The 288,358-nt window shown below is 44.2% G+C and overlaps 1 protein-coding gene across 4 annotated transcripts; it reads right to left on the reverse strand.

The window, feature by feature from the left end:
• Positions 1-2,919: 2,919 nt before the first annotated feature.
• ankhb (ANKH inorganic pyrophosphate transport regulator b) lies at positions 2,920-199,228 on the reverse strand. Of its 4 annotated transcripts, XM_041184497.1 has the most exons (13): positions 198,712-199,225; positions 136,101-136,317; positions 130,256-130,374; positions 120,546-120,629; positions 94,876-95,046; positions 90,317-90,451; positions 88,644-88,736; positions 83,321-83,407; positions 39,810-39,939; positions 25,182-25,305; positions 8,346-8,445; positions 5,280-5,424; positions 2,920-5,154 (listed from the first exon to the last, which is right to left on the reverse strand). In XM_041184497.1, exons 1-12 carry the CDS (start codon positions 198,808-198,810, stop codon positions 5,311-5,313), a joined length of 1,473 nt encoding a protein of 490 aa, XP_041040431.1. In that variant the 5' UTR covers positions 198,811-199,225; the 3' UTR covers positions 2,920-5,154; positions 5,280-5,310. The 4 variants fall into 4 exon arrangements, with proteins under 4 accessions (XP_041040431.1, XP_041040433.1, XP_041040430.1 ...); XM_041184499.1 differs by having other exon boundaries at positions 2,920-5,424; positions 198,891-199,228; XM_041184496.1 differs by having other exon boundaries at positions 2,920-5,424.
• Between the last annotated feature and the right edge of the window lie 89,130 nt (positions 199,229-288,358).

A 288,358-nucleotide genomic window follows, 5' to 3' on the forward strand; every position in this document is an offset into this window, starting at 1 on the left:
CAGAACGTAGTTGAGACCAAAACATTGTATACTTTCAAGAAGTAGTTAGATATAGCTCTTGGGGAGAAAGTGGGAGCAGGCTATTGAGTTGGATGTTCAGCCATGATTATAATGAACGGTGGAGCAGGCTCGAAGGGCCGAATGGCCTACTCCTACTCCTGCTCCTAGTTTCTATGACTCATAATTTTCTTAACATTATTGCGGGTTATTGTAAAGTAGGTTCATAAGGGTGAGTATGGATGATTCTGTCTTTAATTGAATTGGAATCAGCTGGACTGCAAGCTTGAAGTTATCAAAAGAAGTTAGGGATAAAAAGCATTTGAAATGCTAATGAGTAAACATGGATGAGGTTTTAACATATAAGGTGTGAAGGAAATTTGCATTTTTGTATAAGTGAAGGAGTTGTTTGGATTTCAAAGGGATGGTAGGATGTTTACAACTGGTAAAATAAGCAAGGCCAAGCAGTGTATTTATTTTTCCCAAAAGGGGAGAGGTCATATTGGTAACACGAAAGATTTTTATATTGTGGAAAAAGTAAATTTACAAAGACTCTTGGAACAATGAAATTTACAGATTAAAAAGAGAGGAACATATATAAAGAGGAATGAAAGGCTATATTGGGGGGGCCATATAAGATCTAAAAGGAGTTGTAAACCAGCCTTGAAGAAGCCTCCAGCCATTTTTGCAAAAGTCTGCTGTATCCAGTAACTAAAATTGGAGAAAAACCTTTGGAATTCCACTGTTGACTGGGTCCTGTGGTAACTTGCTCGCTTCTTTGTTAAATTTAAAATCTATTTTGGGCTGTTGTCTTAAAGGGCGTGTGTATTTATATGGCTAGCGCAGTTCAGTTTCTGTTCAATGGTAATCCCCGGGATGTTGATAGTGGGGGATTCAGCAATGGTAATGCCATTGAATGTCAAGGGGGGATGGTTAGATTCTCTCTGTTTGGAGATGGTCATTGCCTGGCACTTGTGTGGTGTGAATGTTACTTGCCACTTGTCAGCCCAATCCTGGATATTGTCCAGGTCTTGCTGCATTTGGATATGGACTTCTTCAGTATCTGAGGAGTCACAAATGGCGAATATCGTGCAATAATCAGTGAACATTCTCACTTCTGACATTATGATGGAGTAAGGTCATTGATGAAGCAGCTGAAGATAGTTGGGATAAGGCCATAACCCTGTGGAACTTCTGCAGTAATGTCCTGGAACTGAGATGATTGACCTCCAACAAACACAGCCATCTTCCTTTGTGCTAGGTATGACTCCAATCAGTGGAGAAGTTTCCCCTGATTCCCATTGACTCCAATTTTGCTAGGAATCCTTGCTGCCACACTAGTGAAATGCGGCCTTGATGTTAAGGGTAGTCACTCTCACCTCAGGAGTTCAGCTCTTTTGTCCATGTTTGAACCAGTTGACTGCATGTAATTGGGTAAAGTGTATGCAGGATGCTTGACCAATACTGCTGCTTATCAGTGAACTGACCATTCAGATGCTCATGACCATGTTTGGTGGTTAAGTACTATATGAAAGGCAGAATCAAATTTATGTTTGCTATAAATCAAAAATGTACAATGTTCGGTTAGCAATTCTTTTTAAGTCATGTTATTCTACTTGAACTAAACTTTTATCCTATTTTATTTCATAAACCTTTCAGAAGAGCACTAATGAACTTGCAGATACACACACAATTAGGATGTTTATTTAGCCTCAATGGCCTATAAGTTCCTTTGGAGTAGTGAAAGGAGAGAGAAGGTGGCTCACCTCCACCTTCAAGGGCAATTAAGGATAGGCAATAAATGCTGGTCTTGTCAACAACATTCACATTCCACAAATGAATTAAGAAAAACAGCACTGTCCTAACTACAGCCTGGAACTCACCATTGGCAATATTAGTGGCTTATGTATTTGGAATATTTTTGATGACTGTAATTGATATTTGTATAATAGGTGGTAACAGTAGGCCAATATCTTCATTAAAATAATGGACAAAAATATTATTCAATAAGTGGAGCACTCAACTATTAATGAATAATTTCTAGATTCATGCTTTTGTGCAACTAGTGGACATTGCTGCTCAAATTATGTGGAAGGCTTTATCGCCTTTACTAAAAATATTTCAGAACTTATTTTTAAATATGATCATGATTTCAATAGAAAACTGTGCTTGTCTCAATTTAAATGACAAATACAACAATTCCCCAAATGTGTTGTACCTCCCGAACTTAAAATATATTGAAGCCACATTTCTTGCTAAAATCCTCTTGCTGTAAACTGTCTTGCTGCAGTTTATTTTAATTTGTATTTGCTGTAAAACTGCTGAAGACAGTCAGAAAAAGAGGAACAAATTCGAGGCATGTTCATACATGGGTCAAATGGGCTACTGTGTCATTGATTGGCTATCATGGTCATATATCATGGAGCTCGGGTCATAAAGAAGCTGCCTTAAGGGGGAAGGGTAGAACAGGAGAAATAACAAATGAATAGCCAATTTCAATACATCATTTTTTCTCCAAAAGATTAGGTAATACCTATCTTGTGCGTACTGCCTTGTTACTAATACGTAACTAATTGTACTTAATCATTAAAAATACTGATGCCATCGTAGTGGTGGTTGTCTTGCTAAACTGACCCATCCACATATGATGAGTTTCCTTATTTTGATTGAATGGTCAATGTTGTTATTATAAAGCATGTTTGGTGCTTTGTACCAATCATTTCCCACTTAATAATACTGTGGGTTGTCAGGGAAATGGTCCAGACAGCTCCAGCAATGCATGCTTAGTTTATTTTTTGCAGAAGTGCCAGTTGGTATATTTTTTCCCCACTACATATTCCCTGGTGGGGTTGACTGAAATTTGGATCTTGAGTGCTAGTTTATATATGCAAAAATTTTATATACAACACTATGAAAACATAATCAAGGTGAGGAAAAAATCATTTTAATTGAGTAGCCAACTGAAAAAAATGGCACAAGCTCAAAGATCCAAAATAATAGATTCAAATCTATCAATACCATGAAAAAATATACATACATTATATTTAGAAAGAACATTCTATATTTGGTATTTTAAAATTATGCTTGCATATTAAGCATAGTTGACTGCTTTAAATATAATTGATGGAAACATACTTTTTTTAAAAAACAATTCACTGCTTGGTGAAATTTGAATTAAAGCATGTTGCAAAACCAGTTTAGTTATAATAGAGGATAGTTTCCACCGACTACACACAACACTCATAACTTCATTACATGAAATATCTAACAACTTAGCAACAATAATGTCAAGAGTCATGTTAAAAGAATTTGTGATTAAATGCAGAGAAACTGGCAAGGGGCTTCCTTTGTTTCTAAAAATTATGCAGGAGAATAGCAGACATTGTGAACTCGAGTATTTGGAATTCATAATAAAGCTTGGCCGCTTGTTAGAAAACATTTTCACTCACAAAACACCTTTGCAGTCATGCCCTTTTATACCCCTGCGGCATGGACAAATTGCTTTGAGTAAGGATATATGTCAATATTGCAGTGCCTCCATTCAAATTACATCAACTTCCCACCTGCTACAAAATGTTTATTACAGGCAGTATTACATTCATTTACAAAATGGGTGATTGTGCAATTTAAAAAAAAAATTGTTTTAACCTTTTTCCATAATTTTTTCAAGGAGTCGGTGCTGAAATTCGGAATACTTTCAATTTTGTGCACCAAATGGTAGAATCATGCATTTCCTGACCTAGCGAGATACAGTTAGCTAGAGAGTGAACTTCCTTTCCTCTACCCAAACAGTACCCTTCTGTCCCAAATTGCATCAGAGCAATACATTCCCAATTTCAACAGCCATTCGTGCAGCCTCTCAATATGATTGGCATTTTAGTGACAAATTAAAGACGATTCTTTGATGTGGTTCCACACTCACCGGGAACTGGAGTGAGACTGTCCAATAAGAAAGGGTTTTCTTCTATATAGCACTTTCAATATATTTGTTGATTAGCGATGCAAATTAAGTTAAGGAAAGATTGGATTAAAATAATGGTCTGTAAAATGAATGCCAATCAGACTGGGATGGGAAGGAGGAAAACAAGATGGAGGTTATCTGTAGCAGATTAGGAGCTTCTCAAATGGGTTCTCAAATATCCTCGGCCTCATGTCCCAGTAAACACTGACTGAAAGTTAGGCTGCTTTGAGTCCTTGATGTAATGTGCAGAGAAAAAAATGTTGCTTCATACAATAAAGGGGTATTGGTAAAATTGGGCTATGCCTGTGCTGGTGTCACTCTTCCACAGAAACCAACCAACCAACCACTGAGCTACAACATTCATAAACTGGAAGAAACAGCCATTCCTCAGCATGTAAACACTCGCTCTAACAAGCTGCAATGAAAAAAAAATGGAATTCATTTGAATTACATGGTACCCATTGCTTTACAATATACAATGCTCTGATGTATCACACATGTATCAAAACGGTGTAACACGTTTGTTTATAGGTGGCTAATAAACTATTTTGAACACATTACTTAAGATGTCAAATTTCATGTCATCTTGAAATCTCATTCCTTTCAAGTAATGTTCTCTCCTGCCATTTAATATTAAGAGTTTATGAAATTCAAGTCATGTCTGTTTTTCAGTATTAATTTCCCTGTTTACTGCTTTACTTACAAGTCACCGCCACATGCGTAACGTTCTCCTCAATATACTGATATCAAACTCTTCTGGTATGTAAAAAAATATTTTGATATGTTCAACCTTTTTATTTTTTTACAAAATTGTGTCCTTTATGGTTATGGTGTCTTCAGAACTCCACCTCTTGAGCAGCAACATTATGGCAATAAATCACACAGGTCACTGGAAACCTAGCTGCAATGTACATTAAAAAACCCACAACATAATACTATTCAAGCAGTTAAATAAAGTATAAATCCCAAGTATACACCCTTAGTCTATCAAAAGATATTGATGGAGAACAGGGCAGCAGTATAGTCAACAAAAGAAAGGTGAATGTGCTTTGGTTTTAGATGTGCTGCTAATGCCATGGAAAGAAGGATGTCAGCCAACTTAACTGTGGAAGACTTTCTGGATGTTTCTTTTGAAGTTGCTTTCATCCACGTATTAGCCGAAATGGAACTGCATGCAAGAAGCCTGACGCCTGAGCCTGTCCAATGATACAAGCAATTCAGCAACAGAATCAGAAGTTGTCTTTGGTGTCGGTAGACACTTTCCGGAAAAATAAAGGATGGAAGCAGAAGTGAAGGGTGGTTTAACATTATTATATTGTACCATAGTGATCCCTGCGGTGTGTAAATGCTGCTCACTCATCTTCATCCAACTCCACTACCTCAGACATTTCCTCAGGGATAACGGCAGAATTCATTGCCGAGTCCTCTCCCTCAGCTGCTGCTTCATCCAGAGATCTTTTCTTTTTCTGTATAAAAACAAATTTAGCAGCACAGATTACATTTCAACAATTTGATACCAATCGCTAGATTCCACTTGTACTTGTTTATCTTCTGCATGTTGCAAAATATGGTGCACTGCCTAAGATTGCATTGTACTTCATTCTCCTTACTTCTATTTCATCATTTTATTTTTGATGCCTCTGCCTAACCCCATGCTATTCTATGAGCACGCTGGAGGCTGGCAATCTGCTGCACTACAATATTGAAAAGCAGAAAATCACCGTGAGAAGAATTGAGGTACATGAGCTACATTCTACACCTCTTTTGCCACAGGAGGCTGCAATTCCAATGACCTGTGCCTCTCTTTACTGGACATTGTACAGCTTTCTTGAGAGCAAAATCATTCATTTTTATGATCGAACTTCCCAATTAACTAAAAGAGAGGTATTTATTAGATTCTATTTGAAGACCATTATTCCAAGCGTTAACTTAATTTACTGTCACTATTATACATGTACCATATAGCAACTGTGTCCATTTGTTTATGTATGTCGGACCACTTTTCTGAACTACATTGTGAATATAGTGAAAACTAGTTGCCTACGATTTGGTTGTAGAATTGATATTATGAGTCGAATCTTCCTGTATAATGGACCTCCTCCATCATAGTTTCAACAGAAGAGACCTAGTTTGCACAGGTGGCCATAACTTTTCATTTCCTTGGCAAGGTCTTTAGATCCTCAGATTCAATCAGGAACGGGAACAACAGTTGCGCACTGTATTTTTCCAGTCTCAGGTATCCCCTGATTAGGATTAAAGCCTGGTCTTTTGCTACTAGAACCCTGCCATTGAGAAAAGAAAAAGTCTGCAGCCTGTTTCCATGGGCCAAGGGGTTATGTAGTACAGATTACAAGTGATAATATAGTGCACAGAAAATACATAATGTTCTCACACAAAAAAAAAATCCAATGCAAAATGATATTCAACTCAGGCTAGATTATTTTTCTTTAGACATCCTTTGTGTAGATTTTCCTATTCGATCAGGCAATAGCCCATGGGCAGAATTTTGCCCTTGGCGGGGGTGCTTGGCATGGGGGGACGGGATTGGCACGGGACCACAATTTCATGCTGGCAGTGACAGTAAATTAGGCTTGCCCAGTGTGAAATGCAAGCGGCAGCATTAAGCACTGTCTATGCGTTGGGGGGTGGGGGTGTTGGGGTGGGGGTGTTGGGGTGGGGGTGTTGGGGTGGGGGTTGGGGGGGGGGGGGGGGTGAGCGGGCCGAGCGTGAACTTGTGTGCGAGTGAGCACTTCATAACCTCCCGGAGGCATGGAGCTACCTCAAGGAGATGAAGAGATATGGAAAAAAAAATGAAAATAACAAAATGCAGTGAAACATATCCCCTCATGCGACTCTGTCACATGAGCAGGGCCATATTAATGAAAAATTAAAGTTTTTATTTTTATTTGCTTTTGAAAACCTCGTCCCGCCTGTAGATGAGGTTTCCAAAAAAATGTAAATGCCACTTGGCCCTTTTGCCTGCGCACCAACTGTTAGTTTGGACGGGCAGCGAAAATTTAATTTAATTGATTACTTAATGACCTCAACAGACCTTTTAATTGTCGGCTGGCAGGATGCTGGATCCAGCATGTGCCTGCCGACCGAACTATCGCGTGACTGCGTTGATGTCGACAAGCGCAGCTGATGTCAACGCATGTCATTTCACGCTCGAGTGGGTTGGGCGCATGTCCGCCTACCGAGTGAACATTTCTGCCCCATGTGTGAGACGTGGATAATGCACTCAGCTTTTTTCAGCTCTATGAGCTGTTCTTTGTAAGTACTTCATGGGAAGAATTTTCTGCCTGCTGGGCGGGCTGGTCGGGGGCGAGCACGGAGCTGGTAGCACTTTACCTGTGAGGGCGGGTGGGGGGGGGAAGAGTGTCGGGGCCTGTGCTCTTTTGCGCATGCGCATGAAAGAGAACAGAAATCTTCCTGAGGCACGGAGCTGCCTCGGGGAGATTAAGTTTAAATTGAAAGTTTTAAATAAAGATTAAAATTACTTAGACATGTCCCTTCATGTGACAATGTCACATGTGCTGGGACATGTTTATGAATTGTGTTAAAATTATTTATTTATTTAATAAAACCTTCAGGAAACCTCATCCCGCCCATAGATGAGGTTTCCTGAAAAATGCAAAGGCCGCTTGGGCTTTTCGCCTGCCTGCCAACCTTAAGGTTGATCGGGCAGCCCTGTCAATTATCTGAATTAGTTTCCTAATGACCATAACAGGCCTTTGACAGTTTGGCAGGTGCACAGCTGCCTCCGACGCGCGCCCACCAAATTAAAGATCGGAATGACGCAAGTTGACGTAGGGATGCATGGCTGACATCACCGCACATCAGTTTATGCGTCAGCGTGCCGGATGTGATAATTCTGGCCCATGTGTAAATCAGCTTGTGATGAAATGATTGGCTGATTAAACGTGCTCCATCATCCTGTGTCTTAGAGGTAGATTTATTTAGTTGGTAGATTTATGGATATGAAGAGAATTAAGGGAAATAGGGGATAGTGTGGAAAGGTGTAGCGGAAGTGGAAAATCAGCTGCAATCTTATTGAATGACGGAGCAGGTTTGAAGGGCCATATGGTGTACTCCTGCTCTTCTTTCTTATGCTTTCTTTTATTCTTTCTCTTTGGGGTTGTTTTGACTTTTATTTTTGGACTGAAGGCAAATGATAACAAATCATGAGCTTGTATGCACCTCTCCCAATTCTTTTTTCCATTGAAGTCCTTTGCTATCACTTATTTTTCTCAAAGAATTAAAATGACCTCTATAACTCCCTTTCAAAAGCTGTACTGGCACTGCACCTTAAGGGCACGACAATGCAGGTAACTTTCTGTTACACACATAAGCATAGTAACAAAAAAGCTGTGGGAAAAATACTTGCCTCTTTACGATAAACATAACAAGATGCTATTGCTACCATGGCCGACTCTCCCAGAAAACCAGCAAGAAGTGAACCAACTCCTAAAGAAGCTCCATGGATCCTGGGAAATACAGAAACACTTTTATAAGCAGATATAACAGCATCATAGCAAAAGCAAAGGCAATGGTTCATAAGTTTTATTGCCAGCTACAAGGTGCAAAATTGTCTAAAACATTGCAAAATCCAAATATTATTCAGTTTATTAACTTGACGATCAGTGATTATTATCAATGATCTTTTGATCTTCTATGTTATTTTCTGCTGAATGTTTCAAAGAAATTTCAGAGGACATTTCACAGCAAAGCAGACCTGGTATAATTTTTTTGGCTAGTGATCAATACACTGTGAATAGGGTTCATTTTATGGAATTAAAATGACTAGAAATTACTGGTGGCCACCATTATCATGTGAGTGATTAAACTTTCTCTGCTGTAATCTTTTCATTTTAAATGGATTTTAGAGGAGTAAGTTGAAGCAGGAAAAAGGGGCAGATGGCAGATATCAAATTGATAGTAAAAGGGAGCATCAGGGTAAATATAAAAGGGTACAGAGCAGATGCAAGAAAGGAAATCCAAAAGTCTTCTTTAGACATATTAATAGTAAAATGGTTGTCAGAGGAGCAGTGAGGCTGATTAGGGATGAAAATGGATTTCTATTGGCAAGACTGAGGTATTAAACGAGTACTTTGCATCAGCATTTATTAAGGATGAGGACTTTGCTAAAGCTATGGCAAATAGATGAAATTAAAATAGTTAAAGAGAAGATATTAGTATGGATGACACTAATTAAAGTGGGTAAGTTGGGTGTTCTGGATGGGATGCAGCCTACGTTGCTGATGGAAGAAAGACTAGAAATTGAGGAGGTGCTGGCCATGATCTTGCTATTCTCCTTAGGCACAGGGGCAGTGCTGCAGGATAGGGTGATTACACATGTTAATCCCCTTGTTCAAAAAAAGGTGAGAAGTATAATCCTGGTGATTAGAGGCAGTCAGTTGAATGTTGGGGTGGAAAAGCTTTAAGAAACAACAATTAGGGAGAAAATTGACATCTACAGTAAGTATGACTAATAAAGGAGAGACAGCAGAAATTTGTTTGACTAACTCAATTGAGCAATAGAGGGTGGGTGATGGCAGTGCAGTTGATATTGTGCATATAGGGTTGGATTTCCATCCACCGATGGAGGCAGGAATGGGGTTGGGAGGTGAAAAAATTTAGGAGCTTTGACTGCAAATTCCAATTTGCAGTGCCTTCCTGATTTTGTGGGGTTTTTTATGGGTCAATAAGACCTTATGTGTGAGACCTGCACATACCTTGTCTGTTGTCAGGGCCCCTATTGTGAGGACCATAGGAAATTTAAATGTCCTTCCTCATGTGCTGGTAAGGGTTTTGGAAACCCTAAAAAACCCCACCAGGTTTGAGCGTTCATGGCCACTGGTAGAAGCCTGCTGAGGAGTCTGGAACATTTTGACAGGTAAGTATTAAATGTTTTGACACCTTCAAATGTCACTATTAGATGCTGTACTGTAAATTAGATGTGTTTTTAATGCAATGATTTGATCACAGGATTCTGCCCTGCAAAGGTTGGTTACCATTACATTAACCCCCACTGCGTAAGTGATGACATGCACTACAGTACTTTTCTAAATGTGCTGGAAAGCTTCCTGTCATGTTTTGGACTGAGATTTAAATGTCCAGTGCTCTTTAGCTTGGAAAAAAATGGTCCTGCTATTGAACAGCTAAAAAAATTAAGCACCTGCCACATATCATTGATTGACAGGCAATCTGTTTTGAAATGGAAATGAACACCATTTGCAACTTTAAAAAAGCCATCTGGTGTTTCAGCTTTAATGGGCTACACCGTTGACAGTTTCCAGAGCTGGTTTGGATAGCTGGGGCTACAATGAATGCTTGGCTCAGTTTCAAAAGGTCCAGAACCACTTATTTCAGCAGTGGGCTGTTTAACATTTTGATTGACAGTTTTAAGAGGTTATTTAAAACAGGTTACCTGTTTTTGATGTTGTAAGTGGATAAGTATTTGTTTTTAAAACTATTGAAGACTTGAGGGGATTTACATTTTTTGAATGGGATTTATGGAGGAGAGTTTTTTAGTATGAAAGGTCTTTTGAATATTTCATCTCTAATAGATTGTTAGAAGTTTATTATTTTTTAATGTCCATTTCAATGACATCCTCAGGTCTGCTCAGTGGATACTTGGTAAACAGCCATGGTGGATACAGTGGGAAGGCATGGTGTGGATATGATGGAGCATAAAGTGGCATGGGGATATGAGGGGGCATGGAGGAGGTATGGGAGTATGAGTGGTCTTGGAAGGGGTATGGAGTGGCCTGGTAATATGAGGGAGTGTGTTGGGGGCATGGGGAGATGAAGGAGTGAGGATTAGGGGACTTAAGAACTATGTTGAAGAACTGAGCCAATTTCCCAGTGAACTGCTAGCCAGCCCAAACGCTCCTGTGTTACTGCCTGAGGACTCGGAGAACCCAAATCCACGTTTCCAGGAGAAAATATGGCAAGTATGGGCAGATGGGCTCGGGTTTCCAAACTCGGGAAATGGCCTGAGTCGCATTTTCCAAATCTAACACAGAAATCCAGCCCACAGACTTTCAAAAGATGTTGATAGGTATCATATGTTTGGCTTGTTAGCAAGATTGCAGACCATGGAATAAAAAGGGCAGTATGGAATTGGCTAAGAGATAGAAAAACTTTCGTGGTGAAAGGCGGTATTGAGGGGAGTTCCACATGGTGCAGCACTGTATCATAGCTGTTTTTAATATACATTCATCATAAACTCATACAATCATACAACGGTTACAGCATAGAAAGAGGCCATTCTGCTCATCAAGTCTGTGTTGGCTCTTTGCAAGAATAACTGACCTAATCCCACTCCCCAGCTTATTCCCTGTAACTCTGCAATTTTTTTTCTCTTCAGATAATTAGCTAATTCTCTTTTGAATACCTCTGTTGAAACTGCCACCACCACATTCTGAGGCAGTGCATTCCATTTGCTAACTACTCAGTATGTAAGAAAGATTTTCCTCATGTTACCATTACTTCTTTTGCCAATCTCTGTAACTAAGTGTCCCCGGTTCTTAACTTCGAACATATGGATTAGGTGCAGGAGTAGGCCACTCAGCCCCTCAAACCTGCTCCGCCATTTAATAAGATCATGGCTGATCTCATTGTAACCTCAACTCCACATTCCCGCCTACTCCAATAACCATTTATTCTGTTATCAAGAATCTATCATCTCTGCCTTAAGGAAGAGTTCCAAAGACACATGACCCCCCCCGAGAGAAAAAATTCTCCTCATATCTGTCTTAAAAGGGAGACCCTTGATTTTTAAACAGGGACCCCTAGTTCTAGATTCTCCCACAAGAGGAAATATCCTCTTCACATCCATCTTGTCAAGAGCCCTCAGAATCTTACATGTTTCAATCAAGTCGCCTCCTACTCTTCTAAACTCCAGTGGATACAAGCCTAGCCTGTGTAACTTTTCCTCAGACAACCTGTCCATTCCAGGTAGTCCAGTAAACCAATCTAATGGAACCTTTTCCAATCAAATGGAGCCTTCTCCGAATCTAAGGAATTTTAGAAAATTAAAATCAACGCATCAACTATCCCCCTAGTGACTTCTTTTAAGACCTTAGGGTAAAGTCCATCAGGACCCAGGGACTTGTCAGACAGTAGCTCCAAAGCTCCAACAATTTGGTCAGTACCACTTCTGTTGTGATTGTAATTTTCTTGGACTCCCCCTCTCTTCCATTTCCTGATTTACAGCTATTTCTGGGATATTACTTGTATCCACTATAGTAAAGACCAATGCAAAATAACTATTCAATTCATCTGCCATCTCCTTATTTTCTATTATTAGTTCCCAGACTCACTTTCTATAGGACCAACACTCAATTTGTTAACTCTCTTCTTTTTAAAATATCAATAGAAACTCTTACCATCTGTCATTATAGTTCTAGCTAGCTTTATCTCGTACTCCAATTTTCCCTTCATTATCAATCTTTTAATCATTCTTTTCTGATTTTTATTTTCTATCCAATCTTCTGACCTGGCACCCATCTTTGTACAATTATATATGCTTTTTCTTTAAGTTTGGTATAATGTTTATTTTTTTTCAGTTAACCATGGATGGTGGGTCCTCCCCTTGGAATTTTTCGCTCATTGGAATGTATATATTCTGTGTATTCTGAAATATCCCCTTAAATGATCACCACTGCATCTCTATGGACCTATCACATAACCCAATTTGCCAGTTCACTTTAACTAGTTCTGCTTTCATGCCCTCATTTAAGTTTAAAATACTAGTCTTAGTCCCACTCTTCTCTCCCTCAAACTGAATGTAAAACTCAATCATATTATGATCGCTGCTACCTAGGGGTGTATTTACTATACGGTCATTAATTAATCCTATCTTGTTGCACAATACCAGGTCTAGTAAAGCTTGCTCTCTGGTTGGCTCCAGAATATGCTATTCTAAGAAATTACCCTGAAAACATTCTATGAATTCCTCAACTAGGGTACCTTTGTCCATCTGATTTTTCCAGTCTATATGTAGATTAAAATCCCCCATGATTATCACAGTACCTTTTTGACAAGCTCTCATTAATTCTACCTTCTTACCCTGTACTACTGTTTGGTTACTGTCAGGGGTTTGTACACCACTCCCACAAATGACTTCTTGCCTTTATCATTTTTCATCACTACGTTGGGGGAGGCGATGGCATAGTGGTGTTAATAGAGTGTTGTCGCTGGACTCATGATCCAGAGACCCAGGGTAATGCCCTGGTGACCCAGGTTCAAATCCTGCCACAACTGACCGAGCTGGCTGAGTCCTAAAGGACATAGCTGCTAGACTGGGCCTGTGGCAGGTGGTGAGGGAACCAACAAGAGGTAAAAACATACTTGACCTCATCCTCACCAACCTGCCTGCCACAGATATATCTGTCCATGGCAGTGTTGGCAGGAGTGACCACCGCACAGTCATTGTGGAGACGAAGTCCTGCCTTCACACTGAGGATACCCTCCATCCTATTGTGTGGCACTTCCACTGTGCTAAATGGGATAGATTTTGAACAGATTTAGCAACTCAAGACTGGGCATCCATAAGCTGTTGTGGGCCATCAGCAGCAGAAGAACTGTACTTGAACATAATCTGTAACCTTATGGCCCGGCATATCCCCCACCCTACCATTACCATCAAGCCAGGGGATCAACCCTGGTTCAATGAAGAGTGCAGCAGGGCATGCCAGGAGCAGCACCAGGCATACCTAAAAATGAGTTATCAACTTGGTGAAGTTATAAAACTGGACTAGGTGCATGCCAAACAGCATAAGCAGCAAGTGATAGAGCTAAGCGATCCCACAACCAATGGATCAGGTCTAAGCTCTGCAGTCTTGCCTCATCCAGTCATGAATGGTGGTGGACAATTAAACAACTCACTGGATGAGGAGGCACCACAATATCCCCATCCTCAATGATGGAGGAGCCAGCACAGAGTGCAAAAGATAAGGCTGAAGCATTCACAATGATCTTTAGCCAGAAGTGCTGAGCAGACAATCCATCTTGGCCTCCTACTGAGGTCCCCAGCATCTCAGATGTCAGTCTTCAGCCAATTCGATTCACTCCCCATGATATCAAGAAACGGCTGAAGGCACTGAATACTGCAAAGGTTGTGGGCCCTGACAATATTCCGGCAATAGTACTGAAGATTTGTGCTCCTGAACTTACCACACCCCTAACCGAGCTGTTCCAGTACAGCTACAACACTGGCATCTACCTGGCTATGTGGAAAATTGCCCAGGTATGTCCTGTACACAAAAAGCAGGACAAATCCAACCCAGCCAATTACCACCCCATCAGTCTACTCTCGATCATTAGTAAAGTAATGGAAGGGGTTATCAAGTGGCACTTGCTTAGCAATAACCTGCTCACTGATGCCCAGTTTGGGTTCCGCCAGGGCCACTCAGCTCCTGGCCTCATTACAGCCTTAGTTCAAACATGGACAAAAGAGCTGAACTCCCGAGGTAAGGTGAGGGTGACTGCCCTTGACATCAAGGTAGCATTTGACCGAGTGTGGCATCAAGGAGCACTAGCAAAACTGGAGTCAATGGGAATCAGGGGGAAACTGTCCACTGGTTGGGGTCATACCTAGCACAAAGGAAGGTGGTTGTGGTTGTTGGAGGTCAGTCATCTCAGCTCCAGGACATCACTGCAGGAGTTCCTCAGGGTAGTGTCCTAGGTCCAACCATCTTCAGCTGCTTCATCAATGACTTTCCTTCTATCATAAGGTCAGAAGTGAGGATGTTCGCTGATGATTGCACAATGTTCAGCACCATTCGCGACTCCTCAGATACTGGAGCAGTCCATGTCCAAATGCAGCAAGACCTGGACAATATCCAGGCTTGGGCTGACAAGTGGCAAGTAACATTTGTGTCACACAAGTGACAGGCAATGAATATCTCCAACAAGAGAGAATCCAACCATCGCCCCTCGATGTTCAATGGCATTACCATCACTGAATCTCCCACTATCAACATCCTGGGAGTTACCAATGACCTGGGCTAGTCATATAAATACTGCGGCTCCAAGAGCAGGTCAGAGGCTAGGAATTGTGCAACGAGTAACTCACCTCCCGACTCCCCAAAGTTTGTCCATCTACAAGGCACAAGTCAGAAATGTGATGGAATATTCCCCAGTTGCCTGGATGAGTGCAGCTCCTACAACTCTGAAGAAGCTGGACACCATCCAGGACAAAGCATTCTGCTTGATTGGCACCACATCCCCAAGCATCCAATCCCTCTACCACTGACGCACAGTAGCAGCAGTGTGTACCATCTACAGGATGCACTGCAGGAATTCACCAAGGCTCCTTAGACAGCACCTTCCAAACCCACGGCCACTACCACCTAGAAGAGCAATGGCAGCAGATAGATGGGAAAATCACCACCTGGAAGTTCCCCTCCAAGTCACTCACCATTCCAACTTGGAAATATATCGCTGTTCCTTCACTGTCGCTGGGTCAAAATCCTGGAGCTCCCTTCCTAACAGCACTGTTGGTGTACCTACAACGGTTCAAGATGGCAAGCTCACCACCACCTTCTCAAAGGCAACTAGGGATGGGCAATAAATGCTGGCCCAGCCAGCATAGCCCACATCCCGTGAATGAATAAAAAAAATACCCAAACTGCTTCTATATCCTGGTTTGCTTAACCTTGGTCATCCCTCCCTGTTATGCTAATACCACCCTTAATTAACAGAGCCATTGTTCCACCTTTTCTTGGCTTCCTGTCCTTCCTCAATGTCATGTACCCTTCAATTTTCAGGTTTCAATCTGTCACCCTGTAGCCATGTCTCTGTAATGTCTATCAGATTGAGCTTTTTTAAATTTCTATTAGTGCTATCATTTCATCAGTTTTCTTTCAAATGCTATGAGCATTCACATACAGCGATTTTATTTTTGTCCTTTTATTATTTTTGTAACCTCTAGCCTTAACTGCTGATTTACTCTTAGATTTGCATTCTGTATCCCCCCATATCCTGGTTTATTTATCATTTCTCACATTAATACCTTTCTCTCTTGGCTTGTCTCAACCCTTTGATTTAACACATCTTCCCAAATCTGACCCCTTGCCCCGACTATTTAGTTTAAAGTCCTCTCTACTTCCCTAGTTAAGCAGCTCACTAGATCACCAGTCCGAGTTCAGGTGTACCATGGTACAGCCCCTACTTTCCCCAGTACTGATGCCAATGGCCCACAAACCAGAACCAACTTCTCCCATACCAGTCTTTGAGCCATGTATTCATCTCTAATTTTATGTACCCTATGTCAATTGCACGTGGGTCAGGTAATAATCCAGAGATTATTACCTTTGAGGCTCTGCTTTTTAATTTAGTGCCTAGCTCCTCATACTAGCTATGCAGAACCTCTTCCTAGTTTTGCCTATGTTGTTGGTACCTACATGGACCACAACAACTGGACCCTCCCCCTCCCATTGCAAGTTCCTCTCCAGCCCTGAGCAAATGTCCTGAAAACTGGCACCGGGCAGGCAACACAGCTGTCTGGACTCTTGCTCTTTGCTGCAGAGAACAGTGTTAATTTCCCTCACTACACTGCCCCCTACTACCATTACATTGCTTTTTTGCTCCCCCCACTTGAATGGCTTCCTGTACCACGGTGCCATGGTAAGTCAGCTAATCCACCATATAGCCCCCAATCTTATCCAAACAACATGAGAACACCACAAACCTATTGGACAATTGCAAAGGCTGAGGCTCCTGCTCTCTGGTTCCCCATACCTGCCTCACTTGCAGTCACATCCTCCTGTCCCTGTGCCTCGTGGTACAAAGCATCCAGGTAAATTTCCCTCTCCATGATGCATCGCGGTGTCTGCAGCACAGCCTCCAGCTTAATGATTCTGTAGCGAAGCTCCTCGAGCCACAAACACTTACTGCAGTCTTGTTTGTCCTGGATCACATTGGCATCCAGAAGCTCCCACAATCTGCAGCTGTGACACATCACATGTCTTGCCACCCTTCATGTGTTTTAATGAACTGCTTATTTATATTATTCAGTGATTTATTTTCCTTTTTTATATATATATTTTTATTAAACTTACTGCTAGTTCCTGTATAATTTTAAACTTTAGGAATGGAATAGACCTTAACCATTTACCAGATACTCAACAAACAGCTTCTTCCCCTGTAGTAGAGTGAGAACTAATTCCTACATGCTTAAAAAGTTAGAAAAGGCAAAAGCAAAGGAGCACCTCCTTCTCCTCACCCAACTCCCCCACTCAGCAAACTCCTGGGTATCCATTCAGTAACAAGCTGCACTCATTTGCAAGTTGTACCAAAGACTCCTGTATTTATATTAACTGAACTGCAGTTACAGGAACTAGATTAAAATAGCTAATTAGCTGCTCTCAGTAAAGAGTGTTTACCCTGCCCAAGGCTGGAAGAAACTTACTTACATAGTACTTTCCAGTTACTGCTAATTACAAACAAGACTAGATTTTTCAAGAACAAGATTAACACTTTAAACCCCCCCACTTACCAAGCTCCCAGCTATACACTCAGTTCAAAACTGCACTAATTTTCTTGATCCTTCCATCAATGGGAACAGTTTATCCATACCTAATCTGTCCAGACCCCTCATGATCTTGAATACCTCTTTTAAATCACCTCTCAACCTTCTGTTCTCCAAGGAAAACAGCCACAGCTTTTCCAATTTTTCTACATAACTGAAGTCCCCCGTCCCCAGAGTCATTCTTAAGTCTTTTCTGCACTTTCTCTAATGCCTTCACAATTTATCTAAAGTGTGGTGCCCAGAACTGGACACAATACTCCAGCTGAGGCCGAACCAGTATTTTATGCAGGTTTTTCAGGACTTTCTTGCTTTTATACTCTACGCCTCTATTTATAAAACCTAGGATCTTGTATGCTTTATTAACTGCCTTCTTAACCTGCCCTGCCACCTTCAATGATTTGCGCACATATACTCCTGGTACTACTTCTCCTGCATCCCCTATTGAATTGTACCCTTTAAACTATGCCACTTATCCTTGTTCTTCTTACCAAATGAATCACATCACACTTCTCTGCATTAAATTTAATCTGCCATTTGTCCACCCATTCCCTCAGCTGCTCAATATCCTCTTGATGACTTGGAATTGGGGGTATAGTTTAAAACAGAGATGACAAAAATACTTGAGCTGTAGTAAACAGCATAACAACTGACTTCAAGAGGATGTAGACATGCTAGTGGAATGGGTAGGCATATGGCAAATGAAATAAATGCAGAAAAGTGTGAGGGCTATACATTTTGGTAGGACTAATGAGGAGAGACAATACAAGAAGAGTGGTACAATTTTAAAAAGGATCAAGAACAAAGACAGTTGGGATGTTTGTGCACAAACCGTTGAAGTTAACAAAGTAATTAATAAAGCATATGAGATCCTTATCTTCATAAGTAGAGCCATAGAGTAGAAAAGCCAGGAGATTTCCTTCTAGCCCAGCTGGAATATTGTGTTCAATTCTGGGCACAACACCTTTGGAAGGATGTGAAGGCTTCAGAGAGGATACATACATATGAATATACAAACATACAAATTAGGAGCAGGAGAAAGCTATTCGGCCCCTTGAGCCTGCTCTACCATTTGATAAGATCATGGCTGATCTGATTGTGGCCTCAACTCTACTTCCTTGTCTATCCCTTATAACCTTTGACTCGCTTATTAATCAGGAATCTAACTCAGCCTTAAAAATATGCAACGAGAATTCCACAGACTCATGACCCCCTCAGAGAGAAAAAAAAATCTGCTCATCTCCATCTTAAATGGGCGATGCTTTATTTTTAAACTGTGTCCCCTAGTTCTAGTCTCTCCCTTAAGGGAAAACATCTGCTCAGCATCCACCTTGTCATGTCTCTTCAGGGTCTTACATATTTCAATAAGATCACCTCTCATTCTTCTAAACTCCAACCTTTCTTGTTAGCTAACCAATCCTCTATCCATGCTAATAGTGTAGGAGATAATCTTAGAACTCTTATTTTGTGTAGTAACCTTTGTTGTGGCATCTTAACAAATGTCTTTTATCCACATTGCTTGTTACTCCCTCAAAGAACTTGAATAAATTAGTCAAATATGATTTGCGTACATACTAACAGGTGAGATTGGCTATTTGGCCCCTCGTGCCTGTCCCTCCATTCAATAAGGTCATGGCTGATCTGATTGTGGCCTCAATGCCACATTCCTGCCTACCCCCTGTGCCTTTTGACTCCTTTACTACTCAAGAATCTATCTGCCTCTGTCTTAAAAATATTCAAAGGCTCAGCCTCTGCTGCTCCCTGGGGAAGAGAGTTCAATAGAGTCATGACACTCAGAGAAAAAAATTCTCATCTGTGTCTTAAAATGAGACTCCTTCTGTGTCCCCTAGTTCTGGTCTCTCCCACAAGGGAAAACATATGTTTCAATAACATCACCTCTCATTATTCTAAATACTTTCATAAAACCATGTTGACTATGCCTGATTGCATTAAGATTTTGGAAGTAAAAAAATAAAAGCAAAATACTGCGGATACTGGAAATCTGAAACAAAAACAAAAATAGCTGGAAAAACTCAGCATCTGCGGAGAGGAACACAGTTAACGTTTCGAGTCCATATGACTCTTCATCAGAACTGAGGAAAAATAGAAATGAGGTGAAATATAAGCTGGCTGAGCGGGGTGGGACAGGTGGAGCTGGATAGAGGGCCAGTGATGGGTGGAGGCAAAGAAGAGATTGCCAAAGATGTCATAGACAAAAGGACAAAGGGGTGTTGACGGTGGTGATAAAAAGATTTTTGAAGTCCACCTCCTTAATAATAAATTCTAGCATTTTCCCCATGATAGATGTTAGGTTCCACCCTCCCTTTCACCTCTTGACTTACAAGCATTTCTGGGATTTTATTTGTGTCTTCTACCGTGAAGACAGTTACAAAATATCTGTTCAACAGTTCTGCCGTTAATTCTCAATTAGATTGGCCGACAGCTCTCTAAGGTGGGATTCCTCCCGGGCGAAGGACAGATGTCCTGCCTACAGCCACTTAATGCTCATTCGAGCGTGAACATGGCTGTGGAGCAGGCAATGCGGTGATAATTTATTCACCGCCGACTCTTCAGGTGATGGGAAGGGAGACCCTGCCATCTGAAAAGTTCAGGCCCTGGACATTATAAAGAGGCATGAGGGTCCAAAAGCAAGGAAGTAATGGTAAAACCTTTATAGAACACTTGGCTGGATTTTACCAGTCCTCTGGGGACAGGTTGGGAAGACAGGAGGGGGGTTTGGGGGTTGGGGTGGGGCAATGGGCTCTAAATGGCTTAAGAAGTTGGGGTGTGGTCTAGTGCCTGTCTTCTTCCTGCCACCATGCCACCTTGACAGGGGCATAGGTGGTGGGTGACCTTCCTGCCCAGAGCCCAATTGAGCCACTTAAGTGACCACTTTTTAAGGACATCTTCACATTGCCACTTATCAGGATTTCCATCACATGGGGAAACCATCCAGTAAATCCTGGCAGGCCCTCAGTGGGCTTGGGTAGGGATTGGGCCTTCCTATTTGGCAGTCTTTGGCCCACCGAGGGGCTCCCTGGTGGCGATGTTGGGCCCATGTCAACAGCATTCCCTGTCCTTGCCAAACCTAACTACCCTTCCTGGGGAGCACCTGACAGGCCCCAGAAACCCTAGGCCCCACATCTGATTGGGTGGGGGAAGTCCATCCATGGCCTGTTCTTTCAGTTGCAACCCCAGCAGTGGCCACCATTCCCAGTGGCATGTTGAGGCTGTTGAGCTCCCAGCCCTCCAATTGCCTGACAGCTCTTGGAGGCAGGTGCCTGTGCTTAATAGGGATTAATTAGCAATTAACTAGCTGCCACCGACAATATGTAGTCCTGGGATTTAATGATCTTTGAAGTGGAGTTGCACTCCCCTCTTTATGATTTGGGCTCATCAGCGTGATCCCAGCCACAATGACTACATTCAGCCCACTGTTTCGACCTCAACTGGAATATTTTGTCCAATTCTGGGCACCACACTTTAGGAATGGTATGAAGGCTTTTGAGAGGGTGCAGAAAAGATTTACACTATATTACGCAGGTATGAGGGCCTTCAGTTATATGGATTAATTGGAGCTCTGAGCTGGTTCTTCTTACAGAAGGTTGAGGGAGATTTAATAGAGGTGCACATAATCATTAAGGGTCTGGATAAAGTAGGTGGAGAAACTATTTCCATTGGCAGAAGGTTGAGAACCAGAGGATACAGGTTTAAGGTGATTGGCAAAAGAACTAAGAAGTATTTAAATGAGCACTTGAAACGTCATAGCACACAGGGCTACGGTCCAAATCCTGGAAAATGGGATTAGAATAGATAGGTGCTTGATGGCCAACACGGACATGATGGGCTGAAAGGCCTGTTTCTGTGCTGTATAAGTCTATGATTCTAAACAAAACCAACATTGGGAACAACTTTTTTATGCAGTAAGCAGTTAGGACCTGGAATACAATGTCTGAGAGCGTGGTGCAGGTAGATTCAATTATGGCTTTAAAAAGGGTAATGGATAATTATCCGTAGAGAAGAAAATTGCAGGGCCATGGGGAAGAGGCAGAGGTGTGGGATTAGCTGAGTTGCTCTTGCAGAGAACCAGCACAGGCACAACAAGCTGAATGGCCTCTGTCTATAATGTACCCATTCTATGATTTTATGAAGTCTTGGTTTTTCAGAGAGATTTTTCTGGTTATTTGATTAAGTGCAGTGAGTAGAGAGAACAGAGTCAATCAGGCTGATTGGAACACACACATCCAGCTACCCAGAGCTTTTATCCAATAATTTAACTGAATAGAAATCTGGACATACTCTTTTCTGACAGAAGATTCCATCCCACTTGATTTTCTTGTAGTTGCTGCACACACAGCCAAGAAAATCTCCTCTTTACAGTTTGTTAGAGAATTGGGCTTTGACGGCTTGTTGACTTCCTCCCATCTCTACTACACAGGGAGTGCATTTGCCATTCAAAGAATTAATCTCCTAGGATGCCCACAACACAAGCCATTCACACAGCTCACTCACTACCATAATGTCCCAAGCACTATGACAGCTTTCATTTCTATAGGACTCCTTATACACAGATAAAGCACTTCATGGTGCAAATGAATAATCAGCTGTCAAGGAGAAAGGAAGGAAAACAGAAATTTAAAGGACTGAAAATCTGGCCCAAGAAAATGGTCCAGAACTTCCGATCTCTGGATGGTCGTACCCCACAAGATGCACTGTAGGAGCCCTCGGATGTCTCGATATGCCGACTACACGGGGATTGCCTGGGAAGTTTGAATTTCCAATAGGCAATTCCCCTGCCTCAAGAGCCCTCCAAAAAAGCCTCCAAATCTGAGTTAGGGTTGGAGCTTCACACAGCTCCAACTCACTTACCTGGAAAGTTACCCAGGAAATGTTAGACAGATAAAAACCAGTTCTAACACCTGGGTAGTTATACATAGTCACTCACGCTAAACCTTCTAACTCCCATCTGATCCTCCAATCCCGTGACCCTCCCCTGAACTGCATGACGACCCCCTGACTACACCCTGACACCCCCCCACCCAACTTCCCCTGATTCCCCCCTCGATCTGACTACCCCCTTGACAACACCTGCTGACCCCCTGACTCCCCACCTGACCATCCGACTCTCACCCCCAACCCGACTTGACTACCCCCATGAGTCCCCAACACTTTCCAACCTTCCGACTCCCACCCCAACCTGACTTGACTAACCCATCCCCTGACCCTCCAATTTGCCTCTGACCTTCCAACACCCACCCAGCTCGACCTCACTACCATATCACCCTGTGCACCCTGCCATCTGGCGCCTTACCCACTCGCCACCCTACCACACTACCCACTTATCTCACACATTCATTCACTAACACAGTGAAAAGCTACTTAAATGTCCCAAAGTTTTTCACTGTGTTCGTGAATGAAGACTTACCACAATACAGCAGCTAGTGCTGTATAAAGGGGCCATGGGTTGACTTCTCCCGATGATCCTGCCCTACACAGGACTCCCAGGACAGGTATGCTCCACATCTCTGAGGAGGCCCGGTTTGGACATCTGGATGAGAAATATGCAGCACTGGTGCAAATTAAAAAAATAGGAGTGGAGCGGCAATCTAATAGTGATTGCCACCCCTCAGAAGTTCCTGTCCAATGTATTTTTCTAAAGGGGCCTTTAAAAGCAGAGAGATAGGTGGAGGGATTTAGAGAGAGAGTTGCAGAGGGTAGGAATCTAACAACTGAATGGGTAGAAGGTTCGGGAGAAACAGCATACGTATGGCAGCGATGTCCGATTGAAGGAAGGGGTTGATGGCTTTGAAACTAAGAGCAACAAGAATAAGATCAATTCAAAAAGGCAGAGGGAGTCAGCGGGTGATGACAATATGGCTACAGCATTCTGAAAGAATTGGTAATTTGGGGAGGTGGACAACCTGGCAAGGAGAGCAAAACATATGCCAAAATGTAAAGACCAACTCCGACACCAAAACAATTTGCAGAGACTGCTAGGTAATTTATCATTAAATTGTTCCAGGGTGTACTTTACCCCATTAAAATTGGTGATCAGGAAATTGTATTGGTGCACACGAGCTTTCCACAAAATATAATATAACCATAAATACCTTTATAAGTCTTAAAAAAACTGCATTTAAAAGCATTTTGGCCAGCTGCCACCTGTTTGTAACACATTATATTGTTTAGAGACTCCAGAGGTAACTGGTTAAAGATTTTCCCAAGTCCCTATTAGTGACCAGGCACCTTTGTTGCTGTGAGCAAAGATCTTAACATTACAAGCAGTGTATCTGGGATTTCCCGGATCTGCACCTGTGTTGAGTCAGCAATTGGACAATCTGATCTCGATAGGTCTTTTCCTTTGCTACTACAGCAAAGCAACTAATTAAATGTTATATAATTTTACACAAAGTAGTATCAAATTTAGGCTAGGCCTTGGAAACATTCCACAATTCTGTTTGACCACTGGCAATGCTTGTAGCGAGAAAAGTTGATTTAAAATGCAGATTTTGATCTTCTGCCTACTGACTTTATTTCATTCCAATAACTAGCGTAATAGTGAATGTATCTCCCGTCACCCAATTGATAGTTTTGTCATAGTGAATGTATGAGTTACATTCATACAGATGTCTGCTGATTAATATAAAATAATGTTCACACTGACTAGATGGTTTGCTGCTCTTACTTTGGTCAGCAGCTCTGGCCTGATGAGAAAGACTCAGACAGTTCAACTGGAAGACATTTACCAAGACAGTTTCACGGCTCAGTTGTGGGCTTGAATTCAACCAAAAAGCTAAGGTTTACCATTATAATGTGGTGCCTCATAATTGAACTGTTGATTTGATGAATTGCGTCAAAGAAAACCTTTCAACTAAGGAGGGCTATTGACTAGGGAAGGGTATTAACATTAGTTTCGGTAGAAGGGAAGTTTACAACCTGCTGCAAAGAAGTTAACTTGTGAGAAGCAATCTGTAAGAGGGAAAATTACAAATTTGAAAGTAAATTTGGACAGATTTAAATGGAAAGTACTTGAAATTCTCATTTAGTGATTCAGTGCATGAATCTCTCTGAATATACAGTAAACTCAGCTCTGTCAGGCACAATGAGCAGGAGAGATGGTGTTAAATGTGGCCTTCATTAAAAGAAAAGTTTGCATCTATGTAGTGCTTTTTGACAACCTCAGGACATCCAATGAAGTACTTTTGGAAATCGCTGTTATATGTAGGAAATGTGGCAGCCAATTTGTGCACAGCTAGGTCTCACACACAAGGTCCTACAAACAGCAACGTGATAATATCAGACCTGTTTTAGTGATATTGGTTGAGGGATAAGTTTTGACCAGGGCACCAGAGACATCTCCACTGCCCTTCTTTGAAATAGTGCCACAGGATCTTTTATGTCCCCAAGGGGCCAGATTGCTCAGTTTAACCTTTCATCTAGTGCCACTTCTGAAAATGCAGCACTCCTTTGGTACTGCACTTGTGGGCTGGGGAAGTTCTGGAGTGGGCCTTGAAGACACAACCTGCTGATTTAGTGGCAAGAGTGCTAACAACTGAGCAATGGCTGACAACTAGGGATTAAACTAATACACCAGGCACTTGATGCAAAGCAGAAAATATCCCATTCTGCACAAAGTCAACGCCACCCAAGAATTACATTCTAAACACAGTCATGACTGATACTAACCCCATATAAGGGAGAACAATCAGACTTGTAATGAGAAGCACTATCCTCAGCACGGAACTGGGTGCCAGAACAAAAGTCTTCTTCAAAGTCATCAACCAGCCCGTCAGATGTGCTCGAATTGTAACTGTAAAAAAGAGTAAGTGATTAATGACAAATACCGGTACTCCTCATTTTTAAAAAAGTTGTGTACAGATCTTGTCCAGCCAAAAATGATCTATTTCTACATCATCATTAGAGATTTGGACCATGCAGGCAGTTGTATTCAAAATAGACATTTTTTCTTTTGAGTATGTGCCAAAATCCAAACATAGTGATCTTCATTGTCTTTTTCAAATATGTTGCACAGAATTTAATGCCCTCCTGGGTGGCAGGTTTGGTGGTGAGAGGGTGGCAGATGGAGACCCTGCCGCCTTCTCGCCTACATCCTGATTAAGTCCATGGTGGGAAGGCCGATGGACAGCCTTCCTGCCCTGCTGCCAATTGAGACCCTTAAATGGGCAATTAATGCCCACTTAAGGGTCTCTTCTCACAGCTGCTGGTACTAACCCAGGGGTTTCCCATGCATGGAGCATGATAAACAAACCTATGTGGCGTTGCTTGCAGGTTCCCAAAGGGTGGGGTCCCTCGCTTAAAGGCACTTACTGCCTGATCGAGGGAGCCAGTATTGGATATGGGGGGGTGCTTTCTGAGAGCCCCTGCCCTTGCTGCCCACCCCCATCCACAAACCTCTGTCATACCAGCAATAGCCACCACTTCCCCAGTGGTGCTGCCATTCAATAGGGTTACCAGCCTCTGATTGGCCAGCAGCTCTAAGCAGGCGGGACGTCCACTCCTGGGGTCCTTGATCCTAGGGAAGGCCTGAAGCTGGCCTGTCAAGTACCAGGGTGGCACTTAATTCGGTGGGGTTTCTCTAAACGAGGTAAAGCAGAGCCTGTGTCACCTCCACTAAATCCAACTGTGTGTGAATTATAATATTAAAGATCTGAAAATTCCCAGGCCTGATGCCTTACATTGGGTGGACAGAAATCTTGCTGAGCTCTGCTCATGATCCTACTGGAATATCCGAGGTCAAGGGAGGTCAATGAACCAGAGTAATGTCAGTCAGGTAACGAAGCCTTCACACAGTTTTGGTTCTGAATGGAAGTGGCGGGAGTAAGAAGGAAAGAAAGGAGAAAAAGGAGTGCAGACGGGTGATGCTCTGTACTAGGAATATAAATCCATAAAATTGCTCAAGAGTGTGATCATTAAGTGGCAATTTATTGAGGTTAATGCCTGATTTTCCACTAACAGCGATCCTCCTTAATAAGTTAAATTTGTAAGCTAGGTACTATTGCTGATTTTGTATACTATACTACAGTACTCAGAGCATGTAACAGGCAAACCTTAGAAAATCCACAGAGGCTACCTACTGTATCATGACAAAGTTAAATGGATAGAAAATGATGTGTCCCCCATTCCACATGTGTCATCCACCCCATCCATTTTATCTTGACGTGCTGTGCCCAGGCAATCCTTTACACCCAAAGAAGATTAAAATATGCCTCGTTATGTTTACAATATAGATATCTTTGCTACAAAATATGTAAAACTTTTACTATCTAGTAAATACATCACCCCACCCAGGGTAGCACTGAATTATACAAAGCAGAATTTGATTGTAAGTTTGTACTAAGTTAGTTGAAGTACATGTTATCAAACAACCCTTGGGAAAGGAGCAAAATAACACCTACACATGGAAGTCAAGCAAGGCCAAGACTGAGCCCAGTTTTAATGCCTTCTATAATTAAATAGCTGTCAGGTTTCTTTCTAATCTAAAAAAAACAGCCATCCGCATGAGGTAACAGAGCGTGGCATCCATGGCACACAAACTTTTTCTGGAGAGGAGAAATGAACAGAATGCAGGCTCTTTAAAATCTCTTTCCAATCATATTTTATAATGAAAAAAACAATGCTGCCAGCTTTTGACAAACTTTCATCTTATTTATTTGTTTTTTGTTTGAGTTTTGAAATGTAACCAGTCACATCTGGCTTTTTTGTAGTCATGTGACTATGCTATGAGGCTGCCTCTGGAGGCAGGCATCTCGGACCAGTTCAATAAAGCCTTTGACAGAGACAGACACTGATGAAGACTGCTGTCCTTATACATGAAACATGGTGTCAGGAAGTGAAGAACAAATAAAGTTTTCAACCCTGGAAATTATGCAGAGAAGACAATGAGAACCCAGGAACATAGAAAAGTTCAAATCTGCAAAAAACAGTTGCTGAAAAAAAGGACAAAGAATAAAGCTGTAAACTAGTTCAAAACTCGTTACAGAGAAGACACAGATAAGAAAGGCATACGGAAAAGTTCAAAGCTGCAGACAGCTGCTGCAAAAGGACAATAGAAAAGCAGACACAAAAAAAGGCTGCAATTAAATTAGAGTGAGTAAAAATGGCTGTGATAAATTTTCCATTTCCATCTCCAGTCGAAATGAATAGTGATGCGGGGAAAAACTGGTAGCTTTTCCACTACAATGGCAAAACTATGAGACTTCAACAGACTTAATTAACAAGCCTGAAACGATAAGAGTAGCCACACTTTTGACACTGCTGGGGAAGGACCATTACAAAGTGTATATGACTCTAAATCTAACGGATGAATAAAGAAAACATGGTAGAGATCTTGAATGCCTTGAATACACATTTTGAACCCCGAATGAATGTTACATATGGACAATATGTATTCAATTCTAGAATTCAGGGTGAAAATGAGACCATTGAACAGTACATGACTGCAATAATGGAACTGGTAGGATTGTGTGAATTCAGACAGCTGAAAGATGAATTGATTAAAGACATATTAGTCTTAGGCGTGAGAGACCTTCAGTAAGAGCAAGTCTACTGATACTTGAGAAACAGACACTAAAGAAAACAATAGACATATGTCAAAATGCAGAAGTTAGCTAGATCATACGTATGGCAGAGCAGACCAGGAGATACATTATGCTGGGAGACAGTCCAAGCCAAAAGAGTGGAACAATCGCAGACACAGGGCAAGATGCAAATACTGCAGAGACCAGCATGCGCAGGGAAAGAAGGATTGTCCAGCATGAGGAAAGAGGTGCTTTAACTGCAAGAAGCAGAATCATTTCACACACAAGTGTTTGGCTATAAAGAAGCAAAACAAGCCTATATAGATGGCCACAAGAGAGAGATCAGCAGACAAGTCTGATGAAGAACTATACGTGTTACAATGGGTTGTTTCAGCCAAGATGATAGGAGACAAATGGTTTGTGTTTGTTACCATGATGACCGCAGAGGGAGAATATCAAGCGAACAAGAAATGCTAAATGGATACTGATGCGTCATGCAACATAATGACCTTCACAGATCTGTATGTAGTGGCTCAACATGGTGATCTGAAAATGAAGCCCTTGAAAAGTAAGGTTGAGGCTATATGATGACACGGTACTCATACCAAGAGGACAAATCATTCTGACAACCCAATGCAATGGCAAGAAGGAAGACCTGGAGTTCCAGATCATAGGTGGGATGAAACAGCCACTCATCTCAGCTGAAGCAAGTCTAATATGACTAAACCCAGAGTACTGTGCACACTCTTGGTCTCCTTATTTAAGGAGGGATATACTTGCATTGGAGGCAGTTCAGAGAAGTTTCACTTGGTTGATTCATGGGATGAAGGGGTTTGTTTTATGAAGGAAGTTTGAACAAGTTGGGCCTGTACTCATTGGAGTTTAGAAGAACGAGAGGTGATCTTATTGAAGCATATAAGATTCTGTGGGGGCTTGACAGGGTAAATGCTGAGAGGGTGTTTCCCCTCATGAGGAGATTTGGAACCACGAATTTCAAAATAAGGGATTTCCCATTTAAGCTAGATGAGGAGGAATTTCTTCGCAGAGGGTTAGAATTTTGGAGTTCTATACCCCAGAGAGCAGTGGAGGCTGGGTTATTGAATATATTTAAGGTTGATTTAGACATTTAGATTTTTGATCCATAAGTGAGTCAAGGGTTATGGTGGCCAGGCAAGAAAGTGAAGTTAAGGCCACAATAAGATCAGCTATGGTCTTATTGAATGGCGCAGCAGGCTTGAGGGGCCAAATGGCCTTCTCCTACTTCCATTTCTTATGTTATATTCTTACTTAAATGAGTTGATCAGAAAGCCACTGACGTGGAGCCTACCCACTGAAGGGGAGGAACGGCCTAGCTGCTGCAGGACTTGAAGATTTCAAGGGGAAGACATAAGGAAAAACACGTTTGCAGCACAGCCCTAAGCTTTGTTGAATAATTGCATCACTTTTAAACGTACCCTCCACCACCAACCACCACTGCTCCCCATCCCCACAAAGCTGTGACTGGCAGAGAGTGGACACATCAGATGTCAAAATCCTGAAATTCAAAGTTCAACAGCAATAGTTTGCATTAAAAAAAACAGCTTTAATATAGAAAATCTTCCCAATGTGCTTCACAGGAGCGTTTTCAAATTAAATGATCAAATATAACAAGACCAAGTCACCAATGGAGATATTGAAGCAGGTTACCAAATGTTTAGTGAAAGGGACAAGTTTTAAGAAAGGTCACAAAGGAGGCAAGGCAGAGAGAGGTGGAGAGTGCCAGAGAGAGGCGGAGAGCGCCAGTGAGAGAGGCAGAGTGCACCAGAGAGAGGTGGAGAGAGAGTCAGAGAGAGGCGGAGAGAGAGCGCCAGAGAGAGACCGAGAGAAAGTGCCAGAGAGAGGCAGAAAGAAGCGGAGAGAGCCAGAGAGAGAGAGAGAGGGTCAGAGAGGTTTCAGGAGGAAATTCCAGAGCTTAGATCTTAGGCAGTGGAAAGCATGACACCAAAGGTGGAGTGGAGATGTGGAAGAGACCAGAATTGGAGGAGCACAGAGATTTCAGAGGATTGTAGGCTGAAAGGAATTTGAGAGATATTTTATTAGAAGGAAAGGCAAAGCCATGGAGGGATTTAAAAACAAAGATGAGAATTTTTAAGTTGAGGCATTGCCAGACCTGGAGCATTGTAGGTCAGTGAGCACTGGTGTGATTGGTGAACAGGACTTGGTGCACATTAGGATACCAGCAACAGAGTTTTGGGTGAGGTCCAGCTAGTGGACTGTACAAGATAGGAGGCCAGCCAGGGGGGCATTTAATAGTCAAGTTTCATGGCGAAAAGGGCATGGATCAGGGTTTCAACATTTGCAATTATCTTCAGCCAAAAATGTCAGGTCATGATTCATCTCCTGAGGACCCCTGCATCACAGATGCCAGTCTTCAGCCAATTTAATTCACTCCATGTGACATCAAGAAATGGCTGAAGGTGCTGGATATTGAAAAGTCTATGAGCTCTGACAACATTCAGGCAGTAGTACTGAAGACTTAAGCTCCAGAACTAGCTGTGTCACAAGCCAAGCTTTTCCAGTACAGCTACAACACTGCCATCTACCAGACATTGTGGAAAATTACCCAGGTATGACCTATCACAAAAAACAGGACCAATCAAATCCAGCCGATTACCACCCCATCAGTTTACACTTGATCATCTGCCCGTCACTCACACAGCAGTAACCTGCTTAGTGAATCTAACCATCGCCCTTTGACATTCAATGGCATTACCATTACTGAATCCCCCACCATCAACATCCTGGGGGCTACCATTGACCAAAAGCTGAACTGGACTAGCCATATAAATACTGTGCCTATAAAAGCACGTCTGAGGCTAGGAATCCTGTGGTGAGTAACTCACCTCCTGACTCCCTAAAGCCTGTCTACCATCTACAAGTCACGAGTCAGGAGTTTGATGGAATACTCTGCACTTGCCTGAATGAGTGTGGCTCCAACAACACTCAAGAAGCTTGACACCATCCAGGACAAAGCAGCCGGCTTGACTGGCATCCCTTCCACAAACATTCGCACTCTCCACTACTGACGAACAGCAGCAGCAGTGTATACCATCTACAAGATGCATTGCAGAATTTGGCCAAGGCTCCTTAGGCAGCACCTTCCAAACCCATGACCATTACCAGGACAAATGCAGCAGATACATGGGAACAACACTATCTGGAAATTGCCTCCCCAAGCCATTCACCATCCTGACTTGGAAACATATCACCATTCGTTCACTATCGCTGGGTCAAAATCCTGTAACTCCCTCCCTACATCACATGGACTGCAACAGTTCCAGAAGGCAACTCATCACCTTCTTGAGGGCAAATAGGGATGGGCAAATAAATGGCCTAGCCAGTAATGCCCATGTCCTGTAAATGAATTTTAAAAAGTATCATTCGCATCACAATTGCCAGACAATGGCCATCTCCAACAAGAGCAAATCTAACCATCTCCCTCGACATTCAATGGCATTACCATCAATGAATCCCCCATTATCAACATTCTTGGGGTTACCATTGACTAGAAACTGAACTAGACTAGCCATATAAATACTGTGGCTACAGGTGGTGGTCAGGGGCTGGGAATTCTGAGGCAAATAACTCACCTCCTGTCTCCCCAAAGCTTATCCATCATCTGCAAGGCACAAGTCGGGAAATTGGAATATTCTCCACCTGTCTAGATAAGTAGAGCTCCAACAACACTCAAGAGGCTTGACATCATCCATGACCAAGTAGCCCGCTTGATTGGCATCCATCTATCAACTTAAACATTCACTCCCTCCACCACTGACGCACAGTGGCAGTAGTGTGTACCATATACAGCTTGCACTGCAGAAACTCACCAAGGCTCTGTCGACAGAACCTTCCAAACCCATGACCTCTATTGTCTAAAAGGACAAGGGCAGCAGATGCATGGGAACACCAGCACCTGGAAATTCCCCTCCAAGTCACTCACCATCCTGATTTGGAAATATATTGTGTTTGTTCACTGTTGTTAGGTCAAAATTCTGGAATCCCCTTCCTAACAACACTGTGGGTTCACCTACATCACATGAACTTCAATGGTTCAAGAAGATGGCTTACCACCAACTTCTCAAGGGCAATGAGGGATGGGCAACAAATGCTGGCCTAGCCAGTGACAACCACATCCCATGAAAGAATAAAGAAAAACAGCAAATAAGCTGATGCAGGGTTGCGGTGAGGTCATGTTACAAATATGGTCTGGATGATGGAAAGGATATGGATTGGAGGCTCAATTCAAGATCAAATAGGATACCAAGGTTATGAATCACCTGTTTCAGCTTCAGACAGTGGCTAGGGGGTAGAGTCAGTGGCTAGCGAATGGAATTTTGGACAAGGACTAAAGACAACGGCTTTAGCTTTCCAAATATTTTATAGGAGAACATTTCTGCTCATCCAATGCAAACAGCATGACAGATCAGATGCACTGGAGGGGTTGTGAGAGATGCTGGTGAGGTAGAACTGGGTGTCACTAGCATACATGTAGAACCTGATACTGTACTTTCAGATGATGTTACCGAGAGGCAGTATGTAGATGAGAAATAGGTGGGGCCAAGGATAGATCCTTGTGGGACTCCATAGGTAATGGTGCAAGAGAGAGAAGAGAAGCTATTTCAGGCTATTCTTTGACTACAGCTAGATAGACAAAAATGGAACCAGGGGAGGGTATTCCCATCCGGCCGGACAATGGAGGAGGTCAATAGCGTTAAATGCTGCAGACAAGTCAAGAAGGATCAGGAGGGATACTTTACCACTGTCACAGCCATGTAGAATGCTAATTGTAACTTTGATGCAGGCCACTTCATTGCTGTGAAGGAGCAGAAACTGTGGTGGGTCAGAAGCTGGTTAGAGAGGTTCAAAAATGAAGGTCCAGGAAAGATGAGCACAGATTTGCGATGCAACGTGTTCAAGGATTTTGGAGAAGAAAAGGAGTTGAAATGGAGATAATTGCTTGCAAAACTGGAGAGGTCAAACGCGGATCTGAAGAGAAAGGAGATAGGATTTGAGGAGAGGGAACCACTAACAATATCAGCCAACGTAAGGGCCAGAAAGAGAAGTTAGAAGGTCAGTAGTTTGGTAGCAAAAGGAATGCTAGAGCAGGAAGTGGCTCTTATGGACAGTTGAGTTTGGACAGAGCATAAGGAGAGACAAGAGGGAAACTAGAGAAAGATGCAAGTTCAGTGCTGGAATAGGGATGTTTGGCTTGGTGGGCTAGGGTAAAGGAAGAAAACAGCAGAGGTCACTCAGTGGATGGTCTCAATCTTTATCATAAAGATGTCTATGAGTTCCTTGTACTTGTTACTGGAGGTAAGGATGGAGGAGGCAACAGAAAGGGGTTTAAGATGGTTTGTGGTAGAGCAGAGAAGCTAGCTTTCCATTCCACGATGATCTGGGCTTGGTGCTTTATGTAGTCCCACCAGATCTGGCAGTGAAAAGATAAACCAGTTGTCTGCCATAAACGTTCAAGTCTGTATCTCTCAGGCTCAAGGGAGTGGAAATGGGGGCTGTAACAGGGCAGATGGTTCAGGAGGGGCCTAACAATAAGAGCTTACATTTATATAGCACCTTTAATGTAGTAATAATGTCCCAAGGTGCTTCACAGGAATGTTATCAGACAAAACTTGAGTTTTAACATTATATTATGTTTCAACCAGCACAATCAGAAACTCTTTGCCTATATCTGTATTGTACAGAAGCAGTTCAAACATAAGTTGTTTTGTTCATCTTGGCTGCTGATACTCCAGAATTAGTTGCAGATGGATGCTTGGCAGCTGGTACTTTGGAATTATCTTACAAGCTGATTCCAGTATACAGATGGCAACCGAAAATAACAGTGCACCTACAATTTGTTTTACAGTGAAGGCATAATCATGGCTTTTGTTTTCTAGAAACAGACCTTCAGTGGCCAGGGAAAATCTGCCCAAGCCAACAGTGCCAAAAATGCTTTCCTATATAGTTGAGCTCAGCTTGCTATTATCAGGAAAGAAATAGTAGCTGTTTGATTACTAATGGGAGAAAAGATAAAACCTCGAGCTAATAATCCATATCTCTAGAGGTACTGGACGGCTTCATTTTCATTGCCGCACAGATTCCAAAGTTGGGGCTACAGCAAATTGCATCCTAAATTATAAAGGCAGCCATCAGGAAGGGGGATTGTTACCTGGGCTCTTTGAACCAGAAGGTGGTCACAAACCTTAGAATAGAGTCTTCTGATTTGGAAGGTGGCCAGGGACAGGAGGCTGTGACTGCGAGTGAGGCAGGTAAGGGGACCCAGAGGGCAGGGGTGCAGGAGTGTCAGCCTCTGCAATTGTCCAACAGGTTTGCGGTTCACTCGGCTTGTTTGGATGGGAGTGGGGACTGCAGGGTGGATGAGCCGATTGACTATGGCACTGTGGTACAGGAAGCCACTGTAATGTGGGGGAGCAAAGAGGAATGTAGGGGTAGTAGGGGACAGTATAGTGAGGGGGATTGACACTGTTCTCTGTAGCAAGGAGTGTGAGAGTCCAGAAGGCTGTGTTGCCTGCCCAGTGCGAGGGTTTAGGACATTTGCTCAGAGCTAGAGAGGAACTTGCAGTGGGAAGGGAAGGATCCAGTGATTGTGGTCCATGTTAAGTACCAACGGCTATTGGCAGGATGAGGAAGGAGGTTCTGCATAGGCAGTATGAGGAGCTTGGCACCAAATTAAGAAGCAGCATGTCAAAGGTAATAATCTCTGGATTATTACCTGAGCCACGTGCAAATTGGCATAGGGCAAAAAACACTCGAGAAATGAATGCGTAGCTCAAAGCCTGGTGTGGGAGAAGTGGCTTCCGGTTCATGAGGCACTGGCATCAGTACTGGGGAAAGTGGGGGCTGTACCGTTGGGATGATCTATACCTGAAACTTGCTGGGACTGGTGTTCTAGTGAGCTGCACAACTAGGCAAGTAGAGAGAACTTTAAACTAAATAGTGGGGGCAATTTTGGGAAGGTGTGGTAAACCAAAGAGTAGACACAATGCAAGATAGAAAGGTACTAATGTGGGAAATGATAAACAGAATGTGACAGGAAGGGACAGAGAATAAATCAGAGAGTAAATCAGCAGATAAGGCCAAACATCACAAAAATAACAGAAGGACAAAATTAAAGGCACTGTATCTAATTGCACGTAACAGCTAAAACAAAACAGATGAACTGATAGTGCAAATAAAAATAAAAGATGATCTGATAGCCATTACAGAGACATGGCTGCAGAATGACATAGATTGGAATCTGAAAGTTGAAGGGTATGTGAGATTTAGGAAGGACAGGAAGCTAGGAAAAGATGGAGGAGTGGTTCTGTTAATTAATGACGGTATTAGCGCATTAGAAAGGGATGACCTAAGTTTAGGAAACCAGGATTTGGAGCAGTTTGGGTTGAGATGAGAAATGATAAAGGCGATAAGTCACTTATGGGGGTGCTGTACAGGCTCCCCAATTGTAACTACACAATAGAACAGAGTATAAAAGAAGAGATAATGGGAGCTTGTCAGAAAGGTACTGTGATAAATATGGGGGATTTTAATCTACAGTTAGACTGGAAAAATCAGATGGGCAAAGATAACCTCTGTGAGGAGTTCATTGAATGTTTTCAGGATAGTTTCTTGGAATAGCATGTTCTGAAGCCAACCTGAGAGCAGGCTATACTAGGTCTGGTACTGTGTAATGAGATGGGATTAACTAATAACCTCAGAGTGAAGGCACCCCTACGTAGCAGTGATCATAATATGCTTGAATTTTACATTCAGTTTAAGGAAGAGAAGAATGGGTCCAAGACTAGTATTTTAAACTTAAATAAGGGCAATTGTGAGGGCATGAAAGCAGAGCTAGCTAAAGTGAACTGGCAAATGAGGTTAAGGGATAGATCCACAAAGATGCAATGGCAGACTTTAAAAGGGATATTTCAGAATACAAAATAGATACTTTGCAATGAGAAAGAAAACTTCCAAAGGACCCAAAATCCATGGTTAACTAAAGATGTTAATGACAGTATCAAACTTAAAGAATATAATTGTGCAAAGATGGGTGGCAGATCAGAAGATTGAACAGTAAATATTAGTAAAGAATGACAAAATGATTAATAAGCAGGGAAAAATTAGAGTATGAGAGAAAGCTGCCGGATATATAAAGATAGTACGAATTTCTATAGATGTTTAAATAAGAAAAGAGTTAACAAAATGAGCATTGGTTCAACAGAAAGTGAGTCTGGGGAATTAATAATGGAAAGTAAGGAGATGGCAGATAAATTGAACAGGTTTCTTGCATCAGTCTTCACTATGGGGGATACAAGTAACATCTCAGAAATAGCTGTAAATCAGGAACTGGGAGGAAGGGAGGAACTTAGGAAAATTACAATCAGCAGAAAAGTGGTATTGAGCGAACTGTTGGGGCTGCAGGCTGACAAATCACCGGTCCGGATAGACTTCATCCTAGGGTCATAAAGAAGTGGCTAGTGAACTAATTGGTGCATTGGTTTTAATTTTCCAAAGTTCCCTCAATTTGGGGAAAATTCCATTAGATTGGAAAATAGCAAGTGTAACTCCTTTATTCAAAAAGAGAGGGAGATGGAAAGCAGGAAACTACAGGCCAGTTAGAGTAACATCTGTCATAGGGAAAATGTTAGAAGCTATTATTAAAGATGTTATGGCAGGGCACTTAGAAAAGTTTAAGGCAATCAGACAGAGTCAACATGGTTTTGTGAAAGGGAAATCATGTTTAACCAATTTATTACAGCTCTTTGAAGGATAAAAGGGAACCAATGGATGTACTGTACTTTGGTTTCCAGAAGGCATTAAGGTGCCACATTAAAGGTTATTGCGGAAAATAAAGCTTTTGGTGTAGGGGGTAACATATTGGCATGGAGAGAAGTTTGTCTAGCTAACAGGAAACAGGGGGTATCCATAAATGGGTCTTTTTCTTGTTGGAGGGAGTGGTGTACCACAGAGATCAGTGGTGGGCCTCAACTTTTTACGATTTATATAAATGACTTGGATGAAGGGACAGGTGGTATGGTTGCTAAATTTGCTGATAACACAAAGGTAGGTGTGAAGTAGGCTGTGAAGAGGACATAAGGAGGCTACGAAGTGACATAGAAAGGTTAAGTGAATGGGCAAAGATCTGGCAAATGTGGGTAAATGTGAAATTGTCCATGTTGGCAGGAAGAATAAAAAGGAAATGTATTATCCAAATGGTGAGAGAATGCAAACTTCTGAGATTTAGAGGGATCTGGGTGTCCTGGTGCGGGAATCACAAAACCTAGGGCAGAAATTTTACCTCGATGGCCGGGCGTGCATGTGCGTCGGACCCGCTCGAGCGTAAAATGATGACACGCACTGACGTCAGGCGCTCGCAGTCAGTCAGTGGGCGGCGCCAGAGTCAGCAGCACACCCACCGACAATTAAAAGGCCTATTAAGGCCATTAACAAGATCATTTGGATTTGGCCTTTGCATTTTTTTGGAAAGCTCATCCACGGGATGAGGTTTCCAACAGCAATTAAAAATAAAATAAAATTTAAAAAATTTCATTTACAACATGTCCCTACTCATGTAACAGAGTCATATAAGGGGACATTTTTGTAACATTTTTAAAATCTTTATTTCTACTTTTAAAAACTGTTCATTTCCCTGAGGCATCTCCCTGAGCACCCAAGCGAAGTTCGCGCTCGCCCTCCTCCCCCACCCGCACAGGCAGCGCTGAGCACTGCCGCTTGCATTTCATGCTGGGCGGGCCAAAATTGGCCCATCCAGTGTGAAATTGCAGGCCGGCCCTGATCACGGGCAGTGGTTGGCTTCCCAACTGCCCCCATTGAGCCCCCCAAAAGGGCAAAATTCTGCCCCTAGTTTGCAGGTACAGCAAGTAATTAGGATAGCTGATAGAATGTTATTGTTTACTGAGGGGAATTGAATATAAATGTGGAGAGGTTATGCTTTAGTTATACAGGGCACTGGTGAGACCACATCTGGAGTATGTGTACAGTATTGGTCTCCTTATTTAAGGAAAGATGTAAATGCATTAAAAGTTATTTAGAGAAGGTTTACTAGACAATACCAGGAACGGGCAGATTGTTTTATGAGGAAAGGTTGACTGATTAGGCTTGTATTCACTGGAATTTAGAAGAGTAAGTGGTGACTTGACTGAAACCTTTAAGATCCTGAGGGGTCTTGACAGGGTGGATGTGGAGAGGATGTTTCCTCTTGTGGGAGAATCTAGAACTAGGGGTCACAACTTAAAAGTAAGGGGTCGCTCATTTAATGCAGAGATGAGAATTGTTTTCTCCCGGCAGGTCATGAGTGTTTGGAACTCTCTTCCTCAAAAGGCAGTATTATTTTTAAGGCAGAGCTAGATAGATTCTTGATAAACAAGGGGGTGAAAAGTTATCGGGGTAGGTGGGAAGTTACAGTCAGGTCAGCTACGATCTTATTGAATGACAGAGCAGGCTCGCAGGGCCGAGTGGCCTCCGCCTGCTTCTATTTCGCATGCTCATAATTTAATGCTGTAAAGTAACCCAGTCAGTAAAATTTACCAATATTGTCAATTCTAGTCACTGTGGAAGGGAGTAAATATCCTGCTGAAAAAATGGTTTAAATTTTTTTTGAAATGGTCCAAAAGGTTTTACTATTTATCTTGGTTAACAGAATATGCTTAAGTGAGTCACTGAATGTTCCTACAGCTTAAAACCCAACTTACAACTAACTATCTTTAGAAGAAACTTTCACTGGGAAATAATTATACTAAAAATAGTAACATCTTTTTCAGTAAATTCAATGAGAGAAATTTCACCTCTTGTTTTTTTGGGAGAGATCATGGGACATGGGTCATTTTGTGGGGCTTTTTTGATAATCCACGATCATCTTGACTCAATATACTTCTTTATAAGAAGAATTGTGAATGGTCTTTCAAAAGCCAAGGTAAAGGACTATTAGGATTTCCATGAATAGAATTAGGCCTTTAAGATCAACATCAAAGTTGCCAAGAAGCTGCGACTTTACATGTCCATAGTGGTAATGTAAGTCGGACATCTTTCACCAGCGCTGCCCACGTAAGATCCTGGCCATTACATTGAGAGAAAGCATCACCAAAGTAGTGTTACAGAGGATTGGTCAGAGGCACCTGCGGGATATTGTGACCGAGAGGCAACTAAGGCTGGCAGGACATTGACTTCCCCTCCCGGAAGTACGCCCCACCAGAGTGGCAGTCGAATGGACACCACCAGAAGACAACAACGGGGCTGACCAAAGAAAACCTGGCGAAGTACAATTGAAGAGGACCTCCTGGGATACCACCTGGACAGAAGCGAAAGAGACTGCAATGGACCAGGGCTGGTGGTTGATTATTGTTGCCCACTGTCCCACATGGGACAAAAGAACGTAGGATCATAGGACTTAGGTTCAGTTCCTCCAGTCTTGCTCCTAAGTCTAAGTAAGTCTTAAGATTCCCTTCACTTTTGTTTTCTTTCTAAATTCCCCTGGCAACATCCTGAAGAAGCTGTACATTCATGAAGAAGCAGGCTTACGTGATTGTTAAATATTAAATAAGAATAGGGAAGCTGAGTAACTGCATCAAATCCTATATTTTCCCATTGTAGCTACAGCAAGACACTGATTAAACCAACAAATGTTTTGCAGCTGTTTCTAGAAAATACAGTGCCATTCGGTAGTCAACCAATACCATCATCTCTGGAATGTTGAGGCATTATTTTCAATAAAGATTCATACCTGGGAAAGGGAAGAAGGAGAAGATCCGTAGCGGAATCACACACAGCTCAGCAAAAGCTAAATTCACACCTATCAGGTTAACCAGGATTTTCTCTGATAGATGTGGAGTCCAGAACACAACAAAGCATAACTGGGGAAATAGAAGAAATTAAAGTTAGAAAACATCGCAGTGCAGTTTAACAGTTATCTGAACACCATTGTCTGACCAAAAATCACCTCCAGATTCAGAACATCAGTTCATCGTATCAGGTTTAGTTCTCCAAGGGTTCCACACCATTGGTGAGATATCACATGCAGCAGAAAACTTCTCAGAAAATGGCTGCTGTTCTGATAAGTTGACTGCTGCATAAGCCCTGCCAGTGGTGCAGTCTCTTGGGAAATCTCTGAGAACATACATATATTTAAACATCATTTGCAGAAATGCAAGTTCATGTTAGTGTTTTTAGCTTTTCATAGCTCAAATGGGACTCTCATTTTTTCTGGATAGCCATCAAATGTCCAGGCACAAGAAATCCTAAGAATTTGCTTACCCATGGGAAAAAGGACCACCCCGTTTTGCTTGCCTTATTAGATTAGATTGTTCTGTCTGTTTCTGGGATCACTGAGGTATTTGTTTTACCAAATAAGAAATTGGCTGTCTTGTCTAGTTTTATGCATCTTTCTTGCAGTTCACCCTACTACTGAGACCAAATATACAGTCTTGCCAATGTACCCTATGCCAGGCCTATCAACTGAGGAATGGCCCCGGTACACAAAACAGGTAGTTACATTGGCTTTGAAAATTAAGTGGCAGGTATATACAACAAGGGAGGTTCTTATGGTTAACACCCCTGTCTCGCAGCCAGAAGCTGTGGGGTCAAGTCCCATCCCATGACTTGATGACCCAAGAAAGGTGTGTTCATAACATGGCCAAACAGGATGATTATCAACTTGCAAATCCTTCTAACACGCCAATGCAAGAGAGGGAGATATTCCTGATCAGCCATATGATGGAAATAAAGTTGGAGCCTCTACCATCACTATCCATAGCTCCAGACAACAACACACATGTAAAATTACATGTCGCCACAGCAACCTGGACCCAGAGTGATTTGTAACACGCCACCATACACAACAGGTGAAACTTCAGCTGCTGCATAAAATGGGAGAAATCAAGGATTGACCAATCTTTACACAGAAAGGAATATTCAATGAGGTGTGTAATGGGTTATATGCTATCAAGTGCTTTGCACCCCAAAATTAAAAGCTTTAGTTCACATCCAATGATCCTGGAGGGAAAAATCATAATTAGATGAGAGCACAAAGGGGCAAACTCCATTAATGAAGACACAAAAACAGTTACTTTAGCAATCATTCTCCTACCACCCTAGTTTATAGGGACACTTTTAGACCTTTGGTAGTATAGAACTTGAGTATTGCTGAAAAAAAGGGACATATTGTTTAAGCTTTTCATCTTGCATTCATCAGGACAGGTTACCAACTGTAAAGGGAACAACCATTCCCTGGTTCATTCCCCATGACTGATTGGCCTGCCTGGTTTGAATTTAAGCAAAAGATTGGCAGTTACTGTTCACTGGTGCATTCCCCATGGCGAAGCCTCTACCAATTAGAGTCCACTTGCCAAACAATTAGTACTGTATTCTCATTAATCTGCATCTCTGCCATGACATCGCAACTTAATTCAAACCTAGGCTCAGAGATTAATGGGCCATGTACTTATCCAATTTACAATCCACTCCATCTAATTATGTAACAGAAATAGAAATGAGCAGGAAAACCTGTTAGAAAGTTGTACACTTAGTAGGTAACAGTTGAGTCAAGTGCTGATTTTTGCAGCTACAAGTGACCATGCCAATAAAAAAGGTACAATTTTTTGGTGGGTGTGTGGCTTGTAAGAAACCTTAATGAAGAGCCTTTAATAATACATAAGGGATGAGCTGTGTATAAACCATCTACAGCAACAGTTCTTAACGTGCAGTGTAGGTCAAATCTGGTTAGTGATTGAATTTAAAAATGAATGAAATCATCCCTGTATTCAAGACAGACTAAAAGCTGAAGGATATTGTCAGATAGATTTCAAGTTACAATCAAATTATATTTTATTAATGGGCTGACATTATGGTACTATGCATTTCAGTACTTCTGTGCAGCACAGCTGAATAGGAGGCTGACCACCCACTTTACTTCCCAAATCTGAACTGTGTTGAGGAAGGAGGTGCCAGTTACAAGATAAATCTCCTATTTTGGAGGTTGAGTTGATTGTGGAAATATCAGACAGTAACGTTTCAGATAGCCTGCAAAAGGAGATACTAGCAGAAGTGTGGCAGCAGGCAATAGATGAGAGCCCAGGAAATTCTAAGATATTGGATAAATTAAGTAAAAATAAAATTTAGGAATAAAAACAAAAATTAGCTAGGTTTGTATCCACTGGAGTTTAGAAGAGTAAGAAGTGATTTGATTGAAACGTTTAAGATCCTGAGGGGTCTTGACAGGGTAGGTGTGGAGAGGATGTTTCCTCTTTTGGGAGAATCTAGAACTAGGAGTCACTGTTTACAAATAAGGGGTTGCTCATTTAAGACAGAGATGAGGGGAATATTTTCTCTCAGAGGGTTGTGAGTCTTTGGAACTCTTCCTCAAAAGGCAGAGGAAACAGGGTCTTTGAATATTTTTAAGGCAGAGGTAGATAGATTCTTGATAAGCAATGGGGTAAAAGGTTATCTGGGGTAGGCGGGAGTTTACAATCAGATCAGTCAGGATCTTATTGAATGGTGGAGCAGGCTCGAGTGGCCAAGTGGCCCCTCCTGTTCCTAATTTGTATGTTCGTACAAAAAGTGCTGGCAATAAAAGCAGTATTTTGTTTTCAACAAAAATTAGTAAGTACATCTCATTCAATGTAAGAAAATAAGAATATACTGGATATTAAACAATCATTAAGGGACAGGACTAATGTTGAACAATGTTTCTTCATGACTTCCTTCCGCTTAGCTTCCTTTTAAATTTACCAACATTTTCTATCTCCAATGCCTTCCTGAGCAGTCCATTCCAAATTATGAATGAAAAGTAATTAAAGTATTTGCCTTTTCCCTTCTCAGTATGACTTAGTGCCCTTGGTTGCTATTTATCAAATGTATAAGTGATTATAATCAAATATGGGAGGCTGGTTGGCTCAGTTGGCTAGATATCTAGCGTGTGGATCAGGCTGATGCCAACAGCATGGGGTTCGATTCATGTTCTGGCTGAGGTATGCTCAGGGTCTGCCTCGTAATCCTACCATTAGTAAAAAATCACGGCACTTAGCCATGTTTCGCTGAATAATTGCTAAGGACTTGCCTGCCAGCAGAGAACTCAAGAAGAATCATACATATATTGTATTTAATTTTGAATATGCTACTCAGAATCCTGAATACATCAATAACAGCAGATTTTCTATTTTCAAGTATAAACATTCTCAATTTCTGTAGCCCTTCTCAAAGCTCACATGCCTTGTCTCAGCTGTTAATTTTGTTGTCCTTTGCCATATACCCTCCTAAACCAAAATGTTCCCACTATAGTGTTGTGACCAGTATTGTATGCATTACTCCAGATAAGGACAGAACAAATATTCTGCATAACCTCAGTACCTTCTTGTTCCATTATCATGCCAATTATACACCTCTTTTTTTACTCTCATTGCTGGTGTTGCTACACCCTGATGCTGATGGTTTCAGCAAGCTATCCACAAATATTCCCAGATTTCTATCCTGTGTTGTGTCCTGTGACATAACATTTACCTTGTAGTCCCACACAGACACCCCTTCTATAATCTTGTCAATCAGCATTTATTCACAGGAAATGAGAACCCGAATCTTCCGAGCTGCGGTAATGATGGTTGGATTGATGCTGCTGGAAGATTCTCCTAACTTGATGCTGCAGTGCATTTCTTCCTGGATCTTCCAATCCTGGCCATCACAGAGTCCCTCAGGGAACTCCGTCAGAGCAGAACAGAGTTGGGGAAAGACAGGACATGCCCCCTTTTAAGATCTAGTCTGAATGATAGTGAATGGATGGATGAATGGTGAATAGTAGGTGGGTGAGTGGGTAGGTGGGTGAGTAGATAGATGGTCATGGGATTAGTAGGGTGGTCGGAGGGTGGTGACTTGGGATGGCGGGGGGAGCGGGGGTGGGGGGGTGGGGTGGAACCAACTGTGTAGTGGTGTTAAACTAGGTTTTAATCTGTCTAACATTTCCTGGTTAATTACCGCGGAACTGGTAGGTCCCACGGAACTGTCTGAAGTCTCCAACTCTATCTGAGAATCAGAAAAATTTGACGAGTGTCCCAGGAGCATCTTCCCAGGCAATTGCCACATAGGTCTACACGTCACAATTTCTGGAGGGCCCTGACACGCACCTTCCATTGTTCTATCTCCAACAATCTGGAGATCGGAAGGTTTTGCCTGACATGTAATTTACAAGGCTAACTTCCCAATCTATTAAAACTTCTCTCATCTGCAGTCTACATTTTTTCTCTTATTTGCATCCTACCATCTTTAATTTTAGTATCAGTGGTGAACCTAGCTTTGTTTCATTACTCCATTTCCAGTTAATTACGTACATTGCATGCAATCATGGGCTGAACACTGATCCAGCAAGCATAATACTTATCTCCTTCCACAGGACAGCCTCCTGAACTGCCCTTCGTTTCCCATATTCAGTTCATTTCTATGCAACTCCCCTCCCCCATTATTTTACCAAATTTGTTGCACAATCTCCTGTGACAAAAGCTTCACTGAAATCTAAGTATATAAGGAGTAATTTTATGAATTTGAATGTATGACATGGAGATTCACCAATGTCACATCAGGAATTTGGGCTTGTGCGTCTCAAAATTTTCCATTCACTAATTTGAATGCACAGAGTAATGGAGTGAAATTGATAGGTAGAACTCCTATCAGTTGTTATGAGGATATTCCAGATGCCTTTCTGTGTAGGGACATTATAAGTAGATATCTGTTTTCATCCAACTGATCTTATCAGTTTAAAAAAGAAATATTAATTTCTATTGACTTCAATTGAAGTACATAAGTGAGGTGTAATGACCTGCTAGTTCAAAACAACCAGCTTTCTACTCTATGGGGAAGGCTAAAATCTACCCACTTCAGTTTAAAAATCATCCATTAATCAGAACTCTGTCTTTCAGCCAAATATGGCTCACAATCACTTTAATAACCTCCACCATCACTTCATATTTGGATATTGGTTATTTAAAAAAATCCAAATGGAAATAACTACATTCAAGCAGGTGATGTCCATGTGTATATTCCTGTTTTGCTATAGAACTGTACAATGCCAAGCTCTTGAAAGGATAATAGCCTGTGGTGATTTTCTTCATTAGATGAGAGTGTTCATTTATAGGAGGTGATTAACTATTGTTCAATAATGCCATTATTACAATCATTTCTCATAAGAGCCATTGTTATGGTTACACTAGAACTACACAAAGCTGATCATCAGCCCTGTGGGCCTAAGGAGCCTAGGAAGTGACCCCTAAGGAAATAATTCCATTCATTTAGTTAGGACAGTTTTGAATGCATGTCCAGAGATGTCTGCTAATCCATTCTGTTGCATTTGTCTTTAAGCTTTAAGGCAATGGTTTTCAGTTACTTGTGTGTCTTATTTCCAAATAAATCATCAGTCATCAAAACAAAAACAGAACTAACACTGTGCAAATCATGATTTTGATTATAGATATAGTCAAAAGTAATATACCTATTTTCACTGGGCCAAGATCCTGGAATTCCCTGCCTAACAAGATTGTGGAAGCACCAACAGCCCCAGGCTGCAGTGGTTCAAGCAAGTGGCCCAGAAACATCTTCTCAAGTGCAACCAGAGATGGACAATAAATGCTGATCTCAACTGCAATCCCTACATTTCACGGAAGGATAGGGGAAGATTATGATGAGGAGTGGAAGAAGAGGAGCTTGGTGAAGAAGGAAGGAGGAGGAAGGGAGGTGGATGAGGAAGCAAACAAAGAGGAGGAAGATGGATACATAGAAAAAGGACAGTGGGCAAGGAGGGGAGTCTTTGAATATTTTTAAGGCAGAGGTGGATAGATTCTTGGTAAGCAAGGAGGTGATAGATTATCGGCGGTAGGTGGGATGCAGATTTTAGGTTAGTATCAGATTAGCCATGATTGTATTAAATGGCGGAGCAGGCTCGAGGGGCTGAATGGCCTACTCCTGCTCCTTGTTTGTACAAGTGGAAAAGCAGGGGATGAGAAGAAAAAAACATCCAGGAAGTTTCCTCAGTCGTAAGAATCAGCCAACTTTTTATTTGAGGATGGATGGATCTATCTTTAAAAAGAAATTCTGTTGGGGTGGTGGGTGTAACGGGTCTATCCAATGGCCAGACCATAAAGTTCTGCTTCATGTAGTGGTTGAGGTTTGGCTACACTCTACTCAGTAACAGTAAATGCTGTTGAGAGGGGTAAGGAAGAGTAGGCTGAGAGGTTGGTGATGAAAGGAGACAGCATCCTCACAGAAAGCCATGCAATTCTGCTTAGTGTGATCAAGCTGTCCAGCATAGTTTCTGGAGGGTGGGGAAAGATTGCTTACCATCTGCCAACAAAATTATGGTTGCTGAGGGTGGGGTTAAAGTCCTTCCTTCTGACTGAAGCTATAATTTCTGTTCTGAATGGAGAGGAGAGAAAAGTGACTACCCATGGCTAGCTGATCGAAGCTGTGAAGGCAGGGAGAATCACGAGATACTGTAGTGGCTGGTTGTGTGATTGGTGTTTTAACCATCTGCAGAGCCAGGGCTGTGTGTAGCATTGAAGGCAGATGGAGGATTTAAGGAGTGGAGGTTCATCAAATATTTGCAGGTTCCTAAATGCAGATGAAGAATAACTAAATCAGGTTATTTCATTGCCTTGTTTGAGGTTGTAGAAAATAAAGTTCTTTGTACTTTGCTTAGTGTTACTCAGCTGGAGATGACAGCAACATCAGATTTCTAAAAATTTAGGTGTGCTTCAACTTCAAATGGTTATCTGAAATAATGATTGCTTTTAAAAAGATATGCAAATCAAAAAGAACTTTGAGAAAATAAGATAACGCTAGTAAAACTCTACCAGCATATTCAATGCTGCTATATGGGCCTATGGACATGACAGGTTTAATTGGCAGATGGTGCTGAGCTCAGTCAGGGGAAATGGTTGAAAGGATATATAATTAGGCTTGGCTAGGGAATGGAAAACAAATCTTCCAGAGTCCTTCTAATTGATCTCTGTCCAAATGATCCCTGCTGGGAAGTGCGAATGTTTGTACACATTGGTGAAGATAGTACTAGGCTTGGCATTATAACCTAATTACAACAAAAATACTGGAAAAACTCAGCAGGTCTGACAGCATCCGTGGAGAGGAAGACAGAATTAACGTTTCAAGTCCGTATGACTCTTCATCAGAACTAAAGAGAAATAGAAATGAGGTGAAATATAAGCTGTTTAAAGGGGGTGGGAGAGGTGTAGTTGGATTTGCTGCTCCCAATGTGGTCTCCTCTACATTGGAGAGACCAAATGCAGACTGGGTGACCGCTTTGCGGAACACCTTCGGTCTGTCTGCAAGCATGACCCAGACCTCCCTGTCGCCTTCTAATTTCAACACACCACCCTGCTCTCATGCTCACATGTCCATCCTTGGCCTGCTGCCATGTTCCAGTGAAGCTCAACGCAAACTGGAGGAACAGCACCTCATCTTCCGACTAGGCATTTTACAGCCTTCCAGACTTAACATTGAGTTCAACAACTTCAGATCATGAACTCTCTCCTCCATCCTCACCCCCTTTTCGATCTCCTTTTTCTATTAATTAGTATATATTTTTAATATATTTTTCTTTTCCCACCTATTTCTATTATTATTTTAAAATTTATTTCCATCCATTGTTTTATCTCCACCTTTTAGCCTATTTCGATCCCTTCCCCCCACCCCACCCCCACTAGGGCCATCTGTCACTTGCTCGTCCTGCTTTCTACTTTTAATGTCACCATTAGCACATCCTTTAGCTAATAGCACCACTGTCAACATCCCTTTGACCTTTTGTCTATGATATCTTTGGCAATTTCTCCTTTGCCTCCACCTATCACTGGCCCTCTTTCCAGCTCCACCTGTCCCACCCCCTTAAACAGCTTATATTTCACGTAATTTCTATTTCTCTTTAGTTATGATGAAGAGTCATACAGACTCGAAATGTTAATTCTGTCTTCCTCTCCACAGGTGCTGTGAGACCTGCTGAGTTTTTCCAGCTATTTTTGTTTTTGTTTCAGATTTCCAGCATCCACAGTATTTTGCTTTTATAACCTAATTACCTGCTTATGCCATACCTTTGCATGAATCAGCCCTTTCAGGAGTTGAGTGAACAAGGCAATTACTCCAAAATTGAAATAGGATAAAGGTAAACAATGCACTGAATAAGATGACACCTTTATTTCCTTGTTAACATATTATGATATTCTTCCCAAAAGAAAATTGGAAGTGATTGCTGGCCTGATTGATGTAATTGCAGAGTATGGAAAAAGGACATTTTACTAACTGCACTTTGAGAAAATTATATTTAGTGGAACAGGAGCTGATCGGAAAACGTCTAATTTAGCAGGAAAAGGAACATCATTTATTTTACACAGTATAGGAGTAGGAGTAAATAGTTTTTTCACAGCACATTGGAGTTGCTTTTGGCTTGATTAGTACTGTAGTGTGTAGTGTTTTGAGAAGTGCAATGTACGTAATGTTCACTTAAAGCTATCATACAGAATTGTACTAGCAGAGGGAGTCTGCAAGCAGAAGCAGAGTCTGAAGAAGTTGTTTTAATAAAACAGACTATTGTACTCATGCACTTTTAATTCTGGCTGTCTCTGGCTGTCACTGTTGCTGATGAAAGTGGCATTGTCTACCATCTTTTTAAGTACATTTGGAGCCATCCTCTGTATTCTCATGTTGGCAAAAGTGGCTGTGATGTTTTGAAGGAACGATGGCAGGTTTTGCCATCACAGAAGCCAAAACAAAAAAGGCCTTACTTTTCCACTATGGCGGCGAAGAATTAGAAGACATTTTGAAACACTTAGACCTGGGCAAAATGACAAGTCAGCTAATGCCCTATTTCATGCTAAAGAAAAATACGATATCTGAAACAATCTCTTCAGCCGCATGAAGCAAGAAGAAACGAGACCACTGACCAGTATTGCGCGTGCTTGAGGCAACTAGCAACCAAACGTGACTTTGGTGATGTGGAAAAGGTTGAAAAGAAAATTAAAACAGAAATAATTGAAGGTTATCTTTCCAGCCAACTATGCTGAAAAGCACTTAAGGAAACAGAGAGCTGTTCGAGCTGTTGGAGTTAGCAAGATCAGTAATGCTTTCCGAGTCCAGAGCTACAGATGTTGAAGCTGCCAAAAACCACATGTTCAACTCCTGTAAACACTATTCATTGCCCATGTGCCAGGAAACAACCTGGAAAGCAGCAACAGCAGTCTCACAAACAGAGTTGTGACGTGTCCAAACAATGTTTCCACTATGGCGGCGCTGATCCACGCCAGAATGGGAAACGGTACAAAGCCAGTGGAAAACTCAGGTTTGCTCTGGTTTGTCGTTCATCATAAAAATCAACTACTAAAACCAACACTAACAGAAGGGTGCCACGTATGCATACCACAGCAATTCAAGAAACTTCAGGATTACCCCATTCTCTGCAAACCAGGGAATATGAAAGTTTTCCCTTCCAACATTGACAAACCAATGAAAATTCTTAGGACTTTTGAAATGCCAATCTCATTAATGACACCAGAATGAATGCTATATTTTGTATCATATCTAGAGAATTTGACACGCTCAGTTACCACACAGCAACCGATCTGTACATGATTGCTGTCACATATGAGATTCTTAGGTATACCAACCACATTTGCGAATTGTATGCTGGCCAATTCATTGGTATTGGCAAATTTAAAGGTGTATGCAGATCCCAATGTGCCCTCAGTAGTGCAAAGGTGGTGAATACCATTTCATATCAGGAAGCAGACTGAGAAGGAACATCAGTGTCTACTGGTGCCAGGGTCAAGGATGTCCTTGTTCTTCTGGGGGAGGGTGATCAGCCAGAGATGCTGATCCACATTGGTACTTAAGTAGGAAGGGGGATGTGGTCCAGCAATCAGAATTTAGAGAACTAGGTAGAAAATTAGCAAGCAGGACCTCAAATGTAGCAATCTCCAGTGCTGGGTGCCAGTGAGTACAGAAACAGGAGGATAAGGCAGAAGGGAGGGCTTTAGATTTCTGGGACACTGGGACTGGCTCTGGGGGAGACGGAACCTGTACAAGCTGAACCTGTACAACCTGTTGCATCTGAACAGAGCTGAGGCTGAATTTCTTGTGGGGCATTTTGCTAGTGCTGTTGGGAGGGTTTAAACTAACTTGGCAGGGGTGTGGAAACCAGGAGGAAATATTAGAGAGGAATGCCAGGGTGCACAAAACACTGGGAGGGACAGATATCACTAGTATAGAGAATAGTAAGTTAATAGGTAAAGTCGGAGTAGGGGAGAAAGTAACAAAATCTAAATCAGGGTTACTATGCATGTAAGTGAATGCACGGAGCATAGTAAATAAGATTGGGGAGTTACAGGTGCAGATTGCTATGTGGAAATATGGTGTTGTGGTAATAACAGAAACCTGACTCAAGGAAGGGCAGAACTGGGTGTTAAATATTCCTGGGTACAAGGTGTTCAGAAAAGATAGCAAAGGAAGGAAAGGAGGAGGGGTGGCAGTATTGGTTAAGGAGAGCATTATCGAGCTGGAGAAAGAGGGTGTCCCAGAGGGTTCAAGGACAGAATCAATTTGGCTAGAGCTAAGGATCAAAAAGGGTGCAATTACATAGCTCAGTGTAGTCAATAGACCGCCAAATGGTGAGAAGGATGTAGAAGAACAAATCTGCAGGGAAATTACAGAGAGATGCAAGCATTATAGAGTAGCTATAATGGGTGACTTTAATTATACGAATGTAGACTGGGACAATGGTAGTGCAATGTGAGGAGAAGGGCAAAAGTTCCCAGATTGTGTTCAGGAGAATTTTCTACAGCAATATGTGACAATCCAACAGGAAAGATGCACCGTTGGACCTGGTTCTTGGAAATGAGGTGGGCCAAGTAGATCAAGTGTCAGTGGGGGAACATTTAGGAGACAGTGATCCTTGTATTGTAGTTTTTGGATGATGATGGTAAAGGACGATAGACAATCCAGGGTAAGAATAATGAACTGGACTAGAGCTGACTTCGATGGGACAAGAACGGAGCTGAGTCAGATAGACTGGAACCAAAAATTGGGAGGAAAAACTGTAGCTGAAAAATGGTCTACCTTCAAAAAAGAATTGGCTCAGGCACACCAAAAAGGCAAGGTGGGCAAACAAATCAAGAGCTCCCTGGATGAAAAAGGAGATAGAAATTAAATGCTAGTGGCAGGTGTCAGGTAGAAAATACAATTGAGAACCAAGAAGAATACAGGAAGTTCAGAGGCGAAAAAGCATATTAGAGAAGCGAAGAGGGATTATGAGAAATTGGCAGCCAACATAAAGGGGAATCCCAAAGTCTTCTATAGACATATAAATAGTAAAAAGGTGGTAAAAGGAGTATGGCCGACTAGGGACCTGGAAGGGAATTTACACATGGACAAAGGGGCCATGGCTGAGGTATTAAATGAATACTTTGCACCCATCTTTACCAAGGAGGTAGATGCTACCCAGGCCATGGTGACAGAGGAGGAAACTCTGATACTCGAAGGTTTCAAAATTGATAAGGAGGAGATATTGGATAAAGTGTCGGCACTTAAAGTTGACAAGGCACCAGGACTGGATGAGATGCATCCAAGGATATTGAAGGAATAAAGAGTAGAAATTGCAGGGGCAATGTTCATAATCTTTCAGTCTTCCCTAGACTCAGGGGTAGTGCCAGAGGACTAGAGAATTGTAAACATTATGCCATTGTTTAAAAAAGGGTTATAAGGATAAACCCAACAATTACAGACCCGTGAGTATAACTTCAGTGGTGGGCAAGATTCTTGAAAAATTATTTAGGGTAGAATTAGTAGTCACATGGAAAAATATGGGTTGATAAAGGGGAAATCATATTTAACTAACTTGGAGTTTTTTGAAGAGGTAACAGAAAAAGTCGATGAGGGTATTGCTGTTGATGTGCTGTACATGGACTTTCAAAAGGCATTTGGCACAGTGCCACACAACAGGCTTGTGAGAAAAGTTATTGCTTATGGAATAAAAAAGGCAGGAGCAACATGGATACAAAATTGGCTGAAAAATAGGAAGCAGGGAGTAATGGTCAATGGGTATTTTTCGGGCTAGAGAAAGGTTTGTAGTGGAGTTCCCCAAGGGTCGGTATTGGGACCCTTGCTTTTCCTTATATACATTAATGATCTAGATCTTGGTGTGCAGGGGGCAATTTCTAAGTTTACAGATGATACGAAGCTTGTGAGTATTGAGAACTGCAAGAAGGACGGTGCGGAACTTCAAGGAGACACAGTCAAGTTGGTGGAGCGGGCAGATAGGTAGCAGATGAAGTTCAATGTGGAGAAGTGTGAGGTGATGCATTTTGGCAGCAAAAACATGGACAGACCAATATAAAATGTGGTGAAATTTTGAAGGGGGTGCAGAAGCAGAAAGAAATGCGCATTGATCATTGAAGGTGGCAGGACAGATGGAGAGAGCAGTTAATAAAGCATATAGTATTCTGGGCTTTATTAATAGGGGCATAGAGTACAAGAGCAGGGAGGTTATGTTAAATTCATATAAGACACTCATTAGACCTCAGGTAGAGTATTGTGTACAGTTTTGGGCACCACACTATAGGAAGGATGCGAACACATTGGAGAAAGTGCAGAAGAGCTTTACAAGAATGGTTCAAGGGATGAGAAACTTCAGCTATGAGGATAGATTGGAGAGGTTGGGACTGTTCTCCTCGGGGACTTGCTGGAGATGTTCAGAATCATGAGGGGGCTGGATAGAGTAGATAAGGAGAAGCTGTTCCCACTCATAAAAGGATCAAGAATGAGAGGGCACAGATTTAAAGTGATTTGCAAAAGAAGCAAATGTGACGTGAGAAGAAACTTTTTCACACAACGAGTGGTTCGGGGTCTGGAATGCACTGCCTGGAAGTGTGGTGAAGGCAAGTTCGATCGAGGCATTCAAGAGGGCATTAGATGATTATTTAAATAGAAATAATGTGCAGGGATACAGGGAAAAGGCAGGGCAAAGACACTAAGTCATAATACTCATTTGGAGAACTGCCGCAGTCACAAAGGGCCAAATGGCCTCCTTCTGTGCCATTAAAATTCTGTGATTCTGTGATACTTGGACTTGACATTACTGAGAAAGTTGGGGATGTACTCACTCCTTGGGTTCACCCAGAAGCGAGCACAAATTAGAATCTGTGTAGATATGCGGTCACCAAACCAAGCAATATTTGACCCTGACAATCGATGACATCATAGAAAAAATGAATGGTGCTAAACACTTCACTAAACTTGTCTCAATGCAGGCTACCATTAAATTGAGCTTCCAGGAGAATTGAGGTATCTCACAGTATTCTCCACTAACACTGGACTTTTTCCATACAAGAGGCTCAACTTCAGAGTCAATTCAGCAGCTGAGGTATTTCAGCACATGATTTAGTCTTCACTTTAATGACGTGAAGCCACGCTGAACATCTGTGATGACTTTCTCATCTATGGTCATATAGAAAGTGAACTTGAGACATGCCTGCTTGCATGCCTGCAACATCTTAGTAAATGTAACCTCAGCTTGAACAAAGACAAGTTCAATGAAAGCAGAATCAATTTCTTCAGTTGTGTCTTCAGCGGTGAAGGAATATCACCTGATCACAGAAAGCTGAAGCCATTGCAAATGCTGCGGATCTTACAAATGTGCAGAAAGTCCAGAATCTTCTAGGATTCATCAAATACTGAAGTTACTTAGTTCCTGACCTTGCTATGCTATTTGCCCCCGTGCCCAATCTGACAAAAGAGACCACCAAGTGGGAGTGGGCTACATCACACAAACAGGCTGTCTGGCAGATCAAACAATGGTTGTCAGCAAGTTGCACAAATGCCTATTTCGACCCTGAGAAAACCACCCAGTTAGTCATAGATGCAAGCACAGTTAATTTAGGTGTAGTTCTCATGCAAAAAGATAAGGCAGGAAGTCAATCAATTGTTGTGATGGCAAGCTGATCACTAACACCCATACAGCAACATTATTTGCAAACAGAGAGACACTCTCAATCACAAGGAGTATCTTTCATTTTCATCTCTATTATGGAAGTGAGCTTGAAGCCAGTGTTGATCATAGACCACTATGTAAGCTTGTTCAACAATCCAAGTAGCAAACCATCTATTCAAATAGATCATTGGAAACTCAAACTACAAGACTACAAGCTCAACCCAACAGACCATCTTTCGCAACATCCACTGCCAACAGTCAGTCCTACTGGCATGAGGTAAAAGTTGCTGAGCAACATCTTAATTACATGATGCTACCTGGGGGGCCAATGTCACTAAAACTAGCCGACATCACAGTGATGACAAAAGAAGATGAGGCACTAGTTATATATGATGCCTATGGAACCATAAAACTAGAATGATGTGATTAAAAGAGCATCTACAAACAAAATCACTCACACTCTACAAGGTTTTCACAATGTTCGAGTGGGCTCACTATTACAACCACATCTGATCTCACGTTACACAACAACTGCATTGTCATTCCAGACACATTGTTGTCAGTATAGCACATGAAGGTCACCAGGGAATTGTCAAAACCAAACAACTCCTGAGGGAAAAGGTACAGATCCCAGGAATTGACTGCATGATTGAACACAAAATCAATGTTTGCTATGTCAAGCAACCACAATGTCAAAACTTCATGATCCTGTCAAGATATCCGAACTATCTTCAGGACCAGGAATTGAGGTCAGTGCTGATTTTGCAGACTTGCACGCTGGTGAACACCTGCTTGTTGTCACTGATGACCAAGGCAGACACCCAGTTGTAGAAATAATTACATTGTAGAAAGAGCTACATTGCTAAAGCCAGGAGATAAAGTGCTTGTGAAATGTGACGGTGATGTTGGAAAGCAAACAACCACATATGACATCCAGCTATCTGTTGTGACCAACACAAAAGGATCAAAGATCGCTGCTAAGCGCAGCTCACAACTTAACACACGAGATGCGTCATTCTTCAAAGCACTGAAAACACCATTTGTTAAATATTGAATCCAATTCCAACATTAACATCTCCAATGCAGAATGAGAGATAAATGAAACAAAAACAGAATTACCTGGAAAAACTCAGCAGGTCTGGCAGCATCGGCGGAGAAGAAAAGAGTTGACGTTTCGAGTCCTCATGACCCTTCGACAGAACTAGGACTCTTAGTTCTGTCGAAGGGTCATGAGGACTCGCAACGTCAACTCTTTTCTTCTCCGCTGATGCTGCCAGACCTGCTGAGCTTTTCCAGGTAATTCTGTTTTTGTTTTGGATTTCCAGCATCCGCAGTTTTTTGTTTTTATCTATGAGATAAATGAAACCACACCTGATGTTAAACGATATCCTATGTGAAAGAGAAAACATCCACCATACTTAAGTGACCACGTTATAAAGTAAATTGTTTTCAGTTGGTGAACAATTTTTTTTCATCTCATTGTATATAACTGAATGCATTCTTAGATAAATATAAAAGTTAGAACATATAATAAGCATAACTTGAACATTTAACTTAAGTTTATTATTTGGACTTTGCAGATAAATGATCAAAACTTGTGGGTGGAACTTGCTGTGCCCGCTGATGTTGGGTGTGATCGACGGCGTGAGCTAACAATATGGTGAGAAGGCAAAAATCAGTTTCATGATGCCGTGAAACCAGTTTGTGATTGTCCACTCTGCCCATTGATATCGGGTTGCAACTCCCGCTATTGAACGTCTGTAATCTCATTGTAATACATCTGCTTAAGGCTACCCCTCCAGACTCATATTCCAACGCAGGATTGTCCGCCCACGTCAGCGTGTTTCACAACAGCATAAAAGCGACATACATTTGGCCTGCTGCATTTCGCTTGGGATTTTGAGGTTTGTTTGCCTACCTTGCTTCAGGTAGCACTCATGGTCATCAGCGCCAGGCTTCGCAGGCAGCACTACATCACTTTGGGGGCTCACGGGCAGATCTCTACTTACCAGACCAGCCATAAGGAGGGATGGCTTTGTTCGGCTGCAGGGATTGCTTAGGGAAGGGGGAAGAAGAGGCCTCAGGCAAGGGAAGAGGCTACAGGGTGAGGGCTGTACTGGGGAAGTGGAGTAACCCAGGGTGTGTGTGGGGGCACAAGTTGATCTGTGTAAGTGGCCTCAAGAGGTGAGGGCTGAGGAGGGAGTCTCCAGAGCAGATGAGGTCAGATGGAGATGTGAGGGTGTATGTGAAAGAACGAGTGGTGATGTCCCTTGAGCTGGCAGTGAGTGAGATGCCAGTGCATGTATGATGGGCTTGAGTGTGCGAGTTTAGAGTGATGAGATGGTTGACTTACTCTGGCAGCACGGATGAGATCATTCGTCCTCTATTTGCATTGGATTGCCAACCTCTTCTGTGCAGCATTGGCACTGATCACCACTGACATCGCCTACCAAGCTAGAGTGGTAACGTTGCTGCCCCTCTTGCGGCCAGAGCGGGAGTAGAGGACATCATGGCAAAAGGTGCTCGAGGATTGCATCACTAAACCAAGGGGCTGCAATCTTTTTGCCTGTTTTCTGTGCAACAGTCCTGGGCTGAAAGCATTGAGAGGTGTGCATGTTGCTGCACTTTAAATATGGCGCCTGGAGTGATAAAGCAGCAAGGTGATGGCGTGGTGGACGAATGAGAGCCACCCGCCATGGAAACGGCATGTTTCCCAGGAATGCATAGTTAAAATGATGGGTTTGGGATGATACGGCATGATAAGTCACCATTCTGACCGGCAGGAAAAACATCGTTTTTCCCACCTACTACTGCACTTACTGCAAATCTGGGACGATTCCACCCGATGTCTCTCATTTACCACGAAGGGGAAACATGTAGTGTACACTGTTTTGAAAAGTGCAATGTATAAAAGCTACCATACAGAAGTGTACCAGCAGAGGGAGTCTGCAAGCAGACGCAGAGAGTCTGAAGAAGCTGTTTTAACAAAGAAGCGATGTTGCTCATACACTTTTAACTCTGGCTGTTTCTAGTCCCATTGTTCTTACTATTTTTCAATGAAAAGTGTGCTTTTTTTCTAATCTTGTTCAACAAGTAACAAATATCTCATCAATTTTAATCTGCTTGAGAGATGATGCAGTTAGAGGGGCACACTGACTAATTAAATCTACATTTTAGTCACAGATTAGAGTTAAAAATGCAGAGAAAGCAAATAGTTTGACCCACACCATATCATTTAAAATTAAATTGTTCAAATTAATTGGAATCCATTAAGTGCAAGTTGGAAGAAAGCTAAAAGAGAAAGAGCAACACTATAGCTTGTGAACCATCTGCGGCCTGCAAAGCCCCACTCTTTGATCTATCCCTCGTCTCACTTTCCTGCAGTGCAATGGTCTACTGAGTTCTTGTTTCTCTTCGAAGAACAGATGTTGGGCCATGTTAAGGTGTTTTTGACGTTTTGTACAGGAAATCAAAGGCGCAATCAAAAGATGTGATTCACATTTAACATAGGATTCAAAATGGAAAATATTTTTATTTCCTCCCAAGAGGAGTGATCGATTCTTGGATCTGTAAAGTGAACAAATATTAACTAGAAAGGTGATTTAATAATTTAATAAATTCCAATTTTTTTTTTTATTTATTGAAGTCTACTACCCAGCAAGAGGTGGAGTCTTGTCCTTACTTAGGATGGGAAGAAATTCAGCCATGTCAAAAAATGGAGGAGCATGTATTTAATTTTTCTGCATAAACATTAAGGCACTGGTATTCTTTTCTGTAACTTGAAATGCTGAGAAATACTGGTTATACGTATTTTAATAAATTTACCACCTAACTTGAAAAATAGTTGGCAGGGACCTTAGCTTATTTCTACAGATGTTTTTTTATTTTCTTTTTTTATTTTCTTCGTTCTTGGGTTACAATGCCACCTACACCATTGGCCAGTAAATAGTCTGCCGTTACTGAACCTGCCTAACTTTCATTTTTGTCTCCTTTTTATATTTTTCTCACTATTGATCCTTGATTTCATTTGCCAAGTTTTTGCCCCATTAATCTTGAAAAGTCTGTTTCTTCATCTTGCTATGAATTGATTTTCTTAATTCAACTACTGCTGTGCTCAACTTTTCTTTATCCTTTTCTATTCGTACATTGAATCTAATTATTTTATAGCCATTGTTTCCTCAATGTTCCCTTACTTTCAGTTAGCCCACTAAAATGGAAGCTAAAGCAGGAAGAAGCTCTTAACTGGCCACCTTCCCCAATGCTGGCAGACCAGCAACAGGCACAGCAACCTCCGCCATCCCCACATGATTATTCACCACCACCTCACCCCAATCTATGCCCCTGTCCTCACACTCAATTTTTTGCCATTACCCCTGTCCCCATGGCCCACTCCCCCAACCACCACTCCGTCTCAGCTCACTCCCTGAGGAACAATAAAATCACAGCCGCTGTTGTCCACTGAAGTTCAGGAAGGAGAATTGCTCCCTGAATACCCTGGATGGATATGGCCTATTCCCCCCACTCCTCCTCCCTTTGCTAGTAGGTTGTCCTGCTCTGTGTTGTCTTTGCTCCTGCTCCCTGTTATGCTGCAGGTCAAGGGGAAGGCAAACTTTTGCACTATACCTGGGAGCAAGTGGTTTGTGAAGAATCCTCTTTCCAATAGCAGTGCTCCCAACTCTCTTTGAATGTTGGTCATCCTATTGGTACACTCCAGAACTGGTTCTGATGTCCAAAGAATTTAAATTCTTCCCTCCAGTTACTCATTAACCTCACTAACTGACTTCCTGTACTGGCTGTTGCATGGCATTAGTGGTAATCCTGAGATTCTTTGGGGTTACCTGCCCTGGGTCCCAAGGAGCAACACAGCATTTGGGACTAAAATTTATAAGCTACTGCCTACTCCTCTTGATTTTGAATTTTGCACTTAACCACCTACTATTAGGCAATCACTTTTATCAGATAGCATTTCTCATTGACAGTTACAGCAATCATTCCTCTGCTGTCCTTGAAACAGTGCGTAGCAAAGGAGTCACCTCGGCAAGACAAAACTGTGAATTCCTTGCAATTTTAATTTCCCGTTAGGTTGTCTCTATTTAGCTCTGGGCAGATTGGCTTCTGGTTTACAGCACTTGGAACAAAAACAGCTATCAGAAGTCAGCTGTATTAGCATTTAAATAAAACTTTTCTGAAATTGGTTACAGTGGTTTTACTGCCTGTGGGATTGATATATTATTGTCTGACCAACAGATAATAAACTGTTTTCGAAAACACTTATCCCAGTTACGTAAGTCTTAAATTATATGCTGAGGCCTGCAAAACATGTGATTATGATCTTATTAGTAATTTTAAATTATAATCTCTTCACTGGCACAAATCTAAATTTGAATCTATCATTTTTTTTCTATTTCTTTCATGAGATGTGTGTGTTGCTGGCTGAGACAGCATTTATTATCCATCCCTAGTTGCCCTTGAGAAGATGGTGGTGAGCTGCCTTCTTGAACTGCTACAGGTCTATGTGGTATAGACACACCCACAGTGTTGTTAGGAAGAGAGTTCCACAATTTTGACCCAGTGAAAGTGAAGGAATGGTGATATAGTTCCAAGTCAGGATGGTATCTGGTTTGGAGGAAACTTTTTGATGGTGGTGCTCTCAAGCATCTGCTGGCTTTGTCCTTCTAGATGGTTGTGGTCGTGGTTTTGGAAGGTGTTGTTGAAGGAACCTTGGTCAGTTGGGGCAGTGCATCTTGTATATAATACACAATGCTGCCGCTGTGCGTCAGTGGTGGAAGGAGGGAATGTCTGTGGCTGTGGTGCCAATCAAGCGGGCTGCTTTGTCCTGGATAGAGTCAAGCTTCTTGAGTGTTGTTGGAGCTGCATTCATCCAGTAATGCATCACACTCCTGACTTGTGCTTTGTAGATAGTGGACAGGCTTTGGGGAGTCAAGAGGTGAGTTACTCGCTGCAGGATTCCCAGCCTCTGACCTGCTCTTGGAGCCACAGTATTTATATGGTTGGTTCAGTTCAGTTTATAGTCAATGGTAACCCCCAGGATGTTGATAGTAGGGAATTCAGAGATGGTAATACCTTTGAATGTCATGGAGAGATAGTTAGATTCTCTCTTGTTGGAGATGGTCATTGCCTGGCATTTGTGTGGTGCAAATTTTGCTACTTATCAGCCAAGTCTGAATGCTGTCGAGGTGATGTTGCATTTGGTTTCAGTATATGAAGACTTATGAATGGTGCTGAACATTGTGTAATCATCAGCGAACATCCCCACTTCTGATCTTATGATGGAAGGAAGGTCATTAATGAAGCAGTTGAAGATAGTTGCTCTAGGACATACCCTGAGGAACTCCAGCAGTGATGTCCAGAGACTGAGATAATTGACCTCCAACAAACACCACTATCTTCCTTTGTGCTAATATGACTCCAACCAGTGGACAGTTTTCCCCCGATTTATACAAATGTGCGAAATAAGAGCAGAAGTAGGCCACATGGTCCTTTGAGCCTCCTCCACCATTCAATAAGATCATGGCTGATCTGCATGTTTTGAATTCCACATTCCTGTCTACCCCCGATAACTTTGATTCCCTTGCCTAACGATAACCTATCTGCCTCCACCTTAAAAATATTCAACAACCACGCCTCCACTGCCTTCTGAGACAGAGAGTTCCAGAGTCGGACAACCATCTGAGAGAAAAAAAATTCTCTTCATCTGTCTAAGAGGACAACTCCTAATTTTAAAACAGTTCCCCCTAGTTCTGGACTAACCCACAAGAGAAACATTCTTTCCACATCCACCTTATCAAGACCATTCAGGATCTTATATATTTCAGTCATGTCACCCCTCACTGTTCTAAACTCCAAAAGAAACAAGCCCAGTCTGTTCAACTTTTCCTCATAAAACAGCCTGGTCATTCCAGGTATCAATCAAGTAAACCTCCTCTGAACTGCCTGCAATGCATTTACATCCTTCCTTAAATAAGGAGACCAAAACTGCACACAGTATTCAAGATGTGGTCTCACCAATGCCCTGTATAACTGAAGCACAACATCCTTACTTTTATGTTCAATTCTTCTTGTAATGAAAGATAGCATTCCATTAGCCTTCTTGATTTGTGTGCTGTGCCACCTTCTAACACCTTCCCCATAATGGACATCAAGCTAACTGGCCTATAGTTTCCTGTTTCCTGCCTCTATCCCTTCTTGAATAGAAGGATTATATTTGCTACTTTCTAGTCTGATGGAACCTTTCCAGAATCTAGCGAATTTTGGAAAATTAACACCAATGCATCTACTACCTCATTAGCTGCTTCTTTCAGGACCTGAGGATGAAGTCCATCAGGACCCAGAGACTTGTCAGCCCACAGCTCTATCAGTTTTCTCAGTACCATCTCCCTAGTAATTGTAATTTCATCAAGGTCCTCTCTCCCTTCCACCTCCTGATTTACAGCTATTACTGGAATGTTTTTTGTATCTTCTTCTGTACTCACTATAGCAAAATATTTGTTCATTTCATCAGCCATTTTCTTAGTATCTACTATTATTTCCCCATTGTCAGTCTCTAGATGACCAACACTTACTTTACTTACTCTTTCACTTTTTAAATACCTGTAGAAACTCTTGCTATCCATTTTTACATTTCTAGATAGCTTCCTCTCATACTCTAATTCCTTTCTCCTGATTAACCTTTTAGTCATTCTTTACCATTCTTTATATTCTGACCAATCATTTGACCTGCCACTCATCTTTGCAAAGTTATATGCTTTTTCCTTTACTTTGATGCTTTCCTTAACTTCTTTAGTTAACCTTGGATGGTGGGCCCTTCCCTTTGAATTTTTCTTTATAGTAGGAATATACTTATTCTGAGTATTCTGAAATATTCCCTTAAAAGTCTGCCACTGCTTCTCTATTGATCTATTCTCTAGCCTAGTATTCCAGTTCACTTCAGCTAGTTCAGCTTTCATGACCACATGGTTTCCCTTATTTAAGTTTTAAACACTAGTATTGGACCCACTCTTCTCCCTTTCAAACTGGATGTAAAGCTCAATCATATTGTGGTTGTTGCTACTAGGGTGCGTTTACTCTGAGGTCATTAATTAACCCTGTCACATTACACAATACCAAGCCTAATATAATCTGCTCTCTGGTTGGTTCCAGAATGTGCTGTTCTAAGAAACTCTCTTGAAAGCATTCTATGAACTCCTCACCAGGCTACTACAGCCAATCTGATTTTCCCAGCTTATATAGATTAAAATCAGCCATGATTATTGCTGTCCTTTTATTGCATGCACCCAACAGTTCTTCTTTATACTCTGTCCTACATTGTAGTTACTATTAGGGGGACTGTAAACCACTCCCACTAGTGCCTTCTTTCCCCTATTATTCTGCATCTCCACCCAAACCCATTCTACATCTTGATCTCCTGAACCAACCTCACCAATGCCACCCTTGATTAACAGTGCTCCCTCTCCACCTTTATCTAGCTTCCTATTCTTCTTGAATGTCATATACCCTTCAATATTCAGGGCCCAATCCTTCTCATCCTGCAGCCACATCTCCGTAATAGCTATCAGATCATATTTATTTACTTTAACGTGCACTATCAATTAATTTACTTTGCTATGAATGCTACACAAATTCAGATACAGCGCCTTTAGTTTTGTCTTTTTGTTATCTTTGTAGCATCTAGCCTTGACTGTTGGTGTATTCTTAGGTTTTTTCTCTTTGTCCTTTCCTGCCATTCTCTGACCCTCATTTCCCATATTACTATTTTGCTCTCCTGCCTTGATTCTACCCTTGATTTGCCACATCTACCCAAGCTTGATCTCTCATTCATTTAGTTTAAACCCTCTCTACTTCCCTAGTTATGCAGCTCACTAGAACACTGGCCCCAGCATGGTTCAGGTGTAGACTGATGGAAGGTGTGACAGCCCCCACTTTTCCCAGTACTGATGCCAATGCCCCATGATCTGGAACCCACTTCTCCCACATCAGTCTTTGAGCCACGCATTCTTTTCCCTAATCCTTTATTTGCCCTGTGTCAATTTGCATGCGGCTCAGGTAATAATCCAGAGATTATTACCTTTGAGGCTCTGTTTCTTGATTTTGTGCCTAGCTTTTCGTAGTGACTGCAGAACCTCTTTCCTTATTCTACCAATGTAGTTGGTACCTGCATGGACCATGATAACTGAATCGTCCCCCTCCCACTGTAAGTTCCTCTCCAGCCCTGAGCAAATGTCCCAAACCCTGGCACCGGGGAGGCAACACAGCCATCTGGACTATCGCTCTTTGCTGCAAGAACACTGTCCGCTAGTATGACTACATTCCTGCTTGCTCCCCTGTGTACAAAAGTATAGTTCCTATACCATTTTAAACCTTAGGAATAGAATAAACCTAAACCACTGATTAGAGACTTACCAGATTCCCAATGACTTTGGTTTTGCTGGGGTTCCTTGATGCTATACTCTATTAAATGTGGCCTTGATGTCAAGGGCATTTACTCTCACCTCACCACTTGAGTTCAGTTCTTTTGTGTATGTTTGGACCGAGGCTGTAATGAGTTCAGAAACCGAGTGTCCCTGGTGGAACCCAAACTTAGCATCAATGGGGAGGTTATTTCTGAGTAAGTGTCATTGATAGCACTGTCAGCAACACCTTCCATCACTTTTCTGATGATCGAAAGTAGACTGGTGGGGCGGTAATTGGCCGGGTTGGATTTTCCCTGCTTTTTAATGGCTAGGAGATACCTGGGCAGTTTTCTACATTGTAGCTACATTGGAACAGCTTGGCTACGGGTGCAGCTAGTTCTGGAGCACAAATCTTCATTACTATTACAGGAACGTTGTCAGGGCCCATGGCCTTTGCAGTATCCAGTGCCTTTAACCGTTTCTTGATATCACATAGAGTCAAACGATTTGGCTGAAGACTGGCATCTGTGATGCTGAGAACCTCAGAAGGAGGCTGAGGTGGATCATCCACTCGGCACCTCTGGCTGAAGATTGTAGCAAATGCTTCAGTCTTGTCTTTTGCACTGATGTGCTGGGCTCCTCCATCGTTGAGGATGTGGATATTTCTGGAGCCTTCTCCTCCAGTTAGTTGTTTAATGTCCACCACCATTCATGACTGGATGTGGCAGGACTGCAGAGCTTAGATCTGATTCGTTGGTTGTGGGATCGCTTAGCTCTGTCTATCATTTTTTTGTTAATACTGTTTGGCATACAAGTAGTCCTGTTCTATAGCTTCAGCAGGTTGACACCTCATTTTTAGGTATGCCTGGTGCGGCTCCTGGGATGCCCTCCTGCACTCCTCATGAACTGGGGTTGACCCCTAGACTTGACGGTAATGGCAGAGTGAGGGATATGCTGGCCCATGAGATTACAGAGTGTGGTTGAATATAATCCTGCTGCTGCTGATGGCACACAGCACCTCATGGATGCCAATTTTCAGTTGCTAGATCTATGCAAAATCTATCCCATTTAGCATAACAGTAATGCCACACAACATGATGGAGGGTATGTTTAATGTGAAGATAGAACTGTGTGGTGGTCACTCCTACCTATACTCTCATGGATAGATGCATCTGTGACAGGTAGATTGGTGAGGACAAAGTCTATTAGGTTTTTCCCTCTTGTTGAATGCCTCACCATCTGCCACAGGCCTGTCTGGCAGACATGTCCTTCAGGACTCGGCTACCTCTGTCAGTAGTGGTGCTACCAAGCCAATCTTGAAGGCCCCAGACCAGAGTACATTCTTGCCCTTATTACCCTCAGTGCTTCCGCTGCCCCTGTGTGACCTGATGCCATGAAATTTCAGGGTGTACTGATACCTCTGCTCGGTCTGTCTGTTGGTGGGACAGGACATACTCAAAGATGGTGATGGTGGTGTCTGGGACATTGTCCAGTTTTATTCCTTGTTGACTTTTCTGTAGCAGTTTGGTACAGCTGAGTGATAACAAAGCTATTTCAGAGGGCAGTCAACTACATTGCTGTGGGTCTGGAGTCTGGAGTCACATGTAGGTCAGGCCAGGTAAGTGCAGCTGATTAGTGAACCAGATGGGCTTTTGCAACATTTGATGACAGTTTCATGGCATCATTACAGAGACTAACTTTCAATTCAAGATTTTTTTAAATTGAATTTAAATTCCACCAGCTGCTGTGGTGGAATTTGAACTCATTTCCCCAGGGCATTATCCTGGGCCTCTGAATTACTAGTCCAGTGATATTACCATTATGCCACTATCTCCCCCTCATAATCTGAATTTTTTAAAACCCTTTTTGCCAATGAAAATAGAAGACCGTCTTAACTATTAACCAGCAATTTCTTCTCCTCACTTTTGTCTAGAATCACTATGCTTCGACAATTATGTCTCATTCAATTATACAGACAATAGGATTATTATAAAAATAAATCTCTGAAATAACAAACAAAATTTGTATTCAAAGACTACTGGCACAGGCATCTTTGACAGAGCCACACTTGGCCAGTAAAGTAGTTATTACCCCTGAACATACTGAGCTTGCTGGCAGTTTATTTATTTGAAATGATCTTGGTAGCCTTTCCTATTATAGTTGAGAAAAGATTTGAAATTTAGACAAAAGGCCATTCAAATTTCCAGCACACAAAGCAGATTTCAATACGTCGTACACTCATTCTTAAATGACTCATACCTCATTTTACTCTGCCCACCTTCATTCTGTGGAAATGCATGATTAAAAAGCAAGTCACAAATAAACCAGGCATCAATTACTTCACTCTGGGGTGATTCAGGATTTGTACCTGTCTAGCCTCACACCAATTAAATTCCTTCCTCTTTGCCTCTTTTAGTATCATACAGCACAGGCCGAGTCCATTCGGCCCACCTTGTCTGTGCCAGCTCTTTGGCAGAGCTATCTAATTAGTCTCACTCCCTTCCTCTTTCTCCATAATCCTGTATGTTTTTTCCCTTAAAGTATTTCTCCAATTCTCTTTTGACTATTGGGCAAAATTTTCCATATTCTGCACTAAGTGCAGTGGCAGGCGGGCTCTGTGGCACGTTTCTCACTGGTCAGAATGGTGGGTATTTGCGCCCGATTCCATGCATGGGAGCTCATTAACTATGCACAGGTGAGTATCTCTCTGACTCACTCGTTGGGTTGGCAGTTGATTCATCTGCCCACCATTACTTTGGAGGGTCAAAGGTCCAGACGCCATATCTAAATGCCACCCATGCACATACATTTCACTCTCTCCAGCCCACTTGCCTCTGGGACATCTACAGAGATGGCTGCAAACCAGAGGAAGAAGTCTGCAAGCCACAAGAAGGCGGCTGCATCCTGCTTCTGCCTCGATGCCCTCAAAGCCTTCATCCGAGAAGAGCAGCTGCATAGGGATGTGCTGTACCCAAGGGTCGGCTCCAAGAAGCACGCCAGCCTCACCTTTCCAGCCTGGGAGGCCATAGCAAAGGATGTCAATGCAGCTGGCTACTGCACCCGTAATGCCATCCAGTGCAAAGGAGGATGAGTGATCTCATCTGCTTCACCAGGGTAAGTCATCCTTCAACTCCCTCCAAATTCAAACTCTCATCATGGCATCATGTACTCAAAAGACTTCTCTCTTCACTGATTGTCTCACGGATACTTTCACATCACCACCATCCCATCTATCGTGCTGCTCACATTCCATCCTCAGCCCCTTCTGGAGAGGGCCCACCACACATAGGAAGCATGCATCTTTCCCAACCTCTACTCTATCCCTTCTCATCTCAACAAGCTGTTCCAATGTCTTCATCCCTTTTGCATGACTGGTGTCTTGATGTTTATCAACTAAGTAAAAGAGAAGAAAAACATAGTAAGGAGGAAGCAAGAGAGGCAGGAGAGGTAAGTGGCGAGCAGGAGGGAGAGAGGAGGGGAAAGAGAACAAGATGGCAAGTGGGGTGACATGGGAGGGATTAAGGGCATCGGGAGAGGGATGTGGCGAGCGGGTCACTGAGTGGGAGGGAGCAAGGGGTTCAGGAGAAGGAAGTGCCAAGTGGGAGGGATATTGGAGCGGCGAGTGGAAGGGAACGAAGGGGTCGGGAGAGCTGGCAAGCGGGTGGCAGCATGTTTCAAAAAACATACTAAGCACGTACAGTTACAACACGGTTCTTGGCGTATGCTCAGTAACCGCACTGAAACAAAAATAGAGGCAGCACTATTTGATCAAGCTCCGCTATTTACAAACCGCGTTAAAACAAAAATGTGCTATTAGAGTGCACTTTAAATGGGGCATACCTGTACCTCCTTAATTCTATCCCATCCAATATCGCTATTGTCTCCTCCTTTACTGCTATATTGGCAGTGTCCTCTTCTCTACTGAAGACGGATGCAAAGTACTTATTTAGTACCTCATCCATGTCCTCTGTCACTACAAAAAAGATCATTTTTTTTGTCCCTAATTGGCTCCCCACTTCCTTTAAATACCCTCTTAATATTTATGCACTTATAAAAGTAATGATAGTTTCTAATCTATTCCCATACTCTCTCTTAACCCCTTTTTTGATGTCTGTACTTTCCATCTTTGGCTTAGTTCTCTCCTGTACAATTAATTTACATTTGTCATTAGTTTCTTATTCTGTCTAATATTAGCTTCTACCTTTTTAGTTATTCATGGAGCTCTAACTTTAGATGCCTACGCTTTGTCCCTTGTGGGAATATGTCTACTCTGTACTCGAATCAACTCCTCTTTGAAGGCGTTCCATTACTATTTTGCTGACTGATGTTTGATTCCAATCCACCTGTGCCAGATTCCTTTTCAACTCACAGAAATTAGCCTGCCTCCAGTTAAGTATTTTTGCTGAGCTGTTCTTTGTCTAAATCTAAATATTATGATCACTGTTCCTCAAATGCAGTCCCACTGAAACATGCTCCACTTGTCCCGCTTTATTTTCTAGAATTAAACCTAGAACTGCTAACTTCCCTGCTGAGTTTAAACAGATTAAAGAGCAAAAACAAAAATCAATGCTTTACAGGTATGGAATTCACCCATGTATATCAAGTCATGCAAAGTTTACTGACCCTGTGTTTAATTTACTTGACTATATTGTACAACTTCTCATTGTGATCTATTATGTGAATCTTTTTAAAATTTCAGGGGTGTCTGAAGAGTGAATTCCATGTATTAGAACAATAGTCAAACCTCTATCTTGTGCCCGTTGCTTCAATGTGATTTTCTTTTACTATGCACCCTATTGCAGTTATTTACCTGTTAACAGTTATACATTTTTATCGATTTATTTAGGAAGTCCACGGACAACATTTCCTTGCTTCATACACTCCATGTCTGCATCATGATGGCACTAGCATGTTTGTGAAGTTTGTGATATATGCAGATATATGCATCAAGAGACCAATAAGAAATTGCAAAGTAATTTGTTTGGGAGGAGATGCTAGACACTTTACCACTTCATATTTACTGCAGCTTGGAGTCAGCTTCCACATGTTCTTTTTCGTGCTCTCTCTCTGCACTGCCTCCCTGTTATCAGACCGCTTTTCTGCCATCTACTCCTAGCTGAGTTATAATTTTCTTCAGCTAAACACTGGGGAGACTGAAGCTATTGCTTCTTGTTCCCACTACAATCTTTTGGCGAGAAATCCAGCTCTGTAGCATCCCCTCCAGTGACTCTATGGAGGCCTAATGCTGCTTTGCCGTGCCACATTGTCACCAGATGCTTCCTGTGCAGCCTATCCATTTGAGAAGGGTACCAGTGCCAACATGAATGCATGCTATCCTGATGGCACACAGCCTAACTGGCTGATGTGATGCCTGGATATGAAAGTTAGACTACGCAAGTCCAGACAACAAATTTGTCAATCACTCAACAAGCAATAAATGCTGAGGTGCACAATGAGCCCTGCACTAGCATTCCTGAAAGGCCCAAGAAACCAAATTGCAGGTAATGTCATTTATCAGAACTTGTGTTGTTTCAAAGTTTCTGGAAGAGCTCTGCAATGTTTTTGGAGGCTTCGTGTTGAGTTCCTGAATTTGCCAGAGAGTGATTCTGCATCCTCACAGAGATGGCAGTGGAGTAGGTGACCAGTCTGCACAAATGGTGCAACATGTATGGGAGTACCAGTGTCAGTCCCTCTGGGTCTGCAGCATGGCAGATGGATAGAAGCTGAGGTGATGGCTATGTCCTCTACCAACTTGAAAGTGGACTCTTTCATGATTCTCGACACTAACAGGAGACTCTGGCAAACCATCCAATGCACCCAGCATTTCAGGGTGCATGCCTGCCAGTGCTCTCCTCTATGCTGCCCTATTGTGGTTCTCATCTGAGTGCTCTGCAGCCAAAACTTCTGCAACCTTTCCCTCTGGCGAGCTGGCAAATGAACCATTCTTCCCCACCCCCGCATGGCTGCAATCCACTCGTGCACAGATGACTGACCATGTACTGGTCTCAAATCCATAATTGCCTCCAAGGTATGTGCAATGCCAATATATGGCTGCTAGTGTCAGTTTCAGTAACTGTGCTGTGCTGTTCCTCGTTCTCTTCCACCTTGGGCTGTTGTGACTGGGTGTCTGAAAGCAGGAAATCAGAAGGAGAAGGTTGTTGTGAGGAAAGTGGTGTGAGGTGGGTAGTAGGAAGTCCATGGTAACACCATCACCATAAGCAGCTTGCATACCATGCCAGATAGCAGGGTGAGAATGAGTTGGGAATTGAGAAAGGACATAAGGCAGGAGCATGTTGTCTTCCTCAATGTTCTCAGTGACTCCAAGTGCCAAAGGCTCCATCGCAGTTGGCCTCATTTTCCTGACAACCATCTCCTCCTTGGGGCTCAGGAAATGTGGGTGTACATTGTTGAACATATTTAAGGCTGAGGTAGGCAGATTTTTGGTTTTACAGGGAATCAAGGATACAGGAGCGGCAGGAAAGTGCAGTTGAAGCCCAAGATCAGCTCAGAGCAGGCTTGATGGGCTGCATAATCTACTCCTGCACCTCTCTTGCTCTTGTGTCCTTGTCCCCCTCCAGCTCTGTTCTAATTCCTTCTATATTGTGGCAACTTGACCTGCATGAGAGAAGGCGGAATGTTAGTGACTGTGTAGCTCCGTGCATGGGTGATATTCTGCCATAGCTGAATAGTTGAAGCTATGCGGATGCAGCAAGAGGTGAGTGTAAGGCTGGCAACATTGATAGGTGTGTGACGGTGAGGTACTGTATTTGGATTTTAGGCATGAGTCTTGAATACCTTGGAGCACTGCTGAGAGAATGATGAGGATGTGGTGCATTGAGCACCATGAGAGGTTGGTGTTGTGGCGGGCAGAAGATGAAATGTGAAGATGCATTCATTGACCTTAACCACCTATGTGAGGTAAATAAACTTCTTGTGGCACTGCTGCCAGGATCACAGGTCCAGATTCAGGGAGTTGGTCACCTGTTCCCACTCATATTAAAGGCTGCCAAATCCGACAAAGAACTATGACGTCTCTCCTTCTATCCATCTCTACCATTCATGCCTCCAATGGCACATCTGTTATCCTGGAACCCTCTCTCTGCCCTTGAGTTCCATTTGCCATGTTTTAAATTCCAGCAATATTATTCTGTGCAGCTTCCCTTTAAGAATTGAGTGTTGGCTGCATTATATGATCTCAGAACAATGCTGTTTAGCCCCTGCTGAGCACAGAGGCAGTTAACAGCACAAAAGGATGCCAGCAGCCAGCAGCTCACTGGGCCCCATGCTATTATCAGGTAAATGAGGTGGGAGCACCAAATTTGCATGCTTCCCATTTCCAAATGAACCAGCAATGGTAGGGTGTGAATTGTGACTCTGTGACCAAAGAAGTGACAGAAATGAATTTCTGGCCCACAGTATCTTTATCGCTGATTCCACTTTCCACTCTTGCCACTGTCTCAGGCTAAAACTGACTCTTCGCAATCTCAGTATCTTATTCAACTCAGTGCCGAGGTCTGACACCTAGGTGGACAGGCAATTTAAACATTTACAGTCCAAGTTAGGGATGATTTTGGAGCACCACATCTGGGGGCCCATGAGAACAAAAGGCTCAGGACCCAAAGAGGGGACTGCAGGCAGGAAAGGGGAAAAGAAAAGAAAGCCCCAGTGATCCAACTGGAGAAGTTTCCCTTCTGATCCCCAGGGTCTGCCGCCTTTCCCCTCTGAAATATTCAATAATTTAATGCCTCCGAGCGCACCTCCATCTTGAGGTGTTCTTCCAATTTCCTACCTGCCTCAGCAGCACCCACCTCTCCTGGTGGGGCTGCCGAGGTTCTGCAGCTGCCGGCCCTCTGATTGGGCCAGCAGCCTTGGGTGCCCACCTGCCATTCTTGATGGGATAAGTTTACGATTAGTAGGCTGCCTCCAGGAAAATATCTTTGCCGGTTTGACTTCTGCCTTGTGCGGGGTCAGGAGCTCAATTTGGTTCTTAGGTTGGGGCTCACAAACTTTGCTAGAAAATCCTGCCCCAAATCTTCCTCATCACAAAGACTGCCCTACTTCTACTTCTGTAGCATTGCCCATTTCAGCCCATCAATTCTGAAATTCATCCAGACTTTGTTACCTCTAGATTCAAGTATTCCAATGTTCTCCTGGTCAGCCTCCCATCTTCCACCCTCCAAAAATTTCAGCTAATCAAAATTTCGCAGCCGACATACTTTCCAACAGCAAATTCTGCTTCTCCATCAATCTTGTGCTTGCTAACCAACATCCGTCAATGGCACAGATTTAAAATTCTCATCCATGTGCTTTAATCTCTTCGTGGTCTCACCACTCACTATGTTTGTAAACTTATCCAGCCACACAATACTCTGAGAGCCTTTTGTCCATCTTTACTCCTTTCACTCAACCACTGATGGTCGTACCATTGGCTGCTCAGGCTGTAAGTTCTGGAATTCCTTCCTGAAAATCTTCAACTTGCCTCTTCTCCTTCAGAATGTTCCTTAAAATACACCTCTTTGACCAAGGTTTTAGTTACCCATTCTAATACCTCCTTCGTTGGCTTGGCATTAATTTTTTCAGATTGTTCTTCTCTGAAGACCTTTTTCTCTGAGCGGAATTATCCTAGATTTGTACTAAGTGTAGTAACAATGGCAAGTTTTCGCGCTGTATTGTCCTCTTCCTGCCACAAATTACACAGTCACAGGAAACACGCTGAATCGCTGGTGGCAGGCCTCCAATTCACCAGCCATGCGGTTACCTTGCCACTTCTTCATGCCAGGCACCATATTTAAAATGCAGCCACGTGCACACTTCTCAATGCTTGCAGCCCGGAACTGCTCCGCTGAAAACATGGCCCCAAAAACCAGGAAGGTTGCGGCCCCCTGATTCAGCGACACATTCCTGTGACACCTTCTGGACGCTTTGGGTGTCCACCACGAAGTCTTCTACCTCCACCCCGGCCGCAGAAAATACATCAGTCTCACCACTCCGGCTTGGGAAGTGGTGGTAGAGGTGGTCAGTGCCAATGCTGCACACAAGAGGTCAGCCATCCAGTACAGAAAACAGATGAATGATTTCATCTGTGTCGTCAGGGTAAGTTAACCATCTCATCAATCTCAACTCACCTACTCACAAGCCCATCACACATGCACTGGCATCTCACTCACTGCCAGCTCAACGGACATCACCACTCACACATCCTCACATCTCATCAGGCCTCATCTCCTCTGGAGGCTTCCTCCTCATCCCATCCATGGCTCCACTCAGCACACATGCATGCCTGGCATCCTTCTCATATGGCCTGGCATGCGCCTTGTTCACACTCTCTCCATCTGTCTTTATGCAGGACAAGATTGCACGCAATAGCCGGGAGAGGTCCCAGACCAGGGGTGGAATGCCGGACATCAAAGTCCTCACTCCATTCAAGAGTCGAGCTTTGGAGCTGGCTGGAGAGGACGCGACCATTCCTGCAGTGACAGTTAGGTCTGCGGCAAACTCCCATGTGAGGATCCTGCACCACATAATCCCTCACTCAACACTACTCTGAGTCCACTGTTCTGTTTCCAGTGCGGCTGCCAAGCACTAATAATCTCCACTTTCCTTCCTAGGCACATCTGACACGTCGCCCTCAGGCAACTGTGACTCCAGCATTGAGAGCACTTTGAATGAGGACCTTGAGAGCAACACCATTGAAGACATGTCACGGCACTCCCCCACACCCTCCACCAGCACAGCGACAAACACCTAGATGTACAGTAGCTTCGGGATCAAAATCTGGTGAGCACACCACACGTACTCTTCCACAGCAGGCAGAGGCAGGGATATCCAAGGTCACCAGCACTTGGAGGACTGCCGGAGGCAAGGAATCTGCAGAGTCTGAGTCAGACGATGAGCCTCTGGACTCGGTCCTCAATCAGTTGCTGGAGCTGCAAAGACAATCACAGAAACATCAGGAAGGGATGTCTGGTGCACTATTCAGATCGCAAGGGACGAAGGGGGAGTCTGTCCGCCTTCAGTCTGAGGTGATAGCGCCAGCATACCAACGATCGAGGTCAACATGGGCAGGATGGCAGATGCCATGGGTACCTTTGGCCAGGACATCAGTCCTGCGCAGGCTATACTCCATTGCTTTACTTGGCCTCCAACAGTGTCAATGTGAGAGAGATGTGGGGCAGATTGAACTCACTCCAGCTTCCCCTTCTCCTCAAGGAGTCAGCCAGGGGCTGTCGGGCACCCAGATGGAGGAGGACAAGCAGCTCGACACTCTAGGGCCATCTAACCAGGTGACTCCGGAAATGACTGGCCAATCCAAATCCCCTCTTCCTGTGACTGCTTGTTCCAGCTCAAAAGACCTAGGAGGGTGCAGCTGGCTCACAACAGGACACCCAAAGCAGGTCTCAGTCCTCCAGAGGACGCCCACCAAGGTCATCACAGACAGGATGTAGCAGTCAACAGGCTGCCTCTACCTCCGCTGTGGATGTCGGGGTGCACCAAGACATAAAAGCAGGGTTCGGAAGATGTAACTTTTTTGAGCACAAACAAATGAACTAAATTAACAAAATGAGGGATAAAGTAGAAGGCAGCCCCTTAAAGGGAAACTGCAAAAACAAAAGACAAATTTCAAAGGAAATTTACAACATTAAATCAAAATGTGATTAAGGGGGAATATAAAGCACCTCGGTCCTTGTAGTGCCCACTGAACATGGAAGGCCTCAACGGTGCCTGGGGACACCGTGTGCTCTCTCTCCACTGACACCAGGCCACGAATGTAGCTGCGGAAGAGGGGCAGACAGTCGGGTTGGACGACCCCCTCGATCGCCCACTGCCTAGACCTGTTAATGGCCAACTTGGCCAGGCCCAGGAGCAGTTTCATGAGGAGGTCCTCCTCCCTCCCAGCCCCCCTCCGCACTGGGTGGGACTGAAGTACAAACAAATCATCAGTTAAAGGTTGTCGAAGAAGGTGTAGTTACACAGCCTGGGTACAGGCGTTAATCACTTGTACATGATGTTCACTATTGTAAATAGACTCCCAAGAATGTCCCTTTGCCTATTGCTCCTTATGATGAGTAATGCTTGTGTCACTCAGGTGTGAAACCTTGGTTCCTGCACAAGATAAAGGCATGTGTCCCAGTCTATGCTCTCTTCCCCGTGCAGTGTGTAACCTTCAGACCAAAGTGATGGTCTGACTTCACACTCACTGGACACATCAATGATGAAGTCTGACAAAGGATCAGGTGCATTTAAGTTTCACGGCTGCGTCTCCATAATATGACCCTGATCACAGAGCACAAGTGAGGTGCCCTCAGCCAGACAGGAGTCGGACATCCACTGAGGCTATGTAAAGATCTATGGAGTGCCATCAGTCACACAGGAGTCAAACGTTCACAGATACAAGATACAAGAATGTCAGGTCTGTCCTCACTGCATCTCGTCATCATCCTCCACGCATCTGCGGCTATGAGGGCCTCCCAAGTGCTCATGCCTGCCTCGTCTGGCTAGTGCGATGGCCTCATCCTCGCCTTCGAGGATTTCATTACCATCATCCCCTTCGACATTCTCCTCACTGGAGGAGATGTGCAGCAACTCCATCTCCTCACCAACCAGACCCTCCCCTTGTGCAGTGGCAGGTTGTGGAGCGCACAACAAGCTATGATGATGTGCGACACCCTTGGTGGACTGGATTGCAGTGCTCCACAGGACCTGTCAAGGCACCAGAACCTCATTTTCAAAATGCCTATTGTTTGCTCTACCAAAGTCCAGGTCACGGCATGAGCCTAGTTACACCATTGCTCTGCTGCAGTCTGAGGCCGTCGCAAGGGCACCATCAACCACATCCTCTGTGGCCAGCCCTCATCCCCAAGGAGCCAACTTTGCAGCCTCTGCAGCTCCTGGAAGATGTTAGGGATCCGCTAAGGATGTAGGACTCATGGACATTCCCTGGGAATTGTGCGAAGATCAGTAGGATGCATTTCTGGTGGTCGTACACCAGCTGAACATTCAGGGAGTGGAAGCCCTTGCAGTTGATGTAGTTGACCGTGTGCTGTCACAGAGAACATGGCGCCCCATGAGTGCAGTTGATGTCACCCTGCACCTTTGGAAAACCAGTGATCTGTGTAAATCCCAGCGCTCTTGCTTTGTGGCTTTCCTGATCCCAGTCGAAATGCACAAAGTTCTGTGCCTTCATGTAGATGGCATCCGTGACCTCCTGGATACACTTGTGCATGAAGGCTTGTGAAATTCCACACTGGTCACCTGTGGAGCCCTGAAAGGAGCCACTGGCATAAAAATTGAGGGCTGTAGTCACTTCCACTGCCATTGCCAGTGGATGCCCTCTATGGAGCAGGTGGCTGGTGTGACCGACCAGTTCCATAGACATGTGCAGTAATTGGCGAAACTGGTTCTCAGTCATCTGCAGAAATGACAAACGTCGTCTACAGGCCCTGGATCTAGTGAAATGCCAAAAGCAATGGCTCTCTGCGGATCGTCAGCTGCGTGCACAACAGGCCCTGCCGCCCCTTTATTTTGAGGGAGGTGCTCCTCCCTTTGCTGAGCTAGGCGTCTCCTCTGCACTCCTCCTTTCTTCTTCTTTGCTCACTTTAAGCCACGAGGCATTCTGCTAAATTACCAGGCTCCATGATCCTGATTTTTTCCTCCTTCAGGATCAAAGAGAGATGCATGGGTTAGCATATGTGTCCTAAGAGCCTCTCCTGGTTATGTCTGAAGGTCCCTCCACATGCTGGAGTGCTGGTCACCACTTGGATGGCCAGTGTGTAGTATGCTCATTGGCTGCCCGAAACCCCGCCCACCTCCACCCCACTCCACTTGACCAATTGGCAAGAGCTTCAGCCACTGGACTGCATGCTGTGCTCTCAGCTCAGGCGCAGGCATTTTTTAAACCCGCACTGCAAGATTGCACTGTTAGCTTGAACCATGGAGGAGACTGGTCCAAACCTCAATAAAGACAATGCAAGGGGCTTTTAGGGCCTCCACCAGTGATTCTGCCACGGGCACCTTTCGCCAGTAAATTCTCCAACTCCCAGTCGGCCAATTATTCTGCCACCCCCTAAAACACACAGGTGAAAAAGTTCTGGAGCATTTGGTGGCACTTTCATGCTTTTGCGTTTCTTCAATGGGCAAAAAAGCTTCAGAGGCCTAAATCCAAGCATGTCAGCAGAGCTGCTGCTGAATTGTCTCAGCTGGAGAAGAATGCTCACTTTTGACAAGCTTATCCAAGTTTGTGACAACAACCCTCATCGCCCCAACCTCACCCCAGCTCGTGCTTGTGTACCTCCTTCAGTCTGTGCTGCCTTGACCCCCACCATCCCGGCATGTTTTTAAGGATGTGGGCTTCACTGGGTGGGCCAGCATTTATTGCACATCTCTAGTTGCCCTTGCGGAGGTGGTGGTGAGCTGCCTTCTTGAAACACTGCAATCTATGTGGTGTAGGTAGAAGGGAGGGAGTTGCAGGATTTTCCAGCAACAGTGAAGCAACGGTGATATATTTCCAAGTCAGGATGGTGAGTGACTTGGAGGGGAACTTCCAGATGGTGGTGTTCCCATCTATCTGCTGCCCTTGTCCTTCTAGGTGGTAGTGTTCATGTGCTTGGAAGGTGCTGCCTAAGTGAATCTCTAAGATGCAGTGCAACTTGTAGATGATACACACTCCTGCCACTGTTCGTCAGTAATGGAGGGAGTGAGTGTTTGTGGATGGGGCGCAAAGCAAGCAGGCTGCTTTGTTCTGGATGGTGTCAAGCTTCTTGAGTGTTGTGGGAGCTGCACTCATCCAGGCTAGTGGAGAGTATTCCATCTCACTCCTGACTTGTGCCTTGTAGATGGTGGACCGGCTATGGGGAGTAAGGAGGTGAGTTACTCGCCACAGGATTTCTAGTCTCTGACCTGCTCTAGTAGCCACATATGGCTAGTCCAGTTCAGTTTCTGGTCAATGATAACCTCCAGGATGTTGATAATGGGGAATTCAGTGATGGTAATACCATTGAATATCAAGGGATGATGGTTAGATTCTCTCTTGTTGGAGATGGTCATTGCCTGGCACTTGTGTGGCAAGAATGTTACTTGCCACTTGTCAGCCCAAGCTTGGATATTGCTCAGGTCTTGCTGCATTTGGACATGGACTGCTTCAGTATCCGAAGAGTCGCGAATGGTGCTGAACATTGTGCAATCATCAGCAAACAGCCCCACTTCTGACCTTATGATGGAAGGAGGGTAATTGATGAAGCAGCAGAAGAAACTACCCTAAGGAACTCCTGCAATGATGTCGTAGAAATGAAATGACTGACCTCCAACAACCACAACCATCTTCCTTTGTGCTAGGTATGACTCCAGCCACGGAGAGTTTTTCCCCTGATTCCCATTGGCTCCAGTTTTGCTAGGGCTCTTTGGTGCCACACTCTGTCAAATACTTGATGTCAAGGGCAGTCACTTTCACCTCACCTCTGGAGTTCAGCTCTATTGTCCATGTTTGAAGCAAGGCTGCAGTAAGGTCAGGAGCTGAGTGGCCCTGGCAGAACTGAAACTGAGCATCAGCGAGCAGGTTATTGCTAAGCAAGTACGGCCTGATAGCACTGTCGATAACCCCTTCCATTACTTTACTGATGATGGAGAGTAGGCTCATGGGGTGGTAATTTGCTGGGTCAGATTTGTCCTGCTTTTTGTGTACAGGACATACCTGGGCAATTTTCCACATAGCTGGGTAGATGCCAGTCTTGTAGCTGTTCTGGAATATTTTGGCTAGGGGTGTGGCAAATTCTAGAGCACAAGTCTTCACTACTATTGCCAGAATTTTGTCAGGGCCCATAGTATACAGTGCCTTCAGCCATTTCTTGATATCATGTGGAGGGAATCAAATTGGCTGAAGACTGGCACCTGTGATGCTGGGAACCTCCGGAGGAGGCTGAGATGGATCATCCACTCGGCATTTCTGGCTGAAGATTGTAGCAAATGCTTCAGCCTTATCATTTGCACTGATGTGCTAGGCTCCTCCATCATTGTGGATGGGGATATTTGTGCAGCCTCCCTCCCTAGTGAGTGGTTTAATTGTCCACCACCATTCACGACTGGATGTGGTAGGACTGCAGAGCTTAGATCTGATCTGTTGGTTGTGGACACTTAACTCTAATACTTGCTGCTTATGCTGTTTGGCACACAAGTCGTCCTGCGTTGTATCTCCACCAGGTTGACCCCTCATTTTTAGGTATGCCTGGTGCTGTTCCTGATATGTCCTCCTGTATTCTTCATTTAACCAGCGTTGATCCCTAGCACGATGGTAATGGTAGAGCGGGGGATATGCCAGGCCATGAGGTTACAGATTGTGGTTGAGTACAATTTTGCTGTTGCTGATGGCCCACAGCGCCTCATGGATGCCCAGTCTTGAGTTGCTAGATCTGTTTGAAATCTATCCCATTTAGCATGGTGGTAGTGCCACACACGATGGAGGGTATCTTCAATGTGAAGACGGGACTTCGTCTTCACAACGACTCTGTGGTAGTCACTCCTACCGACACCATCATGGACAGATGCATCTGCACCAGGCAGGTTGGTGAGGATGAGGTCAAGTATGTTTATCCCTCTTGTTGGTTCCTTTACCACCCTCTGCAGACTCAATCTAGCAGCTATGTCCTTTGGGACTTGGCCAGCTTGGTCTGTGGTGGTGATAGCGAGCCACTCTTGGTGACGGACATTGAAGTTCCCCACTTGGAATACATTCGTCACTTTTGCTACTCTCGGTGCTTCCTCCAAGTGGTGTTCAACATGAAGGAACACTGATTCATCAGCTGAGGGGGGGGGGAGCATGGAGGGGGGGGTGCAGTATATGGTAATCAGCTGGAGGCTTCCTTGCCCATGTTTGACCTGGTGCCATGAGACTTCATGGGGTCTGGAGTCGATGTTGAGCACTCCCAGGGAAACTCCCTCCTGACCGTATACCACTGTGTCACCACCTCTGCTGGGACTGTCCTGCTGGTGGGACAAGACATACCCAGGGATGGTGATCGTAGTGTCTGGGACATGATCAGTAAGGTATGAGTCTGTGAGTATGACTATGTCAGGCTGTTGCATGACTAGTCTGTGAGGCAGCTCTCCCAATGCGCTTGTGTACTTTCTTCAGTCTGTGCTGCCTTGACCAACCCTCACCCCTCGGCCTGATGTGCACTGAGCCCTTGCCCCAGCACTGCACTGAAAGTCAGCGGGAAAAATGTGACTTGCCCGTGCCCACTCCGAAATGCGCAGTGCTTCTTCCTTGAGGTCCTATGGGCGATGCTTGCAAGCACTGCAAAAGGTTGTGTGTACTCACCTCTGAGCTCCTCTTGATGTTCAGGTCACCTGGGTGCACGCCTTTTAAAGGCAGCCATGAAGCATGCTATTCTGAAGTCACACCGACGCGGGCAGTAAATTTGAAATGGGGGATGATTCCGGCGAGCAGGGCTTATAATAAGATGCTAAAGTATTGAAATTAGGTTCCTGATGTGCAGCAGCAGGAAACGTGGCCCACCATTACCGGGTGGAGCAGATAATCAGAAACTGGTTTCATGACGACGTGAAACTAATTTTTGGCCTTCTCGCCATAATGTGGTCCCCCTGCCCACCATGATGTCCAATGCCAAAGGGACCGGTCGATTTCACCATATGTTAAAAATGTTATAAAAATATGAGTTGTTCTGATTTTTGACAGCCTTGTCTAATTCAGCATGATACCCTTCTGAACTTTGTCACCCCTCACTGGCTTCAAGTATATATCATGTGCTGATAAACTAGATTTTTAATTCTGTTTTTGCTGGACTGCTGCACAGACAGTGGCAAACAAAAAAAATTCCATACACTTGGCCATAAATTTTCTGAGATCTGCTCTTGCTCTGCTGCTATAATTTCATGGGGAGCAAACGAATGTCATACAAGTGTGTTAACGTATTTGTCATTGCTGCTGCACAGTATGATTTCACCTCTTCTTTGACATACCAGCACCAAGCCAATTTGGAATTGATGCTAGGAAAACAACATCAATGTTGCAAAGCCAAAATAACTTTGGATGTAAGTAATATTGAATGAAGGCTCTGCTAATTAACGTTAAGACTTGGCTCAAAAAGCTAAGGAGTGTCACTAAAAGACAGGTTGGATCAGCATGAGAAATGGAGAAGTTGCTGTTGCATTTTTAGCAAAACGTTCTACAGACTGTCATGTTTTTGACACACGAACGAGCTCTGAACAACAACACAAAAGAAAAACACTGCCGATGCTGGAAATCTGAAATATAAACAAAAAATGCTAGAAATGCTCAGCAGGCCTGGTAGCATCTGTAGAGCAAAACAGTGTCAGATCAATGACCTTCCATCAGTTTTGAACCATCCTGGTCCTTCTATGTTTTGGAACTAGTTGATGCTGATACTGAGCGTGAAGAAAAATATTTCAGCAACAATATTCTTCACATTAATGTCCAAAACTTGCAAATTTTCAAGTGTAAACTGTAAGTTGACTTTTCTGTCAAAAACATTTGTTTTTATTTGCATTCAATGTTGTTACTCAGGAAGTAACACATTTCCACCTACTAATCCCAAACCAAATTTCTCCTTTAACTCCTCTCATTTCCTCCAAATAAAAGGTGTGGCTATGGGAACCCGCATGGGCCCCAGCTATGCCTGTCTCTTTATGGGGTATGTGGAACATTCCTTGTTCCAGTCCTACTCCAGCCCCCTTCCACAACTCTTTCTCCGGTACATCGATGATTACGTTGGTGCTGCTTCATGCTCTCGTCGGGACTTGGAAAAATGTATTAATTTTGCTTCCAATCTCCACCCCTCCATCATTTTCACATGGTCCATCTCTGACACTTCCCTTCCCTTCCTTGACCTCTCTGTCTCAATCTCTGGTGATAGACTGTCCAACAATATCCATTACAAGCCTACCGACTCCCACAGCTACCTCGACTACAGCTCCTCACACCCCGCTTCCTGTAAGGACTCCATCCCATTCTCTCAGTTCCTTCGCCTCCGTTGCATCTGTTCTGATGATGCCACCTTCAAAAACAGTTCCTCTGACATGTCCTCCTTCTTTCTTAACCGAGGTTTTCCACCCACGGTCGTTGACAGGGCCCTCAACTGTGTCCGGCCCATCTCCCGCTCATCCGCCCTGACGCCTTCTCCTCCCTCCCAGAAACATGATAGGGTTCCCCTTGTCCTCACTTATCACCCCACCAGCCTCCGCATTCAAAGGATCATCCTCCACCATTTCCGCCAACTCCAGCATGATGCCACCACCAAACACATCTTCCCTTCACCCACCCTGGCAGCATTCTGTAGGGATCGTTCCCTCCAGGACACCCTGGTCCACTCCTCCATCACCCACTACTCCTCAATCCCCACCTATGGCACCTACCAATGCCCACGCAAAAGATGCAACACCTGCCCCTTCACTTCCTCACCATCCAAGGGCCCAAACACTCCTTTCAAGTGAAGCAGCATTTCATTTGCATTTCCCCCAACTTAGTCTACTGCATTCGTTGCTCCCAATGCGGTCTCTTCTACATTGGAAAGACCAAACGTAAACTGGGCGACCGCTTTGCAGAACCCCTGCGGTTTGTCCGCAAGAATGACCCAAACCTCCCTGTCGCTTGCCATTTTAACACTCCACCCTGCTCTCTTGCCCACATGTCTGTCCTAGGCTTGCTGCATTGTTCCAGTGAAGCCCAACACAAACTGGAGGAACAGCACTTCATCTTCCGACTAGGCACTTTACAGCCTTCCGGACTGAATATTGAATTCAACAACTTTAGATCTTGAACTTCCTCCTCCATCCCCACCCCCTTTCTGTTTCTTCCCCCTTCCTTTTGTTTTTTCCAATAGTTTATATAGATTTTTCTTTTCCCACCTATTTCCATTATTTTTTAAATCTTTTTGCCCTGCTAGTCTTTCTACCCTACCCCCACTAGAGCTGTACCTTGAGTGCCCTACCATCCATTCTTAATTAGCACATTCGTTTAAATAATATCACCACCTTCAACACCTCTGTGTTCTTTTGTCTGTGACATCTTTTGATTATCTGCTCCTATCACTGCTTGCTTGTCCCTACAACTACACCACCTCCCCCCCCACCACCTTAAACCAGCTTATATTTCACCCCTCTCCTTATATTCACTCAGTTCTGTTGAAGGGTCATGAGGACTCGAAACGTCAACTCAATATATTTTATATGCTTTGATGAGGTCCAACTTCTTCCTGGACTATAGTGCATCTCAAATCTTTCCTCACTACTCTTACACTTTACACTTTGGATTAGCTCTATTGACCTTTCTGTACTCTTTCAATGTAAGTAGTTTTCTTGTGGTGTGCCTAACAGAACTACGTATGATATTTGAAATGTGGTCTAACCAAGACATTGTAAAGTCATGGCATAACTTCTAAATGCCGATATGCTACTATTCTTACTATATATACTAGAACTCTATTAGTTTCACAACTTTAGACACCTGTCCACCATGATCCCAGGATCCTTTTTAAGTTAATTAATTTCTATGCACTGTCCTACAAATGTTGACCTGTGCACCAGTGCTGTATTTTGTTTATCATCTGTTTTCCCAATGACACAATACCCAGAATCCTTTTGCACATTTGTTTTGGCTGTTTTCTACATCTCTACTGCTCTTACTATTTTGCATCATTAGCAAATATCACAAGTTTACTCTGTTGATTTTATCTTCCTGGTCAAATGTTTCAATAAAAATCTAATCCATGCATACCTGTTGCTTGAATCCCAAGGATACAGTAAATGGAATTTATGAAAGATATCAAACAATGTCTCCCAACATTGTCAAATTAGCTTAGGAACAACATGAGAGCATTCTGGAGGTTGTATACTCACTGTGACCGAGACAGCCAAACAGGTGAAAGTAAACCTCTTGATATGTGACTTGTTGATGATGTGCCCGAGTTTATTGCTTGGATTGTTCTGTAATAAATTTTTTAAAAACTCAAGTTGCTAGCTTAATTTTACATTAATAAAATCCAAGATTTAAAATATCTATTCTTGTAAAAACTGAAATAGTATTTTTTTTGGTCAATGATAACGAAAATTGTTTTTATATTTACGATTTTTGAAAATTCAATTTTGCTAGTGGCAAAATTATCAGAATACAATTGTAATAGTGACCCTTTAATGTTGCTCAAGAAGTTAGACAGCTATTTGGCCATCATAATTGTCAAGAAGCTCGACTACTTAGTGCTATAATGTGCAATTACTGGAAAAAATATTTGAACACCTGCAGGGAGCAAATTAATTTTCTCAGAAGTCCCTGAAGGTGTTGGTAAGCAAGTTGGTAACTGTGATGGCAACATTTTTGGTTGGAGAAGAACAGACTGTGGCATTCAAAGTTTGAATCTTGGAATTATAGTGTCAGAGTTGTATCCGTAACACTCAGTTCTTGGCAGGAAATCTGGAAAAGCAACATACTCGAACAAAAATGTAAGGCAGGTGTTGCTGCAAGGCACCTGTATGGACATGAAGAAATGTAGCAATATTAAAAATGCAAAAAATTGATTTACTTAAAAGAGAGAAACGTTAGTAGGAATTCAGCAATTAAGTTTTTATGGAGTACCTTTTGCTTCAATCATTAATTTTACCAAAATGGTAGAATTGAGAAAACATCACTGCAGGGTGAGAAATAGCATATTGCATAGGAAATGCAGTCCGTCACCTCATTGCTATATATTTTGATGTAATTACAGAATTCTGAATCCTAACTTCTGATACTGGACGAGTGGAAACAGTGCAGCCCGGGACAGTTTGAGTTCATCTGTGTGATGCTGCTGCTGATAGGAGCTGTATGTATGTGTTTTGAGTTTCAGAGCAATTAACACTTCCTGTACAGGAAGCCAGCAACCAGATTGGGATTTTGAACATTTTCTTTTACATTTGGCTCAATTTGCGTGGGGAGGGGATGGAAAGAAACAATAGAACTAAAGTTGTGGTGAACAATAAATGTTGGCCTTGTCAGCAATGCACAGATCTCATTTATATAAAATGATAAAAAATGATTGCAGTGGATTTTTCACCTCTGCATTCCAGCAAAGGTCTTGATATATGGATGCATACATCATTACGAGGTTGAGATTTTTGCTAAGCTATTTTCTAATAAAAATTGCACCTTTTTTAAAATTGGATCATACACAACATTGAGAACTTAAGACACTGGCTTCACTGGGCAGTTATTCTGACCTTTAAGCCATTTGTTTTTACTGCACCAGCCTGGTCTGGCCTACATGTGACTCCAGATTCACAGCAACATGGTTGGCTCTTAACTTCCCTCTGAAATGAAATTCCAAGCTCCTCAGTTCCATCACATCACCACAGAAATCACTGTGGATGTGCCTAAACCACATAGACTGGCAGAGGTTCAGAAGGGGGCTCACCACCACCTTGTCAAGGGCATTTTGGGAGGGGCAACAAATGCTGGCTTTGCCTGTAATGTTCCAACCCAAGATTGAATTTTAAAAAATACATCTCAAAATTCAGACTGATTCATGTATTTTAGTAAGTTTTCAAAATAAAGGGCTAATTGTCCTTTATTGTAGAAAATAACAAAAACAAAGGTATAAGAAATTTGTTTCCTGGTATGTGCTTTTTGTTTCCTATTGTATAATCTGTATACAAAAAAAAATGAGCAGCCAGTTAGGATGTAGCTGTTAAAAATATGCCTTTCACATCTCCCAAACAGCTATAACCAGTGTAAGTAATGAATTAACTACTGAGGTGTGAAAATAGCATGAAAAAAATGTGGGCTTCGCTGACTGGGCCAACATTTATTGGTCATCCCTAATCGCCCTTGAGAAGGTGGTGGTGAGCTGCCTTCTTGAATCACTGCAGTCCATGTGGTTTAGGTACACCCACAGTGCGGTTAAAAAGGAAGTTCCAGGATTTTGACCCAGCAGCAGTGAAGGATCTGTGATATATTTCCAAGCCAGGATGGTGAGAGACTTGGAAGTGAACTTCCAGGTGGTGGTGTTCCCATGTACCTGCTGCCCTTGTCTATCTAGATGGTAATGGCTGTGGGTTTGGAAGGTGTTGTTGAAGGAGCCTTGGTGAATTCCTGCAGTGCATCTTGTAGATGGTACACACTGCTGCTACTGTGCGTCATGATGGAAGGAGTGAATGTTTGTGGGTATGGTGCCAATCAAGTGGGCTGCTTTGTCCTGGACAGTGTCAAGCTTCTTCAGTGTTGTAGGAGCTGCACTCATCCAGGCAAGTGGGGAGTATTCCATTATACTCCTGACTTGTGCCTTGTAGATGGTGGACAGGTTTTGGGAGTCAGGAGGTGGGTTACTCACACGATTCCTAGCCTCTGACCTGCTCTTGTAACCATGTATTTATATGGCTAGTCCAGTTCAGTTTCTGATCAATGGTAACACCCCCAGGATGTTGATAGTGGGGGATTCAGCAATGGTAATGTCATTGAACATTAAGGGGCGATGGTTGGATTCTCTTCTTGGAAACGGTCATTGCCTGACACTTGTGTGGTGCGAATGTTACTTGCCACTTGTCAGCCCAAGCCTGGATATTGTCCAGGTCTGGCTGCATTTGGACATGGGCTGCCTCAGTATCTGTGTCGCCGCGAATGGTGCTGAACATTGTGCAATCATCAGCGAACATCCCCAACTTATGATGGAAGAAAGGTCATTGATGAAGCAGCTGAAGGTGGTTGGGCCAAGGACATTACCCTGAGGAACTCCTGCGGTGATGTCCTGGAGCTGAGATGACTGACCTCCAACAACCACAACCATCTTCTTTTGTGGTAGGTATGACTCCAACCAGCAGAAAGTTTCTCCCCGATTCCCATTGACTCTAGTTGTGCTAGGACTCCTTGAAGTCACACTGTGTCAAATGTGGCCTTGATGACAAGCTCTCTTGTCCATGTTTGAACCAAGGCTTTAATGAGATCAGGAGCTGAGTGGCCCTGGGGGAACCCAAACTGGGCATCAATGAGCAGGTTATTGCTACACAAGTGCCACTTGATAGCACTGTTGATGCCCTTTCCATTACTTTACTGATGTTGGCGAGTAGACTGATGGGGTGGTAATTGGCCGGGTTGGATTTGTCCTGCTTTTTGCGTACAGGACATTCCTGGGCAATTTTCCACATAGCTGGGTAGATGCCAGTGTTGTAGCTGTACTGGAACAATTTGGCTAGGTGCACAAGTTCTGGAGCACAATTTTTCTGTACTATCAGGGCCCATAGCCTTTGCTGTATCCAGTGCCTTCAACCGTTTCTTGATATCACGTGGAGTGAATTGAATTGGCTGAAGACAGATATCTGTGATGCTGGGTACCTCAGGAGAAGGCCAAGATGGATCATCCACTTGGCACTCCTGGCTAAAGATTGTAGCAAATGCTTCAGCCTTATCTTTTGCACTGATGCGCTGAGCTCCTCCATCGTTGAGGATGAGAACATTTGTGGAGCCTCCACCCCCAGTGAGTTGTTTAATTGTCCACCACTAATCACAACTGGATGTGGCAGGACTGCAGAGCTTAGATCTGAGCTATTGGTTGTGTGATCGCTTAGCTCTGTCTATCACTTGCTGCTTATGCTGCTGGCACACAAGTAGTCCTGTTTTATAGCTTCACCAGGTTGACACCTCATTTTTAGGTATGCCTGGTGCTGCTTCTGGCATGCCCTCCTGCACTCTTCATTGAACCAGGGTTGATCCCCTGGCTTGTTGGTAACGGTAGAGCGGGGTATATGTCAGGCCATGAGATTACAGATTGTGTTCGAGTACAAATCTGCTGCTGCTGATCGCCCACAGTGTCTCATGGATGCCCAGTCTTAAGTTGCTGGATCTGTTCAAAAACGATCCCATTTAGCAGAGTGGTAGTGCCACACAACACGTTGGAGGGTATCCTCAAGGCTAGACTTCGTCTCCACAATAACTGTGCGGTGGTCACTTCTACTGATGCTGTCATGGGTAGATGCATCTGCGGCAGGCAGGTTGGTGAGGATGAGGTCAAGTATGTTTTTCCCTCATGTTGGTTCCCTCAACACCTACTGCAGACCCAGGCTAGCAGCTATGTCATTTAGGTCTCCGCCAGCTTGTTCAGTAGTGGTTCTACCAGTGCTACTGAGCCACTCTTGGTAATGGACATTGAAGTCCCCCACTTAGAGTACATTCTGTACCCTTGCCACCCTCAGGTGCTTCCTCCAAGTGGTGTTCAACATGGAGGAACACTGATTCATCAACTGAGGGAGGGCAGTACGTGGTAATCAGCAGGAGGTATCATTGCCGATGTTTGATCTGATGCCATGAGACTTCCATCACCTCCCCTAAGCCCATTTCATCTGCTTTGGTAGATCCACTGCCTAGGATCATTTTATTTTATGAGCAATGTTTCTCCTAGGTACCCCAGCTGCATCTCCTCAAACACCTGCTATCTTCTTATTACAGCCTTTTGATCTCCGCATTTCTGAAGTATTTGTGCCATGTATACTCTTCTGTCTGACTGTATGTCCAAAGTAGCAGTGTTCAGAGGCATCCATTCTTGATTGATCACAAACTAGAGGGCCCATGTATCTGTCAAGACTGGGATAACAAGACAAGCTGCATAATCTCTGATTGTTGGCTAATTAGATTCTTGACTTCCATGTGTTTCTGTCAAGAGATTGCTTAATGGCCCTGTATTGTATAACAAACAGTGCTAGTTGCTGAAGAAATTCTATAGGGATACTATATGCTTCCATTAGTCCTCTATTAAAATATTGAAATCTTTTCTTTTGTAAAACGGCCTCACCAATTTGATCATGAGCAATTAACATAATTGTTAAAAACGTACTCTAATTTGGCCATGAACATGGACTTAACAATCCTCAACAAACAGATTTTCACAAACACATTTTTACCTGAGAGTGGCTGCAATAAAAAACAGAGAAACACTCATTACTGGTTCACTGGTCTTACCCACTTTTTGGTTAAGCAATAGTCACAAAACGAAAATATAACGCTTCAAAATACTCCTTTAGAGGCTAAACTAAACTTTCTTTAACGAAAAAAATTGCATCATTGCTAGTTGTACCCAAAATACATGAACAAATAAACTTGCGTACTGTACACTCATGGTGACCTGCTTCTCGAGTATCCCATGTTAACAAATATGTTTTATTTTTGTTTGACAGTTCATCCGTTTGTCATGCTCAGCATTACCTTGTCAAAAGCAGGGTAAACAGCTCGGAGCTCAGTCAGCCAGCCATACGGCATGTGGCCCACTGGATATGTAGCCGTTAGAACAGCAACAGCCTTAAAGTGAAAAGAAAGCAGAAATAAATTATCAGTAAATTCACAAAAAAGCTGTATGTAGAACTTCCTCGTATATCCAGATACCACTGTAAATAAGGGATAATTTTCAGTTTGATTGCAGGTGATTACCCACCCGAAATATACCCTGTTTGATTTTCCAGTTCCTGATATCCATGAGGGAAGTGATGAAGAAATTTCCTCCACTAAATTAAGCATTAGTCACTCACTTAATAGTTGCATGGACTGCAGATTAGTTGATATCAATGAACTGCAGGCAAAACAACAAATCAGGCCTGCAGTGACCTTTGATTTCTCTGAAGGTTGGTGATAGGTCAGAAGCATTAGACTAGTCTGTTACTACCTTCCTAATGAAGCACAACCTCCTCATGCATTGTTCAAGTGTAGAGATGTTTGTCGTGGCTTGTACACTTTATTGGAAGGATAAGTGTGGTTCCAAGCACTCCTCTTGCTGAGTAGCCATTCTTGTTTCCTTTCCCCTCCTACTTTTCCTCTAACCATAACAAATATAGTTCTGTGCTCAGGAGGAATATCCAACTTGCAAATGATACAGTTGCTTGCAACAGTGCCATATAAAAGTCACTCCTGTAAACCCTCTTTGCATGTGCACACTGCCTCTAATTATCAAAAATTACCTTCTTCAGGGATAAACAAGTATCCACAGGCAGCAAAACTACCCCCATTTACTCTATTCCTATTTTCCTGCCCTTTTCCTATTTCCTTTCACACTAATAATTTTGAAATACTTACCAATTTAAAAATGTTGCAATCTCAACTTCAGCATGCAGTCTAAATAAGTGAATCAGAATTCATTATAGTACTGCTTTAACACAATTACACAGGAACTGTTACATCACAGCTACATTTCTAAATGCCATGAGGATACTTGATTTATAATTAGTGTGATAGCTATGCTGTTCCAAATTATTTCTCACATGCTTGAGCAGCACGTCAGATGCTCAATCTTCCAAAACATCAACAGAAAATTATTTATAGAGGGGCACAAACATCATGAAAGAATGGTTGACTTTGGGAAGACAAAAGAAGCAGAGGAGCTGTAACCACACATCTGTATCTCACAATAGTGATCTGTGTGTGATGGTGCAATTTGAGGAAATATATAGTTGTAAACAAAATTAATTTAAAAAATGGTTTGCTTAATTATTTTTCCATGAAGGTGGTGCTTCTTTTAGTTAACACTGCTACATAACATAATGGCTGCAAATAGAAACCATGGCAGCTTCTCATTTTTAATTTTATTCTATTGGGTAAATAAAAATACTGAACTGGTTATTCTTAAAAGTACATCATCAATCCTCTATAACTGGCAATAGAATCTACATATCTGCAAGAAGCCAAGATGGATGGAAATACTATATGGAACCACCAACATGTAATATAAGGCTTCATGTTGTGTTACCACTAACTGAGGATAAAACTGAGGCTTGGTAAAATTATGCATACATTAGGTTTGTACGTAGATCATGTGGATATGAAACTTACAATATAATAGTTTTATGGTAGCAGGCAGAAATATTTCTGCTAAATTGAAACAAACTCACCTCCGTAGCTGTTGGACTGCCTCCCAGGTCACGAGACACAAAAAGATTGACTATGGGTCTGCTGATTCGCTGAGTTGCTAGAATCAAGGCCAAAGGCCACCAGAAAGCCAGCATCTTCTTGATTGTGGCTTCACCCTACAATGTGTAAGTAATAAGTTCAGATTCAATACAGTGCAGAAAGTCAAACACTATGGACTTTGGCCCTTTCAAAACAGTGGGACCATTAGCAGTTTGGGAAACTGGCTGATTAAGTAGTGGGCTTTGCCAAGACTCTTTAATTGAGTTACAGCATTAGCATCCTGCCTCTTTGTTCCCAGGCCAGGTGGCAAGGGCAGGAATGGCATGCTACATCTGTCAAAAGAAGGATTTCTAATTACAGAGACCGTGGCATGGATTACATGATTCAACAGCTCTTGGATTTTTGAGGCTTCAGGAAATACAAGAATGAAGAGGAAACCTGGGGAGGCTACTCACTGGGTCTCTCACTCTTACTTGGAGGTCCTGCTTGTGAGATCCGAGGGACTCCAGTGAGATGATCTTTACCATGGACAGGAAGAAGAAGACAACCTGTTCAACAAGTGGCCGAGAAAATCAGCAGCAGAAGTTTGTGCCCTTCAACCCGGATACAATGGACCAAGAGGATCCAGAACCTCAGGAGAATGGGAAGGGTGAGTAGCAAGACACTTTCAAACTCTGACTTTCCCAGCACTCTCCTGCACAGCATTCCTCAGAACAATGCACCTTCATTCCTCTCTCTCCAGGCATTTTCCCACATCCCTGTCTTGACAGTCAATACTCACACTCATCTTATTACTCTTTCACACCCATGCCTCCAGTCTCTCCACAAATGCTGTCCATAGAGATCTGGACAGGAGGAACGGACCCTCCTGTAGCAAGCACTTTGATCACCAGTGGCAATGTGTGACTACTGGGAAAAGAGTTCTTGTTCCAGGAGGTTGCACATATAAATTACAAACTTTAAGAGCCTCCTGAGGCACTGATGCACAGTCATGTCAAGAAGCTGAACCTCTGCCTTTAGATCCTGTGTTTGGGGGTCTCACCTGCCTGGAGCTACAGTTCTGCGTCTATCCCCTCTGCCCTGTGGAGCAGTAGGGGGCTCAGGGGAAGGTACCGGTGTTGTTTCTGCTGTTGCTGCTCCCCTTGCTATTAGTCAGTGCAAGGTGGAACTGCATTATCCAAGGTGAAGGTTGGCAGCAGGGAAGTGTAGCTCAAGGTGAGTAATGTGCGCTTCAGGTAAAGACGCTGCCCGAGTAATACTGAATAAGGAGGTAGTTTAGATAATGGATGAGCTAAAATTTGAGAGGTTCTAGGGAAGCTGGCTCAACTTAACATTGGTAAGTAACCAAGACTGGACGCGATGTACCCGAGAATGCTGAGAGACCGAGGGTGGAAATTGCAGAGCTACTGGCCATATCTTACCAATCCTCCTTGGGGGTGGTGCCAGAGGACTGGAGAACTGCAAATGTCACACCCTTGTTCAAAAAATGGTAAAGGTAAACGCAGTAACTGCAGGCTAGTCAGTTTAACCTCAATGGTGGGAGAGCCTTTAGAAATGATAATCCAAGCCATAGGCTGGGATTTTCCGCTCCCATTTGCAGCAGGTGTCATGGCGGGTGGGAGCGGAAAATATTGCAAGAAGGCCAGAAGTCGGTTTTACAGTGTGTAAAACCAGTTCACGATTGTGTATTTTATCTTTTAATGGTGGGCTGTGGTTCCTGTCGCAGCACATCGGGAGTGTAACTTCAATATGTTGGCATCTCATTATAGGGACTCCTTGCTGGAATGATTCCTCCTATGCTCGATCATCAGGGCATGTCGGCGTGCAATTAGAACAACGTATTTCACAATGGTATATAAAAGTGACGTGCACCTGGTGACCTGCACTTCACTTGTGACTTTGAGATCCATTTGCCTACCTTGCATCACACAGCACTCATGGTAATCAGCACCAGGCTTTGCAGGCAGCACCACATCACTTTCAGGGGGGTGGGGTTCACAGGCAAGTCTCTATCTACCAGACCAACTGTAAGGTGGGAGTGGCTTTTAATGGGCTGCAAGGTTAGGGCTGCAATGGGGAAGGGGCGGGAAACTGGCCTCAGTCAGGGGAAGGTGTTGCAGGGCTAGGGATGTACTGGGGGAGTACGAGTGGGGAAGGTTTCACTCGGACAGATGACTGGGGGGAGGGTGCAGGGGGTTAGCATCCACAGCGCCAAGATGGGGAGAGAGTATGTTACAAAATGACATAAGCCAATTGGGACCAGAATGGGAGGAACACTGATTGAAGAAGTGCTTCAGTTACATTGTTGAGCTTGCAAAGAAAGGGTCGGCGCTGTCTGAAAGCAAAACATTAGAACAAGATTTGGCATTTGGGGAGGCGGGGCAGGAATCAAAATGGTGGACAGAGTTCATGGCCCCCGACCTTCCTATTGCTTGCCTGCCATTTCAATTCACCATCTTGCTTCATGCTTACATTTCTGCCCTCAGCCTGCTACAAAGCTTCAGTGAAGCCCAATGCAGGCTGAGGGAACAGCAGTTCATCTTCTGATTAGGCATTTTACAGCCTTCTGGAATCAACATTGAGATCAACAATTTCAGACCATGAACTCTGTCCACCATTTTGATTTCCCCCTCAATTGCCAATCTGTATCTTGTTCACATGTTTTGCTTTCAAACCGTGCTGACCCTTTTTCTGCTATTAATGCCTGTTTTAGTCTTTAATGCTATCATTGCCACTCCCTTTGTCTTCCATGTGTTCCATGGCATCTTTGTCATTTAATCTTTCCTGACCTCCAGCCTATCCCTGACCTATTTTGCTTCACCTGCCTCACCACCCTTTTCAACAGCAGAAAACCAATCACATTTCAACCTCTCCTCAGTTCTGATGAAGAGTCATATTAAACTGGAAACATTAGCTCTGTTTCTCTCTCCACAGATGCGGCCAGACCTGCTGAGTTTTTCCAGCATTTTCTGTTTTTATAACTCTTCCTCAAGTTGTTTATAACTGCAATTCCAAACTCCCAACTACCAGACCTTTGGCTCTCTATTTGTCGCATTACTTCTGAAGCCATGCATTTATTCAACTGATTTCTCACCTCAACCATTGATGCCCTTGACCCCAGCAAAACCTTTAGTCATTCCTGTGTTCTCTGATTGTTTTCAGACATTTTTGGATGAGCTGCAATTTCCTTCAGTTAATCACTAGGTTGACTAAAGCCATTGTCTTCGGTCCCCGTCACAAACTCAGTAACATTGCCATTGATTCCATCTCACCCCCTAGGCACCATTTTAGTCTAAACCAAACTGTTCACAATTATAGCATTTTTTCAGACCTCAACCTGATATATTTCCTCTCCATTACAAAAACAGCCTACTTTCACCTCTGTAATAGTGCAAGCACCCTTGCCTCATATCATCTCATTCACTGCTGAAATCCCTGTTCCACGACTTTGTCTCTTCCAGGTTTGACTATTCCAACACTCTCCTGGCCAGTCTCCAGATATGTCAGTTTGCTGACATATATTGGTTTACAGTACTGCATGACCTCAAATATAAAATACTCTTCGTGTTTAAATCCTTTCATGGTCTCAGCCCACCTATCTCTAACCTTCCCTAGTCCTACAACCCAATGCCTCAATTCTCTGCTCCTCTGACTCTGGCTTCTTGTGCATTCCCCTATATTCATCCAAACAGTGGGGACCATGCTTTATGCCACCTGGATCCCCTACACTGAATTCCCTCCATAAATCCCTTCACCTCTCCAGTTCTATGTCCTTTACGATCCTTCTTAAAATGGCCTTTTTGACCAAGCTTTAGGTCACCCCACCACCACTCTGTGTCTCCTCCTTTGGTTCGCTGTCCAACTTTAAGCTGTATGCCTCTGCGGAATTCCTTGGCATGATTTTTAAAGAGATTCTATAGATGCAAATTGTAGTTGTAGATACAAAGATTTTTTATTAGATTGACAACATGTCCCCCCTCATTTTTAAAACGGCTATGGGATTTAACAGGCAGCCGAGCCAATAAAATGATAGAACTTTCCTTTAAGCACTTTGAATTCATCAACTATGTAGCACAGTATAAATCCAAAACAGATTAGGCCAAGAGTTTCATAAAGATGTGAGTTGTTGACTTCAGCTGTGCCATTCAGGGCAGGTGATGTTTATTGGTTCGACACAGTCACAGGAAATACATCATTCTAAGCTGTGCTTGTGTAACGTCCAGAAGCCAGCTATAGACTGGCACTGGCAGAAGACTTGAGAGGTTGCAGGGGACTCGAGGATCAAAAAGGGAGAAATTAAACCACATATTGTAAATAATTAGAGACTAGGAGCATCAGACCTTTTAAAATATCACAAATTCCAGCTGTGTGTGTCTGTAAAGCTTAGCTGGAGGATGTTATCCAAGGTTCCCAAACTAATATGCAAAGTTATTTTAACACTTGCTAAGTTATGCTATTCAACGTTCAGCCTATTACTTCCACAGATCCTAAACTGTTTAGAATCTTTTCTTCTTGCTAAATAATTGACTTTGATATTTACCCCCATTTCTGGTCCACTTCTCTCAGGAATGATGTCATGCACATTCTTATAGTATCCAAGGCCCACCATGGTAAAACGGACCATCACTCCCATGTATAAGGCCAGAATAGGAATCAGGAGAGGCTCTGTGCATTCTAGATGACTGTGAAGCAAGATGGATACAAATACAATCTGGAAAGGAAACAGATTAGATTAAGATAATGACTGGCAAATAGTTAAATTCATGTGAAGTGCAGATTAATGAATACACTAAGACAAAAATCATTTGTCATACTAGATCTTTGTAATATTGAATTTGTAAAGTTAATTACATGGATCTACCATTTCGGTAACAGTCTACATTCTATATAAATGTTTTGGGATGTTTGACGTTGGAGACATCTATAAGTGCAAGGTGTTGCGTTGAATTGATATGATGATAATAGAGGGCAATTTAGGAAGAAAATATTAGCGGCTGAGGAAATGAAGTATTTTCCATTTTCAACATTAGGACTTGTACATAAAGTATAACACAGGTCAGCTTTCACATTGCCATCTCTTTCCCCTGCTCTCAAGAACTGCTTCTTCAACCATACGGAGTAAGAGTCATACGCACTCGAAACATTAACTCCGTTTCCCTCTCTCCACAAATGCTGCTGAGTTTTCCAGCAATTTCTGTTTTTATTTCTTCAACCATGCCTTTGGTTTGCATGGTCATTCTTTTCTTTCTCTTCATGTGATGGGGTGGGGAGTGGTGGAGTGCTGCACAGTTCTGTGACACAAGGCAGTCATCCATGCCCTATAGGCAATGGAGAGGACAGCAACGAGGCTGACTTGCAGTGTTAGAAGGGTGGGTATTGAAGGATGAATAAGAACCATAGAAAAGTTAGAGCGCAGAAAGAGGCCATTCAGCGCAACATGTCTGCACCAGTCAAAAAAAGGGAAAAAATAAACTAGCCGCTCACTTTAATCCCACTTTCCAGTACCTGGTTCGTAGCTTTGCAGGTTTCAACAGTTCAGATGCAGATCCAGGTACCTGTCAAATGAGTTGAGCATTTCAGCCTCAAACACCAACTTAGGCAGCAAATTCCAGGCACCCATCACCCTTTAGGTGAAAAAGTTTTTCCTCATGTCCCCGCTAATCCTTCTACCAATCACCTTAAATCTATGTCCCTGGTAACTGACCCCTCAACTAGGGGAAACAAGTCTTTCCTGTCTACCCTGTCTCGGTCCCTCATAATTTTGTAGATCACAATTAGGTCATCCCTAGCCTCCTCTGTTCTAAAGAAAGCAACCCTAGCCTATCCAATCTCTCCTCATAGCTGCAATTTTCAAGCCCTGGAAGCATTCTTGTAAGTCTCCTCTGCACTCTCTCCAGAGCAATTATGTCCTTCCTGTAATGTGGTGACCAGACCAGGGCTTGAAAGTTGCAGCTATGAGGAGAGATTGGATAGTCTAAGGTTGTTTTCCATTGAACAGAGGAGGCTAGGGGTGACCTAATTGAGACGTACAAAATTATGAGGTGCCTAGGTAGGGTAAATTCCAGCTGTGACCTAACCAGTGCTTTATACAGTTCCATCATTACATCCCTGCTTTTGTACTCAATACATTGTCCAATAAAGGAAAGCATTCCATATGCTTTCTTGACTACCTTATCCACCTGTCCTGCCACCTTCAGGGACCTGTGGACATGTACTCCAAGGTCTCTCACTTCCTTAACCCCTCTCAATAACTTCCTGTTTATTGAGTTTCCCCTTGCTTTGTTTTCCCTCCCCAAATGCATTACCGCACACTTGTCTGGATTGAATTCCATTTGCCACTTCTCCACCCACTCAACCAATTGATATCATTCTGGAGTCGACAGCTATCCCTTTTACTATCAACTACACAGCCAATTTTTGGGTCATCTGCAAATTTCCCAATCATGTCTCCCACATTTAAGTCTAAATCATTAATATACACAACAAACAGCAAGGGCCCCAACACCGAGCCCTGTGAAACACCATGGAAAACCGTTTTCCATTCGCAAAAACGTCCATCAGCCATTACCCTTTGTTTCATGTCACTGAGCCAATTTTGGATCCAACCTGCAACCTTCCCTTGTATCACATGAGATCTCACTTTCTTGACCAACATGCCATGTGGGACCTTGTCAAATGCTTTATTAAAATCCATGTAGATAACATCCACTGCTCTGCCTCATCAATCCTCCTTGTTACTTCCTCAAAAAATTCTATTAAGTTAGTAGGACACCATATTCCCCTAACAAAACCATGCTGGCTATCCCTGATCAATCCATGCCTAAGTGACAGCTTATCCTGGTCTCTCAGAATTGTTTCCAATAATTTGCCCACCGTCAGACTGACCGGCTTATAATTTTCTGGCCTATCCCTCACATCCTTTTTAAATAATGGTACCAAGTTCATAGGCTTCCAATCCTCTAGGACCTTGCCTCTATCTAGTGAGGATTGGAAAATGATCCTCAGAATATTTGCTATTTCCTCCCTGGCTTCCTTCAACAGCCTGGGATACAATCCCAGGATACATCTGACCCTGGTGATTTATTCACATTCAAGGATGTCAGACCCTCCAGTACTTCCTCTCTCACTATGCTTATTGAATCTAATATTTGGGGTGGCGGTGGCACAGTGGTATTGTTACTGGACTAGTAACCCAGACACCCAGGGTAATACTCTGGGGACCTGGGTTCAAACCCCACTATGCCAGATGATGGAATTTGAATTCAATAAAAATCTGGAATTAGAAGTCTGATGGTGACCATGAAACCATTGTCACAAAAAACCATCTGGTTCACTAATGTCCTTTAGGGAAGGAAATCTGCTGTCCTTACCTGGTCTGGCCTACATGTGACTCCAGACCCACAGCAATGTGGTTGACTTTTAAATGCCCTCTGAACAAAGGCAATTCGGGATGGGCAATAAATGCTGGCCTAGGCAGCGACGCCCACATCCCATGAACGAATAAATAAAAATCCACACTCCTCCTCTTTAAGTAGAATGTCTGCATCATCCCTCTCCTTGGTGAAGGCCGAGACAAAGTGCTCATTGAGAACCCTGCCCACATCTTCTGCATCAACCCACAAGTTACCATGTACATCTCTGATAGGCGTCACCTTTTCCTTAGTTATCCTCTTGCTCCTAATGTACTGGTAAAACATCTTAGGGTTTTCTTTGATTTTATGCCAATCTTTTTTTGTATCCTCTCTTTGCTCTCCTAATTTCCATTTTTACTTCACCCTGTACTTTCTATACTCCTCTAGGTTTTCTACAGTATTAAGCTTTTTGTTACTGTCATAAGCTATCTCTGTCTGCTTTATCTTGGCCTGTGTGCTTCTGGATAACCAGGGGGCTCTAGATTTGGCAGCACCACCCTTTTCCTTTGTGGGAACATGTCTACACTGTGCCTGTAGAATCTCGCCTTTGAATGCCTCCCACTGATTTAACACAGTTTTTCCTTCTGAAAGCTGTATCCAGTCCATTCTCACCAGCTCACCTCTCAGCTTTGTAAAATTTGTCTTCTCCCAATTTGGAACTTTTACTCTTGTTCAGTCTTTGTCCTTTTCCATAATGATGCTAAATCTAACTATATTATGGCCACTATCTCCAAAATGGTCCCCCACTGCTATTCATCCATTTGCCCAACTTCATTTCCTAAGATTAAATCTAGAATTGCACCCCCTCTCATTGGGCTTGTTACGTGGTTAAAAAAGTTCTCTTGAATAGTGTTCAAGAATTTTGCACCCTTTGTGCCCTTCACACTGTTTTGTATCCCAATTGATATTAGGGTAACTGAAGTCCCCAATGATTACTGCCCTATTGTTTTTGCACTCAAAAATCAGTCTACATATTTGCTCTTCTAACTCCCACTATTTGGGGGTCTATAGTACACTCCTAGCAGCGTGGCTGCCCCTTTTTTTATTTCTGACCTCAATCCATATTGCCTCCTTTGATGCTTCATTTAGTATATCATTCCTCCTCACAGCTGTAATCAATTCTTTAAGCAATAATGCTGCACCCCCACCTTTCTCACCCGCTATCCTACCTGAAAATACTATAACCAGGAATGTTGAGCTGCTATTTTTGCCCCTCCTTAAGTCAAGTTTCCATTATAGTTATATCATCATGCTGCCATGTGTCTATCTGTGCCCTCAGCTCATCGGCTTTATTTACTATGCTCTTTGCACTTAACATATATACCTTTTAACATTGTCAAATTCCTGTGCTGTAAACTTTTTATCCTGTGCTGCTTCTGTCTTTCAAAGTCACTCACTAGTTCTCCAACTACCATTCCCTGCTCTGAATTTGCCCTCAGGTTCCCATCCCCCTGCCAATCTAGTTTAAACTTCCCCCAACAGCACTAGCAAATCTCCCTTGTGAGGATATTTGTCCCAGTCCTGGTCAAGCGCAGATGGTCCAGCTTGTACAGATCCCACCTTCCTTAGAACTGGTCCCAATGCCTCAGAAATCTGATGCCCTCCCTCCTACACCAGCTTTCCAGCCATATGTTTATCTGCTCAATTCTCCTATACTAGCCTGCATGTGGGACTGGGAGTAATCCTGAGATTACTGCTTTACAGATCCTGCTTTTCAATCTCCTTCCTAGCTCCCTAAAGCCTGCTTTCAGGATCTCATCCCCTTTCCTACCCAAGTCATTGGTACGATTGTGGACCACGACCTCTGGCTGATCACCCTCCCCCAGAGGAATATCCTGCAGCCGTTCTGTGACATCTTTGACCCTGGCACCAGGGAGGCAATTTAACATCCTGGAGTCTACGGCCATAGAAACACTTGACTGCTCCCCTAACTAACGAATCACTTATTACTACTGCTGTTCCCCCTCTTCTTTCTCCCCTCCTGTACAGCAGAGCTGCCTGTGGTGCCACAAATCTGGCTCTGACTGCACTCCTCCGAGGAACCAACACCCTCACCAGTATCCAAAAAGGAAAACCGATTGGTGAGCAGGACACCAGGGGGCTCCTGCACGACCACCCTAATTTTCTTGGATTGCCTGGTGGTTACTCATTCCCTTTCTGCCTCCAGGTACTTAAGTGGCAGTATGAACACCTGTCTGAATGTGCTATCCACATAGCTTTCAGCCTCGCGGATGTACCACAATGAGTCCAGCCATCACTTGAGCTCAGGGCTTCAGAAGTGAGGCTTCATAAAAATAGTGTTACTCAGGGGAGATATTAGAAGCATGTAAAATATGCTCAACAAAAATAAACTTGGAACAATACTTTTAGATATTCTTAGTCAGCTGGGTAAGAGAGTATAGGCTCAATAAGTGTAAGTTTAGGTCAAACATCAGAAATTATATTGTTTCAGAGAAGAATGGCTCAACCTAGCTATCAGGAAGGATAGGTGAGGCTCTTAAGAAAGAGGTAGATGTTGTAATAGAAAGATAGGGTTGATAGCCTGAAGTGAATAATCAAACTGACTTTCATCCAAATCGGTTGAAATGACTCAAATTCATATCACTTTGGCTTTTTATAACAAGCAGCGACAGGTACCTCTCACACAACATATCCCTTTTGATCCCTTTTTAAGAGTTAAAGAATAACACTATAACCCACTGTGAAATATATTCTCGCTTTTCATACATTTAAATGGAGCACCATTTCAAAGTTATATATTTTTCAGGTATAGTATCCGTTAGCATTCCTTATTAAGAACTCACACTAAAAAAATATTAAAAATTTCAATTCAGACTCAAGGAGGAACAGAATATTCAGTATTTGTTACATATAGTTACTCGGTAATACAGAGCTTGAGTATTGCTGAAAAAGGAGACATGTCTAAGCTTTTCGTCTTGCACTCAACAGGACACTTGCAAGAAACCGATATAAGTTGAAAACAAATTATACCATATATGAAGAGAGTGCTGACTGGTTGACAAGTGGCATTACCATGGAGAGTGCACCACTGATGGTGACTGATAGTTAACTGTCAAACATTGTTTGAAATTTAAACCAGGCAGCATGACCCTGATTGGTCAAGGCATTTCCCTGAGGAATGAGTCAGCAAATGGCTGTCACTTATTTTGTTTAGCTGAAGCAGGCGCAATGTATGTACATGTTCTTTCTGTCTGCAAAGAACAGGGCCCTGTGTATTAATAAATGTAGCTTCCATACACGCAAATGCCCCACATTACGAGCCTGACTGACAATCTTAAATTGGTTGTCAGCATAATTATTAGCACATTGAAGATTATTTAGCAAATATTGTCCAATTGCAAAATCACATCTAATGTTGGACACTGTGTTTTGAGTTTTTCAAGCACAGGCTGGTTGGGTACAGTCTGTACCGTGTCCTTTGAGAACAGTGGCTGGCACATGCTATTCGATACGATCCACCAGTCTTTGGGATGTACGGCAGACATACCATCACATTACTACCGAGCATCACACTAGCACTGAAATTCAATACCACATTACTCATTTGTGTGATAGGCAGAACGTTATTTTGGTTTCCTAAAGCTTTTATTAATTAAATAAAATTTTTTTCTGCATTATCAAAACAAGTCCCATCACAGTCACATGAGGGGACATGTTTAATTTAATTTTTAATCCATTTATTTAATAATTTCAAAAGCCCTTCAATCTCCTGAAGCAGCTCTGTGCTTCAGGGAGATTGAAGCATACGCGCGAAAGAGCGCTGGCCCCGACTTTCCCTCCTCCCCCACCGCCCACATAAGTAGCGCCGAGCGCTATGGCTCACGTTTTACGCTGGGTGGGCCTTAATTGGCCCACCTGCATAAAATGGCAGCGCAGAGCTGATCGTCGGCGGCAGTCAGCTTCACAACCACCCACTCCTGCCGAGCCCGCCCACTGATTGAAAAATTCAGGCCATTGTTTTGGAGCTTCACCTAGTTAGGTGTAGTATTTCATCCGCTTTTTTGAATGGTCTTTTTAAAAATGCAAATTGCCGCTTTACATCTCACCTTCTATTTCCCTACGTTTATCTAATTACCATTTCAAACTTATTCTTCTGTACATCAAAGCCTGTAGACCAGCTGGCTTTAACTCAGTTAAGCCAAACACATACACACAAATAAACACAGACACCAGTAAACTCTATTTTAAAATAATTTCCAATAACATTATACACATTACTATATCTTCTTGACATGCATCTCCTTATTGAAAAATGAACCGTCATAATTCTAAAAGATGGCTTCATTTTTATAACCCCATCTTACACTATCTCCTATACTTAACAATATACTTACACTAATACCAGATGCATGCATTAACATAATATATACAAATCCTTGATATCACCAGCAATCATTCTAGTTCAGTATCCAAGTTTTAAAATGTACAATTTTCCCTTTAAGCTTCAAACTCTTGATAATGCATCTGCAATCAGGTTCTCTTGTCCAGCAACATGTATTATCTGTAGATTAAATGGTTGCATTAATAAACTCTACCTGAATAGCCTTGTGCTTCTGTTTCGAAAGTTGTCCAGGAAATTTAAAGGATTGTGGTCTGTATAAACAATTGTTTCGGACGAATTGTTTGCCACAGATTTTAAAATACTGCAATGCCAACACCAAACCCAACGTCTCCTTTTCAATCATTGAATATTGTTTATTCTTCTTGTGAATTCAACCTCAGTGAAAAATACCCTATCAGTTTTTCAATTCCAGTGTCATCTCCTTGTAACAGTACGTCCCAATGCCTATATCACTTGCTTCAATGGCAGACTTAAATTGCCTGGCATAATTGGGTAATGCCAAAACTGGTGCCATAGTTAATATCATTTCCAATCTATCAAATACCTTCTAACGCTCCAGAGTCCACTGAAACTTCATGTTAATTTTTATTAGTTCAGTCAGTGGAGCAACCACACTGCCAAAATTTGGTATAAATTTCTGATAAACCCACTCATGCCCAGAAATCTCAAAACTTCTCATTTTGTTGTAGGCACTGGGAAATCTATAATAGCTTTGACTTTAACCTTACCATGTCCAATGGTATACCCTAGATACATAACGTGCGCTTTTCCAAATTCACTTTTAGCCAAGTTCATCACAAAATTAGCTTCTTGTAATTGAATAAATAATTCTTCCAGAAGCTATAAATGCTTTTCCCACGTCTGACTGAAAACTATTGAGTCACCGATATAAACAGCACATTTGATTAGACCTGCAACTACTTTGTTCATCAGTCTTTGAAATGTGCATTCTTCATAGCAAATGGCATGACTTTAAACTGATATAGTCCATTTAGTATCACAAAAGCCAATATCTCTTTTGCTGTCTCAAATAATGGTACTTTTAGCAAGTCAATCTTTGTGATAAATTTTGATTGTCCCATTTTCTCAGTACAATCCTTCGACTGTGGTATAGGATATGAACCCGCTATTGTCCCCGCTTTCATCTTTCGATTGTCCACACACAGTCTGTGTTCTCTATTCGGTTTTGGTACCAGTACAATAGTTACTGCACCTAGACTGAGTGATATCATTGTGAAGCATGAAGTCAATTTCTTTCAATCCTTGTGATAACTTTGCCAGATTTAATCTATAAGGATGTTGCCTTACTGAAGATAAAACTTCTACAGACACGTCACGTGTAGATAAATCTGTCCTCCCCAACTTATCCCCACAAATAGTTTTGTGCGACTGCAATAGCTTTTCCAAATCACTTTGACACTTGCCTGCAAGGTAACTCAATATTACATTTAAGTTTTCAAGTACCCCCTTATTATCCAATTTGATTAGAGGAAGATCAATTTCAGAATCATGCACTTCTACTTCTTTTGCATTTAATACCACCACTAATACCTCTTTCTGTTCCTTTTCCCTGTCAAAAGTACGTTTTAAGCATATTTACACGACACGTCCTCCACTTCTTTCTTCTATCTGGAGTATTTATTAAATAATTTACTTCACTCAATCGGCGGGATTTTCTGCACCCGCCTGCCGCCGCTATCTTCCAGTCCTGCCGCAAGTCAATGGACGTCTGGCTGGGGCATCACCTCGCCCGCAGCAGGTCCCGCCCACGATGGGGCCGGAAAATCCCAGCTAATTTCTTTTCAATCCTGTGAAGTCCACTAAACCTTGCCTTTAATGAGTCACTCAGTATGGTAACAGAACTAGCACTTTCTCTCCAGCAACAAAATTCCAAGCTGTAGCCTTCCTGTCTGCTTTCACTTTCATCACTTACTGTGATATCTTTAAATGCTCCCTGTCCAACTCTCATGCTCTGTCTAATCTCTGAAGTTTGATACAAAATCCAGGAGAGTAGTTTATGGATTTTGACCTACCAATTTCTCATAAATCAATTTCAGTAGTCCCCTTACCTCATGACCATAAACAAGTTCAAAAGGGCTAAAACCAGTCAATGCATTAGGAGCATCTCTAATAGCAAATAACAAGAATGGAATTCCTCCATCCAAATCCTGTGGATAATCCTGACAGCACGTTCTCATCATGTTTTTTTAAAGTTTGATGCCATCTTTCCAAAGCTCCTTGTGACTCCGGATGATAAGCTGTTGACTTCAATTGTTTTATCCTGAAACTGTCCATTACCTCCTTGAACAGTTCTGATATAAAATTTGAACCCTGATCTGATTGTATTTCCTTAAGTAAACTATGGCCAGGATTTTATATTAGGCATGCGGGGGGTGGGCCTGACACGCTGGAGCATAAAATGACGTGTGATTATGTTGGGCGTGTGTTACTCCCAACGTCATCGTGCTGTCTTGCGATATTTCATTCAGCGGGCTTGCGTCAGTTGACTGCGTGCCCACCAATAATTGAAAGGCCTATTAAGGCCATTAACTAGGTAATTAACCTTAACTTCTACGCTGCCTGTCCAACCTTACAGTTGGCGGGCAGATGAAAAGGCCAAATGGCCTTTACGTTTTTTAGGAAACCTCATCCACGAGCGGGATGAGGTTTTCTAAAGCTTTTACAAATTAAAGAATTATTTTTTTGAAAAATAAAAGCATGTCCCATCTCATGTGACAGTCATATTAGGGCACATGTTTCATTACATTTTTAATGTTTTCATTTATATTTTTGAAAAGCGCTTCAATCGGCCTGAGGCACAGAGCGCATGCTTTCACGGCTCTGCGACTGCCCCCACCTGCTCTCGCCGAGCCAGCCCGACGCAGGAAAAATTCAGGTCCATATCTTGTAAAAAATTTAATTAACTCTTCCACAATCTGCTTAGTTGTAATATTTCATAAAGGCATCACTGCAGGAAAACTGGTAGACACATCCATTATTGTCAGTAAGTACAGATTTCCACTTTTAGGGCTGAATTTTTCCAGAATTGCATTAAGTGCGGTAACAGGCGGGTAAAATGGAGTCCTACCAGCCAATGAAAATGGCAGGTTTTCACGCCGTATATTCCTGAGCCCACATCATTATATATTCACTCCCATGAAACACGCCTTTTCCATGGCGGGCGGGCTCTCATTCACCCGCTTGCCATCACCCCACTGTTGCATCACGCTGGCTGCCATCTTTAAAAAGCAACTGCCAGCAAAGCGCTCATCGCCACCAGCTCACCACTGCTGCATGGGAGACATGGCCAGCAAAGGCAAAAAGACTGCAGCCACCTGCTTCAACGACGGATCCCTCGAGCGACTGCTGGATGCCGTGGAGGCCCAACGGGATGTGCTCTAACTCTGCTCTGCGCAGGATGGTTAACAATGTCACCAACCCGGCTTGGGAGGCGGTGGCAGCGGAGGTTAGCGCGAACGCCCTGCAGAGGAGGACAGCCACCCAGTGCCACAAAAGGATGAATTATCTCCTCCGTTCCGCCAGGGCAAGTCATTCTTTTAATCATTCCCAACTCACGCGCTCACAAACCCATCGCACATCCACAGGGCTCTCACTCACTGTCAGTGCAAGGGACATCACCATTCACTCTTTCACAAACACCGTCATTATCTTCATCCCATCCATGGGACCACTCACCACCCACACAGGCCAGGCATACTTATCTGGCCCAGCAGGAGTCCTGATACACTCTCCCCATCTCTATCCAAGCAGGACAAACTGGCTCACAACAGGAGGGAAAGACAGGTGGAGGGATGCCAGAATTCAAAGTTCTGATAGAATTTGAAATCAGAGCCATCTAGCTGGCCAGCGATGATCTGGGCCAGTCCTGTGCTGATGGTGAGGTCAGTGTTGCTCTGCCAAGAGAGGACCCAGCAGTGCAACATCCTTCAGACAGCCATGCCGTGAGTGGTGTCCTCTTTCACAGGCCACTGCCATGCAATAATTATCTCCCCTTGATTTCGCAGGCACATCTGGGAAGCAGCAGATGGAATCCACGACCCAGAGCATCCAATGAAGTTCCAGAGAAACGTCTGAAGAGGAATCTGAAGGGACCCTCCCTGAAGTTCCATCACAACGCTCACTCACAACCTCCACTAGTGCAGAGACACACACCTCGGTGGGACCTAGCTTTAGAGTAGCCTCGGGTCCACAATCTAAACAGCACATCGCACTTTCTGATCCACAACAGGCAGAGGCAGGGAATTCCCAGGAGTCCAGAATATTGCTGAGTCTGAGTCAGATGATGAGCCTCTGGACTCGGTCATGGCACAATTGCTGGAGCTGCAAAGGCAAGCTCAGGTACATCAGGAAGGGATATGCGCTGGAATCTTCAAATTGCAAGGTGATAACCCTGGCATTGCAACGCACCAAGGTCAACACTGGCAGGATGGCAGCCACCATGGAAACCTTGGGCCAGGACTTCACTCTTGCACTGCTGCACGGGCTTAACTCCTTCGCTGATGCCATATTTGGCCTCCAACAATGTGTATGGGAGAGGGGTGCTAGGCAGCTCGATCTCACTCCAGCTACCCCTTCCGACCACGGAGTCAGCCAGGGGCCCTCGGGCACCCATAGGGAGGAGGATCAGCAGGTGCATGTTCCGGGGCCATCCATCCAGGTGACTCTGGGAGTGACTGGCCCATCTGACTCCCCTCTTCATGTGACCTCCGCAGATACAGCTTCACAGGCCAAGGATATTGCCGCTGCCACACAGCAGGACCCTGAAAGCAGGCCAGGGCCCTCCAAGTCTCGGCCCTCCAGAGGACGCCCGCCTAAGTCATCACAGACAGGGCGCCACAGTCAGCAGGCTGCCTCAACCTCCGCTGTGGATGTCCATGGAGCACCAAGATGTAGCGACAGGGTTAGGAAAGTTAAGGAGAGTTAGTTGCACAGCCTCAGCACGGGTGTTAATCACTTGTACATAATGTTCACTATTGTCAATAAACTCCCAAGAATGTCTCCCGGCCTATGGCTCCTTGTTCTGATGAGCAGTGTTCTTGTCACTCAGATGTGAAACCTTGCTGCACAAGATAAATGCAAGTGTCTCAGTCCAGGGCCTCTTCCCTGTGCTCTGTGCAGCCTCCAGATGACAATGATGGTCCAACCTCAACTCCCTAGAAACATTACTGATGCCTGCACCTTGGCGGTGCTGGTCATTGCTGCCAGAATGTAGTGGACAGGTGCCACAGAGTTCTCTCGTACTCTTTGTGTGCGCTAAACAACTTTAAGGTGAGGCTAGCCCCCATCAGACCAGCATCTGTGACCAGTGATGCTGTACACCAGCTCCTGAAGGCAGGCACAGCATCAGATGCATCTAAAGTTTCATGGCTATGTCCCTGAGATGGCCCTGATCATGGAGCGCAAGCGAGTTGCCTTCGGCCAGACAGGAGTGAGACATTCTCAGAGGCCATGTGAAGATCTATGGAGTGTTCTCACTGCATGTCGTCATCATCCTCCAGCAATCAAGTGACTATTAGGGCCTCCATTGCATCTCCATGACAGGAGCATTATCACAGAGGGTATTGGCGCTGAGATAAGCCAGACTGGAGTCAAACATTCCCAACTGCGATGTGAAGATCTACGGGGACACCTCACTGCAGGTTGTCATCATCCTCCACAAATCTGGCAGCTATGAGGGCCTCCCAAGTGTGCCTGCCTCGTCTAGCCAGTGTGAGAGCCTCATCCCCATCGTCGTCACCACCGAGGACCCCCTCATCCTCAATCCCACCAGCGTCCTCCTCATCGGAGGAGACATGCAGTTCCTCCATCTCCTCCGCAGCCAGCTCCTCACCCCGTTGCAGTGCCAGGTTGTAAAGGGCGCAGCAGATGATGATGGTGCATGACACCCTCTGTGGACTGTATCGCAGGAGTCCACCAGACCGGTCCAGGCACTGGAACCACATCTTCAGCATCTCGATGGTCTGCTCCACCAAGTTGCGAGCTGCTGCATGAGCTTCATTATAGTGTCGCTCTGCTGCAGTCTGAGGCCGCCGCACAGGTGTCATCAGTCACAGCCTCTGTGGACCCTGGAAGACTGCAGGGATCTGCGAGTGACTGAAGATGTAGGCATTGTGCACAGCCCCTGGAAACCATGCGCATACCTGCAGGATGCCTTTCTGGTGGTTGCACACCAGCTGCAGATTCAGTGAGTGGAAGCCCCTGCGGTTGATGAAGTCCACTGAGTAGCAATGGAGACCTGAGCGCCAAATAAGTGGAGTCAATCGCACCCTCCACCTGTGGGAATCCCGAGATCAGAGAGAATCCATTGGCCTTGCATCCTGGCTGTCCCGGTCCTGGGCGAAGTGCACAAATTTGTCATGGAGAAGATAGCATCTGTGACCTCATGGATGCATTTCTGGGTGACGGATTGTGATATCCCACAGAAGTCACCTGTGGATCCCTGAGAGGAGCCATTGGCATAGAAATTGAGCACCACGGTCATTTTCACAGCCACTGGCAGAGGATGCCCTCTACGTCCCCTTGGCACCATGTGCTGCAACAAGTGGCAGGTGTGAGCCATCAGCTCCCTAGACATGCACAGTTGTAGCTGACACTGGTTCTCAGTCATCTGCAGGAATGGCAGGCAGCGTCTACAGACCCTGGGTGTTGCTAGGCTACGATCAGCCATGACTCACTGTCGCTCCTGGGCAGCGCATACAGGAGCCCCTGCTGCCCCTTCTTCATGAGGTTACTGCTCCTGCCTTTGCGCTGCCAGTGCCTCAGTCACACTCTCCTCTGTCTTCTACAGTCTATGTAGGCCATCAGGCATACAGCTATGTCAACAGGATCCATGATCTTGAAGTGGTCCTCCTGCAGCATGAGAGAGATGTGGTTATCATGGCTGTACTTAGCACCTTTCCTGGCCCTGTGTGACTGCCCCTTAATGCTTCCCAGTGAGTGCTGGTCACCCCTCGGATGGCCAGAGATGAGTGTGCTGCATGGCTGCCCTGTCAACCTGCGACATGGGGGACACTGGCCCAAACCAGGGTGCTGAAATGGTAAGGGGCTGTGAGCGCCTCCAGCAGTGACTGTTACATGGTCAGCGTTGGCGAGGAGTTTGTACTCCGTGTGCAGTCCAATTGCTCAGCGGTCTTATAAAGTGGTGGAGGACTCAAAGTCTGTGTCGGGGGCAGTGGAGGGTGGGGGGTGCTTGGTGGCCCTTTGGTGCCTCGGCGTTGGTTGCCTGGGCAGGTAGGCCAGGAGCCTGACCCCAATTATATCACTGTGGCTGCGTTTGATCTGTCTTAGTTGCAGAGGCATGGTCAGTTTATACAGGTGTCCCTATTGCATGGCCATTTCCCTCACTTACCCTGCATCCCACCTCAATTGCCTGTGCGTGGGATGCAGCGCCAAGTTGGCACTTAACTCCCACCCCCTCAGCAGTTGCCTGCGAGGCTGGCCAGCACTTGCCCCCAGACAACCCCCACCCCTCTGCAGTCCCCTCCGAGACTGGCCAGCGCTTGCCCCTGGATACCCCCACCCCTCAACAGTCACCTGTGGGACCAGGCATCAGATTCCACCCCCCCGGTGCCCCTGAGGCCTGTAAACAATGGGTGAGCTATAGAGAACACTCACCTCAGTTCCCCCAAAATTAAGGCCGCCAAGTGCATGTCACCTGCGTGCTGTGTGCAGTGTGCTTTCCCGTTGATATGGACAGACGATACAGTGGGGTTCCAAAAGCCTGGTGGGATATGCTAATCTATTACAATTAGCTCCCCAACAGCGGTCTGCTGTTGGTGGGCTGAGAGGAACATCGCAACCTGCCTTTACGCCGTCATGAAATGGGTCCCGCCATATTTTCCACGCCAACAGGCTCAGAAAATTCTACCCTTAGTCTTAGGGAGGGGTCCTATTCAATCAATCATGACTGTAGTAAAAGGTTCTTCAAATGCTAGTATTGGGATTAAATGTGCCGGCTTAATCATTGCTTGTGGTTTCCCTATCATCTGACATGTGAGACATGTTCTATAGAATTTGACTGCATCACGATGCAATCCTGGCCAATAAAAATATTTCTGTATTTTTGCCTGTGTTTTCCTAATTCCTACATGTCCCCTCATTGGAATTTCATGAGCAAAGCTCAGAATCTCATTTCTATACCCTAATGGGATAACACTCTGCCGTACCTTGTTATGACCAATGCAGTTGGTAAAGCGGTGTTATTTAAAAATCTCAGAGGGAAACTTTAAACAACTGTCATAACCTATAATTTTAATTGTTATATTTGAGATGCAACTCTAAATTCAGGAATCAGACCACCAGCTCGAGGTTTTACATTAAACTAAATGAAACATTTTATTAATTTACACAGGTTAAAAAAAATATACACATGGCTACAAATTACTACTATCATAACTTTTAACAAATTCCCAAATTAATCTCTATTAAGGCAACAGCAACCCATAGGCTTAACAGAACACCAGGCAAAGCATTTCCACTGTACGAACTCAAAATGAGTTCTTTACACTTCTGGTTCCTTGTGGAGCCAGTTGGAGCCTTGCAGCTGCTTTTTAATCTCACATTGCCTCTGTTCTGCACACCCAAAACGGTTGTGTTGTTATACCTACCACTGCCCACTGAATGTTAATTCTCATTGTATCAACAACCTCTGAACTAAACCTCTCTAACAATAAAACCCGTTTCATAGTACCAGTTTTATTAGTAATATAAACATATTGCTTGGTAGCTGCTAGATAAGTGTCCATTTTGACCCTATTTCTTGAATGCTCTATTCACAAAATGCAAATGCAAGCTAGCTCTCTTACATATCAAAACTAGTACAAGCACCCAGACTAGCTGGCTTTAATCCAATTAAGACATACCCATAGACTAAACCTCCATTTAAAAAGAAAAATATTTTCCAAAGCATTATATACATGACAACCTCCCTCCAGCTTTCATCTGCTAAAACATGATCCAGCCTCCATTTTCTCATTGAAATATCACCCTTAAGGTAATAACATTCTGGAATACATTTTGCCTCTGTTCCTGAGTAAGCTGTCTGATATAACTGTTTTAATTGCTAGTCCTTTTGCTGTAATTCAATTAACTGCCTGGAGCTAAACACTTCAGCTGAATTGTCCCCTGCTGTGTCTTTCTGAACAATGTTATCAAACACAGTGCCTGCTAATTTGATTTCAATATCTTCTTCCTGCCTTTGAACTGCCTGTCCTCCTTGTTTCTCTTGCTTCAACCTGTGTGCCTGTGACCTCATTATCACACAATCTGGAAACAATCCAGGATGGTCTCTTTGCAATACCTCTGTTTAAAACACTTCTACAGGCTGCTCAACTACCATAGGCACCACCCACATTTGCGATCCAGCTATATCATTACCCAGAATAAGTTGAACCCCTGTAATGGGCATTTTTTCCACCACCCCAACAGTCACTTTGCCAGTTTTCCCACTTACTCTTTAAATTTACCTTCCACAATGAAATAGGTTTCGCATCTCCATGAACCCCACTTATTATCACCTGTTCCAGCAATACTCCCTCTGAACAACAAATGTCACTATTCCACAACGTTAATGTTTGACTAGCTCCTGTATCTCTTAAAATTTTAAGCATCTTTACCTATTCCACCCTGTACACATGGAAAGACTTTCCCTTCACCCACGAAATCTTTAAATACGTTTGCAACCTACTCTTCACGATTCTCTTGGGTAAATTGTGAACACATTCCCACTTAATTACCCATCACTGATTCTCCTTGTTTTACTTGTACACAAACCACTAGTTTCTTCTGTGCCTGAATCTCAGAACCCATGGTCCTTTTGCTTCCAGAATAATTCCAACAGATTTTCCCTGGAATTTCCAACACACTATCTTCGTGTGCCCCACTTTATTACAATGAAAACACCTCAATTTTCGATTGTTACTTCTACCTCAGCACCTTTCTTTTGATTCTGAGAAGTAACTTTCTAGGAATTTCCAGCTACTCCTCTCTTCCCTGACTACCCACCTTCCTTTCACCTTCCTACTTTCTATCCTTTTCCAATTTGAAACGGTGATAAAAAGAGGTTTAGCTCTATGAACTAGCTCAACCATCAGCTATCTCACTACCGAAGGGATTGAATCTTTAAATTCTTCCAAAAGAAGTGCTGCATATGTTGTCTCTATTTTTAATGCCCGTATACACCCATCAAAATTGCTTTGCTTTTCTCTTTCAAACTTGATATAAGATTGCCCAGGCTGTTTTCTCATATTCCTAAACTTCTGCCTGTATGCCTCAGGAACCAACTCATATGCACTCATAATTGCTTTTTTTAAACCACATCATAATTCACTGACATTTCTTCTTATAGCGAAGCCTTATGTGCTCTACCCACCAACCTGGATTGTAACAACAATGTCCAGTTTTCCTGCGGCCATTTCATCTGCTTAGCTATCTTCTCAAATTAAATAAAGAATGTGTCAACATCTTCTTCCTCAAACTTTAGAAGAGCTTGTACACTGGGTTTTAAGTTAGAGGTTTTTTCATTATCAGAACTTTCCTCAGAATCTGAGGTCTCTTTTTTAACTTCCAGCCTTTTAAGCTGATATTCTCTGTCTCTTTCCTTAGTTATCTGTTCTGGAGATCAAGTTTGCACATTTCCATTTCTTTTTTAAATAATCTTTCTTTTTCCCTTTCTTTTTCTGTTGCCTCTAGTTCCAGTTTTTTCATTTCTTTTGCTTTTTCAAGTTCAAGCTTCTTCATTTCAAACTTAAGTCACACTACCTCCAACTGTGGCTCACTAATGTCAGGTATCACTTCCAATTTTAAATGCTGTGCTATACCTTCAATTAAATCTGCTTTCCGAGCCCCCACAGGTAACCCCAATTGTAATTTATCTGCCAATTCTGCTAACTTATTCTTGGATACTTTCTGTAACCAGAGTTATATCTTCTACTTCCAAAATGGTTTAGCCATGGATATAGCCATTTTTGCAGCCTCACCACTTCAAAAATAGTTCACACCCACTTCTGAATTCAAAGTGCTTCTCGTACTTATAACCTTTAGATTCATTAATCCAAAAAAAAAATCAAGGAGTTACAAATATATTTTGCAAAGAGCCCCCAATTATTATGACACAGCCGATGGTAAAGGCTGAGTTTTTCAAATTCTAGAGGGGAACTTGAAAAATCTGTCATAACCCATGTTTGCAATTTGTACGTTTCAAGATGCAGGCTTTGAATTCAGTAGTAAAAAGATCAAGTCTCGAGGTTTTTTTTTTATAAAACTAAATTAAACATTTATTAATACAAGAAAGATTGTAAGCACATATGTATGTCTACAAAATTACTACTATAATAAGTACAAAAAATCCCCTAATTAATCTGCTTCTCAGTTACACCCCTGTTAAGGCAACAGTAAAACACAAATTTAAACAAATCCCTGCAAAGCACACCTTGGACTGTCACATTCAGAATTAGTTTCTTTCAGCTCTGGGTCCTTGCAGACAGACTTGAGACTTACAGGTTGGAGGCTTCAGATCTTAGAATCCCTCCTCCTTTTACCAACAGCTTTCTCTTCCTTTATACATATTTTCATCTTTGAGTGCAAATTCTTGTTGTCACTAGGCTTTTTTAAACTTTAAATCTTTTAATAATAAAGCCCTTTTATAGTACCTACTTCACTAGTGAGCTTTGAAAAAATAAGCACATTGCTTCTGAGCTTCACCTTGTTAGGTGTAATATTTCATTTACCCTTTTGAATGGTCTATTTAAAAATGCAAATTGCCCCTTTATACCTCATCTTCTATTTCCCCATGTTTATCTAATTACCATTTCAAACCTACTTCTCTTCTATACGTCAAAGCCTTTAGACCACGGTTTAATCCAATTAAGATACACACACCTAGACACAGACACCACTATATTTTAAAATAATTTCCAAGAACATTATAGGCATCGTTATCTATTCTTGACATCAGGGTAGTCATTATCCTGCAGGATGCCTTTAATCCTCCCTATTTCAGCATCAAATTTTCATGGTGAGCAAATGGCTTGGGCCCTATTTACAAGGTTGCCGATAAGACAAATCTGATAGTGTATGGAATCAATCCAGATTTGCACTAACTGCGGTGGGGTTGTTTTCCCCGCCGACCACGATGGTGGATTTTCAGGCCGCATTATCTCAAACCCATCATATTATTTTTTGCATTCTTGGGAAACGTGACGTTTCGAAGGCAGGTAGGCTGTCACTTACCCGCCTCGTATCGTTTCACCTCTTCATCATGCCAGACGCCACGTGTAAAATCTGCTGGGCCAGATGATAAGTATGCCTGGCCTGCGCGGGTGGCAATTGATCTCATGGACAGGATGAGGCCAATGATGGTGTGTGTGGGAGAGTGAATGGTGATGTCCCTTGCACTAGCAGTGAGCGAGGACCCTGTGGGTGTGGGATGGGTTTGTGAGTATGTGAGTTTGGAGTGATGAAAAGAGTGACACATCTCTCACTGCATGGTTGTTTGGTGGATGTTGCACTGCTGGATTCTCACTTGGTAGAGCAGCACCGCCGACCCCACCACCAGCACAGGACCGGTCCAGATCGTTGCCAGCCTTGGGATGGCTTTGTTTTCTAAGTCCCTGAGGACCTTGATTTTAGACATTCGTCCTCGGGTTTGTGACCTCTCCCTCTTGTGTGCTAGCTTGTTCTACATAAATACAGATGGAGAAAGTGTTAGCACGACGCCTGCCAAGCTACATGATAAGTATGCCTGGCATGTGCCACTGCCATGGACTAATTATCTCCACTTGCTTCTGCAGGCACATCTGGGAAACAATCGACCAGTCCATGACCCAGGGCCTCCAATCAAGCCCCGAAGAAACCTCTGAAGAGGAATCTGGAGGCACCCTCCTTGAAATCCTGACACACCGCTCACCCACACCCTCCACCAGCGCAGAGACACATAACTCAATGGGCACTAGCTTTAGAATAGCCTCGGGATAACGATCTGGTGATTACATCGCACTGTCTGATCAACAGCAGGCGGCAGCAGGGACTTTTCAAGTGTCCGGCATTTGGCAGACTGCTGAGTCCAAGTCAGATGATGAGCCTCTGGACTCGGTCATACCTCAGTTGCTGGAGCTGCAAAGGCAAGCTCGAGAACATCAGGAAGGGATGTCTGCTACACTCTTCAGATTGCAAGGCACGATGGAGGAATCTGTTCAACTTCACTCTGAGGTGATAGCGCCAGCATGCCACCGCACTGAGGTCAACACTGGTAGGATGGCGGTCGCCATGGAGATCTTGGTCCAGAACATTGCTCCTGCACTGCTGCGCGGGCTCAATTCCATCGCTAACACCATAGTTGGCCTCCAACAGGGTGTACGCGACAAGAGTGGTGGGCTGCTTGATCTCACTCCAGCTATCCCTGCTCCTCAGGGAGTTAGCCTGGGGCACTCAGGCAGCCATAAGGAGTACCACCAGCAGGTTTACACCCCGGGGCCATCCCCCTAGGTGACTTCGGAAGTGTCCACCCCATCCGAACCCCCTCTTCCTGTGACCTCAGCTGCTCCAGCTCCACAGGCCGTGGAGGGTGCCACAGTCACACAGCAGGACCCCAAAAGCAGGCCATGGCATTCCCGGTCTCAGCCTTCCAGGGGACGCCCGCCAAGGTCATCACAGACAGTGCGTCTCAGTCAGCAAGCTGCCTCTACTTCTGCTGTTGATGTCCGGGGAGCACCAAGACGTAGTGGCAGGGTTAGGAAAGTTAAGAAGAATTAACTCTTTTGGAGGTTGCACAACCTGGGCATGGATGTTAATCACTTGTACATACTGTTCACTATTGTCAGTAAACTCCCAAGAATGTCTCCCTGCCTATGGCTCCTTGTTCTGAAGAGCAGTGTTCGTGTCACTCAGATGTGAAACCTTTCTGCACAAGATAAAGGCAGGTGCCTCAGTCCAGGGCCTCTTCCCTGTGCTTTGTGCATCCTTCAGAACAAAGTGATGGTCCAGCCTCAGATTCCCTGGACACATTACTGATGCCTGCACCTCTACGGTGCTTGTCATGTAGTGGGCAGGTGTCACAGATCCTCTCATTCTCTCTGTGTGCTCTCAGCACCTTTAAGGTGGAGCTGGCACCCATCTCTTCAGCATCTGTGACCACTGACACTGTGCTCCTGAAGGACTCAGATGTTGAAGGCATACAAAGGATTAGATGTTTCTAAAGTTTCATGGCTGTCTCTATGATATAAGAACATAAGAAATTGGAGCAGGAGTAGGCCATTTGGCCCCTCAACCTTGTCTCTAAGGTATGACCCTGATCACAGAGCACAAGCCAGCTGCCTTCGGAGTCAGACATTCTCAGAGGCTAAGATCTACAGTGTCCTCACTGCATGTTGTCATCATCCTTCTGTAATTCAGTGACTATTAGGGCCTCCACTGAGTGTCCATGACCAGAGCAATATCACAGAGAGTATGCGTGCTGCTATAAGCCAGACTGGAGTCAAACGTTCACAGATGCAATGTGAGGATCTATGAGCTCTCCTCACTCCACGTCGCCATCATTCTCCACAAGTCTAGCTGCTATGAGGGCTTCCCGAGCCCGCCTGCTTCATCTAGCCAGCGTGAGGACCTAATCCCCGTCATTGTTTCCTTAGAGGACCTCCTCACCCTCATCTCCATTCATAGGTGAATTTGAAAGCAGGATGGAGCCCATTAAGGCATGGCCTTCTATCTATTTGGGCATACATGGTGTCATTAAAACTGAACTCAACTGTGCAAGTTGCCGAGTTTACAAATTCAATGAATACTGATTCACGCAACGGTGGTGGGACTAGATCACCATGATATAGTGCTGCAGCGCAACTATCTATGGTTTCCTTAAGCAAAACATGCCCAAATAGATGGTGTTGCCATGGGATCCCTTATAGGCCCAGTCTGCAACACTCAGTCGGGGACAACTCTTTGCGCTGGAAGACCAACAAGTTTCGGGCAGACCAAAGAGCGTCTTTCACCGAGTTGATGATCCTCCAGCTGCAGTTGATGTTTGTCTCGGTGTGTGTCTCTGGGAACAGCCCCTAGAGCACAGAGTCCTGTGTCACAGAACTGCTCGGGATGAACCTCGACAGAAATCACTGCATCTCTCTCCAGACCCTCTTTGCAAAGGCACAATCCACAAGGAGTGAACAACGGTCTCGTCCCCACCACAGCCACCTCGAGCGCAACGTGCAGAGGGGGTGAGACTCCTGGCATGTTGGAAAGATCTGACGTGGAGGGCCTTTCTCACCACCAGCCAAGCTATGTCTTGGTGCTTGTTGGAAAGTTCTGGCGATGAGGCATTCTGCCAAATGACTTTGACAGTCTGCTCGGGGAACCATCCCACAGGATCCACCCTCTCCTTTTCCCGCAGGGCCTCTAAGATGTTATGTGCCGACCACTGCCTGATGGACTTGTGGTCAAAGGTGTTTCTCTGCATAAATTTTTCCACAAGAGACAGGTGGTACGGCACAGTCCAACTACTTGGAGCGTTCCGCTGCAGCGTGGCCAGACCCATCCTTCACAACACCGGGGACAGGTAGAACCTCAGCACGTAGTGACACTTGGTGTTTGCATACCGAGGGTCTACGCACAGCTTGATGCAGCCGCACACATAGGTGGCCATCAGTATGAGGGCGATGTTGGGCACATTTTTTCCCCTTTATCTAGAGGCTTGTACATCGCGTCCCTGAGGACAGATCCATTTTCGACCTCCAGATAAAGTGAAAGATGGCTTGGGTGATCGCCATCGCGCAGGAGTCTGGAATGGGCCAGACCTGCACCACGCACAGCAACAGCAAGAGTGCCTCACATCTGATGACCAGGTTCTAACCCGCAATGGAGAGGGAGCGTCGCTCCCACATGCCCAATTTTCTTTTCACCATCGACACTCGCTCCTTCCAGTTTCATTTCCATTTGATAGCTGTGTTTCTTCTCTCTTTCTCTTTTCCTTTCCTGATGGTGTTGATTTAAATTGGTCCAAGGCTTCAAGGGCTTTTTTGGTTCCCTGGTCAACTGGGGGCTAACACATATTTTACTGATTTCTGAATCTGTTGAATGCATCAGTTGTGGCCTTTGCTCAGTCCGTTACACTTTATCACTCCTTAAGTCTGAAGATTGAATTCAAGACCTGTTACAGACTTGAGTATATAACCTAGGGTGAGACTCCAGTGAAATACTGAGGAAGTGCTGCTTTGTCAATTGCCAAGGTCCCACGTGCCTGTTCTGGTGATAGACGTTAAAAGATCTTGTGACATTCACCAGTGTCCTGGCCTTTTATCCCTTAATCACCACCAAAACCAGATTTTGTAGGTCGTATATCTTATTTGTTGTTTGTGGGACCTTTTTGTGTAAATTAGTTGCTATGTTTTCACCTTTGAAATGGAGCTGTCAAATGAACTCCCCTTCCTTGATGTACTAGTTGAGAAATCTGCCGGGGGTTCTCTACCACGGTCTACTGCGAGCCTACCTTCACTAGTCAATATATGCGTTGGGATTCTAACAGTTCCACATGGTCTTATTGGCAACCTTGTAAATAGGCAGTAAACCATTTGCTCACCATGCAAATTTGATGCTGAAATAGGGCACATCAAAGGCATTCTGCAGGATAATGGCTACCCTGATCATTTCATTTTGCACTGTATATCATGCAAACTCACAAACGGGCCTAAGGCCATCACTTTTGGCCCTTAAGATTGCCCAGTCCATTTCAGAGTACCCTGGAAAGGCAAGGTATCTCAAATGTTTGAGCAACAGGTGAAACTAGCTGTTCCACGCTGTTACTATGCAGTAGCAACACGAATTGTATTCGCCAATAACAGGATGCTGCTGTCAAGTCGAAACAACGTTCTGCCTATCACAGAAATGAGTGATGTGGTATATGAATTTCAGTGCCAGGGTGATGCGAGGTATGTAGGCCATACATCCCAAAGATTGGTAGATTGTATTAAACAGCATGTCCCAGGTGCTGTTCACAACAGGCAGAGTACAGACCGTATCCAACCAGCCCGTGCTTGCAAAACTCAAAATACAGTATCCAACTTTAGATGTGATTCCGCGATTGGACAATATTTGCTAAATAATCCTCAGTGTGTTAAGAATTACGCTGACAACCAATTTAAGATCGTCATTCAGGCTGGCAATGTGGTGCAGTTGCGTGTACTGGAAGTTACATATATTAATGCACAGGGCCATGTTCTTTGCAGACAGAAAGAACATGTACATACACAGCGCCTGTTTCAGCTAAACAAAATAGCCATTCATTGACTCATTCCTCAGGGCAATGCCTTGACCAATCTGGGTCACGCTGCCTGGTTTAAATTTCGAACAATGCTTGGCAGTTAACTATCAGTCACCATCAATGGTACATTTTCCATGGCAATGCTTCTCACCAACCAATCAGTACTCTCTTCACATACAGTATAAGTTGTTCTCTTCCCCCTTACACCAGTATTCTTGTGAGTGCCCTGAAGAATGTAAGATGAGAGTCTCTTTTTTCAGTAATTTGTTACATAATGCAAGTATTCAACTTTAATCAGATATGCCTTCAGATTTTACTGCATTATTCTATAGAATTTTCTTAAATAAAACATTCATTAGCCACAGATGGATTAAAAACAGCATTCCCACATCAATGATTCCTGGATTTTATATGCAATAACCTGTTTCTTACAAATTTAAAATGACAGTTTCATGAGTAACATCTTCCCACATTGGGGGGAGGGGGGGGTGGGAAGTGTGGGAGCGGGCGCAGGCAGGCGCGCCTCCGAATGTCGCCCCCATTTTAGGTGGGTGGGCCAATTAAGGCCCGCCCAGCGTGACGTCCACCAGGAAGCGCTATGCACTCCCTGTGCGGGTGGGGGAGCGATTCCCTCAGCCGGGAATCACAAAGTGCTGCCTCAGGGAGATCAGCTCTGATTCAAAAGTTAATAGCCATTGACAGTTCGGCGGGCGCGCAGCCAATTCAGCTACACGCTGAACTGAAAATCTAAATGACATGGGGTCACGTTGGGACGACTACCCGACATATCCCTGCATCAATTTACGCGTGGCGAGCGGGCCCTGCCCCCGCTCGCCAACTGGAAGATGCTGGCCCATGTTCCTAGAATACAATAGTACTACAAGTCACATGTAGAATTCAGAGTACATCACTGAGTTACAAAATATTTATGTTTGGTCAGCTATCTAGCAAAGTATAACTGAAATTCTTATGACTTATTTCCGTACTTTATCCCCACCTCACCTCTAACACATGTATACCAAAAAAAATGAAGAAATTGAAGGAAAAATTGCAAAGTATTGAATGTTTTCCTAGAAATGCATGGATACAGACCATAAGCATAAAACCCTTACACCTCCTCCCTCTTCACTCCTCCCCACCATCCTTGAGAACACAAATCAATGATATCTTACCTGAGCAATGACATCTGAAACTGAGGCACAGCCCACCAATAAACTGTATTTATGCTTCAACAGAATACCAGCGTGGGTCCAAGCCTAAAAAAAAATGTTAAAAACAATTCATTCAGGTAACAATTCCATTTAAAATAACTAATATATAATGAGTTTCCAGGGTGTTTTTATTTAAAAGTAAAAACAGTTTATATATTCAAACAATGGTGGAACCATGAATTCCCACTGATGCCAATGGCAGAGCAATATCCATTTGGTAAAGCTGTTCTGCTCAAAGAGACAGAAAAGCCGTCAAAAATTTTCTTTTTAATACTGTGTTTTTTTATGGCGGGGAAAAGAGGAGGAAAGCAAGACTTCCTTTATTTTCTTGCTATATTTTTTCCTTAATCTTATTGTTCTTCTGCCTCAAATTAAGAGAGCTGTTCAGAGGACATTGCCAATGCACCCTCTAGCCAGCTGAGGGCTCAGCCTCAAATCTTCCCTCCCCTGTTTTGAAGGCACTGCAGGACAGACTGCATTATACTCAATCTTCAGGAAGAAAAGAATAAATAGAGGAGAAATCAGAATTTCCGTGCCTGCAGGTTATAAAGTACAGGTGTGAGAATGTCAGGTGAGAGCAGGGCTGAACTTTCATGTGATGCATCTCACATTCAACTAGCACACCAGTGCATAAGAAAGGCCAGGTGACGTCTTGGAAAATACCCATGAAATCATATCCTATTATATATGAGGGAAAGAAACTGCTAAAGGAAGGAGAAAAAACAAAGCTAAACAGATCATGAGTTCAACCCTGTTAAAGTGTTACGTGAATGCTGTTATACTGAAACTCAATAAATCTCTGTTTAATGGGGCAAGATCATTTATCTTTCCTAAACTGTGAAAGCTTGTATGAAATGTGTACTCTGTAGCTATCAAGCCCACAGATTCCAAATACCATAATGCGAAACTCATTCACTCCTAACTGTCCCAATTATTGAACCTGTCAAAATTCAGAGTTACATTAAGTTTCATCACATGCTCTCAGAATGAAAAGTGAGTCACTTCAGAGAAATGATTTCTAGGTAATAGCGCCTTTAGAAGATAGGCCATGGCTTTGTGCCAAAGCAGAATAGAGAATACATCATCTTGTCAAATATGTGCCTACTGTTTGTAAGAACAACAGTTCCACTTGGGGATGGGCAATAAATGTTGGCCTAGCCAGTGACACCCACATCCTGTTAATTAATTTTTTAAAAAATTACAACAGAGTTCAAACCAGTGGTGATCTCAGCTCTTTTTGTATTGTAAATAATTCCAGGGCTCCATCTCAAATCTGCTTATATATTTAGATTTAATCTACTGAAGAAATGTATTAAACTGAACTAATTTATCTTATAAATGCATGCACTTCTTAATGAGCGGGCATAGGATAAAATAGCTTCTCATGGTTGTCAAGTAAGCCAACTTGTGGATTGAGTTCTTAGAAATGCTGGTTCAATAAAAAAAAATCCTCTTGCATAGCACAAAATTATTTTTTGAGCAAGTCCTCAATGATGCTTAACAAGGTATAACAGGAATTTAAATACCTTCAGGTGTGTGTTTTCCCTTGCACCTGTATTGCGAGTGTATCGGAACTAATAGGGTACAATCTGTTCTGTCCATCCCTGGACAAGTACACCCAGTTAACATTCTTACCTTAGAAATGTATTTTGCAGTACAAATCAATGAAAGGAATTAATTTTGTAGCATTTGCACAATGGAAATATTTACAGAGGGGATAAATAATCGAGTCACTGAGTGATTTTCACAAGGTTTCAGAGAATATCATAAATGTCACCCAAAGACAGAAGTAAGATTACAGTATTGCAATCTATTTTTATTTGTAAGATGTTCTGTGGAGGGATGGAGAGATGCAGTTGAGCAGGGGTTACGTTTTGCTCTCTTATTTCTTATGAAGGCACCTGATCAGAACAATTGCTGGAATTTTATGCGGAGGCAGTGGCCTCGCCCTCTGGATGAAAAGCTAGGAGTGAGTCTGCCTCTACTTGGCTGGGACTCCCAGCAGCTACTTAACAGCCTTTGGGCTGTTAATTGGCTTGAGGCGGGATGTCTGCCCACATTTGTGGGGAACTTTGAGAGCTGCTGGCCAATCAAGTGGCCAGTAGTTCTCTAGTCTGAGCAACACTGGGAGCAGTGGCCACTACTGGGACTGCAGGCCCAGCATCCTTGTGCCATGGGCAAAATCCAAGTATTAGTAGGAAGAGGCCCATATCGGTCTCAACTGCCCGGTGGGTTGGCAGGCTGCCCAACCCCCTTTTCCGCCATGGGTAAATTCAAGTGTGGGCAGGCAATGGGCACAGCACTGCTGCCATGGCACCCAATTTTATGCAACCCCTGCTGTCAACCTGCCCCCTTCGCACAATGGTTGTGATGCAGGCACCCATCAGGCGCCAATCTTCAAGAGGTTACTTCGAAGACAACAGACACTGTATAATGCACCAAAATAAACATTACTCTCGCTGGCTATTGATAACTACTTATTATGTATGCTTTGCACCAGTGGAGCACAATCTTTTGTACAGTACTAATTCCTATCTATAGCATTAATAGTTTGGTATGAATTAGGTCATATCAAATGTATTCTTGGTATCACTTTGCAGGACAAGGTCACCCACTCAGAGGTCCTGGAGCATGCAAATTACATCAGCATACACTCATTGCTAAGCCAACAATGCTTGCGCTGGCTCGGCCACATTTATTGGATGGATAGTGGCCATTAGCTTAATGACTTTTTGTGTGGTGAATTGGCCACTGGATCACCACCTGCTGGGTGGCCATTCCTCCATTACAGGACACTCCACAAGTCATCCCGATGACTAACAAATTTGATTGAATTTTTTGAGGAGGTGACCAGGTGTGTAGATGAGGGTAGTGCAGTTGATGTAGTTTATATGGATTTCAGCAAAACCTTTGACAAGGTCCCACATGGAAGACTTATAAAGAAGGCAAATGCATATGGGATACAGGGTAATTTCATAGGTGGATTTAAAATTGGCTTAGTTATAGGAGGCAGAGGGTGGTGACAGAAGGATGCTTTAGTGATTGGAAGCTAGTGTCCAGTGGCGTACCACAGGGATCTGTGCTCGGTCCCCTATTATTTGTCATTTATATAAACGACATAGATGACTATGTGGGGGTTAGGATTAGTAAGTTTGCGGGTGACACAAAGATTGGCCGGGTGGTTAACAGTGAGGTTGAGTGTCTTGGACTACAGGAAGATAGGATGGTCAAATGGGCAGATAAGTGACAGATGGAATTTAACCCTAAAAGTGTGAGGTGATACACTTTGGAAGGAGTCATTTGACAAGGAAGTATTCAATGAACAGCATGACACTAGGAAGCTTGGAGGAACAAAGGGACCTTGGCGTGTGTATCCATAGATGTCTGAAGGCAGAGGTGCATGTTAGTGGGGTGGTAAAAAAGGCATATGGGACACTTGCCTTGATCAATCAAGGCATAGATTACAAAAGCAGGGAGGTCATGTTGGAGTTGTATAGAACCTTGGCGAGGCCACAGCTGGAGTACTGTGTGCAGTTCTGGTTGCCACATTATAGGAAGAATGTGATTGCACTGGAGTAGATTCACCAGGATGTTGCCTGGGATGAAACATTTAAGTTATGAAGAGAGGTTGGATAGACGTGGGTTGTTTTCGTTGCAGCAGAGAAGACTGAGGGGCAACCTGATCGAGGTGTACAAGATTATGAGGAGCATGGACAGGGTGGATCGGGAGCAGCTGTTCCCCTTAGTTGAAGGGTCAGTCAGAAGGGGACATAAGTTTAAGGTGAGAGGCAGGGGGTTTACAGGGGCGATGTGAGGAAAAACTTCTTTACCCAGAGAGTGCTGACGGTCTGGAATGCACTGCCTGGGAGGATGGTGGAGGCAGGTTGCCTCACATCCTTTAAAAAGTATAAAAACACTTCCTCCTACCTCTCCCTGGACCATGACCCCACCACTGAATATCAAGCCATTGTTTCCAGGACTGTCACTGATCTCATCTCCTCTGGAGATCTTCCTTCCACAGCTTCCAACCTGATAGTCGCCCAACCTCAGATGGCCCACTTCTACCTCCTACCCAAAATCCACAAAAAGGACTGTCCCGGCAGACAGATTGTGTTGGCCTGTTCCTGCCCCACGGAACTCATTTCTCACTATCTTGACTCCCTTCTCTCTCCCCTTGTCCAGTTCCTTCCCACCTACATCCATGATTCCTCTGACACCTTACGTCACATCAACAATTTCCAGTTCCCTGGGCCCAACCGCCTCCTCTTCACCATGGACATCCAATCCCTCTACACCGCTATCCCCCACCAGGATGGTCTGAGGGCTCTCAGCTTCTACCTCGAACAGAGGCCCGAACAATCCCCATCCACCACTACTCTCCTCCGTCTGGCTGAACTTGTTCTCACACTGAACAATTTCTCCTTTAACTCCTCTCACTTCCTCCAAATAAAAGGTGTGGCTATGGGTACCTGCATGGGCCCCAGCTATGCCTGTCTCTTTATGGGGTATGTGGAACATTCCTTGTTCCAGTCCTACTCCGGTCCCCTCCCACAACTCTTTCTCCGGTACATCGATGATTACTTCGGTGCTGCTTCATGCTCTTGTCGGGACCTGGAAAAATTTATTAATTTTGCTTCCAATCTCCACCCCTCCATCATTTTCACATGGTCCATCTCTGACATTTCCCTTCCCTTCCTTGATCTCTCTGTCTCAATTTCTGGTGATAGACTACAGCTCCTCACAGCCCGCTTCCTGTAAGGACTCCATCCCATTCTCTCAGTTCCTTCGCCTCCGTCGCATCTGTTCCGATGATGCTACCTTCAAAAACAGTTCCTCTGATATGTCCTCCTTCTTCCTTAACCGAGGTTTTTCACCCACGGTCATTGACAGGGCCCTCAACTGTGTCCAGCCCATCTCCCGCGTATCCACCCTCACGCCTTCTCCTCCCTCCCAGAAACATGATAAGGTCCCCCTTGTCCTCACTTATCACCCCACCAGCCTCCGCATTCAAAGGATCATCCTCCGCCATTTCCGCCAACTCCAGCATGATGCCACCACCAAATACATCTTCCCTTCACGCCCCCGTAGAGATCGTTCTCTCCGTGACACCCTGGTCCACTCCTCCATCACCCCCTACTCCTCAACCCATGTGGCACCTCCCCATGCGAACGCAAGATATGCAACACCTGCCCCTTCACTTCCTCTCTCCCCATCGTCCAAGGGCCCAAACACTCCTTTCCACTGAAGCAGCATTTCACTTGTATTTCCTTCAACTTAGTCTACTGCATTCGTTGCTCCCAATGCGGTTTCCTCTACATTGGAGAGACCAAACACAAACTGGGTGACCGATTTGCAGAACACCTTTGGTCTGTCCGTAAGCATTACCCAGACCTCCCTGTCGCTTGCCATTTCAACACTCCACCCCGCTCTCATGCCCACATGTCCTTCCTTGGCTTGCTGCTTTGTTCCAGTGAAGCTCAATGCTTCTTCCGACTAGGCACTTTACAGCCTTCCGGCCTGAATATTGAGTTCAACAATTTTAGATCTTAAACTCTCTCCTCCATCCCCACCCCCTTTCCGTTTCTTCCCCCTACTCCTTGTTTTGTCCAATAATTTATATAGATTTTTCTTTTCCCACCTATTTCCATTATTTTTAATGTATTCCACCGGTCATTTATCTATACCTTTTATGCCCTTTTAGTCTTATTTCACCCCACCCCCACTAGAGCTATCTGTACCTTGCTTGTCCTGCTCTCAACTCTTAATTAGCACATTCTTTTAGATAATATCACCACCTTCAACACCTCTTCGATCTTTTGTCTGTGACATCTTTTGGTTATCTCCTTCTATCACTGCTTGCTTGTCCCAACAACCACCCCCCTCTTTAAACCAGCTTATATTTCACCCCTCTCCCATTTTTACTTAGTTTTGTTGAAGGGTCATGAGGACTCGAAACGTTAACTGTACTCTTCTCCACCGATGCTGCCAGACCTGCTGAGTTTTTCCAGGTATTTTTATTTTTGTTTTGGATTTCCAGCAGCCACAGTTTTTTGCTTTTATGCTAGGTTTAATGGTTTTGTAGCTATCTCTGGCTTCCCTAGAGTGCAGGGTGTGATCAACTGGTTTTGAAGGCTCCATGGCATCAGCCCCTAATGTTCATCAACTGGAAACCATTAACATTCAACTGATGTGTGATCTTCAGAAGCACATAATGCATGTCTGTGCCATGTACCCTGACAGTTGCCATGACTCATTCATCCTGAGCCACTCCCAGATGCCTCACATATTCGAAGTGCCTCAGCAAATACAGGGATAGCTGTTTGGGGGTGAAGGGTACCTGCTCAAACAATGGCTCATGACACCCGTGCACTGTCCTCAGGGTGCCTTGCAGAAAAGGTACAATGACGTGCATAGCTCCACATAATCCATAATCGAGCAGACCATTGGCATCCTGAAGATGCACTTCCAATGTTTGGCCTGCTCAGGTGGGGCTCTGCATTACACTCCAGAGAAGGTCTCCTGCTTAGTAGTGATCTGTTGCACCCTTCACAACCTGGCACTTTAAAGGGGGATCCCTTGTTAGAGGGAGAAATGGAGGAGGCTGAGGTCTTCTCAGATGATGAAGAGCAGGAAGGCCAGGAACCTGAAGAGAGAGATGAAGGTCAGAATCCACCCGATGATGCCATGGAAGAAGCACCACGTGGAAAACATGCACATGACACATTGATAGCCACAAGATTCCAGGAGGAGGAAGGCACATGCAACAGGGGATGGCCACATTTCTCCTGTGACTTAGTGCCATTGCGCAGAAAGGGATTTAAAACCAGTCACTAAAACGAAAATAGCTGGAAAAACTCAGCAGATCTGACAGCATCAGCGGAGAGGAATACAGTTAACATTTCGAGTCCGAATGGCTCTTCATCAGAACTAAGGAAAAATAGAAATAAGGTGAAATATAAGCTGTTTGAGGGGGGTGAGACAGGTAGAGCTGGATAGAGGGCCAGTGATAGGTGGAGGCAAAGAAGAGATTGCCAAAGTTGTCATAGACAAAATGTCAAAGGGGTGTTGACAGTGGTGACATTAGCTAAGGAATGTGCCAATGATGACATTAAGGGTAGAAAGCAGGATGAGCAAGTGACAGATAACCCTAGTGGGGGTGTGGTGGGGGGAAGGGATCAAAATAGGCTAAAAGGTGGAGATAAGACAATGGATGGAAATAAATTTAAAAATAATAATAGAAATAGGTAGGAAAGGAAAAATATAATAAATATATATTTTAAAAATTATAAATTATTGGAAAATGATACCTATGACATCTTTGGCAATCTCTCCTTTGCCTCCACCTATCACTGGCCCTCTATCCAGCTCTACCTGTCTCACCCCACTCAAACAGCTTATATTTCACCTCATTTCTATTTTACTTTAGTTCTGATGAAGAGTCATTCAGACTCAAAACTTTAACTGTATTCCTCTCCACAGATGCTGTCAGATCTGCTGAGTCTTTCCTGCTATTTTTGTTTTTGTTTCAGATTTCCAGCATCCGCAATATTTTGCTTTTAAAACCAGTCACATCAACAGGAAGTTCTGCATTAGTACTTGCACCTTCAACTCTTATGATTCACCAGGCCATGATCTCTGGAAAAGTCAGTGGTGAAACCTGAATTTTCAGCACAAATGTTGCCTCAAACCATTTGATGCAATCATGGGCACCTTAATGAGAAACTACAACTGACAGTGACATGAACTCATGATTGGAGATATCATCATCTCATCAGGTCTTATGCTTTGGCACTACCACTTAGGATACACAACTACAGCTATCCCTTCAGGCTGCTGAGCAGTTCTCATACAATGTAGTCCTGCAAACAATAAGGGTTACAACTATATTCAGCATTCACTCCCAATAAAGACTTTGATGCATCTCCCTGACATCATACAAGGGTCCTGGTAACTATCTTGGCTGAAGTTAACATTAATAAATTAAATAAAGTGAATTTTCCATGCCCGTCCAACCTTACAGTTGGCAGGCGGGCGAAAAGGCCAAGCGGCCTTTGGATTTTTGAGGAAACCTCATTTATGGGCGGAATGAGGTTTCCAATGTTTATTAAAAATAAAATAAAAATTTTTAAATCTCATTTTTAACATGTCCCTGCTCATGTGACAGAGTCACATGACGGAACATGTTTACCTTAATTTTAAAATCTTTATTTTTAATGTTTGAAATCCTCAGCACCCTGAGGCAGCTCTGCGCAATCAGGGAGCTTTCACTGAGCACACCTGTGCCCGTGCGCTGATTTCCACGCTCGCCCTCCTCCCCCCTCCACCCAAGCAACGTTAAGTGTTTCAACGCGTAATCCACACTGGTTGGCCGTTAATTGGCCAGCCAGTGTGAAATCGTGGTCGGGGCCCGATTGTGGGCGGCAGAGCATTGTGTGGCCACTCCCAGGCCCACCCGCCAGGCCCGCCCAACAAGGGGAAAAGCCTTTCCATAAAAGTAACAGTTTTGTGCTCAAGTAGGAAGTTGGGATTTTAGTACTGATGTGAATATCACATTGAAAATGATGATGTGCAACTCCTGCTGTTACGAAATGTGGGTCACTGCTAATGATCCAATATTTCCTGATGTACTTTTGAACAGAAAAACTATTTATTGATAGTTGAGTTTAAAAGGCACTGTGGCAAATTTCAACCATAATTACGTAGCTCTTTATCGGAGTACTAAAATGCTCGTCTGTGTTGCAAAGACTTCTTCAGAATGACTAGATGTGTAGCGTGCAGCAGACCATAACTACTTCCCCTTTGGTATCAAAACACACGAAGTTTAATTGGAAAAAGGCATGAATTGTAAGTGCTGCACAGGCTTAAAGTAATGTTTGCATGTGATTCAACCCTAATTCGTTTTAGTTGATACAGGTTTAAAAATGGAAACTAACCCATTGTGGTGCAGCTAGCAGTATTGTATACACACCGATGGCAGAGTTAAAAACAGGGCTGGAATTTTCCAGGTCCAATGGGAAATGGGAAGGCTGGCAAAATGGTGTGGTAGGACTAGGGATTCCCAAAGTCTTCCCGTTGCCATGCCACTTTGCAAACAGTGGGAAATTTGGCAGATCGGTCATCCACCAGATGGCGGATTGTGGGCCACTTTCTGCCTCAGTGTTCCGTTTGCCCACGTCATAAGGGCCCAGAGCCATGTGGAAACACTGCCCAGTGAAACCTGGTCAACTCCCAGCTGGTTCTGGAGGGAAGACCTTCCTTTATAGGCACTCCATGGCACGGAGGATCCCCTGTGGCAATGGCTGCTCTCGCAGCAATGCACCACTGCCTCTCAGTGATCCCCAGCCCCATCTTCCCTCTGTCACTAGGATCTGTCTGTCTGACCTTGATATCCCTCAACTCCACTTAACTATTTTTGAGGGCACCCATCCATTGAGGTGCCTTCTCCTTGCAGTTGCAGCCTCAACAATGGTCACCAGTATTTGGGTGGCGGCTACTTAATTGGTCACCACCAGCAAAATGCAGCCCTGGGTCTCGCCACCCGCTGAAGCAAAGAACTATCATTTCTATCTTCCATTAATAATAAAGACCAATATTAATCTACAACTGTAAGAAACAAAAACTGAGGGAACACGGGTATATTCATCAAAAACCAAAATCATATCTTAGATTACCAATGAATCCAGCATCGGGAAGGCAGCCAGATAGAGGAAGGCCTTTCTCGTTTTACTTCCCACAGAATCATCCACGTGATGTAATTTGTTAATGATATAATATCCCAGATCTGTATATGCTGAAAATAGAACAGAATAAAAAGGGATAAAATTGAGCATGATCAATTGTCATAGTTAACAGGTGATTGATATATGATACAGGTTTCTCCATATCCCCATTTTAAATTCAAATCTTTTCAATGCTGTAACTCCACCAATTAAGTTCAAATGTGCCTAAAGCTATATAGCCAACATTTTTCAAGTAGGTACATGCTGATGCATATCAGGAATCATTATCTAAAGATCATCCTACAGGAAAAGAGACAGACTGATCAATAGTTCAGAATTACCTGGAAAAACTCAGCAGCTCTGGCAGCATCAGCGGAGAAGAAAAGAGTTGACTTTTCGATTCCTCATTACTGCTGAAGAGTCATGAGGACTTGAAACGTCAACTCTTTTCTTCTCTGCCGATGCTGCCAGACCTGCTGAGTTTTTCCAGGTAATTCTGTTTTTGTTTTGGATTTCCAGCATCCGCAGTTTTTTGTTTTTGATCAATAGTTCACTCCTATATATATATATACCATTTCAGCATGCAGATTCAAACCAGGTAGTTTTCATTTATTAAGTGTCTATCATTTGGGTGTTAATTGTATTCAGATGGTGGGTTGATGATTGTTCAGATGGTTGGGGGCTCACTCACATGCTGAAAGGTTTTTTCTGTTGGAGGTGCATGCTATGCAATGTGTGTCTCTGTAGATAAAAACTTGTAAGTAAATAAAAACTAAGCTCCATCCTTCACTACCTGGCTACCTAACTTTTGACACAGTTTACGACAGTACAATGAAAGTACAATTTTAAATCAGCAAACTATTAAATGCTTTAGTTTAGATCACAGCTAAGAATGAGTAAGTTTTTTTGGTAAATATTCACGTTTAGAGAAGGCCAGTGACAATCAGTATTGTGGAATGGAGCAATTTCCTATTTAAGACATTCAGGATCAGTCAGGTCAGCAGTAGCGTGGCCAGTGGTAGAGAGAAGAAAGTGCTTTAAATGCTAATCTCTATTCTACCCATCTGATTTTTCCATTTTGCACAATACCCATCCTTGTGGCCTCCAACAAGATCGAATTTTGCACTAACTCATGTTTTATGTTGTGGATCAGCATCCACTAGAACTGTGTGCAACACATTCCAAACTCATTATAACCCTTCAAAAAGCAGAGATTTTCACCTTATCAGTTTGGGTTGGCAGCTAAAGCCAGATCCCAAGAAATATACAAAACCTGCATCTGCTAGCACTTTCAAAAATGTATTTTTTATTCATTCATGTGATGGCAACATCATTGGCAGTTATTACCCATCCCTAATTGTTCTCAGGGTGTTGGTGAGCCACTTCCTTGAACTGCTGCAGTTCATGTGGTGCGCACTTACCCACAGTGCTGTTAAGAAGGGAATTCCAGGATTTTGACCCAACGACAATTAAACGATGATATAGTTCCAAGTCAGGTGATGTGTGGTTTGTGGGGCGGAGTGAACTTGCAGCTGGTGGCATTCCATGTGTCTGCTGCCCCTGTCCTTCTAGGTGATAGAGGCTGCAGCTTTGGAAGGTGCTGTCAAAAGAAGTTTGACAATTTGCTGCAGTGCATCTTGTACATGGTGCACACTGCTGCCACTGTGCATCGGTGGTGGAGGGAGCGAATGGATGGAGTGTCAATCAAGCTTCGCCTTGGTTGATGTTGAGCTTCTTGAGTGTTGTTGGAGCTGCACTCATCCAGGCAAGTGGATAGTATTCTATCACACTCCTAATTTGTGCCTTATAGATGGTGGACAGGATTTGGGAAGGCAGGAAGTGAGTTATTCACTGCAGCCTCCGACCTGCTTCTGTGGCCACAATATTTGTATAGTCGGTCCAAGTAAGTATCTGGTCAATGGTTATTCCCAGGATAGTTATGGTGGAGCACTCAGTGATAGTAATGCCTTTTAACACTGACTGTAAAGTTTATAGTGATTATGTAGTTGAAACTTGTTCAACACTGTAGCATTCTTCCACACTCCTTATTTTATGGGAGGACGGGGAGGGGAAAAAGTGAGAAAAGAGAGGAGAAAAAGAAGGAAAGGAAGTAAAAGGAACACACAAGGGACATTATAATTAATAAGAAAAGATCTTTCACATTGGTGTGGTTTGAACAAAATTGGAACTGATCTTTGTGAAACTAATGTTCTAAATAATTATGGTATTCTTTCACAGAGTGTGTGCTTAACTCATAACAGGCCACGGGTTGGTTAAAGAACACATTATGAGAACTAGAAAGAAAGTGGGGGAAGGGTGGGGGGTGGCTGGTGGGGCATGGTTGGAAAGGTACAACGATAAGGGAAATACAAAAAAAAAGGAAAAAATTCCTGGAACTAAACTTGCCTCTCAATTTGCATTTGGTATTGAATTATTTTGCTATTCAATCAAATTATTTAGATTTTTAGTAAGTAGCATTTTAGAACTGACAAGTATACTTATATATTACATAATATTATATATATTACCAGTGGGTAACATCTGCATGCACAGAGAGTTTATCGGAGTCCTACATGGCACAAGAGCCTCTGGCTGTTAGTGACATTGAATACCAACACTAGTCAAAGCATCCTAGGTCATTTACACATGCCAGATAGCTCAACATTGTTTAGTTGTTCTTAAAAATGTTACTTTGATCTAGGAGAAATAAGAGAAGAAAGTACAGAGGGATCAGTGACTGTAGTGGTACTAATTAAATAGAAAAAATGTAAGACTATGACAAAGAAATTATGGGCTGGATTTTACATACCCTCGCCAGGTGTATTTTTGGCAGAAGGGCATATAAAATAGCTTGGGTGCCCAGTCTATTACCTTCCCACCCAACCCCTAGCTCACCCCCATAACACGTTAGGTGGGTGGGCACTGAAATTGGCAGCTCACTCACCATGTTTAAAAATAATTGAGGGTCAACTGAACTTCTTAATAAGCTAACTGACCCCGATGATACGTTACCCATGCCATAATACGGTTGATATGGGCAGGCGGGCAGGAGTGGACAGACTGTATTTTTAAAGAAGTTTTTAAGAAGGGTGGGAAGGAAAGGGGACACTATTTTTGGGGGGATAAAGGCAAAATACCGCAGATGCTGGAAACCTGAAACAAAAACAAAAAGTGCTGGAAAAACTCAGCAGGCCTGACAGCATCTGTGGAGAGAAGGACAGAGTTAACATTTTGAGTCCATATGACTCATCTTCAGAGTCTAAAGAGAAGTAAAAATATGATGAAATAGAAACTGTTTAAGGGGGGTGGGATAGGTGAAGCTGGATTTTTTTGGGGGGCTTTCCTCTGTGTAATGGGGGTAGTCCCCCTAAGAGAGCACACTCCCCTTCCTTCCTATCCGCCTTCTCTCCAAAACCTAACTCCTCCTAAGCTGGCCAAACCCTTCCCACCCAATACCCCGGACTTACCTCACTCCAGGATCCATTGGGCCTTCTTCTTGGGACTGGTTGCTGCCCCAGCAGGGCCCACTACTGAGCTCTTGGAGTTGCTGGGAATGCTGGAGCTGCCAGCTAATTTGACCTCAAATTTATTGAGGGCAGAATATTGGAAAGCAGCCAAAAATCCATTAGAATAGCCAAGTCTTGAGGTCACAAAGGTATGCATCAGAATTTCAGCAGCAGACAAGTTGGGGCAAGATTGGAGTTGAATGATGTTTTAGAGCTGGAAACAGGCACTCTTAGTGATGATACCAATATGTGTTCAGAAGCTCATCTTGAGGTCAAATATGATGCCAAGCATATGTGTGAAAACAGATGCTGTGATTTTGCATGATTTTGTCGTGGAACAACATGAAGATGGGAAGTAGGAGGGGGACACCATAGGCAATGGTGCGGGAATAGGAAGAGAAACCATTGCAGGTGATACTTCGATTACAATTAGATAAATGAGAATGTAACCAGCCAAATGCAGTCCTATGCAGGCAGCTAGATGATGGCAGGGACAGCGTGAAAGGAGGATGATGTGGTAAAGCTGTCAAAAGCTGCAGACAGGTCAAGAAGGACAAAGCTTTTGTAAAGGTAGTTTTAGAAATGAGGGGATGTAGGGGATACACGAGCTCAGAGGAGAAGAAACCAATAATGTCAATAGGTGAAGAAGAACAAAGGGTTAAGCCCAAGGCAGAAGGAATTCTTTCCCAGAAGAATCGAAAGAAATTAGATTTTCATCATCCCTTGAAGGGTAGTAAACTTCAAGCTGTCATGGTTCAACCATTGTACCCTAAGAAGTGATTCATCAGGACTCTTCTTTTCAATTTCATTCCCTGCTCTTACCTAACTCTTGTGTCACTATTGACTTTATTCTACTTAATTTATATCTTATATCTCTGAAGGACACCACACGCCTGACTCCTGGTAATGGGAAAACTGTCCTGCATTAAATGCATGGTGGGGAGGAAACTCACCCATTAGCGGCGGGAAGTTCATTGAAATAATTAATGTCCCACTTAAACATAACTTGCATGCAATTCAACGAGATTTAATGCTGCCATTTATAAGTGGCTCCCTTGACTTACTGTGAGAGCCTGTTTAACTTCAAGGAGACAGAGGCCCAAGTTTTCACAAAGCTGTGCTTTAGCCAAAATGGCGCTGGAGCCCAGAATCCAGAAGTCCCACCCCCTGAACTCGACACCCACTATTTTTGCTGGGGAATATGGGGACAGACCATAATTCACACTTGTGGCTCATGGAGGCAGCTTCACATTTAACAATGCAGCTGCCTTCAATCAGAAGCAATTTTAGTCACCCAGGTTTCTGAAACACAATTCATGGAAATTTTTTCTCTCAAAGGGTTGTGAATCTTTGGACCTCTCTTTCCCAGGGAGCAGTGGAAGCAGGTTCACTGAATATTTTTAAGGCAGAGGTAGATAGATTCTTGACAAGGAAGGGAGACAAAGGATATCAGGGGTAATCAGAATGTGGAGTTGAGGCCACAATCAGAAATCAGCCATGATCTTATTGAATGGCAGAGCAGGCTCAAGGGGCCGAATGAGGTCAAAATGAGGTCAAAATGTTTTGCTACCGTGTCCTAATTCACACCAAATCTTGTTCACCCATCACCCCTGTGCTAGCTGACCTACACTAGTTCCCAGTGAAGCATATCTCAATTTTAAAATTCGCAATCTTGTTTTCAAATCCCTCCATGTCTTCACCCCTCTCTAGCTCCAATCTCCTCCAGCCCCACAACAGTCTGAGATGTTTGTGTTCCATCATTTCTGGCCTCATGAAAATCATCCATTTTAATCTCTCCAACATTGCTGGCCATGCCTCCAGCTGCTAAGGCCCTAAAGCGCTGGAATTTCTTCCCTAAATCTCTCTGCATGATAACCTCTCTTTCCTCCTTTCAGATCCTGCTTTAAACCTGCCTCTTTGATCAAGCTATTAATCTGCTCAAATATCTCATTATATGGTTAGTGCGTCAAATTTTGTTTGATAACATACCTATGAAGCATCTTGGAACATTTTATTAAGTTAAAGATGTTAAATAAATATAAGATGTTGTTGTCATCAAGTTCTAGGAAATATCATTAGTGCTTCTTTCCTTAGAATTCATTTCTGGTCCTGGGTTATACTGAAGATAAAGGAATTCAGCTAAATTTCAAGAAACTGAAAAGTATGCAAGACAGCCCAGTATCAATAAAGAGAAGTTCAATCAACCATTTAATACTTAACTGCATAATGAATTAACTGGCATGCACCTAACTTTCCAAATCATGTCACAGGTGTAAAGATAGGATAGTTACCTATTAGAATATGAAAGATGGCAGCCACAGTACCAGCTGTGACCATGCAGAGGACAGCCTTGATTCTATCATGCCGACTGTGAACAAATACCAGTCCCACGTTCTTAAAGTCACTCATTGGCCCGGTGAAGAACTTCATGAGGGAGTAGGCCAGCCCATAGCTAGCAAGCATCTCGATGGCATCCTCTTTAACAGCTGCTATACCCCTGTTTAATGCCTATTCAGAAACAACAGCAGATGGGAAAGAAGCACTTAGTTTGAAATTCATAAAATTACATTTTAATATACATCGTTTAGAATTCGCCAGCAACACTAAGAGAGACTATGGTACGATGGCCCACAAACTTAACATGAGAAAAAAAAATCAGTTTCACATAAAATCTTCAACTTATAAGGAAATAAAACCATTCACCCACCCACCCTGGCAAGAATGAAGCAGCATAGACAATTATCTCTCAAACATGCTGTGAATAATTGCTGTTACAACAATGGAGCATTTAAGTGATAATGAGAAAGGCCTCAAAGGCATCATTCTGATGCTAACAGCCTTTCAATTTGCGACAAAAAAATTATCTGGTCCCCACGCTATCTGGCTTGTAAAACAGATGCTGCAGCCAAATGTTCTATTAGATTTTAGTCAATTTTACGTACTATAATTTCACAGATAACTCCAAAGAGAAGATAGATATTAAATTTATTGGCCAAGTATGCTTACCATTGCCCATTAAAAGATGGATTTACTACTGGAATTGGGCATCAAAGTGGAGGGCTAGATAAGTTGCTTTTTGAGGATGGGGTAATTATTGGTTCAGACTTTTACTGACAATTGATGTTATCCAGAAACACCAACCCGAGCCAGGCACAGGACAAGCTTTTTGAACAGCACAATTAACCTCAAGCCCTGTGACTGACCAAGGACTCCCATCACCTTTAATCACAAGCCTGCCCTAAGCTCACATTAACAGGTGTCTGGCCTGTCCTGGGAACAGTACAAACTGTGGAACTAAAACGTTTAGTTTTGCTGTGTACAAATTTGCTGCCATGTCTCCCAACCAAGAAACGTTCAATGTAAATGAAGAAGGAGACCAAACAGCATTATATTTTGTGTCATCCTTAGGCACAGGGGTGGTGCCAGAGGACTGGAGAATTGTGAACGTTACACCCTTGTTCAAACAGGGGTGCAAGGATAAAGCCGGCAACTACAGACCAGGCAGTTTGACTTCAGTGGTAGGGAAACTTAGATCGGGACAAAATCAATAGTCACTTATGCAAGTGCAGAATAATTAAGGAAAGCCAGCAAGGATTCATTAAGGGAAAATCATGCTTAACTAACTTGGAGTATTTCAAGTAGATAACAGAGGCCTGAATTTTTCAGGCGGCAGGTGGGCTCGGTAGGAGCAGTCGTGGAGCCGATCACCGCCCATTATCAGCTCTGAACTGCCATTTTACATGGGCGAGCCAGTTAAGATCCATCCAGCGTAACACAAGAGCCATAATGCTCAATGCTACCTTTGCGGGTGGGGGGGAGGAGGGAAAGTCAAGGCCAGTGCTCTTTCGCGCATATGCTGCAATCTCCGAGGCACGGGGCTGCCTCAGGGAGATTGAATCGATGTTGAAGTAGTTAAATAAATGGTTGATAAATTTATTTAAACATGTCCCCTCATGTGTGTCACATGAGATGGGACATGTTTTTATACTTGTGAAAACTTTTTTTATTTCTTTAATAAAAGCTTTAGGAAACTTCATCCCACTCATGGATGAGGCTTCCTAAAAAACACCAAGGTCACTTGGCCTTTTCGCCTGCCCGCCAACCTTAAAGGTTGGACTGGCAGCGTTAACTATTACATCAATTACTTTCTCAATGGCCTTAATAGGAAGTTTACATATCGGCGTGCGCCCGCCGAGCGAAATATCGTGGGACTGCATGATGATTTCGGGATGTATGCCTGATGTCATCGCGTGTCATTTTTTGCATTGGCGTGTTGGGCCCGCCCCCACATGCCGACTGAAAAATCCTGCCCTGAGAAGGTTGATAAGGGCAATGCTTTTGATGCAGCGTATATGGATTTTCAAAAGGCATTTCAAAAAGCCACACAACAGACTAATGAGCAAAATTCTAGCTCATGGAATAAAAGGGAAAGTAGGCACTTGGATAGGAAATTGGCTGAGTACAGGAAACAGAGTAGTGATAAATTGTTCGTCTTCAGTTTGGAGGGAGGTCAATAGTGAAATTCCTCAGGGGGTCAGTGTTGGGACCCTTGCTCTTCCTGATATATATTAACGACTTAGACTGTGGTGTCCAGGGCATGATTTCAAAATTTGCAGATGATGTAAGGTTAGAAATATTGTCAACTGTGATACGGAAAATCTTAAACTTCAAAAGGATACAGACATGTTGATGGATTGAGCAGACAAGTGGCAGATGAGGTTCAATGCAGAGAAGCGTGAGGTGATACATTTTGGCAGGAAAAATATGGAGAGACAGTACAAAATAAAGGGAGAAACTCTAAAGCAGCTGTAGGAATAGAGGGACCTCACTGTATACGTACATAAATCATTGAAGATGACAGGGCATCTTCAGAGAGTAGCTAATCAAACTATTCTTAGGGCAGAATTTTATGCCTCATGGTAGGTGCACGCCCGACCTGATCCGGCGTAAAATAGCACGAGAAAAGATGTCAGGTGAGCGTACCACAGTCATCCCACACGCGCGCATTCTTCAGGGTCGGTGGGTGCACTTGAGAGTTGGAGCCGTGTCCGCCATCAATTACGAGGCCACTTAAGGCCTTTAAAAGCCCAAATGAACCCAAATTTATGTCTCCCGTGCAAGTTTGTGCTCATTGCACGGGTAAAACGAGCAGGCGGGCAGCCCACATTCTGCCAAACATCATCCAAGGGTGGGATAAAAAGGGTCAGAAGCATTGCCAGTGTAAGTAGTGAAGAGTTTAGGAGATAGTTTGCTGCTGGTTGCTTATTTGAACATGACAGTTTCACCTCTGTTCTCAGCTTATTTTTAGCACTTCTAGGCTTCATTCCAGGAGTCAATGGTGTCTCCAAGGCCCCAGGAGGATTTTGACCATGTGGATCCTTCCAGGTATCAGGCAGCCATCTGTTACCCTTGGGGCCAACATGATGTCAGGGGAATTGGTCCAAGAACTAGCTACTTACATACATTCATATGAACTAGGAGCAGGAGTAGGTCTTTCAGCCGCTCAAGCCTGCTTCGTTATTTAATAAGGTCATAGCTGATCTGATTGTAACCTCAACTCCACATTCCCAACTACCCCTGTTAGCTTTTCACCCTTTTGCTTATCAAGAATCTATCTAGCTCTGCTTTAAGAATATTCAAGGACTCTGCTTCCACCGTCTTTTGAGGAAGAATGTCCCAAAGACTTAGGACCCTCAGGGAAATAAATTCTCTTCATCTCTGTCTTAAACGGGTAATCCCTTATTTTTAAACAGTGACCCCTAGTTCTAAATTCTGCCACAAGAGAAACATTTTTTCCACATCCACCTGTCAAGACCCCTCAGGATCTTTCTCATATGTTTCAATCAAGTTGCCTCTTACTCTTCTAAACTCCAGTGCACACAAGCCTAGCCTGTCCATTTTTTTCCTCATAAGACAACTCGCCTATTCCAGGTAAGCCTTCTCTTAACTGCTTCCAACGCATTTATATCCTTCCTTAAATAAGGAGGCCAATACTGTGCACAGTACTCCAGACGTGGTCTCACCAATGCCCTGTATAACCTGAAGTGTAACCACTCTGCTTTTGTAAAAGCAAAATACTTCAGATGCTGGGAATCTGAAATAAAAACAGAAAATGCTGGAAAAACTCAATAGGTCTGACAGCATCTGTGGAGAGAGAAACAGAGTTAACATTTTGAATCCATATGACTCTTCTTCAGAGCTAAAGAGAAATAGAAATGTGGTGGTATTTATGTTGTTTAAGGGGGATGGAGCACGCAAAGCTAGGTAGAAGGTCAACAATAATTGGGGGCTGAGGAGCGACTGACAATGATGTCAATGGTAGTGGTGAAGACTAAAGAAGGTGCTGATAGTGGCATAAAGGTAAGAAAGCAGAATGTGTTAATAGTAGAACAAGGGTCAGCATTCTGAAAGAACAACATAGAACAATGACAGATGGCTCTTTTCCGGTGGGCGGGGGGGGGGGGGGTCGGCGGTTGTGGAAAAAGGATAGTAAAAGGGATAAAAAAGGGATAAAACAATGAATAAATGAATAAAAATATTTTTTTTTAAATGGATTTAAAAAGTGGTGAAGATAGAGGAGAGAGTTCATAGTTTGAAGTTGTTGAACTCAATGTTAAGTCCAGAAGGCTGTAAAGTGACTAAACGGAAGATGAGGTGCTGTTCCTCCAGTTTATGCTGGGTTTACTGGAACATTTCAGCAGGCCAAGGATGGAGTTGTGGGCATGACAGCAGGATGGTGTGTTGAAATAGCAAGTGACAGGGAGCTGGGAATTGTTCTATAAGTCTGTTAGTTACATCTGATTTGGTGCCCAGCATAACACTCACTCCATCACCAGCAAATGCTACGAGATGCTGCTTCAAGTGGGAGTCATCAAAACCAAGTTTCTCAAGACATTCAAGAAGATGCTTCACTATTGTATCAGCTTTTTGATCCGGATGTTCAATCAGATCTAAAAACATGAATGGTGGATCATCCATCTCATCACTATCACATTTCAGATAAACTGCTGCAGCAGTTTTGCAGCTTAGGCTTGTAGATTCATCAATAAGAATCAAAACTTTACCCTTTATCACTTTGATATGTTGGCAAATTATCTCAGTAGCTATGTGGTCAATAATTTCTGCAGCACCGTAGTGGGAATGTGACCCAGTTCCCACGTCAACATCATTTTAATTTTGAAGTTGCAGCAAGCCAAAGTGGTCGGAGTGAAGTCTGTTGTTTTGAGCCAAGCAGCATGCAGAACAGAAAACTGCACCTTGCCTTTAAATGAGATGCGTTCAGGTTGTCACAGATTTTTCCTAAAGTGTCTTTGGTTTCTCAGCAACACATTGCACAGTAATGTGAGCGTTTAACAGTTTGTGTTCTACACTGTTTTGTCTGAGAGGTTTTAAACGTGCTCTCTGGTTGGATCCATCGTATGACAATTGTTACAAACGCCATTCGTAATCCAACTTTGAAGTTCTTAGTCCTTTTGTTTAAAAGCCCCAAGAAAATGCAGGAGAAAACAATTTACCTACTGATTCTTCCAGTTTAGGCTGCCATGATGAATTTAGGTTCAACTGAGTGAAATAAACCACAGAAGCAGCTGCTTGTGCCGCAAACACTTCAGGAGTTCCAGCCTCTTCAGCAAATAAATTATAACTAACCTCCCTATCTTTTCTGTTGCCTTTCTATTTTATATTAGTTTTACATTATATCTATAGTTACTATTTCAAAAGAAATAACTGAGCTGCTGACTCACTTTTTAGTTACATAGGGAAATTATTATGGGGGTTAGCTTTTCAGTTATTTATTTTTCTCTCTATTTACTTGGGGCTCTATTTATACGTGTTTGGCTTTGTTCTGTCTGAGTTATGGCTGAGGCCTTTCTCCCCTCAGCACGGCAGTGAGTACTGATTAAACCTGTGGATTTAAGGCCATTATATTTGATAAGCTGTTTCCCGCTGCTTCGAGGTGTTGAGAGCGGGGCGCCACGGTGAAAAGACACAAGGTGCATAGATACTAAATAAGCAATGACGGGCGGCGTCAACCTAACTTAACGCTTCAGAAAATTAATAACTTGCAACGTCCGCACATAATTGACTTCACGCACAGTCACTTTAGCCTATACTGACCAAAGATGGCAGGAAACAAGCGCGCAATAGGGCAGTGCCGAATAGTAGTTTTGGTGCATTATTCATACAAGCAACATTATAGCGAAATGATGGCTTATTTGCAATGTCTATGTGTGATTGACTTGGTGCACAGTCACTTCAGCCTACACTAATTAAAGATGGCATGGAACTGGCACTTGATGCAGCAGCGCCAGAAAGTAGTTTTGGCGCGTTGTTCGTATTTGCGGCATTATATAGAAACAATGACTTAATATGATGCTTGGAGGTGGAGCAAGCTGCTGGAGCAGTGTGCTCTGCCAGCACCACACCCCTGCCTAGGTCCCTGAAAGTGCCCAGGCTGGTGTGAGCAAAACACTATGTGAAATTAGTTCTAAAAATAAAGTAATCTCCCTCTCGTAAATTTTATTACATTCATTCTATGATTCTTCTTCATTCCCAAAATAGTTATCAACCTATAATGCAAAAGATCCTGCTGCCTCAAAGCTCGAATTCCTGTGCTCATTCTGATTTTAACATCTGGACTTTAATGCTCCCAGTATCCGACCTGTGTAACTGAGCACTGAATTTAAAAAAGATTGGATGTTAATGCAGTCATTTTCAGATTTTTCTGCAAATATTAGAGCACGCCTGGGAACCATGTGCAAGTACAAATGAATCAAATTGACAAAGGTAGCCTGGAGGATGCATTCATAGAGTGTATTCAGGACAGTTTCTTAGGACAATACATTAACCAGGGAGCAGGCTATTTTAGACCTAGTAGTGTAATTAGATGGGATTAATTAATGACCTCATAATAAAGGATCATCTAATCAAGAGTGATCATAACATAGAATTTCATATTTAGTTTGAGGGTGAGAAATGTAGGTCAGAAACTAGAGTCTTAACCTTAAATAATGGCAACAACAAGGATATGAAGACAGAGTTGACTAAAGTGGAATGAGAAAATAGGTTAAGATAAGACGGTAGATAGGCAGTTACAGTCAGTTAAGGAGATATTTCATAACTCTCAGCAAAGATATATTTCATTGAGAAAGACAGATTACAAGAAAGATGCACCATCCATGGTTAACTAAGGCTGTTAAGGATAGTATCAGTCTGAAAGAAAAGATATACAATGCTGCAAAGATTAGTGGTAGGCCAGAAGATTGGGAAAAGTTTAGAAACCAGTAAATGATGACTAAAGTAAAAAATGAAGAGAGAAGTTGGAGTATGAGTGAAAATTAGCAAGAAATATAGAAACAGACAGTAATGTCTTGACATCAAGGTAACATATGACCGAGTGTGGCATCAAGGGGCATCTAGCAAAATTGACGACAATGGAAATCATGGGGAAAATTCCCCACTGGCTGAAGTCACACATAGCAGAAAGGAAGATGATTGCAGTTGTTAGTGGCCAATCATCTCAGCTCCAGGACATCACTGCAGAAGTTCCTCAGGGTAGGGTCCTAGGTCCAATCATCTTCATCTGCTTCATCAATATCCTTCCCTCCATCATAAGATCAGAAATGGAGGTGTTCCCATCCATTGATGATTGCACAGTACTCAATACCAGTCACAACTTTTCAGATACTGAAGTAGTCGATGTCCGTATGCAGCAGTTCCTGGATAACATTCCACCTGGGTTGAGAAGTGATAGGTAACATTCGCAAGTGCCAGGGAATAACCATTTCCAACAAGAGAGAACCTAACCAACATTCTCCCTTTGACATTCAATAGCATTACCATCACTGAATCCCCAACTATCAACATCCTGGGGATTACCATTGGACAAAAATTGAACTGGAACAGCCATATAAATACCATGGCTACAAGATCAGGTCTGAGGCTGGGAATTCTGCGATGAGTAACTCAATTCCTGACTCCCAAAGTCTGACCACCATCAACAAGGCGTAAGTCAGGAGTATGAAGGAATACTCGTCGCTTGTCTGGATGAGTGCGGCTCCAATAACACTCAAGAAATTCAATACCATCCAGGACAAAGCAGCTCACTTGATTGACTCCCATCATCACATTAAACATTCAATTCCTTCACCACCAATGCACAGTAGCAACTGTGTGCATCATATGCAAGTTGCACTGAAGCAGCTCGCCAAGCCTCCTTCAAAACCTGTGAATAAAATGACCTGGAAGAATGGGCAGCAGACACATGGCAACATCATCTTCTGCAATTCCTTGTCAAGCCACACAATATTCTGTGCAGGAACATTATCACCTTCACTGTAGGTGGATCAAAACGTGGAAAATTCTTCCAACCAGTAATCTGGGCATTATCTTCTTTTTTTGTATGGCTTTAGGAGCAGAAGTCATTGTCACAGTTTTAAGGTCAAGTTCCCAAACAGTCCAATGCCCTGGAGAGCAAGTTAACTACAGAATGTCACCCTCAAACTCGAGCCTGGAGCAAGATGTTACCATGTGCTCCATGGTTTGGCTGGGGTTTCTGCATTCGCAGCCAGGCAAGGTATGAGGTGCCATTTGTACACTGGCCATGTCCAGTCCATATTCTACTGATTGTTGTCCATATGCTTCGGGGAGATTGAAGTCTGGTTTTTCAGATGTTGCGATGGAGACAAATGTGTTTATTTGGAAGGGTAATTTCTGCCCAAACTTTCTTTCAGGTTTCATCAGTGTCATGGAGTTGATTCGTGTCCGGAGGGGTTTTGTAGAACCACATAGTGAGTTGGAAGATCTTGAAGATCTCTATGAATGGGGAGGTTCAAGTTGCTGCTGATACGAATTATTTCTCTGCGTGGTACTGCATCCTGTCAAATGGAGGGTGGGGCAATTTTGAACCACTGAACTGGAGTTGATCTTAGAGTTCCAGATCACAGATTATCCTCACTACTGAGTAAAGCTGTGTGTTACTGTGTTTGACGTGAAGGCCAAGTGGGTGCACAGTACTTAACTGTCGAGACCAGATGGATGGACTGGATGATGACAGCCTTCTTTCCTGTCAAGTGGATTCCTGAACTCTTGAGGAGGTGAGGTTGGGTGGTGCCCAGCCATTGGAGATGTGGGGGTGGGGCTTAGTGGGGTGAGGGGGTAGATGGTGGAGTGAGGGGGTGTGTGGGAGGTGGTGGCAGGCCGGGAGCTGGTTGGAGGATGAGAGAGTGGGGTAGGGGGTTGAAGGGGCTGCTGGGGTAGAGGTGTAGGTGGGGAGGGGTTAGGGTGGGTGCGTTTGGAGGGTCACTTTTAAGGGTTAGTACCACAAAAATCAAATACTGAACACTTCTCAAAATTCTCTTTCGAATTTAAAGCAGCATATAAATCGCAGTCTAAGTTTTCATTATCCCCTAAAGTAGACACAATTCTGATGACATGCTGTGCTGATATGCCAGAGGATTGAGAACCTTGGGCCTCATCAAAATAAATGTAACAAACTAAAGACCAGGACTAATGCAAAACAGGGTGTTAATTCACTATTACCCATTTTATTATTCTTGCAATGTCTGGAAATGAAATGTCTATTTGCCACTAGGACATTGCTTAAAGAAAGGTTTTAAAAATCTCTACTCCGACCTAGGTTCACCCAAGATAGGCTGTAATTTCACAGTGTACAACACAGTTTCTAAGATAGTTACTGGGAGAAGAGGAAACGATCCAGTTCTTAAGTTAAGTTAAGGCCATACTGAATTTATGTAGCTTGTATCATTCTTCTCTGAAATATTCAGATCAACAATCCTACATTTTTCCTGAGCTGCTGGTAGATATCTGATTGACAAATCATGGGGATAGCGTCATTAGTGTAAAAGGAGCATTTGCCATTTATGGTATCTTGAAGGTTGGTGCCAGAGAAGTCAGAATGGTAAAGTTGTATTAGCTATAGAGTTGAATTGTTTTGTAAATATATAGTGATTTCTTTGTAGACATTTCCCAATATCAGTTAATTGCTTTATAATTAATTATCCTCAGAGAATCAGCATTGAGCCTCCAATTTAACCATTGTTACAGTTACTCTGCTTATTGCATGCAGTGTTATGAAAGAAGGATAAAATCTACATGTATACAGCAACTTCCATAATGTCCCAAATTGCTTTAAAACCAATTAAGTACTTTTGAGTTGCAGTCACTGTTATCACGTGGGCAAGGTTAACAAATGGCAGAGCAAGCTTAAGGAGCTGAATGACTTACTGTTGCCCCTAACGCTCATGTTCATATGTAATTTGGGTGGATGAGATGAGCTGGGCTCGATGGCCTATGTCATCCATAAATATCTTGTGAACAGAGGGTGGAATCATGGCTGGAGTTCTGTTTATTTTGTTGCTAATGGAAGTTTACTGTGAGCAGGCTTTGTAGGGTGAAACTGTCAAACATACAAATTAGGAGCAGGGTTAGGCCACTTGGTCCCATGAGCCTGCTCCTCAATTCAGTTAGATGATGGCTGATCTAATTGTAACCTTTCACCACTTGTTTATCAAGAATCTTTCTACCTCTGCCTTAAAGATATACCAAGATTCTGCTTCCACTGCCTTTTGAGGAAAGGCATTCCAAAGACTGACTACCCTCAGAGAGAAAGAATTTCCCTCATTTCTATCTTAAATGAATGACCCCTTATTTTTAAATAGTGACCCCTAGTTCTAGATTCTCCCACAAGAGCAAATGCATCCACCCTGTCAAAACCCCTCAGGATCTTAAAGATTTCAATCAAGTCACCTCTTACTCTTCTGAACTCCAGTGGATACAAGACAAGCCTAGTCTGTCTAACCTTTTCTCATAAAACAACCCCATTCCAGGTATTAATTTAGTAAATATTCTCTGAACTGCTTCTAATATTTACATCCTTCCTTAAATAAGGAGACCAATACTGTAAACAGTACTCCAGATGTAGTCTTACCAGTGTCCTGTACAACTGAAGCATAACTTCCTTACTTTTGTATTCCATTCCCCTTGCAATAAACAATAACATTCTATTAGCTTTCCTAATTACTTGCTGTACCTGTACTCGTACAAACCAAGCTTTAGCCGCACTTCAGAAATACTCCTTCTGGACAGCGTTTGGAAGAGAGTATGAAAGCACTGCCAACACCTTCTATGATAGCCATCGAGTTGAAGAAGACTTGAACCATTGGGTTATTGTCACTGGAGATCCTGGTGTCCCACATGGCACTGTGTTTCAGGCACCTCTGCCTATTTGTAAGGATGAAAACTCAAAGGAAAAGCATCCTCCAGCATCACCTGATCACTCAACTCAACAGCCCACTTGTTAATTTAATGAGCCATAACTAAGGGACCCTTAGTAGCCTTTTGTGATTCATGCACTAAGGCACCCAGGTCACTCTGAATCTCAGAGCTCTGCAATCTCCCACCATTTGCATAATATGCTTCCTTCTTATTCTTCCTTGTCAGGACAGGAGTGTGTAATAGGCTCACAGTGAATCAGTAACCTGTTTTACACTGCACATGATTCTCAAGAGTCTTCCATTGACTTCAATTTTGTTCTTTTGTGTACTTACCTATTATCCCACTCTATCTTGGTGCTTTTATGAGTTTTTTGAAGAATTAAATTTTGTGATAAAGTTGTATTGCATAGTAGATATTGAAAATATATTGTAGCGAGATGCAGCCATCAGCAGTCTTCAGACTTGCTGATCCAGGAAACACAGATACAATTATGAACCATTCAGTCATTGTCCTCTGGCCTCTTAAAATTTGTGATGCACAGAGACATCCAAGGGCTACAATGCTTCTCTCTGATATTGATGACCTATATTGTTCAATCATTTCACTTTCTTCCTCAGGAGTAATTTGATCTTCCTAACCTGTGAGATTACTGATAAAATAGGATCTAATTACACCCCTTGTATGAAATAATTATATTGAATAATATCATGCACCCAGGCAGGAGAACATCTTCTACAGAATAGAAAAGATCTTATGTAGGTTATCTTGCATGGAATTTTGCCCCCACATATGAATTTACTGTCACTGTGTCCATATGGTGCAATGTGTGGAACACATTAATGAGGGCTGAAGCAGTCACCAAAATCAGTATTATTGCCTGCACAGTATTATAAATAACTATTTGCAATATTTTCCTGTCAAATTAACAATTTTGCATGATGCCGTTAAAGTAAAATTTGTACTCTCTGATTTAATAGTTATGGTGGGATCACCTACAGGGCACATAAAAACTAATTCTGCATTATATCATTGCTGCTCCTTAATATTAGTGACCCATGCTGCATATATATTGGACAATATTTCTAACCAGATGCCAACAATGGGTGTTTTCATTTTACTCGGACCTTTCTCTGATTGTTTGGTGAATTGATTGGTGAATCTTGAAAGGAGAAAAACTATCATGCATGACTGAGGGGGAGGGTTAAAGGGGAAGAGGGGGGAATATGGGGCACAGAATCAGGAGAAGCACCTGTGCCCATGTTTTTCTCTCTGGCCCTGAGCTAGAAAAATTAATCAGTACTTTATATTAGTCTTTACTATGGAAGAGGATGCTGGCAAAACAACTGTAGGAGCAGAGGTGGTAGAGGTAATGAATGGGGTGTAAATTGAGAGGTAGGACGTACTGGAAAGGCTGACTATGCTTCAAGCGGATAAGTCGCCTTGTTCATTTGGCTTGCATCCCAGGCTGCTAAAGGAAGTGGAGGAGCAGAAGGACTTCCCATGATCTTCTAATGTTCCCTAGATATGGGGGAAGTGAGAATGCCGAATGTGAAAACCTTATTGAAGAAATGGTGTAACAACATTCCTAGTAACTCTAGAGTGGTCAGTTTATCAGTGGTGAGTAAGGTTTTATAAACAATCAGGGGAAAAAAAATAAAGGCAGTTAGAGAGATTTGAGTCAATTAAGGAGAGCCAGCACAGATTTGTAAAAGGACTAATTGAATTGAATTTTCTGATGAAGTAACAGAGAAATTTGTTGAAGGGAATGTAAAGGATGTTGCCGATGTGAATTTGAAGAAAATATTTGACCACATAAAAGGCTGGCTAACTAAACTAAGGTTCATGTAAGTCAACTTGGATAAAAAAATTGGCTTAAGGACAGACTGGCAGTAGCGTTAGGGAGAGGCACAGTTCTAAAAGGTATGCAGGGACAGAAGGACCTCAGAGTTCATGTGCATGGATCTTTGAAGGTCTTGTTGAAGGAATAATTAGAAAAGCTTATGGGATTTTGGGCTTCATGAGCAGAGATATTTTATATAAAAGCAGGGAAGTTATGCTGAACTTTCACAAAGCTCTGGGTAGGTGCAACTAGAGTAATTGCGAGCAGTTCTGGTCACCAAACTTTAGGAGCGACGTAAGGGTCCTTAAGAGATTGCACAGGAGATTTACCAGAATGCTTCCAGGTATGAGGGATTTTGATTCCAAGGTTAGGTTGGAGAAGCTGGGGTCGTTCTCCTTGGAGGAAAGGAGATTGAGGAGAGACGAGATAAAGGTGTACAAGATTATGACAGGTTTAGATGAGGTAGACATAGGAAAACTGTTCACATGAGCTGATGGTACAATGGTACAAGGACTAAGGGACAGAGATTTAAAGCTTTGAGCAAGAGATGGGGTGGTGGTTGGGTGGGGGGCGGGGGGGGGGGGGGGGGGGGGGGGGGGGGGGGGGCTAGTATGTGAGGAAGAACCTTTTTGTGCAGTGAATGGTAATGAGCTGAAACTTGTTGCCAACAAGGATGGAAGCAAAGATGATCAATGATTTTAAAAGGAAATTGGATGGGCACTCAATAGAAACAAACTTGCTAGGCTATGGGGGTAAAGTGGGAGAGTGGCACTTACTGGATTGTTCTAAAAACAGCTGGCATGGAGTAAATGGGTCAAATGGCCTCCTTCTGTGCTGTAATGATTCTGTAACTCTATGAAGTGGAACGTATTTTAAGTAGATGTTTCACAAAGAAAGAAAAACTTACATTTATATAGCACTTTTCACAGCCACAAGATGTCTCAATGCACTTTTCAGGTGTCTATCATTTAACGCACCTAACATGATCCCAAAAAGTAGTACGCTAAATGGAAACACACTAAACAAAAATAATTTTGTCAGAAGAGAACAGGTAAAAAGGTTGGTTTATGTTCCTGCCCCAGAAAGAATGCTGCTGACTGCCTTCCTTCCTGCTCAACTGCAACTGTAATTGCAACTGCACCAGGCATAGCAAGTGCTAGAGATAAGATACTTAAAACCAGAAATTGTTGTAAATGTATTTTTAAAACAGAAACCTGGTTGAACCAGGAAAACAAAAGGTGGGCTTGGGCTCTACAATTCTCCACTCCACTCAAAATAAAGATTAGACCCTGACAGTAAGCGTGAAAAGATAAAATGAAATCAAAATATTCCGTGCATTCAAAGCTGCCCTCACCCCACTGCAATGTGTCTGCAGGCTCCCCGCCTCCCCCAGACAACAGTGAAACAACGTCTCCCGAAGTGGCCATAGCTGCTTCTGGAGTAATCCTGAAACAATTCTAGCTTCCACTGCAAGGAGAAAACAAGATAGCAGCTTCATTTCCAGCCGAACTTTTTCATCACAAATTGGAAACTGCAAGGCTCAACATAATCTCCAATGCATTGTATTTTACAAAAATAGGTGTGAAAGTTGAGAGCAACAAAAGGAATTCTGAACGCATGTTACCAACCACACTAAATTGAAAATCAAAGTCATGGCCGGCGACACTTTTGGGGAAAGTTTCCTAATTTTAAAACTACTCTAAATCTAAAATATGCTATTAAAACACACTTTAAATGGGGGCTATCTGGGCAGCCAATGACTTATGGTTAAGTGTAGTCACTGTTATAATGTTCAGAAAGTAGAAAACACCAGCCTTTACAGATGAAAATTGTAAGAGAAACTGGCACTATTCAAAAGGTTCTGGACAATGGATCTGCCATTTCAGCTTCGTTTGGGAAGAGGAGCCTCTAAGTGCTCTGTTTGCCTGCATGAAGCTTGGCCACCCCTATTTTCAGATGAGAGCTTGTGGAGCCTGAGGTTGGGTACACTCCTCATACAAGTTTGAACTGTAAGGCATCTGTGGGTCTACTTCTTTCAAACTTCCCAAATACTGTAAGGGATTCCCACAGCAAAAGGTATGGCGCCAGTAAGGGTGCAGGGGACAAAAAGAAATGATCAATGTTTCACGGAGCAGCATTTGGGAAACACTAATGATTATTTGGATCACAATATCATGAAGGTTAGATAGTTAAAGGACCAAGAACAAATATGAAAATACTCAACTGGATAAGGTTGAATTTCAGTGAGTTGAAAAGGAAACTGGCCCAAGTAGATTGGAAACAAAAGTTTGGAGGTAAAACTGTAAATGAGCAATTCAAAGAGAATATTGTGTGCTGACTAGAGGCACCCAAGTTCCCTGGATGACTAATGATATAGAGATTAAAAAGAAGCAGAAAAGAGAGGCTTATGATCAATGTCAGAGTCCAGTACAGAACCAGGCTAAATATGGAAAGTCGCGATTTAAATAAAAAAGTAAAGAGGGGTAAAGAGAGAAGTTAAGAAGCTGAGATTAGCAGCTGATATAAGGGGAATCCCAAAATCTGTTATAACATACAAAAAGAGTAAAAAGGTAGTTAAAGGAAAGGTGGGGCTGATAATGGCCCTAGAAGATCTTATGGAGGCAGAGGGCATGGTTAAGTTACTAAATGAGCAGCTTACACATGTCTAAAGAAGAGGATGCTGCCAATGTCAGTGTAAAGGAAGAGATGGTAGAGAAATTAGATAGGTATTAAGTCCTGTGGTCCAGATGGAATGCATCCTAGGATGCTGCGGGAAGTTAGGGTGGAGATAGCAGAGGCTCTGGCCACAATCTTTCGATCCTCTTTAGATAAGGGAGCAGTTGCCCCAGAGCACGGGAAGACTGTTAATATTACGTCCCTGTTCAACCGGAAAGAATAGAGAGATAAACCTAGCAATTACAGGCCAGTCAACCTAATGCTGCTGTTTGGAAAACATTTAGAGATAAAAATCTGAGACAAATTTAAACTTATAAATATATACATTGATAAATGGCAAACGGCACAGATTTGTTAAAGACATATCTCCTGACTCCCCAGAGCCTGTCCAGCATCTACAAGGCACAAGTCACAAGTGATGGAATACTCCCCACTTGCCTGGATGAGTGCAGCTCCCACAACACTCAAGAAGCTTGACACCATCCAGGACAAAACAGCCCGCTTGATTGGCACCACATTCACAAACATTCACTCCCCACACTACAAAGGCACAGTAGCAGCAGTGTGTACCATCTACAAGATGCACAGCAAGAATTCACCAAAGCTCCTTAGATAGCACCTTCCAAACCCATAGCTACTACCATCAAGAAGGACAAGGGCAGCAGATAGATGGGAATGCAACTACCTAGAAGTTCCCCTCAAGTCGCTCACCATCCTGACTTGGAAATATCTCGCAGTTCCTTCACTGTCGCTGGGTCAAAATCCTGGCACTCCCTACACCACATGGGCTGCAGTGGTCCAAGAAGGCAGCTCACCACCTCCTTCTCAAGGGCAATGAGGGATCGGCAATAAATGATGGCCCAGCCAGTGAAGTCCACCTGCCATGAAAGAAATTGTGTTCGACTAACTTGATTGAGCTCTCTGATGAAGATGATTTGTTTATATGAACTTCCAAAAAGTGTCTGATAAAGTATCACGTGATAAATTTCTCAGCAAAAGTAGTCGCCAAGGGATTTTTTAAAAAGCAGTGGCAGTGGATGCAAAATTGTCCACAAGACAGAAAGCAGAGTGTAGCAATGAATGGTTGTTCAAAACAAAAACAAAAGCAGAATTACCTGGAAAAACTCAGCAGGTCTGGCAGCATCGGCGGAGAAGAAAAGAGTTCAGGTTTCGAGTCCTCATGACCCTTCGACAGAACTTGAGTTTGAGTCCAAGAAAGAATTGAAATATAAGCTGGTTTAAGGTGTGTGTGTGGGGGGCGGAGAGAGAGAGAGAGAGAAAGAGGTGGAGTGGGGGTGTGGTTGTAGGGACAAACAAGCAGTGATAGAAGCAGATCATCAAAAGATGTCAACAACAATAGAACAAAAGAACACATAGGTGTTAAAGTTGGTGATATTATCTAAACGAATGTGCTAATTAAGAATGGATGGTAGGGCACTCAAGGTATAGCTCTAGTGGGGGTGGGGAGAGCATAAAAGATGTTTTTTTTTATATAATGGAAATAGGTGGGAAAAGGAAAATCTATATAATTTATTGGAAAAAAAAGAAAAGGAAGAGGGAAACAGAAAGGGGGTGGGGATGGGGGAGGGAGCTCACGACCTAAAGTTGTTGAATTCAATATTCAGTCCAGTTGGCTGTAAAGTGCCTAGTCGGAAGATGAGGTGTTGTTCCTCCAGTTTGCGTTGGGCTTCACTGGAACAATGCAACAAGCCAAGGACAGACATGTGGGCAAGAGAGCAAGGTGGAGTGTTAAAATAGCAAGCGACAGGGAGGTTTGGGTCATTCTTGCGGACAGACCGCAGGTGTTCTGCAAAGCGGTCGCCCAGTTTACGTTTGGTCTCTCCAATGTAGAGGAGACCACATTGGGAGCAACGAATGCAGTAGACTAAGTTGGGGGAAATGCAAGTGAAATGCTGCTTCACTTGAAAGGAGTGTTTGGGTCCTTGGACGGTGAGGAGAGAGGAAGTGAAGGGGCAGGTGTTGCATCTTTTGCGTGGGCATGGGGTGGTGCCATAGGAGGGGGTTGAGGAGTAGGGGGTGATGGAGGAGTGGACCAGGGTGTCCCGGAGGGAGCGATCCCTACGGAATGCCGATAGGGGGGTGAAGGGAAGATGTGTTTGGTGGTGGCAACATGCTGGAGTTGGCGGAAATGGCGGAGGATGATCCTTTGAATGCGGAGGCTGGTGGGGTGATAAGTGAGGACAAGGGGGACCCTATCATGTTTCTGGGAGGGAGGAGAAGGCGTCAGGGCGGATGGGCGGGAGATGGGCCTGACACGGTTGAGGGCCCTGTCAACGACCATGGTTGGAAAACCTCGGTTAAGGAAGAAGGAGGACATGTCAGAGGAACTGTTTTTGAAGGTAGCATCATTGGAACAGATGCGACGGAGGCGAACGAACTGAGAGAATGGGATGGAGTCCTTACAGGAACTTCAACTCCTCTCACTTCCTCCAAATAAAAGGTGTGGCTATGGGTACTCGCATGGGCCCCAGCTATGCCTGTCTCTTTATGGGGTATGTGGATCATTCCTTGTTCCAGTCCTACTCCGGCCCCCTTCCACAACTCTTTCTCCGGTACATCGATGATTACTTCGGTGCCGCTTCATGCTCTCGTCGGGACCTGGAAAAATTTATTAATTTTGCTTCCAATCTCCACCCCTCCATCATTTTCACGTGGTCCATCTCTGACACTTCCCTTCCCTTCCTTGACCTCTCTGTCTCAATCTCAGGTGATAGACTGTCCACCAATATCCATTACAAACCCACCGACTCCCACAGCTATCTCGACTACAGCTCCTCACACCCCGCTTCCTGTAAGGACTCCATCCCATTCTCTCAGTTCGTTCGCCTCCGTCGCATCTGTTCCGATGATGCTACCTTCAAAAACAGTTCCTCTGACATGTCCTCCTTCTTCCTTAACCGAGGTTTTCCACCCACGGTCGTTGACAGGGCCCTCAACCATGTCCGGCCCATCTCCCGCGCATCCGCCCTCATGCCTTCTCCTCCCTCCCAGAAACATGATAGGGTCCCCCTTGTCCTCACTTATCACCCCACCAGCCTCCGCATTCAAAGGATCATCCTCCGCCATTTCCGCCAACTCCAGCATGATGCCACCACCAAACACATCTTCCCTTCACCCCCCCTATCGGCATTCCGTAGGGATCACTCCCTTTGGGACACCCTGGTCCACTCCTCCATCACCCCCTACTCCTCAACCCCCTCCTATGGCACCACCCCATGCCCACGCAAAAGATGCAACACCTGCCCCTTCACTTCCTCTCTCCTCACCGTCCAAGGACCCAAACACTCTTTCAAGTGAAGCAGCATTTCACTTGCATTTCCCCCAACTTAGTCTACTGCATTCGTTGCTCCCAATGTGGTCTCCTCTACATTGGAGAGACCAAACGTAAACTGGGCGACCGCTTTGCAGAACACCTGCGGTCTGTCCGCAAGAATGACCCAAACCTCCCTGTCGCTTGCCATTTTAACACTCCACCCTGCTCTCTTGCCCACATGTCTGTCCTTGGCTTGTCGCATTGTTCCAGTGAAGCCCAACGCAAACTGGAGGAACAACACCTCATCTTCCGACTAGGCACTTTACAGCCATCTGGACTGAATATTGAATTCAACAACTTTAGGTCGTGAGCTCCCTCCCCCATCCCCACCCCTTTCTGTTTCCCCCTTCCTTTTCTTTTTTTCCAATAAATTATATAGATTTTCCTTTTCCCACCTATTTCCATTATATAAAAAAAACATCTTTTATGCTCTCCCCACCCCCACTAGAGCTATACCTTGAGTGCCCTACCATTCATTCTTAATTAGCACATTCGTTAAGATAATATCACCAACTTTAACACCTATGTGTTCTTTTGTACTATTGTTGTTGACATCTTTGATGATCTGCTTCTATCACTGCTTGTTTGTCCCTACAACCACACCCCCACTCCACCTCTCTCTCTCTCTCTCTCTCTCCGCCCCCCACACACACACCTGAAACCAGCTTATATTTCAACTCTTTCTTGGACTCGAACTCAAGTTCTGTCGAAGGGTCATGAGGACTCGAAACGTGAACTCTTTTCTTCTCCGCCGATGCTGCCAGACCTGCTGAGTTTTTCCAGGTAATTCTGTTTTTGTTCTTGTTTTGGATTTCCAGCATCCGCAGTTTTTTTGTTTTTATCTAATGAATGGTTGTTGTTCAGGCTGGAGGGAAGTATAAAGTGGTGTTTCCCCACCCCCAACTTGGAGGTTGGTATAAAAGCCATTACTCTTTTTGATATATTAGTAGTTTGCTACACAGGGCACAATTTCAAAGTATTCTATGAGCCAAAACTTGGAAATGTAGTAAACAATCAGGGGATTATAATAGACTTCAGATAAACATAAGACAGGTGGATGAGAAATGAGCCCACATGGCATTTACAGTTTAATGCTGAGAAGTGTTCGGATGATTAAGGAAATGCAACACAAACTAAACGTACAATACCTGCCCCTTTACTTCCCCCCTCCTCACTGTCCAAGGGCCCAAATACTCCTTTCAAGTGAAGCGGCGCTTCACTTGCACTTCCCTCAATTTAATCTACTGCATTCGCTGCTCCCAATGCAGTGTCCTCCACATTGGAGAGACCAAATGCAGACTGGGTGACCGCTTTGTGGAATACCTTTGGTCTGTCCACAAGCATGACCCTGACCTCCCTGTTGCTTGCTATTTCAACACACCACCCTGCTCTCATGCCCACATGTCCGTCCTTGGCCTGCTGCAATGTTCCAGTGAAGCTCAACGCAAACTGGAGGAACAGCACCTCATCTTCCGACTGGGCACTTTACAGCTTTCGGGACTGAATATTGAGTTCAACAACTTCAGATCATGAACTCTCTCCTCCATCCCCACCCCCTTTCCGATCCCCCCTTTCCCAACAATTTAACTTTTTTATATATATTTTTCTTTTCCCACCTACTACCATTATTTCTAAATGTATTTCCATCCATTGTTTTATCTCTACCTTTCAGCCTATTTCGATCCCTTCCCCTCACCCCACCCCCAATAGGGCCATCTGTCACTTGCTCATCCTGCTTTCTACCCTTAATATCATCATTAGCACATTCCTTAGTTAATATCACCACCATCAACACCCCTTTGTCCTTTTGTCTATGACATCTTTGGCAATCTCTTCTTTGCCTCCACCTATCACTGGCCCTCTATCCAGCTCTACCTGTCCCAGCTCCCTCAACCAGCTTATATTCCACCTCATTTCTATATTTCTTAGTTCTGATGAAGAGTCATAGAGACTCGAAACGTTAACTGTATTCTTCTTCGCAGATGCTGTCAGACCTGCTGAGTTTTTCCAGCTATTTTTGTTTCAGATTTCCAGCATCCGCAGTATTTTGCTTTTAACAAACTAAATGATAAAATTTTAAAATAGATGCAGGAACAGAAAAACATGGTGGTTTACATACGCAAACCTATGAAGGCGGCAGGACGAGTTGACAAGGCTGTTGAAGCATATGTGATCTTTGGCCTTATAAACCAAGGTAGAGAGTTAGCAAGCAAGTTATGCTAAATATTTATCAGTGGTTAGGCCCTAGCTGGAGCATTTTGTTCGATTCTCGGCACCAATACTTTAGGAAGGATGTTAAGGCCTTAGAACGTGTGCAGAGGCCATTTACTAGAATGGCACGAGGGTTGCAGTACATGGAGAGTCTAGGGAGTTGGGTGTTGGTCTCCTTAAAGACAGAAAAGGTTGAGGGAGAATTGATAGAGGTGTTCAAGATCATGAAGGCTTTGGGTAAATAAAGGGAAACTTCCATTGCCAGGAGCTTTGGTAATCAGAGGACACATTTAAGGTAACTGGCACCAGAACTAGAGACGAGGTGAGTTTTTTTTTAAATGCAGGCAGTTGTTATGATTTGGAATGCAATCTTTGAAAGGGCAGTGGAAGCAGATTCAATAGTAACTTTCAAAAGGAACTGGGTAAGTACTTGAAAGGGAAAAAAATTGCATGGCTATAGGAAAAGGGCAGGGGAATGGGACTAGTTTGATAGCTGTTTCATAGAGATGACATAGGTACAATGGGCCTTCTTTTGTGCTGTATCATTCTAGGATTCTATGGACTAGAATAACAGCTTGGAAGCTTTCAAAGGTATGAAACAAAACATAATGTGCTATTTAATTTCAGTGATAGCACTGCCATTATCTTTACTCAGAGTGTGACTGGAATATGAAACTTGCTACCACATGGTGCAAGTTAAGGTGAATAGCATCAATGAATTTAAGATGGAGCTAGATAAGTGCATGAGGGAGATAGGAATAGAAGGATATGTTGATAGGGTAAGATGGAAGTTGGGAAGAGACTCATGTGGAGCATATATCTGTTGGGCTGAATAACTATCTGTGCTGTACATATTATACAATATTGGGCTAAATTTTCAAATGACCTGAGAGGCAAGACTGGAGGCAGATGGCCCGCAGTTTCTCACAACTAGCTAGCATATTTCTCTCCACCATTATCCGAGCCACTCGTGTTCAGGAATGATATTCAGGAATGCAGCCATCCGCCTGCAAATGGCAGGAAGCCCATCAGGCCAATTAAAGGACTTAATAAACCCATTTTCCACATGCTGACTGGAATTTTGCAGATGTCATGTGTGAGCCTCTATTGAAGCCAAAATATGACCAAGAGATTGAAGTAGCCTCCAAGCAGTTCCATCATACAATATAACCACATCCCTCCCCACAGTCACAGAATCACAGTGCAGAAGAGGCCCTTCGGCCGATCAAGTCTGCACCGACACGTGAGAAACACCTGACCTACCTACCTGATCCCATTTACCAGCACTTGGCCCATAGCCTTGAATGTTATGATGTGCCAAGTGCTCATCCAGGTACTTTTTAAAGGATGTGAGGCAACCTGCCTCCACCACCCTCCCAGGCAGCGCATTCTAGACTGTCACCAACCTCTGGGTAAAAAAAGTTTTTCCTCACATCCCCCCTGAACCTCCTGTCCCTCACCTTGAACTTATGCCTCCTTGTGACTGACCCTTCATCTAAGGGGAATAGCTGCTCCCTATCCACCCTGTCCATGCCCCTCATAATCTTGTACACCTCAATCAGGTTGCCCCTCAGTCTTCTCTGCTCCAACGAAAACAATCCACATCTATCCAACCTCTCTTCATAACTTAAATGTTTCAGCCCAGGCAACATCCTGGTGAATCTCCTCTGCACCCCCTCCAGTGCAATCACATCCTTCCTATAATGTGGTGACCAGAACTGCCCACAGTACTCCAGCTGTGGCCTCACCAAGGTTCTATACAACTCCAACATAACCTCCTTACTTTTGTAATCTATTGGCAGAAAGCCACAGCAGTGTCCACTGGCTGTCCCGTGGAAGGGCTTCCCCTCCATTATGATGGCCTGGCAGCTTTAGCCTCTTTGCAATTCCTCCATTTTGAAATGTCTTCAGAGGGTGCCACCATCTTGGGTCACCGTCTCATTCTCCTCCCTACATTATCAGCTCCCATCTCTGACAGTGGGACTGCTGATCTTTCAGTTTTCCTATAGGGCGTCCAACCTCAGGAACCTGCCTGCTATCCTTAATTGGATGGTAAGCATGCAGGCTGACCAGGAATTAGCCTACTCATCAAAAAGTGCATCAGGCATCAGGTGCTGACTCAACATGAGGGACCTAGAAATGCACCCAATGTGAATGCCCTGACCCCTGGACAAAATCTCAGCCTATTGTGTCTGTATTGTACTTCTATTTTTGGAATACGCCTTGGCTTTAATTAACCTGTAATCACTCTAAAGGGAGCTTGTGGGGCAATTATCAATTCCAGCAAGTGGACCCAAGGGCATCAAGGTAAGGCATCAGCCTTAGAATGCACTATGCTACTGGGACTATCCTCACATCAATTCATTGGTCAAACAACTTATGTATACAGACTTTAATAAGTTTCCCTGAAATTTCCAGGGTTGATTTTAAATTTCCTTCCACTGTCCTACCTACTGAATTTTGTCAAGATTAATCCTTGAATGAATAAAGATGGCAGCACAAAATGTGCCATTCGGGCACCGAAAAGAAAATGTTCATTCCAATTTGGATCAACATTATTAGAAAGCTCGGGCATTTGGGGTCCTTAAAAAATGAGTATTGCGACAGTAAGCGAAACAGTGAAGAAATCAGTTGCTCATGAAATAAATGCTGTATCACACCATTCCTCAAGTATTCTTGCCTTTGCCACCAATTTATTGCAGAGTACAAACTGACAATATTGTTCATCATTCATCATAGGACTACGCATTTGAACTCTTCTGATTAAATAAAATCAGCACCGCTTAACTGATGTATGTAATTCACTTTACAATCCGGTCAGATTATTCTTAAAGGAAAAAGATTCACCCTAATATTCAAAGGATATTTTAAGATTACACTGTACTTTTTCAGATTCTTTTGAAAACATACCCCAGATTGATCATTCTGTAATCCCCAAATAATCGACTGACCTCAGTAACATGACCAACAATCATGGGACATTTAAATAAGACACAGCACCAGTACAGCCGCATTATAGTGCGCCAAAATATATTTTGGTGATTTGTCACAGAATTTGTTTCATTTCTCTTAAAAATGAAAACTGCCGATGCTCAGTGAACACCAATTTATAAAGTAACCAATCCCACAGTAGCAGGGAGGAGAAACTGTTCTACTTTTATCTTTTATTCCACTTATTCAAAGCAAAACAACGGAATTGTGAGTGACAAAGGCGATGTTTTGCCATTAGGGACTGTGCTCAGATTGTGGTTCTGCTAGTATAAGGAATTTTCTGTGGATTCTGTACAAAATTAGTCAATTTGTAAATCGTTGTTTCTCAGCTCAGGTTAACCTGCACTGGAAAGGACAAGAGAGCTGAGGAACATAGATCTTGGGCACTAGAGGATCCAGTCTAGAGTACCATAAGATTTGAGTTATAAATGTTCCTGTACTTGTTGTTTGTTATTTTGGTTAACATCACATGTTGCATTCATGTGATTGGGAGATGAATGGAAGATTTGAACCAAGCATAAAAGGGGTGGGTTACAGATCAGGCCCAAACTGAAGACTGAGCAAGAGAAATAGGCAGGATTCTAATAAGATGTGATTAAAATCTGACTTTTTTGCAATTAATGCTGATTAAATGTTTCACAATGAACTTGGTTGTTTGGACATACTGCATTTATACAGCTGCCTGAGAATGCATGCAATTCACCCAGACCCAAGGCTCTGTGTGAGAGATTTACAGTTTCCAATTGCCAAGAACAAACCACTGCTACCTCAGTAAAAGGCATCTCTGCTTTCAGCAGAAAAATGGAGGTGGTGGGGGTATTGGTGGTGTGGGGTGGAGGTCAGAGTGAAAGTTTAATAGTTCACTTTAGTTTTTCACCACATAGATATTTTGCTGTCAATAAGAATTAGTCCTTTTAATAATATAAAAGCAAAAAACTGCAGATGCTGAAAATCCAAAACAAAAACAAAAATTCCTGGAAAAACTCAGGTCTGGCAGCATCTGTGAAGAGGACCACAGTTAACATTTCGAGTCCGCATGACTCTTCAACAGAAGTAAGGAAAAATAGAAAAGGGGTGAAATATAAGCTGGTTTAAGGGGGAGGGGGGGTTGGGACAAGAAGAGCTGGATAGAGGGCCAATGATAGGTGGAGATAACCAAAAGATATCACTGACAAAAGGACAAAGAAGTGTTGAAGGTGGTGATATTATCTAAATGAATGTGCTAATTAAGGGTCGAAAGCAGGACGAGCAAGGTACAGATAACCCTAGTGGGGGTGGGGTGGGGTGAAGAAATCGAAAAAGGCTAAAAGATAGAGATAAAACAATGGATAGAAATACATTTAAAAATAATGGAAATAGGTGGGAAAAGAAAAATCTATATAAATTATTGAAAAAAAACAAAAAGGAGGGGGAAAATCAGAAAGGGGGTGGGGATGGAGGAGAGAGTTCATGATCTAAAATTGTTGAACTCAATTTCAGTCCGGAAGGCTGTAAAGTGCCTAGTCGGAAGATGAGGTGCTGTTCCTCCAGTTTGTGTTGAGCTTCACTGGAACATTGCAGCAAGCCAAGGATGGACATATGGGCATGAGAGCAGGGTGGAGTGTTGAAATGGCAAGTGACAGGGAGGTCTGGGTAATGCTTGCGGACCGACCAAAGGTGTTCTGCAAAGCGGTCACCCAGTCTGCATTTGATCTCTCCAATGTAGAGGAAACCGCATTGGGAGCAACGAATGCAGTAGACTAAGTTGAGGGAAGTGCAATTGAAATGCTGCTTCACTTGAAATGAGTGTTTGGGCCCTTGGACGGTGAGGAGAGGGGAAGTGAAGGGGCAGGTGTTGCATCTTCTGCGGTTGCATGGGAAGGTGCTGTGGGAGGGGGTTGAGGTGTAGGGGGTGATGGAGGAGTGGACCAGGGTGTCACAGGGGAAACGATCCCTACAGAATGCCGCCGGGGGGGGGGATGAAGGGAAGATGTGTTTGGTGGTGGCATCATGCTGGAGTTGGCGGAAATGGCAGAGGATGATCCTTTGAATGCGGAGGCGAGTGGGGTGATAAGTGAGGACAAGGGGGACCCTATCATGGTTCTGGGAGGGAGAAGAAGGTGTGAGGGTGGATGCGCGGGAGATGGGCCGGACACGGTTGAGGGCCCTGTCAACCACCGTGGGTGGAAAACCTTGGTTAAGGAAGAAGGAGGACATGTCAGAGGAACTGTTTTTGAAAGTGGCATCATCAGAACAGATGCAACGGAGGCGAAGGAACTGAGAGAATAGGATGGAGTCCTTACAGGAAGTGGGGTGTGAGGAGCTGTAGTCGAGATAGCTGTAGGAGTCGGTGGGCTTATGATGGATATTGGTGGACAGTCTATCACCAGAAATTGAGACAGAGAGGTCAAGGAAGGGAAGGGAAGTGTCAGAGATGGACCATGTGAAAATGATGGAGGGGTGGGAATTGGAAGTAAAATTAATAAATTTTTCCAGGTCCAGATGAGAGCGTGAAGCAGCACCGAAGTAATCATCAATGTATCGGAGAAAGAGTTGTGGGAGGGGGCCGAAGTAGGACTGGAACAAGGAATGTTCCACATACCCCATAGAGAGACAGGCATAGCTGGGGCTCATGAGGGTACCCATAGCCACACCTTTTATTTGGAGGTAGTGAGAGGAGTTTAAGGAGAAATTGTTCAGTGAGAGAACAAGTTCAGCCAGACAGAGGAGAGTAGTGATGGATGCAGATTGTTCGGGCCTCTGTTCGAGGAAGAAGCGGAGAGCTTCTTTTTAATAATTCCTGTCAAATAGCAATTACCTGGTTGGAACATTTTGCTTTATATTAGGCATATTCCTATTCAGAAGATGTACTGTGCTGCACAGGCATATGCTCACTCTACTGGACTCTTTACATTTACTCTGATTCAGCATTATAAGAGTATTGATTTACATTAAAACAGTGCAATGAAAATAGAAGAGTAGAGCTAATCTATTTTCAGTCTTTGGAGCCTAGTACATAAGTTGGAAAATGGATGAGAACTGGCACTTGGTCTCCCTGTGTGTCTGTTAGTTCTTCGAAAACATGCCAGCTAACGTCAATAAGAAAGTGACCAAACTACCAAAGATGGCCTTCTGGTCTGAAAAACCTGTCTACCTGTCTATTTCATATACAATATGCTGAATGCCAATTTTCCTTGCACATTGGCATCTTGGTGTCTCAAAGCTTCTCATTGAAGTCAGGAACTTAATCTTTAGTCTTGATCCACTTTCAAGTGAGGAATGAGGGGATAAGTAATGTACCTTTTTTAAAAAAAACACAATGTTCAAAATGGAAACAGAAACCAAAATCCCTTACCACTGAGATGGAATAAATCTCGGGGCAGAATTTGAGTTTCGTGGTCGGTGGGCCCGAGATCAGCTGGGAAATGGGCCGCCACCCGCGATCTTCCCCCTACTGCGATTTCATGTTGGTGGGCCAATTAAGGCCCACTCGGCATGAAACGCGGCTCCCCATCGGTCAGGAAGGGCCGAACAATGGTGGGGGCCTGCCAGTTTGAAAACAGCACAGGCAGCTCCTGCCATGGAAGAAAGTCTGTTCTGCGTTAGCAAACAGAAGTGATAGAGACGAGCGCGCCTGGAGATGCCAGGCAAGAGGGTATGTCGGGTGGGGACTCAGCTCCCCTGCTGGACCTCAGGGGTGTTAGAGTCCAAGTACCAACTGTCAATGACGTCGGAGCTGGCCAAGGGGGTGAGCCTTGGCTACTAGTACTGAGTGCCTTGCAGCTTGAGGGTCACAACTCAGATGTGCTGTGCGAGATGTTGGGGTTGGTCAGGCTGCAATGGCGATGCAAATAGAGAGTGAACGAAGCAATGCTCCTCTATCCTTGCAGGAGAAGACAAACCATAACCAATCCATCAGAGAGGTCACATACAGGCAAAGGCATGCCCAACCTGCTGCTGCTGACTAGATTTGAGCAAGACGCCCTTGAGCTGGAGAGCTGGCACGCTCCATATATGGAGAGGAGGGGCTGCCAGACGAAGGTAAGAGGCAGTGCACAGAGGTGAGTTTTGGATTGTGCAACCATTCTAGTGTAGTCTTTTAATTGGTGGGAGCCTCACACCTGGAGCCCCCATTGATCATTGAAAGACAACGGCACTGTGATGCAGATCTCCATTGTCTCACCAGGGTGCCTGGCATGCACAGTGGCAGTGTGATGACTTTAAGTAATGACATGCCCTTGTTCTCCCTTAGATTCGCCTGCAGGCACTTGCTCTCTGGACCCCGAAGGGCCACCCCTGATGCCAGAGAACCACTTGGGTTCATCTGTAGCTGCGTCACACCCAGTCACGGAGCCAGGCACCAGCACAGATTCTTGGTGGGCATTAGCTCAGCAGCAAGAATGTCAGTGAACAGCGGTGGGGGCACTTCACGCTTGCTTGAGGAGCAGGCGGAGGCAGAGAATGCCCAGGGCGCTGGCATTCAGAGGACTGCTAGGGACCAGGGCGATGCTGAGTTGAAGGCAGATGATGAGCCTCTGGAGTTGTCCATTAGGTGGCAGATGCTGGGTGTCCAGCTGGAAAACCCGGCGGAGATTCACGGAGGTGCTGCATGCCACGGTCTCCATTGTGGAAGAGTCCCTGTGGAGCATGAGCACTGCATTGACCCTTATGGCTGAGCGCACTGCATCCTCCATTGTGAGAGTGGCAACTTTCATGCAGAGGCAGCTCCAGGAACAGAATCAGGAGTTCCTGGGGTTGCGCTCGGACCTGCAAGCCCTCACACAGGCAATGACCTCAGGTGGTCAGTGTCTATGTGGGAGATGGATGAGGTACCCAGTATCCCATCTAGGTGAGCAGGGAGGTCCAGAATGACCTCACGTTGGCGCACAAGCTGCTCGCTGTCTTTGCGGGTCTTCTTAGGGTGCTCCGGATGATGGCAGCAGCTCCTCTGCCCCTCCACCAGTGACCATCAGATAAGGCTGCGATGACTGCAGAAATGCCAGCCGTGGCACTGGCTATTCCTTCCCAGGCAGGGCCAACACAGGCTCCACTGGCCAAATGATGACCATCAAGTTAACCAAGGCCAACAAGACAGTAGGGTCAGCAAGGAGTCTGCAATGCCGGTGCCTGCGAGCAGGTACACCAAGATGTAACACTTGGAAACGTAAGTTAAAGGCACCATGAGCACAAGAGGGACTGTTCACGGGTTCATTTATGTTTGGTTTATATGTCTGCTGGTGTGGACATCAACACTAGTAATTGTAATGTCATTATGCATTCAATGTGACAATAACAATAAATTTGCTTTGGTTCTGATAGCCTGAGTGCGCTTTGCCTTCTTTCTTTCTGCTGCAGGGTACGCCAGTATGTAATGCTGGACGTAAGTGGCTGGATACTTTATTGCACTGGCACTGAGTGGACTTTGGGTGCAAATGAAAGGGTTATTTCAGACATCCGGGATGGTGGTGGCAGCCCTGGCATGAGGTGGAAGCAGATCTTTGGTAACCTAGCTGAAGGAATGTTGGATCAAGGCGTCCCTAGTGTCCCTGCCTGCCTGGAAATTACCGAGGTCTGCCTCCATGCCCTCAGCGTTCTCCTCACCATGCTCCTCCTCTGACTCACTACTGGATTCATCCTCTCTGGCCTGTGGAGCTGCCTCAAGATCCTCTTCCTCCAGAGGGTTCCCCCTTGCCATTTCCAGATTGTGGAAAGTGCAGCATAAAACCACGATCAGTGACATCCACTCTGGTAGTGCACCCCCTGAACAGTTCAGGCATCAGAAGCACATCTTCAGAAGACCTATGGTCCTCTCTTCCTTGTGGAGGTATGGCTCCTATTGTAATGCTGCTCTACCTCTGTTGTTGGGTGGCGGAGAGGCATCAGAAGCCACCTTTTCAATGAATAGCGTTTGTCACCCAGCAGCCATCCATCCAGTCGGGCTGGGGCACTGAAGAATCTTAGCATCTGGGTGAGTCTCAGGATGTAAGCGTCATGGGAGCTGCCGGGGTACCTTGCACAGACTTGTAGAATCTGCATCCTGTGATCACACACTATCTGCACGTTCATGGAGTGGAAGCCCTTCCTGTTGACAAAGGCACCTGGCTGACCCGCTGTCGCCTTGATGGCCACATGTGTGCAGTCGATTGCACCCTGGGCATGGGGGAAGCCAGCAAAGCCTCTGGCTCGCTCAGCCTGGCTGGCCTCGTCCATATGGTAAAGAACGAAGGTCAGTACCTGCCTAAACAGAACTTCTGTCACCAGTTTCATGCAACTATAGGTAGCTGATTGGAAGACTCCACACAGATCCTCAGTGACCCCTGGAAAGAGCTAGAGGCATAGAAGTTAAGACTGTGACCTTCAGAGCCACTGACAGGGGGTGCCCACCCACACAGTCAAAGCTGATCTCAGGCCCAATCATCTGGCAAATGGAGGTCACAGTCTCCCTTAAGAGGCAGAGCCTCCTTTGGCATTGCACCTCAGACATATTCAGGTAGCTGCATCGCCACCTGTAAACCCTGGCAGCAGGATAGTGGTGTCTATTGCGGCCCCTTCCTCCTTGGACTTCCTGCTAGCCCCACGCTCCTTGTGCCTGCACCTCTCCTCCCACAGGTCCCTCCCCTGGAAGCTACTTTGGGGCACCTGGCCTCCTCTCCCTTCTGCTCCTTCTCTTCAGAGGAGGTGGTGCCAACAGTGGAGACCACAATCCCCATTACCAGAGTAACGGAAGGCTATCTGATACCTGGAAGGGTCCACAAGGTCCGAGTCCACCAGGGGCCTTGGAGACAACAATAAGTCCTGAAATTTAGCTGGAAATGCTAAAATCGAAGCCCCAAACAGAAACGAAGCTGCCAAGTACCAATAAGCAACCAGCAGTAAACTATCTACCAAACTCCTCACTACTCGCACTGGCAATTCTGCTGATACTTTTTATCCCGCCTTTGGATGAGGCTTTGCAAAATGTCGGCTGCCTGCCTGCCGTTTTGCCCATGCAACGCATGCAAAATCACACGGGCAACATAAAATTTACCTTAATTGCCTTTTTAATGGCCTTAACTGGCCTTGTAATTGATGGCGGGCATGGGTCTGACTCACGTGCTCTCGGTGACTGAAATATCACGTGAGTGCACGATGACGTTCACTCACCTGAAGTTATCACGCGTTGTTTTACGCTTAAGCTGGTTGCACAAGTGCTTACCCGCTCAGCTAAAAATTCTGCCCTTGAAGAAATAATTAACCAAGGACACTAGGAATGCACAAAATGTAGACATGATATTTTAGAAATTCTCAGTTTTTCAATGGCTGCCATCCCAGCCTATTTAAACATTTACACATTAACTTATTTAAACATAAGACCATAAGACATAGGAGCAGAAATTAGACCATTCGGCCCATCGAGTCTGCTCCGCCATTCAATCATGGCTGATAAGTTTCTCAACCCCATTCTCCCGCCTTCTGCCCATAACGTTTGATCCCCTTACCAATCAAGAACCTATCTATCTTGGTCTTAAATACACTCAATGACCTGGCCTCCACAGCCTTCTGTGGCAATGAATTCCATAGATTCACCACTCTCTGGCTAAAGAATTTCTCCTCATCTCGGTTCTAAAAGGTCTTCCCTTTACTGAGGCTGTGGCCTCAGGTCCTAGTCTCTCCTACTAATGGAAACATCTTCCCCACGTCCACTCCATCCAGGCCTTTCAGTATTCTGTAAGTTTCAATCAGATCCCTCTTCATCCTTCTAAACTCCGAGTATAGACCCAGAGTCCTCAAACGTTCCTCATATGTTAAGCCTTTCATTCCTGGGATCATTCTCATGAACCTCTCTGGACCCTCTCCAGGGCCAGCACATCCTTCCTGAGATATGAGGCCCAAAGTTGCTCACAATATTCTAAATGTTCTGACCAGAGCCTTATAAAACCTCAGCAGCACATCCCTGCTTTTATATTCCAGTCCTCTCAAAATAAATGCCAACATTGTATTTGCCTTCCTAACTACTGCGTCAACCTGCAAGTTAACCTTAAGGGAATCCTGGACTAGGACTTCCTAGTCCCTTTGCACTCCAGATTTCTGAATTCTCTCCCAATTTAGAAAATAGTCTATGCCTTAATGTTTTAAATCCTGCTTACCCTATCTGGAGAAGGGATAGTTTGGGTTCAACATGCCAGCATTCTACTTGCCTCACCACAGGAGGAAGGGAGGGTTGCCATAGCATGAGATTCTATAATAGTTTGATAAGATTAACATAGGATTATAAATTATTGGTCCAGAACTTCATATTTATCAACTCAACGTTGAAGGCCCAGTTAGAGCAAAATATGAGATTTTGGCAAAGGGACTTAAAAAGATTCACATTCTTGCCAAGAAACCCACCTATCTAAACTCAACCTATACAGTTCACAGATCCATTCATTCTACACGATAGTGTGTTGATACCATGTGAAATACACTATGGACATATATATCCATTCTGACTTAATTGACAAAGATGATCAAGTGCTGACTGCAGACAATTCATTATTCTCCATTAGTATCAGAGCGGGCAAGTTGACCATCATGAATGCAGCAAGCTGCTGATGGAGACATGGCCAATCATCACCCCATCAACCGTCAACCCTGAAACTTGCTTCGCTGGCTTAGTACCGCATCACTGCTCCAACGAGGCATCAAACGTCATCTCGATGTCATTGTGGCCTGCTTCCTAACCAACTCAAAAGGCAGCATCTATCGCGAAAAACACACACAGAATAAAATAGCTGCTTAAGCTCTCTGCAAAATGTCACTTGGCACACCATTTTTTTCGATGACCTTCATCACTGAAGAGATGGGCCCAGTGTTTATGGCCACGAAGTCCTGGAAGACCATTGAGATTGATGGTATCTACCCAGAATTCCTCAAGAACTAAGGCCTAAATGGATGGATGTGGCTTGGCAACTCACCTCCAATATCCTTGGCACTGGGATAATCCCAGAAGTTTGGCACCATTCCAAAGTTTTTGTCATCTTAAGGCCAAGAAAACCAGCCACCAATCCCAAAAGCAGCCCTTCAGTCAGCTGTCTGCAGGGTGGTCAAAGGGCTCATCCTTAACTGATTAAAACCAATTTTAGAAGCCACACTCCCAAACAAGAAAGTGAGTTGCAAAGAGGGAAGAAGCTGTTCAAACTAGGTCCTGTCACTCACTCCCAATATTGAGGCAGGGTTCCTGAAGCAGCTAAGGACTGAAGCTGCCTAAGACACTGGCACAAAGGCCAGCTACTGAAGTTTTCAACTATCATCCAATGTGGCAAAACCTTTAAGCCCTTCAACACCCTAAACTGCAGCCATAAGTTCCATGTCAATCTTGCTGATAAACCAACTGAATATGGATGCTTACTAAGGGTTTGTCAAAGGGGTTGGTGCTTATGAACATGCCCTGCACCACCCTGGAAGTTCATCTATGCCAATGATCAATATAGAGCACTGCTGATGTAGGCATCAATGCTAGAGAAAGTAGGAGGCTCACAAGTGACTTGGGACCACAACCAGGGACAGTAGTGTCAGCATTCTATCTGAGGAACACCAATACCAGTAAAGAACTCAATGTTTCCATCTGTGAAATGCAACTTTCCTCTGCCCGACTCTTGACCCAAAATACATAGGTTAAATTCCTGCCCATTGGACTCAAATCATTAATACCAGCAAAAGACAAAAAACAAGGTTGGACCTGGTCTGGAAACTCACTGAGATGTCATGGGGAAGCACAGCTAGAACACCTTGCACCACAACAATGGCCTTATTCTACTGTGCTGCAGAACACTGCTCCAGCTCATGGTCCTGCAGTCGCCACACAAAAATCATGGACATGCAGCTAAATGCCACCATGACGACAGCATCAGGGACACTTAAGTCCATTTCAAATGAGTGACTCCCTTTGCTGTCCCACATTTCCCACCTACCTTTTTCTGCATGCCATCCTACTCTATAGGAATGAAAAAAATCATGATGAATGCCAACTTCCCATTCTTGAAGATCTGAAAAACTTAACACAAAAGTGCTTTAAAAATTGTACCATCTAGCACCTAGCTTCCTACCACAAAGGAAGATGATTGTGGTTGTTGGAGGTCAACCGTCTCAGTTCCGGGACAGCACTGCAGGAGTTCCTCAGGGTAGAGTCCTTGGCCCAACCATCTTCAGCTGATTCATCAATGACCTTCCTTCCATCAGAAGGTCAGAAGTGGGGATGTTTGCTGATGATTGCACAATGTTCAGCATCATTTGTGACTCCTCAGCAACTGAAGCAGTTTGTGTCCAAACGCAGCAAGACCTGGACAATATCCCGGCTTGGGCTAATAAATGGCAAATAACATTTGCACCACACAAGTGTCAGGCAATGACCATCTCCAACAAGATAGAATCTGCATTTATACTGGTTAAACCAATTGAGCACTAATGCTGTGGAAGTCAAGTTTCTGGATTGTGTTAGGGATGATTTTCTACAGCAGTATGTTGAGGAGCAGGACAGGCTGTTTTAGATCTAGTAGTATGTAATGAAAAAGTGATAATTAATAATCTTGTTGTAAAAGAATCTTTAGGGATGAGTAACCACAATATGTCCCACAAGGGACAAATTGGCTGAGGTGGATTGGGAAAATACATTAAAAAGGTATGACTGTACATTGGCAATGGATAGTCTTCAAATAACTATTACGTAGCTTACAGAACCTATACATTCCTTCAAGGTGCAAAACCCAAAAAAAGTCAGTCAACCGTGGCTGACAAAGAAAGTTAAGGATTATATAAGATTAAAAAAGGCTTATAAAGTTGCCAGTAGTAGCAGTAAACCTGATTTTATATTTGGGTCCATTACAGACATAAGACCATAAGGCATAGGAGCAGAAGTAGGCCATTTGGCCCATCGAGTCTGCTCTGCCATTCAATGAGATCATGACTGATCTGACAATCCTCAACTCCACGTTCCTGCCTTTTCCCCATAACCCTTGATTCCCTTACTGATTAAAAATGTGTCCATCTCAACCTTGAATATACTTAACAACCCAGCCTCTACAGCCCTCTGTGGTAAAGAATTCCACAGATTCACTACTCTGTGTGAGAAGAAATTCCTCCCCATCTCTGTTTCAAATGGGCACCCCCTTAATCTAAGATTATGCCCTCTGATCCTAGACTCTCCCACAAGGGGAACCAACCTCTCAGCATCTACCTGTATGTTGCAATAAGGTCGCCTCTCATTCTTCCAAATTCCAATGAGTACAGCCCAACCTACTCAACTTCTCCTCATACGAAAATCCCTCCACACCCGGGATCAACCTAGTGAACCTTCTCTGGACTGCCTCCAATGCCAGTATATCTTTCCTTAGATAAGGGGACCAAAATTGTTCACAGTAGTCTAGCTGTGGTCTAACTAATGCTTTGTATAGTTTTAGCAAGACTTCCGTATTTTTATATTCCATTCCCTTTGAAATAAAGGCCACTATTCCATTTGCCTTCCCTATTACCTGCTGAACTTGTATGTTAGTTTTTTGGGATTCATGCACAAGGACTCCCAAATCCCTCTGTGCTGCAGCCTTCTGCAGTCTGTCTCGATTTAAATAATATTCAACTCCTCTATTCTTCCTGCCAAAGCGCATAACCTAGCATTTTCCCACATTATATTCCATCTGCCAAGTTTTTGCCCACTCACTTAACCTGTCTATATTCCTCTGCAGACTCCTTGTATCATCCTCACCACTTGTCATCCCATCTAATTTATCGCAAACTCGGCACTAGTACATTCACTTCCCTCAGCCAAGTCATTAATATATGTTGTAAATAATTGAGGCCCCAGCGCTGATCCCTGTGGCACTCCACTAGTTACAGGTTGCTATCCCTAAAATGCCCTCCCTTTCCCAACTCTGTCTTCTATGAGTTAGCCAATCCTGTATCCATGCTAGTATACTACCCCCAACGCCCTGGGCTCTTATCTTATTAAGTAGCCTTTTGTGCGATACCTTATCAAACGCCTTTTTGAAATCCAAATATATTACATCTACTGGTTCCCCTTTATCTATCCTGCTTGTTACCTCCTCAAAGAATTCTAATACATTTGTTAGGCATGATTTCCCTTTCATGAAGCCATGCTGACTCTTCTTGATTAGATTATGCATTTCTAAATGCTCTGCTATCACATCCTTTATAATAGACTCCAACATTTTCCCAATGACAGATGTTAAGCTAACTGGCCTATAGTTACCTGTTTTTGTCTCCCTCCCTTTTTCAATAAGGCCATTCTCCGAACCTCTGGGACTTATCTAGAATCTAAGGATTCTTGGAAGATTACTAGCATTGCATCCACTACCTCTGCAGCTGCTTCCTTTAACATCCTAGGATGCAACCCATCAGGTCCAGGGGACATATCGACCTTTAGCCCCATTAGTTTCCATAGTACTTTTTCTCTAGTGATAGTTATTGGATTTATTTCCTCCCCACTTCTGCCCCTTGATTATTTAGTATTTTTGGAATGTTATTAGTATCTTCTACCATGAAGACTGAAGCAAAGTATTTAGTCAACTCCTCTGCCATTTCCTGGTTCCCCATTATTATTTCCCCAGCCTCATTTTCTAAGGGACCTATCTTCACTTGGGCCTCGCTCTTCCTTCTTATATATTTAAAGAAGCTCTTACTGTCCATTTTTATATTACTTGCTAGTTTACCCTCAAAGTTGATTTTCTCCCTCTTTATTTTTATTTGGTCATTTTTTGTTGCTTTTTAAAACTTTCCCAATCCTCTGGCTTACCACTAACCTTTGCCACATTGTATGTTTTTTCTTCAATTTGATACTGTCCTTAACTTCCTTGGTTAACCATGGTTGGTTTATCCCCTTCCTTGATTCCTCCTTCCTCACTGGGATATATCTTTGCTGAGAGTCATGAACTACTTCCTTAAACTTCTGCTATCGTATTTTATTCAATTTATTAATTAATTACTCTAGTATCCCCACTCTTTACACTTTTTGTTTTATACACACCAGTACTGAACTTATACTTAACAAGCTATCGTCAAGAACAAGAAAAAAAGACTAGAGATCTAAACACAAACTGAAGACCTTACTTTTACTTTAAAGACTAGAAATACTCTCCAATCCTACTCACCAATTAGCTGCTCTCCATGCTCTTTTCCCTTTCATACTCTGTAATGGTCTCACACTCTTCCCTCACTGTTAAAGACCCCGCTCCTCTCACACACTCTCACTGTAAACGACCACGCTGTTTCTCTCACACCCTCTCTCTGTAAATGGCCCCGCTGTTTCTCTCACACTCTCATGCTGTAAATGACCACACAGAGTCAGGAGAATCTATAATAGGGAATAAGAGAAATGGCAAAGAAGCTAAATGATTACTTTGTGTCTGTTTTCACTGAGGAAGACAAAGGAAATCTTCCAGATTTAGAGATCCAAGGGACTAGGGAAAATGAGGAGTTGAAGGAAATTAGTATAAGGAAGATGATTGTATTAGAGGAATTAATGGGACTGAAAGTTGATAAGTCCCCGGGACCTGATATTCTGCATCCCAGAGTGTTTAAAGAGTTTGCTATGGAGATAGTGGATGCATTGGTGATCATTTTCCAAAATTCTATAGATTCTGGAATGGATTGGAAGGTGGCAAATGTCACCTCACTATTTAAGAAGGGAGGGAGAGAAAAATCAGGGAACTACAGATCTGTTAACCTGACGTCAGTAGTAGGGAAAATACAGAATCTATTATGAAGTATGTGATAAATGAATACTTGGATAATCATGATCTGATTGGACATAGCCAGCATGGATTTACGAATGGGTAATCATGTTTGTCGAACTTGTTCGAGTCGTTTGAGGATGTTGCTAACAAAATTGATAAAGGAGAGTCATTGGATGTAGTAAGCTTGGATTTTCAGATGACTTTTGATAAAGTCCCCCACAGGAGGTTGATTAGCAAAATAAAAGCACATGGGGTACGAACCAATATACTGGCATGGATTAAGGATTGGCTAACAGGTAGAAAGCAGAGAGTTGGAATAAATGGGTCATTCTCACATTGGCAGGCTGTCACAAGGATCAGTACTTGGATCCCAGCTGTTCACAATTATATACCAATGATTTGAATGTAATGTATTATTTCCAAGTTCGCAGGTGATACAAAGCTAGGCGGGAATGTGTGCTGTGAGGAAGATGTAAAGTGGCTACAGGAGGATTTGGGCAGACTTAGTGAGTGGGCGAGAACATGGCAGATGGAATATAATGTGGAAAAATGTGAGGTTATCCACTTGGTAGGAGGAACTGATGTGCAGAATATGTCCTAAATGGTAAGAGATTTGAAAGTGTCGATATTCAAGGGACCTGGGTGTCCTTGTCCATAAGTTACTGAAAGCTAACAAGCAGGTGCAGCAAGCTGTTAGGAAGGCTAATGGAATGTTAGCCTTTGTCGCAAGAGGATTTGAGTACAGGAATCGTGAAGTCTTGCTTCAATTGTATAGAAGCTTGGTTAGACTGCATCTGAGTACTGTGTGTAGTTTTGGTCCCCATGCCTCAGAAAGGATATTATTGCAACGGAGGTTCATCAGACTTGTTCCGGGGATGGCAGGACTGTCTTATGAACAGAGATTGGGCAAACTGGGTCTTCTCTAGAATTTCGAAGAATGAAAGGTGATCTCATTGAAACCTGCAAAATACTTAAAGGAATAGAAAAGGTAGATGCAGGTAAGATGCTTCCCCTGGTTGGGGAGTCCAGAACCAGGGGGCACAATGTTAAAATAAGGAGGAAGCCACTTAGGACCGAGATGAGGAGATACTTCTTTACTCAGAGGGTTGTGAATCTTTGGAATCCTCTACCCCAAAGGGCTGTGGAAGCTCAGTCATTGAGTATGTTTAAGATACTGATTGAAAGATTTCTTATTAACAATAACGTAAAGGGTTATGGGGATAGTGTGGGTAAAAGGCATAGTTCGATCAACTATGACCATATCGAATGGTGGAGCAGGCTCGACGGGCTGACTGGCCTTCTCCTGTTTCCAAGTTCCTAACCATCGCCCTTTTACATTCAATGGCATCACTGAATCCCCTACCATCAACATCCTGGGGGTTACCACTGACTAGAAACTGAACTGGACTATGGCTACTAGAGCAGGTCAGAGGCTAGGAATCCTGTGGTGGGTAACTCACCCCCCAAAGCCTCTCCACCATTTACAAGGCACAAGTCAGAGTGTGATGGAATACTCCCCACTTGCCTGGATGAGTGCCCCATACACAAACATTCACTCCCTCCACCACCAACGCACAGTAGCAGCAGTGTGTGCCGTCTACAAGGTGGACTAAAGGGACCCACCAAACCTCCTTTGGCAGCAACTTCCAAACCCATAAGCTCTACCATCTAGAATGACAAGGGCAGAAAACACATGGGACCAACAAGAGGGAGAACCAACAAGAGGGAGAAACATACTTGACCTCATCCTTAGCAACCTACTTGCTGCGGATGCATCTTTCCACAACAGTATCGGTAAAAGTGACAGTCATTATCTTGAAGTCCTGTCTTCATGTTGAGGATACCCTCCATTGTGTTGTGTGGCACTACCACCGTGCTAAATGGGATAGATTTCAAACAGATCTAGCAACTCAAGATTGGGTATGCATGAGGCACTGTGGGTCATCAGCAGCAGCAGAATTGTACTCAAACACAATCTGTAACCTCATGGCCCAGCAGATCCCCCACTTTACCATTACCATCAAGCCAGGGGATCAACCCTAGTTCAATGAAGAGTGCAGGAGGGCATGCCAGGAGCAGCACCAGGCATACCTAGTCAAGCTATTACACAGGACTATTTGCGTGCCGAACAGCATATGCAGCAAATGATAGATAGAGCTAAGCGATCCACAACCAATGAATCAAATCTAAGCTCTGTAGTCCTGCCACATCCGATCATGAATGGTGATGGACAATTAAACAACTCACTGGAGGAGAAGGCTCTACAAATATCCCCATCCACAATGATGGAGGAACCCAGAATGTCAGTGCAAAAGATAAGGCTGAAGCATTTGCAACAACCTTCAGCCAGAAGGGCTGAGTGGATGATCCATCTCAGCCTCCTCTGGAGGTCCCCAGCATCACAGATGCCAATTCGATTCACTCCACATGATATCAAGAAATGGCTGAAGGCACTGGGTACTGCAAAGGCTACGAGCACTGACAATATTCTGGCAATAGTACTGAAGAGTTGTGCTCCAGAATTTGCCCCGCCCCGAGCCAAGCTGTTCCAGTACAACTACAACACTGGCATCTATCCGGCTATGTGGAAAATTGCCCAGGTATGCCCTGTACACAAAAAGCAGGACAAATCCAACCCGGCCAATTACCACCCCATTAGTCTACTCTCCATCATCAGTAAAATAATGGAAGGGGTCATCAACAGTGCTATCAAGCAGCACCTGCTTAGCAATAACGTGCTCATTGATGCCCAGTTTGGGTTCTGTCAGGGCCACTCCGCTCCTGACCTCATTACAGCCTTGGTTCAAACATGGACAAAACAGCTGAACTCCCGAGGTGAGATAAGAGTGACTTCCCTTGACATCAAGGCAGCATTTGACCTAGAGTGGCATCAAGGAGCCCTAGCAAAACTGGGGTCAATAGGAATCAGGGGGAAAACTGTCCACTGGTTGGAGTTATACCTAGGACAAAGGAAGATGGTTGTGGTTGTTGGAGGTCAGTCATCTCAGCTCCACGATATCATCACAGGGGTTCCTCAGGGTAGTGTCCTAGACCCAACCATCTTCAGCTGCTTCATCAATGAGTTTCCTTCCTTCATAAAAGGTCAGAAGTGGGGAGGTTCGCTGATGATTGCACAATGTTCAGCACCATTTGTGACTCCTCAGATACTGAAGCAGTCCATGTCCAAATGCAGCAAGTCCTGAACAATATCCAGGCTTGGGCTGACAAGTGGCAAGTAACATTCACGCCACACAAGTGTCAGGCAATGACCATTTCCAATAAGAGAGAACATAATCATCATCCCTTGATGTTCAATGGCATTACCATCACTGAATCCCAAACTATCCACATCCTGGGGGTTACCATTGACCAGAAACTAAACTGGACCAGCCATATAAATATTGTGGCTACAAGAGCAGGGCAAAGACTAGGAATCGTGCGACGAGTAACTCACTTCCTGACTCCCAAAGCCTGTCCACCATCTACAAGGCACAAGTGTGTTGGAATACTCCCCACTTGCCTGGATGAGTACAATTCCCACAACACTCAAGAAACTGGACATCATCCAGGACAAAGCAGCTCACTTGATTGACACCACATCCACGAACATTCAGTCCCTCCACCAATGACGCACAGTAGCAGCAGTGCTTACCATCTCCAAGTTGCACTGCAGGAATTCACCAAGGCTCCTTCAACAGTGCCTTCCAAACCAACAACCATTACCACTTAGAAGAACAAGGGCAGCAGACACATGGGAACACCACCACCTGGAAGTTCCCCTCCAAGTCACTCACCATCCTGACTTGGAAATATATCACCGTTCCTTCACTGCCGCTGGGTCAAAATCCTGGAACTCCCTTCCTAACAGCCCTACACCACATGGACTGCAGTAGCTCAAGAAGGCAGCTCACCATCACCATCACCTTCTCAACGGCAACTAGGAATGGGCAATAAATGCTGGCCCAGTCAGTGAAGCCCACATCCCATGAATGAATTAAAAAAAGCAAACATAGCTAATTTTCATGCAACTTGTATCAATCGACTATCCCAATGGATGGATAGATTCATGGGGCATATGCAACAACAAGAACAAACACTTTGTCATAATCCAACATCAGAGGTCACTAGCTTCGACTTCCCTCAAAGACAGTGGACAGCGCTCAACCAAATCTGCATAGGCATGAACATTCAATCACAGGCTCCACAAATGAGGGCCACCTGATGTGCAATTGTGACCATGTGTCCCAAATCGTGGAACATATCACCTCATCCTGCCTATTAAGATATGTTGTGGAAGTCACTTCATTTCTCCATTTGGCAGCTCAGTAGGCCAACAAAGGGATATCCAAATTGATTTTTAGATTATAAACTTTTTCTGTCATACTAAAGTGGCAGTAGTACATGATTGGCTGCTCTACAAAACTTGTGGATTACTAAAGTCAATTATCTCAAATTCTTACAAGTCATCAAAATATCCTTTCAAAATCAATTTTAAACCTATGGTAGCACTCCAATTCAGTGGCCCAGTGGTAAAATACATAAGAAAGGGGGTGGGTTTAGGATAGAGGAAAGGCCAGACATTCTTTCTTAATCTACCAGAATCAAGAAATTAATTTTTCTACATAAAAATGAAATGATTTCTCAGTTCATGATAGATTAACATTTTCACAATAATAAAAAAGCTAATCCTCTTGTGCAGGTGAGATACTGGTTCCTTTTTCATTGGATCACTTCTATTCCCAATATTGTAACCAACCATGTGCTGTTATTGAGTACTTGAGCTACTTTTTAATCAAGTTTCATCTTTATCCCATTTCCACAATCAGCTAATTTTACAGGACTCAAAATATCAGCTGCAGTCTCTCCCAGTGCTCTGGTGGATAAATACTCTTCTCTGTAAGGTATTTACTTGCAAAATAAATGGTTTGGATCAGATTTCTCTTGGGTACACTTGGAGTATAAAATAGTTTGTCTGGGAAGTGTAATTTGATTTGGTCTGCTGTAGTGTGTAATTCAATGTGCTCTGCAACGTGCAATTGTCAGACAGACAAGCAGGCTTTGGAGCTCACAGTGCTGCTTTGATTGAACAGCATAACCGAGGATGGTGATCAAGTATAAACAGTAATATAGTAGAATGCACAAAGTGGAACTGCAGTTAGCTCTGCAAGGGTCCTATTAGTTAATGATTGAAATTGTAATTATAGTTGTCCTTGGCTGTTAAAATTAAAAAAAAAACTTTTGCACTCTAGCTAGTAAATTTGTCACTCCTTTGGAGTTTTCTGTTTTTTTTTCCCTTCTGGAAATGATTAAAGTTACTTAATTTAGTATGAAGGGACCAAATCAAGGCTATAGCTTTCAGACAGAAATATTTATTAAAATAGGAAATGGTAAATATTCAATTGTCTTTGGATCTCAGTGGTATCAATGTAGCAGGAAGCTAGAAAGGATGTGCCAGTCAATAAACTGATGGGTGTGTGTATGTGTGTATATGGGTGGACTTATGCATACTTGAAGAGAACTTGCTGGGCTATGGAGTGTCATGAAATCAATTTGTTTTGTCCCTGTGTGCTTTGTAAGCTAGCACCTGTGGAGGTTGTAACATTCAGGGTACAGGATGTTCCCACTCTTGTTATATTTGATCCTACCTAGTTACAGGGGCGGGACCCTCTTAGGAGTGTTTTGATAGGACACCCAGATCAGTTCAAGGGTCAGTGAAGAGCAGTTCAAGGGTCAGTCAGTTTTAGTCAGAAAGAGAATCAGAAGTAGGAGAAGAAGCCCAATGCAGCCAAAGTCTTGCTTTTAGCTCTAAGGAGTTGGGTTGGCAGGCTCCAGGTGGTGAGGACTCTGGAAAAGTCCTGGAGAGCAAAAAGGCAGGTCAGTGACTCCGTGCTGTGAACCACTGGGGCAAAGGTAACCCTTCAGCGCAGTGGTGCTTTGCTTGGAGTGGCTGAAGAGCTGGAGTTGTGTTCGTGTGTTGGTGCTGGAGTGCAGACTGGATAATCTAGGGGAATGTACAGTCAGGAGATGGGATTGAAACCCTTGGAAATGAGCAATCGTTGAGGCAGTCCGAAGTGGAACAACCTTTGAGGGGAATTCCAAGGCTAGATCTTTGAAAGGGAAATTAAATCTTGCAATTCCTCATAAAGGAGACAGAATTTTAACGGAATTATGTAACTCACAGTAAACACTGACATTTGAGTGGGTTGCTGAGAAATCTGTGTGATCTGTCTTGGTCACATCTCCATTTATTGTGCAGTGTGGTGTGTTCAACCATTGTTTGCCTTTTATTTCATTTTTACCTTATGTTAATTCATAATGTTAGAATATGAAAAAGATATTGTAAATTGTTTTACTTTACTGACTTTTTATATTAGATTTATTTTGTTTATTCAAAAACCTGCTATCTTTTGGCTGTGTTCTCTTAGCAAATACCTGGGAACTCAAACTTCGTTAACTTTAAACAAAAACTTACTGGTCCCTTGCCAGATCGTAACATAAATTTGGGGTCTGGTTCAGGATCATAACAAATTGGGGGCTCGACCAGGATTGGGAATCCACAGGCAGATACAAGTTCTAGGACTTGCTGAGGTTAGGGCAGATAAGATTTCCACAGTGAATTTCACTATATCTGATGGAAAAGCAGAATGGCTTCATCATCAGATGAAGAGTCATATGGACTCGGGGCATTGGCTCTGTCTTCCTCTCCACAGATGCTGTCAGACCTGCTGAGTTTTTCCAGCAATTTTTCTCTTTGTTTCAGATTTCCAGCATCCGCAGTATTTTGCTTTTATCTTAAAGGATACTTGGACTCTATTTTGCAGAGTGATTTTGTCGGGAAGGCTTTGATGCGTATTCTAGCTTTAGGCAGAACAATCCTCAGATTATAAGGCAGCTAAAACTGCAGTACTTCATGCTTATGAGCTTGTCCTAAAATCATATCAGTTGAAATTTCAGACTTTAAAGAAAAGACTGAATGAAACGTATGTAAAATTTGCTAACATTGTGGAACCGGTGGTTTCGGGCACTGAAACTTGAACAGAATTTTGAGAATGAGAGAGAGCTAATGATACTGGAAGAATTTCGAAACGGCATCCCAATAGCTATTAGGTCATACCTGGAAGACCATAAGGGTTCAAAGGTATGCGAAGTGGCAGTTATGGCAGATGGGTATGATATATCTCATAGGCAGCTAGGGGGCAGTAGATTCCCATTTGTAAGCTCACAGGAAAGCTGGAGGAATAAAAATCAACCTAGCTTTAGGGAGAAGGAAGAAGCTGTTACAGTTAATGAAAATGGCAGTTTACCTGATAAAAATGATGAGAAGAAACCAGTATGCTTTTATTGCCATAAGACTGGGGGCGGAATTGTCCATGCTCTCTGGTGTCGGGTGTGCTCGGTGGTGTAAGCAGACAATATGGCAAGTAGGCCAAAAATCGGTTTCATGCATCATGAAACTAGTTGGCGATCGTCCACTCGTTTCCCACCATTGGACGTTGGGATTTTCATTGAAATACATCTGCATAAGCCCAGCCTGCCAGAATCATCCCCCCTCTCCCCACTGGAACGCCTGCCCACATCAGTGTGAAGTGTTTCACAACAGCCTATAAAAGGCATGCACTTAGTGGCCTGCACTTTGAGGGGAATTCGGAGGTAAGAACACAGTAACATTGTGGAGTGCTTGCCCGGGTCGCCTGCTGGACTTTGAGGCATACTGGGAGGGGTGGAGTAGAGCTACCCTGTGGCTGAAGCGACTTGACGGGGGGATGGGGGGGGGGAGGGGGCACAGGCTGCCATGTAATTGAAGGAACTTGGAGGGGGAGGGGATGGGCAAGCGCTGCCCTGCGGTTGAGTTGGCTTCTGGGGGAAAGGGTTGTATTGTGGTTGAGGTGACGGGGGGGGGGGTTCCTGTGTGTGTGTGTGTGTGAGAGACAACGGCTGCCCTACTGTTGAAGGTAGCACACGAGCACCTGCAGGGTGTGGAGGGGCAGTGGGAAGCACCTTGTATAAAGTGACCATTCCTCTGTAGCTGACAGAGTTTGGGTGAAGCCACATTGATATGATTGGAGTCAGGCCTCTAGCTTCTCTGCCCACGCAAGCAACACAGAGACATCAAAGTGCCACCAACTGCTCCAGAGCTTTTTATCCCTCAGACACAGACTGCAAACTAATGAGTGTTTTAGTGCACTGTAGAACAGTTGGATGACTGAGCACATTGTACAATCTCGTTGCTAAAGTGGGCCGTGAAGCAGTCATTGATGGAGGGACTCACAGCCCCTTGCAATATCATCCCAGTTTGGACCAGTCTCCCCCATGGTTCAAGCTAACAATGCAGCTTTGCAGCGCAGGTTAGGAGAATGCTTGCACCTGAGCCGAGAGCACAGCATGCAGTCCAGTGGGCAAAGCTGCCGATAATTGGTCGGGTGGAGTGGGCCAGAGGCAGGTGAGGTTTTGGGCACTAATCTCTGGCCTTCCAAGTGGTGGCCAGCACTTTCCATGATGGGCTAAGGAGCCTTCAGAGTTAACTATGCCAGATTCTAAGAAAACCATACTAACCCATCACCTCTCTCTCTTTCATCCTGCAGGAGGAGTACATCAGGATCATGAAACTTGGTGAACTTGCTGTATCCCTTGTGGTTTACAGAGAGCGAAGACAACTGAGTGGAGAATGCCTGGCTGAGCAGAGGGAGGAGCTGCACCCTCCGAAAGAAGGGGTGGCTGGGGCTCCACGGTGAGCCGTGGCTGGTCGGTGCCCAGCTAGACTCAGGGTCGAGAGACACCGCCATTGATTCCCGCAGATGACGAGAACCAGTGTCGCCAAAGACTGAGCATGTCTAGGGAACTGGTCACTCACATTTGCCAGCCACTACAGGATTTGGCTCTGTGGGGAAATGGAGGGCATCCACTACCAGTCGCTGCGAAAGTGACCAAGACGCTCAATTTCTATGCGGTGGCTCCTTTCAGGGCTCCACAGGTGACCTCTGTGCAATTTCACAAGCCTCCACCCTGAAATGCATCCATGAGGATGCCACCTTTGCAAGGGGACACAACTTTGTGCATTTTGCCCGGGACCAGGACAGCCAGGATGCAAGAGCGATTGGATTTGCCCAGATCTCAGGTTTCCCACAGGTGCAGGATGCAACTGACTGCACTCACGTGGCGCTCAGATCTCCATTGCGACACACAGCCGACCATGTCAACTACAAGGGTTTCCATTTGCTGAATGCTCAGCTGGTGTGCGAACATCACAAACATACCCTGCAGATCTGTACATGTTTTCCAGGGTTATTGCACGACTTCTACATCCTCAGTCAGTCAGAGTGAGCTTCCACTGCATCCAAAAGGTGCTGGAGGGACGTCATTGAACTTGGGGGCTGCAGTCTTTTTGCCTTTCGGGGCCATTTTGTCTTCTCTCCAGCAGTCGTGGGCTGGAAGCTCTGAGAGGTGTGTGCGTGACTGGACTTTAAATATGGCGCCCGGCATGATGAAGCAGCGAGATATTGCATGGCAGGTGAATGAGAGACCTGCCCATGGAAACCACATGTTTCCTGGGAATGCAAATTTAGTGCGGCGGGTTTGGGACGATACTGTATGAAAAGCTACCATTGTGGCCAGCAGGTAAAACATCGTTTTACCTGTCCGCTACTGCACTTAGTGCAAATCTGGGACAATTCCACCTTGGGTATATGGAAGTCAGTTGCTGAAAGCTGAACGGTAACCTAACGGCAGTAACAGGGACGCTTAAAGCGTCTTCAGAAGAGGTTATACCAGAAAAGGGAATGGGTATTACTGTAGTAGTACTGGTGCAAGCGGCATAAATTTCCACAGGGAAAACTGCACTAGAAACTGAATATTGTAAGAGACCCATTGTATCTACTGTTTTTACCTTGAGAATAGGCAGGGATGCAAACAACAGTCAAGGGGATTCTTCCTTGAATAATACCAAAGCAAGTCAGGTTACTGGAGGTTATCAAGTTTTTGTTTATAAAGGAGAAGTACTCCCTTACTCATCTGACAAAACAAATAAATAAATTAATTTGTTCAGGGATGCTAGGGCACTTCAGTCATTGATGGTGGCTGATAATACGATTTGTGTTCTGGATGGTTTAAAGAAAGAAAAAATATTAATAAGAGGTATTCATGGGATTTACGAACCTGTTCCCTTTTATGCAATCAATTTACAAAGTGACTTAGTAAACTGAATTCTGACTGTGGGAATTGTATCAAGTTTGCCTATGGAAGGGGTAGATTTTTTACTGAGGAGTAATTTGGCAAGTTTGAAATTCTTAGCATCTCCAAGAGTTGAGGGAGCCAGTTGATGTAAGAGAAACAGAGATTTTGTAGGCGGACCATCCTGTACTGTTCCTGGATAATTTGGTACCTGGAGCTCAAGCTCGTAAGACTAGACAGGATGATATGGAAAAACAAATAGCCCAGGACCAAGAGTGTCAAAGACTGTGTGAGGGACTAGGCTTTACCAAGGAAAAACTGATCGGTGCAGAGAACCAACTTTTACGCACGAAAGAGGAGTTTGCCAGTGAAAAAGCAAGACGACTTGAGAGTGGTTACAGGAAGAAGAATGCTTGAATAAGGATGTGAGACATCTAAGTGATAAACTTATAGAAGCAAATTTAAAAACAAACTTAAAGGACCCATAGAAGACATGTTTCCATTAACAGAGGAGAAGAGTAAGAATAATACAGAAGAACATGGGGACTAAGTTGCGAAATCTAGTTGAAAGTCATTTGTAGCATAAAGCATGACTAATATGCATCCATATGTGAAGGGGGAGACCCTCTGAGTACTGGTTTGCAGTTACACCAGAAAGTTTGAAAACTCATGGAACAAAATAGAAATACAAGCTGGTCAAGATGTTTCTAAAGAAAACTTCCATGTATCTTCACTACTTTGGTTGACTATGAAAAGATTATGGGAAAATAATTGTTGCTTTTCCATCCAGAGTTTAAAAGAGGGGTGTAGGAGAAAAGGCAGCTTCTGAGTTATGATAATTTGATGATGTTTGAAACCTGCTAATCCTTATTTAGGATGTAATTGCTTTTGTTTGGGTTAAGCCTTTATAAGTTTGTTAATACGAGATGTGTAATTGTGAAAAAAGAAAAGATTACCTGTAATTATGTAATAAGCTATTTGTCAAAATGTTTATGATGATAAGAACTTCTTGTATTTGTAATGAAAAGAAACCTTCATTATAGTGAAGCTTTCTTCCTCCCAAGGCATTAAATTGTCATGAAATCAATTTTTTTTGGCCCCTGTATGCTTTGTAAGTTAGCACATGGGGATTGTAACATTCAGGGCATGTGATGTTCCCACACTTGTTATATTTGATCCTGCCTAGTAACACCCCTCTTGGGAGTGTTTTGATAGGTCACCCAGATCAGTTCAAGGTCAGCAAAGAGCAGTTCAAGAGTCAGTTAGTTTTAGTCAGAGAGAATCAGGTGCAGGAGAAGGAGCTCCATGCAGATAAAGTGCTTCTGTTAGCACTGAGGAGCTGGTCTGGCAGGCTCTAAGTAGTGAGGGCTCAGGAGAAGCCCTGGAGAGTGAAAAGGCAGCAGACTACTGGGCAAAGGTAACACTTTGGAGCAGTGGTGTTCTGGTCAATGTGGCTGAAGAACTGGAGTTATGTCCATGAGTCGGTGCTGGAGTGCAGACTCAGGAAACTCAGGAGAATGTAGCCTCGGGGTGAAATTGAAATCCTGAAAGGTGAGCAGTCATTCAGGCTGTCTGTGTCCGAGCAACTTTGAGGGAATTCCAAGGCTGGATATTCTAAACGGAAGATTGAAGACTTATAATCCCTCATAAGGAAAACAGAATTTTAATGAGATTGTGTAACTCTCAGTGAACACCAATGTCTGGGTGGGTTGCTAGAAAATCAATGGGGTCTGTCTTGGTTGCATCTGCCATTTATTGTGCAGTGTAGTGTGTTTGGCCACAGTTTGCCTGTTATTTCATATTTACCTCCTGTTAATTCTTAACATTAGAGTATAAACTGGATATTGTAAATTGTTTTACTTTTTTGACTTTGTAAAGTTTATTTTGTTTGTTTAAAAACCATGGAATTTTGTGGCTTTATTCTCTTAGCAAATGCTTGGGATCTCAAATGTTGTCTACTTCAAACAAAAACTTACTGGTCACTGGACAGATTGTAACATAGGCCTGAATTTTATCCTTGGTGGGCCCGCACGATTGGTTGGGAAATGGGCTGTCTACTGTGATCAGCCCCGAGCCATAATTTCACACTGGCTGGCCAATTAAAAGCCAACCAGCCAGCATGAAACGCATGCTGAAATGCTCAGCGCTGTCGGGGTGGGGGTGGGGGGGTGGGAAGAGGGCAGGCAATGATGTCACCACAGGTGCGGGTGAGCACGGCGAGAGGGCTCCCTGAATGCAGACAGCTGCCTCAGGGAGCTGCAGACCTTCAAATAATGAAATAAAGGTGTAAAAAGCTGCAAAAAAATGTCCATGAATCACAATCAAGCACCTGAAAGCATACCTCATAAAAGTGTTGTCCACAGATATTTCTTTTAATTTTATTTCATAATGGAGATTTCATCCCGCCTTTGGATGAGGTTTGATGAAAAAAGTAAAAGCCGCCTGGTCGATTTGCCCATCTGCCAACCATAAGGTTTGACAGGACCGTGGAAAATCGGAGACAACTGTGCCATTAATGGGCTTAATTGCCCTCTTAATTGTAAGCGTCACGCTTCTGACTTTTGTGTGTACCCACCAAGCAAAATAACGCGTGTGTGCATGATGACATCGGGATGCTCGCCTGACGTCATTTCGCTAATTTTACGCCCAGTCGGGACATAAAATTCTTCCCATAGTTTTAGGGTCTGGTTCAGCATCATAATGGGAGCAACAGCTAGAGTTTGGGACTAAATTCGATAGCCCTTTCATATAGCTGGCACAGGTCTGATGGGCAGAATGGTCTGCTGAGCTGTATGATTCTATAATTCAGTAAACATGTAGTTCTGTGCTATATCTTTTTCAGGTTGGCACCTCATGTGCAGATTTGTCTGGTGGTACTCTTAACATGCTCTTCCATAGACCTGGCTTGCTGGTATCAATGTCAGGACCATTGCTGGGGTTTCTGCTTCTCAGCACAGACCTTTCTACCCATTTCTTTCTTATTTTCTGCCCATGGCTTAACTATTAGATTGCTGAGTTTATCACCCAGGGCTGAGGTGATCCTAAACTGATTTAGGACCAGATTAACCATACTGAAGCCACATCAATCTCAAAAAGATATTACTTATCTCCCCCTTTCATCATCTTTTTCTCACCACTCAAAGAGAATAGCCACTAACTGTTGTTAGATAACTCAGAAAATATGGATGTAAGACCTTGCTTGGTAGACAGCAAAAACAGGGCTACTTGCAAGTGGTCTGATAAGCAACACGGCACACCATTAAACGTATGAATGCATTACTGCTACACACAGGATTGCAGCATGAACAATACCAATGAACACTAACCAGTTAGAGATGTGTTCAAGTACTTAACAATAACCCAAATCTCCAGGCTTGGCTGAGAAAGGCAACAGCAGACAGGCCCTACTTCTTTGAGCCTGAAGCTGCCTTGGTTTTGCCTGAAGCTGGGCCTGCTAAGTATGTTGTTCTCTGAGTCTGTTACGTTGCCTTGCCCAGCCTGGAACTGCTGGTTATCAGGGCACTTATATGTAGTTCCTAGCTCTTGTTCTCTACCAAACGAGGCCTCAGATCCACATTCGCTTCATGCTCCATGCTCGAGAACCTGCATGCTGCAGCAGGTAGGCCCCACTTCCTGACTTCTCCAGAGGCTTGGCACACGTGCAGTCTGAAATGGGATGCATATGTATCAAGGGGCCAATGAATCTTGAAAGTAATCACTTTGATGGTATTAAGTCATGTAGACCAGGAAGGTCTGAGGTTCAGTCCACACTGTACTGAGTTAAATATCTTTATCACGTATCTTTATCAGGATGACATTACAAAATCTACAACTGGCAAAAGCATATGTGGCAAACTTGCTATGGGGTGGGTGTTTACTGGAACATGGTGAAGTTGGTACTGAACCAACAGAGCAGTGGTTTTCATCATTTTTTTGGTTGGATTAATAATCATGGATCCCCCACCTAAATTGTAAAACATGTAAAACTCATAATACCTGGGCAAACCTGTATATGGCACCCTTTGCTTGAATTAGCGCTTACATATTTAAAAATGCACCCTTCCTTGGACAAGGCAGAACTTAACTGGTTTGATAACTGCGACTCTACCTGGCAACCTTCGTGCCACTCTCAGCACTTCCGTTCGCTCCCCTCAGAGGTGAGCCAGCCAGGCCATTCTGTGATGCAAATGTGGCAGTTGCTAAGCCCACTTACTTGTGCACTGCTTGGCTATTTTGTGGATTCCTTGGAAAATCTCTATGAATCCCAGTTTGAGAAACATTTTATTAAAGGCTGCATTAATGTGGCTTAACTGATGAAAAAAACTCACTATCAGGGCGAATGCTGCAAACATGATGCAGCAAAAACAGAAAGGGTCGGATCATATTTTTTTCCCCAGATAGTAGTAATCTACCCAGTCCAAATCTAGGAACTTAGAAGCAAAAATGACATTAGTAGTTTCAAATTGAGAAGTTTAAATAGACTCAGAGCATAGCAATCAACAGTGAGGTTAAAGCATTTAACTTGTTCCTAGGCATCTGTTACTTTATGTAACAAACACTGGCATTTTTAGTTGAAATTTCTACACAAAAATTAGTATTTTTGTTACTTAGGGTTCAGTTTAATATTACCTGCTAATCTTTTCCTGTAAACTCTTTTCCCTCCCAAATTAACTTTCTCAATTCCCTCTTTTACTTTCCATCACCTTCCTGTTTATGAACCGAATCTTGTTCCTGACATTTGTTAAAAGCCTCTTTTCTGTTTTATCTTAACTATTTTTGTCATCCAGAGCACATTAGCTTTGGATGCTCTGACTCTTCCCTTCAAAAGGAATACTCCCTTCCCTCATATACTATCTCTCTCATGCCTGTAACTTGTACCCCTGACTATAAGTGTCAAGAAAACCATGGTCACAGGACAAGGTGTTACATCTCCACCCCTGGTCACAATAAATAACTCCCCGCTGAAAGTAGTTAGCAAGTTCTGCTACCTTGGGTCCAAGGTGACAGACAATTTGTCTCTGGATGCCGAGTTCAATCCAGGCATAAGGAAAGCAACTACCGCCTTTGGTTGACTCGTGAAACATGCATGGGAATAACACCAAGTTGACCCTTAAGACCAAGCTGATGGTTCATAAGACTTGTGTTCTCAGCACGGTGCTATATGGCTCTGAAACATAGGCAACTTATAGTTACCAGGAAAAGAAGTTCAATAATTTCCATCTTTGCTGCCAGTGGTGCATTATGGGCATATCCTGGCATAACAAAATCACAAATGTGACAGTCTTCTGAAAGACAAAGCTCCTAAATGTGTTGGCACTAATCAAATAGAGGCGGCTTCGGTGGACTAATCACGTCCACAGGATGGAAGACGGTCACAGGCCCAAGATCCTTATGTATGGGAAGGTAGCCAGAGCCAGACACCCAAAGATCTGCTTCAAGGATGCTTGCAAGTGTGACGTGAAGGCTCTAAATATTGACTATCACACCGAGAAGTCATTAGCTGGAAAAAGAGGGGAATGGTGGCACCTCTTGTGTGTGCACCACCACAACAACCAGTGGCTACAGCAGCTTGGCAACAGGTGCTAATACTGAAAACAACAACCCACAATGACACTTGGCACATCATGTGCAGTGCTTGGGGCAGAGCCTGCCTCTTAAGGATTGGCCTTCACAGCCATCAGCAATGCAGCAGCAAATGAAAACCACCATCCATCCCCTCCACCCCACCCCACAACTCACACCTAAGTGGATTGTTTGCCACATGTCCATCATCTCTCATAGATTGAAGGATGCCAACACCGCTCTCTTCCCTGAATGTTTATCATTGTTCTGTTTTATACTATAATCGCCTTTTCCAATCTATTTGTGCTAGGTTCCATCTTAAAATCTTTAAAATCAGTTCTTCCCAATGTGGACATTTTTACCTTTGATAGTTTCTAGTATCTTTTTATAATTACTTTAAACCAAATTTGTTGCGGTCACAGTTACCCGAATGATCTTCTACTGTAACACACTCCACTTCCCAGAATCAGGTCCAATACTTTCCTTCCTTTCTGGATTTAAGATAAATTGATCAAGAAAGTTCTCCTGTACACACAGCAGAATATCTTCTCTTTCCCTACCAGTGGCACTATGCTTTTCCAATCCATATTAGGGGAATTAAAATCTCCTAATATTACAACTCCATGTTTGTTACACGCCTTTGAAATTTGCCAACAAATTTGTTCATCCATCTCCTTCACACTGTTTGGAGTTCTATAGGGAACAGAGGCAATATAACACCTCTGTTCCTTAAATCAAGTCAAATAGATTCAGTCCTCAAATCATTTACTATATCCATTCTAGGGCTTGTCACCATTCTGATATTCAAAACAGAAAACCTGTTAGCAAGTGCCACTAGTTTGGGAAATTTCTGCACTACTTGTGACTTCCTCCTAACCCTGTTGAGTGGTCACCCACTCCCTCATCTCCACGATAACTAAGCTAACTGCCTCTAATCAGTGGAACTTTGGCATTAATACTTTAATAGATATTGGCTGGATTCACCATCCTTACATAGTCAATGAACAACAAAAGTCCAAATCAATATTTTTAAAATGCCTGAAAGAAAGCTTTTAAAAAAAGTGCAACTGAACGTATTGGTTGAAATTGGGCTGAATTTTATGGACCACCCATGGGTGGGAAAACAGATGGGTGGAACTGTAAATTAAGGCACCATGCCAACAGCAGTGTGCCCGCCACCAGCCCACCTGCACACACCCCTGCCACGATTTTACAGGAAGCGAGGGAGGCATTGAGTAGGCCAGCCACCCATGGCCCAGTTGAGGCTTAGGGTAATTCATGCTCAGTTGCCCACTGCCACTCCAATTTAATAGGTACCAGAAGAGACCTGTGCCCAACATGCAGCCCACCAGGTTTAACCCTGCGAGCTGATGGTTAGTGAGAGATGGGGATGGTGGGATTTGCTTCCTTCCTGGGCCCCTAGTGCCATTGGAGGCCCTCATTCTCCCACATTCTTGCCTCCCTGGGTCCAGTTGCTATTCCCCCTCGCTGTGGTCTGCCAATCCGGCCTCAGTGAATTCTCAGACTTACCTGGGCTTGAGGGTGTCCATGGTTCCTGTTGGGCCTCCTGCCATACTGGTAGTGGTCACTCATTCTAGTGTGGCACAGAGCCGGCAGCTCTATGAGGCAGGCCTTAGTCCTTCCCTATAGTAATTAAAGGACTCTTGTCTGAAAAATTAAAGGCGAGCTGGCTAAGTGCAGGTGGGTTTGCCCCCAAAATTTACTCTGGGGGTGTGGGGAGCCGACTCAGTGTATAATTCAAGCAATCATCTAAAAATGCTCAATTAAATCACAGACTTATTTCCTCCAACCATCTAGAATTACATGTAAGCCCTGAAGTATGCTTTAAGAAGCACCCTAATAAATCTTTTACAAAAACAGAAATACCTGGAAAAACTCAGCAGGTCTGGCAGCATCAGTGGAGAAAAACAAAGTTGATGTTTCAGGTTCTGTTGAAGGGTCATGAGGACTCGAAACGTCAACTTTGTTCTTCTCTGCCAATGCTGCCAGACCTGCTGAGTTTTTCCAGGTATTTCTGTTTTTGTTTTGGATTTCCAGCATCCACAGTTTTTTGTTTTTATCTAATAAATCTTTTAATGTTATGCAAAACACTGTTTTGGTTCCTTTATCTTTCAGACTGCGGACAAATACTATTGTGAGATCAGGCTTCACAGCTCAGTCCATTATCTTAGTTCTGGCCTGAGCCTAAAGTCAGAGCATGAGGCAGCATACCAGAGCTAGAATACAAGCAAAAATCAAGAACTGATTGGCTGCAAGATTCTAACTGTTGCAATTCGATGCATGCGTATTATACATCATGTTGGTAAATCTTTTGACGCATCTGGGATAAACAGTATGTTAAATGTACCAATTCTCTCATGAGGCGCACAAAATATCAGTCCAGAGGCCACATATTTTCCATATTCCATAAGTTTTTCCAAATATTTGCTAAATCCATAAAACTATTGTACATTTAGAGTTCAGTTTTTGTTGTGAAAAGGGGATGGGCTAGGTCATGAAAGAGTGCCAACTCAACACTGCCACCAAGAGTTTTGAGGTGCTGATTAGCATTATGGATGACTGCACTTGGTGCTGTCACTGGCATTTTACTTAAGTATAATGTGTATGTGTAAAATTATCAATTGTTTTCTAGTGATCAGAGGAAGAACTTTGACCTCATAAAGCCTGGAATAACAACACTGCACTTTATTCAGATCACAAGGTAATTCATTCCAATGAAGGGTATCAATTAACCCATCTGGGTTCATCTGTTGAGACCCCCACAACCTCCTTGCTACCCCTTCCACATCTAGTTGCTTCAGAAATGATTTCAGGGTTTCATCATTACTGCTCTAGCTGGAAGACTATTCCAGTTTTTGTAATTCATTGCTTGAAAAAATAGTTCCTGATAGCAGTCTTAATAACAGTCTTAAATTTAATGTTTTACAACTGGCACTCCCCTGTCCACAGATTAATTAATGGAGCAAATTCTATTGTTTTGTGATCAGACCTCGAGTGACCCTTGTTGCCTATGGCACTGTCAGAAATAAATATGCCGCTGTCTTACTTGTAGCTGTACAGTGGCCAATAGACCATTGCATTTTGCCTTCTGAACCAGTCATTAAGACTCAAGTAAAGCTAATCATGAACACTTGGGAACTTCATCAATACTTTCAACTGGATTATGAAAAACACCCACCTGTCCACAGATTTAGTTTCTAAATGATATAGAGAGACTGGGGAAGGTGAAAAAAAGATTTACAAAGATGACACCAGAACTGAGAGGTTATAATATTGGTAAATATTGAAAAGGCTAGAGCTGTTATTATCTAGAATAGATTGAAGGGTGACCCGATAGATATCTTTAAAATAATAGAAGCGTTTAACAAGGTAGATGTAGAGATGTTTACATTTGTGTGGGAGTCCAGAACGAGAGGCCCATAAATAGAAGTCATAAGATAGCCACTAATAAATCCAACAGGCAATTAAGGAGAAACTTCTTCACCTAGAGAATGGTTAGAATGTGGAACTCATTGCCATGGAGTAGCTGAGGTGAAGAGCCTGGATGCATTTAAGGGAAAGGTAGATAAACAGCTGAAGGATAAAGCAACGGAAAGCAATGCTGTTGAGATGAAGAAGATTGAGAGGAGGCTTGTTTGTAGTATTTATGCCAGCACAATCCTGTTAGACCAAATGGTTTGTTTCTTTGCTATGATCTCTATGTAAAGCAACTATTCTACTATCAAAGAATCAGACTGAGACATCCCCACAATTATTAAGGATTAAGCTGACTCAGTGTCTGTTATCCTGCTGGAATAACATTATACAGGCTATTATTTTAACAAACAAATGAAGTGTTGTGTATATCAGACACACAATAAGGAAAGTATTCATTGATAAGCTGGAACAGGCAGAAGATCTATTTAAAACCATTTAAATGCTGAATTTATTCCAAAGCACAAGCTGAAAATATTTAAAAGTTGCAATTATGATCCTCTTTCACTGGATGACATCTCCAATGTCTAACCACAAAGACCAGCGATGCAATTTTTGCTTCCATTTGCCAGTGTTAGCACTGCTGCCTTCAAAAGGAGAATCTTTTGTCAACACTTCCTGAATGATTCTCTCTTCCTCCAAGAGTAGCATCACAACTTCATTCATATTACAGGGTTGTTGACTTGGTTATAGCCAGTACAAATACTTAAGTAGTGACCATGTCAGAACTAAATATGATCACAACAGAGATTTACACAAGTGCAGTGGTAAGGTCACTGGACTAGTAATCCAGAGGCTCAGGCTAATGGGTTCAAAAGCCATCACCGCGGCTGGCGGAATTTGAAGACAATTAATAAAATCTGGAATTGAAAAGCTAGTCTCAATAATAGCGACCTATCGCTAGCAAGCTACTCAGTTGTATCAAACAGCTACAAAGTCTAAAAGGAATGAAATCGAAAGGACCACCCAGATTTGACCTAGGCATGGAAATGACAATGGCAAACCCATTGCCGAGCCTGCAAAACCCTCCTTACTAACGTCTGGGAGCTTGTACTAAAATTGGGAAAGCTGTCCCATAGTATAGTCATACTCACCAAATCAAACCTTATAATGTGCCAGACACCACCATCCCTAAGATAAAAGCAAAAAACTGCGGATGCAGGAAATCCGAAACAAAAACAAAAGTACCTGGAAAAACTCAGCAGGTCTGACAGCATCTGTGGAGAGGAATGCAGTTAACGTACTATATTCCTCTCCGCAGATGCAGTCAGACCTGCTGAGTTTTTCCAGATATTTTTGTTGTTTTGGACCACCATCCCTAGGTTGTCCTGTCCCATGCGCAGGACAGACCCATCAAAGGTGGCAGCACAGCAGTATACAGTTGGGAGGGAGTTGCCCTAGGAGTCCACAACATGGACTCTGGAGCCAATGAAGTGCTATGGCATCACATCAAAACCCCTGCTGGTTACCATCTAATGCCACCAACCCCCCCGCCCCACAACCCCACATCCCACCAAGCTGATGAAGCAGTACTCCGCCATGTTGGACAACAATTGGAAGAAATGTTGAGAGTGGCACAGGCACAGAATGTACTGTGGGTGGGGGACCAAGAATGGACTCAGTAGCACTACTACTAACTGAACTGGCCAAGTACTAATGGACATAGCTAATAGACTGGGTCTGTGGCAGGTGGTAATGGAACCAACACAAGGGGGAAAAACCTACTTTACCTCATCCTCACAAATCTACAGGTCGCAGATGCATCTGTCCAATGGCAGCATTGGTAAGAGTGACTACCGCATGACCCTTAAAGCCCTCAAATTGAGGAAACCCTCCATTGTGTTGTGTGGTACTACCATCATGCTAAATGGGATAGATTTCAAACAAATCTAGCAATTCAAAACTGAGGATCCATGAGGCACTGAGGAGCATTAGCAGCAGCAGGACCGTATTCAACTCTACAATATGCCTGGCATATTCCCTACTCTATTATTACCAACAAGCTGGAGGGTCAAACTTGATTGTGTAAAAAGAGTGCAGGAGGTGCAGGGAGGCTTGCCAGGGGCAGCATCAGCTATACCTAAAAATGAGGTGCCAACCCAGTGAACCTTCAACACAGGACTACTTGCATGCCAAACAGTATAAGCAGCATGTAATTGACAAAGCTAAGCAACCCTACAAACAATAGATCAGATCCAAGGTCTGCAGTCCTGCCTCTTTCAGTCATCCATGGTGGGGAACAAATGAACAATTAACTGAAGGAGGAGGAAGCTCCACAAATATCCCAATCTTCAATGTGGGAGAGCCCAGCACTTAAATGCAAATACAAGCATTTGCAAACACCTTCAGCCAGAAGTGCTGAATCGATGATTCATCTTGACCTCTTCCTGAGGTCCCCAACATCACAGATGTCAGTCTACAACCAATTTGATTCACTCCATTTGATATCAAGAACTGGCTGAAGGCACTGGATACTGCAAAGGCTATGGGTGTTGACAGCATTCTGGCAATAGTATTAAAGACCTGTGCTCCAGAACTATCTGTGTCCCTTGCCAAGCTGTTCCATTACAGCTACTATACTGGCAATGTGGAAAATTTCCCAGGAATGTCCTATGCACAAAAAGCAGGAGAAATCTAGCCCAGCCAATTGCCACCTCAGTCTACTCTAAATCATTGGCAAAGTGATGGAAGGGGTCGTCAACAGTGCTATCAAGCAGCACTTACTCAGTCATAACCTGCTCACTGACACTCAGTTTGGGTACTGCCGGGGCACACAATTCCTGACCTCATTACAGCCTTGGTCCACCTATGGATGAAAGAGCTGAATTAAAGAGTTGAGTTGTGAGTTGACATCAAGGTAGCATTTGACCGAGTGTGGCATCAAGGAGCCCAAGCAAAACTGGAGTCAATGGGAATCAGGGTAAAACTCTCCAGTGGTATGAGTCATACCTAGCACAAAGGAACATGGCTTTGGTTGTTAAGAGGTCAGTCATCTCAGTCCCAGGACATTACTGTAGGGGTTCCTCAGAGTAATGTCCTAGGCCCAACCATTTTCAGCAGCTTCATCAACGACCTTTTTTCCATCATAGGGTCAGAATGGAGCTATGTTCATTGGTGACTGCATAATGTTCAGTATCATTCGCAATTCTTCAGATGCAGAAGCAGTCCGTGTTCACATGTAGCAAGATCTGGACAACATTCAGGCTTGGGCTAATAAGTGACAAGTAACACTCATTCCACATAAGTGCCAAGCAATTGACTAACTCCAACAAGAGAGAATCTAACCATCTCTTCTTAACATTCAATGGCATTACTAGCGCTGAATCCTCCACTATCAACATCCTGGGGGTTACCATTGACCTGAAACTGAATTGGACCAGCCATAACAATGCTGTGACTACAAGAGCAGATCAGAGACTGGGAATTCTGTGGCATCTCACCTCCTGACTCCCAAAAGTCAGTCCACCATCTCCAAAGCACAAACCGGGAATTTGATAGAATATTCTCCACTTCCCTGAATGAATGCAGCTCCAACAATGCTCAAGAAGCTTTGTCCAAGACAAAGCAGCCAGTTTGATTCGCAGTCCATACACCACCTTATACATTCACTCCTTGCACCACTGACGCACAATGGCAGCAATGTACACCGTCTAAAAGACTGCACTGCAACAACTCATCAAGGCTCCTTCGACAGCACCCTCCAAGCCTGTGACTTCTACCACCTAGAACGAAAAGGATGTAGAGGAATACCACCACCTTTCCCTCCAAAAACTGTATCACCGTTCCTTCATTGTCACCAAGTCAAAATCCTGAAATTCCCTCCCTAACGGCACCGTGGGACGGCACCGTGGGTATACCTACACCACATGGACTGCAGCAGTTCAAGAGGGCGGCTCACCAACACCTTCTCAGGGACAATTAGGGATGGCCAAGAAATGCTGGTCTAGCCAGCGACACCCACATCCTGTGAATGAATCAAAATACAAAAATAAAAGCAATGTTCAGGTTTAGCCCACCCCAAGTGAAATAAGTGCATTCAGACTTCTTTGACCTAGGCTAAGTACAATCCCTACAAAGTATGTAATGGTCTGTGACTAGGCAGCTCAAGCAGTTAATTTTTATTTCCATAATGATATATAGCACCTTTAATTTAGCAAAATGTTCCAAGGTGTTTCACAAAAAAAAGAGGTGGATAAAATAAATAGATAATGAACAGTAGTTAAGGGTCAAGACCAAAGGCATGGTTGAAGACCTAAGTTTTATGGTGCATTTGAAGGTGGAATTGATGGAAACAATTAAGAAGAAAATGCTAAAGGCTGTGTTACAATTGGCAAGATGGAGCGGGAATACTCATAACCGGCAAATGGTAGAAGAGCAAAGGTTGCAAACTTAAGCTTAGGGCTTGATAAGATTGCAGAAGTAGGCGGGGTAATACTGTAGACAGAACTCTGGGCAATGAGGAGCCATGGATGTTGGTGAAGACAGAGCCAGTTAAACCTCAGCTGTCTTACCAAAGTGCCCATTCATCATGTGTGTGCTTTTGTATTGATTGCTGACAGATTGATTGAACTAGGATGGCATTGTAACCAAACTCAACCTGTCACTTTCATATATCCATATACGCTAACTTTGCAGCACAGGTCAGCGGACAGCATCAGAGGGTGGAAACCCTGGCTGTTTATTCATCAGAGGTGATGAGGTCTACTGTAGCATGCATCTATAATTGATACAGGTGTAGGGAGCTGTCACCCATGACTTACTGCTCCCTCAGAAAAATCACATTGCTCATTTTCAGTGGAGAGGAAGTTAATAAATTCACAATTAACTTTTTTTAAAATGGAGATGCCCTTATTTTTAAACAAGATCTATTTAATGGATTGTGCTGGGAAGCTTTTGCCAGCCTTGGCACTTTGAGAGAGTGGGTACCTTCCTTATTGGGAAAGGCAGTAAGTGAACACTTACAGTCTGAATCAATAGCATGATGTAAACATAATAGATTAATCTGTGATTACACAATCTGCCTGATCAAATGAAAGCTTCCCTCAACTGCAGCTAGAAATATAGCAGTCGCCAGAGAGGCAGACTGCTGCAGCTGAACCTTGTCGGGGTAAACAGCATGATTAAGCAGGTATTGGAAGTGAATGAACTGGGCGGGGGCAACCTCTTTAAAATCTAAAGATGGAATCAGGGTAATTTTATATATCACATACAATGGGTGAGAGGGGAATTGATCGATCTCCGAGCCGAGAACTCTGACCACAGGGGAAATTGATACATTCACATTCTATTAAGGGGTGTGGAATTCTGCGTAATAAGGCGGGGGAACGGCAAGTAGTCAGATTCACTGCACCCATAATAATAATTATTTTAAAATCTTACACAAAAAACAGGGAATAATCATCCGGGAGTTGCCTCAGCCCCCACACATTGATAGTGGTCTGGCGCTGTGTTGGCCACAGAAAGAGCACAGCTGATCATGGTTAACATCCTCACCGCCCCCCGCCGCCTTTTTACTTGTCGCACGGAAGAAACCGTCTTATCGTCTTATCCTGCCAAAATGTCATCAGCTCACTCAAAGCGCCCAGTAATGGATATTAAATATAACGACACCTAAACAGAGAGCTCTCATAGCCGATAGACATCAAAACCATTGGTAAAGAAAGTACGTCATAAATTGCATTTACAGACTGAAAAATAAAATCACTGACCTGTTCCCCGAGATCTACCGCTATATTGGTGATCGCCAGGGGGACGAGAAATCGCACTAGCGGCCAATAATGGGTCTGAAATCCCGTCAGTTTTAGCATGGTACCTGTTTCTTCCAGTCTACATGTACGGATGGAAGAGACTGGGAAGGAGGAGGAGGATAGTTTCAGTAAAAACAAACCCGATTAGAAGAGCTGACAATCTCTTTTCTTTCCACACGATATAAAAGGGGAGATCGACCAGAAGTTTCTGCTGGGTATGCCATTGTGCTGCGCAGTAAACAAGGAGAGGGCGAAAAAACCGACCAACAGCAGAGCGAGAGACACGAACAATCGCGATTCACACACACACGCCTCTCCCTGTCACGCTGCTAACGGAACCCACAGACAACATGATGAGTGGAGGAAAACTGAGAGCGTCCAGGGCAGCAGGAGTAGAATGAGACACAAGCACGTGGCCTTGACACTCGTCCCACTGCCGAGCCCCTCCCTCAGCACGTCAGTTCTCATCAACAAGACGCCAGCTTCAAGGTTCAAGGTCGCACTGATATTCACTCGAATGATCGTAACGTCACTGAATTATTACATAGCGGCTCCTGAGCCCCTCTGCGGCGTGGGGAGGGAGCGCGGCACATAAAGACAACTGAGTTTAACAAAATGAAATTATTCAAATAAAATGTTCTTCAAGTGCAACGGAAAAGATGCAGCGTGGATCCAGCAAACAAATAATCTGTAAAGGTTAAAACGCTGGCAGGTAGGAGCATTGCTAGGATTTTGAGCATATTTCTATGAAAGAGGAAGATGCCGCTGTGGTGGGGGTTGAGTGCAGCTGAAAACACGAGGTGCTGTGGGTCATCAGCAGCAACAGAATAACATTCAACCACAATCTGTAACCTGATGGCCTGGCATATTTCTTACTCAATCATTACTATCAAGCCACGGGATCAAACCTGGTTCTGAGGCCACATCAGGAGTAGTACCAGGCAGCAATGAGGTACCAATCTGGTGAAGCCACAACATACATCTACATGCATGCTAAACAGTGAAGGCTGGATGTGAAGAAAGAGCAAAACGATTCAACAACTAATGAATCAGATCGAATCTCTATAGGGGACAGTAGCATAGTGATAATGTTACCAGTAATCTAGAGGCCAGGACTAACGATCTAGACTCTCAGGGTGGGATATTCCTGCCCTGCAATGGTGGGATCCCCCACGGTGGATGTGGTAAGTCAGCCAAAAGTCCATTGACTCCCATGGGATCACAAGATCCCACCAGCGGGCAGGACTGGAAAATCACACCTTCAGTTCAAATCCCACCATAACAGCGAGGGGAATTTAATTTCAATTAATAAATCTGGAATAAAATGCTAGTCTCATTAATAATAATCAATAATACCAGATTGTCATAAAAACCCATCTGATTCACTAACGCCCTTCAGGAGAGGAAACCTGCCATCCTTATGCAGCCTAGCCTACATGTGACTTCAGACCCATACCAATGTGGTTGACTCTTAAATGTCTCTGAAATGACCTAGCAAGCCACTCAAGGGCAATTAGCAATGAGCAATAAATGCTGGCCTTGCCAGCGATGCTCACATCCCAATAACAAATAAGAGAAGTCCTACCATATCCCGTTGTGAATAGTGGTGGACAATTAAACAATTAACTGGAGAGGGAAGCTCCACAAATATCCGCAAAATGTGGGTGTTCAACATGTCAGTGCAAAAGACAAGGTTCAAGCATTTGCAGCCAGAAGTGTTGAGTGCGTGGTACACCTTGGCCTTCTCCTGAGGTCCCCACCATTATAGATGCCAGTCTTCAGCCAATTCAATTCTTTCCACCTAATATCAAGGAATGGCTGAAGGCACTGGATACAGAAAAAGTTACAACAATTTTTATATTATGATGCATATTTCTGAATTCCTTAACCGTAGATTCTCTACTGTACCTGTCCCCCTTAATATCTTGAAAACTTAGATTAAATCACCACCTAAATTTCTAAATTCCAGGGATCACAACTTTAGTTGGTGTAATCTTTGTTCATAAATTATATCTTGGAGCACAGGTATCATTCTGCTTCTGATTCCAACCTCCATCTCTCTCTATGTCGCTGTAGTTTTTGTTTTGCTTTGCATGTAGAATATCCAGCTAGTATCTGTTGTTAGTATGAACTTCATCCTGTATTACATGCACTAACTGCATTGAATGCTGAAATATTGAAATGCTGAGGTCTCTTTGGTGATTTTACATAAATGCATTGATCTAGTCTTGATGGTAACAGAAGGTAAATAATGGGAAAACTTAATGTTTCTAAACACTTGAAATCAAATAGTTCCACCCATGTGAAGTGGCCTCGAAGAATTTGTATTTCACTACACATCATAAAAAGAGCTATATTTTCTGGCCCCTCAGGCTGCAGTGACTTTGCTGCTTTGTGCTATTATGTGTACATGATTCTTTAGGCACAAAAAAATTTCAGACTTTATTGTCTTTATCCACTCTCATCCCCGTCGTAAGGTAATCCCCAGGAAGTGGGGTGCCGCAGCAACTGGGGATGTGCTGAACATCAATAACGTACAGGTAGGTTAGCACTCCTGCTCCACAGAAATATGTTTTGAAAATTTTTAGTAAAAAAAAAAATGTTTTGTTGGCAGCAGCTATTTAGGCTGCTGAAGAAACCCGAATGGAGTACAGGTATCATTCTGATAAATCAACGCTGCATGCTCTGCAAGCACAATGTATCCATTCTAAGGTATGGTATCCAGGACTACTCAGAACACTTCAGTGTGGACTAACTTGGGCTTTGTATAGCTGAAGCATAACTTCAATCTCTTGTATTTTCATTTTCAAGGTATAAAAGCTAGCATTCCATTAGCCATATTGATTATCTTCTGTACCTGTTCATGGCAATTTAATGGTCTACATACCTGGGCCCGGAAGTCTCATTGGACCTCCACTATTTCTAGCTTTTCACCATTTAGAAAGAACCTTATTCTTTCATTTCTCAGTCTAAAGTGGACAATTTCACATTTATCTACATTGAAATCCATTTGCCACAGTTCTATCCATTCAGTTTTCTATCAATATTTCTTTGTAATTCCATGCTTCTATCGCCATAGCTTACAATGCTATTTATCTTTGTGTAATTAGAAAATTTGAATATGTGGGTTTCGATCCCATCTTTTAAGTCGTCAATAATTATGGTGACTATTTGAGACCCGAACACAAATGCACGCAGGACATCACTATTTATCTCCTGCAGTTTGAGTGCCTTCCCAATATCCTTACCCTCTGTCTCCTATTGCTTAGTCAGTTCCCTAGCCAGGTTAATCATTTGCCTTCAATTCCATGGGTTTCAATGTTAGCTAACAGTTTCTTATAAAGGACTTTATCAAATATCTTCTGGAAATCCATATAAATAACATTCATTGACATTCCTCTATCCACTACTTTAGACACCCCTTTAAGAATTTCAATCAGATTTGGATATATACATAAAAAGGAAAAAAGGGAAACTACGTATGGGCAATAAATGCTGGTCCAGCCAGCGAAGCCCACATCCCGTGAATGAATTATCTATGTCAGGAGGGCCCGCAGGCACATGGGGAGATCGTCGGATGAAATGTGGCTGCCTCCTAGTAAACTCTGGTGGAATGGTGCTTCTTTTTGGGCACTCCATGAAGAGAGATCTTGACTGGTGCTCCACAACGCCTTCCCCTTCCATGCCCTCGCCTCCTCCCAAGCCTCTGGCTTCCCCCAGCCTACCTCAGCTCTCTTTAAGGGAACCTCCCATTGAGACACCCTCTCCCCCTCTGATGGGGCCAATAGCCCTTGTCCGTGAAAGGCTCAGTCTGGAAGATATCCTGCATCTAAATTATAAATAACTGCCGGAACACTGTGGTGCCAGTTGACCGTGAAAGGCTCAGTCTGGAAGGTATCTTGTGGGTTACAAATAACTGCTGGAACAGTATATCCTCTATAGCGGAGTAATTTGGAGGTCATCAACTGTTGAAGCCTCTGTGGGGAAACAAAAAAAGTGATATTTGGGGACTGGTTTTTTATGAGGTACGCTTTTAGATGTTTGATTGTGCTGCATGGATATATTTTGCAGCATTTTTGTTGCTTTGTTTATTCTGTGGAGGTCTGCAACTCCCTGAGGCAGCTGCCTGCCTTCAAGGAGCTGACTGGAAGCACTCACCAGCACCCGCGGTGACATTGTTGCCCACCCTCTTCCAGCCCTCACCGGCAGTGTTGAGCCTTTCGCAGCGTGTGTTTCATGCTGGCTGACCATGAAATCACAGTCAGGGGCAGATCGCAATTGGGGACCCGTTTCCTGTCCACTCCCGGGCACGCCGATTGCACACACCTGACAAGCAAAAAATTCAGGCCTCTGTTTCTGATTCTACTTTACTGGACAAGGTATACTATCTTGTCTTGGTTTATGCTATGTAGTCCCACATTACACTTATTTGGGTGAGCTGCTAATGCTTGTCATGCCTACACAGGCAGCTTGCCCATTTTAAGTAGGTGGATGTCAGACCACATGCCTCATTGGCAGCAGCACCACATCTTTAATTTGGAAAATCAATATTTGTTGCCAACTGCCACTTAGGCTGCTGACAAATCCAGAGTAGATCAGGCCAGACCCATTCATAGCAATCCAATGTAAGCAAGGCTGCCTAAAATAAACAAAAGGCTCCTCATTTATATATGTAAATATACCTGATAACTAGTGACCTCTGAAAAGTGACCAAACTCAATATTGGGTCAGAAGTCTTTCAGATGTTCTCAGGGCTGAAGACTTTGGTCCCTAAAATAGAACCCAGTTACATCCATTTTAGACCCTTCAAGTGGACACATAAGGTCTAATTTCTACCCCATAGCTCTTGAGAGAAAACTTAGAATTTTATTAGCTTTTCTTTTGAGGTTCTTCCTTTAATATCATGTGGGCCTGAAGCTTCAATTTCCCCTTCCTCTACAGCAACAAGCCTACTTCCATTCGGAGTATAATTATTGCTGTTATATTTTTATCAAAATGCATCACCTCTTTATTGAAATTGAATATCATCTGCTGTACTTTAGCTGATTCCCTTATCTTATCAAAATCCAATTGCAATATCCTTTCGAAAAAGTTTAACTACCTATTTTTGTATACTCTGCAAATTTAGACAGAGCTCTTCATGGGACTCTGTGCTGGAATCCACCTTTTGTAAAAACTTTTTTTTTGAGCTGATTGTGTTAGACAATGTATGCCCATATACCTAGTGAACATGACTGAACTTTTTGAAGTGGTGACTAAGGTAATGGATGAACTTCCAGAGGCATTTGATAAAGTAGAGCGAGCAGATCTTCAAAAGTCAAAACTGGGGCAGATTGAAAAGCCTTGGAAAGGTAGGGTTCCGTGATGATTGACATGTTGGGTGACTAATGGCATAAGCCTGGGGAAGGGCGAGTTGAAGGTCAATTGCCAATATAATGCCTGATGACAATTGCCCATGAAAGGCTCAGTCTGGAAGATATCCTGCATCTAAATTACAAATAACTGCCGGAACACTATGGTGCCAATTGGCCGTGAAAGGCTCAGTCTGGAAGGTATCCTGTGGCTACAAATAACTGCTGGAACAGTATATCCTCTATAGCAGAGTAATTTGGAGGTCATCAACTGTTGATTTCCCCAGTCAACTATATAATTCCAACAGCAACAGCTACAGGTCAAGTAGTGAGGAATTCTTCTCTTTAGCTCTGAAGAAAGGTCATACAGACTCAAAACGTTAACTCTGTTTCTCTCCCCACCGATGCTGTCAGATCTGCTGAATTTTTTCTGCAATTTCTGTTTTTATTTCAGATTTCCAGCATCCACAGTATTTTGCTTTTATATTAAAGTAATGGGGAATTATTTGTTTTTTTCTGAAGATGGACAATTGCACATTCTCAGGGGCAATGAGACTGAGAGTTTTGGGGAAGAAGGCCCACAACAGGTGCTACTATGCTGTTTTGAATGAAGTTCAACTTATAGCAGTTCTGTCATTTCACTCTGATTTCTAACTTACAAACCTGGAAGAGGTTTTAGTTTTACACAACTGAAAGTTCTTTCTTTAAGCTCACCATTACTTTTTGGATTTATATTCCATAGGATAAAGATTAATAATACCCCACTTTTGAGCATGCTACCAGCACACACCTGAACTTTGAGGTTGTGGTCAAATTAGACCCCAGAACACAATGACAATATTCCCGTGTCTGCACTGGCAGCTTGGCCATTTTAAACAGATGGATGTTTGTTACATTGCCTGTGTCTCTGTCACATGAGTGGGGACATGTTGTAAGTGAAATTTTAAAAAAATTATTTTATTTTTATTTGATGGAAACCTCATCCCACCATTTTTCCAAAAAAATGCAAAGGCCATCTGGTCTTTTCTCCTGCCTGTCAAACATAAGGTTGGATGGGCAGTAAAATATTGAACTTAATTGATACTTTCCTGGCCTTACAATTCGCGGATGGTAGGACCGGCCAGGCGGCCTTCGCATTTTTTATCAAACCTCATCCAAATGAAGGATGAAATTTCCATGATGAAATGAAATAAAAATAAATTTCTGTGGACAGAGTTTTTATCAGTTACGTTTTCAGCTGATTGATTATGATGCATGGAGACTTTTTTCAGCTTTTAAAACTTTTAATTCATGCTTTCTCAGGTCTCTAGCTCCCTGAGGCAGCTGTCTGCCTTCAGGGAGCTCTCCCACAGTGCTCAGCTGTGCCCAGGGAAATGTCATCACCCACCCTCTTCCCGCCCCCACCCCAGCAGCAGGTCCAACCGCTCTTGGGCCTGTTGATGGGATGTGCCCACCAGAGGTAAAATTCAGACCATAGAACAGAATTTTCTGTGCCCGCTGGTGTTGGGTCTGCTCGGCAGCATGAGTGGACAATATGGCGAGAAGGCCAGAAATCGGTTTCATGATGTCATGAAACCAGTTAGTGATCGTCTGCTCTGACCGTCGATGGCAGTACACGTTTCCCGCCATTGGACGTCGGGAACCTCTTTGTAATACATCTGCATATCATTATAAGGCCAACCCACTGGAATCATTCCCCTGCTGGAGCGTCCACCCACGAATCACACTGATCTGTTTGACAACAGCATATGTAAGGCCTGCAATTGGCTGGCTGCATTTTGAGGGAACTTGGAGGTAAGTGAACAGTAAAGTTGAGCAGTGCTTGCCTGGGTCACCTGTTGGACTACAAGGTTGAGGTGATTTGGGGGTGGGGGCAAGGGCTGCCCTGTGGTTGAAGGTAGTTCACAAGCACGTGCGAGGTGGGAGGGAGGGATGCGCCACACATTAGAGAAACCTTGTACAAAGTGTCCATTCCTCCGCAGCTGAGACAGTTCAGATGCAGCCACATTGACATGCATGTAGTCGGGTCTCTAGTTTATCTGCCCACTCAAGCAATGCTGAAGCATGAAAGTGCCACCAAGTGCTCCAGAGCTTTTCACCCCTCGGGCACAGACTGCAAACTAATTAGTGTTTTAGTGGACTGCAGGACAATTGGTCAACTGGGCACATTGTACAACCTCCTTGCTAAAGCTGGCCGTGGAGCAGTCACAGGTGGAGGTGCTCACATTCTCTTGCAATGTCAGCATCTGTTTGGACCAGTCTCCCCCATGGTTCAAGCTAACAGTGCAGCCTCACAGTGTAGGTTAGGAAAATGCCTGCATCTGAACTGAGAGCACAACATGCCACTAATCGGTCAAGTGGAGTGGGGTGGAGGTGATTAAACTAAACTCTGGCCATTCAAGTGGTGGACAGCAGCCTCTGGAATGTGTCAGGGGCCTTCAGACTTAACCAAGAGAGGTTTTTGGTATACCCAAGCTAACCCACGTGTCTCTCTCTTTCATCCTGCAGGAAAGAACATCAAGAGCTTAGAGCCTGGTGACCTAGCTGTACACCTCGAGGCGTACAGAGAGCAGAGATGATGAAGAAGAGAGTGATGGAGGAGCCTGGCTGGGCAGAGGGAGGAGCAGCACTCTCAGGAAGAAGGGTGGCTGGAGCTCCCGCATGCTGCTGAAGAGCCACTGCGAGCCATCATTGGTCGGTGCCTAGCCAGACCCGGGTCTATAGACGGAGCTTTTCATTCCTGCAAATGACCGACAATCAGTGTAGACTGCGCATGTCTAGGGAACCTAGTCGGTCACATCTGCCAGTTACTACAGGATTTGGCGCCACAAGGACATAGAGGGCATCCACTGCCAGTGGCCGTGAAAGTGACCGCGGCACTTAATTTTTATGCCAGTGGCTGCTTTCAGGGCTCCACAGGTGACCTGTGTGGGATATCACAAGCCTCCACCCACAAATGCATCCATGAGGTCATGGATGCCATCTTCACGAGGGCACACAACTATGTGCATTTTGCCCGGGACCAAAAGAGCCAGAATGCATGAGTGATTTGATTTGCCTAGATCTTGGGTGTCCCACAGGTGCAGGATGCGATTGACTGCACTTACTTTGCGTTCAGATCTCTGTCACAATAAGCGGTCAACTATGTTAACCACAAGGGATTCCATTCGCTGAATGTGCAGCTGGTGTGCGACCACCACAAACGCTTCCTGCAGGTCTGCGAACTATTTCCAGGGAGTTTCCATGACACGTACATTCTCAGTCGGGCACAGATCCCTGACGTCTCCCAAGGTCCACAGAGGCTGCAGGGTTGGCTACTCAGGGATAGTGGCTGCCCACAAAGGACGTGGCTGATGACACCCGAGCAGCGGCCTCAGACTGCAGCAGAGTGAAGGTATAATGAGGCTCATGCTGCAACTCACAACTTAGTGGAGCAAACCATCTGGATGCTGAAGATGAGGTTCTGGTGCATGGACCAGTCTGGTGGAGCCCTGCAATACAGTCCACAGAAGGTGTCACGCATTGTCATCACCTGCTACGCCCTTTACAACCTGGCACTGCAAGGGGAAGAGGAGCTGGCTGAGGAGGAGATACAAGAGCTTGAGGACTCTCCTGATGAGGACGACACCGACAGTGATGAGGAGGTTCTCTAAGGTGATAATAATAACGATGAGGCCTTCACACTAGCCAGACGAGGCAGGTGTGCTCAGAAGGCCTACATAGCTCCTGGATTTGTGGAGGATGATGACAGTATGCAGTGAGGAAACACCATAGATCCTCACATTGCATCTATGAACATTTGACATCAGTCTGGCTTATGGCAACACACGTACCCTCTGTGATAATGCTCCTATCATGGAGACACTGGAGGCTCAATAGTCGCTTGATTGCAGCAGGATGATAACAACATACAGTGAGGACACTCCATTGGTCTTCACATGGCCTTTGAGAATGTCTGAGTCCTATCTGGCTGAGAGCAGCTCACTTGTGCTCTGTGATCAGAGTCATATCATAGAGAGGCAGCCATGAAACTTTAAATGCACCTGATCCTTTGTCTGCCTTCAGCATCTGTCCCCTTCAGGAGCACAGTGTCACTGGTCACAGATGCTGAAGAGAAGGAGGCCAGCCCGTAAGGTACTGAGAGCTCACAGAGAGAATGATGGAAATCTGTGCTGATTGCCGCTACATTCTGGCAGCAATGACAAGCACCATCGAGGTGCATGTATTACTAATATGTCCAGGCAATGTGAGTTTGGACCATCATTTTGGTCTGAAGGCTGCACAAAGCACAGGGAAGAGGCCCTGGACTGAGATACCTGCCTTTATCTTGTGCAGAGGTTTCACATCTGAGTGACACAAACACTGCTCATTAGAACAAAGAGCCACAGGCAGGGAGACATTCTTGGGAACACACTGCCTGAGGGGCTGGTAGAGGCACGAACCCTCAAAACATTTAACAAGTATTTAGATGAGTACTTGAATTGCCATAGCATACAGGGCTATGGGCCAAGTGCTGGAAAATGGGATTAGAATAGATAGGTGCTTGATGTCTGGCATGGACACGATAGGCAGAAGGGCATGTTTCTGTGCTGTATAACTCTATGGCTCTATGACTCTGAGTGCTAGGCAGTGACCATTTCTAACAAGATCTAACTACTTCCCTTTAACATTCAGTGGCATCATCTTCACTGAATCCCCCACCATCAATATCCTGGGGATTACCATTGACATGAAACTTATCTAGAACACCCATATAAATACTGTGGCTACAACAGCAGGTCAGAGGCTGGGAATTCTGCATAAAGTAACTCACCTCCTGACTCCCCAAAGCCTGCCCACCATCTTTATGCAGAATTCAGGAGTGCGATGGAATAGAAGACAAAGCTGCCCACATGATTGGCATCCCATCAACCACTTTAAACATTCACTCCCTCCACTACTGGTGCACAGTGGCAGCAGTGTGCACCAAGTACAAGATGCACTGCAACTACTTGCCAACAGCACCTTCCAAACCCATGACCTCTACCACCTAGAAATACAAGGGTCAAGGTAGTACATGCATAGGAAAATCACCACCTGGAAGTTCCCATCCAAGTCACAGATCATCCTGATTTGAAACTAAATCACCATTCCTTCATTGTTGCTGGGTCAAAATCCTGGATCTCCCTTCCTAAAAGTACTGTGGATGTACCTACTCAACAGGGGTTTCAGCAGTTCAAGAAGGCAGCTCACCACCATCTTCTCAAGGGCAATTAGGAGTGGGCAACATGTAAGTTTTTTTTAATGGGATGTGGGCATCAATAGCAAGGCCAGCATTTGTTACCCAAACACTGTCTTTTACTAACTATGCTACCCACACACCCCCATCCCACAAACAAGTAAGAATAAAGATCATCTGGGAGATACTCTTGTGAGCAGCTAATTGTAAAATGTTACTTGATTCCTGGAAGTTGCCAGATGCAAAGAAATTCAGGACTGTGGTGACCTTGATGGCTACTGGCAATGCGTGCCCACCCGGTCCACTTGGAAGGAGGTATTGTTCTTTGAGATTGCAGATGTCAGCAATGACATGCCACGATAACCTCAGCCTCCTGTGGCACTGTCACTCTGTGATGTCAGGGAAACCAATCCTCTCCCTATGTATCCTGCATTGGAGGTAACACCCCGTACAAGCTGGAGCTCTGTGTCCATCCTCTGTGTCCATCCTCTGTGTCCTATGGAATGATGTGTGGCTGCGGAGAAGGCAGCTGCTGTTCCTGCTGCTTCTGTTATTGCTGCTGCTGGTCCTGCTGCTATTGGTGGTGCTGGTGTGGCTCCTGGTGCTGCTTTTATTGGTTTTGTATCCCTCTTGTCCCTCAGCAGAGAGAGATACTTCCATGTTGCAGAGAAGGCTGACCATAGGGAAGCTGAGATCAAGTTGAGTAGAGTCCAAGATAGATGGAGTGACTTCCAGAAAGTTGGAGATCACATTTAAAGCAGTGAAATCAGGTTCTTAGAACAAGTCCGTGAGCACAAGCTTTCACAGAGGTTGGCCAGTGTCTATGCAGTTTCACTGTTTAAAGACTTTTCAGCCTGTCAGTTTCATTGGTCATTGACTCCCCACTGTGTTGTTGCCTCGTTGACCTTGGTGAGTTCCACACAGATCAGGAATCCCATACGCTGGCTGCTAAAACCAGAATACCACATTAAACACTCAATCCAACAATCATTGAAATATTTCAATGACTGACCCGACAGCCCCACAGGGGATTTCCTGCTCAGCCTGGAACATATCCCAGTGAAATTCAGAATTGGACAGCATCATGCTGGGTTTCTGACATGCCTGTATTTTTCCAGGATTTTGTCTGCAAACAAACCCGCCTCCCTGCCCACCCGCTTCACAGTTAAAATTCTTCCCCATAAGGGTGAAGTGTGCTGCTTCTGATCAGCCCTTGGATGACCCAGATTTCCTGCCGCTGGTCTTCTAAATGGCCTGAAACAACCATTACACAAGTCTAGAATTACCTGGAAAAACTCAGCAGGTCTGGCAGCATCGGCGGAGAAGAAAAGAGTTGACATTTCGAGTCCTCATGACCCTTCGACAGAACTTGAGTTCGAGTCCAAGAAAGAGTTGAAATATAAGCTGGTTTAAGGTGTGTGGGGGGGCGGAGAGAGAGAGAGAGAGAAGTGGAGGGGGGGTGTGGTTGTAGGGACAAACAAGCAGTGATAGAAGCAGATCATCAAAAGATGTCAACAACAATAGAACAAAAGAACACATAGGTGTTAAAGTTGGTGATATTATCTAAACGAATGTGCTAATTAAGAATGGATGGTAGGGCACTCAAGGTATAGCTCTAGTGGGGGTGGGGAGAGCATAAAAGATTTTAAGATATTTAACAATAATGGAAATAGGTGGGAAAAGAAAAATCTATATAATTTATTGGGGAAAAAAAGGAAGGGGGAAACAGAAAGGGGGTGGGGATGGGGGAGTGAGCTCACGACCTAAAGTTGTTGAATTCAATATTCAGTCCGGAAGGCTGTAAAGTGCCTAGTCAGAAGATGAGGTGTTGTTCCTCCAGTTTGCGTTGGGCTTCACTGGAACAATGCAGCAAGCCAAGGACAGACATGTGGGCAAGAGAGCAGGGTGGAGTGTTAAAATGGCAAGCGACAGGGAGGTTTGGGTCATTCTTGCAGACAGACCGCAGGTGTTCTGCAAAGCGGTCGCCCAGTTTACGTTTGGTCTCTCCAACGTAGGGACCACATTGGGAGCAACGAATGCAGTAGACTAATTTGGGGGAAATGCAAGTGAAATGCTGCTTCACCTGAAAGGAGTGTTTGGGCCCTTGGACGGTGAGGAGAGAGGAAGTGAAGGGGCAGGTGTTGCATCTTTTGTGTGGGCATGGGGTGGTGCCATAGGAGGATGTTGAGGAGTAGGGGGTGATGGAGGAGTGGACCAGGGTGTCCCGGAGGGAGCGATCCCTACGGAATGCCGATAGGGTGGGTGAAGGGAAGATGTGTTTGGTGGTGGCATCATGCTGGAGTTGGCAGAAATGGCGGAGGATGATCCTTTGAATGCGGAGGCTGGTGGGGTGATAAGTGAGGACAAGGGGGACCCTATCATGTTACTGGGAGGGAGGAGAAGGCGTGAGGGCGGATGCGCGGGAGATGGGCCTGACACGGTTGAGGGCCCTGTCAACGACCGTGGGTTGAAAACCTCGGTTAAGGAAGAAGGAGGACATGTCAGAGGAACTGTTTTTGAAGGTGGCATCATCGGAACAGATGCGACGGAGGCGAAGTAACTGAGAGAATGGGATGGAGTCCTTACAGGAAGCGGGGTGTGAGGAGCTGTAGTCGAGATAGCTGTGGGAGTCGGTGGGTTTGTAATGGATATTGGTGGACAGTCTATCACCAGAGATTGAGACAGAGAGGTCAAGGAAGGGAAGGGAAGTGTCAGAGATGGGCCACATGAAAATGATGGAGGGGTGGAGATTCGAAGCAAAATTAATAAATTTTTCCAAGTCCTGACGAGAGCATGAAGCGGCACCGAAGTAATCATCGATGTACCGGAGAAAGAGTTGTGGAAGGGGCCCGGAGTAGGACTGGAACAAGGAATGTTCCACATACCCCATAAAGAGACAGGCATAGCTGGGCCCATGCGGGTACCCATAGCCACACCTTTTATTTGGAGGAAGTGAGAGGAGTTGAAGGAGAAATTGTTCAGCGTGAGAACAAGTTCAGCCAGACGGAGGAGAGTAGTGGTGGATGGGTATTGTTCGGGCCTCTGTTCGAGGAAGAAGCTAAGGGCCCTCAGACCATCCTGGTGGGGGATGGAGGTGTAGAGGGATTGGACGTCCATGGTGAAGAGGAAGCGGTTGGGGCCAGGGAACTGGAAATTGTTGATGTGACGTAAGGTGTCAGAGGAATCACGGATGTAGGTGGGAAGGGACTGGACAAGGGGAGAGAGAAGGGAGTCAAGGTAACGAGAAATGAGTTCTGTGGGGCATGAGCAAGCTGAGACGATCGGTCTACCAGGGCTGTCCAGGACTGTCACTGATCTCATCTCCTTTGGGGATCTTCCTCCCACAGCTTCCAACCTGATAGTCGCCCAACCTCGGACGGCCCGCTTCTATCTCCTACCCAAAATCCACAAACAGAACTGCCCCGGTAGACCGATCGTCTCAGCTTGCTCCTGCCCCACAGAACTCACACAGTAGGTGTGGCTATGGGTACCCGCATGGGCCCCAGCTATGCCTGTCTCTTTATGGGGTATGTGGAACATTCCTTGTTCCAGTCCTACTCCGGCCCCCTTCCACAACTCTTTCTCCGGTACATCGATGATTACTTCGGTGCCGCTTCATGCTCTCGTTGGGACTTGGAAAAATTTATTAATTTTGCTTCCAATCTCCACCCCTCCATCATTTTCACGTGGTCCATCTCTGACACTTCCCTTCCCTTCCTTGACCTCTCTGTCTCAATCTCTGGTGATAGACTGTCCACCAATATCCATTACAAACCCACCGACTCCCACAGCTACCTCGACTACAGCTCCTCACAGCCCGCTCTCTGAAAGGACTCCATCCCATTCTCTCAGCTCCTTCGCCTCCGTCGCATCTGTTTCGATGATGCCACCTTCAAAAACAGTTCCTCTGACATGTCCTCCTTCTTCCTTAACCGAGGTTTTCCACCCACGGTCGTTCACAGGGCCCTCAACCGTGTCCGGCCCATCTCCCGCGCATCCGCCCTCACGCCTTCTCCTTCCTCCCAGAAACATGATAGGGTCCCCCTTGTCCTCACTTATCACCCCACCAGCCTCTGCATTCAAAGGATCATCCTCCGCCATTTCCGCCAACTCCAGCATGATGCCACCACCAAACACATCTTCCCTTCACCCCCCTTATCGGCATTCCGTAGGGATCGCTCCCTCCGGGACACCCTGGTCCACTCCTCCATCACCCCCTACTCCTCAACACCCTCCTATGGCACCACCCCATGCCCACGCAAAAAATGCAACACCTGCCCCTTCACTTCCTCTCTCCTCACCGTCCAAGGACCCAAACACTCCTTTCAAGTGAAGCAGCATTTCACTTGCATTTCCCCCAAATTAGTCTACTGCATTCGTTGCTCCCAATGTGGTCTCCTCTACATTGGAGAGACCAAACGTAAACTGGGCGACCGCTTTGCAGAACACCTGCGGTCTGTCTGCAAGAATGACCCAAACCTCCCTGTTGCTTGCCATTTTAACACTCCACCCTGCTCTCTTGCCCACATGTCTGTCCTTGGCTTGCTGCATTGTTCCAGTGAAGCCCAACGCAAACTGGAGGAACAACACCTCATCTTCCGACTAGGCACTTTACAGCCTTCCGGACTGAATATTGAATTCAACAACTTTAGGTCGTGAGCTCACTCCCCCATCCCCACCCCCTTTCTGTTTCCCCCTTCCTTTTTTTTCCAATAAATTATATAGATTTTTCTTTTCCCACCTATTTCCATTATTTTTAAATATCTTAAAATCTTTTATGCTCTCCCCACCCCCACTAGAGCTATACCTTGAGTGCCCTACCATCCATTCTTAATTAGCACATTCGTTTAGATAATATCACCAACTTTAACACCTATGTGTTCTTTTGTTCTATTGTTGTTGACATCTTTTGATGATCTGCTTCTATCACTGCTTGTTTGTCCCTACAACCACACCCCCCCTCCACTTTTCTCTCTCTCTCTCTCTCCGCTCCCCCCCACACACCTTAAACCAGCTTATATTTCAACTCTTTCTTGGACTCGAACTCAAGTTCTGTCGAAGGGTTATGAGGACTCGAAACGTCAACTCTTTTCTTCTCCGCCGATGCTGCCAGACCTGCTGAGTTTTTCCAGGTAATTCTGTCTTTGTTTTGGATTTCCAGCATCCGCAGTTTTTTTGTTTTTATTACACAAGTCTAACCTCTCTGGCCTTGTTGGTCTCAGTGATCAGGATCTTCTTGATCTTTGGACCAAGAGGACAAAGAAACCTTCTTAAGGCCATGCCTGAAAATTCTTTGCCCTGTCCCAGGATGCTTGCAGATACTCTAGTTGGCAGGGATTTGAAGATAGACCATGGTCTGTCATATTTTCTGGGCAGCCCTGGGCAACCTGCCAGCATTTGAAAAAATACAAGAGACAGAAAGCTGAGAACACTGTCTCCTGTTTATTTACATGCTATGTATGGTTAGACTTGCACCTACTGCAGTTCAAACCAGACTCTATTCCCAGTGCCAGGAAAACCCCAGAAGTCTCACATATAAAAATAGAAAATGCTGGAAATAATTAGCAGTCAGCCAGCATCTGGTAAGAGAGGAATGTGAAGTTAACATTTCACATTAAAGGGATAGAAATCTGGCAATCTCTTTTTCTTAGCCCTTAGGCCTGGGTTAATGTCTGTTTTCTGGTGGTAAGACCAGGAAAATCAGCCCTTGTTATCACTGATCCACTGTGGTCATTAAATGAGGCCTGTAGCAATTCTTGGTAATCTTTTAAGTATTCAATCTTTCCTCTTCTGCCTTTAGCCCAGCCACATCCTGCTTCTGCTGTTCCAACCGCCTGCAATAGTACACAGAAGTGCCTGTATCTCCTCCTCATCTAAACCTAAAACCAAAAATTGACTAAAAGCTTCAATTAGCTCTAGAAAAACCTAACAGTTCTAAAGCTTCCCTAAATATAGGCCTTAACCTATGTTAACACAATGGGATCAATCTTTGATCATGGTGTAAAATGGATGATAGTATGTCAGTAGCAATGGAAATAAAAATAAGTAAATGTGAAACAGGCTATTGACTCGCTTTCCCCTGTTTTGCACTCTCACTTAAACTCAAGGGACTAAAATTGGTTTGCTTCCATTTATAGGTGCAGAGGAGGGATCACAACTCGTGATCAGCCCAAGCCTGGTGTGTTTTCGCAGGCAGTAGGTATATTTTGTTTTGGGCCCTCATTGGAATGATTGCAACATTCAGCTGAACATGGCCCATGATGTTGAATGCTGAACAGGGAACCACATATGTGGCGAGGGCAAGTTCCAGCAAGCTTGCAGCTTTTAGAGGCAGTCTGCATCTCCTAAAGGGGACCTGCATTCATTAAGCAAGCTGCTGACTTCCTGCAAATGCCTGTAAGAAAAAGGGCACCTAATACAGCAACAGCCAATAGATTCTCAGCTGAAAGCCTTAGTCCAAAAGGTTGACAGAATGAGAGGCCACGATTCTGTGTGGGAGGCCCTCAAGGAACATCCTAAGAAAGAATAAAAGCAAAATACTGCAGATGCTGGAAATCTGAAACAAAAACAAAAATAGCTGAAGAGTCATACAGACTCAAAACGTTAACTGTATTCCTCTCCGCAGATGCTGTCAGACCTGCTGAGTTACCAGCTATTTTTGTTTTTGATCCTAAGAAAGGGATGCTTGCAGGTGGCCAGGGAGGCCAATTCCCAAGTCTCGTTCTGAGAATCTGGCAGCAGTGCCACAAGAAGTATAATGACCACACATGGGTAGTCAAGGCCTGTGAATGCACATTCATATGTCATCTTCTACCTACCACCAATCTCTCGCTGCTCAATGAACGACACTCCATTCATCCATCAGTAGTCCTTAGCAAGCAGGACTTAAGTCTAACATTCAGATACTGCTCCTCAACCTCATACACCCACGCATTGAAGCCAGCCTCATGCCTTCCAGCCTTCAAACATCTTCAACTATTCAGGTGTGGCAGACATATCACCCAGACACAGTGAAACAAACTCAATGACATCCTGTCCTCTTTCTTGCAGGACAAAGTAGTCCATAACCATTGGGATCAGGACAGAACTGGAAGGGAATAGACACAGCTGCATCACCTAAGCCCATTGGAGCAGATTGTTCATCATTAGAAGGCTGGCTATCACAGAAGCTACTGCATTCAGCTCTACCAAGAATACTCAGGATGATGGTATGCTCCTGCCTTATTACTCCTCTCAAATTCTACCTCAGCCCCATCCTCTACCTAACATGAAGTGCAAGCTGGAGATGGTGTGACCATTTGCTTTACATTCCACTCTCCATCTCCCAAACCAACCCTCTCCTGATTTTCTACTTTCAGATACCCAAGACTGATGCCTGGCCGTCAATGCAGCCTCATGGGGAAGGGCCAAAGGTCTCTGAGGAAGAAGCACCATCACTTAATGTGACACAGTTCAGGTTCTGGATGTACCATAGAGGGTAGTACAGAGTCAGGAATTGCATGTGATGAGTTACTGGACACAAGAAGGCTGCAGCTAGGCCAGGGGGAAAGGACTGTTATGTTGTCAGATCCCTGGAGGGCAAGTTTGCAAACAAATTCTGTTACAGGGGACTGAGATGAGAACTTCAATGGCACAGCTGACAGTACAATAGTGATGAACATGCACAACGTGATGCTTAATGCATTGGTAGGTCTGTCAAACAGTGTGCAACCACTGTCGAGGAGCATGAAGTAATTAATGTGGCTTCTACTTGGCACAGGATACCTTGCAGAACTTGGACCCCATCCTTTCCAGCATTGAAGTGATGGTCAGCTTCGTGACAAGATGTGTGGACCCAGCTGTGATGGAGTGTCTGGTGAGCACTGTCTCAGCTTCCACTACAGCACAGGTAGAAGATCCCCCACATCTCAATACTGCAGTGGAAGATCAGATGGAGGTCATGAAATCCCTGCTTGCTGACGTGCTGGCTTGCTGGCTTAGATGCTGCGGACCTCAGTGCTGAAAGGGGCTTGTAGATTCTTATGGCAATCCAGCAATCTGTCCTCCAACAAATTATTCAGGTTGCAGAGATGCCACCCCACATCAATGTTAGTGGCTCTGTGGTACACAAACCTGCAGAAACAAACTTCAGGGTGACAGCATTTGTGCTGCCACTTATGCCACTCTGCCAGTGCCCTTGCCGTTGCTCTCAGCCAACCAGCCCAAACTGCCATTCCACCAAGCTGAGGTGGTGCAGCCTGAAAATGGGCCCTCAAAGTCCAGGCTTGCACAACATTGTCCTGCAAGACCATCTGCAGTCTCCAGCTGCGAAAGTCCAACAGCCGTACTGTAGCCACTGGTGTAGTACTCTATAGGAGCGCTAGGCCAGGCAAAGGACAGGCAATAGAGCAATGCTCAAGGGTGAATAGTTCATTTTTGATTGTATAATTGGATATGTTGTCGATTAAAGTTACCATGAAAATGTTTTCTGTTGGTAAATTTAAATACAGGATTTTGGTCAATTGGATGCTCTGATAGGCAGGTGAATGGGAAGGTGGTTAATTGTGGAGCAATGCAGATGATTTCCTAAGGGAACTGGAATCTCAGTAGGAGCTCACAAACAGCCCCTCTGGATCTAAATGGTCCTGGAATTCTCCTCCTTGCTTCTTCTGCCTCCTTGCTATTCCTCCTCCTGAGGTGACCTCTACATCCCTGCTGGCATGTCTGGTGGAGGAAGCAGCAGGCCCCCACGAATTTAGTGATGCATTCTGGGGCGTATGGTAGGGCTCCCCTGAAGTGGTTCAGGCAGTGGAAACTTTGCTTGAGAATCACAGAATCACAGAGTGCAGAAGAGGCCCTTCGGCCCATCGAGTCTGCACCAACATGTGAGAAACACCTGACCTACCTACCTAATCCCATTTACCAGCATTTGGCCCATGGCCTTGAATGTTATGATGTGCCAAGTGATCATCTAGGTACTTTTTAAAGGATGTGAGGCAACCCGCCTCCACCACCCTCCCAGGCAGTGCATTCCAGACCGTCACCACCCTCTGGGTAAAAAAGTTTTTCCTCACATCCCCCCTAAACCTCCTGGCCCTCACCTTGAACTTATGTCCCTCATGACTGACCCTTCAACTAAGGGGAACAGCTGCTCCCTATCCACCCTGTCCATGCCCCTCATAATCTTGTACAAAGATGATCTGCTCCATTTAGTTTCTGGTGGCATGGTTCTCCACAGGTGGCGAAGGGGAGTCACAAGCCAAGTGTGAAGGGATATTCTTTGTCTCTAAGCAGCCAACCTCTGGTTCTTCATGGTGGCCTGAAGGGAGCAGAATGGCAGACTTCCTCAGGCAGAAAGTGTTGTGACTTCTGCCAGGATATGAGCATTCACCAACATGATGGTTTGGACATGGCCCACACAAACTGCATTGTTAACCGAGTGGAACTCCTTATAGTTCCTGTACCTCTCCTTGTTTATTTGTGGGGCCCACAAAGCCAAGTGTATGCATTATTGGCCACCCCGCACCATTGGGAATCCCACTACCGTGATGAAGGCAATTAAGGCCTAAGACAATTAAGTCCTTTCTTCTGGAGCACAGGGTCTCTGTCAACTTTCAGATACAATGATCAAACTGGAATGTTGCCTTGTTCAGCAGGAATGATCTGGTTGTGTAAAAGTTTCAGGAGTTGATCCACTGGCAGCGCATTCCTCACTCGAATGTGAGGCTGCAGAAGGAGGTGACATGATTCTGTGAATCACAGGTACCTCAGGCATTGTTTATGATTGAGTTGGAGGTAGGACATGTGCTCCCTGATGATCCTTGGTAGGGAGGGTTTTCTGTGGAGATCCCTACTACTTCTCCCTCTGTGCACAGCTTCCCATCTCTGCAATCTCAGCTCCATTTCCCAGATCCAGAAGGATTGCAGCTAAGCCCCCATAACTGGAGCTTTTACGTGGACAGTGGTGTAATATGCCTTTAAGGGATATCAGCATGACATCACTAGAAGTGAAATGTGTCATGTAATCCAGTCTTAGTTTCACTTTTGCTTTGAGCAGAGCACACACACAACTTTGATATCTTCAAGCTTTATACTTATGGACAACCGTTCTCATGTGCCTAGTCTTGATAATAAGCCCACAACTTTTTACCCAATCCCTTATGGGCAATTGGTGCCTTATGTCTTGTACAGTAAGTAAGCCCAAGGTATTATATAATTATAATGACATGACATGGTGATCAACGGTGGTCAGACAGGTGGCAGGAAAATTAAGTACAGGTACGATATGGTGAACAGCCTTAGATTATGGTACATGCCATGAGAAGGCCCTTAATATTTTGGTCAGACTGCAACAAAGTCGCTGCATCTCAGTGTTGCAAGCACTGTGGGTGACTGCGAAATAAAGCTTTGGAGACTCAGTGCCAAACTAGTGTGCAAATAAAGAGCTGGTAATCAGATGAATCCCTTATGTTGAGATTGCAGGCATAACTGTCAGTTCCGTGAGTGGGACAATGTGTCAAGGGGAGCAGCACCAGGTTAGCTCGGTTGGGAAAGGTGAGTGACCAGAGTGTGGGCCAAGCTGATAATGAGCAAGGGAGAGTCAAACAAAAAACCCTCCAAAAAAGTTTTTAAAAATTGGGCCAGAGAAGGTAGCGATTATAACAGGCAGCTACAAGAGTTGCTGAACAATAAATTGAATAAAAAGCAAAGACACCATTACTCCGTGGCGCTTTCCCATCACAACTCATCTATGTGGGCAGAGCTTCAGAAAAGCACGTGAAAGCAGCCATAGCAACACTCATTCCAAGTACAAGAGAAGAAGAAGGTCAAGGAGATACTGTCAGAATGTTCACAAAATTCCCCACTTTGAATTGGGATGCAGCTAACCTACTATCCAAGTTCAAAATGTTTAAACAGCGTACAGAGCTACAGTTTCTTGATTCAGATACATCTGGACCAGGCAAGCAAGCCATAAAAATAGCAATTAGGAATGAAGTTCTACACAGGTTGAACACATCAGGATTAACAGAAGAAGAGTTAAGGATCCCCAAAAGATATGGAATGCATTGGAAGACCGGTTCAGAATCAAGTAAAATTTGCACGTTCATTGACTAGAGTTGATGTCATTTCGAGAACAACCTACAGAATCCATAGATCACTTTGTCAGCAGATGCAGAAAAAAAGTTACATGCTATGATTTTTCAAGTGTATATCTATTAAACAGAATTGTTGAGTTGGTGATTGCATCCACTCTCATGGAAGTAGTCCAGGAAGATCTGCTCGACAAGCCCAAAACATATAGCATCGAAGAACTGTTCAAGGATGGACATAAATATGAAGCAATCATCACAGGTCGACAAAGTATACAGGTTCTAAGCACAATCCCAATTGTTGATGCACTCTGAACACCCAACCTAGCAAAACCTGTGGATGGTGTGGCCTTCTGCATGCACCAAGGAAATGCCCAGCTTTTCATCAATTCTGCAGGGCATGTGGCAGAAAGGGTCATTGGCAGTGCACTATAGCAAAGGCTGATACAGCTACAAAGAGCCATGCACTGATCCAAACTGACCGTACACAACAGGTACCTTCAAGCAACAGAAATGACCATCTGGTATCCGTTCAGAAATATATATGAGGTGATTAACAAACCAGAAAATGACGATGATGTACATGACGAGAGGAAGATCAACATTGCACACTGTCAATCTCATGGAAAACATAAATGCCATCACACCACCCAAAGTGTTTGCCACGATTCAAATTATCTGCCCTAAGAAAGTTGGTAGCTATTCATTATTGGCCAAGATTGACACAGGGGCACATGCCAATATAATACCTCTGTAAATTCTAAAAGGGATGTATCCATAAACATGGAAAGCCATGGCAAAACCTACTGTTGTGAAACTTTCAGCATACAATGGTTCACTAATTCCATTTGCAGGATCCATAAAAAAGAAGTGCAAGGACAATCAATCCTGGGTGTTCTACATCATGGAGACTAAAGGCCCAGCAGTGGTAAATCTACTAGCATATCATGGCTTCACACTAATATCAGTCCATGGAATCAGTCAGACCTCACAAGCCACATCAACCACAGAAACTACTTTTATCACCTCAGTTCATGACCTAACATTGAAATAACCAGAAGGTTTCAACAAAATTGGCAGTTTCAAGGGGGCTGCAACATTGCACTTGCAGAAGAATGCAAGTCCATCAATTGATCCACCATATAAGTACAGCATCTACATACAAGACAAATTGAAGGTTGAACTAGACAAAATGGAAAAAAATGGAATCTTGGAAGAGTACAAGAGCACACAGATTGGTGCAGCTCAATCACGTGGCATAATGAAGGACAGATCTTTGAGAGTATGCCTCAATCCACAATATTTAAAATCAGCTTTGAAACATTGTGTTTACAAAATACCCACATTAAAAGAGTTAAACCTGAGATTTGCAGGTACAAAATTCTTCACATTGCTTGTTGCCAAGCATGGTTACTGGTCAGTACATCTCTCGGAGAAGTCCCAAGAGCTTACTACATTTTGTACTCATTCAGGTGATACTGTTTTCAATGACTTCCTTTCAGGCTATCTATTAGCTAGGATATCTTTCAAACTCACATGGAGCATCCTCATCCCTTCCATGGCTCTGCTCACCACAGAAACATTCCATGCATCCTTATCATCTCCCGTGTCTTGCAATACATGCAACTTTATCAGAATGCATCTGTATCACAGATGACATAGCTGTTTGGGACAAAAAAGCAAGAACATGACCATAATCTGCACTTATTGATACAAGCAGCACATAATGAAGGATTAATGATCAGCAGTTTGAAATGTGACATAAATGTGCACCAGATCAATTCCTTCAGTTTTACTTACTCCAATGTTGGCATATGTTACGATCCAGGTAAAATAGAGGATATTAAAGCCATTCCAACACCTCAAAACAAGGACAATGTCTAGGTCCTTTAATTGCCTGTCTCCCAATTTGGCTCAAAGATCTTCATCACTAAGGGAATTATTGCGAAAGGATGTGCCTTTCCTTTGGCATGAAGACCACCAATATCCCTTTGAAGCACTGAAACAGTCATTATCAGAAGCATCAACACAGCAATTTTATGATCCTAGCAAGACAATACCCTGAAGATGGATGCCTCACATAAAGCTCTGGGAGCATGCATACTACAAAAAAGCAAACTAATTGCATTTACTTCAAAATCTCTGTCCATAATGCAGTCCAATTACTCCAACGTCAAGTATTAGCTTTAGTGTTTGGAATCATAAGTTTTCATACCTATCTATTTCATAAAAGATTTTGTGGCAGAGACTGAGCACAAGTCATTGGAGATGACTTGGTGAAAACCATTGACCAGTGCACACCAAAATTGGCATGTCTCTTGATAAAGATTCAAAGTTACGGCTATGAGGTGAGGTACAAGGCAGGTAACTTGACGGTCACGTTGGATACACTTAGCAGATTACCAGTGAAAACAGAAAATATATCCTTAGATCTACAAGTTGACTTCACTGACATCGAACTTGAAGATGTTTTCCAAATTGATCTGGGACATTTTGCACATTGCATATGCCAATAGCTACACGAAGAAATGGCGAAAGACTCTATATGACAGAAACTGCGGAAAACTGTCATTGAAGGTTGGCCTTATTAAATTCAGCATGTCCACCAGCACATGAGACCATTTTGGCCTTATCAGAATGAGCTAGGCATCTCCCGGGGAGTTATTTTTAAAGGTAGGCAGGTCACCATACCGGAACCTTTCCAACCTGATATTCTTCAACAATTCATCACTCACACATAGGCATAGATCGGATGAGATGACTCCCGAGAGAGACAGTCTATTGGCTGGTTATGAACAACAACATTGAAATCATTTTCAAGAAGTGTGAGACATGTCAAGAACATATGCTAAGTCATCGCAAAGCATCATTGATTCCAAATTATGTTTCTACCCATCTTTGGTTCAAGATCCCATCGGACGTCTTTCGTGTCCATGGCACTGACTTCATTGTTATCGTTCACCATTTTACCAGGAACCCCATTATTCGACAGTTGCACAATATGTCAAGCACAATTGTCACACACACTCTAAGTGCTATTTTCAGTTTATTTGGTGTGTCTAGAGAGATCATTATGGATAATGGTCTGTAATTTATTTGTAAGTCATTTCAGGATATGTGTGAGAAATGGAATATCGATCACACCAGTTCTCCTCATTGCCCTAGTTCTAATGGCCTAGCTGAACAAATGATTTACACATATGAAATCCCTAACTCTCAAATGTAGACAGACCAGGCAGGATCTACACATTGCAATGTTAGATCTGAGAGTGACACCTTTAAGTGCCACTACTTCATCATTGGTAGGCCAATCCATACCAGTTTACCCTTTTTACTCTCTCAGAAACAAGAGACCAACTTGTAAAACTACAAGAGAAGATGACCAACACACACAATAGAAATGCAGGTACAGAATTGCCCAGTTTACATTTGGGATATGTTTACATTCTCTTCCTGCACTGGATGGCTAACCTCCTTTGTGTTCCGTTGGCGCTGAATGCCACTACCTCTGCCTCCCAGGCCAGATTGGTGACTCTGGTGGACCTCCTGCAGCCAGAGCGGGGGGTAGAGGACATTATGTTGGATGAGCTCGCATCCTCATCCCGTCCATGGCTCTGCTCACCACAGAAACATTCCATGCATCCTTATCATCTACTGTGTCTTGCATCCTGTTCAGACTCTCTCCATCTGTTTTCATGCAGGAGAAGCTGGCTCACAACAAGAGGGAAAGGTCCCAGACTGGGAAGGTGGTGGGGGGGTGGTGGTGGTGGAGTGGCTGATATTAGGCCCCTCACTCATTTGAGGAGTATGCCATAGTGCTGGTTGGTGGGGATATGGACTGTTCCTGTGGCGATGGTGAGGTCAGCGGCAAACACCCGCATGAGGATCTTGCACCAGATCATCCCTCTCCCAATGTAACTGTGAGTGCTCTCTCTCCGGTTTTTAACTCTGCTGCCATGCACTAATTATCTCTACTTTGGTTCACAGGCAGGTCTGCCAAGCAAATGACGTCCTCAGCCAGCCAGTCCCTCAACTCCTTCCTCAGCTCCAACCAAGAGGACACCTCCTCCATCAAAGAGCTGGAAATAAGCAGCCTGGAAGACCCAATACAACATTTACCCATACCCTGCACCAGCGCAGAGACACAGACCTCGGTGGGACCTAGATCTAGAGCAGGCTTGGGTTCACAATCTGGTGGCCACTGCATGGACACATGTCTGCAGCAGGAGGAGGCAGGCTCAGTTGAGCTGGGGATGCTGGAAAAGAGGCAAATGTGGGGTCGGAGTCAGATGATGAGCCTCTGGATTCAGCCTTCCAACTCATCATGCAGAATCAGCAGGAGGTGGGAGAACATCACGCAGATCTGTTGGAAGCCCTCAACAGAGTGGCATGCAAGTCAGAGGGGTGTGCCCGCCTGCTCGCTGATGAAGTGGTGCCCACATGTGCATGCATGGAGGTTTCTATGGGAAGGATGGCGAATGCCATGGAGACCCTGGTCCAGCAGAGCGGGGAGATATGCGCAGACCTGCACCTCATCCTGTAGCCATGAGTCGGTTCCTACAGTGACAATACTGGTGGGAAACGGGACGCCTCGATGCCCCTCCAGGTGCTCCTTCCCCTCAAGGAGTCAGGCCAGGGCCCCTGGGCACCCAGTGGGATGAGGAGCGGCAGCTGGACACAACTGGGTCATCCACTTAGGAATCTCAGAGTCTGTCACCTCCTCCGAGCCCCCTTTGCCTGTTACCCCTTCAACCGCATGCTCTGTCACTTCAAGGGAGCAGCTAGCCCGCAGGAAGATAGCTAAAGCAAACCGGGACCCTTCAGGCCTCTGCTGTCCAGAGGGCGCATGCCAAAGCCATTAGAGGTAACAGAGGTAACCATTGCACAGGCTGTCTCTATCCCTGCTGCAGATGTCAGGGCAGCACCTAGAAGAAGTGGTAGGCCTGGTTGCACGGATTAACACATTTTGTCACTTTATAATCTGAAAATATATTCACTTTCACTGAATAATGTGTAATGGTGTCTTTCAGCTTCATTTACAGGCTTCGCGAGTCCTCTCTTTATATCCCCCGCCCAACCCCTCCACTAGCAGTTCAGCTGCACACTGCCAGACCGGGAATGAATCTGGAGGGAGAAGTGTGTGTGTGGCAGGGCCTTTCAGAGCCTGGTGCAAGCACTCTCCCACGCATGCAGAGCCTTCCTCCATCACACTCATCTCACTGTCCTGAGTAATTTTAGTGCTGCCTGCTGGGGTTCTCTTTCACCTAAGCTGACCTGCATTTCTGCCCACCAAGTTTCTGATAAGCTCCCCCATCCTTTCCCCTCCCACAATCACCCATGTCCTTTCTCCCATCACAGTGGACTTTCCTGGCCTTACCTTCACCTCCCCATCGTTACCCTAAAGCCCAAACCCTTCTCTTTCAGGAATGTCCAACTGAACATGCACATTCCCTACCTTCCAGAAAATCCCACCACCATCCACATTGACCTCGCTGACATCCTCCTTCCCACCAGCAGAGTCCATGTTTGCCTTTGTGTTCCCACAAACCACCCCCGCCGCCCTTTCTACTAGTATCAACGCAACCTCACCCTCACACCCTACTGGCTCCCTCTGCCCCTCTCATACTCACTATTCTATCCTGCCATGCCCACCATAAGATGGCTCCTCAGGGTAGTCCTAAGCTCAACAATCTTCAGCTGCTTCATCGATGACCTTCCTTCAATCGTAAGGTCAGAAGTGGGGATGTTCGCTGATGATTGCACAATGTTCAGTACCATTCGCAACTCCTCAGACACTGAAGACACAGCTAATGCAACAAGACCTGGACAATATCCAGGTTTGGGCTGACAAATCACAAGTAACAAGTGCGCCACATAAGTGCCAGGCAATGACCATCTCCAACAAAAGAGAATCTAACCGCCGCCCTTGACATTCAATGGTATTATCATCACTGAATCCCCCACTATCAACATCCTGGGGTTATCATTGGCCAGAAACTGAACTGAATTAGCCATATAAATACTGTGTCTTCAACAGCAGGTCAGAGACTAGGAATCCTGTGGCAAGTAAGTCATCTCCTGACTCCCCAAAGCCTGTCCGTCACCTACTAGGCATAAGTCAGGAGTGTGATGGAATACTCCCCAATTGCCTGGATGAATGCAGCTCTCACAACACTCAAGAAGCTTGAGGCGATTCAGGAAAATGCAGCCTGCTCAATTGGTACCACGTCCACAAACGTTCACTCCCTCCATCACTGATGAACAGTGGCAGCAGTGTGTACCATCTACAAGATGCGCTGCAGAAACTCACCAAGGCTCCTTAGGCAGCACCTTCCAAATCCTCGTCCGCTAACAGCTAGAACACAAGGGCAGCAGATAGATGGGAACACCACCACCTAGAAGTTCCCCTCCAAATCACTCACCATCCTGACTTGGAAATATAACACCGTTCCTTCACTGTCACTGGGTCAAATTCCTGGAACTCCCTGCCTAACAGCACTGTGGGTGAACCTACACCACAGGGACTGCAGTGGTTCAAGAAGGCAGCTCACTACCACTTTCTCAAGGACAATTAGGGATGGGGAATAAATGCTTGCCTAGCCAGCAACACCCACATCCCATAAATGAATTAAAAAGCCTCCATAGACCCCTCCCTTGAACATTCACCTGAACGTTCCAACCTCGATTTACACCTTCCCCCCTCCGTATACCTTCTTCCCCAGTTACACCTCCAATCCCCCCAATTTTACCCCCCACCTTTGCCCCCTCCCAACTTCACCCACCCAACCTTTGTTACCCCCCCAACTTCGCCCCCCCAACACCTACACCCCTTCTTCCAACTTCAGCTTCCCCTCCCTAATATCTTCCCCCCTCCCAACTTCATCCCCCCCATCTCTTTCACCTTCCTCTTCCACTCACACCTAGACCTTGCTCTCCCTCCCCACCTTCGCCGCTCATCCATACCTGCCCATGGCAAAGTCCCTGGAAGATAGTGTGAGCCCATGGCAAAGTCCCTGAAGTTCCAAAGCAGGTCCAAAATGTGACTGAAGCCCATGAAGATCCGAAGGCTCAGCAGAGTTGAAACTGCTGCATGGAGACCTCACACCTTCCAAGAGCTGCTTTGCAGTGGAGCCATGTGCATGAGGATCCATCCACCACACAATGTATGTGTTCCTCCAGAGTCTGGTAGCTGTAGGCCTCTAGCATCTTCTTCTCCTCAGATGTCCACAATCTGAGCAAGGCCCTAAAGATAAGCCTTGACATTTCCGTGTCACGCTAGTCCAGATGTATTCTGGACTGGTGTGTTTTCCTGTCAGTGTAACGGTAAATTGGGCATGGGTGGGGATCATTCCAGTTGGCCATTTCTTTGCATCCCATTAGCAGGATGCAAATCGGTTTCACAATGGCCTCCAGTGAGTTTCATGATCTGCCATGGCAGAAATCATCGGGTGATCCTGATGTGATTTCACGCCGGCATGAAACCGATTTCTGTCCCTCCCACAGAATTTCCCCCTTCTCCCCCTGCCCACAAACAGATGCAGAAAATCTTAGCTTCAGAGATTTATCAATTCTATGTACCTACGTAATGGTAACTAAACATAGGGCTGAATTTTTAGCTTGTTGGGCAGTTGCGCACCTGACCTGACTGACCGTAAAATGACATACGAGTGTCCTGACATTATTGCGCACTCGCATGATATTTTGGTCAGTGGGCGCATGCCGAAGTTGGCAGTGCGCCTGCCAACAATTAAAAAGCCTATTAATGCCATTAACAAGGTAATTAAGTGAAATTTTTCACTGCTTACGGTTGTCTGGCACGGAAAAAGACCAGGTGGCCTTTGCATTTTTTGGAAACATCATCCATGGGCGGGACGAGATTTACAACAGCAAATAAAAATTTTAAAATGTAATTAAAACACCTTCCTGCTCATCTGACAGAGTCGGGGACATTTCTTAAAACATTTTTAACATCTTTTTTATTTTGAAGAAGGTTCATCTCCCTGAGGCAGCTCTGTGCCTCAGGGAGCTTTTCCAACATGCATGAAGTTTGCGCTTGCCCTCCTCCCCCCAACCCCAAAGGCAGCACTGAGCACTGGTGCTCGCGTTTCATGCTGGGCAGGCCTTAATTGGCCCACTAGCATAAAATCGTGGTCTGGCCCCAATCACGGGCGGTGATCGGCTTCCCGACCAACCCCGCCTAGCCCACCCAACAAGGGCAAAATTATGCCCATGAACATGTACTGTAAATAGTTTTACTTCTTTGGAAGGGGGGAAAGTTTCTTTAAAAAGAAAGGGGAATGTTGCAATATGTCTTTAGGGGATATCATCATGACATTACTAGAAGGGAGATGTGTCATATGATCCAGTCTTAGTTTCACTTTTGCTTTGAGCAGAGCACACACACAGCTCTGATGTCTTCAAGCTTTATACCTATGCATAACTTTTCACATGTGCCTAGTCTTAATAAATGAACCCATAACATGTTTACCCAATCTCTAATGAGCAATTAGTGCCCCGTGTCTTGTACAGTAAATAAGCCCAAGATCTTATATCATTATAATAACACAACAGACAGGTCACAAAACTTCTCTGACCCCCCCACCCCCCCACCCCATTAGGAAATTCTAAGTTCAGCAAATCACCCAAACCTGTCCAAAAACAAGCTATACTACTTCCGCAAACTTTATCAGAGCAACAGTAAGTCAGAGGCTCCTCTCCTGCCAGTTGGACAGCTGGCCTTATAAATATTGCTAGTGGCGGGCCTGTGAATAGTTAGGAGAGGGTGTTCACTGGACTAGCGTTGTTCACATTTGCAGAATATTCATCAAATCAACGTGAGATGCTGTTTGATAACATGATCTGCCCAGTGCAAAACTTTCCAGTGCACGCACCGCACTCACATGCTCAGTGTAAGGCCATGCCAGAAGTGTCTGGAAGCACGCACCCACCTATTTGAGGATTGGCTGCAATGCTACAGATTTGAATTTTGTGGCCAAGATTAAGGCCTGTGAGCTACACAGGAAATGTAGTCTGATCCAGGCTTGTCATAATGTAAGCTGCAAGTACACTGAAGGTCCTTTATTGCACTAAGAAAAAGTTAAAGTACACAAAAGTACAATAAAAATAGAAAAATCTGGAAATGCTCAGCAGGTCTGGTAGCATTGGTGGAGAGAGAAACAGAGTTACAAGGCAGAACTTTCCCAAACCATTGGCAGCAAGTTCAGGGGGGACCAGGGTGGAAAGGTTTCGGCAAATGATGTTGGGTTGGGATCGAATATGATCCTGCGCTGTCTTGGCTTTCCCCGGGGAGCATTGAAGGCGAGCTTGGATCTGTCAAGTAAGTAATTAAGAGCTTGTTGAGGTTGATAGGAAGCCCATTATGAAGTTCTTTAGCTTGGAATCTTGGATTTCTTGGCCAGGGAACCTGTATCCTGATCTGTCAACAACTCATGATGATCACCAGGGCGTGTGCACTGCAGGAAGAGCTTCTTCAAAAACTGACAAGCTGGCAAGATATTGATCAGTTACACTGAAGAATTCCAGCCGTGGCCAGGTGACAGGCTGCTGTTCAAAGCACTTCTCCCAGACAGTGCTTTCACTGTTTGACAGGTGATTGCCAACTACTTGGAAGGCATTTCACCTGTCAAGCAATTCATTCATCTTCAGCTGCGGCTTCCTATCAGCCTTCACCACAACGTGGGAACAGCTTACGCAGCCACAATTTCTACCTCTGCTAAGCGATAATAGCAGAGGCCAGCCTATCAGCCACTGCTCCAGCAGCTATAGGTATATAGCTATATAACACCAGCATCAGCTGCCCTCTCCTCAACTACTTGACCCTCCTTATGGCAGAGGGGTGGACACCAAGATCCAGTTGGAAAGAGATGAGATCCCAACACAGGCAGGGGATCAGCACTCTTGACATGTCTGAGCACCAATGCATCAGGTTGGTCAGGCTTTCATGGCAGGTCACTGCTGACATCCTAGCTTCCTGGAACAAGACCTCCTTCCCAGTGTACCAGGTAGGTGAGCATTGACAATGACTGACAAGGTACCTGTCATACCACCTCCTCACCCCCATTGTATGCTGGCTTGTCCCATAAGGAGAGAAAGCAGAAAGGTGCTCATAATGGCTCGTGTGAAGAGGAGGAAAGGGCACATTTGTGGACTGGATAACTGTGAGGCATGGAGGGCAGTAGGCTGAAGTTGAGTGTGACATGGGGATGTGAAGTCCTTCAAGAGAGAGGAATGAGTGGAGCTGCAGGGTGTGTTGACTTGAGGAATGCTGTGCAGAAAAATGCTGGGCTTGGCAACTGGAAGTGTTATGCCACTCACCTGTCATGCTGTCCTGCGTGCCTAGAGACTCTTAGATACTGTCTTCGGTTGGGGAAAGCACACTCATGCTTCTGACTTTTTCGATCAATTCCATACATGCCTGCTTGATTGGAGAGTTTGTCTTCTTCCTCCAGTCCTTGGGAGAGTTCACCTCACTGCAGCCTCTCAGATGCCACAGGAGGAACTCCAGGTAAGAGAGAAAGACCTGGGTTAAAGCCTTCCCAGGCCTCCTCTCTATTCCTATGTTGGCTGCAGGTTGAAAAATACAAGTTCTTGTGAGCTTTTCTGACTCATGCTGTGGTCTCTTTAATTATAAATCCGTCCTTTGACAGAATTAAAGTGTCATCCTGCCTGCCCTCCCTATCTGATCGGGAGGCTCGGAGGCAAGTTGTCAATTGGTTTGCTCTGGTAAAGGGTGCATGATGCAGAAAGTCAGGGTCCAAACCTGAAAATGGTTCTGCCAATGCAGTGCTTAGTTTCTATGCAACATTTCATCAGATTTTATTTCAGATTTCCAGCATCTGCAGTATTTTACTTTTGTACACCACAGTTTGCAGCAGTGATGGATTTAGCTATTACTGTACAGAGGTGTAAGTGTAAAAGTAAAGTTCATCACTATGTTTTATTTCACTCATATTTAATTTAAACCTTGACATTTCCTGCAGCGGCAGTGAATTCTCAGCTAAAGCCAGGAATATCATTAAAATAACCTACAGCTAAACTTGAAGAAATATATCTTCGTATTATACGATAGTGACATTGACAGCAACAACATCTTGCATTCAGATAAAAACAAAATACTGTGAACGCTGGAAATCTGAAATTAAAACAGAAAATGTTGGAAAAACTCAGCAGGTCTGGCAACATCTGTGGAGTGAGAAACAGAGTTAATGGGCAGGATTTTCCCTTCATTGGGTGGGTATGGTGGGTGGGCCCAGGAGTGCCGCAAAACGGAGTGCCGCCTGCGATTGGGCCCCAACCGCAATTTCACACTGGCTGGCCAATTAACAGCCAGCCAGCATGAAAGGCGTGCTAAAACACAAAGTGCTGCTGGGGTGGGGCATGAGAAGTACAAGGGCTGAAGTCTGCACATGTGTGGGGGAGCATACACTGAAACCTCCCTGAAGGCACAGAGTTGCCTCAAGGGGCTGAAGAATTTTAAGTATAAAAATTAAAATTTTACAAATCACATAAATATGTCCCCACATGTGACTCAGTCACATGAAATGGGCATGAAAAACTTGAGGTTAAAACACTTTTTTTTTGAATTAACCATTGGAAACCTCATCCTGCCGGTGGATGAGGTTTTGTTAGAAATGCAAAGGCCACTTGGCCTATTTGCCCACCCACCAACCAAACGGTTGAGCGGGCAGCTAAAAATCGAAATTAATTAATTGCTTAAGGGCCGAAAGATCACAAGTGCGACCTCACCCGATGTCATCGCGCACTATTTCACTCCTGTTCGGGTTGGACACGTGCCCGCCCACAAAATGAAAAATTCTGCACAATGTTTCAAGTACATATGACTCTTCTTCAGACCTCTGAAGTATTTTCTGTTTTTATTTAGCAACTTGCATTCATTTAACATTGAAAATACTCCCAAAGCACTTCATAAATGTGTAGAAAAAAAAATAGGGGCAGCAGTAGAGGGGTGACCAAAAGCTGTAGTGACACCATGGCCAAACCATGTCTAAAGGCTAGGCAATGAGAGTTAGGCGGAGGTTTTTTTCTGGATATGGAGGAAATGGAGTTAGAAAGGGATGGGAAAATGGATGGTGAAGGATACAAGGAAGTGCTAAGAGGTGTCTTGTTTCTGATCATGAGAATGGAACTGCCACGTAAATGGTACAAATGAGGGGGCAGACATTAAAATGGTAGAAGAATTTTTTTGAAGGTAGAAGTTGAAGGGGGATGAAAAGGCATTGAATTCAGAGTAGAGAGGGCAATGGAAGTTGAGATGGAGATTGAAATCACTGAGGATGAGGAGTTGTTCATTGCTGGCACTCATGGAGGAGCTGATTAGACTTAGCAATTAGATCCGGGCTGTAAAAATGACAAAGAACATACCACCATCATGGTATTTTGGCAGAGCAACTAGGATGGAGACTTTGGTAAGTAATAAGGTGTCATTTCCAGTGAGCCAAGAGTTGGACATAGGTCAGAACATTAACTGAAAGTAAATCTTAACTTGTCTACTTTAAGTCCAATTTGGCTCTGGCCTTCATTGTTTTTCTCAATCCTCAAAGACTGTTTCTAAGATTTGCAAATTCAACCCTCAGTCACCAATGATATTCGCTTCCCCTCTGTCCAGCGCCAACTTCTCCTCCCTTGACTAAACTTACTATCCCTGATCTGCATCCTTTCCTTTTCTCTGTCACTTCTATTCCACATCCTTCCATTCTCTCCTCTGCCTCTGCTCTGCTCATTCCTATTCTGTATCTTGTTTTTGCTTCCTAGCAATAATCTATCTGACTTAGGCCTAAAAGCAGATTGAATTATTTGAAAATGAATATGAAATGGTTTGATAATTTGAAATTCAGCAGTAAGTGGATTATGATATTAATATAAATTTAAAGGCTTCCACTTTCTACTGGGAATGGTTTTGGCAAACTAACAGCTTAAACTAGCATTGGAACTAGCACTCCAAAGTGGTGGCTATTAAACAAGAAGTTATTGGAAAGAAATTAGAATTTTTCCCTCCAGTCACTAGTATGACTGGATTGATGGTGGTATAGTGGGAGTATAATCCAATGTTTTCCTTTTTTTTCAACCGTTCTCCACTTCCCACCAAAACAAAACAAAGATACAAAAGTCCCTTTCTGGACATTTGTGTTACTGCTTTTGTATTTTGCTTTATCTGAGGTTACATTGTAATTCCTCCCCTGCACTTTGGAATGAACAAAGTAATGTCAATTAAATGTTAATTCATATTTACATTCAGTGACATTCAATGCTGTTTCACCCTGTCAAATGTATTATTTTGCATAACTAGGGCAAGTGGCAATAAACACACGGTAGAATTATGGCCTTTTGTATCTGAGAATTTTCCATTTTATGAAGGAATGTTAGTTCAAAGCCATGGGTGAAATTTTTCGGCCCCATTTCGGCGGGGCGAGGCCGTAAAATGTGGCGAGCCGTTCAGAAGCCCATTGACTTCAGCAGGACTGTAAAATCCCACTGGTGTAAAATTCCACCCCACTTTAATGAGAAAATATAAGTTATGTCAACATTACTTTTTGTTTTCAAGAGAATCAGACAACTGATCTTGGCTATTATTAAATAAGTCAGATTTACAGGCAAAGATTTGGGCCAGAATTTTACGTTTGGTGTGCGGGTGCACACGTGACACGCCCGAGCATAATATGACGCGTGATGGCGTCAGGCGTGCGTCCAGACATCATCACGCACTCGCACGATATTTCGTTCAGTGGGCGGGCGCCAGTGTCGGCTGCAGAGCGGCCGGAGCGGCCAAAGTGGACGGAGCAGAGCTGATTGTGGGCGGCGGGCGGCTTGCCGACCACCCCTGCCCACTCCCGCTGAGCCCGCCCAACAAGGGAAAAATTCTGGCTTTGCAGTTCATTAAATTTATAATATGGTTTCTAATAAGTCAGACATTCAGTCAAACTATAATATGTGAGGAATGGGACCGCTGAGGCTTTTTAAAAATTAGATAGTTGTAAAATTTATCAGCAGGATTTCTGCGGTAGTCATATAAGAAAGCTGCAGAACAGTAGGTGGCCATACTTATATTATCCTATTGTGAATGCTCTGAGGAAGCAAGTTAATTCTCTTGGCTGGTATAAAATCCTTAGTAAACTCTAGTTCCCCATAATACAGCTTCAAAACATAAGCCAGAGAACTATGTGCTCCTGAATCAACCAATTAAATTTCCCATATGAAAAAAATAAGGCTGACTTCTTTTGAAATTAGATTTAGACAGGATATTACTATTAACTGTGGGCACTTAATTAATATTTACTGAGAAACAGTGGCATGTAGAGAGAACAGAAAAGGAAAGAGCTTCAGCAATAATTCTCAAACGTAACAATAACTATTCTGGGAATGTTTTATGTTGGAACAGAGATGATCAAAGTAACGTTGATTGTTTAAAAATGCCTAGTTTCCCATCACAAATAGGATTGCTTATTTTGTTTAATGTACTAGCATTCAGCTATTTGGTGATGATATTGTTTAAATACTTATTATCGTACCTAATCAAGCTGAAAAATAATTATACCAAGCTTACTGTAACAATGAGGGTGTTCATAGCACATTATAAAATCAGTTGACACATATTTGAAGGGATACCTAGAACCATTCCTGTCTGTTTGCAAAGCTGACTATATCACACTGGTTAATAATCAGGATCGTAAAAGATGAATGAGAAGTCTAGGCTACAAAATAAATGAAGTGATTAAATGTGTCACTGGTAAATAAGTTCAAAGGTTTAATGCTGTAATCAGGTTCTGAAAGCAACACATAATATCATTTCAAAGCTCAGTTGCAATCAGGCAAAAGAGCTCCTTATTTAATTTTTACTTCATCATCAATACATTCTTCAGTATTAATACTACCAGGTAGATCTGATGTGAGACCAGAGAGGTGTATATACAAATTTACATCAGCTTCATGGGGCTTAATGGAGTTTAAACCTTGTAAAAATATGTTAATGAGCAGTTATAAATGTGGATATTAATTATAAATCAGAATGGAACAATCAGCACATATAATTACTTCACTCCCCATTCTTTTATTAGAGCCACAGAAAACTGAAGAGAAAACAGTTAGGCCATATTTTTCAAACTTTACTAGTTTCCTTCTGTATGATTGGTAAACACATAAGTAAATAGAAAATTTTAATTGCATTGCTCACGGCAAGTTCGGCATCTGCATGATTTAGAGGATAGTTGAAAGAGCTGGGGTCTGAGCTGTAAAAAAGCTCAGGGAAACCTATGAAAAGTTAGTTTGTGGCAGAGCATTTGATTATGGGAATATTTGGAGGGGCTTTTGTGTGTTAACAGTGGGATATTTAGAGTAGTATAATATAAATAGAACTGTTTTTCTTATTTGTAATTTCTTTTAAATATTATGTTAATGCTGGGATGAAGGAGATTATATATGGTCAGTCATTGTTTTCATCCGCCTCCCTGGTCAATTTTTCAGGCTGAACCACACCATGAACATTAACCCTGAACTGAGCTTCCGACCCCAATCATAAACTCCAATCTTTATAATATTGCTTGCCTCTGCCCTTGTCTCAGTTCATTTGCTGTTGAAACCCTCATGCATGCTTTAGTCATCTCAATGATGGGGGAGCCCAGCACATCAGCACAAAAGGCAAGGCTGAAGCACTTGCAACCACCTTCAGCCAGATGTGCCAAGTGTATGATCCATTTCGACCTCCTCCTGAGGTCCCCACCATCATGGATGCCAGTCTTCAAACAATTCAATGCAAACAATGTGATACCAAGAATGGCTGAAGGCACCGGATAACGCAAAGGCTATGGGCCCTGACAACGTTCTGGTTATGGTACTAGAGACTTATGATCCGGAACTAGCTGTACCTTTAGCCAAGTAGTTCCAGTGCAGCTACAACACTGGCATCTACCATTATCCAGATATGTCCTTTCCACAAAAATCCGGACAAATCAAATCCGACCAATTACCGCCTCAAAAGTTTATGCTCAATCTCCAGCAATGTAATGGAAGACATCATCAACAGTGCAATCAAGTGATGCTTACTCAGCAACAACCTACTCACCAAAGCTCAGTTTAAGTTCTGCCAGGGTCATTCAGCTCCAAACCAAATTACAATCTTAGTCTAAATATGGGCAAAAGAGCTGAATTCCTGAGGTGAGGTGACAGTGACTACCCTTGACAACAAGGCAGCATTTAACGAAGTGTGGAGCCAAGGAGACCTAGTAAAACAATGGGAACCAGGGAGAAAATTCTCCACTGATTTGAATCATATCTAACACAAAGGAAGATGGCTTTTGAGCCAATCATCTAAGCCCCAGGATATCACTACAGGAGTTCCTCAGGGTAGTGTCCTAGGCCCAATCATCTTCAGCTGCTTCATCAATGATCTTCCTTCCATCATAAGTTTAGAAGTGGAGATGTTATCTGATGTTTGCACAATATTTTTACCACTTGTGACTCCTCAGATACCGAAGCAGTCTGTGTCCATTTACAGCAAGAACTGAGCAACATCCTGTCTTGAGCTGGCAAGTAGCAAGTAACATTCATGCCACACAAATGCCAGGCAATGGCCATCTTTAGCAAGAGAGAATTTAACTATTTCTCCCTGACATTCAATGGCATTACCATCACTGAATCCCCCACCATCAACATCCTGGGGGTTACCATTGACCACAAACTGATCTGGGCCAGCCATATAGATACTGTGGTTACAAGAGCAGGTCAGAGGCTGGGAATCCTGCGATGAGTAACTCACTTCCTAACTCCCCAAAGCCTGTTTATCATCCACAAGGCACAAGACAAAAGTATGATGGAATATTTTCCACTTGACTGAATGAATGTAGCTCCAACAACACTCAAAAGCAGCCTGCTTGGTTGCCACCCTATCCAGCACCTTAAACATTCACTCCATCTATCACCAACGCACAGAATTCTGCAGTGAGTAACTCACCACCTGATTCCCCAAGGCCCGTCCACCATCTATAAGACACGAGTCAGTATTGTTATGGAATACTCTACATCCATCTCCAATAACACTCAAGAAGCTCATCAAGATCCAAGCCAAAGCACCTTGCTTGATTCACACCCCACCCACCATCTTAAGTATTCACTCCCTCAATGGGTGCCATCTACAAGACGATCTGTAACAACTTGCCAAAGCGTGTTCAAAAGCACTTTCCAAACCCATGCCCTCTACCAACTTTTATTCCAACTCTTGGCATTTTACCAAACAGTACTGCTGAACGCCTGCCACAGTTTTTACAGTAATCTGGTAAAACTAATAAGAGAATTCTGCCTTATATGTGGTGAGTAACACCCCATAGTTTGCAACAAAGCAGCCAGGTAAGTTGAATAATCATGTAGTAAAATGTCAGGAGTTTCAAATCCCACCATGGTAATTATGGGTGGGATTTTCCCATCTTGCCCACGATGGGTTTTGTCGTTGGCAGGAGCGAAGAATTTGGTGGGAACCAGAAAATTGGAAACCCCACTGGTGTAAAAAATAATTTGCATTTTTCGCAATGGCGGGTCCCATGGTGACCTCGAGGCTGCTTGCATTTCAAGGTCACAAGATCAGACAGACGCGGACGGACTCCTCCATCCTTCGCTCTTGTCTGCTGAGTGACTACTGAATCGCTGCCTGATCTTCCACTGCCTGTCGTTTCATCTCCAGCATTGTGGATTCCATTTGCATTAATTACCATCTCATGAATGCTAGTTAGATTAGCTTCTCACCAGAATCACATGCCGCTTTCTAATCTTGCCAGTAGGAAATCACATTGACCTGAATCTCATTTGAAAAAGAGTGGTGTGCACCAGTCGGACCTCACTTCACTTGCAACTTCGAGGTAAGTGCAACATACATAGTTTACCTGCCATAGTGCTGTGCTGGTCTTGTTGCACTGTGCTGTGGAATGCCACACTGCGGGGGGTGTAAGGTTAGTCTGCTCCTAATGGCTGCCTCCGTAGTCACAAGGGCACAACTGTACTCAGACAGGGCTGAACGTTCAGAGACTAGCATTTTGACTGGGGGTGGGTTGGGTTGCGTTGGGTTGGGGTGGGAGCTGTAAGGACAACAACTACCTGGTGGGAAAAGGGGCAAGAAGGCTCTGTCTTCTGGTGGCCTGAGGCTTGGAGGGTCCTGGCTGATTAGGATTTGCTGCTCATGGGGAGATGCACCCTCCTTAGCCTGAACAGCTGGAGTGGACGGGGTCACAGTCAGAGAGGATTCAGATAGCTGGACACCCTTGAAGTGTCCTGAGTGGAGGCCTCCGGAGTAGGCGGCTGACGCTCATCCTCCCTGTGGATGCCCAAGGGCTCGTCCCTGACTCTATGAGGTAAAGGGGCACCTGGAGGGAGGTCAAGGTGCCATGTCCCCCTCTCACCTACATATTGATGGTGCCCACCTGTGTGTGTGTGGCCATGGAGTCCAGGGCTGAGCACAAATCCGGCAAAACCTGCTGGATCAAGGTCTCCATGGTGGTCGCCAATCTTCCCATGGTGACCTTGAGGCTGCTTGCATTTCGGGGTCACGACATCAGACAGACACGGTCGGACTCCTCCATCCTTTGCTCTAGTCTGCTGAGTGACTGCTGAATCACTGCCTGATCTTCCACCGCCTGTCGTTTCATCTCCAGCATTGTGTTGGTGGCCATTCGCAGAGACTCATTACCTGACTCTGACTGAGTGGGTGGCTGGTTTCCAGCAGCCTTCCGAGTGCCAGAGGCCTGGGCTGTCCCTGCCTCCAACTGCTGTGGAGACGTGTCAGTGAGGTGTCCTCCAGTAGGTAAGCCTGAGCCTAATCTGGTTCAGTGCCCAAATGAGGTGTGTATCTCTGTGCTAGTTGATGTTGTGAATGATAGCAGTGACGGTCTTCCTTAGCTTTCTCAGCCGACATAGTCTGGGTGCTGGGACTTTTGTTGGTCAGCTTTGTGGGCTTTGATCTGCTGGTGCCTATAAGGAAGGGAAGAGTATTAGTTCATGAGCATGAGAGTTAAAGGCCGCATGTCACTCACTCTGATTGTCAGGATGTGATGAACTGATGGAGGTGTGATCTGTACTAGGTTGCTGAGACAATCTGATCTTCCCTTCCCCACAGGAGTGATCCCTGTCCTCACCAGTGATCTTGGTGGCGTCATCCTTGAATTCCATGAGAGCGATTATGTCAGCCATCCCTCCTCTGGTCTGCGATCTTCCCCGTCTGTTGTGGGCAAACGTGCCCTGGTTGAAGATAGCCAAAAGAAATGTGATGGAGCGGAGGTTGGGAAAGATGCATGTCCCCTGTGTGTGGAAATCCCTCCCTAGAAGGGGCTGAGGATGGAATGTGAGCAGCATGATAAATGGGATGGGGTGATGTGAAAGTTTCCGTGAGACAATCAGTGGTGATATGTGTGCCCCACTAATGGTTTTGTAAGATCCCTGAAGAGAGTTGGCCTTTGTGTACATCATGCCATGATGAGAGTTTGTTACTGGAGGGACATGAAGGCTGATTTACCCAGGTGGAGAGGATGAGATCATTCATCCTCTTCCTGCACTGGATAGCATTTCGGGCATGGTTGTCTCCTCTGCGATGGCCTGCCAGGGTGGAGAGGTGAGGCTGAAGCCATCCCTGAGATAAAGCATATTCCTGCGTGCATGCACTCCTCTTATCAAAGCCTGGAGGGTGTTGTGGCTGAAGCGAAATGCATCCTTCTTCTGGCTTTCAGCCTTCTTCTTCAGGTTGCCAGACATCTCTAATGTTCTGCTGGAGACAGGTGGGCTGGAGAGATGTGTGTGCTCAGGTGGCATTTAAATATGGTGCCCTCTCCTTCAACCTCAACAGGTAACGGCGGAGCAGACGAATCAGCTTCCAACCTGCCAGGTGATTTGGGGAGATACTCACCTGTGCATAATTAATGAGTTTCAAAGTGCGGAATCTGATGTGATTTCCTGTCATTCTCAGCAGCAGGATACATGCCACGGAACCCGCCTGCCACCGCACTTAGTTTCAAAAATGGAAAATTTCATCCTATGAAACTGAGTTTAATAAATCTGGTAATTAGTAAGCAATAGAAACAATAAACATAAAAGTTGATGAGCTATCCTAACCACTCAACTGAATCACTAATATCCTTCAAAGAAGGGCACCTGCCACTCTTACTTGGTGTTGTCTACTTGTGACCTCAATCCAACACTACTTGGTTGTCTCTTAATTCCCTCTAAAGACTAGTAAATCTCTTCAGTTGTAAGAGCAACAACATCAATTTACATAGTGCTTTTAACAATTAAAAACATCGCAAGACACTTCACAGAAGTAATCAGAAAAAAACTGAGCACCCAGCCAAAGAAGGCAATATTAGGAAGGCTGTCGAAAGGATTTATCAATTCAAACCTTTTAAATTGGGCAGTAGGTGCATGGGAGCACCACCATCTATAAGTTCCCTCCAATCCACATACCATCCTGATTGGCAACTATATGGTCATTCCTTCACTATCGCTGGGTTAAAATCCTGGATCTTCCTTCTGAACAATAGTGTGAATGTGCCTACACCAGAAGATCTGCAGCCATTCAAGAAAGTGGCTTACCACCATGTTTCCAAGGGCAATTAGGGATGAGCAATAAATGCTGGCCATGCCAGTGGCACTCACATACCAAAAACAAATGAACAAAACCCTCCCGGCTCGATTATTGAAATGTACTCTTGGCCATCCTCAAATCCCCAACTTGTAAATATCAGCTCATCCAAAGCTTGCTGCCCATATCCTATCCTGCACCAAGCCCTGCTCATCTATCATTTCTGTCCCTCTCTTGGTTCTCTGATTCTTGCCTTTTGTACACTCCTCTTCCCTTCACCTCAGCATTGTCAGCTTCATCTTCCAATATAGGCCCCAGCTTCTGGAAATCCTTCCTGAAATGTCTTCTCATTGCTATCCTCCTAAAGAGATTCCTTAAAACACATCTTTTTGATAAATCTTTTAGACAGCCTTCCTAATATCGCCTTCTTTGGCTAGGTGCTCAGTTTTTTTCTGATTACGCTTCTATGAAGCGCTTTGTGATGTTTTTCATTGTTAAAAGCACTATGTAAATTGATGTCAAAAACAAAAACAAAAACAGAATTACCTGGAAAAACTCAGCAGGTCTGGCAGCATCGGCGGAGAAGAAAAGAGTTGACGTTTCGAGTCCTCGTGACCCTTCGACAGAACTTGAGAGGGTCAAAGGGTCACGAGGACTCGAAACGTCAACTCTTTTCTTCTCCGCCGATGCTGCCAGACCTGCTGAGTTGTTCCAGGTAATTCTGTTTTTGTTTTTGTTTTGGATTTCCAGCATCCACAGTTTTTTTGTTTTTATCTCTATGTAAATTGATGATGTTGCTTTTACAACTGAAGAGACTTGCTATCTTTAGAGGGAAGTAAGAGACGACCAAGTAGTGTGGGATTGAAGTCACATGTAGGCAACACCAAGTGACAGTGGCAAGTTCCCTTCTTTGAAGGATATTAGCGATTCAGTTAAATGGTTAGGGCAACTAATCAACTTTCACTTTTTCCAGTGCTTACTAAGTACCAGATTTATTGAACAGGTCTGACAGCATCTGCGGAGAGGAACACAGTTAATGTTTCGAGTCCGTATGACTCGAAACGTTAACTGTGTTCCTGGATTTTAACCCAGCGACAGTGAAGGAATTACCATATAGTTCCGCAGATGCTGTCAGACCTACTGAGTTTTTCCAGGTATTTTTATTTTTGTTTTGGATTTCCAGCATCCGCAGTTTTTTGCTTTTACTAGATTTATTAAACTCAGTTTCGTAATTACCATGGTGAGATTTGAACCTCCTGACATTTTACTACATGATTGTTCAACTTTTTTGGCTGCTTTGCTGCAAACTATGGGGCCTTATTCACCACTTTTACAGCAGAACTCTCTTATTAGTTTTACCAGACCACTATAATAACTGTGGCAGGAATTCAGCAGTACTGTTTAGTAAAATGGCAAGAGTTGAAATAAAATTTGGGTGGATGGATGATCTTCTCTGTCAGGTTGCTGCCCTGCGGTTAATGATAAAAATTTACCCTACTGGCCTTGATAGAAATGAGATGAAAGTCTTAGAAAGGCGAAAAGGCTCATAACAACAACCCAGAGTTAGATGGCATTCATTCGAATGTGCTGAAAGATACCAGAGATGAGATTTGTGGCTGATAATTATTTTGAGGGACTCACTGGACATTGGGGAGATACCAGTAGATTGGAAACAGGTTAATGTAATGTCTGAATTCAAAAAGGAAGATAAAATAGACATTGGAAGCTATAGACCTATTAACCTAAATACCATGAATAATGGAATCTATTATCAAGAGTAAACATCAGGAGGGTCAGATAAACAATAACTTGTAAGGAGTAATCAGCATGGATTCAGAAAAGAAAGATCATAACTGACCAAATTATTTGACTTTTTGAGCAAATGATATTCTAAGTAGACTTTGGAAATAACTACAACACAGTGGGGTTGAAATTAGGCCTCGGATTCATTATAATCTGCTTTGCACTCCCACTAACATTCAATTTCAATTCAGACTTCCAAAACGTATTTCTGACAAAGTCCAATACAAATGCCAATTAGATAAATTCAAATCTGTGGGGATTCAAGATAAACCTTGGGATAAGAAAGTTGCTGAAGGATAGAAGAATGGGTATGATTTTTGGGCAGAGTGTAAAGTTTTGCCCTACCAGTCAAGACAACTTTCGCCCCCTGTTTCTGTTCAGGCTTCATTACTGATGGTGCAGCTAATTTTTATAACGAACAGGAAAAACTAATTGGGACTCAGTAAATACCCAAACATGGTGATTGCCCAGGATATTAATAAAACACGTCTGTATATCTAAAAAAGAGCTAAATTGTAATGGAAATGCTGAGAGCAATCACAAAGGTTAAGAAGTTATGATGAATGATAAATACTTAGCTTAAAAATTCTCTTCAAATTCTCCAGACCATTAGGCACATTTAGTTTTAACTCTAGGCATTATAACCTGATGGACATTTAGTAATAATATGAAAACAATTTTCCTTATAAAAATGCTAATTAAGTATGTGAGCTCACAAAAAAGCAGCATTTTTCCTCAATCTGCAAAACAATATTAAACTTACATATCTTCCTAACCCATCACAGTTTAATGGAGTAGGTTAGTGGGTTCACATGCTGTCAGCCTCTTGACTTCTATGTACAGTTATAAAGGGAGAAAAATAGAAGAGAAACTGACACATGACTTAAAGATATCCCTTGTTCAACGTCAATATTCAATAACTTTTTTGGTAACCAAACAGCCAACGTGAGTGTATGAATCATGGGTCCAGCAATAGAATGTGTAATGTCAACATGCCAACTCCTATCTTTAGATAGGCCATTGGGAGTAGACAAGGCCTTTTCGCAATCTCCATCCAGGATTGGGATCTTCATGAGCGTGCCTGGTGGAATCTGTTGGCTTTATCTTTTAGTCTTTACTACCATCTTTTTGGAGGTGAGGAACTTTAATTGTGAAATTTTAGAGTTTAATTTTTACTTTCCTAACCTGTTGGGAGGAGGGGATCAAAAATCTGCAGGCAACCTGGTGTAGAGAGGAAATTTTATGGAGCTTGCTGGGGCGGGAAGTGTGGTGTGCAGTGTGACTTAATTAGGTGGGATGTGAAATCTTGATTTCCCAACAGTGAATTGAGATGCAGGGGTAAAATCAGCAGCATGTCAAACATCACCCTGTCCTGTCGGGTTCATATTGGTAATACATATGCATTCCATGAATACTCATTAGCGTAAAATGTTTTTTAATTATGTCCTCTCTTCGAGATAAAGTCAGCGGTGCACAAGAGTCTCGTGGCACCAGTTCACGTTTGATTAAAGTCCGCTTTGTGCAGTTGTGTCTGAGGTCAGCAGCTTTCCTTGTTTAACTCTACAGCACAAGGGAGGAGAGCCCAAGAATGGCAGCTTGTTTGGAGGCTCAGGACTGGCAAGGGTGAGTCAGTGGTCAGGGGGAGGGCGGATTGGGGTCAGGGGCATGGAGAAGTGGAAGAGGGAATCAGGGATGACAGAGGGTGAGGTTGGGGGCATAAAGGAGCAAGGTGAGAAGAGCCTACATCCTGGGTGTGGTTGCAGGTAGTGTTGGGAATAGTCAGTCAAGAAAATGAGCAGCCTAAAGGGCTGTGTCGGTGCTGTCCACATTTGGTTCCATTCATGGTGTTGGTTGACAGAGCCCCATGAAGAGCTTCGAGTTCACCCACAACATATCAATTATCTCTGCTGTGAGTTATCTTGGGCAATGTCCTTCACAATGCATAGAAGTGAGGGCCAGCTGAGCCTGCAAATTCAGCCAAGTCCCAGAGTAGTCCAAACAACACTGGACACTAAAATGAATATTTATTAAAGAGTGGACAAAAAAAAGGGTGGATTTTTCCAGTCTTGCCAAAATTTGGCATGATGGCAAAAGTATCTGCCAGTGGGAAAATTAGTTGAAATTTTCCCCTCCCAACTTTCATGGCAGGTTAAGTTTTCCTCTGCCTCATGTTGGGAGCCACATTTGCATCCCTTTGCATCTCGTGAATGCTCATTAAAAACCCAACTCGCTAGAATCACGTACGAACGTCCAATCTAATTGCCCTGCCAACAGAAAATTAGATGATTCATGACTGGATATAAGTGGCATGCAATTGTGACCCTCACTTCACTCGCGGCTTCGAGGTTTGAAAATACAGCATTCGTCTACCTTTCAAGCGCTGCTGCCATATCTTACAGCTGCTCTGACTCAGTGGCAATTCTGCTCACTGTCAGGCAAGAGCAGTGGGAAGAGAAGGGGTGGAAAGTAGACGCATGACTGGGGGGTGACTGGAGGATGGGAGGGAAGGGGTGAACAGACGCATATGACTGAGGGGGGATGGTAACGGGAGGATGGGAAGAAAGGGGTGGACAGAGACACATGACTGGGGCAGTGACTGGTGTACAGGGGGCAAGGGGTGGACAGAGACACATGACGGGATTGGCGGTTTAAAGGAAGAGGAGGGAGAAGTGTGGGTCAGTCTTGGAGCAGTGTGGACCACATTACCGGGGGCTGAATGTAAAGGCAGTCCTGGGGATGTACGAACCATGCTGCAGGGCAATGCCCGGTCTCAATCCAGGTAGGGGAAAGGCCTGTCTGTGCAGTGTCAGTCATGCATAGCATGGTGATCAGGGCGTGGTCAGTCCTTCACACATTTGAGTCCTGGTTGTTGGTGGCTTGGTACTGGGCAGCAGACTTCACTGTTACGGTCTGGGGCCTATAAATGGGGAACTGATAAGTAAGGGAGTTAACGGTCTTATGGGGTTGCATTGGGCCTCAAGGTGGTGAAGGGTGAGGTCGACATGGGGCATGGGGGCATAGACAGAAAACAGTTTTGGGGAGGCGGTGACGTAGTGGTATTATCATTGGACTAGTAATCCAGAGACCCAGTCTGGTTCGAATCCCACCATAGCAGATGGTGGAATTTGAATTCAATAAATCTCTGGATTAAAAGTCTAATGATGACCATGAAACCATTGTCAATTGTCAGAAAAAGCCATCTGGTTTACTAATGTCCTTTAGGGAAGGAAATCTGCCATCCTTACTTGGTCTGGTCCACATGTGACTCCAGACCCACAGCAATGTGGTTGACTCTTAAATGCCCTCTGAAATGGCCTGGCAAGCCACTCAGACCACTACCAAGCCTAAAAGGAATGAAACCGGACTGACAACCCGGCATCAACCTAGGCACTGGAAATGACAATGGCAGACCCTGCAAAGTCCTCCTCACTAACGTCTGGGGGCTTGTGCCAAAATTGGGAGAGCTGTCTCACAGACTAGTCAAACAACAGCTGACATGGTCATACTCATGAAATCATATCTTACGGATAGTGTCCCAGACTCCACCATCGACATCCTTGGTATGTCCTGGCCCACCGGCAGGGGGGTGTTGCCCTGGGAGTCCTTAACATCGACTCTGGACTCCATGAAGCCTCATGGCATCAAGTCAAACATGGGCAAGGAAACCTCTTGCTGATTACACATTCCGCCCCTCCACCCCCCCCTCAGCTGATGAATCCGTGCTGCTCCATGTTGAACACCACTTGGGGGAAGCACAGAGTGCAGAATATGCTCTGGATTGGGAACATCAATGTCCATCACCAAGAGTGGCTCAATAGCACACAGCGAGCCCTAGCAAAATTGAAATCAATGGGAATCAAGGGGAAAACTCTCTGCTGGTTGGAGTCAGAACAAACACAAAGAAATAAAAACAAAAAAACTGCGGATGCTGGAAATCCAAAACAAAAACAGAATTACCTGGAAAAACTCAGCAGGTCTGGCAGCATCGGCGGAGAAGAAAAGAGTTGACGTTTCGAGTCCTCATGACCCTTCGACATGAGGACTCGAAACGTCAACACAAAGAAAGATGGGTGTGTTTGCTGGAGGTCAATAGTCTCAGGACATCAGTGCAGGAGTTCCTCAGGGTTCCAAGCCAAACTGTCTTCAGCTGCTTCATCAATGACCTTCCTTCCATCATAAGGTCAGAAGTGGGGATGTTCGCTGATGAATGCGTGATGTTCAGCAACATTCGTGACTCCTCAGATACTGAAGCGGTCCATGTCCAAATGCAACAAGACCTGAACATTATCGAGGCTTGGGCTGACAAGTGGCAAATAACATTTGCAGCACACAAGTGCCAGGTAATGACCATCTCCAACAAGAGGGAATCTAAACATCACCACTTGACATTCAATGGCATTACCATCGCTGAATCCTTCACTATCAACACCCTGGAGGTTACCATGGACCAGAAACTGAACTAGACTAGCCATATAAGTATTGTGGTTACAGAGCAGGTCAGAGGCTGGGAATCCTGCAGCAGGTAATTCACCTCCTGACTCCCCAAAGCCTGTCCACCATCTACAAGGTGCAAGTCAGGAGTGTGATGGAATACTCTCCACTTACTTGGATGAGGGCAGTTCCAACAACATTCAAGAAGCTTGACATCATCCAGGACAAATTAGTCCGCTTGATTGGCACCCCATCCACAAACATTCATTCTCTCCACCATGGAAGCACAGTAGCAGCAGTGTACACCATCATCAAGATGCACTGCAGATACTCACCAACGCTCCTTTGGCAGCACCTTCCAAACACACAACCGTTACCATCTAGAAGGACAAGGGCAGCAGATACATGGGAACATCACCTGGAAGTTCCCCTCCAAGCCACTCATCATCCTGACTTGAAAATATATCTCCGTTCCTTCACTGTTGCTGGATCAGAATCCTGGAACTCCCTCCCTAACAGCACTGTGATGTACCTATACCACAGGGACTGCAGCGGTTCAAGAAGGTAGCTCACCACCACCTTCTCAAGGGCAATTAGGGATGAGCAATAAATGCTAGCCTAACCAACAACACCCATATCCCATAATTAATTTTTTAAAAATTAGGGATGGGCAATAAATGTTGGCCTAGCCAGTGACACCCTCATCCCATGAATGAACAAAAAAAAAGGACAGGAATATTGACAACAATGACGATGGGCACCAGGGTTAAAGGGGGAATCAGGAGGCTGATCAGAGGAATGGAAATTTGCACATAGTGAGCATCGAGGATGATGGCGGTGGGGGGGAGGGGTCTGGGATGATAACAGGACAAGATTGGAAGCTGGTCTTGAAATAGAATCAGAGCTGCACCATCTCGATAGCCTGATGGAATGACGCAGTAGAAAAATAGCCTTGGAAAGATATGTCCAGGGGAGGGGTCTGAGGGCATCTGGGAGGATCGACTACTGCACTGTTGGGCCGATTCTAGGGGCACCCTAATAATTACCAGTTCAGGACATGGATAGCAAGGCTCAGCTGACAGATGTTAGGAACAGTCAAATGCCAAGTGAAGGATTTGGGCAGCTTCACTCATGGTGCGCATTTTTGCAAGAATCCATTATGCCTTAGGGCAACATTCAATTTTGTCTGATTGACCATTTGTCTGTCAGAGAGCAATGTGAAAAAGTAAGAGGGATCAAACTTTTAAGGGGCCATGGCTGCAGGGCATATACAACATGCTTCAGACAACCCTACACATTGTAGTTGGGATGTTCAGGGCTTACATGGCACAAAGCTTGCAGTCATTACATTAGTGCAAGCCTGGGTTGTAGTCTAGTCAAAAGGAGGCAGCCTGACATCGCCTTGACTGAGGTTGATACCACATGGCTGTACTCACCCAGTTCCAACCCCCCTTTTTGTATGCTCTGTCATGCCTGGGGACAGGGTAGTGGTGGGAAGAAAGCTCAGCTGCCGGTGATCCTTCAGGATGTGCTTCAGCTGCAAGGGTGGAGCTGGGGCTGGAATGTATAGAATGAGGGCAGCCCAAAGGCTTCACAATGGCTTCCTATCTTGGCGATGGAGGGTGATCATTGCAGAGTAAGGCGCAACAATGTCTCTAAACTATTTTTCCACAGACACAAGGAGGAGTGCAGAATTCAGGCTGCATGCAACACTGCCTTTTTGATGGCTTTGATGCAGCTGAGGAGAAGGGCGGGGCTAAGGGAAGAGCCTCGCCCTGAGGAACATGGGCCAGCAGGGTCCCATGAAGACCTAGAAGCTGAGGAGCAGGCACCAGTTTCACAAAGGCATTTGACGCAACCCAGAGCGTACAGAACGCATGACTCATACTAGGAGAAGAGTGAGAGACAGTGCCGCAGACACCTTCGCTTGTCAAGGAATATGGTGGCTCACATCTGCCACATTCTTTGGGAGGCTCTGATGCTGCAGGGAATGGGAGACCATCCATTACCAGTGACTCTAAAGGTGACCACTCCACTCAACGTTTTTGCAAGTGGCTCATTCCAGGACTCCACTGGAGACCTCTGCTGAATATCACAATCCTCCAGGCATAAATGCATTAGGGAGGTCACCGATGCCCTTTTCAATAAAGCACACAATTATGTCCAGTTCTCCATGGATGGAGCCAGCCAGGCTACCAAAGCAGTGGCGTTTGCAGCGATCTCCATCTTCACACAGGTGCAGGGTGCCATTGACTGCACACATGTGGCCTTAAGGGTTCCTTGGCAGCAGCTAATAAGATTTATGAGTAGAAAAGGTTTTACTCTCTCAACGTGCATTATCACCGAAAGCAAATTATGCAGGCTTGTGGGCGGTATCCTGGGAGCTTGCATGACTCTTATATCTTGAACCACTTGGAGATGGTACAGATCTTCAAGGGCACTTAGCGCGTTCAGGGTTTGCTCATTGTTCATAAAGGCTACCCACAAAAGACATAGCTAATGATGCCTGTACAACAGCCAGAGTGCTTCAGAGGAAAGATACAATGCGGCTCATTCTGCAACATGTTTCATAATTGAGGAGACCATTGGCATGTTGAAGATGCGTTTCAGATGTCTGGACTGATCAGGCAATGCTCTTCAGTATTCTCTAGACAGGGTATCCTGCATCATCATGGTTTGCTATGCCCTACGCAACCTGCCACTCCAAAATGGGGGTGACTTGCCAGATTGAGAAATGGAGGAGCTGCAAGTCACCTCAAATGAGGAGGACACAGAAAGGGATGACTTAGAAAGAGGGCGAGGATGATGACACCCCACAGGAAGAGGCCATTGCGTGGGCCAAATGCAGCAGATGTGCCCGTGAGACCCTTATAGTGAAAAGGCTCTGGCCGATGAAGGTTAAACAACTCATACGAGCACATTTCACTTGTCCCTTTGATGCAGGGTGGACATTAACACCTTCTTTGTAATCCTTAACATCTCAATGAAAGACATCAATATCAGAATAAGTAACCACAATCTTGCATTACGATGGTTCCATCTTTGGAAGGCTAAGCAGCCTATAGGGCATGTAGCCATTCTGTAATGGGTTAAGGACTCCACCAGCGTTCAATCTGAAGCAACATGGTGGAGTCCTTTCAAGCATTGCATCAACATTTCACTTCCTGTGGCAACCTTCAAGAGACAGGAAAGTATGCCTGGAGCCTTGCAAGGTGCCTCAAGGAGGACAATCATCAGTCATTGGTTATCGCTTAACCATCTGAGGATTGATCTAAATCCAGACAGTGGCATCTCTCCAAATGCCATCTCGCATACATGATTAATGTTCTGGCCTCATCCTGTTACTGAGTCCCCAGGATGACACCGCTCTTCAGGATGTTGTGATCTGTCACTTAGAATCACAGAATTGCAGAGTCTTTACAGTGCAGAAGTCAGCCATTCAGCCCATAGAGGCTGCACTGTCTCTTTGAAAGGGCATGCTGCCTAGTCTCACTCTCCGGCCTTATCCTTGTAGCCTTGCACATTTTTTCTTTCAGATAGCAGTCCAATTCCCTTCTGAATACCTTGATCGAACCTGCCTCTACCACCCTTTCAGGAAGTTTGTTCTAGACTCCAACTACACTCTGGGGGAAAAAAAATTTCCTTGCATCACATTTACTCCTTTTGTCAATTATTTTGAACCTGTGCCCTCTAGTTCTTGATGGTCTCTTGAGTGGGAACAGTTTCTCACTATTTACCCTGTCCATGGCCCTCAGGATCTTGAATACCTCTATCAAGTCTCCTCTCGACCCTCTTTTCTCCAAGGAAAACAGTCCCAACCTCTCCAATCTAACCTCATAGCTACAGTTCTTTATCTCTGGAATCTAGTGTCTTAAACAAGTTCAGCATGACCTCCTTGTACTCAATGCCCCTATTAATAAAGCCTAAGATATTATAGGCTTTATTAACTGCTTTTCAACATGCCCTGCCATCTTCAATGACTTATGTATATATATGGAATCAGTTTGGGTGGAAATAAGGAATAGCAAGGGGAAGAAGTCACAGGTGGGAGTCGTCTATAGGCCCCCGAAGAGTTGCCTCACTGTAGTACAAAGTATAAATTGGGAAATAATGGAGTTGTGTAAGAAGGGTGCTGCAATTGTTATAGGTGATTTTAATCTGCTTGTTGACTGGACAAATCAGATTGGCAGAGATAACATGGAAGGCGAATTTGTTGAGTGCATCAGGGATTGTTTCTTAGAGCAATATGTTGCAGAACCTAACCAAGAATAGCCTATTTTAGATCTAGTAATGTGTAATGGGGTAGGATTAATAAGAGATCTCATGGTTAAGGATCCTCTGGGGTAGCAATCACAACATGGTAGAATTTCAAATTCATTTTGAGGGCGAGCAACTCGGGTCTCAAACTAGTGTCCTCAACTTAAATAAGGGCAACTACAGAGGTATGAAGAAAGAGTTGTCTAAAGCGGGCTGGGAAAATAGACTAAGGGGAAGGTCAATGGATGAGCAGTGGCAGACATTTAAACAGATATTTCATAATGCTCAGCAAAAGTTTATCCTGGTGAAAAAGAAGGACTTGATGAGAAGGATGAACCACCTGTGGTTAACAGAGGTGGTCAAGGAGAGTATCCAATCAAAAACTAAGGCATAAAAAGCAGTGAAAATTAGTGGTAGGTTAGAGGATTGGGAATTTTTTAGGAACCAGCAGCAGATGACTAAAAAGCTAATAAAGAGCGAGAAAATTGATTATGAAAGTAAATTGGCGAGAAATAAAAAAACACGCAGCAAGAGCTTCTGTAGGTATATAAAAAGAAAGAGAGTAGTTAAAGTGAGCGGGGGACCCGTGGAGGATGCGACTGGAAAATTGATAATGGGGAACAGGGAAATGGCAGATCATTTAAACCAATATTTTGCATCTTTCTTCACAGGGGAGGACACTATAAGCATTTCGAAGATATCAGATAAGCACGGAGCTAATGGGAGGAAAGATCTTATAACAGTTTCTATCATGAGGGGCAAAGTATTTGAGAACCTAATGGGACTAAAGGCAGACAAATCGCTAGGACCTGATGGCCTGCATCCAAGGGTTTTGAAGGAAGTGGCTGCAAAGATAGCGGGGTCATTGGTTGAAATATTCCAGAACTCACTGGATTCCGGGAAGGGCCCAGCGAATTCGATAACTGCTAACGTGATGCCCCTGTTCAAGAAGGGAAGGAGACAAAAAGCAGGAAACTATAGACCAGTCAGCCTAACATCTGTGGTTGTAAAATGCTAGAGTCCATTATTAAGGAAGAAATAGCAGGACATTTAGAAAAGTTTCATGCAATAAAGCAGAGTCAACATGGTTTTGTGAAAGGGAAATCATGTTTGACTAATTTGCTAGAGTTTTTTGAGGATATAACAAGCAAAATTGATAAAGGGGAACTGGTTGATGTAGTATATTTGGATTTCCAGAAGGCATTTGATAAGGTGCCACATAAAAGGGTATTGCACAAGATAGGAGCCCACAGTATTGGGGGTAATGTATTAGCATGGATTGAGGATTGGTTAACACACAGAAGACAGTGTGTCGGGATTAATGGGTCTTTTTCAGGTTGGAATGATGTAACTAGTGGAGTGCCACAAGGATCAGTCCTAGGGCCTCAATTATTTACTATCTATATTAATGACTTGGAGGAGGGGGCAGAGTGTCATGTATCCAAATTTGCTGATGATACAAAAATAGGTGGGAGGGCATAAGGAATCTCCAAGGGGATATAGATAGGTTGAGTGAGTGGGCAAAAACTAGGCAGATGGAGTTTAGTGTAGGAAAGTGTGAGGTTATGCACTTTGGTAGGAAGAATCAAAAGGCAGACTATTTTTTAAATGGAGAGAGACTCCAAAAATGTGCAGCACAGAGGCATCTGGGTGTTCTTGTGCATGAAACACAAAAAGTTAGCATGCAGGTGCAGCAAGTAATTAAGAAGGCAAATGGAATTTTGGCCTGTATTGCTCGGGGGCTGGAGTTTAAAAATAGGGAAGTCTTGTTACAACTGTACAGGGTGTTGGTGAGGCCACACCTGGAGTACTGTAACAGCTTTGGTCGCTGTACTTAAGAAAGAATATACTGACATTGGAGGCAGTTCAAAAGAGATTCACTAGGCGGACTCCTGGGATGAAGGGGTTGACTTATCGAGAATGGCTAAACAGGTTAGGCCTTTATTCATTAGAGTTTAGAAGAATGAGGGGTGATCTTATTGAAACGTACAAGATTCTCAGGGGCCTTTACAGGGTAGATATTGAGAAGATGTTTCCACTAGTGGGGGAATCTCGAACTAGAAGACATAGGTACAGAATAAGGGGACACTCAGTTAAAACTGAGATGCAAAGGAATTTCTTCTCTTAGAGGGTAGTGAATGTCTGGAATTCTCTACCCTAGAGAGTTGTGGAGGCTAGATCACTGAAAGTATTTAAAGAGGAGGTAGATAGATTTTTGAAATATCGGGGAGTTGAGGGTTGTGAGGAGCTGGCACGAAAGAGGAGTTGAGGCCTGGGGCAGATCAGCCACGATCTTATTGAATAGAGGGGCAATTTTGATGGAGCAAATGGCCTACTCCTGATCCAATTTCTTGTGTTCTTTTTTCTTATATACTGAGGTCCCTCTGTTCCTACACCTTCTTTAGAGCTCCTCCCTTTATTTTATACTGTCTCTCCATATTCTTCCTGCCAAAATGGATCATCTCACACACCTTTCTGCATTGAACTTCATCTGCCACTGATCTGCCCAATCCACCAACATGTTTATGTCCTTTTGAAGTTCAAGACTATCCTCAACACAGTTGACAAGCTTTCTAATCTTTGTACCATTTTGAAATTATGGCCTGCACACCACAGTCTAGGTCATATATATATATATATATCACGAAGAGCAAGGGTTCCAACACTGACCCCTGGGGATCCACTACAAACCTTTCTCCAATCTGAAAAACAATCATTTATCACTACTGTTTCCTGTCACTCAGCCAATTTCTTATCCAAGTGTGTGCCTCCCCATTTATTTTGTGAGCTAGAATTTTGCTCACAAGCCTGTTATATGGCACTCTACATCATGGATATGAACCTGCAAGTCAGGTTACCTTTGTGTATACAGAGAGTGCTTCAGCAGGACCATCATCTGATTGTGTCTAAAACTGATAACATCCATAGAGAACAGACTTCAGTGCAGCTACATCAGGATAATAAAAACCTTTCCAAGATCTAAACTCATGGGGCCACATTATATGATCCTCTGACACAAGTCTTATATATGCATTGTCCAACCACCATGTTCATATAGGAACTGGCTTTGTTCATGTCAATTCTGTGGACATAAAGGTGACCGACTGAGCTGAGATTATGGGGGACAACATAAACTTGAAGGATCCTTGCGTCACTCAGCCAATTTCTTATCCAAGTGTGTGCCTCCCCATTTATTTTGTGAGCTAGAATTTTGCTCACAAGCCTGTTATATGGCACTCTACATCATGGATATGAACCTGCAAGTCAGGTTACCTTTGTGTATACAGAGAGTGCATCTGTTACACTTGGATGACCTCGGAACATTGCATCACATGGAAAAGCCATTCACTACCTGAGACTTTAAGGCAGAAAAGCTGAATATAGTTACACATGTACAAAGTATATACAATGACTGAACACCCATGCCACCATTATGCTCTCAGTACTTCTTAATTTTTCTTACCCTACCACTACATCTTGGTGCATTCCTGACAGCCGCAGCAGAGGCTGAGGCAGCCTGCTGTTGTCTGTGAGGACATGGGCATGCATCCTCTAGAGGCCTGGAGGGCCCTGGCATGCTAAGGGTCTCCTGCTCTGGGTCAGGTGCAGCCTCCTCAGCCTGACCTGTTGAAGTGGATGAAGTCATGGGAGGGAGGATTTGGAGCGCTGGACACCCTTGGAGTGTAATGTGTGGAAGTCCCTGGGATGTTCAATGATGCCCCTCCTCCCTGTGAGTGCCCCTGGACCCCTGCCTGACTCCTTGAGTAGAAGGGGCTCCTGGTGGGAGGTCAAGAGGCCCGGTCACCCTCTTGCCCAGCCACTGGTCAATCTCACTAAATGGCTAGAGGGATGGTGTGCAGGTCTGAGTGCACATCTTGCAGGGATTGCTAGACCAGGGTATCCATGGTGGATGCCACCCTTCCAATGGTGACTTCGATGTGCTCGCATGCCGGAGCCATGACATCAGATAGAACATATGAATATACAAAATAGGAGCAGAAGTAGGCCATTCAGCCCTTCAAGCCTGCTCTGTCATTCAATATGATCATGGCTGATCTGTTTATGTTTCAAATTCCACATTCCCATCTACCCCCGATTACCTTTGATTCCCTTCTCTAACAAGGATACCTACCTTCACCTTAAAAATATTCACTGACCCTGCCTCCACCGTCTTCTGATGCAGAGAATTCCAAAGTCACGCAACCTTCTCAGAGAAAAAAATTCTCTTCATCTCTATCATAAAAGGTTGACCCACTGAACCATAGCAAAGCTACAAAAGAGGCCATTCAGCCCATCGTGACTGCGCTGGTGGAAAAATATAAAATAAAAAATTAGCTGCCCATTCTAATCCCACTTTCCAGCACCCAGTCCATAGCCCTGCATGTTACAGTACTTTAGGTGCAGATCCAGGTACTTTTTAAATGAATTGAGGGTTTCTGCCTCCACCATCAAACCAGGCAGTGAATTCCAAACACCCACCACCCTCCAGGTGAAGAACTTTTTCCTCATGTCCCCTCTTATCCCTCTACCAATCACCCTGGTAATTGCCCTCTCCATGAGGGGAAACAGGGCATTCCTGTCTACTCTATCTAGACCCCTCATAGTCTTTATACCTCAATCAGGTCACCGCCCAGCCTCCTTAGTTCCAAGGAAAACAATCCCACCCTATCCCATCTTTCCTCATAGCTGCAATTTTCAAGCCCTGGCAACATTCTTGTAAATCTCCTCTGTACTCTCCCCAGAGCAATTATGTCCTTCCTGTAATGTGGTGACCAGAGCTGTACACAAAATTCTAGCTGTGGCTTAACCAGTATTTTATACAGTTCCATCATTATATCCCTGCTTTTGTATTCTATACCTCATCCAATAAACAAAAGCATTCCATATGGTTTCTTTACCATGTTATCCACTTGTCCTGCCACCTTCAGGAACCTGTAGACATGCACCCCTAATTTTAAAACAGTGTCCCCTAGTTCTGGACTCACCCACAGGAGGAAACATCCTTTCCATGTCCACCTTGTTGAGACCATTCAGGATCTTATATACTTCAGTCAAATCACCCTCACTATTCTAAACTCCAATGGAAACAAGCCCAGTTTGTCCAACCTTTCCCATAAAACAACTTGCTCATCCCATGTATCAATCTAGTAAACCTCCTCTGCACTGCCTCCAATGCATTTACATCCTTCCTTAAATAAGGAAATAAAACTGCACACAGTATTCGAGATGTGGCCTCACCAATGCCCTGTATAACTGAGGCATAACATGCTTACTTTTATGTTCAATTCCTCTCATAATAAAGGGTAGCATTCCATTAGCCTTCTTAATTACCTCTTGTGCCTGCATACTAACTTTTTATGACTCATGCACAAGAATACTTAGATCCTTCTGCACCTCAGACTCCTGCAGTTGTTCTCCATTTAAGTAATACTCTGCTTTTTTAATTCTTCCTGCCAAAATGAACAACTTCACATTTTCCCACGTGGATGGACTCCTCCATCTTTTGTTTTAATCTGCTGACAGCCTCTGACAACCCTGTTTGCTGTTACCCTGCCTGTCTATGGAGCTCCAACATTTCTCTGAGGGCTGATTCCAGAGGTTCATCATTGGAGCTCCAACAGTCCTCCAAGTTTTGGAGACCTTGGCTGTCACTGCCTCCGCCTTCTGTGGAGACATTTCTGAACCGTGCTCATCAGATAGTGACTCTAGGCCCACTCTAGAACTAGGTTCCACCAAGGTATGTGTCTGCGCTGTTGGAGGGTGCAGGTGAATGCAGTGATGGGTCTTCTTTGGATGCTTCCTCAGGATCCTCATCCGGGATGCTCTGGGGGCAGGGGCTGGCTGTGTCTCTCTGACTTTTCTTGCTGGTGGCTGTAATAGAGAAAAGAGATAATTAATGATTGGCTAAACAGTCATCTACATTAAAAAGCACTCAAAGTCATTGTCTGCAGTTGGCTGACTACTGCTTGGACCCTCAGAGGCTTGCTGGGAGATGCTGATCATGCCTTCCATGCAGGAAGACAGTTGTTTCTTCCACAATAAAGGAAATGTCCCTAACTCACCCATAACTGTCAATGTGTGCCAACTATGAGGAGTGCCAGTACAATTAGCTCTCTAATTATGCTAGTCTCAACAAATAACATTGATGAACACATGAATAATGTGAAAAGAGTATAATGTGAAATATTTACAAGTGAAATTCAATGCCATCTTTGTGCTCTCACTAAGTCTTATGTTAATGGTAATGGAGTTGGGTAGAAAAGTTCTGGCTGTGGTGCAGAGCCCCACCCCCCCTCCATTTGACCAGGAGGCTCTTTATAACCTACCTGTAGCTGCAGCATTGTCAGCTGAGTCAGGTTTCACCAATGAACAGCTTCCGCCACTGTGGAATCGCATGTGTCTCCCATGCACACCACTGGCACTTTAAATTTTAACTGTAATCATGTGGGAAACAGGAAAAAGCAGGAGAGTGGATGCCATCGGGAATGACACGCTGTTGACAAAATTCCATTTGTGGAGTTTAAAGTGCATGTGTGGCATCACCAGTCCCCTTCCAGAGGCCAAGCATGATTGACACAGATGGTTCCACAAAACAAGATGACAGTGATTATTGCGCCAGCAAAGGAACAAAGGACAATTTACTAACACATTATTGACCCCTTCAAGGCAAATACATAGTACAAAGTCTAGATTGATATATGAATATTATTTGTAAAGGAGCTATGTGCTATTTGTATCAATGCTGTATCTGGGCTAAAAGAACCTGGCTCCTACATTATCAACATTGCTTATCATGCTCTTGAGAGTCGCCTTGAGCAGAAATCCTTAATTGTTACCAGATTCATGCACATGTCTTATGTAAGCTACAGAGTATCCATTCTGAATGAATTGAGGGTGAATTGCCAGCCATTATCCACTATGTACTTTAACCCTACAATCTGTGTTGACTTATCAATAATACTTTTTAATATATCAGATTTGGGAAGTGAGTAGTATATTTCACTGAAATCAGGCCTTCTTAAAAAAAAATCTGTTGAAAACATTTTATTTCATTAATTCAATGTCAGCAGTTAATGAAGATTAAAATCAGTTCAGTTTAGTCTACGGCTGGGATTTTCCACTCCCAACCACAGCTGGCAGGAGAGAAAATATTGCGAGATGAAAAATTCTGTTTTATGTCAGCGAGAAAACAGGGTCCTATCATCTCTCTGACTTCAATGGCGGAATGCATTTGCCAACATGCATATCAGGAAGGCTATCTGAATACATTTAAATGTTATGAATGCTCATTATAAAGCCTGCTTGCCAGCATCACCCCCCCTACGCTGGATTAAGAGGTAATGTCAGCATCTAATTAGGCTGACATTTTTCACAAAGGTATATCAGCGACGTGCACCTAGTAAGGGCTCTGAGGGACGATTGCAGGACTGGTGCTCTGCACTAGCAGACCGTTTGAAGGGGCACCCAATAGAATTGTGTTTTGCCAAATGATGGGAGATGCACACCTGAGACATGTTAGGAGCCTTTCAGTGGCAATGCAGGGAATCAGGAGAGTTAAGCACTGAAGCGCATTCACATAATCAAACCCCTTGCATTAACACCTTGTTCTAAGTGCTGAAGTTCCCCACAGCCCCATTACAAAGTGCGGGGCTATTGAGGGACTGGGCAAGCTGGAGCTGGGTCTTAAATGCAGGAGCTCAGAATACAGCCGCTGGCTCACCCTCAGCCTCCATCAAATAATCACACATCCTTACTAAACATTTTCCCTTATGGGCAAAACTTTGCCCTTGTCAGGTGGGCTTGGCGGGAGTGATCAGGAAGCTGAGCGCCGCCCGCGATTGGGCCAGACCACTATTTCACACCGGTGGGACAATTAAGGCCTTCCCAGCGTGAAATGCATGCAGCAGTGCTCAACACTGCCTGTGTGTGGGGGGATGAGGGGGCACAACCTGCTGCATGTGTGCGGGTGCGCACTGGAAAAGCTCCCTGAGCACAGAGCTGCTTAGGGAACAAACAGCTTTGGAGATGAAAAATAAAGCATGTAAGATGTTAAAAAATATGTCCCCTCATGTGGCTCTGCCAAATGAGCAGGGACATGTTAGAAATAAGTATGAATTTTTTTTTTAATGACAAATCAAAACCTCATCCCGCCCGTGGATGAGGTTTCGCAAAAAAATTCAAAGGCTGCTTGGCCTTTTCGCCTGCCCACCAACTTTAAGGGCAGTGAAAAATATAAACCAATTGGATGTTAATGGCCTTAATAGGCCTTTTAATTGTCAGTGGATGCGCTGTCAACTCCTGCCCGAGCCCGCCAATATGCAAAAAATTCTGCCCTATGTGTTTTCCAAAGCGTCTGATCTGAGAGTGCAGTGAATGAGGGTCCCAGCAACAGGCCTGAAAGCAGCACATCCAAGCACCTGGCCACAGCGATGTCATAGCAATGCTGATGTAGAAGGGGGTAAGGGGGGTGGATATCCACCTTGGAAAATATCATGTGCTGGCCAGGATTTCAGTGGCAATTAGGTGCCGACACTGAATCCAAGGCCAGAATTTTCGGGTTGGCAAGTGGGTGTGGGGCCTGCTCGCCAATGCGTAAAATGACGCAGGGTGATGGTGGGCGTGTGTATCGCTGTCACAGTACGTCATTCAGATCCTCAGCTTGGCGGGCGCGCACCGGAGTCGGTGGTGCACCCACTGAACTGTCAAAGACCTATTAAGGCCATTTAAACGCCAATTACACTAATTAACGGAACTGCCCGTCCAACCTTAAGGTTGGCGGGCAGGCGAAGAGCCCAGGTGGCCTTCGCATTTATCATGAAACCTCATCCACGGGTGGGATGAGGTTTCATGAAAGGCGCATAAGTTAAATAAAAGTTTTTAATAAAATTCATTGAAATGTCCCAGCTCATGTGACACTGTCACATGAGGGGACATGTCTTAAATTTTTTTTTCTTTATTACACTTTTACAAAATCAAACGAATCTGCGCTCCTTCACGCAAGCCCCGACTCAGCCTATTCCCCCCTCCCACACCCGCCCACACTCAGTTCCATCAACCCACCTCCCTGGCAGGGAGAAAATTCTTCCCCAAGACCTTGAACCCACAGTCACTCAGTGCTCATTGACAGAAATAGGACCTTTGGAGACTCATGCTGACTCATGTCTTTTTCTCATTTTTGCTTCAGCAAGATGGATGCCGGATTTATCGCTGCCTGCCTCAGCACATACAGGCAGGAGAGAAGGCAGAGAAGATTGTGGCAGAGGTGCCAGGCTTGCCAAAATGAGGAGCTTCACCCTTATGAGCAAGGGCAGCAGACCCCTATGAATGCAGAGGGAGGTTTGATTTTAGGGTTTTAAGGTATAAAACCCTTCTAATTAAAGTCTCTGAGTTCTGAATTCTTTGGGCGGAATTGTCCCAGATTTGCACTAAGTGCAATGGCGGGCAGAAAAAAGAATGTTTTACCGTGAGCGGGCTCTGATTCGCCTGCCACGCTGTCACCTCACCCCTGCCTCTTGCCGGGCGCCATATTTAAAGTACAGCACACACCTCTCAGTGCTTCCAGTGCAGGATTGCTGCACAGAAGGCATGGCCCCAAAAGGCAAGAAGTCTGCAGCACCCCAATTCAGTGAGGCATCCCTGGAACGCATTTTGGATGCTGTGGAGGCCCACTGTGATATCCTCTACCCCCACTCTGGCTGCAGGAGAGGCAGCAACATCACCAATCCAACTTGAAAGGCAGTGGCAGTGGTGGACCTTGGACCTTGGTTCAGGACGTCGGTCCTGCACTGCTGCAGGAGCTGAACTCCATCGCTGATGCCATAGCTGGCCTCCAACAGTGTCAACGTGAGAGGGATATGGGGCAGCTCGATCTCATTCAAGCTTCCCCTCCTCCTCAAGGGATCAGCCAGGGGCCTTCGGGCACCCATAGGGAGGAGGATCAGCAGATTCACACCCTGAGGCCACCCACCCAGGTGACTCTGAGAGCATCTGGCCCATCTGAATCCCCCTTCCTGTGACCTCAGCAGCTCCAGCTCCGCAGGCCGAGGAGGGCGCCACCGTCACACAGCAGGACCCTGAAAGTAGAGCAGGGTCCTCAAGGTCTCGGCCCTCCAGAGGTCAAGGTCATCACAGACAGTGCGTAGCAGTCAGCAGGCTGCCTCCACCTCCACCATGGATGTCGGAGGAGCACCAAGACAGGGTTAGAAAGTTAAGAAGATGTAGTTGCACAGCCTGGGTATGGGTGTTAATCACTTGTGCATAATGTTCACTATTGTAAATAAACTCCCAAGAATGTCTCCTTGCCTATGGCTCCTTGTTCTGATGAGCACTGTTCATGTCACTCAGATGTGAAACCTTGTTCCCTGAATAAGATAAAGGCAGGTGTCTCAGTCCAGGGTCTCCTCCTGTGCTTTGTGCAGCCCTTTAGACCAAAGTGATGGTCTGGCCTCACACTCACGGGACACATTACTGATACCTGCACCTCGATGGGGCTTATCATAGCTTCCAAAATGTCCTGGGCCGGCAGCATAGAGTTCTATCATTCTCTCTGTGTGCTCCCAGCACCTTTGAAGGGCAAATGACCCCCCATCTTATCTGCATCTGTGTCCTGTAATAATCTGGTCCTGAAGTGTTCAGCTCAAGAAGGATGCCATAGGATCAGGAGAAGAGGACCTCAGGGTCTAGCTAGGTGCACACACTGTGGCTCTTCAGCAACATGCGTGGGAGCCCCAACCGCCCTTTCTTCCTGAGGGTGCTGCGCCTCTCTCTGCCCGGTCAAACCTCTCTGTCGCTCTCTTCTCCTTTGTCTCCGCTCTCTGTAAGCCATGAGACGTACAGCTAGGTCAGCAGGCTCCATGCTCCTGATGTACTCCTCCTGCAGGATGAAAGAGAGACACGTGGGTTAGTTTGGGTGTACTAAGAACCTCTCTTGGTTATGTCTGAAGGCCCCTTACCACATCAGAGAGAGTGTTGGCCATCACTTCATGGTCAGAGTTTAGTGTGCCGCATGGCTGTCCGAGACCCCACCCACCTCTGCCCCACTCCACCCGACCGACCGGACTGCATGCTGTGCTCTCAACTCAGGCACAGGCATTCTCCTAACCCACACTGCAAGGCTGCACTGTTAGCTTGAACCATGGGGGGACTGGTCCAAACCGTGGTGCTGCCAATGCAAGGGGCTGTGAGCGCCTCCACCAGTGACTGCTCCATGGCCAGCTTTAGCAAGGAGATTGTACAACGTGCCCAGTCGTCCAACTGTTTTGCAGTCCACTAAAACACTCATCAGTCTGCGGTCAATACCCGAGGGATGAAAAGCTCTCTAGCATTTGGTGACACTTTCGGGCCTCTGCGTTGCTTGGTGGGCAGATAAGCTAGAGGCCTGACTCCAAGCATTTCAATGTGGCTGCTCCTGAACTGTCTCAGCTGCAGAGGTATGGTTACTTTATACAAGGTTTCGCTAATGCGTGGCCACTTCCATCCCCCTCCCCCCATGGGCTTGTGCACTAACATCATTCACAGTGCAGCCATTACCCCCCCAATTCACCTCAACCGTAGTGTAGCCCTTGCACCCCCAACTTACCTCAACGGCAGTACAGCCCTTTGCCCCGGAACCGCACTGCCAGCCAGCCAGGAAAATGTGGCTTGCCTGTGCCCTTGCCTGAATGCGCAGTGTCTCAACCTTGAGGACCAACAGGTGACCCTCACAAGCGCTGTACAACTTTACTGTGCGCTCACTCCCGAGTTCCCCTTGAAATGCAGCTCACCAGGTACACGCCTTATAAATGCTGTTGTGAAACATATTGGCGTACGATCATGCTAACGTGCTCGGATGATCCAGCATGGGGGATGATTCTGGCGAGCTGGCTTATAATGATATGCAGATGTATTACAATGAAGTTCCCGATGTGCGGTGCTGGGAAATGTGGCCCGCCATTGACGGGGGGAGCAGAAGTTTGAAAACCGATTTTTGGCTTTCCTGCCATATTGTCCGCTCGTGCTGGCCATGACGCCCAATGCCAGTGGGCACAGAAAATTCCGCCCTTAATTTCTAACACTAGAGTCCTCAGTTGTGCCTGACCTAGCAAGGTATGAATAACTAGTATTTATGAATCAAGTAAAATTTATGGAGCAAAGTTTTACATATACTTAAAAAACAGCAAAGATAACATGGAAGTTCCTCATCCCTCAAGTTCATTGAGTGTTGCCAGCACAGGTGATGCCTGTTTTGAAGTGATGTTGAACTGTCTCTTAGAAGAATCATACCACAGAAGTTATGGTAGCATCAAAGATTCCAATTTTTATCCCCAGTTCTCACTATTCAGAATCCCTTATTTGGAAATTGTCCAAATTCACCTCTTCCATTGGTTTCAGCTGAGGGTCATCTGATGTTTTTTTTTAATTAATTTGTGGGATGTGGGCTAGGCCATCATTTATTGCCCATCCTAATTGCCCATGTTCAGGGGGCATTTAAGAGTCAACTACACCGCTGTGGGTCTGGAGTCACACCAAGTAAGAACAGCAGATTTCCTTACCTTAAGGGCATTAGTGAACCAGATGGGTTTTCACCATCAGACTTTCACAATTTTATTGTATTTGGGTTGGGATTTGAATCCAGCTCCCCAGTGCAGTCTCCTGGGTCTCTGGATTACTAGTCCAGCAACAATACCACTATGCCATCGCCTCCTCCATTGCTATAATTAGAATCACGTAGGTGAAAGACAAATTGTCTATCTTTTTTCCCCTGGGCCCGCAGAGTTTACATTCCATTGTTAACAAATGTATCTTTTAGATACAGAGCATTTACAACAACATCACATCTTTTTGTCAATAGTACACCTGTCGCAAACATTCACATCAACATTCTCTAACCCATTCCCACAAATACCAAACCATTAAAAACACTTCCTACCATAATGTCAAAACAGAAAGAATAGTTTTCCTCCACTACAAATGTTCTGCCCTAGAAATATTGTTAGTCATTTAAATCAATGCATAGGTTTTTTAAAGATAGTGTCATCCTAAGTTTAAGTTACCTTTTTAGCCATTTCTTCAAAGCTGATAAAAAGACTCTTAATTGCTCAAAGTACAATTAAGACAACTTACAAGACTCTCGGCAACTTAAAGTCATAAATGTCATTAAGTGTTGTTTCTCACAAACAACAGCTGCCATCCTATTCCCCAACGAGCAGAAATTCAAACTGAATCATTTAGAAAGTGATTATAAGTGAAATCCATAGATGTTACGGCAGACCGACAATGAACCCTAAAAATTAGTAGTACTATCACAATCTTACAAGGCTCACAGAAACGTCATGTGCAAGCAACTCTCAAGACCGAGGGTGTACAGAAGGTCTTTTCAGCAGGTGAGCAACAGGCAGTGTTGCAACGCCTCTGCAAATCCAGGGAACTGGTGGTGCATATCTGCCACATTCTGCAGGATTTGATACCACGGCAACCGGGGAGACATCCATTGCCAGTTGCTGTGGAAGTCACCACTACTCTTAACTTCTACATGACTGGTTCTTTCCAGGGCTCCACTGGGGGCCTCTGTGGGATCTCTCAAGCTTCCATGCACAAGTGCATACAGGAAGTAGTGGACGGTCTTTTTGCCAAGGTCCAGAACACTGGGATAAAAACAAAAAAACTGTGGATGCTGGAAATCCAAAACAAAAACAAAAACAAAGACAATTACCTGGAAAAACTCAGCAGGTCTGGCAGCATCGGCGGAGAAGAAAAGAGTTGACGTTTCGAGTCCTCATGACCCTTCGACAGAACTGTCTTACATAGTCCTGATGCTTTGAAGGATGATGATCTCATGAGCATGTGCCCTTGCTGAGATAAGGTCCTAACTGGCAGGGGCCATCCCAGCATCAGACATCAGAAAATGCTGCCTCTTCAAGCGTCTCTCCAGCATCCCACTCACTACGGCAGCCTAGTAGAGGCAGGAGCTGCTCTACAATCTTCAGTGCACCCAAAGCTGTCGAAGGGTCATGAGGACTCGAAACGTCAACTCTTTTCTTCTCCACCGATGCTGCCAGACCTGCTAAGTTTTTCCAGGTAATTCTGTTTTTGTTTTTGTTCCAGAACACTGGGCTTTGCTGAGATTTCCGGTTTCCCACAAGTGTAGGGTGCCATTGACTGCATTCATTGGCTATAAAAGCTCCCTGGCAACAGGCATTCCAATACATAAACAGGAGAGGCTTCCACCCAATAAATGCCCAGCTGGTCTGTGACCACAAGAAACAAATCCTGCAGGTTTGTGCCAAATACCTAAAAAGCTGCCATGACTCCTACATCTTGAGTATGTCGCAGAATCAGTCATATTCGAGGGGCCAGACAGGATCCAGGGTTGGCGCCTCAGTGACAAAGGGTATCTGCAAAAGTCATGACTGATGACAACCGTGTGGCGGCCACAAGATCCAGCTGAGAGAAGCTCATAGCTCTACCTGAACATTGGTGGAACACACCATAGGTATCTTAAAGATGCAATTCTGATGCCTCAACAGAATCTCACACATCATCGTGGCTTGCTGCGCGCTGCATAAAAGGGGAAAGGACTTGCCGGATGCCAACATGGAAGAGCTGCACGTCTCCTCCAATGAGGAGGACATTGAAAGGGATGAGGGTGATGAGGTTGAGTAAGCGGAACCTGCAGGGAAAGATGCCATTGCATGGATCAGACACAGTAGGCATTCACTTGAGACCCTCACAGCTACCAGATTACACACGAAGGATGACAAGTAGGAGAGAGTTTCCTCTTGGGCAAGTACCCTTCAACATGGGCCCAAATGACCATCAGCATGGCTGTCCCTCTCATTTCAATCACCCACTTCAATCGGAGAGGCAGAACTTAAATATCAGCCTTACATAGTCCTGATGCTTTGAAGGATGATGATCTCATGAGCATGTGCCCTTGCTGAGATAAGGTCCTGACTGGCAGGGGCCATCCCAGTATCAGACATCAGAAAATGCTGCCTCTTCAAGCGTCTCTCCAGCATTCCACTCACTATGGCAGCCTAGTAGAGGCAGGAGCTGCTCTACAATCTTCAGTGCACCCAAAGCTGTATGCCTCAGTCTGACAAAGCTCCTCAAGGAGATCCATCTCCAGCAACAGAACAACGCTATATCCCGATGTTGATACTGACAGGTGACACATGGGCGATAGCAGCCAAGCTTGTTACGCAAGTCCTCATGCAATTTTGGGTGACTCAATAATGTGTGTCACCTTGATCTACATAATATTGATATCTGACACTCTGCAGGCCTATATTTAGTCTGACCTTTCCGTATAGATTGACCACCTGAGGATAACCATGTTCACAGACTTGCTTGCCACACATTAAAATGCCTCCTCTTGAACACAGAGAGTAGCCCCTAATGGCTAGCCCCAGCCCCTGCGACCTTGATACGGCAACGATGCTATGGAGACCTCAAGGTGTGGCTTCATTCACATTAAAGAGCACACTTCAGCTTCATTACATCCTAGCTCCTGGGCCATTGCTGCCCTCAACATTGTCTTCCCATCAAGGTGACCTTGATGACCTATGTGACATAGGCGCATCGAGAGCATGCTCAAAGGCTCCACTGACCACAGCACATCACCATTTAGAGTTATCATCACTGACTTCGGCCACTACGCACAATGTCGGGCACTGCGCTGTTTCCCTACTTGTGACGAGAGCCTTGTCGGTGCTATGCAAACAACTATAAGATGGGAAAAGCTGAAGGTTGTAGCATTGAGTGCTAGGACAATAATGTGGCTACAAGGTGCAGAGATCTGGCACATTGAGCTTGAAAGGTGATCACACTTATGGGTGAGCTTATCAGATGTACATTTGGAGAGTGGGCATTGCTCAAGGCATATGGGGGTGTACATGGGCTGTGATTTTCGGCTCATTGATTGAAATCCCTGCCATATAACAGAGAGAACATAAAGTTCTACTATATATAAACCTTCTCAATGTGTTTCAACATTTTTCCTTGCACACCAAACCTTCACTTTTCAAAAATGCTGAGGAGATGGCTGAACACCTCAGCCTCAATCTTAACACAGCCAAGATCTAACATATGACCCAGCAAAGCAAGAGAATGAGCTCCTTTGCACAAGCACACTTTACTTTAAGGACGAGGCATAAGTGATGCCGGAAACAATCTTAGAAGGGGCACACAATGTGATCTGTTTCAAGCATGCAGCATTGACCAGAGGCACATGATAGTGACATTGCGATACGTGGGGGGAGGGACCATGGATGACCAGGGATATTCAGGTTACTATGAGAAGGAAAAGATAGGCTTTTAGCAGGTACAAGGGAAGCAAATCAGCAGAAGCATTAGTGGAGTACAGAAAGTGCAGGATGGAGCTTAAGAAAGCAATTAGGAGAGCAAAGAGGGAATATGAGAAAGTTCTGGTTGGGAAAGGTAGGGAAAATCCCAAGGTATTCTATAATATATCAATGGGAAGAGGATAACCAGGGAAAGAGTAGGGCCTATAAGGGACCAAGGGGGCAATCTATGGGTGGGGCCAGAGGACATCGCTAGAGTGTTGAATGAATACTTCACATCGGTCTTCACTCAAGAGAATGAGGATGAAGGTATCGAACTCGGGGATAGAGACAGCAAAGTTCTTAAGCAAATTGATATAGGGAGTGACAAGGTATTGGAGGTGTTGGCAGGCTTAAAAGTGGACAAATCTCCAGGTCCGGATGATTTGTGTCCCAGACTGCTGAGGGACGCATAGAGGAGATCGCAGGGGCACTGCCCCAAATTTTTAATTCCTCCCTGGTCATGGGGAAGGTGCCAGAGGACTGAAGAACAGCTAATGTGGCTCCGCTATTTAAGAAGGGTTGTAGAGATAAGCTAGGAAACTGCAGGCCAGTGAGTCTCACGTCAGTGGTAGGGAAACTATTGGAGAAATTTCTGAAGGAGAGTATCTATCTCCACTTGGAGAGGCAAGGTTTGATCAGGGATAGTCAGCATGGCTTTGTCAGAGGGAGGTCATGCCTAACAAATTTGAATTTTTTGAGGAGGTGACCAGGTGTGTATTTGAGGGTAATGTAGTTGATGTAGTTTATATGGATTTCAGCAAAGCCTTTGACAAGGTCCCACATGGGAGACATATAAAGAAAGCAAAGGCACATGGGATACAGGGTAATTTGATAAGGTGGATTCAAAATTGGCTTAGTTGTAGGAGACAAAGGGTGATGACAGAAGGCTGCTTTAGTGACTGGAAGCCCGTGTCCAGTGGCGTAACACAGAGATCTGTGCTCGGTCCCCTATTATTTGTCATTTATATAAACAACATAGATGACTATGTAGGGGTTTGGATTAGTAAGTTTGCGGATGACACAAAGATTGGCCGGGTGGTTAACAGTGAGGTTGAATGTCTTGGACAACAGGAAGATATGGACGGGATGGTCAAATGGGCAGATAAGTGGCAGATAGAATTTAACCCTGAAAAGTGTGAAGTGATACACGTTGGAAGGAGTCATTTGACAAGGAAGTATTCAATGAACAGTATGACACTAGAAAGTTCTGAGACACAAAGGGACCTTGGCGTGTATGTCCATAGATCTCTGAAGGCAGAGGGGCATGTTAGTTGGGTGGTGTAAAAGGCATATGGGACACTTGCCTTTATCAATCGAGGCATAGAATACCAAAGTAGGAAGGTCATGTTGGAGTTGTATAGAACCTTGGTGAGGCCACATCTGGGGTACTGTGTGCAGTTCTGGTTGCCACATTATAGGAAGGATGTGATTGCACTGGAGGCGGTGCAGAGGAGATTCACCAGGATGTTGCCTTGGATGAAACATTTAAGTTATGAAGAGAGGTTGGATAGACTTGGGTTGTTTTCTTTGGAGCAGAGAAGACTGAGGGGCAACTTGATCAAGGGGCATGGACAGGGTAGATAGGGAACAGCTGTTCCCCTTAGTTGAAGGGTCAATCACAAGGGGACATAAGTTCAAGGTGAGGAGCAGGAGGTTTAGGGGGGATGTGAGGAAAAACTTTTTTATCCAGAGGGTGGTGACTGTCTGGAATGCACTGCCTGGGAGGGTGGTGGAGGATTGCCTCACATTCTTTAAAAAGTACCTGGATGAGCACTTGGCACGTCAAAACATTCAATGATATGGGCCAAGTGCTGGTAAATGGGATCAGATAGGTAGGTCAGGTGTTTCTCACGTGTTGGTGCAGACTCGATGGGCTGAAGGGCCTCTTCTGCACTGTGATTCTGTGTGAATAATACAGCTGAACATAAAGAGGAGGCTTTTTAAAGTGCTTCGCTGGCTAGGCCAGCATTTATTGCCCATCCCTAATTGCTCTTGAGAAGGTGGTGGTGAGCTGCCTTTTTGAACTGCTGCAGTCCATGTGGTGTAGGTACACCCACAGTGCTGTTAAGAAGGGAGTTCCAGGATTTTGACCCAGTGACAGTGAAGGAATGGCGATATATTTCCAAGTCAGGATGTTGAGTGGCTTGGAGGGGAACTTCCAGTTGCGGTGCTCCTGCGTGTCTGCTGCCCTTGTCCTTCTAGATGGTAGCTGTCATGGGTTTGGAACGTACTGTTGGAGGAGCCTTGGTGAGTTCCTGCAGTGCATCTTGTATACCGCACACACTGCTGCCACTATGCGTCAGTGATGGAGGGAGTGAATACTTTTGGATGTGGTGCCAATCAAGCGGACTGCTTTTCCCTGGACGGTGTCAAGCGTCTTGAGTGTTGTGAGAGCTGCACTCATCCAAGCAAGTGGAGAGCATTCCATCACACTCCTGACTTGTGCTTTGTAGATAGTGAACAGGCTTTGGGGAGTCAGGAGGTGAGTTATGCACCACAAGATTCCTAGCCTCTGACCTGCTTTTGTGGTATTATATGGCTAGTCCAGTTCAGTTTTTGGTCAATGGTAACCTCCAGGATGTTGATAGTGAAGGATTTAATGATGGTAATGCCATTGAATGTCAAGGGGCGATGGTTAAATTCTCTCTTGTTGAAGGTGATCATTGCCTGGCACTTGTGAATGTTACTTGCCACTTGTCAACCCAAGCCTGGGTATTGTCCAGGTCTTGCTGTATTTGAACATGAACTGCTTCAGTATCTGAGGAGTTGCAAATGGTGCTGAACATTCTGCAATCATCAACGAACATACCTACTTCTGATCTTATTATGAAAGGCAAGTCATTGATAAAGCAGCTGAAGATGGTTGGGTCTAGGATACTATCCTGACTAACTTCTGCAGTGATGTCCTGGAATTGAGATGAGACTGACACAAGAGGATATGTGAAATCGGTGTGATTCTATTTGCATTTGTGAACACTCACATACATGTATTTAACATCTGTGCCACCGTTGTGATCCAAATATTCTTTTGGCTTCCTGACCCTACTGCTATGTCTTGGTGTTTCCCCACCATCCACAGCAGAGGTGGAGACAGCCTGCTGACTTCTACGCCGTGTTGTCTGAGATGACTCTGGCGGGTGTCCTCAGGAGGGCCGAGACCTGGAGAGTCCCGGCCTGCTTTGGGTCTCCTGCTGTGGGGCAAGTGTAGCCTCCTTGGCCTGTGGATTTGAAGACAATGGGATCACAGGAGGATGGGATTAGGATCGTCTGAACATAGCCAGAGTCACCAGGGTGGATGGCCTGGGGTGTCCAGCTGCTGGTTCTCATCCCTATGGGTGCCCGAATGCCCCTGGCTGATTCCCTGAGGAGATGGGTAAGCTGGAGTGAGATCGAGCTGCCTGTCCCCACTCACTTAGCCACTGATGGATTCCACCAATGCCTGCACTGATGAAGTGCAGTTCCTGCCGCAGTGCAGGACCTATATTCTGGGCTAAGGTCTCCATGGTGGCCGCCACCCTACTAGTGTTGGCCTTGGTGCATTGTCATGCTGGTGCTATTAACTCAGACTGAATGTGGACGGACTCCTGCACCATGTGTTGATATCTGAAGAATGTGGCTGACATCTCTTCCTGATGTTCCTATGATTGTCACTACAGCTCCGACAACTGAGATAGGACTGAATCCGAAGGCTCCTCATCTGACTCAGGCTCAGCAGAACTGTGACCTCCAGCAGTCCTCCGAGTGCCAGTGAGCTTGGATGTCCCTGCCTCCGCTTGCTGTGGAGCAGATTAAGTGCTGTACTCACCAGGTTGTGACCCTGATGCTGCTCTAGAATTAGGTCCCACCAGGGTATGTGTCTCTGTGCTGGTGGAGGGTTTTCAATGTTGCTGTCTACAGACTCCTCATCTGAGGTGTCATCGGGCTCAAGCTGAGGATCTGGCTGGTTGAGGTCCTTGGGCACTTGGCAGAGGTGCCTATGAAAGAAAGTAGAGATGATTAGTGCATTGCAGGAGATTTGAAAAATGGTGAATGCAGTCACAGTATGGCTGTCTGAGGGATGAGCTGGAACAAGATCCTCACTTGGGTGATTGTCGCCGACACCACCATTGCCCCAGGAACGGTCCATGTCCTCTAGGGCCAGTGCAATGGTTCGGTTCTTGTAGGGAGTGAGGACCTTGATCTCAGCCGCTCCACCACTGGTCGGGACTTCCCCCTCTGATTGTGTGTAAGGTTGTCTTGCATAAAGATAGATGGAGAGAGTGTGAGCAGGACGCATACCAGAGAAGGTGATAAGGATGCTGCCATGTGTGGGTGGTGAGTAGAGCCATGGACAGGATGAAGACATGAGCTCCAGAGGGTAAGACCAGTTGGTGATGTGAAGGTGTGTGTGAGAGGGTGAGTGATGAAGTCCCCTGGGAAGTCCCCTGAGCTGGCAGCATGTCAGATGCCAGTGAATGTGTGATGGGCTGGCGAGTGTGTGCTGAGAGTGATGAAGTGATTGATTTACTCTGGCAGAATGGATGAGATCATTCATCCTCTTTCTGCACTGGATGGCTGACCTCCTCTGTGCACCGTTGGCATTGGCTGCCTCTGCCAGTGCATTCTAAGCTGGAATGGTGATATTGGTGGACCTCCTCCAGCCATAGCAGGGATAGAGGACATCATGGTGGGCCTCCATGGCATCTAGTAGGTGGCCTAGGGAAGTGTCACTGAAGTTGGGGGCTGCTGTCTTCTTGGCTTTTGGGGCCAGGTCTTCAGTGGAGTAGACCTGTGCTGCATGCAGTAAGACAATTGTGCATGGCTACTCTTTAAATATGGCTCCTGGAGTGAGGTACCGGTGAGCACATGGCACGGCGGGTGAATCAGAGAATGCAAACCCGTGATCTGACGTTTTTCCCGTGTGCATAATTAATGAGGGGTTAGCAGACTATAGGGTTTTAAAACCCGCCATGGAGGCTAGTGGGAAAAACGCCAATATTCGCGCACACCATCACACTTAGAGCACGGATGGGAAAATCCCACCCTACATTACAATCAATTTGCTGATGGAAGCATCAACAAAACCTTTGCCTGAATTTTGTGCTCGTTGTGCACATGTGATCGGTGGATAAAATATGGGCTTCCAGCCATGATTGCAACTGACACATGATTTCATGCTGCCTGGCCAGCTGGTGGCAGAGTGAAACACGCACTGAGAGAAACTCAGCACTGCAGGGCAACAGGAGGAAGGATGGGCGCCAAGGACAAGTGAGGGTGCAGGCGGGCAGTTTACAACGAGCTCCCCGAAGGCTGACAACTGCTGTGGAGCTGCCTCAGGGAGCTGCAGTATTGTTCAAGGGATATTTGCACACAGGAAATGCCACAAAATATCTCTAATGCAACTACAAATAGCTGACAGCAATAATCCTAACTCCTCAACCTTCAAATATCTTTTGGGCATTTTATCTCACCCTGGATTGAGAATGATGCAAAAACATGAAGGCCGTCTGGCCAACTGGCCTGTGCGCCAAATGTAAAAGTGCATGGGTCACTGAAAATCTCAGTCAATAGAGGCACTGATTGGTTTAATTGGAACTTTAATTGTCAGTGGGTGCGTTTCCAGCTCCTGCACACGCCTGCTGACCATGATATGCTCCAATGTCGCTATGACGCTGGGTTGCCAGCCCAACACTTTTTCATGCAATTTCGTGCTGGGTTGGGCTGGCCACATGTCCAATCTCAGCGCGTCAAATTCTGGCCCTAATTTATTTTGTCCTACATCAAAATTTGTGGAAGTGTCTGCCTAAGAAAAATGCTGAGGTTTAATTGTCTATTTCCCTACTTTTACTATAACATTGCTGTGACATGAAAATTAAGAAATCCCAATGTTTGCTTATAATAAATATTAATAGCTAATAGTGGTCGCGATTTGTGGCGTGCCAGTGTCTGTTCAGATCGAGGTAGCAGAGACACAAAATTTGCCCACCCATTGATCTGAATGATATCAGTGCTAGTTTTTGCATTTCAAGTGCTACTCTCTCCTTCTCAACACTGACAGATCTCTACACACAGTAGAAGGCCAAAGCAGCATTGTTGCAGACCAAATGGTATGGAGAGCCAGTTCTTTCTTAGAGGCAGGCTATCTCATAAAGGCATGTTTCACAAAAACATTGCTGTAATGGAAATTCTTGTAAATTGAACATTAGGGCCAGCAGAGGAATCCAAACTGATAGATGTGGTGCTTGAGGCAGTGGTAGTGCAGGTGGGGGCAGAAGGAGAGATGCCATTATCCTCCAAGGTGGCCAGGGAGGTCAATCCTCAGAGCCTGAACTTGAGGACTTGACAGCAGTGCTTCAAGCAGTCTAATAATTTAATTCGGGTGGTCAATGTCAGTGAATGATCTTCACATGCCTTCTCCAAACTACTACTCAGCCAGCGTCCCACATTATTCAATGCACAACAACCCTACCACTCATCCAGCTGCACTCTCTGGCACTCAGGACTTCCACCTAACATTCAGATATTCCACCTCACTTTCACACATCTCCCAATGCTGTCAGCCTCACACCCATCTCTCAGTATCCCCATATACCTCCAGCTATTCAGCATGCACACCACCCAAAAACAGGGCAACATATTCATTAACATTGTGTCCTCTCCTGTGTAGGACTCAACATAGAAGCAAGCAGACAAGAATGGGTGGGGGACAAGAACATCTATATTTTCTGAGCCCTACCCAGGAGATTGGGTTGGCTGTGATGAAGCAAGCACTCAGCTGGCATGATGCTAATGGAGTCACCATAAACCTCTTGCGTCCCACCCACCGCCCCCCGCCTCCTGATTCCTTTCTCACAACTTTCCCCTTCTGAGTTCTGGCTTTGAGAAATCCAAGGACTGCTGCTGGCCCAGCCACAGAAGCCCCAGGAGGAGAAAAGAGAGCAACAGCAAAGCATTGATGAAGACGCCCCATCAGTTTATCTGACACTTGCAGGCACCAGCTCAGATACTGGCATTGTACTTACCTTGGAGGCTAGTTTAGATTTAGGGATGAGCACATTGTGAGTCACCAGTGGGTTATAACTAGGCCAGGGTGAAATTCTGGCCATCTCACAGGAGGATAAGGGGCAGATAAGTGCTGCTGCAGAGGACTCAGGGTAGGACCAAATCGGATACCTCATTGTGTGGGGTATTGGAGGTTTGAGAGTCAGGCAGATTACATCAAGGACCTCATGTTGAAGGATCAGAGGCTTGGTTGTGTGGGGTATCGGAGGCCTGGTGATGATGGGGTCAGAGGTTTAATAGTTAGGATGGGGGAGTTTGAGGACCTCATGGTGTGGGAATCAAAGGCTTGGTAGGCAGGGGGGAAGTCTGAGGACTCATGGTAGGATCAGAAGGTCAATGAGGTCAGTGGGAAGGGCCTGATCACAGAGGCTCCTCAGCGGGGCAGGCATCTGGATCAAGGAATTGATGTAAAGGCACTATCTTCTGAATCCATCAAGGCTTTGCCATGATGAAGCTGCCGCACTTCCTAAGGCTCAGGAAGCCTGCTCAGTTGCCATTAAAGTTGAAAAACTGAATGATAAGGAGTCTTGCAGTCTCTTTGGCCTGAATTTTTCAGGTGACGGGTGGGCTCGGCTGGAGCGGGCAGGGGCAGTCGCAGAGCTGATCGCCTATAAACGATTGGCTCTGCACCACTATTTTACATGGAAGGGCCAATTAAGGCCCACCCAGCATAAGGTGCAAGCTGTAGCGCTCAGCAGTAGACAGGCAGCGTTAATAATTACATGAATTACTTCTTTAATGGCCTTAATAGTCCATTTACATATTGGAGTTTACATACTGTTTACATACCAGAGTTGGCTGTGCGCCAGCTGAACAAAATACCACGAGACAGTGCGATGACGTCGGGACGCATGCTCGAAGTCATCGCGCATCATTTTACGCATCGGCATGTCGGGCCCGCACCCGCTCACTGACTGAAAAATCCTGCCCATTTTCATAATTAAATTTCCAGTTTGCACTCTTGCCGAGAGTTGGCTGTCTGCTTTCCAGTCTCATTTAAAACCAGGAGTGGGTGGGTTGGAGGCAGGTTTGGGTCAGGAAACAGATCTTTAAGATTTTAACCCCCACGCCTGAACCAAGCTTACCCTTTTTAGGTTAAAATTCTTCACAAAATATTTACTCAATATGCTGATTGTGATAGGCCCAAGGGGTTATAATGTCTATAATTCTTATGTTAATTGCCTTTGATTACTCGGAAATAATTTAGGGGGAGGCATGTAACTTTCCCACATCAATGTTATTCCTCGTGAGAACAAATTGACCTAATAATATCTCAAATGAATTCAATGGGATTTTAAATAGTAATTTACTTTTATTTGTTTCAGGCATACTGTTCAATTTAACCAATTCCATTCTTCTGATGGGGTATTGAGAACAAGGAACAGTCAACTTAAATTGGGTGTGACCTGAACTGTTACATTCTTATCAGTTCCGCCCTGGTCTGAAACAGATTGAATCACAAGATATGTAAAAACATACTACTGCAATCTTATCAGAATGAGACAACTATAACATGGTACTGTTTGTGTAGAATGATGTAATTACTCACTGTGTGTTACAATGGATATTTTAAATAGCAAATATCTCAGCTGCCTGCCTGGGATACCATCACTTCCAATATTTAAACCAGCACCAGCAGTTATTTGTCAACCATGTAAACTATTTCCAAATACAGGAATCATTCTCCAGGTTTATAATATAATATCATTTTCTGCATTTTTTTTGCACTGCCCTCGATAATAATTACTCAATTACTACTGCACTGTCACCATCTGGAAATGTCAAAGAGACATCTGGAGCTGAAGACTAAGGGCAGAATTGTCACAGTATCCCCCTCCCCACTCCCCGCCACCAACTACATCCCATGGCAGGTTTGATGGTGGGCGGGGGTGGGACTATGCGGCAGAGCTGAAAGATTGGTTTCCCGCCGGCGTAAAATGATTGTGGGAACTTGCATTCTCGCCTGTCATAGCGAGTCGCCGTTCCTGCCAGATGTCGGTGTGAAGCTGTTTTGCATCCAATTAATGGGGTGCAGGTGAGGCACAACCAGAATTGTCCCCCCCATCCGATTGTTCATGCTGCCAACGGGATATCATGCCAATCCAGAACACGCCTGGGTCAACGTGGCATGGAGATGTCGGGGCTTACCTTAAGAAGGCCTGGGGCAGCCTACGGATATCAGGATGGAAGATGGAGGCCTCCAGTGACCATGGACCCTGGAACACCATGTACAGCAATGGGTGCGTAGAGCATCCAACAGATGGATCTTGAAGCTGCAGCAGCTTCCAGGAGGTCCATCTTCTATCTTCAGGAGCTTCCAGGAGGTGGATCTTCTATCTCCAATGGTGGGTCTGTTGCTGTCCGGTGTTGAGGGCTGGGCACCTTTTAAATATGAGACCCTGATATGATGGCGGGGCACAAGCCATCCAGCCCACCCCAGTGTGCAAAATGTCAGGAAACCCCTGACTGCATAATTAATTCCTTACTGGGAATGGGGCGTGGGGTTGGGAGGAAGTGCTCAGCAGACACAACAGGCATTCATGCTTCTGAACTGCTCTTTCATTCATATTGCTTACAGTCAATCCATCTATCTTTATGCAGGGCAGGATCTCCCACAACCGATGGGGGTGCGAGAAGACCAGAGTGGGTACCCCAGAGCTCAGGACACTCTCCTTCCACAAGGAGCAAGCAACAGAGCTGGCTGGTGAAATGGAGATCACTCCTGTGTGGAAGGTGAGATTGGCCTCCCCAAAAAGCCACTGAGGGTATACTTCGACATCATGGGGACTATGAGAGTCCTATAATGTAGGAGCCTGCCTAGTCAATCACTAATTATCTCTTCTCTCCATTCCAGTCACCAGCAAGAAAGGGAGGGGGAATACGCTAAGCAAACAGCTTAGTCCCAGCCCCCAGATCATCTCAGATGAGGAAACATCAGGTGTCACTGTGTTCACCTGCACCCTCCACCAGCGCAGATACATGCACCCTCATGAATCCTAGTTCTAGAGTAGGCTCGGGGGTCACAATCTGGTGATCACCTCATGGTCACATGTCCAGAGCAGGCGGAGGCAGTGACAGCTGAGATCTCAGATAGTTAGGGACACCTGGAGACCAGAACCCTACTGAGACTGAATCTGAAGAAGAGCCTCTGCAATCGGCCCAGAGAGAAATATTGGAGATGTAGAGACAGGGAAGGGAACATCAGGCAGGGTTGTCAGAGGCCAGCACCAGACTAAAATGAAGGATGGAGGAGTCTGCCCGTGTTCTGTCTGCTGCCATGTCTCCGGCATGCGACTGCATCCAACTCTCCATGGGAAGGGTGGCCTTGGAGATCGAGGTCCAGCAGTTTCTGTCGGATTTGTACTCAGATCTGCATACCATTGCTGTAGACATGAATGCATTCCAGCAGTGGCTAGGAGAGAGGGGCATTGGGCACCTCAACCATTCTCCAGGTGCCCCTTTTCCTCAAGGAAGAGCCCCCGGTTACTCAAAGGAAGGAGGAGCATCAGCCAGGCACTGTGGGGCATCCACCCAGGGCTCTCCAAGGGTGTCCTGCCACTCCAAATCCCCTCTGCCTGTGACCCCATCAACTCCAGCAAGTCAGGCCAAGGAGGGTGCACCTGCCCCAGAGCAGGAGACCCTTAGCAGGAAAGGGCCATCCAGACCTCGGCCCTCCAGAGGAAGCCCACCAAAGGCATCTCAGACAACAAGGCATAGCAATCAGCAGGCTGCCTCCACCTCTGCTGTGGATGTTGGGGCTGCACCTAGACGTATCAGTAGAGTTAAGAAAATTAAGAAGCTTTGAATGCACAATGGTAGCACAGGTGTTCATTCACTGTACATAATCTGCACCATTGCAAATATAGTTCGCATTTATCCCTCTCTAAGTCTCAGGTATTGAGTGGATAAGCAATGTGATGCAAGATCTTGTGTTTATTCTAGGGTACAAAATGAACCCGCCATCCCCCTAATTTTCTCCCATCTTGTCCCTCCATTCCATGAAGTCTAACTCAATCTCACCACAGTGAATTGCCTTTAGTTCACATCTGCAACATGAACAAAGGTACTTGCTATATTGTGAGATTGATTATCTCTTGTGATATGTTGAAGACGTCAATGAAGGTGTTGTTGTGTCACCTGCATTGAAGCATGAAGAGAACTGTGCTCATAAAGACTCGTGTTCACCTCATTCCTCCTGGAATCTTGTAGCTATGAGGTTGTCAAGGGCACATCAAGGCCTTGTGCAATGGCATCCTTATGTGGCTCACCTGAATCCTCACCATCTTCAAATTCATCTCCTTCAATTCCTCCTCATCCGAAGAGATGTCTCACTCCTCCATGTCTCCCTGTGGCATTAGGTTGTGTAGGGGGCAATAAACAATAATAATGCAGGGCACTCTCTGTGGTGAATGTTGGAGAGCCCTGCTTGAGCGGTCCAAACATCTGAAATGCATCTTTAAGAGGCCAAGGACCAAAGGGCCTGACTAAGGACCTTATGGCTGAATTTTCAGCATTGTATTTTCCCTCAGATGCACCCTGTGGATGACAAATAGATGTCATTAGCCGTGTCTTCAGGGAGTACCCGTTATCATTGAGGAGCCAATCCGCTAAGCGCTGATCTCTCCTCAAATATCTCTGGCATCTGGGTGTGACTCAAAATGTACGATTTGTGGGAGCTCCCTGGGTACCTAGCACTAATATGCTGGATTTGATTTTTGTGATCACAAATTAGCTGGATGTTCAGAGTGAAATCCTTTTCTATTAATGAATCTCACAGGCTGCTGTCAGGGAGCTGCCAAGGTCACAGATGTGTAGTCAATAGTGCCCTGCACTTGTGGGAAACCTGAGATCACAGTGAACTCCACAGCTCTGGCAGCCTGATTTATATCATCCATGCGGAACTGGACATAATGGTAAGCTTTATTGAAAAGGGCATCTGTCACCTCCCTTATGCATTTGTATGTTGCCACTTGTGGGATTCTGTAAAGGTCCCCAGTGGAGCCCTGGAAGAGTCTGCAGGCAAAAAAGTTCACAGCAGCAGCAACCTTCAGTGCCACCAGCATTGGATGCCCTTCAAATCTATTTGGCGTGAGCTCCTCACGGAGAATGTGGTAAATGTGAGTTACCACATCCCTAGACAAACAGAGGGACCTTTCTTTTGCTCATCTCCATGTATGAGCTGCATCTTCTGTAGGCCCTTGGTCACGCCAAACATCTTCATGGATTTGGCCTCTCCTCGTCAGCATCTTGGCCTTCCTGGGGCCCCATTGGCTCTTGTTCCTCAGGGTGCTGGTCTTCCCTGAGCTGTGCCAATCGGCAACGGGTCTTTCTTCTCCTCATTCTAATTAAAGCTATCAAGAAAGCAGCATTGCCTGCAGCGTGCATTCTCTACTCCTCCTTGTAGGTGCGAACAAATATAATTGAGCAATCAATGATAGTTCCTGTGGAATGGTTTTGCTCCATATACAGGGCAGGAATGCAGTCTCCTGCCATTTACTTTCCTTCAGACTACACACAGCATATCAAGGCCACCCCTTACAGGCTGATATCATCCTGGAGATGACAGGTGGCTGAGCTTTCATGACTCCGGATTGACAATTAGAGTTTTATTTATGGTCCAAAGACCCAAGTCCTAGGATCCACATCAGCCTTGTGTTGGTTGTCCTCAGTTGGCCTTGACAATAGTTATTGATACCCAATTGTCAGAATGGATGTGTGGTCAAAAAAATCAAAGTTCATTCATTGTCCATTAGACCCTCGAGTCCAGCACTCAATGAGCTATGCTCTCCATGCTTAGAGCAAGGTAGTTGTAGGGTGCCTCATCAATCGGCCAAGATTTGCTGTGCTGAAATCCTCCCACACACCCTGAGACCACTCCCCAACCAATATTTTTCCAGTTTAATTTTTGAACTGCGTCATTATAAGGTGAGCTTGAAAATAATGCTGCTGACCTCTGCCTGGGAGACCAGTTTTCAACCTACCCTATCATCCACCAAGTTCCTCCATTCTCACCGCCTCCTAAATCTCTTCCTCCTATCACTATCCAGCCACCCCATGTTACCCTTGAGCCCATCATTATCCTTGTGGATATTCCTGTTCTGTCCCCTGAACCCTTTAATGTTGATGTCCCCATGACCTTTGTCGGCCTGACCTCTCCCCATCTCAAGGCCGCATGCACGCTGACTTTCTGGGACGTCCCCATGAGACCATCCAATAACACCCCATAACTTTTCAGCTACTGACTTACAGGATACAGTTGCCTCTGCAACTGTGAGTGTGCCCTCTGCCTCACATGACTCGAACCCCGAGGACCAAATTCCTTAGGTGACTAACTAGGCCTGCACACACTGTGCATGACTGTCACTGCCCAGAAAGGCAGGACCAAGACCAAGACCAGGACCAAGATATGTATTTAATGCAGAGCCCTCTAACAAGCCTACACAACCCTAGGACAGTCTATTCAATATGCCCCTGACAGCATGGTCTCAGACCCAGGACAACCTCTTCAATATGCCCCCAACAGAGTGGTCTCAGCCCCAGGACAGTTAGACTCTTCCTTGAACAGTCTTATAACTCTTGCCCCAGGACATTTTGTCAGTGCTCCACTCTGTTCCTTGATCACCTCTAGTCCTTCTTCTGTCTTTCCCATCCTCTCCCATGTTCCAAACCCCACTCCCCCAGTCCTGCCTCCATCTCCCCTCTCCCTGCTGCTATTGCCTCCTGTGCCCAGCTTTGGCACAGCTTGTGATATAGGTACTTGAAATCTCAGAGAAATGCTCTTAAAGGTAGGTGAAAGCAAAGTCCACTGGTCTCAAAGTAATTGATGAACTGAAGCTCGCCAGGTGCACTCCACTTATATACAGTCGTGAAACAACCATTGTAATTATCCTCTGGCTGGACTCTTAATTTGGAGGGGGATCATAATTACATAAGAACATATGAAAAAAGAACAGGATTAGACCATCCGGCCCCTTGAGCCTGCTCTGCCTTTCAATAAGATCATGGCTGATCTTCTTGTGTATCAATTCCACATTCCCATCTACCGATAACCTTTGATTCCCTTGCCTAACAAGAATCTATCTACCTCTGCCTTAAAAATATTCAATGACCCCGCCTCCACCACCTTTTGAGACAGAGAGTTCCAAAGTCGCACAACCCTCTAAGAGAAAAAAATTCTCCTCATCTCTGTCCTAAAAGGGCGACCCCTAATTTTGAAACAGTGCCCCCTAGTTCTGGACTCACCCACAAGAGGCAACATCCTTTCGACATCCACCTTGTCAATACCGTTCAGGATCTTATATACTTCAATCAAGTCACCCCTCACTCTTCTAAATTCCAGCAGAAACAAGCCCAGTCTGTCCAATCTTTCCTCATAAGACAACTCACTCATTCCAGGTTTCAATTTAGTTAACCTCCTCTGAACTTCCTCCAATGCATTTACATCCTTCCTTAAATAAGCAGACCAAAACTGCCCACAGTATTTGAGATGCGGCCTCATCAATGCCCTGTATAACTGAAGCATAACATCCTTACTTTTATGTTCAATCCCTCTCATAATAAAGGATAGCATTCCATTAGCCTTCTTAATTACTTTCTGTACTTGCATACTAACATTTTGTGACTCATGTACTAGAACATCTAGATCCATCTGCACCTCAGGATCCTCCAGCTTTCTCTATTTAAGTAATACTTTACTTTCTTGTTCTTCCTGCCAAAGTGAACAACTTCACATTTTCCCACACTAAACTCCATCTACCAGATCTTTGCCCATTCACTCAACCTATCTATATCCATCTGCAACCTCCTCATGTCCTCTTCACAACATATGTTCCTACCCATCTTTGTGTCATCTGTAAATTTAGCTACCATGTCTTCCCTCCCCTCATCTAGGTCATTGATGCAAATTGTAAAACGTTGAAGCCCCAGCACAGACCACTGTCAGAATCCACTCATCACATCCTGCCAATCTGAAAAAGACCCATTTATGCATACTCTCTTTTTTCTGCCAGCCAGCCAATCTTCTATCCATGCTAATGTGTTGCCCCCTACATCATGCGCTTTTATTTTCCGTAATAATCTTTGATGTGGCACCCTACCAAATGGCTTCTGGAAATCCAAGTACAGTATGTGTACAGGTTCCCCTTTATCTACCACACATGTAACTCCTTCAAAACCTCCAAAAAATTGGTTAAACATGATTTTCCTGTCACGAAACCATGCTGACGCTTCCCAATTGCCTTGAGCTTTTCTAAGTGCCCAACTATAACCTCCTTAAAGATCGATTCTAACAACTTCCCCACGACAGACATCAAGCTAACTGGCCTATAGTTTCCTGTTTTCTGCCTCTCTCCCTTCTTGAATAAAGAGGTTATATTTCCTACTTTCCAGTCTGATGGAACCTTTCCAGAATCTAGCAAATTTTGGAAAATTAACATCAGCGCATCGACTATCTCATTAACCACCTCTTTTAAGACCCTAGGATGTAGTCCATCAGGACCCAGAGATTTGTCAGCCCACAGCTCCATAAATTTGGTTAGTACAGTTTCCCTAGTGATTTCAATTTCACCAAGTTCCTCTCTCCTTTTCGCCTCTTGATATGCAGTTATTACTGGAATGTTTTTTGTATCCTCTTTAGTGAACACAGAAGCAAAATTTTTGTCTATTTCCTTATTATCTACTATTAACACCCCACTGTCACTCTCTAGAGGACCAACATTCACTTTACTTGCTCTTTTCCTTTTTAAATACCTGTAGAAACGCTTGTTATCTGTTTTTACATTTCTAGCTAGCTTCCTCTCATACTATAATTTCTTTCTCCTGGTTAACCTTTTAGGCATTCTCTGCTGTTCTTTATATTCTGACCAATCATCTGTCCTGCCGCTCATCTTTGCAGAGTTGTATGCCTTTTCCTGAAGTTTGATCATTCCTTAATTTTTTTAGTTATCCATGGGTGGTGGGTCCTCCCCTTTGAATTTTTCTTTATTATAGGAATGTACTTATTCTGAATACTCTGAAATATCCCCTTAAATGTAGACCACTACTTCTCTATTGATTTATCCTCTAGTCTAGTTTCCCAGTTCACTTCAGCTAGCTCAGCATTCAGCACCACATAGTTGGCTTTATTTAAGTTTAAAATGCTAGTCTTAGTTTCACTCTTCTCCCTTTCAAACTGGATGTAACATTCAATCATATTGTGGTCGCTGCTACCAAGGGGTGCCTTTGCTCTGAGGTCATTAATTAATCCTGTCATATTACACAATATCAAGTCTAATATAACCTGCTCTCTGTTTGGTTCCAGAACATGCTGCTCTAAGAAACTATCTTGAAAGCATTCTAAGAATTCCTCATCCAGGCCCCTACTGCCAATCTGATTTTTCCAGTTAATATGTAGGTTAAAATCATCCATGAATATTGCTGTCCCTTTATCACAAGCACATAATATTTTCTCTTGAATAGATTGTCCTACACTGTGGTTACTGTAGCTGTAGACCACTCCCACTAATGACTTTTTTCCCCTACTATTCCTCATCTCCACCCAAATTGATTCTACATATCCTGAACCAAGGTCATCTCTAACTATTGCACCAATGCCCCCTTTGATTAACAAAGCTACCCCTCCACCTTTACCTACCTTCCTATTCTTCTTGAATGTCATATGCCCCTCAATAAGAAGGACCAATCTTTGGCATCCTGCAGCCACATCTCCGTAATTGCTATCAGATCATATTTATTTACTTCAATGTGGGCCATCAATTCATTTATTTTATTACGAATGCTATGCGCATTCAGATAGAGAGCCTTCAGATTTGTCTTTTTGTTACCTTTGTAACATCTAGTCTTGACTGTTGATGTATCCTTAGGTTTTTTTCTTGATGTCTCTTCCTGCCATTCTCTGACCCTCATTTCTCATATTATTATTTTGCTCTCCTGTCTTGACTCTACACCTTGAATTGCTACCTCTACCCAAGCTTGATCCCTCACCCCTCTTGTTTAGTTTAAAGCCCTTTCTACTTTGCTAGTTATGCGATTTGCGAGGGTACTCATCCCAGCATGGTTCAGGTATAAACAGTCCACACTTTCCCCAATACTGATGCCAGTGCCCCACAAACCGGAACCCACTTCTCCCACACCAGTCTTGGAGCCATGCATTTGTCTCTCTAATCTTATTTGCCCTATTCTAATTTGCTTGTGGCTCAGGTAATAATCCAGAGATTATTACCTTTGAGGTTCTGCTTCTTAATTTGGTACCTAGCTGCTCATATAGACTTTGCAGAACCTCTTTCCTAGTTCTTTCCTAATGCTGCTGTGCATGTGCAGAAACCAACCATAATCAGGCAATGACAAGAGGAAAGAAGTCCGGGCCAAATGATGTCCCAGGAATCCTACACCCGGGACAGGAAAACTCCCTTCCTAACAGCACTGTGCATGTTCTTATAATACATGGACTGCAGCATTCAAGAAGGTGGCTTACCACTACCTCCTCAAAGGCAATGAGGGATGGGCAACAAATGCTGGTCTAGCCATTGATGCCCACATCCTATGGATGAATTAAAAAAAAGGAGAGCAAATTTCTGGACAGTCACAGAACATCAGGGAATGGTTGGTCACTCTGTTCACAACATTAAATGTGGACTGCACTCAGTATATATTTTTCTGGAATTGTCTTTTAGTTGAAAATGGACTGTTAAGATGGCTGCCAATGGTCAGGTGACTTGTGCAATTTCAGCACAGTAAAAGAATTAACTCATGCCTGAAAATGCCTCTGGAAAGTTCTCAAATGCAAATTGTTTCTCAAGTGCAAAGGACCCATTCTTATCAGCTCAATGGAAGAGATCTAACAAACAATGACTATGGAATATCAAATAAGGTCTTCCAGTGAGCTAATCATTGCTGGTACATTGATGTGTTATCAATCATTCTCCCATTGTGTATCAATCCCCCTGGCTCCAACCCATTATGTGGATAATGGAAGGCAATGAAACTTGCCATCATGAACCAAAACTAGCTCCAAATCTTTTATTAGCCAGTGACACCCACATCCCATAACAATTTTTTAAAAACTCAGCAACATTCTGGCCTCCAGAGTACCAGAGACCTGGAAAGTCCCTGCCGCTGCCTGCTGTAGATCAGACAGTGTGATGTGCTCACCAGGCTGTGATCCCAAGGCTACTCCCACTGAGATGCGTGTGTCTGCGCTGGTGGAAGGTGCGTCTGAATGCTGTGATGTGTCTGCAATGAAGATACCTTCAGATTCCTCTTCAGAGGTTTCTTCAGGGCTTTAATGGAGGGCCTGGGTCTTGGACTCCAGTGGCTGTTTCCCGGAGAGATAATTAGTGCATTCCAGGGGACTGTGGAACAGGGCACATCACTCACAGCATGGTTGTCTGATGTATGTTGCACTGCTGGGCCCTCACTTGGCAAAGCACCGCTGACCTCACCATCAGCAAAGGAATGATCCAGATTCTTACTGGCCAGCTGAATGGCTCTGTTTTCAAAGTCCGAGAGGACCTTTATCTCAGGCATTTTTCCACCAGTAATCACAACCTTTCTCTCTTGTTGTGTGCCAGCTTGTCTTGTACGAATAGAAATGGAGAGAGATAGAGCGGATGCCTGCCAGGCCAGATGATAAGTATGCCTGGTATGTGTGGGTGGTGAGTGTTCCCATGGATGGGATGAGGACAATGAAGGTGTATGTGAGAGAGTGAATGGTGATGTCCCTTGAACTGGCAGTGAGTGAGATCCCTGTGGATATGATGGGTTTGTGAGCGTGAGTTGAGAGTGATGAGAAGCGTGACTTACCCTGATGGAATGGAGGAGATCATTCATTCCTTTTCAGCACTGGGTAGCTGTCCTCTTTTGTAGGACAGTGGCGCTGACCACCAGTACCATCACCTCCCATGCTGGATTAGTGATGTTGCTGCCATCCTGCAGCCAGATGGGGAGGGCTCCACTGTGTTCAAAAGGCACTCGAGGGGTGCATCATTAAATTGGGGGGCTGCAGTCTTCTTCCTTTTAGGAGCCAAGTTTTCTTTGCAACAGCCGTGGGCTGGAAGCACTGAGAGGTGTGTGCATGGCTGCACTTTAAATATGGCCCCCAGTGTGATGAAGTGGTGAGGTGATGGCGTAGTGGGCGAATGAAATGGTGTTTCCCTGGAATGCATATAATTATGAGGCAGGACGGGGACAATATGGCATGAAAAGCTATCATTACGGTCGGCAGGTAAAATGTCCTTTTCTCCCGCCTGCTACTGCACTTCATGCAAATCTGGGACGATTCCACCATAAGAATTCACCAAATTCCTGAGTTCAGTACTTTGTCTAGCAGCACTCTGTTGAGCTGGCCTCTGTGATACTTAATAGGTGCGCTCTTGCTCTTGGCGTATCTCTCGAACCTGATCTGCCACTGTTCTTTTATCCTCTCCACCAGTCTCACTGTGATCTCACACTTGGTGCTGCTCTCAGACCTGCTTTTATCCTTTCTACCAGTCCTACTGTGGTCTCACTCTTAGTGCTCCTCTCTGTGGAGTGTTTTACCTCATGCTGAGACATCTGCATTATGGTGCTGCTAAGAAGTGGATATAAGTTGCAACATGTGTCTGTCAAATCCTAATTATCACAAAATAAAAAATTACAACATCTCAATCTTGTATCTTTTCTAGGGAACACTCCTTGGTTGTGAAAAACTTCAATAAATCAGTAAAATAAGTTTTGTTTTTTAAAATCTGTTTACATCACCATCATCAGTACAGGACAGAAGATCACAGTGTATTTGGAGCAATAATAAGCAAAACAGGACTTGTTTGTGCACATGATCTTCTTTCCTGCTGACTAATCATTTTCTGTCATGTTTTGTGGAAACATTAAGCAGAAGCAAAGTGCTTTCTTACAAAGAGAGAAAGGAGATCTTGTTCAAATCCAGATGGTTAGTTCAAAATTTCTTATAAAGTAATTGAATCAAAGACATAGAAGGAGCCAGTTTGGGTCATTGTGGCTGTACCAGTTCTTTGAAAGAGTTATACAATTAGTTCCACTCACCTGCTCTTTCCCCATTGCTCTGAGAATTCCTCCTTTTGAAGTGCATAACCAGTTGTCTTTTGACAATTACCAATGAATCTGCTCCACCTTTTCAGGTAGATCATTCCTAAACCTTAGTGGAAGTTCACCCTATAATGAAACATAACCTGCTTCTAAAGTTACAAAGATATTATATCTCCCCAGCATCCAACCTGACACCATCCAGGACAGATCAGTCTACTTATTCATCTTCTCTGCCAGTGTACTTAATCTTGTTCCCCTACTGGTACACTGTGGTAGCAGAGTGCAATGTCTAAAGAATGCATTGCAGCACCTTCCTCCTCTCCAACCTCTACCTGCAAGCAGGAATGTCCAAGAAATATCCTCACCTTAATATATCCTCACCTCATGTTACACAACATCCTGACATGTGCTCCTTGTTACCGGAATTCTGGAATATCCTATAATTACTACTTAACACCATCAGAATACCATCACCTGTAGATCGACAATGA

Source organism: Carcharodon carcharias, chromosome 3 (genome assembly GCF_017639515.1).
Source record: "Carcharodon carcharias isolate sCarCar2 chromosome 3, sCarCar2.pri, whole genome shotgun sequence".
Lineage (NCBI taxonomy): Eukaryota > Metazoa > Chordata > Chondrichthyes > Lamniformes > Lamnidae > Carcharodon > Carcharodon carcharias.

Bases quoted from the DNA above. Each gene is read 5' to 3' on its own strand.
- ankhb (XM_041184497.1), bottom strand. From the start codon at position 198,810: ATGCTAAAACTGACGGGATTTCAGACCCATTATTGGCCGCTAGTGCGA. The intron at 120,630-130,255 runs GTAATCTAAGAT...ATTTTTTTTTAG, and splicing joins TCCCGATGCTGGATTCATTG to GCTTGGACCCACGCTGGTAT. The intron at 25,306-39,809 runs GTATGAATCTTT...TCTTTTTTACAG, and splicing joins CTCCTTCTTCCCTTTCCCAG to TTACAATTCGAGCACATCTG.